This window comes from Erpetoichthys calabaricus, chromosome 1 (genome assembly GCF_900747795.2).
Source record: "Erpetoichthys calabaricus chromosome 1, fErpCal1.3, whole genome shotgun sequence".
Lineage (NCBI taxonomy): Eukaryota > Metazoa > Chordata > Cladistia > Polypteriformes > Polypteridae > Erpetoichthys > Erpetoichthys calabaricus.
In genome coordinates this window covers 58,595,447-58,883,804 of record NC_041394.2, presented here as the reverse complement: position 1 = coordinate 58,883,804, position 288,358 = coordinate 58,595,447, and the positions used below count along the sequence as shown (strand labels likewise).

The 288,358-nt window shown below is 37.3% G+C and overlaps 2 protein-coding genes across 5 annotated transcripts in view; one reads left to right on the top strand and one right to left on the bottom strand.

Annotated features, from left to right (window-relative positions):
• LOC114654910 (deleted in malignant brain tumors 1 protein-like) overlaps positions 1–115,672 on the top strand; it is a 167,938-nt gene extending 52,266 nt beyond the window's left edge. Inside the window, exons 18-47 of the mRNA XM_051934685.1 lie at positions 10,038–10,346; positions 13,092–13,397; positions 15,215–15,526; positions 19,906–20,220; positions 20,482–20,787; positions 29,747–29,815; positions 29,897–30,205; positions 36,506–36,541; positions 36,667–36,798; positions 40,622–40,720; positions 47,333–47,404; positions 47,491–47,571; positions 48,989–49,060; positions 50,501–50,559; positions 78,145–78,163; positions 78,270–78,584; positions 82,305–82,595; positions 88,248–88,553; positions 89,815–90,126; positions 97,752–98,066; positions 99,780–100,085; positions 102,741–102,809; positions 102,895–103,203; positions 106,342–106,377; positions 106,499–106,630; positions 111,974–112,072; positions 113,208–113,279; positions 113,365–113,445; positions 114,244–114,315; positions 115,590–115,672. Of these exons, the coding sequence (XP_051790645.1) occupies positions 10,038–10,346; positions 13,092–13,397; positions 15,215–15,526; positions 19,906–20,220; positions 20,482–20,787; positions 29,747–29,815; positions 29,897–30,205; positions 36,506–36,541; positions 36,667–36,798; positions 40,622–40,720; positions 47,333–47,404; positions 47,491–47,571; positions 48,989–49,060; positions 50,501–50,559; positions 78,145–78,163; positions 78,270–78,584; positions 82,305–82,595; positions 88,248–88,553; positions 89,815–90,126; positions 97,752–98,066; positions 99,780–100,085; positions 102,741–102,809; positions 102,895–103,203; positions 106,342–106,377; positions 106,499–106,630; positions 111,974–112,072; positions 113,208–113,279; positions 113,365–113,445; positions 114,244–114,315; positions 115,590–115,672 (5,294 nt within the window). The remainder of the gene's footprint in view (positions 1–10,037; positions 10,347–13,091; positions 13,398–15,214; positions 15,527–19,905; positions 20,221–20,481; positions 20,788–29,746; positions 29,816–29,896; positions 30,206–36,505; positions 36,542–36,666; positions 36,799–40,621; positions 40,721–47,332; positions 47,405–47,490; positions 47,572–48,988; positions 49,061–50,500; positions 50,560–78,144; positions 78,164–78,269; positions 78,585–82,304; positions 82,596–88,247; positions 88,554–89,814; positions 90,127–97,751; positions 98,067–99,779; positions 100,086–102,740; positions 102,810–102,894; positions 103,204–106,341; positions 106,378–106,498; positions 106,631–111,973; positions 112,073–113,207; positions 113,280–113,364; positions 113,446–114,243; positions 114,316–115,589) is intronic.
• Positions 115,673–154,947: 39,275 nt separating this feature from the next.
• On the bottom strand, positions 154,948–273,955 carry LOC114650601 (large proline-rich protein BAG6-like). Of its 4 annotated transcripts, none has more exons than XM_028800361.2 (26): positions 273,691–273,955; positions 261,002–261,101; positions 260,604–260,721; positions 235,120–235,322; positions 234,572–234,643; positions 230,653–230,703; positions 212,582–212,656; positions 199,781–199,995; positions 199,560–199,689; positions 196,727–196,924; positions 190,020–190,308; positions 187,630–187,695; positions 186,665–186,915; positions 184,817–184,898; positions 179,886–180,166; positions 179,227–179,527; positions 176,468–176,637; positions 174,244–174,297; positions 173,813–173,915; positions 169,826–169,950; positions 169,569–169,703; positions 168,835–168,897; positions 166,935–167,069; positions 164,601–164,708; positions 162,335–162,481; positions 154,948–155,882 (listed from the first exon to the last, which is right to left on the bottom strand). In XM_028800361.2, exons 2-26 carry the CDS (start codon positions 261,077–261,079, stop codon positions 155,787–155,789), a joined length of 3,546 nt encoding a protein of 1,181 aa, XP_028656194.1. In that variant the 5' UTR covers positions 261,080–261,101; positions 273,691–273,955; the 3' UTR covers positions 154,948–155,786. The 4 variants fall into 4 exon arrangements, with proteins under 4 accessions (XP_028656194.1, XP_051790573.1, XP_028656186.1 ...); XM_051934613.1 differs by having other exon boundaries at positions 187,630–187,692; XM_028800353.2 differs by having other exon boundaries at positions 273,720–273,955.
• Positions 273,956–288,358: the final 14,403 nt, after the last annotated feature.

Sequence of the window (288,358 nt, the reverse complement as noted above, 5' to 3'; positions counted from 1 at the left end):
ACTCTATCACACTCACATATACTATGGGTTCACTGGATATCAGATTATATGGCAGCTTTTATTTTTGGTATAGGACAATATATGAGGATACAGTTTTGTCAGTATCATGTACTTCTCTTCTGTTTGTCTACACATATCCACCCTTATTAAACCCACTTAAAAAACTTCATTGGTCTCTGAGGCTACAGCTCATCCTGACAGTATCAGATGTTGTACAAGAAACAGCCGCAGTCCATTGCGGTGGACACTTTTGCATACATCTAAGTTCAGTCATATGAAGTTAAGTTTACAGTGACATGATTTCTTGTTCCTAATGCACAAGGAATTTGGGATATGTGATAATCAGGAGTAGTAAAATAAAATAACCGTCAGAGGTACAGACATCGAGATATTTCATAACCTTGCTAACCACTACACCACCATGTCATATCTGCTTCTTTACGAGATGTGTTATAATGCAAATTCAATTGTTTGTGATTTTATTCACCGACACTATGTTAACTGACTAGGGTGTATGTATGAATGCAAGGAATATTTGCTTTATAGCACCCCATAAGTACAGCTTAACCCAGAGGTGGATGGCTGCCTTTTAGAAAAATGAGACTTTTGTATAGCTGCTTTATAACACCCCACATGTACAGTTTTATCTGCATGTGGACATCTGCCTTAAAGCACCTCACAAGTAGAGCTTAACACCTTGACAGCTGCCTTAAGCAAAATGAGACTTTAGAATCACTGCTTTCTATCGGCATGTAGATAGATGCCTTATAGCACTCCACATTATATACACATGGACAGTTGCTTTAAGCAAAATGAGACTTTATAGCACCCCACACGTACTGTACATCTTCACCTGCATGTGGACATCTGCCTCAAGCAAAGTGATGTACTTGGCATGAGCACACCAAACAGTTCTCCTGAGACATGACCATCACTCAACACCTGTGCAACTTACCAAACCAACTGCCTGCATTCCTATTGAAGGCCTTCCTTTCTCAGTCTCTCCTATGGAATATCGAAATCACCCACACTAGGAGCTGTTAAGAGTATACTTGGCTCAACCAAACAATATGTATTTGCTAATTCAATAAAGCAAAATTAATAAAACCTGTAATAGAAAATAGTAGGAAATGTATTTTAAAAGAGTTTTATTGGAAGACTAGCAAAATACCCGCGCTTCGCAGCGGAGAAGTAGTGTGTTAAAGAGGTTATGTAAACATATATATATACATAAACATATATACATATATATACATATCTACATATACACATATGTACATATACATATATATATACATATACACATCCACATATACATATATATATACATATACAAATGTACATATCTACATATATATATATATATATACATATAAATATAGACATACATATATATATATATATATACTGTATATATATATATATATATATATATATATACTGTATATATACATATCTACTTATTGGCTCCTGTATTTAGGATATAGCAGGTTGGATAATGGATGGATGGACATCTGTATGCATAGCCCCATTTGCCCGTTTTCATTTTTTTTCTTTCTTCAGTAATATTTCAGCAAACCCGGAGCTTGTCAGTTCAAATCCTGGTACTGACACCACTGTGTGACCCTGAGGAAGTCACTTCACCTGCCTGTGCTGCAAAAAACAAAAGTAATGTAACAAATTGTACCTCAGATGTTGCAAGTTGCTGGAATAAAGGCATTAGTAAAATAGATAAATATGTATTATACACATAGGAAGTATTAATTTATTTTCAGTTAAGTCATCTGCAGCAAACTTTTATAAATGAGGGTTTCTCCTTTTTAGATAGTGCAAACTGTTTCTTCTTCATTGAGGTTTTCTCTTGGAGAGCTTTTTTCATTTCATTGAAAATTAAAGCAGCAGCTGCCAAAATATGTAGCTTTCTTATAAATTTTTCAACATTGTGTAAAATAACTTTATAAAGTAACATAAAAGGTTTAAATACTGGTTATCCTTTTACACTAAAATATTACTAAAGAGATACAAAAAAAGTAAAATGCATATGTTCTTTTTCTTTAAGGAGATTTAATATTACTGAAGAAAGAAAAAAAAAACTAAAACAGCCAAATGGGGCTATGCATACAAACTTAAAAGGTTTAAATAAAACAGAAATATATATTTTATTTTTACTTGCTTAACTTGTGGAGGGTATATCCTGTAGCAAAGCCCTAACTTTTTTCGTGAAAGCCCGTTTCAGTCAATAAGTCTTAAAAAAACGTGTAAAGATATTGACAATAAGCTACGCAAACCCACCAAGACATGGAATCGTTTAAATCAAGTATCATTACATCTTCCTTTTTTAAAGAGAAGTAAGGCAGTACTTATAAGCTTACATATATATATATATATATATATATAGACATACATATATATATATATATATATATATATATATATATATATATATATATATATATATATCTATATATGTATATCTATATATATCTATATCTCTATATACATCTATATATATATATATATACTAGCAAAATACCCGCGCTTCGCAGCAGAGAAGTAGTGTGTTAAAGAGGTTATGAAAAAAAAAGGAAACATTTTAAAAATAACGTAACATGATTGTCAATGTAATTGTGTTGTCATTGTTATAAGTGTTGCTGTCTTTTATATATATATATATATATATTATATATATATAATATACACACACACATAAACATTTATATACATATACATATATATACATATCTACATATACACATATCTACATATATATACACACATACATAAACACACACATAAGACTTATTGACTGAAACGGGCTTTCACGAAAACAGTTAGGGCTTTGCTACAGGATACACCCTCCACAAGTTAACCAAGTAAAAATAAAATATATATTTCTGTTTTATTTAAACCTTTTAAGTTCATATGCATAGCCCCATTTGGCTGTTTAATTTTTTTTTTTCTTTCTTCAGTAATATATATATATATATATATATGTGAATGTATGTATGTATATATCTATGTCTATATATATATATATGTAGATATGTAAATTTGTATATGTATATATATGTTTATGTGGATGTGTATATACGTATGTATATGTAGATATGTGTATATGTAGATATGTATATATATATGTTTATGTATATATATGTTTATGTGTGTGTGTGTGCATATTATATATATAAAAGACAGCAACACTCATAACAATGACAACACAATTACATTGACAATCATGTTACGTTATTTTTAAAATGTTTCCTTTTTTTTTCATAACCTCTTTAAAACATTACTTCTCCGCTGCGAAGCGCGGGTATTTTGCTAGTAAATTATTAAACAGTAAAATCTTCTTCTGTAATTTGCTACCATGGCAATTTGTGTGTGTGTCCAGGATTTTAAATCACCTGTAGCTCGCAAACCGTTTCACCTATTGACTTGAAATCTGGTACACATATAGTACGTCACGTCTACTATCCGCTTTATGGGTGATGATTGTATTACTGTTTTTATGTTTATTTTATTTTATTGTAGAATCAACTCGTATCTGCGCACACCAGGGCGGCCGTGGGCGGATGCGTATGGTGTATTCACTCCATGTTATCGTGCATTGCGCTGTCACTGGTATTTTGATAAAAGAATTTGAACAACATATAAGAAGCGTATAAATTATTAAACAGTAAAACATTAACATTTAAGAAGTAAAGTTAGATTAAGTACTACTGCAGTGCCCTCGGGTATACCTCATTTTTTGTTTGTCCATTACATGCTTAAATGTATACATTTTTTGGTGTACCTACCCGAGAACAGGCGACATATAACCGAGCGTGGGAGAAGCATGGATTTTAAACACGCGTTGAGTTCATCTGCTGGTCTCCCTCGTGGAATAACTGGTAATGTTTGAATAAAATCTACAGCGAGTAAAACGACATTACCTCCTATTTTTTTTTTTACGATCTCTGAGATGTTGCTTTTTTCGGTTCAAGGCTTCATAAGCTCTTTTATGTTGTATGGTGTACTTATCCCAAACCATCATCTTTGAATGTTGCAAGACTTTCGCCTTGTATGTAGATCGGGGTAATTACATTCATTGCATTCCTAGTCTGAATCACAATCTGATTGTATGGGTGGTTACCTGGCACTGTAGGGTTGCCATCCGTCCTTTAAAATACGGAATCGTGCCGCATTTGAGAATGAAATTGCGCGTCCCGTTTTGAATCAATACTGGACGGGATTTGTCCCGTATTTTTTTTATCATTTTTTTTTAAAGCAGCGTCTCATGCAAATCATCCCACACGCATTTTATGAAGATGCCTCCTTTCCTACTTTTGATTGGGTAATACTTGATGTCATCGTTAGTTTGATTGGTCTTTGTAACTGTCCAGTGAGGAGGGCGTGTCTTTTAAGTAGAGTGTGGAAAGTGTTGGCACTGAGATGTGGCGTCAGCGCCAGAGTTGAAGCCCCTAATGTTGCGGTCAGCAATAATGTTGCGGTCAGCAAGTCGGCTAACATCCGCCATGTGCCGTCTTTCAGTTGCGAGAAGCAGATCATAGAATGGTTGAAACTGTTGCCCCTAACGTTGCGCCACGGCGTGTGGTTTGTTTATACCTCGTGTCTTCTCATTAAAGTTTTATCTGGCGAATATGTTATTGCAATCCGCAGGGGGAGCGTTTCTATAAACTTAATTTAAAGTTACGTTTTACACCGTGCTTTGTTTCCCTTATGAACATGCTTGAATGCTTCACTCGCTTCCTTCTCAATTGTTTAATTAATTTTTTGCTCTTCGCTGTTTGCGGCTCTTACGTCATTTCCCCCTACTTCGTTCTTTTATCTCGCGAATATGTTATTGCAATCCTTAACGGGAGCGTTTCATTAAACTGATTGAAAATAGTTTAGCATTTACCTTTTTAGTAAAAGGCGAGCTTTTAAGCCTGAGAAATCACCCCGTAAATGCACACGTTTAATTGCACATGTGTTAATATGTATGGTTACACAGTATTAAAAGACAGTGAACAACGTCAGTTACGTTTGTTCCCGCGTTTGATAAAAGGCGAGCTTTTAAGCCTGAGAAATCACCCCGTAAATGCACACGTTTAATTGCACATGTGTTAATATGTATGCTTACACAGTATTAAAAGACAGTCAAAAATTAACGTCATTTACCTTCGTTCCCGCGTTTGACTCGTGCTGTAAATCTCTTCCTTGTTTTTAGTTCACGTGATTACGTAGGAGGCGTGATGACGCGATACGTGACTCCGCCTCCTCCATTACAGTGTATGGACAAAAAATATGTTCCAGTTATGACCATTACGCGTATAATTTCGAAATGAAACCTGCCTAACTTTTGTAAGTAAGCTGTAAGGAATGAGCCTGCCAAATTTCAGCCTTCCACCTACACGGGAAGTTGTAGAATTAGTGATGAGTGAGTCAGTCAGTCAGTGAGTGAGTCAGTCAGTCAGTCAGTCAGTGAGGGCTTTGCCTTTTATTATTATAGATATATATATATAAATCTCCGTGAAGTACTGCTTTTAAATTTTTATTAAGAAGAAAAGCTTTTTAAATTGAGGGAAAATATCCCAATAGCAATTTGTTAAGGATCTGTTTTTTTGTGAAGCAGCCTTAACACAGCTTTTCCGCTGTTTTATAAACGAACGCCATATAAGGTCTTCCTTTTTCGTTGCTTCGCCAAGGAAGGAGCCTTTTTATTAAATCCAAGGGTTCTTCGCTTTTTTTTTGTTTGTTTATTACGATTGTTATAGTTCTGTTTGTATACGACATTGTCAGTTCAGCACTCAGGTTGTAATATGACCAAGCCGTGCAAGCTTACTGTTAAGAATGCAACGTATAGTTGTACATGAGAAAAGCAATCTTGCCTCAAATCAATGGCAACCTTTTGTAGGTCTATGAACTTAATTTAAAGTTTAGGTTTACACGGTGCTTTCTTTCCGAAGTACCTGCACTCATGAATATGTCTGTATGCGTCAGTCGCTCAAATCCCCGCGCTTCGCACCGGCGAAGTACCGCTTTTAAATTTTTATTAAGAAGAAAAGAAAACCTTTTAAAATTGAGGGAAAATATACCAATAACAGTTTGTTAAGGATCTGTTTTTTTGTGAAGCTGCCTTCACTGGAGTGATCACTTCGAGCTGATTTGCTGGCTAACCATAAGCGTTACCTGGTAGGTAACCACCCATACAATCAGATTGTGAATCAGACTACGAATGCCGTGAATGTAATTACCCCAATCTACATGCTGTCAAATAAACGAACCACACGGCGTGGCGCAATTTTAGGGGCTTCGCCTCTAGCGCTGACGTCCGAGGTTCGATTCCTGTAAGGGAGTGAAGTGAGTGGGTGGTTACCTACCAGGTAACGCTTATGGTTGGCCAGCAAGTCACGTAACATCAGCCACGGTGCCTTCAGTTGTGAGAAGCAGATCATAGAATGGATGAAAATAGTTTACTGTCAAATAATGCAAAGAGTACGCGACACGTCTTTCCCCCTTATTCTTGGCTCATCAGGCGTACACACTCACTGCACTTGCTTACGGTAATCGAACCTCGGACGTCAGCACTAGAGGGGCTTCGCAGCGGTGAAGTATTGCTTTTAAATTTTAATTAAGAAGAAAAGAAAACCTTTTTAAATTAAGTCTTAAAAAGAGGTGTAAAGATATTGACAATAAGCTACGCAAACCCACCAAGACATGCAATCGTTTAAATCAAGGCGCGAGTCGAAAAACACCATCCCATAATATTAGTTAACGATTAACACATTTCTATATGTATTGAAAGCATACAATACAACTGATAATATGTTGCGCTTATTTATCTGGTGTACTGTCATTTTTGCGCGTTTAACGTCTGAAATCTAACGTGGTTTGTGCCCTTCAGAATGAAAAGAGTTTGCATTTACCTTTTTAATAAAAGGCGAGCTTTTAAGCCTGAGAAATCACCCCGTAAATGCACACGTTTAATTGCACGTGTTAATATGTATGCTTACACAGTATTAAAAGACACTCAACATTTACACAGTATTAAAAGACAGTCAACAATTAACGTCATTTACCTTCGTTCCCGCGTTTGAATTGTGCTGTAAATCTCTTCCTTGTTTTCAGTTCACGTGATTATGTAGGAGGCGTAATACGTGATGACGCGATATGTGACTCCGCCTCCTCCATTAGAGTATATGGACAAAAAACAGGTTCCAGTTATGACCATTACGCGTAGAATTTCAAAATGAAACCTGCCTAACTTTTGTAAGTAAGCTGTAAGGAATGAGCCTGCCAAATTTCAGCCTTCTACCTACATGGGAAGTTGGAGAATTAGTGATGAGTGAGTCAGTCAAACAGATTCCAGTTATGACCATTACGCATAGAATTTCGAAATGAAACCTGCCTAACTGTTGTAAGTAAGCTGTAAGGAATGAGCCTGCCAAATTTCAGCCTTCTACCTACACGGGAAGTTGGAGAATTAGTGATGAGTCAGTCAGTCAGTCAGTCAGTGAGGGCTTTGCCTTTTATTAGTATAGATATATGTTGTAAGTAAGCTGTAAGGAATGAGCCTGCCAAATTTCAGCCTTCTACCTACACGGGAAGTTGGAGAATTAGTGATGAGTCAGTAAGTCAAACAGGTTCCAGTTATGACCATTACGCGTAGAATTTCGAAATGAAACCTGCCTAAATGTTGTAAGTAAGCTGTAAGGAATGAGCCTGCCAAATTTCAGCCTTCTACCTACACGGGAAGTTGGAGAATTAGTGATGAGTCAGTCAGTCAGTCAGTCAGTCAGTCAGTGAGTCAGTGAGGGCTTTGCCTTTTATTAGTATAGATAATTATGTAAGGATACAAATAATGATGAGGATGAGATGAACCCCTTCAGGTCCGAATGCGTACTTTTCTGCGCAGTATGCATCACAGACTTAAAAGTCTCTCTCCATGTGGTGTTAACAATGATTGCAATAATGATCATTAAAACCTCAAACCACTGTAATTTTTATAATACAAAATTGTGTTCTTTTTCCCAGGGTGACACTGTCCTTAGTTACCTAACACTAATGTTGGAAATAAGGTTGTTTTGGACACCATACAGCCATCTGAACTCTACAATAAAGACAAGTAAAAAATAAAGGTTCAGATCAATAAAGATTCAGAGTTTACATCAATACCTGTCAGTTTGCACATCTATCAGTTAAAAGATGTAAAGTACCAAGTAAAGATTTCAGCAGCTAAAATTTCAGTTTGTTTGAGTTTAAGCAAACAGTCTTTAGTATAACTTGTTTGGGAAATAAAAGTGTAGCTTATCTTAATTACAACTTTTAATCAGTTTTACAGCACAAAGCAATGTACAGTAAATGGTTTGTAAGAGGAAAATATATCTCCTGTAATTTCCATGAATTTAGTGAATATAAGGATGACCAGAAAAGGGCCCTCTCTCACAGATGATGTGTTCCTGCCAGTTATAAATAAATTGAAACAGGTTTTGTCATTTAAATTATACAGTACTGGCTATAACTGTGTTAGGCAATTGTTTGTGTGGTGCTTTTGCCAGGGTTTCTAGCTGCTGTTTTAGCAAACCATTCATGCTATACACTACCCCTTCAGCCTGTCAATGATAAGGCATGTGCAAGACCATATCTTGATCTTGATATCTCTCTCCATAGCTCACGTGAACCTCCTGTCCAGTTAAATGAGAACCTTAATCTGACTGAATTCCTCTTATATCAGGCCAGAAAGGGATTTCATTGTGCTACTTAATGTGGCTCTGATTAAAGAAATCTTGTATGACTCCTGTGTAAGTGACCATAGCAGCCATCAGATACCCTTTGTTCTGCTCATGTGTAACAATTTGTGTTGGGAGAAATCTCTGACAGTACACCAGTACACAACGCCTGCATGGCGCCATTGTATCCCATCTACTACTTACTGTTCATCACTGGCCTGATACTTTTGGAAGTTGAGGTGACTATGGGGGGAAATGAAACTTGTTTCTCGTCTGGCCTGATCTTCCCCTTCCCTCTTGTCAGCCCAGTTATCATCACCCAACCACACATTTCCATCCCATTTTTCTGCTTGCTGGTAAGGCACATACTTTAGCAGCGGGCATAGTTATACTGAGTGGCATCCCTTTTTGCCTTTGCCACTTGCACAACCAGCTTCTAACATTTTCCTTGCCAATCATCAACTGTCTGATCTGTTGACTGTAGATTCACAATTTCACAACTCTTTTCCATGTGTTTTAATTCTTTCGGAAATTTATAGCAGAATCTAGCCAACTTGACTTGCATCTTTACATTCTTCTTCTTATCATCTTACTTTAGACTCTGTACTGCTTGTATAATTGGGGGGGAGGGGTATCATATTATACAGTATGATAAGAAAATCTGAAGACCACAAAAGCCACCACATATCATCTTCTGGCCGATAGGTAGCCAAGAATGCTGATGTTCTATTCCTCTGTGGATGGTCCTTTCTGAGGGAGAGATAGAGAACTTAGCTGAAGTCAACAGAAAGTGCTCCATCTACAGGTGATCTATCTGTACATGAGAATATGAGAACTCCTATTACCTCACAGCACATAAAGGAGCTGCTTTTGAGAGCCTTTGTAATCCAGGAATCAAGAGTTTGCAGCTCGCCTCACGCAGTTACATCAGAGTAAATATCCAGACTAGGATGTTTCACTGTGTGATTAAACAACAAAACACAAGGCAATGAATTGAATTAAAAAATAAATGTCTGTATTTAAAAGATTTTTAATTGTAATTATTATCATTCCAAACTCAGTGTACTATAAAATACATATTACAAAATTTAAAATATTTTATTAAAAATATAAATAATAAAAGCAAACACAGTATGTCAAATGACTTATTCTATTTAGCTGGAAAGGAAAAATAGCTCCCTTAGCTGTTTATTTAAATACGTTTACTTAGTTTGCCAGCAATGAATACTATGTTGTAGGTGTCGTGAGGTGGCATCCTATTTTGCTCTTCCATGTGTGCTAATGTCTCATACTTTCACATTAAAGCTCATGTTGTGTCTCTTTCAGGTACTGGTGCACGTTTAGTAGGTGGCAGCAACTCCTGCTCCGGAAGACTAGAGGTGTTATGGGATTACAGCTGGAAGAGCATCTGTGAGGCCAACTTTGATCAAAGGGCAGCTGAGGTTGTCTGCCAGGAACTAAAATGTGGAGCTCCAAAAAAATATCGAGGAGGAATGTTTGGTCAAGGAACAATTTCAGTTTGGGAGAAAAAGATTCAGTGCAGAGGAAATGAAAGAAATGTTTTTGATTGCCCATCCTCAAAAACCTCAGCAGAGCGTTGTACTCAAAGGAATGATGTTGGCCTTGTTTGTGTTCGTAAGTTTTTGCTTTGCAAGATTGAGCACTAAAGTACAGTTTAATAAATAAAAACTGATGTTTACAGTTCACTTCAATATTTAATAGCCATATTGCACAAAGTCTTCTTTTGTTGAATTTTATCTTTTTTAACTGAGGAGCACAGAGTAATCTTGACAATTGAATATTACCCAGTGCTCACTTTTTTACTGCTGTCTGTGCCAGTGTGATGCGCTGAGGCCAAGTACTATGTTTTATTCAATACAGAGGCTATTAGGATTCTGAAAGAATTGTTCATTGTACAGGATTAGCATCTCTTTTTTGCAAGAGGCTGTCTGGAGTACAACATGTCTTTTATAATGTATACTGCTTGATTCCTTCATATAACATTCCACTTTGAGTAAGTCATTTCTCTTTGCAAAATAATGACTAAGTTTCCTTCAACAATATTTTCTTAACACAATGCATAAATGTTGAATTAAAACAGCATAGCTCAGTTGGTCTGGTTTTAGTTAAGCAAATATAAGTGGCATAAGAAATAAGACACAGGGGCAGCAAGCCTGGAGGTCCATTCTTTTGTAGTACCTCCTAGAAAATGCCCTGCTGATAAACTTTTTCCACGTCCGCGGAGGTATCTGGGAGCAATTCTCAACATACTACCTGTTTGTATATTCCTCAACTGTCCAGCAGGCACTTCATCGATCTAATCTGAATCACAACCACCTGCACCTCTCTGTACCTGAGTGTCCAGTGTATACAGTGTTGGAACTGTCCCCAAAGTTCAATGAGTACAAATTTTATCTACATAAAAAGTTGAAAAAATGTGGCATTTCACATTCACAAATTTAATATGGGACAAAATAATTACTAAATTCACCAACTAATTTTTATTTGGCCACTGGATCCTGAGACTGATAGATTTATAGATTGATAAATAGGATCTGATAAAATTAAACCTATTCATGTGATGAGAAAATATGAGTAATATCTAAAAGGAAGTGTTATTACATAAATATGTAATATTTAGCATATTACAGCAGTATTTCTTAAACTGTATTCCATGGATCCCTAGGATTCCATGAAAGCTTACTGGAGTTCCACAAGCCATCAATCACAACACCTTCTGCCATGATAGTTATTAAACCACTTTATGGTTTGATGTAGCCAGCGTCACAGGATTATATTCATCATCGTACATCTACTTGTGTGCATTAACAAGAATGAACATATTAATATAACTGTGTTTTTTTTATTTTTTTATTTACAAATATAAATAAAACAACACAAGTGAGATTTCTTTAAAAAAAAACAACAATTCAATTTTAGACCATTTTCCTTTAAGACAGGACCCAAGTTGTTTTCTTCTGGATTCTGTATTAATTTATAATCAAACAATGTGTTGAATGAACTTTTCTTGTTATTTTACATTAGGTTGAAAATTTGAAGACTTATTTACCTCAATTAATTTTGGTCAGAAATTAAAATTGTGAATATATGGACCTTTAAGTGAAAAAGCTTTCATGATCTCACTCCGCTTTGCTTCTACGAGCATTATGTCAGTCAGTCATTTTATAACCCTTTTAGTCCTCAACAGGGTTGCAGGGGTCTGCTGGAGTAAATCCCAGATAGCACAGGGCGCAAGGCAAGAACAAACCCTGGACAGGATGCCAGTCAAACGCAGGATGAACACACACACACACACACACACGCACACACACACACACACACCAACCACATAATAGAGATAGTTTAGGATTGTCAATTTACCTATCCTGCATGTTTTTGGACTGTGGGAGATGAAAGTGGATTTTCAAAACTCAAAACATTGAAATAAGTGTGACACCTACATTAAGACTATCTTTAACAAACCTTACACCAACTATTAATGATTTGTGTCGTAGAATACAAGTGCATCCTTCTCATTAAGAGTGTGCATTTACATTTATCTTGTTTGAAACCTTGATTAAAATATTTTTCTCTTAGAGTATTTGCTTATTTTGTAATTTCCTTTCCAATTATTTTTCAAAAATTTTCACAGGGGGTTCCATGAACAGAAATATTTTACATAGGGTTCTGCAGTTTCAAAAAAGTCTAAGAGTCACTGTATTACACCATAATAAAAAGGCAAGTAGACAGTGCTACATTTGAGTCTTAATTTTATAATGACACAGAATATAAAATAGAAGGTACTCAGAGACCCCATGTTTAGTTATTACATAGCTTATTTACATTATACAGTACATGTTAAATAATAATATTGCATTTATAAAATTCATAATTTTTCTTCCTGCAGAATTTGTTTTGTCAAGCGTGTGCTGTAGAGGTGCAAAATATTACATAATTAATTGTCATTTATGTCTTCTTTATCTTTGTACTTCATGAAGATGTATCTCTGCATTTCCTGATATCCTCTTAGTATCACTTCATTCTATAAACAGCTGTGCCCATTCCCTCAGACTGTTCTTCAAATGAAGCAAAAACTTAATGAAAAGTTTCAATTGAATTTGTCTCATTAATTGCTTAGTCCTCATATATTATTTATGGCATGTGTTAAAACCTAAAACAACGAAAGTTTAACTTATTCTCATTGGTAAGCGTTACTGTTCAGCCCAACTTTACAAAATGTTTTATGGTAACAGCACCAAGTCATGTGCACAGATATTAGAAGTGATTTGCTCTCTTTAGATATGATGACACCAGTGCAGTTGTTTAACTAAATTTACACAATTTCTTCCCATGATTCTGTCCTACTTCTTTGCTTCACAGCTTACAGACTGGTGAATGGCTCCAGCTCCTGTTCTGGTCGAGTCGAACTTTACTTTGGCCAGCAGTGGGGGACCGTCTGTGATAACTACTGGGACCTGCAGGATGCCAGTGTTTTCTGCAATCAAATAGGGTGTGGATATGCAATTGGAGCCCCTGGACAGGCTAAGTTTGGAGAAGGTCAAGGAGAAATCTGGAAAGATAATCTTCAGTGTGAGGGAAATGAATCTGACCTGACAAAGTGCCCAGCTCTTGATTATGGACAAGAGGAGTGCACACATAAGAATGATGTTGGAGTTATTTGTTCTCGTGAGTATTTTTACATGATTTGTTCATCTAAATGATTTTATTCAGACAGCTCTTCTTTAGTTAGCTGCATATCAAATCAAGTGCTGTTTCAAGGTTGACAATACATTATAATTGATAAATACCCTGCAGATGGGTATAATTAACACTAATATCCTTCGATTCATCCATTCAATAAAACCATTTACTGAATTTCCATGAAAACATGGATTTGACACCAGCATCAATGTGAAAATAAAACAAATATGCATTTTACCAGAAATCTGTTTACACTGTGACACTAGATGGTGATGTCGCTCCTCAAACCTCACAGACAAATATCCAAGACACCAAGTAAAAGCACCAAGAAGTATTTTAATTTCTTCTTTCTTTGATATTGTGCCACAGTACATCACAATCACCCCAATAAACAATAATCAATAATTAATAAATCACAATAATACAGTCCTCCTCTCCCAGCAGCTCCATCACACTCCCTCCCAACTCCGGCTCCCATAGTCCTTTATATAGTCCTTGACCTGGAAGTGCTCCTGTCCTTCTGTCCATGTGATTTAATAGCACTTATGGGTCAGATGAAGACTTGCATTTTTCTTCAGTCCAGAAGTACTTCTGTTCTTCTGTCCCAGTGACTTGGGAGTACTTCCGGGCTATAGGGAAAATAAAAATCCCCACGTCTCCCTGCAGTGTCACACGATGGCACCCACGGCACCCAGCAGGGCTGTGAAGCTGAACTCCATCATCCATGATGCCCTGCGGGAATCCAGGGCACCTCTAGGCTGCAGGGAAGATGCCATCTAGCGTCTTGGATGTGTTGGCCAGGATAAGCTGCAGGCCGTCCATCACACTCTACAGTATATATCTATTGGCGCATTGATCTATCTGTAGATATATAAAAGCTCTTTCATTTTTTAAATTTTATTGTGGGGTGTTTTCTTCATTATTTTACACATGTAGTTTGTTCAAGTCTCTCATATTTTTTTTATTTCCATAGCTATGTTTCCCTCTGAGTTATATTTGTGCCTTGACAGAAACAACACTGCAGTGTTATAATCTCACTTAATCATGTAACTTTGACTTCATTTTTAACACAAACATGACAATCATGGAAACAATGACGTCAGCTTCAGGTTTGGTGTCTTTGTTAAGAAAAAAGCAAAAACAGAGCGCGTGTGACATGAACACAGAAAACATCACGTGCCATTGGAACGAACATTAACTGTGCCACATAGGACCATGTCACTGAAAAACAACAGACCTGTTTATGAAAAATAGCCTTTAAATTCTGGTTAATTATAGTAATATCCATAAGAAAGATAATATATGTACATAAAGGACTACACATCACAGATGCTGGAAAGAAATTAAAAATGTATTCAGTTTCACTTTAATACATATACAGTAGCTATACATTTTTATATTTGGTAGAATATATACAGAAGTTGTTTGTGAGAAAGGTTCATAACTAGCTTTTGATGACAAACTTTAATAACACATAGTGGGTTAACTGACAGCTTCAGTTATAGCAAAGGTTTTTGTGAGTCTACTGCAAACTGCAAGAGACTGCAAAATAAAAAGAAAGAGAAAACCTATTTTTCAGAGTGTGAATACAGAGGAGATGAAAATTTTGCAGTGCAGGCAACTACTCTTTTTTGTCAGCTGTTATGTACATCTTACAGTAAAAACTTAAATTTTGATAATTTAATTTTGCTGAAAGATTAAATGAAAGCACAGCAACCCATGTTCATTTATGAGATTGTTTCACTTTCTTTAGATTTTTACACCCTATCAGACCATCTCTCTCTCTCTCTCAATTTGTCCAGTTCGGAATTTTGGAGTCAGATTGTCAGGTGGCCCCAGCCGCTGTGAAGGATGGGTGGAGGTTTACTACAACAAGTCCTGGATGAGAGTTGTTAGGAAATCCTGGAGTGACAGAGAGGCCACAGTGGTGTGCAGACAACTTGGCTGTGGCTCCAGGACTCAAAGTCCAAACCCATCACAATACAAAAGGGGAAATAGAACTGCATGTCTAAAAGGCCTTCAGTGCTCAGGGAGTGAAGAACATCTGGGGAACTGTAGCCTTCCACAGGAATTCAAATGTGGAGACAATATTGATGCAGCAGTCCTATGTGCTGGTGAGTGAACGTGCATCTCTTTACTTCAAGAGTAACAAAATCAAATTGCTGCATTTGAATTTACAGATATAACATAATACACAATTAAAAATACACATATATCAGTATAATGTGCATTATATTATTATATAATATATTATATATTATAGACAGTGATGAGCCACGGTATATCCCCCAGATAATTCCCAAGGTATTATACAAACTATTTATTCTCTCTGTCTCTCTTTGTCATCTCATATCATTTGAACAAGCAACAGGTTGAACTATGGAGTAATTGTTAATTATATTATTATATTTTTGTCTTTTTCCCATATAGTTTAAAGATTAAAGTGTGCATGGCTTGGTTTTGCTGTCAACTGAACAAGTTTTGAAGATTCATTTAATGTGGAGTGTGACAGTACAGAAGGGTTTCTTCTTCCATAAACGTTTCCTCTTATTATAGACAAAACTCATGTCCATTACCAATAAGGCTGCACACCTTCTCCAAGACACACTATCATTGAGTATTTTTAGCCAATATATTCTTCAACAAAAGTGCATCAAGAAATGCTACTGGAGTTTCTTCATGCCTACATTAATATGCCTTTATAATGCCTTACTGTCTATCTATCTATCTATCTATCTATCTATCTATCTATCTATCTATCTATCTATCTATCTATCTATCTATCTATCTATCTATCTATCTATCTATCTATCTATCTATCTATCTATCTATCTATCTATATCTCCAAAAAGAATGACCCCAGGATGGAAATGCCAGAGGCATAAAAAAGACCTCATGTATGTAAACTGTTCATACGCACAAAAATGTTGTGTACACCCGTTTCCACCCTCAAATCGCGATGTATAAAACCTAAAGTTGCCGTAAAGCCACACACATTTTTACGGTAGCTCAAACCCAGGAGTACGCAAGTTCTCCACTCGGTTTTGCAAACTGGCAGCACCCAGCGTCTAAGCAGTGCTTTTGTTCAAGTGTGGTTTCCTTTTCTTTTTTAGATCCACAGTAGATTTCTACTTTAGTCTCTTTGTCTACTCTCCTGCGACAAACGCTTCAGAGCCATTACTGTACTTACCTCGGGGTTCAGAAACAATTTCATCCCAAAACTATAAATGCAATCAATCAGTCCATCAAGTGCTCCTTGTAAAACTTTTTTGTTCTTATAAGTACAATTACCTCACTATAAACTTGCGATACAGTTATAATATTGCACAGCATGAGCCACTTTATAAAGCGCTATTAATTTTAAGATGAAATGCAGCAAAATATGTTTATTACATTATACAGATAAAACTTTAACTTCATTTAAATAATCTATATTAATAATTAAACATCTGAGGACACGGTGGCGCAGCACTAACAAGGAGCTGGCGCCCATTCAGGGATTGTTCCTGCCTCGTGCTGTATTCTTCCTGGGGCTGGCGTGACACTGGAAGGATAGATGGATAGAATAATTAAACATGTACTACAAAGATATTTCAATGTTCCTTAAAAATTTTGAAGAATCGGCGTTCTCAGCTTACAGATGGCTTAACATCTATTACAGAGCTGATTGTGTGGCGATTGGGTATTTGGAGTAAGAAAAGGAAAGACAGGAATTGGAGGTTAGTACATTTGAAAGAGACAGTACTGCTGCAATAAATTATTTCATTGAAGGTCACACACGGCGCGGCAAGCATCTTGCGTGAGGCATGAACAATCACTGCGCCACCGTTTTCCCATGTTCAATACATGCTTTAATTCCTGTCTTAATGAAAATGATATCAAGTATACATCTCAGTATTTTAATTATTCAGAGAGCTGTAATATCATGAATGTAATGGATTCTGTGTCCTGTCAGAGGAAGAGAAAGCCCGTTTAAGAAGCACATAGTGATTCTCACACATAGAGCACATAGAAGAACACATACAAAACAAAGCATTTAACGTGCTATTTTAGTTACGATTTGATTTGAGAAACTTGTAAATTAAATGATTTTAAGATGAAGTTTATGATGTTCTACTTTAATGACAAAATAAATGTGATTAAAGTTGACATTTCAAGCTTTTTTCCCACTGTGTCACTATTTTTTTTTCTTTTCTCTGTACCCTAATAAGCTTTCATATGACACTCAGACAGTGAGCTACAACTCGCTTTTTCACGGCGACTTTGATATCTGACAACTTTTTTATTTTGTACACTGTGCGACTTTGTGAACTTGAGCTTTTGAGTTTCTCCGACACACTATGTCACTCGATTAACTTCCTTTTGTTGTTTATACCACTGTTTAAACCAACAAATAATATGTTTTTCCTTGCCTCCACTTGGTATTCGCTGAAATTCTTCTATTTTCCCCCATGCTTTTGCCATTGCCTTTTCACAGAATGCTGAGCTTAAGGGCTATTTATATTGATTTGCATATTCAAAGAGGTGTAATTTTGGGAGGATTTTGGGGAGTGGCAGTAGGCACATGCATGTGCGTTACTTTTCACGCTGACTGGGATTTATGGAGTGGAAGAACGTGGAAGTTGGCAAACGCACAGATTTATGCATCTGGATTTTTTTGTGCATACACACATTTCCGCTTTTGTCCTTATGCTACGTTTTAGTGTGAATTCTATGCATGGCGATATGCATGAGGCCCCAGGCCACTTCAGAGGAAAAGTTTATAGAAGGGAAATTATGAAACTGTGCTGTTATAGAGCTGTTGTCTGTGGAACTACATTAGAAACCCACTCATCTGAGGGGGACAGAAACTCAGACATTTAGAAACATCAGTAATGACTAAAGGGAGTTCCAGCCTGGTGGTCCAGGAGGACATATAAAGCCATCCCTAGTTTTAAGCGATTCTGATGGGGTTTAAAGATGTCTGTCATCTAGAGATTTAGTAAGTTAGTGGCCATGGCATAAACTAAAAGTGAGAGAGAAAAAGATGGTAATAAGAAAAATTCTTTTCTGTACTGCTGTGCTGGCTAAGTGTGAGAGTTACTGAAATTTGATTACTTCCTTTGTTCACCCTTTGTGTTACTTTTGTTTTATTAATGCACCGTTTCGTTAATTTTTCTATATCTTTTTTCTAAGTGTGGAGAAATGTCACAGACACCTTCTTATGACATTTCTCCACACAAGGGCAATTTTGTGTTCTTCTCCTTCTCATCTGCTACACAGTCTACTTATACCTCCATGTCTGGACCTCAGGAAATAAGGAAAATAAGGAAAACACCATCAACAAGCTCTCATGCTTTCCTCTCACATCTTCCTATCATCTCTGTTTCTTCTAACTCCTTTCCTCTTAGCATTAGCCATCTTTGGTTTTTGTGCACCATACATTATAGGTTTCTGTCTATGTTCTCAATATACAGTATAATAAACATTTTGTTTGCCTGTTTTGCCTTTATTTAATAATTCTATATTGTATTCCCTTTTGTGATGTACTTGCTGTATTGTAATTACCTTTTTGCATCAATTTCGTAAGACCTATTTATTTGTGCACTGTGTTGAACTGTATTTAATGATTCACAGTATTAGACAGCAGATATCCTTCTCTTTCTAGTGATGGTGGTTATCTTTATATCGATAAATTGGAGGCCAGGTGATGAATTTACTGTGCAAATATAGTTGTGATTTCCCCAGTTAATAATTTTGCACAGATTCTCCTAGGTGCAACAAAGGTATATGGTAAATTTTTAATTTAATTCATTTGAAACTAACTAGTAGCTTGGAAATTCAGAAGCCTTATGGATAAGCCTGCAAGAAACTACTTTAGATACAAGTGCATGCATGAAAACATTTGTCTCCAATTAGAAAAAAGAAACACCACAAAGCTGAGAAGATCACATAAAAACGTGATAAAACAGTTGTTTAAAGGTTTCAATACATAATATGTAAACTCATAAAGAAAGGTAAGTAAGTTGCTTGCAAAAATAGTCATTATAACCAGTCTTTTCTGTGATATGATTTGTGCATCATTTTTCATATAACCTGTTTAATTATTCAAAATAGAAGGCTCTTCACAAAAACACAGGAAGTGTATAATGATCAAATATGGTTGCTACTATTTTCTTTATTTTGTGTGAATTGAGGATAGGACTGAAAGTGATATAAAACGGATGGTTATAGGTACATTAAGAAATTCTTTCTCTTTTCAAATGAGAAAATTCTTTTAGATTTGAGGAGGAAAAATAATAATAGTGAGATCTTCCTTAAGGTTTTTGTTACAATATATTTTACTACAGTCATTAAAATGATAATTTGAACATCATAATGGTGGACTAAGTGTTATGTTTTGAAAATAAAGCAGATCATTTCTTCACTGTCTTATGGCTTTCAGGTTTTAAATAGTTTAAGTTTTAATTGGTTTCCCTCTTACATTTTAGCACCTCTTATTTCTGTTTTCCAGATCAGTTTGCCATCAGGCTGGTAAATGGAACAGGCGTCTGTGATGGAAGATTAGAGATATTCCACAAGGAATCCTGGGGGACAGTGTGTGATGATTCCTGGGACTTACCAGATGCAAATGTTGTTTGTCGGCAGCTCCAGTGTGAGACAGCTGTAAATGCCATAACCCCAGTCTCATATGGACCAGGAACTGGACACATTTGGCTGGATGATGTGCACTGTCAGGGAAATGAATCGTTTCTGTGGAACTGTACACATCAAGAATGGGGACAACATGACTGCAGGCATAAGGAGGATGTGGGAGTAAACTGTACAGGTAGACTAATTATAATATAAATCAATGTTTAAGCTTGTCAAAAGTTGATAAAAGTAGTTGTCCAGAGTATATATGAGCTTGGAATTAAACCAATATGAACAAAATTTTATCTTGTCTACTTTATTTTTGTTTTCCAGGTGTCTGAATCTTTAAAAATTTATAGTGTGTGCGCAGTAATATATTCTGTTTTAGTAATATATACAATATTTTAACAAAACATCAACAACATTTCTTTTCACTTTCTAAATTCTGTTTTGACAGGGTTCAAGATACTGAGGTTAACCAATGGCTGCTCTGGGCAGCTTCAGGTTTTCTATAATAACTCTTGGGGCAGCATCTGTGCTAATAAGATGGATGAGACTACTGCTATGATCATTTGTCTTGAGCTGGGCTGTGGAACTCTAACGTCTACCATTCATGAAGAAGTATCAAATTTGGACCCTGATCCAAAGTGGTTGGACAATGTGAAATGTAGAGGACATGAAACTTCCATTTGGCAGTGTCCCTCTTCACCCTTGGGTAAAAATACATGCACCAGGAGTGAAGTCGCACATTTCTCATGCTCAGGTAAAAAAAAACTGTAAATAGTAATCACATCTAACATTAAAACGTAATTACTGTATATAAAATGCATACATAAATCATGAAGTAAATACACACTGAATCACCAAATTAATGTAGAATCAACACAGAGGAGTTAAAAAAAACATTAATGGCATAGTTTAAACTAAACAATGACCTTAAACCTGAACTTTAACAAAATACTACTTGAGCAAATACAGCCTGAATTTGAATGACTTCTTAAAAGATAAGTTGAAAAGAAGGCAATAAGAAAACGAGGCCAATGTATTAATTCTCAAATTGGTATAGCATATGAGACACTGATGTGTCAAAGTAAAAAAACGATCAAAATGACTGTTGACTTTAAATGCACTGCTAAAGACTGATTTCATTGAAAGTATATATGGATTTCTTAAATGGGCATACATTAAAACTTGGGTTAAAACTCCACAAATACTATCCTCAGCGACTTGATAATTATACCCGACAAAAGTGTTTTTCAACTTGCATGCCATGGAAATAACAATGTAGCGCCACTGGGTCCAGACCTAAGAGAGACACAGGTGGTCGAGACTTGTATGAGGAGGATAGAACTACCTGGAGAAGCCGACATAAAAGCATCTCTGAGATCGTCGTTTAGCAGGCACAGCACTTAGGGAGCACTTTAGCAGCCAGGAGACGTGTCGGGGTCAATCTGCCTGGGTGCATCTTCGCCAGTGACTCTTGCAGAACCGAGGGTATATGAGTTGCCTCTGACCCTGGGTCAGTGAAGTGAGGCAGAGTGAAGACCAACTGTGTGAGCAGTCAAAGGGACAAAGTACCTGGGAAATGCATCCAAAGGGCACACTAAGCGGTGTCTTTGAACGGCAATCACTAAGCTGCCTTTTTGCCACCCCTCCCGTCTCAACCCCTGTGCATTACTTGGATGGTTATGTTGCATTCTTTGCATAAATTTGAAAAGATCCTGCAAACTGGAATAATGAATAGGGATAATCATTACATTTTTATTTAGTAGAATTTTGTCATTATATGTAAGCTACCTGGCACACCGGCGAGTTAAATACAAAGGTACTAGAGACTTATTTTGTTTTTAGTGCTGCTCAAAGATAACTTATTTAGCACTTACGTGATATGACATTGATTTGATCTTCTTACAGAAACATGAAATGAAAAAAAAGAGCATAATTTTTATCTTTGTAACTTTTCTTTACTGCACCAGGACTGACATAAACTTCCCCTCCCCACCCCTTTTCCTGATACTCCCCCACACCTATGTCAGCATGTATATATATCAAGAAAATGAGCACCAATGTTATGAATTGACATGTGGCGTATCATTGTGAACCAAGTAATACAAAATTTTAAACCTTTAAAAGAAAATTTCATTTCATAAAAATTTTTAAAGGTACTATATAAATATGGTACTGGATGTGAATGTAATTCTTTAAGTACACACTTAACGTTTTTGTATTATTGTTTTGTAATGTTAAAAAAAATTATAGTAATACATAAAAATGCTGCCCTGACCAAAGCACTGCCTAAGGCGTTTGCCTCATTGGCAGCCTTGGATGCAACAACATTTTTTAACGCTTTAAACAGGCCACATTAATTGCAATAGTTAACTCGTTAACTTTCACATGTCTAGTTATTATGTATTCTATAGCTTTTCATTGGAATACAAATATTTATTTAATCTGACTGCTATTATGGTTACTTTTTAACAATAGGTAATGCAGTGCTGATTCACCAAATATAGATACTATTAAACAAGTTAACACTTCATCTTGAGTTTTGGTACACAAGAAAATCACCAGTGTTAAATTTAATCTACAGTATCAAAAAAATACTTAAAAGGAAAGAGTTGGCCTATATAAAAGTAAAGCGTTCATTCAACACTAGCGATTTTGCAATATAATGTCACAAGACATATGTTTTTCTTTCTTACCACTAAAAAGATTCATTTTAGCTAATTGCATTGTCTCCATAAGAGCTAGTCACCTTAATGTCTGTGATGATCAGTCTGTGTTCTCAAGATGAACAATTGATTGATTGAATTTAGGTCTTTGATTTTTCTTATTTTATTGACTTAAGATAGTTTATCATTTTAATAAACAGTCAATCAAACATGCTGTCAACATAAGAATCTCTGAAGATCCTAATACCAAGTACCTCCTTCTCTTGTTAAAAATTATGTAGTTTAGAGCTGTTAGTATGATTGTAAAGTTAACTCTGGTGGTGGCAGACATCACAGCACAACCCTAACCCATCCTGCAAAAAATGGATTTTAAATGTTGGAAAAATCCTCAAAAGTAACTCATACTGTTAAGGATATTAGAAACGATAAAAATCATTTAGAGACAAGTATTGCAGAAAAGCGGCAAATAACACAAAGATATTCTGTCAACATTATAAAATTAAAGCAATAGTCATGGAGGATCTAAAATACGTCAGGAATAGAAGGGGTGAGCTAGGATATACAGACATATGTATAGAAATAGAAAATGCTCTAAATTTACATTTTTCTGAAGTTTACATCTCTCTGTTATAATAAAATAATCCTGCGATAAGATGAGACTTTTTGGAAGAAAACAAAACTTTTTGGAAGATTTTTTCAAGTTCCGCTACTCAACACTTTGGCCATGAGATGTTTTTAAGTCCTGCCCTCCTCTCAACCATGGAAAACCACCCACACAGTGCTCTCAGATCTCATTCGTGTAAATGCTTTTGACAGACACAGTTCACAGTTCTTGCTCACTCAGCTCTTAATATTTTCCTCACTTAAAGTTCCCAATTAAAGAAGACATATTATGTCTAAATCATATTGAAGGATTTCATCACGAAGGGTTATCAACAGTAAGAATTTGTAAACGGGCAATGCTAGCACCGAGAAACGATGAAGTCAAATGAATTAACACCAAAAATTTTGATCGGTTACACTGCATATTGATTAAATGCATATCAATAGACTATGCTGAAACAGTTGGTGGTGATGGTGCGGAAGATGAAAACATCAACTTACAATATCCCGAAGAATATCTACAACCATTAACACCGTCCGCTCTTCCACCGCACGAATTACTGTTGAAAGAAGAATGTATCTAAGAAAGGTAATGTAGTACATCTTCAGGGAATAATATTAGACTACAAAGGAGATTTTGATATGCCATTCGTATTAAAACATTAACAGGTTCCCATTAGAATAGCTTTTGCAAAGACAATTTACAAATCTCAGAGCCAAACATTTGAAAAAGTTGTTTTATTTAATAGAGAGAAAGAAACAAAATTCAATCACGGGCAGATTTACATTGCATTGTCACGATGAAAGTCCAAACACAGAATCACAATTCAATGCAATATTGACAAAAATGCAATTAAAAAAATTGTTTTTACTTAAGTTTTACAGTAAAAGTGTAAGTTTAAAAAGTTTTTGCGTGTTAATTTCAAAGCCGAAGAGAACGAAATTGTATTACGCAACGAATAACTCTATCGCAACATGAAACATAATTTACATTCAAATTATTTCGTTTTAATATTTTTAATATGGTTAATTACTCGCTGTAATGTAAAATAGTTAGTAAATTGTACATGTGCATCCCCATACGCAAGCAGCAGAAGCGCAAAGAGGCTAGTGCGTAGTGAGCAGAGGGCAAAGCCCCCTAGTGTGTAAACAAATGGAAAACCTCCCAAAATTAACAATGACAGTTAATGTGGAACTTAGTGATTTGAAAGTTCACAGGGAGAAGTACTCCTTAGATGAAATAGGCTGAAATTTAGCAGATCACCAAAACCAGAAAACATTTATCCTCGAGTGTTTAATGAGGTAAGTGAGTACATATAGTATAAACCTTTGATGTGTATTTTTTGAAAACCTCTGCACACTGGGGAAATTCCTAACAAGTGGAAACTGGCAAGGACTATTCCACTATATAAAAGGGTTGATAAGGCAGATGCAACTAACTCTAGGTCAGTTAGCTTAACATACATCTCAGGTAAATTAACAGAAGTAACTATTAAGGTAGATCAAGTGGCACATGGCAATACCAGAAGTTTTAGAGAACAGTTAGCATGGGTTCAGACAAGGGAGGTCATGTTTCACTAATATACTAGAATTCGATGAAAAAGCAACAAACACATATGATCTGTGAGAATCATATATATTATTTATTATACTTTTCAGAAGCCTTTTAATATTTTTATTTTATTAATTTTCATTGTAATCATTCCATACAAACAGATCAATTTATAACCCAACAAATTTGAAGACAAATCAAACCCCACCCCTGAGAAGGAGAGCTTAGCTAAAGGAAAATTGCTTTAAGCTTTTTAATAAGGCAACATTAAACAAAAGAAGGGGAGAAGTAATTATCTATATAAATAAGAGATGGAGAAGGGAGTTAAATGCAATAATAGCTAATTCTCTTATTCTAAAATAATATTGATTAAATCCTGCCATGTTTTGAAAAAATTTTGTACAGATCCTCTAACTGAAAATTTGATTTTTTCCAATTTCAAATAATATAAAACATTGGTTTCCCACTGACTTATAAGAGGAGCATTAGGATTCTTCCAATTTAACAAAATAAGTCTGCGTGCCAAAAGTGTAGTGAATGCAATCACCGTTTGCTTGTCCTTCTCCAATTCAAGTCCATCTGGAAGAACACCGAACACAGCTGTTAGTGGGTTAGGAGGGATTGTGATACTAAGGCTGTCTGAGAGGCACTTAAAAATTTTTGTCCAAAATGATGTTAGTTTGGTGCAGGCCCAGAACATGTGACCCAGTGAGGCAGGAGCTTGGTTGCAGCGCTCGCAGGTTGGATCCTGGCCTGGAAACATTTTGGACAGTTTTAGGCGAGACAGATGAGCTCGATATATAATTTTTAGTTGAATAATTCTATGCTTTGCGCATATAGAACTCAAGTGAATTCTCTGCTTTGCTACCTTCCACTCCTTTTCTGATATATTGATTAAGAGATCTTTTTCCCAATGTCCTCTTGGATCTTTGAAAGGTAGGGACTCTAATAAGATTTTATATATTGCGGAAATAGTGTTTGTTTCCTCAGGAAGCCTTTTGATAAGGAACCACATGAAAAGTTAGTGATCAAAATAAAACAAGCATCAAGGCAGAGTGTGGTGTGTATGTGTGTATAAAATTATCTTAAACATAGGAAGGAAAAGGTTATGGTGAGGGGAACATTTTCAGAATTAAGTAATGTTAAAATTGTTGTCCATCAGGTATTAGTGCTGGGACCACTGCTCTTTTTAATATACCTAAAATATCTAGAAATAAATACATAAAACAAGCAAATTAATTTTGTAGATGATACCAAATGAAGTGGATGAGCAGATAATTTGGAATCATCTGAATTGTTACAGAGGAATCTGAACAGCATGTAGGCTTGGGCAGGCCAAATTTAATGTACAGTAAGTACATGATTGATGCATCTTTTCTGGGTTTTTCATACCCAGTTCTAAGAGAGTGACCCCATGATTTCCAGAGGGCATTCCTGACCCTGGAAGTTGTTCAGGAAGCCAATCAGGAAACAGTTCCAGGATGGGGGTTTAAAAGCTCATACTGCTAAGTGTGTTAACAAGCTTAGAGTCAAGAGTGAACTGTGAGGGAAACTGACAGGAGAAACAAAAGTCAGAGTTGTTCTAGAAGAAGGCACAGTAGGTGAAGAAGGAGCACAATTTTCTCTTTGTTTGTGGGTAACTGAACCAGCAACCCCACATGATAGAAATGATCTCAAATTCAATGTTTAGCTTTCCTTGTCTATTTGTTACTAAACCTCCTTTTTTAACTAGAAATTACTGGTTTATTGTTATGTAGGGTGGGGGGTTATGTCTGCTTTTGGCTGCCCTCTGGTCACAGGGTGAAACTGATAGTAATATCTTAGCTTTAAAGCATCTTTGTCATTAATAATGTATTATGAATAAGTGCAGAACCATACATTAACAACTCATTAGAAAAATTAATATTAGTTTAATATTAGCACTTTTAAAATATGCTTTGATAGATTAATTGATAACATAAACATATTTTCAGACATGTCACTTCCTCGTTTAACCACCTTGGCACTAACCACAAGTGTAACTAGGGCTCAGAATTCAATGTAAATACAGTTGTTTCAGAGTCAGACTCTGGGTGGTGTTTAATCATCCACTTAATAGTATTGAGTCTGATTAATGCTGGGAACATTATTCTGCTGCCATCTTGTGGATGAAATAACATCATTCACCAAAATAATCATTACTATTTCTATGTGTTTTGTCACTCTAAGGGAGGGGTGTCCTACTCTGGTCCTGGTGGTCCACAGTGGCTGCAGGTTTTCATTCTAACCATCTTCTTAATTAGTGAGCCATTTTTTCTGCTGATTAACTTGATATGCCTTAGTTTCAATTGACGTGACTCAGACCCCTTAGTTGTTTCTTTTTCCTTAATGATAAGCCAAACAATAATGAGACACAAAATAAGCCACCACATGACCAGCTAACATGAAAATAAAGAAAGGTGAAGGTCCCGGTCATGTTGGTCTGCTCAAGTCACCAAAACATCTTGACGATGGTCTTAGAAAAAACAGAAAATCATTAGTCTGCTGTGGCAGAACGAGAGCAGCAGCAAGTCATGATATTCAATAACGGCTTTAATTAACAGCAAGAACTGGCTTCTCATTAAGAAACTGGATGGAGTAAAATTGGCTGGAGTTTGACGTTCCAGTTTAGCTGGTCATCTGTTGGCTTGTTTCATAACTCATTTCTGTTTGGTTGCCATTTAATGAAGAAACAAATCAATTCAGAGGACTGAATCCTTAAAAACAGGGCTATTAAAATGAAGGGAAAAGGAGTTAATTAACAATGAAAACTGCTCGCTAACTGAGAAAAGAGTTACAATGAAAAGTTGCCGCCACTGCGGCCCACCGGGACTGGAGTTGGACACCTCTGCTCTAAAGTAACTTATCAATGTTCATGAATGGGGTGGAGCTATCAACAAAAACACAATGACATCTAAACGAGGAGCTGCAAAGCCAGTTTAATCATTTGAATACAGAAGATCGTTATGTTACAAACTCTTGTGCTTCAAGAATGTCCTCCATGCTAAAAAAACTTTCTGTTGTTTACCACCACCATGGCAGAGACTGAGCCAGCCTATCATAGATTACCCCCACCACCAACTTCACACCAATTAAAAGATGTTACTTGGGACACATCCTCAATTGTGCAGCTAAGTATATTTGGGTATTTTGGCCTTTTCATCACAAGACACCCTCTACTGAGGCAGGCCCCCCAATGGCTGATCATACCCAGGTGTGTGTCCCATGCTGTTTGGGGCCCAGCTAGGGTTTTCAGTCCCTGATGTTTGCTTAACAGTCCAATGTAGGGCTTGGCAATTGAGTGCCAGGTCCCTCAGAAGCATAGAAGTAGTAGATGTTGCTATAAAACCCGACAACCAACCTCCACTGGACAGACTATTGCTCTTCAGCTTTGCTGTTCTACCTCAGCTGCCAACTCAGCATAGCACAACTTTTTCATCTCTCTTGTTTCATGAACAGCATCCTCCCAGGTCACTGTCAGCTCTACGAAGTAGGCAGTGAACAGAGAGTTGGACCACAGTACTAAGTCTGGTTTCAGGATGGTAGAAGCTATTTTTGATGGGCTGTATGATGCTGGCCAGCATCTCCCTGTCCCAGCCTGCTTCCTGCTGTACTACCCTGGTTGGTGGGTGTAGCTTCATCTGCCCTTCCCTATCGGACAAAAGATGCTTCTAGTGCTGTACTTGATTCTTTAGGAGGACAATGCATTTGTAGCTTTTCACTTGGCTCCCAGTTTTGGTGCTAGGCACTTAATAACAACTTGAAAAGGAACCACTAGTTGAATCACACAATAGTGATGGCAGTGTGAATTGGCCATCAGACATTGACATAGACAGTGAAAGTGATGCATACAGCACTGTACAACCAAACTGCAGTGATATGCCTGGTGAATTTAGTCGTCTGAATGTTCTCTGTGGTGCAAGTAGGTGAATGGTAAAAAGACAAAATGACTGTGATTAAGTAGAAGGACAACAAAGATGTTGGAGCCCTAAGCACTGTTCACAATGAAGCAATTGTTGTTTGTGTCATAGGAAATGTGGAAGTCACAAAGCCTTGAGCTGTGATAGCACACAATAACACAAAGGGATTGTCGATTGTGCAGATCAGGCACTGACATTCTCTTCCCTCTCATGTTCAAGCAACAGAAAAAAATGTCACAAGAAAATTGAGCAAACAAACACACTTCTACTGTCCCAAATACAATATCAGGCAGTGTGTTGGTGACTGTCTCATCACGCAAGTGGACATTAGACATACTTTTTTTACTGCATTTATGTTGATGCTTTTACATACTTCTGTTACACATAATAACATTTTTTATTGCTGAAAATGTTTTTCTGGGGGTAAATGTAATGCTAAGGTGGTTAATCAATCTAAAATGCCTTTTAACTCACAATTAACAGAAATACTGATTGCTGACAATTGATTATTTTCACTTCTATATTACCAGTAGTTTAAAAGTGACTCAAAAATAAGAAAGGGTAATTGTTGTTGTTTTTTTCCTATTTTTTATAAATAACCACGATTTGCCTGAGAACTCTTGTCATCAGCCATTTCTACAATATCTGGATGATACCATATTCTTTAAACATTCCAAATTCATTCCAAATGAGAGTTCAGACACGACTCTATTTTATTATTGTAATTACACAGTCAGTCTAACTAGAAATGCCTTGATACACATGAAGTGTTTAAAAAGATGACAAGACTGCCATAACACATTCATTATCAATCATACTTCTCAAAACGCACAAGTTTGAATTCATTTTTCATACATCATATACTGTACACCCAACTCTTTCTCCACTGCATAAGCATGTGATATTGTTTATGTGTGAGTCCTGTCTAATCTGGTTGTTCCATTTAATGTTTGTCAGGAGTTATGAAATTCAACACCAACATCCCAAAGCCCTGTTCAGAGGACATTGCTCAGGAGCACTGCTCAGGTGAGCTCACACTTAGCTATTTTCTAAGATTTAATCTAAGTTAAATTAAAGAAATTAATAAACCCTTGGTTTGTCTTACAGAGCCAACAGATTTAAGACTGGTTGGAGAAACTAATAACTGTTCGGGGCGAGTAGAAGTAAAGTATGGAGATACATGGGGCACAGTGTGTGATGATGACTGGGACCTGAAAGATGTGCAGGTGGTCTGCCGACAACTTCTCTGCGGGGAAGCAGTGAGTGCAAAACTGGAATTTGGTGGAGGAAGTGGTGTCATCTGGCTAAACAAAGTGAAGTGCAGGGGCACCGAGACCCACCTGTGGGACTGCCAACATGAACCACTAGGAAAGAATGACTGTGAGCACAAGGAGGATGCAGGAGTGAACTGCACAGGTAAGTGGGATTACAAATTAGGCCAAAGAATGTGGTGTACATTTTTATTCATACCAATTTTCTTCATATATATATATATATAGTTTAATCATTTGTATATATCAGTGGTTCTCAATCTGTGGGGCGGGCCCCCCTAGAGGGGTGCCAAGTAACAAAAAGGGGGGCACGAAGATGTGAAAAAAAGAAAACAAGAATCAAAAATATGAAAAATACATCTAATGAAGCCAAAACAAATTAACTTAAAATACAGTACATTCTGATACTAGAAAAATAAATACAGAGTTAGATAAATGTTGATAAAAGTTAAGTAGGTATAATAAAATATGCATCTATGATATATCATTAATTAAAAAAGAACAAATTGGTATTAGTGGGCTCCTTTCAAAAAAACTTTAGGGGGGGCACAATTAAAATTGTTATGAAAACTCGGGTCGCAAATACTTAAAGGTTGAGAAACGCTGGTATATAGAGTCTCACAGCACTGACACACATACAAAATATATACAGTAACAGAAATGTACAAAACAATGTATTATTTGTCTACAAAATTATACATTTGTTTAAATGTAGAGTAACAGAGGTGTTCTTAAGAAAAGATGAGATACATGTGAAGAGAAGAAAAAAAACAGATAAAGTTAATTCCTAAATGATAAAGCCAAATCAGCCTCTCTCTCCATGTTAATTGATCTAATTAAGAATTCAAAATTCACAACAAAAAAATAATCATAATCATACATTAAGGAATAAAGAAACTAAGTAATAATAGACATCAAAGCAAAAAACAAAGCCAAAGAACAAAGGACAGAAATGAAGAAACTAAATAGTTCAATTAACTAACTAAACCAGAAAATAAAAAAGAATATATTTATAAAGTGGCAGGCTAAAAAGAAACAAAACAACTGAAAAAAATGAGTAAAGATAGAAAAGCAGTAATAACAAAATGAGTAATCCAAAATCCAAGATGCAAAATGCAGTGACCACATCACCTCAGAGTTATAATTAAACACAATCCTCTGTTCCTGAAAACAATGAACAAACCAGGAGAGCAAGGGAGCAGAGGAAAAGGCAAAACAAAATTTAAGGTAAAGAAAACAAAGGTAAGAGAGCTAAAAATAAACGACAGCAGACGCAGGAAAACCTAATAATATATGATATAGTGTTTCTGGAGGAAATAAATTTGGTCTACAGTTTTTTGGAACTAGTAAAATCTGAACTTAACCAAAAAAGACTAATGGGCAATCCGTTCTCCCAAGGAGCAGTGAAAAGAAGATGCTAAAATTAAAAACCTTAGAAAAATATGTTGCTGTGTCAGGGTTGGTGAACAAGGGGACTGTCTCAGGTGGCACTTTGATCAAGGTGGTATTTTTATGTAACTTCTCTTTTTTAGCATTACAATAAAATACAAAATAAAAAATACAAAAAGATTTGTGAACCTAAAGCATTATATACTGTACATATCCCGTACCTTATTTTTATACTACCTTTAAAAATTGAGAAAATTATTTTCATTTTAAAAGTTAAATTTTTTTCATTAGATAGATAGATAGATACTTTATTAATTCCAATGGGAAATTCACATATGTCATTGACATCTCCTCCCTAATGCTTCCAGCATCCTAGAATCACAATGGCAAAGGCACACTTCAAAGCCAAATATCAGTAAATGGTATTGGTGTTCTTTTTCTTGATTTTTACATAGCACTAAAGGCACCATATATATTGGGGGGCAATCCATGAGCAAAGCTAAAATGTTTAGGATAGTAAAAATGAGTTGAAAAATATGTACTTGCTGCATTTGATTCCACATGTTGCTGTAACACATTCAAATTTTGGTTATTAAAAGTGTCTCAATTCCATTTTATTATTTCATGATTTTTTTTTACTGTTTAAATTAAATTTTACAAGTCTGTAAACTAATAAAAATTAATTTATGCTGACCCTAAATTATTTACAATTCAGGATGTCTAAAAATTGGTAAGCTCACGCTGGGCAGTACTCAAAGACCAGTCCTAAGTCTCTCCAATAAAATATGCATTTGAAAAAACTGGGTTGTATCAGCAGGCTTTCTGTTTTTTTTATTTTACATTTCTGTTAAAGGATCAAATCTGTATCACACTGGTGAAAAATAAGTTTTTTCAAATAGCAGCATAATCAAGCTTATGGTAGCCCTCTATTTAGACTCTCAGCCTGCCAACTAGTTTATAGTTATGGTGGCAGGATCATTCAAATTTTAAAATGCAGCTCCATAACATATAACAATATAGATTATATTGAGGACCATGAAATAATAGCCAAATATAATCACAAAATGAAATGAAATTGAAGTATAATGATTATGCCTAAACATTTTCCCATGATTCCTGTTTACAAATTTTTATCAATATCACCATCCTTTGAATGCATGGTGTCAGTTTTTACAGTGAGAGAGCAACTATAACTATAGTGAAGAGTATAATTATCAAGTCATTGATGGTAATGAACAAATCACAGGTCCAAAAGGGGTGTCCTGTTTTGCCAAACCCTTAGGGAGCAATGTTTCTTTCTTTCTGATCCCCAAAATCATTTTAAAATTCCAAAACATTATTTTTAGTGAGTTTTGTGATTGCAAAATTGCATGTCAAACAAATTTTGACAGTAATCTCATGAAACTGTATGAGAAGGGCAACTTTGATGTTTACAACATTCCTACTTATTATATTTTGTGATGTTATATTTTACATAACCTACTGAATAAGATTTAGGTACCAAAGAAGGACAGTAGTGGAATAGTGCTCATTGGTCAAGTGTGGAAATAGGAGTGTCACTGTACTGTGTACATGTGCATCTGAAATTAAATGATTACACCACATTTGTTATCAAAACAAATTCTGTGACTTTGAAAAAGCCAATGTAACATTCATCTGCATATAAGTCTGTAATTCTACTATACACTTAGTGTTATATGTTTTTTGCAGCATGTTATGTGAATGTATAATATGAAAAATACTAAAAAAAATCTAATTGTGCTATTGGGCTAAGGCACAAATGAAGCAGAAAAAGCATGGTTTATTTCTATAGTGCTTTTGTTCAGAAGGTTGTACAAAGAGAATGGCTCAGTACTGGAGTGTGTAAAACATCTTAGTTACTTTTTACCGTTTCTTGTTAGATATTTATTCATTGTGTGATGAAGCAGTTCCGTTTTTATGATTTAATTCCAATACGGAGTTGTGATTTGAACCAATTTTAAATCAACATTGAAGAAATCACCTTTGAAACATCTTTATAATATGTCTCATTACCCCTTAGGCCACCCCTACTGCACATTTTCCTAGGTTTATGTATGAGGCCTTTCTCTGTCATTGAAAACAAGGTTGTGTATTTGTGCACAGATTAAAGTTTACTTTGCAAATTTTTGATTTCTGACTGTGTTATAGTAAATGAATATATTTTAAGTTCCAAAATGTTTCAGTTTACTTCCTTAAACACTGTAAACACATTTCTTTAAGAAAACATCATATTGTGGGAATACTGTATCGTGGAGCATGTATTGCAAAATGAATAGCATAATGGACTAATGTGTATTGTCCAATGTATAACTAGAACACTGACAAACATCGATAATTTTTAAGAATTACAATGAATATATTTGTTTCAACTCATGAATGAAACTCTAATCACCAGGAGCCTCATGCATAACACTGAGCGTAGAACTCACACTAAAACATGGGGTATGGACAAAAGTAGAAATGTGTGTACGCACAAAAAAATTCAGATGCAGAAAACCGTGTGTAAGCCAACTTCCATGCACTTCAACTCCATAAATACCAGTCAGTGTGAAAAGCAACGCACGTGCCTGCCAACCCACCCCATCTCCCAAAATTTTGCATATTTTAATTTGCAAATCAATATAAATATCACCTTCCCCGTTCAGTGTTTGGTTAAAAGACAACGGCAAAAGCATGTGTAAAAAAAGAATTTCAGCGAATGCGAAGTGAAGGCAAGGAAAATCGTACTATTTGTTATCTTATGCAGTGGTATGAACAACAAAAGTAAGTTGAACGAGTCATACAGAGTAGAGGAGACACTTGAAAGTTCAAGTTCAGAAAGTCGAACAGTGCCCGAAATAAAAAAGAAGAGGCGAGTCATAGCCCACCATCTGAGTGTCTTATGGAAGCATATTAGTGTACAGAGAAAAGAAAAAAATAGGGTCACAGTGGGAAAAAAAAGTTTGAAATATCCACTTTAATGTCAAAGTTTATTTGGTCAATAAAGTAGAATGTTGTAAACTTAATATTAAAATCAATGTTAAATTTACTAGAGTTTCTCAGATTCCATCGTAATTAAAGTAACACGTTAAATGTTTCATACTGTATGTGTTCTTCTATGTGCTCTATTTGTGTGAAACACTACGTGTTTCTTAAACAGGCTTTCTCTTATACCGACAGGACACAGGATACATTACATTCATGATATTACAGCTCTGTGAACAATTTAAATACTAAGATGTGTACTTGATATCATTTTCATGATGATAGGAATTAAAGCATGTATTGCAGAAGGGTGGCACAGTGGTGCAGTGGTAGCAATGAGCTGAGGCCCCGTCCAGAGATTGTTCCTGCCTCCTGCAAGACGGTTGCTGGGACGTGCGCGACCCTTGATGAAATAATATAATGCAGCAGTACTGTCTCTATCAAACATACTAACCCCCAATTCTTGTCCTTCCTTCTCTTTCTCCACGTAACCGATTGCCACACAATAAGCTCTTTAATAAATGTCAGACCATCTGTAAGCTTAGAATGCCGATTCTTCAAAACATTGAAATATCATCATAGTATATGTTTAATTACTCCATCCATCTATCCATCCAGCCCCAGCAAGCATACAGAACGAGGCAGGACCAATCCCTGGATTGCTCATCGTTACCGTTGCGCCACCGTGCCCACACGTTTAATTATTAACAGTATACATTATTTAAAGGTGGCGCAGTGGTAGTGCTGCTGCTTTGCAGTAAGGAGACTGTGGAAGATTGTGGGTTCGCTTCCTGGTTCCTCCCTGTGTGGATAGCGCTTTGAGTACTGAGAAAAGCGCTATACAAATGTAATGAATTATTAAATGTATCTGTATAATGTAATATACATTAATTCATTTCTTCTTAAAAATGATATCAAGAGCTCCAAGAAGATAGCTCTTGGAAATCTAAATCGACTTAAAAGCCAGTCGTCATCATCTGTAAATACGTGCTATCTTCTATTGAATTGAATTCCTTTATTGTTATTGTATGGTACAATGAGATTCATATGCAAATCCTTCATAAAGTTATTTTCCTATAAAATAATAAAATAACAATAATAATGATAATAATAATGCTATAAAAACAATGAAAAATATACAATATGAAAGCATAAGTACAATATATATGTACATATGGTGCAGATAGTGCAAATGATTCATAAAGTGGCTCAGGTTGTGCGATATTACAACTGTAGTGCAAGTTTGCAGTGAGGTAATTGTAAATCTAAATACAAACAGTTCTACCAGGAGCACTTGATGGACTGATTGAGTGTGTTTATAGCTCTTGGGATGAAACTGTTTCTGAACCTCGAGGTTCGTGCAGGAAAGGCTCTGAAGCCTTTGCCAAATTTGAGAAGTTCAATTAGACTGTGCTCATGGCTGAGGCATTGTGTGCTATAATTGTTCTCCAGGGTAGATGCTGTATCCCGATAATCCTCTGTGCTCTCAACACAGCCCGCCAGAGAGCTTTCCGATCAGTTGTTTCCACACTCAGATACAGTGGGTTAAAATACTCTGAGTGGTGCACTGAGAGAAACAACGCTAAAGTAGCTATGGTATTTGGAATACTTTGGCCATTCCGTGGACCATTATATTGGTACAGGTTTCAGGTAGTTTCAGTGTATTTGATAAAGCTGCATCAGGGATGTAAATCTAAAAAAGAAAGGGAAACCATACAAGAACTATAGCACTGCTTTGACGCTGGGTGCCGCCAGTTTGCAAAACCGAGTGGAAACTTGTGTACACACAGGGTAAGGCTGGTGTGAGAATATACGTGGCTTTATGTCAAGTTTAGTTTTTATACATCTTGAAGTCAGCATGGAAACAGGCATTTTTGTGCATATGCACCATTTATACATGAGGCCCCAGGTGAGTATCATGTGAACACAGAGTGAAAAGTCAGAATCTACAGATAAGCCATGAGTTAACATTGCTAGAATAGTGCTAAACAGTGCTCTTTCCTAATACTGTAAAACCATTTTTTTAAGTGCACACTACTTACAGGTTAACTGCTTGTAACTTTTTTTTTAGGATTGACACAGGATAACAAGTCTCCAATACCAAAAGGTCAGCTGCACATTTGTAAATTCACTTTTGTTTTAATCTTTTTATCTTGTTACAATCATGTCAGTTGGCATAGCAGACAGTAGCTAACGTTTTTTAAACTCTTTTTGTTTGACTGTTTTGAACAGAAGTTCCCAACATCAAGGGTTCCAAAGAGCAGCCCTTTCTTATGATTGTCTGTATTATACTCGGAGCTCTTCTTTTCCTCATATTTGTCATACTGATTGGGCAACTTCAAAGAAATAGAACACTAAAAAAAGGTAACTATAAAAACAGAACACACTTATTTACACTTTTTTACCTTTTTATTTTATAAAAATTCTAATAGGTATTTTGCTAAGGGGCCTAATTTATAAAGAACATGGATGGGAAGAATTTTACAAATTTAGCTGACTGCCTTATTTGTTATTTGACTGCTGCCAGTTAACCAAATGTAATGATAAATGTTAACAAATTTTAAACGCGTGGGAAATAAAAAATAACATAATATTTTCAGGGCCACCTAATCTAGATCAGGGTTGTGAGGTGCACAATGGTAAAGCCAATGGTATATGGTGGGGTGTAGAACCACATTAGATTAGATTAGAGTTAAGTTCACAAGTATTTGGACAGTAACACAATTTTTATAATTTTAGCTCTGTATTCTACCACAAAGGATCTGAAATGAAAAAATCATTACATGATTGAAGTGTAGGCTTTCAGCATTAATTCAAAGGGTTTAACAAAAAAATTGTATGAGTTGTTTAGGAATAACAGCCATTTGTATACATGGTCCCTCCATTTATTAAGCAGGTACAAGGTCTGGAGTTGATTCCAAGTGTGGAATTTGTATTTGGAAGCTGTCACTGTTAACTCTCAAACTGAGATCTGAAGAGTTACCCATGCAAGTAAAAACAGGCCATCATTAGACAGAGAAAACAAAACAAACAAATCAGAGAGATAACAGAAACACCAGGAATGGTTATATCAACTATCTGGTACATTCTTAAAAAGAAGGAATGTACTGGTGAACTCAGCAACACCAGAAGCCTGGACAACCATGGAAGACAACTTTGCTGGCTAATCACAGAATTATTTCTTTAGTGAACAAAACACAATTCACAACATTTAGCCAACATTCTCCAGGACATAGGCCTATCATTGCCAAAGTCTACAATCAAGAGAAGGCTTCATGAAAGTAAATATGGAGGGTTTGCCACAAGGTGCAAACCACTGGTAAGCCTCAAGCATCGGAAGGACAGATTAGACTTTGCCAGGAGACATTTTTAAAGAGCCAGTCCAGTACTGGAACAATTTTCTTTGGAGAAATTAAGCTAAAATCAATATATACCAGAATGATGGATAGAGAAGAGCATGGAGAAGGGAAGGAATGGCTAATGAGCTGTACCATACCACATTATCTGTGAAACGTAGTGGAGGCAGTCTTATGAGATGGGCAGGCATGCCTGTCAATGGAAATGGGTCACTAGTGTTTATTAATTTCACAAATGTTCAGTGTTATACTGTCTGCTCAGATTCAAACAAATGCTGTACAATTGATAGGAGAACGCTTCACAATACAGATGAACAACGAGCCAAAACATACTGTGAAAGCAAACTACCGTATATACTCGAATATAAGCCAAGTTTTTCAGCACCCAAAATGTGCTGAAAAACGTCACCCTTGGCTTATATTCGAATCAGGCGAGAGAGAGAGAGACACACACGCGCGAGAGAGAGACAGAGACACACACGCACGCACGCACGTGCGCACACACACACACACACACACACACCCGAGAGAGAGAGAGAGAGAAAGCTAACGAGAGAGATACAATATTGTTTTTGTTGACCTGCTTCTCCACTTACAGAGCTAGTTTACTGTTTTTCTTTGAAATAAATACTCAAAAATATTTAACCTACTGATACCTCAATTAATGTACGGTAATTTTATTGGTATTTATTTTGATTATTGAAACTTACCAGTAACTGCTGCATTTCCCACCCTAGGCGTATACTCGAGTCAATAAGTTTTTCCAGTTTTTGTAGGTAAAATTAGGTACCTCGGCTTATATTCGGGTCGGCTTATACTCAAGTATATACAGTAAGTGCTTTTCAATGCAAAAAAGTGGAATATTCTTCAAAGGCCAAGTAATAAATTGACCTCAACCCATTTGGACATGCATTTCACTTGCAGAAGATAAAACTGAAGGCAGAAAGTTCAACAATCTAACAGCAACTGAAAATAGCTGCAGTAAAGCCCTGGCTAAGCATTAGTAGGATTAAAACCCAGCACTTTGAGGTGGCCACGGGTTTCAGAATTCTGTCAGTCATTGTCTGAAAAAGATTTTCAACCAAGTACTAAAAATGGTTATATTCATGATTGTTAGTTTGTTCAAATACAGTACTTTTGAGCCCCTGAAAAGGGGAAGACTATGCATAAAATGGCTGTCATTTCTAAAAAGATAATACAGTACAATATTTTTGTTAAACCATTTGAATTAATGCTGAAAGCCTACACTTCAAATATGTATTGATTTCTTCATTTCAAAACCATTGTGGCGGCATACAGAGACAAAATTATGAAAATTGTATGACTTAGCCAAATACTTATGGACCTAACTGCGGATTAGATAAACTTTATTAATCCCATGGGGAAATTCAAATGCATACAGCATCAGAAATATAAAAATAATCAAGGATGCAGACTTACAGGACAAAAAATATTCAATCAATCATTCATTCAAACAACCAATAAATAAATAAATGTATATTGTGCAGATATTTCAAAATGAACTTAACAAGTACATCAGGAGAAGGAAATGAATTGCCTGAGAGAAGTGGGCAGAAAAGAACCCAGAGGCGTTTCTTAGCACACTATGGTGGAATGAGTCTGTGGCTAAAAGTACTCCAAGAGAACACCTCTTTCAGGGGATGGAGAGGATATTTCATGATGACCATGAAAAAAAATTACCATTCAATTTTGCCACCATCATTTTTTCCAGATAATGTGATGGAGTAGATTTTTCTGATAAGTTTGTTCAGGCATTGTGATTCTTTTGAGCTCAAGTTGCTTCCACTGGAGACTATAGCATAGAACAACACACTGGCTACTATGGAATCGATAGAACATTTCCAGCAGCTTACTGCATACATCTAAAGACCTGAGTCTCCTTAGGAAGTAAACTCTGCTCTGGCATTTCTTGTACATCTCTACTGTGAACCCCAAGGTACTTGTAAATCTGCTCCACATCCACATTCTCCCCCTTAATAGTGACTGGTCTCAGAGGTTTCTTGGTATACAGGAAGTCCACCACCAACTCCTTTGTCTTGAGATGTTGAGTTCTGGGTTGTTGTCCCTTCGCCACAAGAAAAAGTTCTCCACAACCTTCCTGTACTCTTACTTGTCTCAATTATTAATGCAGCCAATGAAGGACAAGTCATCTGAAAATTTCTGTAGATGGCAAGTGCTGTTATTGTGCTGGAAGTGTGTTGTGTAGAAGATGAACAGGAAAGGAGACAGAATACTTCTCTAAGGTGCTTCAATATTACGCAACACCATTTTTGACATGCAGTGCCTGAGCCGCACAAACTGCTGTCTATTGGTCAGGTAGTTCATGGCCCAGGAGATTGTGGGTGCATCAAGTTTCAAAGCCTTGAGTTTTTTCTCCAGTCCAAGAGGCATGGACGGAACTTTATATGTTAGCAAAGTTATCACCAGCATTGCGGCACGTGACCACACCATGGAACACTATTATGTTATAATGATCTTTGATGTCCAAAACAATACAAAAGGAAAATAAAGAAAATAAAAGACAAAAGCATAGCAACTGTGATAAATGTGTTTATCCAACTGAAAAACCTAACATGCATTAACTGCACCCTTTAAAGCTGGACATCTCAATTATAAGTAGTGTACCCAGTAAGCTCAGACAAATGCATAAAACTAATAATTGTGACAGCACAGTTTTCATTGGTAAGATGCCATAGGAATACTAAGAGTCTATTAAGTACAATTATTTCTAAATCACTAAGCTTGTTGAAATGTTCTGCACAAATTCTGCACAGCAAAACTAGTGACGTTGTACTCATTTTCACTTGCAGGAATGGCCATGGATGAACTTCTTCCCATCAATAATGCAGTCTATGAGGAAATTGAGTACAAACTGGCCAGACAGGGGACTTATGGAGCACCAAGGAAAGGTAAGATGGAACACAAGGAATACAGGGAATCACCTTTAGTAGACACACAAAGACATAAGTGATGATAAATAGTACTGGCATCTACTCAAAATGTATATCTTATGTCTTTTTAAATATTTTTTTAAGAAGCAAAACATGATGTCAAAGCACAAACCAATCAAATAAAATGAAAATAACATAAAGAGCAACAGTATGTTTCAAAAACAGTCCATGAGCCACCCAATAAAGAGAGACATATGACTACAGAGCCCTGTTTAAGATTTTTCTTTATATTCAATGGGTTACTACAGCAAATAAAGATGTCAACAAGTTCAGCACACACAGAGCATATAAGAATTACATTGATGAATTATTTCCATCCAATTTCTAAAAAAAATCAGACTAGATCCTTGCAAAGAAAAATGTATTTTTCCAATTTGAAATAATATCAAACATCATTTTCCTATTAAGTTATAGATGGTAGCTTAGGATTCTTCCAGTTGGGCAGAATAAGTTTTTGGGCATGGGCAGGAGGTATAGGACATTACAACTATTTTTATAGCACATTTTTACCACATTTAGTATTACTCCAAATATTGCTGTTGAAGCATTAGGAGTTATTTTAAGTTTAAAACTATCCAAGTGATATATAAATATTTTTTCTCAGAATGATTTATTTGTAGATCTATCCTAAAACATGTGACCTAGTGTGATGCTCTGAGAACACAGCTGTGGGCATCACCCATTTAGTACATAACCAAGGATGATCTAGGGCAGGGGTAGGCAACGTCGGTCCTGGAGTGCCACAGTATGTGCAGGTTTTTGTTCCAACCCAGTTCCTTAACGAGAACTCAATTATTGCTGATGAAGCACATATTGCTTAAGTGACATTTTAATGCTTCATTTTAGTGGTCTCGCTTGTTAAGGTTCTCCAACCTTAATTGCTTATTTCAATCTTAAACTGCTGCATTCAGTGTTTTAATTGCTCCTTATTAGCAATAAGATGTAAAACAGGGGTAGGCAATGTTGGTCCTGGTGAGCCGCAGTGGCTACAGGTTTTCATTCAACCCAATTGCTTAATTAGAAACCAATCATTGCCAATCTCAGACCTTATTTAATTTTATGGCTTGTTAGTCTGTGCAATGTAAGGCTTTTATATCGTAGATTTTTTTCCTTTCCAAGGATATCATCCAAATGATTTGAAGCCTAAAACAGATCATTTTCAGTCTGTCACATTTTTCTATTAAGTGTTTTATTAAATCAAACCGTGCATGATGAACACACACAGATGTAATTGGAAAAAAGCTAGCTGGAGAACTGCTGGCTGCTTTGTCTTTTACATCTTATTGCTAATAAGGAGCAATTAAAACACTGAATGCAGCAGTTTAAGATTGAAATAAGCAATTAAGGTTGGAGAACCTTAACAAGCGAGACCACTAAAATGAAGCATTAAAATGTCACTTAAGCAATATGTGCTTCATCAGCAATAATTGAGTTCTCGTTAAGGAACTGGGTTGGAACAAAAACCTGCACATACTGTGGCACTCCAGGACCGACGTTGCCTACCCCTGATCTAGGGCAAGTGAGGACACAACAACTAGTGCAAAGGTGCAAAAAATGTGTTTTAACAACAAGTGTCCAAAATGCAGTGTGCAGTTCAAAACTCTTCAATAAATAATCATCCATAAAAACAGAGCAGTGGAAGGAATAAAACAAATAAATAAATCCAGTAAATAAGTAGCTAAAACCAGAAAAAAAACAGAGTCTGCATCAGTTCTCGTATCTCATCCTCTCACTATCACTCTTTCATCTTGCCTACTCACCCTTCAGGAGACTCAGCAGGACTGAGACACAGATGAACATGGTCCTCATGAGTCAGCTCTCATTTCATTCATCCCTTTTGGTACCTGCTTGAACCCACCATGGATTTCTGAGTTGCCTTGTTCCAACCACTCAGCAGGGCTGATGTGCCCCAGGACACCATTCACTTAATTTTACCATGCCTCCTTTCTCTTCACACTCGGTCGACCCAATTCTGCTCTATCACTCCCCTTTCCTTGATTTCCTTTCTTATTTTCTCTCCTCATTTTTCTTTCTTCTTTCTTAACCTACTCAGAAGTTTTTTGTGTCCCTGTGAGCGCAGGTACTCCCCTAAATGATCATTTGAGTGCTAGTGAGATATAGCTGTGCTTTTTATGTATACACACATGAATAATTACAAGACATTTCCTCATTAAGCACTCAGTGATTGCCTATCTCTCTAGCATAAACCGACAATCACAGAATCTGAGGCACACTATTTAAAAAAAAAAAAATCATGCACCTCACTAATCCCCCATGGACCCCTTATACACTGTACTACACCTAGCAAAGCAGGTACTTGATGATATCATTCACATGTTGGACCTACTGTATATTTTAGACAATTTTGGATGAAACATATGTGAATGACAAACACTTTTTTGTTAAATTATGAAGTGCTTGGTGCATATTAAACTAGCATGTATATTACAGTATGAATGGCTGAATTCCATTCCCTTTCTGAAATATTCAGTAAAAGTTCCCTTTACCTTCTTTCTCTAAAATAATAAGGAGTAAATTCTCTTTACATTTTTTTTATTTATTGGCCAGTATAAATGGAAGATATATGAAATTGGGTGGAACATTGGAACATTAGACCATTAGAACAATCTAGACAAGAATAGGCCTTTCAGCTCAGCAAAGCTCGCCAATCCTATCCACTAAATTCTTCTAAAGTAACATCAAGAATAGTTTTGAAAGCCACTAATGTCTTACTGTCTACCACACTACTTGATAGCTTATTCCATGTGTCTGTGGTCCTCTGTGAAAAGAAAAACTTCCTAATGTTTGTGTTAAATTTATCCTTAACAAGTGTCCAACTGTGTCCCAATGTTGTTGATAAACTCATTTTAAAATAATGGTCTCAATCCACTGTACTAATTTCCTTCATAATTTTAAACATTTTAGTCATGTCTCCTCTTAATCTTATTTTGTTTGAACTGAAAAGGATTAATTCCTTTAATCTTTCCTCATAACACATCCCCTAGGAATGACCTGGAATCAGCCTAGTCACTGCTCTCTGGACTTGTTCCAGTGCTGCTATATCCTTTTTGTAGCCTGGAGACCAAAACTGTACACAGTACCTCAGATAAGGCCTCACCAGTGCATTATAAATCTTGAGCAAGCTTGAGCATAACCTCCTTGGACTTGTACTCTACATATTGTGCTGTATAACCTTACATTCTGTTAGCCTTGTTAATGGCTTCTGAACACTGTCTGACAGTTGATAGTGTCAAGTCCACTATGACTCCTAAATCCTTCTTATAAAGTGTACTTTTGAATTTCAGACCTCCCATTGTGTATTCAACACATTTTTACCTCCTACATGTCATACTTTATATTTACTTATATTAAATTTCATCTGCCACAAATCTGTCCAAGCCTGTATGCAAAATGAGGGTTTAAAACACGTTAAAAAGCAAAAGAAAATGTCATATTGATGCCAGTCTCAAAGTAGACTGCTCAAGATGGCAGAGTTTCCGGTCTTATGGGCTCCTGATGGGAAGAGGTAGATCCAGGCAGGCTGACACACAGAAATAACGTTACAGATATAGTATATTGCCCTTTAGAGTTGGAAACTACATCAGTAAATAATCAGTAAATAAAATTGTTTTCGTATCATATTTAGAATGAAAAATGTCTTTTTTTAGCCAAAACCGATCCTTACCTATTAAGTCTGCCTTGTATAAAAACACTGTCTTGGCCCTAAAGGATACGTGATATGAGGGCAGTGTTTTCTCTTGGGTTTGTAATTGGAACCTTTAACATTCCAGCTGGGCGGCATGGTGGCGCAGTGGGTAGCGCTGCTGCCTCGCAGTTGGGAGACCTGGGGACCCGGGTTCGCTTCCCGGGTCCTCCCTGCGTGGAGTTTGCATGTTCTCCCCGTGTCTGCGTGGGTTTCCTCCGGGCGCTCCGGTTTCCTCCCACAGTCCAAAGACATGCTGGTTAGGTGGATTGGCGATTCTAAATTGGCCCTAGTGTGTGCTTGGTGTGTGGGTGTGTTTGTGTGTGTCCTGCGGTGGGTTGGCACCCTGCCCTGGATTGGTTCCCTGCCTTGTGCCCTGTGTTGGCTGGGATTGGCTCCAGCAGACCCCCGTGACCCTGTGTTCGGATTCAGCGGGTTGGAAAATGGATGGATGGATGGAACATTCCAGCTACAGAATTTATGGATTGATCAGAATTTTGCATTTTATGTCTTGTAGGAAACATTTTCTGATATTAGATGAAAAACGTGAGCAACTGACCATTAAAGTATAGAAAAAGACATGAAAATGAGAACAAATAACTTGCTCTCTGTCTCTTCTCTATTCAAAACTCCATAAACCCCCATCCTCACCCACATTCCTGTCAACTGAAGTGCCAAGAGTCACGAACACCAGAAACACACACAATCCTCACCAGTTGTGTTGAGCTTTAGGTTAAACCAGTAAATCAACAGTAAGAAGTCCTCACAGTAACAGGGTTCTGGTAGAATAGGGCTAAGATAAGGTTAATATTATATAGTATACTAGGGGGCTCCACCCCCTGCTCGCTTCGCTCGCCAACCCCTGGCGTTGGGACATGACAAAGAGTGAGATGTATGAATTAGATATAGAATAGTGTGCAGCTTTGGATGATGCGCATAGAAATAACAAATAAAGTATTAAGAAGCGGAAAGCAAATGTCTATGCGTTGGAATGTAGCATAGAAATAACAAATAAAATATCAAGAAGCGGAAAGCAAATGTCTATGCGTTGGAATGTAGGTGTGTTGTTTTTATCAGGACGTAAATGTAGAACAATATCTCTATGAAATGGAGGCTCACCATCTTTACTTTGAAAGACAATTGCCACTTCATTAACGACGGGCAGATTGTATCGTCTTGGATCTTGTTCTTTGTCCTTTATCAAGACCAAAGCAATTGTAGTTGCCGCTATACCTTCTGCATTTGCTTTTGTATTTGCCTCCTTTTCAACTTCATGTAGCATTTTTATAGACTTAGCTAATGGGTGATTGTTTATGATATGAGTGACGTTTCTCATTATAAGCTCTGTGCATTGTTTGTTTTCAGGAAGGTTCATGTGGCTCTGGGTGTCACTTCTTATGGATGTGTGGGGGGGATTGTTGTTGCGCTAGCGTCTTCTTTCTTTTTGTGTTCCTGTGTCTTGTTTGAATCCCCCTCTTTGTGTGTGTCCCGTCCCTTGCTTGTAGGGTCTGTGGGGCGGTTTTGTGTTCTTTTTTTTTGTCTTCCATGGGCTTGTTGAACCCCCCTCTTGGTGTGTGTCCCGTCCCGTCCCGTGCCTGTAGGGTGGGGGGGGGGGGTGTGTGGTCGTGCCTTGCTGTTGTGTGCTCGTCTGTTCTTTTTTTTTGGTGTGTTTAGTTTCGTGTGCAATGTGTTTCGTGCTTTGGCCACGTTTGACTACCTTTTTATGTGCCTTTTCCTTTCCTTTTTGTATGTGCTCACTCCTTTTTTCTGTGGTCTTGTCCGCCTCTCGCGGCCCCCCTCATCCGCCTTTGTCGCCCTCTTTTGTCCGCCTTTCTCCGACTCTCGCGGACTCTTTTTGCGCCTGCGCCTCTCGCGGACCCTCATCCGCCTCTCTCGCCCTCTTTTGTCCGCCTTTCTCCTCATCCGCCTCTCTCGCCCTCTTTTGTCCGCCTTTCTCGGCTCCTCAGCCGACTCTCGCGGACTCTTTTTGCGCCTGCGCAGTACGTCTTTTTGCAGCTACGGCCCATTGCCGGATGTGCCTGCGTCCATCATCCGGTTTAGCATTCTCGGTTAGTAATATGGATACTGTACATAAAGCAAGAAGAGAGAAATACTATATTACCTATATCTGTGTTGGCATAGTAAATATGTTGCCTGTCCAGGTGAGAGCAGAGAATTTGCCATATTCAAATACTAAAATGTCTTTTCAGGAATACCTGTTAACTTAAATAAACAAGTTACAGAGCTCATCATGGGCACTGATATCTTTTCGACCTAAGTAAGGATGGAATATTGTACATTGGGACAATGCTGGAAAAACATACTGAAGCTCATTTACACTCATTTTGGAAACTATGGGCACATTTAATATTCAGTTTGAAGCTAACTTTTTCAACATTTTGTAAACAAATACGTGTGTGACTTACAACATTCCAGTGCAGTGATACTTTTATAATTAAATGCATGTGAAATGACAATGTGTTGAAAAATGACAATAATATTCTTCCAATTGTCAGTTTACTGAAACGGTTTTATTTTTTACAAATAACTTAAGATTGCTTGAGGTCAATATCTACTTCTTTGGCACTGGGCCCAAGGCAGCAGTACAAACTGGTGATATGTTGTTCCATTACAAGGGACAATCCAGCACACCTACAATACATTCACTCATTTTCCCTGCATTGGATTTATATTTCATCCTATATTTTCTGACTTACACCATACACTGGGATGGCCTCCAGTTCCCAGTGAACCTGTAAAGCATGTAACAAGTTTGGTAAATTTATGGGTGGATGGAAGACTTCTTACAATAAGTAAATGAGAAAATTTTGAAACTAGTCCAAACTGACTTTGCCTGCTGTTTTTAGGGAGCTTTCTATCTGATGAGCTACCATATGACTACGAGGACATTGAGGACGATGACCAAGGCCATGTTCTAGGTAAACTCTGGAAATTGTAGTTTGTACATTTATGTTTTATTCCCTCAAATAACAATAATTTAACAAACATTGTATGATTATCTCAGGTGGGAAACTAGCTTCTTTGGAGGCTGATGGCCCTGGCTACTATGATGATACTGCAATAGAAGAAAATGAAGACCTACCAGGTACTGCACAGCATGTTCTTATTGGAACACAGAACAGTAAAGGGAGTTCAGTTTAAAGCACTAAAGAATACACCATAGTTAGCTGTAACCTTATTAGGTAACGATAAGATTTCAGTTTTTCAATATTTAATCAAGGCAAAGTTTTTTGTTTTGCTGGAATATCTTTCAGAGTTAAATCACTTGCATTCTTCTAAAAATATAATGTTAACAGGTTAACACAGAAAATAACCCTTGTTTGTAAATAGTGCGCCAATATTCATAAAATAAATTGTAAAAAATTATATGAAAAGAAATGAATAACGAGTAAAACAATATGTATTAACTTATAGGAACAAACAAGAGTACAAAAATGTGTTGCTTTTATTAAAAGTACAAGAAAGGGATGGATGGTTACAGAAAACAACAACATTCAAATAAGTAGTGCATTAAATAAAATCCAGCTACCCCTCTTAGTGTGCCTATCCAGGTTTATGCCTTTGTCTAGCTGGTGGAAGGCTTACGAACTTATAAAGTACAGAGCACTCATTTTCTCACTTCTCTGTCTCTCTCTCTGTCTGTCTATCATGACTTTGACTTCTTGCAAGTTCAGTTTTCTCCACAAAGGGTTGATGTCTCCAGACTCATTGTAAGGGATGGCCTTACATTGGCACCAGAACATTCACTAAGAACCCCATAACTCCTTGTGCCATTGCACTCTTTACACTTTTTGTTAGAGAGCTGAATCTCAGATCTTCGTTAGATGGACAACATGGCCTTATCACTTCATTGTCACCCACCCCAAAATGTATTGTATGCTTACACCCAGGCTGTCGTTTTCCTTCTTTTTTGTAGTCTATTGTTTGAGACGCATAGAAAACAATCATTCCCCTAGCCTCCCAACACCTGTCTCTGTCTTAGAGACTTGGAGACTTTCTGTGTGTCCTTGCTTTGCCTTCTGCCATTTTTGCTGAATACTTTACCCTTGCAATCTCTTGCTAGATTACCAATGATTTGTCATAGAGATAGAAACAAAGCTTATTTTCTTTCAGTATAAATGTTTGAAAGTCTGTGGTGGGTTGGCGCCCTGCCCGGGGTTTGTTTCCTGCCTCGTGCCTTGTGTTGGCTGGGATTGGCTCCAGCAGACCCCCGTGACCCTGTAGTTAGGATATAGTGGGTTGGATAATAGATGGATGGATGTTTGAAAGTATGTAATTAATTTGTAAAAGACTGTGGGTTCGCTTCCCGGCTCCTCCCTGTGTGGATAGCGATTTGAGTACTGAGAAAAGCGCTATATAAATGTAATGAATTATTATTATTATTATTAAGCAAGTTGACAGATAAATAACAAGCATTCCATAAGATCATTCCCTAAGTGCTCAGTCAAGATAGATCTGGTTAAACTCTACTTATGACTTTTTATAAATTCTTCTCTCTACAGAAAACAGATCTAATAATGAGCTGCCTTACAGTTATGATGATGTTGAGGATCCTTTAGAAAACACAGAAATAGGTATGTATGTGTGCCAGATTATCTTCTTGATTTAGATTACACCATAGTACTTGTCCATGTATTTGTTTGCTACCCAAGGCAACTTATGAAAGGTAAAATACAACCATACTTTTGAGTGGTCGAAAGTTCAGTCCCAGCTATAGAGAATAATCATTTCATTTTGAATACAAAAAGTTTCAAACTGGTCATTGGACCTGATGACAAATACGTAGGGTTGGGAATTGCTGTTTGTTTTCAGAAGTACAGTTCAGTTGTTTTAACCCTTAAACAATCCAGAGGTTTTGAGGGTTGAATTTTAAAGAAGCACCCTGATGTATAGGGAGCTGTTTTAACAGTCAACGAGCATTTGTTCTACAACTTGGAGACAGGAATAAAAATAATTCTATGAAAGGAGTCGTACCTTAGGACTAAAGATTTGAAGTCAATATTAGAAATATTCAGACACCACTGGACAAAGAAGTGCAGAGAAGTACTGAGAGAAAAAAAACAGCAGAAATACCATCAGCACTCTGGATTAGTTGAAGAGGTGAAGTAGCTGTTACTATAAGCTACGCCAGCAGGGGGTTGCAGTAGTGAAGTCTAGAAAGAAGAACAAGTTGATGGTCATGGGTTGTAAGGAAGAAACAAATAATATGGGTCTTGTGAAAAAAGAAGAGACAGGACTGGGTTAATGAAAAAAGTCATATGTGGCCACACTTAGGGTCCTGGCAACAGCTGAAGGGGAAAGAGAGACATTGACTATAGCAATATGAAGTGGGAGATCTATGGAAAGAAGTAGAAAGTAATCACAAACATAGAATATGTAGATTTTCAGTTGAAGACAATACAATGCTCTGGGTAGATTAGCTATAAATGAATGTCAGCACTAAGGATTGTCCTTAAATGAATATTACTAAGTGTTATATAATATAATGATGATGTACATTTTATTTTTTTTTACAAATCTTGAATGTGGAATGTTCTAATAATTATTGTTGTTATTTTATTTACTAATTTACTGTCAAGCAAAACTGTGTAAAGTGACATCCAGCTGAAACGATTAAGTTAGGAAACAAGTATTTATGTGTGTGTGGCTATACATTTGTGCGTCTCCATTAGTAAATAATTAACTTTTTTTTTCTTGTGTTACTCTAATATTCCTCCCATAACTGTTGAGTGTATTCTGTATTGCTGGGGTTTGCAACCAGTGGTCCTCAGAGATATTGCAAGGGTACATAGGAAAATTAGAGAAAAACTAAATGAGGGGGAAAAAAAATCATATTTCCTTCATTTTCAAGCCAATGGACTAGCAACCCATCCATTGCTAGTTAATACAAGTACAACAACTTTTTAAAAATTTTTATAAAACCAATTTATCTAAATACTTACAGCCATTTATGCTACTGAGATCTTTGTAAATTCAACTTTTCTTGAACCTTCTTTTGCATTTGTCTTTCACAGATTCTCATGGTGCCGTGGAGTACACTTCACCTCCTGAATATGATGATATTGAGCATGAAGCCACTTAAACATTGTGATAGACATGTCTAAAACTTTATTGTAACAATGCCAAATTAAATATCACCTGTAAAATAATTTTTTTGTTTTAATTTTGAAAAATGTATTTGCTGCCTAAGAGATGTAAGACAGATGACTAGATTTTAGTAAAATTTGTATGCTCTTGTGTCTCTGTTTTTGCCAATGCTTAAATGTAAAACATTCTGAACAAAATTTGTTAATTATGATATGCACTTTCTAAGTTGATCTTTAATAGTAAGAGCATTTTAAATTTTTTTTCTCTTTTTAGGTCCCGTTTTTCATATTGTTAATTGAAGTTTTTTTTTTTATTTAATAAATACTGTGCAAAGGTATCCCTGCTTTGTCAGTGTGTGTCTCATCTACAATTTACAACTTACTTGGTCTCTCAATTCCAAAACATAACATGAGTGTCTCTGACTCTTCTAATATTCTTAATAGCTGATTTTTGATTACTCATTTCAGGAACTGCCTGGGGCAAAACTGTGACATGTTTTAGTTTTTGATTAATACATCACAGTTGCAGATGCACTTCTTGTCTTCAATTACTAAATGTTATATCACTCTTTGATGTCTTTGCTGATTATTTTTATCATCAACAACATTTGGTGTGTAACCTTACAACAAATTCAAGTTTAAGAAATATTGTGGTATATTTTGTAATTTGAGGCACAAACCATATAATCCACAAATGCTTGTTATTTTCATCATAAATTAAATGGCATATCCATCATATTGCCTTGTGATATATTTGGTTAAGGAGTTTGGAGTAGGGCTACATCAGTAGGCATCTGTCAAAAGAAAAAAAGAATTCCATGTTGAAAAATAAAACAATGATATTTTGTTTATGTTCTCATGCTTTCTTCATGCTGACTAGTATACATTAAAAGAAACAGAATTCCATGGGACACAAGATATACTGTAGTAGTCATTTTAGAAAATATCAAAATCAATCAAGTGACCCTCCAAAACCACCCTAAGAACCACTGTGCTGCTTACATGTGCAGATGAAGTGGGTATTGTTTTGTTTTACAATAATTTATACAGAGAATTGGGTTTATGAAAAGAGAAATATATTTTAATTAACACACAGTTACATATTTCAAACATTGCAATAAACTGATCAAATTATGTCAAAAATGTCAATTTTTCATGGTTGGTTAATTATTTTGAATTGCATCAAATGGTGTTAATAAAATATTGTTCCTTACTTTATATGTGATTGAGCTTCTAAATAGAACTATGCCTTTGTCTATAATATTTTTGTAATATATTTTTTATAATATTTTTATAAAATATTTGTAAGCATTGAAATTGGTTTGTAAGAGTTTCAAAAATGTATTTTTATTTTGATTCTTCAGACATTAAATCACACTTATAACAATTTATTTTTAATCTTTGAAAAAATATTTAAATTTCTAAAGACATTTACTTGTCTTATACAAAACATTACAATTTTCAGAGATGAGTGTTAGTAAATTCCAATTCTCACGCAAACTTAGATTTTTTTTTTTGTGGTCAAATTTTGAAAGAAGTGAAACAATTTAGGCCCAGCTCACTTAGTCGCGACATACAATAAACAAGATAGATAGATAGATAGATAGATAGATAGATAGATAGATAGATAGATAGATAGATAGATAGATAGATAGATAGATAGATAGATAGATAGATAAAACTTTATTTGTCACCCCTTGGGGAGAAACAACATCACAAACACAGTAACAGAATTGACATAAAATATGAAACACTAAAAAGAATATAAATAAAAGGATGAAAACAGCAGTATTTTAACACAAAAAGTTACAAAATAATTCTTAGTATCCTCCATATTTATAAAACATCTCAATTTTCCAATATTTCATGATAAAAATACAAGTTTTAGATAGTTTTGTTATATGTGTTTTAGAAAACATGATAGGGTTAAAGATAACTTCTAGGTTATTTTTGTGCCAGTTCAGTAACACTTATGGTTAGTCCAGCAGAGTTAAAAAGTGGTAGAATATTGTTGCACTCTGCATCATTGCCCCCAATAATTAGCATTTCCGTTTTTTTTCTATATTCAGAGAGAAGTAGTTCTCATCCATTCACTACTTTACTTCACTGACATAATTAAGGACAGAATCCCTGAAACATATGATATAAAAGAAAAGTATAACTTGCTATTATCTGCATATGAATGACATTAATGTTATGTTTTCTAATGATACTGTAGTCTCCAAAGGAAGAATGTAAAATAAAAATAGTACAAGTCTGAGTACTGAGCCCTGCAAAACACCATATTTAAATCTGAGTGTAATGATGGAATACTGTCAGCACATTTTTGTTTGTAATGAAATTGATTTGATAAATATGAACTAAACCACACAAGGAAAGTGCATGTGTTATAGAATGTCTTGGTCAGTGGTGTCAAAAGATGTGCTAAGACATAACAACATAATTACGGTGGAATTTCCTTCATTAGAGAACATTAGAATGTCATTTACAGGTTAGTGGAGTTACTGTACTCTTTAATATCTTTTATAAGTGGTGGTGTGTAAGGTAAGACTGAAGCTGTGTGACGGTTCCTTTTTCTGGCATTTTAAAAGGAAAGGGTAAATTTGAAATTGGTCTTTATTTGTTAAGTGTATATTGGTTTAGCTTAGATTTTTCAGTAATGGTCTGGTTTGTGCTATTGGGTAATGAACTATTGATAGTAGGTGCTGCCAGAACAGCCTTTTAGTGGTTTTGTTGGGACTGGATCTAACAATACAATACAATACAGTTTATTTTTGTATAGCCCAAAATCACACAGGAAGTGCCGCAATGGGCTTTAACAGGCCCTGCCTCTTGACAGCCCCCCAGCCTTGACTCTCTAAGAAGACAAGGAAAAACTCCCAAAAAAACCTAGTAGGGAAAAATGGAAGAAACCTTGGGAAAGGCAGTTCAGAGAGAGACCCCTTTCCAGGTAGATTGGGCGTGCAGTGGGTGTCAAAAGAAGGGGGGTCAATACAATACAGTACAGTACACAGAACAATTTCTCAATATAGTAAGAAATAAAAAAAAATATATATATATAAATTTTAGAAGTACAGAGCAGAATTTAACAGTAGATGATATATCCCATAATAAGATTTGTATTTGTATAGAGTCCTGGAGACCTCATCCTTCAAGCTGCCTCCCCCATTTGGCCATTCCACAGCTGAAACAGTGCTGGGCCAGCCAATCCGATGAAAGGACCCCTCTCTCCCACGATTCCTGCGATCCTCCATCTGGGATGACTTTTCCTTAGGCAGGCAAAACAACTTGGCAGGTGGGCCGTGGCACCAAGTGCCACATTTGAGTACCGAGAAGAAAAACAGAATAAATGAGGGTTAGTATCCAATTATAACTGTCATGTTACTTATGTTTAAGTGCTAATGACTAACAACAGAGATGCAGTCTGTACAGTTAATCAGCAGCTCTAGTCAGGATATGCTAAACTGAAGTAGTGAGTCTTCAGCCGGGATTTAAAAGCTGAGACCGAAGGGGCATCTCTTATAGTAGCAGGCAGACCATTCCACAGTTTAGGGGCCCTGTAACTAAAAGCTCGACCCCCCACTGTTATTTTATTAATCCTTGGAATCATAAGCAGACCGGCATCTTGAGATCTTAATGTGCGCTCTGGTTTGTAAGTCATGATAAGTTCAGACAAGTAAGCCGGACCTCGACCATTTAATGATTTATATGTTAAAAGAAGGATTTTGAAATCTGCCCTGAACTTAACCGGGAGCCAGTGTAAGGATTTAAGAACTGGAGTTATGTGTTCGTATTTTCTTGTTCTTGTAATAATTCTCGCAGCCGCATTTTGGATTAACTGGAGGCTGTATAAAGAACAGTTTGAACATCCAGTGAACACCGCATTGCAGTAGTCAATCCTACTAGAGATAAATGCATGAATTAGTTTCTCAGAATCCTGTTTATTTAAAAAGCGCCTTAATTTCCTAACATTTTTAAGATGGAAGAAACATGTTTTGGACAACTTTGTAATATGCGCTTTAAATGACATGCTAGAGTCAAAGATAACTCCTAGATTGCGGGCTGATTCAGTAAAATTGATTGGGATTCCCATTGAGTTAAATGATGACAAAATATTATTGTGATCAGCATCATTCCCTCCAACAATTAACATCTCTGTTTTATCTGTATTTAAAGACAAGTAGTTCTTATTCATCCACTCCTTTAATTCACTAACACAACTAATTAAAGACCACATTGGAGAAACTTCATTTGATTTAAATGAAAGGTATAACTGGGTGTCATCTGCATACGAGTGAAAATTAACATTATGTTTCCTAATGATAGATCCCAGTGGAAGCATGTACAGTGAAAACAGTAAAGGTCCCAGTACTGAGCCCTGCGGGACACCATATTGAACTTCTGTGTATAATGATGGAGTACTGTCAGCACATTTCTGTACATATTGGAATCGATTTGATAAGTAAGAACTAAACCAAGCGAGCACGGTGCCTGTAAGCCCAACATCATTTTCTAGCCTGTGCAGTAAAATAGAATGGTCGATGGTGTCAAATGCTGCACTTAAGTCCAACAACATAATTACAGATGAGTTTCCTTCATCAGAGGATATCAGAATGTCATTTACAACCCGTGTTAGTGCCGTTTCTGTACTATGACCAGTGCGAAAACCAGACTGGAATTTCTCAAATAAATTGTAATGCATAAGGTGTGTCTGAAGCTGACTGGCGACTACTTTTTCTAGTATTTTAGAGAGAAACGGTAAATTTGAAATAGGCCTATAATTATTTAGTATGTGTGGGTCTAGGTCTGACTTTTTAAGTAATGGTTTAATGACTGACACTTTTAGTGTATCAGGTACTGTGCCATGCAATAATGAACTATTGATAATGTTTAGGATAGGCGCTGCAAGAACATCCATTGCACTTTTTACTAGTTTTGTTGGCACTGGATCTAGGGAACAAGTAGTGGGCTTCATTTTAGAAATTAAACTTAAGACTTCCTGCTCAGTTACAGGATTAAAATTACTAAAGTGCTGAGTGCAATGTGAGACAGGGTCTGCTAAGCTAGTATTTGGTTTGTACTGTGATGCAGAGATCTGGGATCTTATATTTTTAATTTTCTCATTGAAGAAGTTAATAAAGTCTGTACTGCTAATGTCTGTTGGTATTTTGCACTGTTGATCTGAATTTCCATTTGTTAATTTAGCCACTGTTCTAAACAGTGCCCGAGGATTTTTATTATTGCTATCTATTAATGTAGAATAATATTCTGACCGAGCTTTAAAGAGGGCTTTTTTATATTTATTAACACTCTCTGTCCATGCAATTTGAAAGACCTGTAGCTTTGTTGTTCTCCATCTGCGTTCCAGTTTTCGACACTCTAATTTAAGAGCTCGAGTGTTTTCATTAAACCAGGGAGAGTTTCTATGTGCTTTGATCACTTTTGTTTTAAGGGGAGCCACTGTGTCCAGAGCATCTCTCAAGGTCACATTATAATGTGATGTTAGCTGATCTAAATTGTTTTCCACGTTTACATTTGATGTTAACTGATCTAAATGGTTTTCCACAATTACACTCGACTTACTCAAAGTATCTATAAATTTTGAAGCAGAATTACAATCTAGATGCCGCACTGTCTTTGTTTTAATCTGGGAGTGTGTTCGCAAGGGCAGGACCAAATCAAATGTAATTAAGTAGTGATCAGAAATAACTTCATTTAATGGAGTAATAATTAAATTTTGAATTTCAACTTTGTAAGTTATAATTAAATCTAATGTGTGGTTATGATTATGAGTTGGACCTTTGACATTCTGACAAAATCCTACTGAATTTAACAAATAAGTAAAACATTTGCTAAAAGTGTCAGTTTCCACATCAATGTGTACATTAAAATCCCCCATCAGTACTACGTGATCATAATTTATAGCCAAGTCAGATAAAAGGTTGCTAAATTCAGACATGAACAATGAATACGGCCCTGGTGGTCTATAGACTAGCACTATAATTGTGTTGGAATCTGTTTTAATATTTAAAATGAATGCTTCAAAGGATGTAAAGTTGCCTAAATTTTTAGAAGTGATTTGCATTTTGTTACAATGAATTATTCCAAGGCCCCCTCCTCGACCTGAATCTCTAGACTTATGAAGGAACGAGTATCCATCTGGTGACGCCTCAGCTAGGGGTACAGTGTCACATTTACTAAGCCAGGTTTCGGTGAGAAGACACAGATCAGATTTTGTACTTAATATAATATCATTTACCAAAACAGCTTTAGTGCCAAGAGAGCGAATGTTCAATAAGCAGCATTTAAAACTGTATGCTTCTTTCTGAATTGGTGATATACTTTTTGTTTTAATTTGTAGTAAATTTCTATTACAGATGCCCCTGGTGGAGGGTCTGGTTTTATCCCTTGGTCTAATTATACACCTTATTTTTTGGTTATCAATTAATTTAAGGTTTGTATCAAGACTAAATTTACTGGATGCCCCAAGACAAGGATTATGGGTAACAGCTTCAGGAAAGTAACAGGTGGGATAAACAACAGCCTGTGATTTAAGATCACATGACTGCGGCCTGGATGGTGCTCTAATCAGTCAACCAGGCAGTTTTGCTGCCATATTTTGGGATAATACATAAGATCCCCTCCAGTTAGGATGAAGACCATCTCTTCTGAAAAATCCAGGCCTTTCCCAAAAATCATCCCAATTGTTCACAAACGCTATGCTTTTGTTTGCACACCAGGTTTCTAGCCAGCAGTGAAGGGAATGCAATCTGCTATAAATCACATCCCCTCTATATAATCTTGGTAAGGGGCCAGATACAACTAAATTCCGACATTTTCTTTTAGCTTTGATGCAAAGAGAGATGAAGTTCCTCTTTAATACCTCAGATTGCTGTGAATAAATATCATTAGTGCCGACATGCAGCAATAAGGTAGATACTTCATCGTCGGCGACACGGTCCAATGCGGCCTCTATGCCAGAAATCTTGGCCCCTGCGAGGCACTTAACATGAACTGCTGGTTTAACACAGTTTGGAATTCTAACATTCCGCACTATGGAATCGCCAATTATGAGCACTTTCTTATTCTCAGTTTCCACAGGCGCGCTGCGGAGTGCTGAGAATCTGTTCTGGGTCCGAATTGGTGACCTGGGTGCCGGGGGACTACATTTTGGATTCTTAGACCCCCGTCTTACTGTTACCCACTCGCCCTGTGGCTGAATTGGTGCTGCTGACTTTGGCCGTGCACTGACTACAGTGGGGCCAGGAGAGACTGAAGCCGAATCAGAAGTGGCCGAATTGTCTAAACAAACCGAGTCGATCCAATTTTCGGTTTGCCTAATCGCTATCAGATTCCTAACGCGGTCCTCCAATTCGCGTATTTTCCCGATCAACTCTAAATTAACTAAACATTTTTGGCAGGTGAAGCTGTCTACAATGTCGGCTTCAGGTAGGCTTCAGGCTTCAACCAAAGGCTTCAGGTAGGCTTCATTTTAGAAATTAAACTTATGACCTCCTGCAGTTACCAAACTAATATTACTGAAATGGTGCGCGTAAGGCGAGACAGGGTTTACCAGTGTAATAATTAGTTTGTGAGGCAACATTGAAATTTGGGATCTTATATTGCCAATTTTATAATTAGAGAAGTTCATAAATCTGCACAGCTGATGTTTTTAGGTATTTTACATTGTAGTTCAGATTTCCCGTATGGTAGATTAGCCACTGTTCTAAACAAGACACAAGGATTATTACTATTGTTATTTATTAATCTAGAATAGCAGTCCAAGCTGGCCATAAAGAGAGCTTTTTTATATCCTTGAACACTGTCTGTCCACGCAGTATGGAAGATCTGCTGCTTTGTTGTTGTTCATCTATGCTTTAGCTTTCTGCACTCAAATTTAAGAGTGTGGGTACTCTGATTAAATAAGGGTGAGTTTCTATGTTCTTTAAATCAATCTAAATATGTGGCCCTTTTCATGTGTGTTGCTGGGTCAAAATTACTGGGAACTCAGAGATCTAAATGCCAAAACCAAAGTGCAATCTATAGATTAGTCAGAAAAGCAAGCAGGAAAATTTGGAAAGGGTAAGAAGTCAAACATACAAACTATAAAACCAGGACATGAACACAAACAGATGAACATATACAGGCTTGGTCCGCTATAGAAATAAAACTTCTTTATGTTCCTTGCTTTGCACCCCAATAAATACGAGTTATCGCCAATATACTAATAACCCAATTGTGCTTCACTCACTCAGAATATGGAACCAATGTAGGAAGCATTTTAAGATAGAGAAGCTTTTATTTGTGGCACCTCTGCATGAGAACCAGTTTTTAATGTCTGGAAAACATTTGGTATTAAATCACTTAGAGATCTGTACATAGACAACGTCTTTGCACCCTATGAACAATTAACATTCCAAATGTAACTTTCCAGCAACATATTTCTTTCACTATCTTCAAATTAGAAACTTTGTTAAACAGAACCTGCCCGATTTTCCTGACCTGCCCACCTACCTCTATGCTGGAAAAAATATTGCTTAGTCTCAAGGACTCAGACAGCATTTCTGTAATATATAAAACCATTTTACAGTCTCTCCATTTCAAAGATCCAAGAGAACAGTGAGAAAAGGATCTCTCACTCAACATTTCAGAAAAGGAGTGGAAGGCAGCAACGCACAGAATTCACTTGAGCTCCATATGCACAAAGCATAGAATTATTCAACTCAAAATTATATATCAAGCACATCTGTCTCGTTTAAAACTGTCCAAAATGTTTCCAGGGCAAGATCCCATCTGTGAACACTGCAATCAAGTTCCAGCCTCACTGGGCCACATGTTTTGGGCCTGCACCAAATTAACATCATTTTGGACCAAAATCTTTAAGTGCCTATCAGACAGCCTTGGTGTCACAATCCCTCCTAACCCATTAATAGCTGTGTTTGGTGTACTCCCAGATGGGCTTAAAATGGAGAAGGACAAAAAAACTGTGATTGCCTTTACCACACCATTGGCACATAGACTCATCTTGGTCAATTGGAAGAATCCTAACTCTCCTCTTTTAAGTCAGTGGGTAACTGATGTAATATACTATTTGAGATTGGAAAAAATCAAATTCTCACTTAGAGGATCTGTACAGGGCGGCACGGTGGTGCAGTGGTAGCACTGCTGCCTCGCAGTTTGGAGACCTGGGTTCGCTTCCCGGGTCCTCCTTGCGTGGAGTTTGCATGTTCTCCCCGTGTCTGCGTGGGTTTCCTCCGGGCGCTCTGGTTTCCTCCCACAGTCCAAAGACATGCAGGTTAGGTGGATTGGTAATTCTAACTTGGCTGTTTGTGTGTGTCCTGTGGTGGGTTGGCACCCTGCCTGGGATTGGTTCCTGCCTTGTGTTGGCTGGGATTGGCTCCAGCAGACCCCTGTGACCCTGTGTTCAGATTCAGCGGGTTGGAAAATAGATGGATGGAGGATCTGTACAAAACTATTTCAAAACCTGGCAGGATCTAATCAATAATATTTTAGAATAAACTTTTAAAGCACTGAGGAAGCAGATTCTCTCTCCTCTTTTACTCCATTTATCTTTATTCAATTATTAATTTACCTATTCACTTATCTTTACTAGCATAAAGTTTTACACTGCTGGCCTAGCTCTCTTTCTCGGGGTGGGGGTTGATTTGTTTAGAACCTTTTTTTTTTTTGTAAAACTTGACTTATGTGTGTGGAATGTTATTTATAAAATCAATAAAATAAAAAAGAAGTCAAAAATGATGAAGCAGCACTAAGATGTGTTTAAACTTTTCTATTCAGTATTCAAAAACTGGAAGAAGAAGCAATCCATTCTAAAGTTCATTAAATAAACCACCAAATGAAATTCTGACTACAGATTGGATGGATTCTGCAGTGTGCAAAATCATTATCATTATCAAAAACAAGGAAAAGCACCACAGGAACCCAAAGAAAAATACACAAATGTTATTCTCTTAAAGAGGGAAACGACTATCCATGTGACATCATAGTAGAGGCTGTCCAAATTCTTTGGATTAAGCAGCTTTCCAGCACCTCTTTAGAGTTGTCACTTTTGGTTTGCATGCTCTAGTTTTTACTGACTCAGAATTTTTTTTATTCCTTTTTAAAATAATATTTGTCTGTTTCAGAAAAATATACTTGACTCTAGGTAATTGATCACTGCCACCATAAAACTTCTAAAACATAAAACAGTTCTAATGGGACAGGAACAGTCAGGTGATAGAGATATGGAGGACAGGCTTCCTAGTGGGCAACAGTGTCATAAGTTGCTCCAGTTTGGACTCCATCGGGACTACCTGGGAGTTGAAGTTTGTACAGCTCTTGGCAGAGAGTTTTAGGTCTGCTTGTTAGGCCTGACATATTGTATGCAGAAGAGAATTTTGATTAAGGCTTGGGTGACAAAATCATAAAAACAAAAAACAGGTCTATACTCAATAACCTGAAAATCAGAAATTCAATGCATCATACCCAAAACATAAAGCTAAAGTCATTGTTGTGATAAAATAGGCAATAAATTTGAGAACCAGAAAAAAGCAAACCATGAGCACAAGAAAATTTTAGGTATTATCCACTTGCTTGGATAAAGTGACTGCTTATAAGATGTGTATGTCACACGTCCAGACCTCCTGGGACACACCCCAGCAACTGATCATGGTTATCTTGATGATAGAAGCACAAAACAGTAGCCAACCCTGAAAAAAAATGGTGAAGTTATATAAATAGTGTTGATTTGTGAAATTTGCTAAAATGTTTTTCTCAGCGACAGTGCTGTGTTGTTGTTCAACAAACATTTTTCTGGAAATTCACCCTGTGCCTGGTTTAAGCAAACATTTTTTTCCAAGCACCCCATTATGTTTTGTGAGGCCAATGTGACATTCTACAGCTGTAACAGCTGTGTGTAGAACTGTAACACATGATTACTGTAATGCCAGGCATACACAATGGAATTTTTAGAAATCATGGTTAAGCAACTACTCACACTGCATGATAGTTGTATATGTGCTCAAACTGTGCAAGCACATTCGTCTGGTTGACATGTCACAATGTAGATGCTCAGACTATATGGGTACATAGCTCATTCATAAAACATGACGGCTACAGGATTCTCAAAATGCTAACATAAAATAGAGGTGCACTCGTACCTATTGCCGTACTGTGTTCTGAATGTATGAAGAAAAGAAAAATGTATAACTGGACACGTTGATGGTTGAGTCAAGGGCAATACAGTCTATCTATTTTACAGACAGAACTAGAGCTGTGAAATTTATGTAATTTACCAGTGTGTGTGTTTATCTCAAGTTTTTCCAGTAAAGGTTTCCTAAGATGCTTTTGTCATTTGCCATTTAGCTCTTTGTTTGGTGCTATATGATATTTAGATTTTTGAAATCAAAAATGTGAAAATGAGCATGACAATGGCAAAACCCGATGTACAGTATACTGCACAATGACATTTTATAGCAATATCAGCTTGTTGCCGATGTTGCTGTCACTGAGTTGAGAGCACACGGGGAACAAAAATGCCATTATAGCTGCTGAAATGTGCTGAAACCACCCCCTGTCCACCAATGCTTTTGATAGTGCTGGGTGATATTTTTCTGTCTCTAACCACACTTGAAGTGCTATTTTTCTTGTAGTCGTTTCAACCTCCTAAGCCCACTTTTAGACTTTGTTTGCTGCATGTCCCTAATAGCAAAGGTCCTACAACCAGAGGTCCGCCAAGATTTTGCACATCGGCTTTTGGGCAGCCAGCCCTTTAGTGACAGCTACTGGCGGCTGACAGTCAGTCCGCATGTGGCAGGACAGCATTTGCTAACAGAAATCCACTTTTTAGTCTCTATATGAATATTTCTTTTATTTTGTATTAAATGTTGTTGTTGGCAGTCCATTAATTGACCACCACTCATGTAGGTGAAACTTAACTAGACTGCAACACACTTATAAAAATACTTAATATTTTTATTAGTGTTGAACAGCAAAGATTATACAATAGAACTGATTGATTTCCAAATCATGAAAATGCTCCCTGAAAACAGCCACTACACAGACCTGCATGGTGTAAAGAGGCATTCCTGTGAGTGAGGCTGTACATTTGGTGGGGTCCTGTTAAAAAGCATAATTTAAATATCTAACCTTAACATGTATATACCTTTTCTTTCAAATGCATGAACATAATGTATACAGAGCACACAGTGTGTACTGAGCAAAGACAAAATACCTTCAAAATGAGGAGTACTCTGCCCTGTGGATGTCCAAGTGGAGTAGGAAAGTGCTTAACACAAGGTTACCAAAATGCATACATTAGTGTATTTCCATTGTGGTGACACCATTTTTTTTAACTTTTCAGATTTGTCCTGAGAATAGCTGCATCAATCACAAGCTACTTACCTGGTGTTAATGGTAGCGCCACTTACGCCTGCCTGGACTGAGAAATTATAAAAATGAAAAGTTAGCAATTTTTGTGATGCTGTCTTTGTTATGCACTATCCAAGTAAAAAGCAAATAGAAATTAAACATACCACACGTTAACTATGTAGCACTTAACAGTTAAAACAGACAAGACACCTAAGTTACTTTTATTAAATCTTGTAGGTCACAGGGTTGCTGGTAGGGTGTCATCATCTTCATCACTTGATGAAAGTGCAGCATTGTACTTCTGATTTGGTCTAAAATATTTTCTGGTTAGCATAAAACAATATGTTGATATGAATTTTGTGAATGTGCATGTCTCATACTCTTTCCTCATGCTTTCTGTCTCTTTGTGTAAGCTGGATCTGTTTCCACTCAGAAATGAGTATTCATGTTTAGTTTAGTTTAGTTTAGTTTAGTTCCCCCATAATGCTTATGTAGGATATCGGACAACAAGTTGTTTCCAGCGATTTCCTCCGCATTAGCCCGTGACATTCATGAGCCTTCTCACATTAATCTGAAAAACAAAAACAAAAATCGCTTTGCTATCTGTGTGATGCTACCAAAAAATGCACAGAGTTAAAAAGTACTTACCTTAATTGTTGATGTACAGATGAGAATTTTTGTCTCTGTTCTGTAGACAGTTAGGCAATAGTAACTGAAAAATGAAAACTTATGATGCTTACATTTTTTCACTATGAATGAAGCTTATTTCATTATTTCAGCAGCCGCTTCCACCATTTGACAACAAGTGCTCACTCAGCCTGAGCTCCCCCCAGCCCTTGGTACTGTTGCCAACACTGATGCTGACGCTCGCACTCATGTAGCTCTTTTCATGCTGCCTTCTGCTGGTAGCACAGAGGAGCTAATCCTGGCTCATAGTACCAGGGTTACAAGATGTTTTGAAAGTTTCCCGCATGTATTAATGGGTTGGTTGTTATTTGTACAAAGTAAAATGAAACTATTATGTGGTCTGTCTAGTGTTCTTCTTCTTTGTTCTTTAAAAACATGCAGCTGACTTTTATTGAGCGAGCCTTATCAATGTATTGGAAACAAGCAGCAGAGTTCAACAACAAACAGAACAGCCTATGGGCTGAATAAGACCTTTTGTGATGCATGCTTCTGAAGTAGTTGGTTGTGAGCATAAAGAGACATTTCTAGGTTCGGAAAATTTCCGGGCACATCCAAGTATATCTGTGGCTTTTCTGAAATATTTATTGTGGGGTCCAGTCAGGTTGACAACTGTCTGTAAAAGATGTTGATGAATGAAGCATTTGACTGTCCATAAAAAATTAGAACCCTCCTGCCTTGCCATTCAATGCTTGATGCCAGTGTCAAAACTCCACAGAGGAAATCCATTTACTTCACCCCTGTCCCAGCTCTTTGCCACTGAAACAAGCTTTTAAAAATTTTTTAAACTTCTCCTTTCAAAGTGTTAGCAAAAACATTTCTGCTCAGTAAAAATGCATGAATTCTGGAAGTGCTGCCACAAAGCATGAATAAATAAATACCAGTAGGATCCTGGCAAATGAATAGTTTTAATATTGATGTGTATTAAAATCCAATATTTTTAAATTGTAGCTTTGGTTTATCAAAAATGTTTGTTTAATTTAATATTTTCAGTGGGCCATTTTTGTTGATAAGTGGGTCCACTTTAGGTCCCTTTCCCGCTGTTAAGCCTAAACAGTTTGATTTGTTCACATCAATTTAAAACAAAATATTAACACACCATATAGATGGAACACAAATAGGCCTGAATTGCATAGTTGTTTTGTTTGTATTCAAAGCAATTTACCAAAACGTGTCTCAGTTATGTCTTTAGCTATTTTTTGGTGCACATTCACCTTTGGCAAAATAGGATAAAATGTAAGCATAGGCCTGCTTGTCTGGGAATAAAGCAGCCTATAATCAATTAACATTTTGACTGTTGGCCTAGCAATTATTAAATACTGCCAGTGGACCATCACAGGGCTGCCAGCTATAACAGTGGTCAGCTAGCCAACAGAGAGTCGATGGTGACCCGCAGGCTGTTTACCACTAGCATTCTAGAAGTTACAAGCTGCTGATGAGCCACTAACTACTGAGCGGTCAGTTGCCAGCAAGCCAACAGTGGGCCACTGGCTGAAGAGCTTGTTGGATTGCTGCTGTCCCCTGGTATCAGTCTGCTAAATGGCAACATGCTGCCCCAAAACAGACAGTGGACTGTCTAGAAATGCTAGACTTGTTGACTCGGCAACTAATCCTTGCGTGTGCGTGAGTTGCGAAATGTAAACAAATGTAAACAAAGGCAAGATGGCATTGACATGTCACAAGGGAGCAAAGTGAGTGCAGAAAAGAAAACACTCGGCAGACGATGTTTTGCACATTATCGCTGAGTCGGACTCTGATTTTTCAGAATTGGATTTTATTGACAGTGATCAGGAATTGAGCAAGAGGGTGAGAAGCCGACATCAGCTGATCGGACACCAGCCGATGCCGCGCCAGCTGATCGGCTGCCAGCTGAACACATTCGCGCAGCCGATGCACCTACGGCAAGGTTCGCGTGGGAGGAATACCCAGACATTGATCCGTGGGAGCCGAACTGGCTACCGGACTTCACAAGACAGCATGGCTTGCTGTTGGACACGACAGATCACCCGCTGCTGGACTACTTCAGGCTGCTCTCTCCTGATGCTGCTTTTCAGCTACTATCAGACGAGACAAACAGGTAGGCAGAGAAATTTTTTGAATCGCGGGCTGCGCTTGCATCGCATTGATAGCATGCGTTGCCTTGGTTCTTTTGATTCCAAATCTGGTTGCACGTTGCAGCTAATGGTATGTTTGTTATCCAAAACCTGCAAAAGCTAATGCTCAAATTCAAGTATTTCACAGTTTAAAGAATTATTTAATGAATTTAGAAAAAAAACTAGCTAATGAGCAATAGTATTGCTGGCTTATAATTATTTCAAAGACCATGGGAAACGGCAGATGACCAGTGACTTAACACTAGAATTACCAGAGCCTACGAAAAAACTTGTAAATCCGTCCCACCTTAAATCGCGTCTTAGATCCGTTTGCACCTCTCCTCCAGAGTCCTTTGTCATCTAAATGTGCTGATAAACAAAAGCTACTAGCAGCCAGCTATTCCATCCCCCCACCGACTTAGAACGAATTTCTCCTAGCTCATGGCTTGCCTTGATTTGATTATGTGGGATTGAAGTGGAGTTTTATAGTGGAAATAATATAGTGTTATTTGGAATACACGCATTTCATGTGTGTTCTGTTCCGTTCAGTAGTCTGTGCAAACACATTTTTAAAACAGAAACGTTTTTCATATTCTAATAGTAAATGACAAAATGTAGGCATAAACTATATAACGTACGAAGCCTGAAGTCCATATATCAAAGAAACACTTTCACAAAAGGTACAAATAAGAGAACACGTGCGCTTTTAAAAAAAGCCGCGTTAGCATGCCACATTCACACACTTACTACAACCGCTGTGGTGGCGTAATGGTATCAGTTCCTGACTGGGAAACAGTGGGTGGCGAGTTCGATCCCGCACGGCTCCACTTCGAGAAATGAACTGCTCTTATTCTTACAATTTTAGAATAACAACATAAATTTGATTTCAGTCTGTAACAGCCGGTGTAACTTATGATACTGGTAAAGGTTAGCTTTTTTTTTTTTTTAATTCACTTTTCATTCTCGCAGTCGCATTCAGAATCAATCCATACAACCCCATCTGACATAAAGACGCGCTATAGGTCTGCAGTGTACCAAGATGCATACTACTGAACCCCAAAAGGTTTCTGACACACAAACGGTGGCGAAGCTGCCTTCTTCGTATCTCACCGTCACTTGAAATCAGCAATTCTTAGCATTGCAAACACGCAAGCTGTCGTATCAACCACCAACTGTAACTTGCTTTCTTTATTCTTCGGTTATAGTCTTGAATAAAAGTACACTTTTATTTATGTGAAAACAGCTGTGTCAGATGGGGTTGTATGGATTGATAAGCAGCTAAGAACTGCTGATTTCAAGTGACGGTGAGATACGAAGAAGGCAGCTTCGCCAGCGTTTGTGTGTCAGAACCCTTTTGGGGGGGGGGGGGGGGGGGGGGGGCGGTAGTATGCATCGTGGTACACTGCAGACCTATAGCGCGTCTTTATGTCAGATGGGGTTGTATGGATTGATTCTGAATGCGACTGCGAGAATGAAAAGCGAATTAAAAAAAAAAAAAAGCTAACCTTTACCAGTATCATAAGTTACACCGGCTGTTACAGACTGAAATCAAATTTATGTTGTTATTCTAAAATTGTAAGAATAAGAGCAGTTCATTTCTCGAAGTGGAGCCATGCGGGATCGAACTCGCCACCCTCTGTTTCCCAGTCAGGAACTGATACCATTACGCCACCGCGGCGGTTGTAGTAAGTGTGTGAATGTGGTATGCTAACGCGGCTTTTTTTAAAAGCGCACGTGTTCTCTTATTTGTACCTTTTGTGAAAGTGTTTCTTTGATATATGGACTTCAGGCTTCATACGTTATATAGTTTATGCCTACATTTTGTCATTTACTATTAGAATATGAAAAACGTTTCTGTTTTAAAAATGTGTTTGCACAGACTACTGAACGGAACAGAACACACATGAAATGCATGTATTCCAAATAACACTATATTATTTCCACTATAAAACTCCATTTCAATCCCACATAATCAAATCAAGGCAAGCCATGAGCTAGGAGAAATTCGTTCTAAGTCGGTGGGGGGATGGAATAGCTGGCTGCTAGTAGCTTTTGTTTATCAGCACATTTAGATGACAAAGGACTCTGGCGGAGAGGTGCAAACGGATCTAAGACGCGATTTAAGGTGGGACGGATTTACGAGTTTTTTCGTAGGCTCTGGTAATTCTAGTGTTAACACTGTGATGCGTTGAGTGTACAATGTCATTACCCAAATTCTATGGACAATTGTGTTGCCCCGTGGATAAGTCGACCCTGTTTTTTTGAATGAATTTTAAGGCATAAATTTTTCGACATATACGCGAGTAGAAACGGTAATATGGATTTTTTTAGATAGATAAGGATATTGATAGGTGAACTGCAAAAGTGACCAATTACTGATACACACTGTAATGTACTGACATTAGTGGTGTGTTTAAGTATTAGCTTGTCCTAGAAAAAATCTGAATGAAAAAAATATACTAATTGTATGATGTTTTTACATGAACATTTTTTAATTTAACATTTAAACATTAAACCATGAAGGGGATACCCCCTAAGCCAGTAGCCATTCATCAAAAAAACTTTCTGTTTCTTCCCTTTTCACATTGTCGAACTGGCTCAGATGAAGACATTTTTTCTTACTTCCAAGCTACTTTGCCACGGTATCTGTTAAAAAGCCCTTAGTGTCTGCAAAGTCACCTTACATTCTATGCTGAGAACCTTTATGGCAAGTGTAAGGAGGCACAACGAGGCTGGAAGCATGACTGTGTATTAGCTACATGCCTTTTGCTTAGTTTTAATAATGTGTAAGTGTTGGGTTCATGAGCTAGTGGTGGGTAGGATTCAATGGATATTATTTTGGGTGGGCTTTCTTTATTTCATCTGTACTCTCATATACAAATGTTATCAATCTCAGCCCTTGTCCTTACATTTCTTTTCATTCTGTTTCTCCACATAACCAATTGCAAAACAGAACACATCAGTATATTGTCGCAGGCTGCAATTGGATAATTTCAGGAAAGCAACGTTGCTCTGTTGAGTTCCCAGATTGAACTATCGGAACAGTGAGATGATGGCGGATTTTAAAAGCCAAAACTGGAAGTGACGTCATTTGTGGAGCTGAAACCGGAAGTAACGTTGTCCGTGGCGCTGGAAGTGTCATCGTTTGTGGCACCAGAACCAGAAGTGATGTTGTTTGTGGCACCAGAACCAGAAGTGATGTCGTTGATGGTGCATCTGGTAGGTTTTCCCGTATCTGGCCTGCAGAGATAATAGAAGTAGGATTATTGCACCCTGCCAGCCCCTGGCCTGGCAGGTAATTACCTCCACTTGGTCCACTCAGCTTCCTCCTACTGCACATGTGTGACACAGTCTAAAATATTGAATTGAATTTAACAATATACTGTATCTACAAATATTGCAATGTAAATGCTTTATTGCATTTCATCATGAAAATATTATAATCTCAATATGAATTTTAGTATAACAAATATTCAGAGAGCTGTCATAATTTTAATTAATTGTATTCTGTGTAGAGATCACTGCCCATTGCTATAGTCAGTGCAAGAGGAAGCCAGTTTAAGATTCACATAGAGAATAACAACTAGGTCAGCAAGCACATGGATTATGAAGTATTTAACATGCTACTGTAGTTGTGATGAAGATCAGGAAGCACTCTTCAATAAACGATTGATCTTACTATGGAGTTTGCTATATTCATAGTGTTACAATGCTTACGGGAAATGCACACTAGGTTTCTTAAATGATAATTCCTTTTCAGCCTAATATAAAAGCATATTTTTGGAGGAGGAACTAAAATAACATTTATGGGAAAGAAGAAAACTGGATTTTTGTAAACTGCTACCAAAGTTACCTTCAGGTGTTTTGAGAGTATTGCTCTATTGAGTTCAGATCATCTTAAACAAAATACCTTTTGTGAATGTGCATGATGGCTATGCACTTCAATCACTAATAATAAGCCCCCTAAAATCTCCAGCATGGTCAAATGATGTTTATTGATTTAGAATGATTAATACTGATAATGTTGAATCCGTCAATAACCACATAATTAAGTGTTAAAGAAACAGATAACATGAAATGAAAGCTGAACTTTTTCTTTAAAATATAATTTCATCTATAATATATTGCTACCATTTTAAAAAGGGCACTGTAACATCTGAAAACTTATTAATTAAAGGAAAGAATAATAACATAGCAATTTATACAGTCAAAAGTGAAAAGCATCACTTCATTTTTCACAATGTCTCTTTAAATGTATCTTTTAATGTTTAATCTTAAGGATGATATGTGGGTGACTGGTGGTTTGGGGGTTGTGCTTCTAGTTGCAGGTGTGAGATGACAGATTAACAGATTCAGTCATATAAGGACACAGAAGACACTTGACTGCGTTGTGAGGAGAGAACACTCAGGCTGATGAACCATGAGGAGCTGCCGACGAGGGTCACTGATGTGCCTGGCCGCACTGCTTCTGCTCACACCTGTCTGTAAGTCACGCTTCTTACTTTTTAGGAAAGTCACAGTTATTTTATGGAGACACCTAATCTGCTTTGTTCTAGATTCCAAACAGTTTCAAAAGATTAATGGAAATATACTTCATAAACATATCTACTTTGTAAGCAATTATTTTTTTATTATTATCAAAGAAGGACTTAACTTGGGAAATAAACAAATATTCAGTGGCGACTCCTTACATGCAATTAGTTAGGCTAAAAGTTTAAAAACTTTTGAAGAAATTGTACATATTAGCAATAACAACAGTTTATTTTTATATAGCCCAAAATTACATAAAGAATGCCTTGAGGGGCTTTGTAACTTTTGTGCATATTTATGTTCAATTAAATAATATACAAACTAAACCTGAAAAATATTTAGATATTTATTGATGTACATTGTGAATTCCTATATAAAGTGAACTTGAAGATTTTATTACAGGCAGAATTAAGACTATAGTACCTATAAATACACATATACATTTGGTGGTAATAATTAAAGGATTGCATTCTGAAAGCCAATTTGTTTGTCTTATGGAATCATGATAATAGAAATAGGAAAAGCAAAATTTATGGAATACTAATGATGCAGTTATGAACTGGAGTGATAATTGTAAAGTACCAGCTAAATAATTATGCAGACAAAATTCAGACATGTGAACCTTATAGAGAACAATGCAGGATAGACGGACACAGTTCTGATTTTTGAGTGATTTGTGACATTAATAATGTAATCAGTTTAAATTACAGAATGCAAAAGATAGCAACAGAAAATTTAGAGGAAATCAAAAGATGTCGTTATGCTTCCAGACAATAAAACTGTGTAAAATAAATGCTTAACACATTAAAAACAGATACGTTATTGTGGAAATAATATGACTTCTTAGAAAATGGTAACCATTTTTTAAAATGTATAACATTGAAATGAGTTACACCAAGTTCAATATCTTTTTTATCAAATAAGATATTAATACATTATAGTTTATGGTAGATACATATGGCAAAGCAGTACATAACTTTTATAGAAAATTTCTGAATATATGCAATATCAAAAATGTTAATTAATTTGCTATGACAGAATAAACTTCTCATTTTTGTTTTTTTTATAAGTTAAGTTGTCTAACTAGTGTTCTTCATACTGTATATTTTGGTATATGAGGTGTAAAGTTAGAAAATGTATGCATGGCATAATATTCAGGTGCATTTGATAACTTGATTAACTGATATGAAAGTTGGACCATTTTACATATTTTAGTTTAAAAAGTCAATTATCACATTTTTGTTTATTAGATATTTTTGTAACAGTGAGTCATATTCAGAAATAAAAGTGATGGTAGAATGCAGTCAAATTCATTAGTAGACAAAATTTAATACATGCTTTTTACAATATCGAGTAGTTAAAAGCAAAGTCCAGATAGGATTGTGGTGGCTAAATTGAAAGAAGCACACTATGGAGAGTTAAAATATCTGTTGAAGTTTTAAGGATAAAATTGTTGCTGCATCAGACCATGTCAGTGAAATACTGAGTCATTATAATGTGCAGAATAAAGAAATCGTGAAGTTATTTTCAGAGTTAAGTAAATACTGAGTACATATTTGTGAGCTGGAGTACCTATGCACTTTTTCCGCAATTTGGCTAACTTGTATTAGGGATCTCTTTTGCCATCAGAAATACTGTGCAAAAGTAAAATATACAATATATAGAAAAAAATTGAATCAGCAAACTTTTCTGTAATTGAAGTCTATCAGAATGTTTCTCTATTTTAAGGGAGACAGGTTTGCAAATTTGCTAACACTTTTCAATGGAAAGTTTTGAAATTTAAAAACTTTCCTCTGAATGCTTCATTAGCGATATCTCAACAAAAATTAAACTTCCAAATTTCTTTGAAAAATAACTATGACAAATTTTAACAAAAATTATTTCCAAGTAAGATGAGTTGTTTGGTGTAAACAGATAGACGGACACATGGACAGAGAGACACGGCAATTGCAGTAGTGCTTTTTACATTATATGCAAACGCACCTAAAATGAGTACATGGAGGATTCAACCCACAATACTATTAACTCTGCAACAACCATAAATGGGCACTAAGATTGCTCTTTCCAACAAGTAAATGTGAAACATTATCGCAGTTTTCTCTGACAAATTTCAGTAAAATAAAATATACATTTCTGTTTTTGTTTAAATGTGACAGCTGTTTGATATACTCACAAAAGTTGGAATCACAACTCTAAAGCATGTTGAACAGTTTATTTTTTACTCATATAGCATATACACTTTAAATTGTGTGTAAATCAATTAAAAGGGGAAATGTATTTTTTAATTTCTTATGCTGCTACCTATAAAGCACTTTGTAAACTTTCTTTTTAAAAAATCGGAGTGGTCTCCCCTAGACTTTTTCATATACTCAGATATGGGAATGGATATTTAAGGAGTAAACCATAAGACAATGGTTATATTTTTATATTATGTGCAGTAAAGAACCATCAACAACAAATCAAATTAAATTAATAATATATTGAACAATTATTATAAAAATAAAGTTGAATAAATCGGACTCTGCAGCTGCATGATAAAAAAGTACCACTTCCAGTTAGCGGGAAATAGCTCAAACGTTAATAGAAATCTATGTTTTTTACCTAATACTTGTATGCAAAATTTGGTTGACCTAAGTGAAAGTGTACTCAAGTTATCTTGTTTACATACACACATACGCACAGACAGACACATAGACATAATTCAAAAAATGGTATTTGCGGACTCAGGGGGGTCTAAAATGTCAAGATTCATCAAAATCTAGAAATCAAATTTTTGGAGTATTCCAATACTTTCCCTAGACTTCGTATACAAGAAAGTAAAAATGTTAATATATGTAACAAGTTTAGAATAAATTAATTCTATATATAATGAAAATGTTAATTCATTGCCATACGTTTGCAAAGTGAACAAAATAATCAATTAACAAACATATACTTACAAGGTTTTCCTTTGCTTTTAGAGAGGACCACTATTTTGTTATTCAAAGTAAAACAATAAAAAGTAACTAGTTTTTAATTTCTACAACATTAGTTTCTGCCTATACTTTATGTAACAGAAATGTTTGATATTTTTACATCCAGAGGAAAGACAAATATTTATTTGCCTGATAATTTTATAGTACATACTAAAGAAGATTTCCAATGGTTGCTTTTTGTTGTGTGTTTGATTTTCTCCATATTCTAATAAATGTGTTAATTTACAATAGCAGCAGATGACTATGCACATTTTAAATTAGAACATAAGAACATTAGAACAATCCAGATGAGAACAGGCCATTCAGACCAACAAAGTTCGCTAGTCCTATCCACTTAATTCTTCTTAAAAATAACATCAAGATGAGTTTTGAAACTCCCTAATGTCTGACTCTACCACACTACTTGGTAGCTTATTCCAAGTGTCTATGGTTCTTTCTGTAAAGTTAAACTTTCTAATGTTTGTGCGAAATTTACCCTTAACAAGTTTCCAACTGTGTCCCCGTGTCTTTGATGAACTCATTTTAAAATAACAGTCTCGATCCACTGTACTAATTCCCTTCATAATTTTAAACACTTCAATCATGTCACCTCTTAATCTTCCTTTGCTTAAACTGTATAGGCTCAGCTCTTTTAATCTTTCCTCATAATTCATCCCCTGTAGCCCTGGAATCAGCCTAGTCGCTCTTCTCTGGACTTTTCTAGCTCTGTTATGTCCTTTTTGTAGCCAGGAGACCAAAACTGCACACAGTACTCAAGATGAGGCCTCACCAGTGCATTATAAAGCCAGAGCATAATTTCTTTGGTCTTGTACTCCACACATCATGTTATATAACCTAACATTCTCTTTGCCTCCTTAATGGCTTCACATAATTGACTCTAATAGATTGCATGTTACTCTTTCTAGAGGTTGTACTCTTCTGTGACCCAAATGCATTTTCTTATTATTCTCAGTTGTCCCTCAGTGTAAAACACAGGTGACTTACCTTGCTGAATGTAAGAAACATTGTTTTAGAGGATCTGACTCTTCCTCAGTCCAAGTTTGATGACATTCTATATTGTTTCTTTTTACATGTTCTCACCTTTAGTTCATTGACCAAAAATCACTTTTGCGAAATTTTTGGGTAGAGATTTTACCAGCTTAATCCAGACATCCTTCTGTCCATTAATCATTACTTATCCAGCATTGTTTATATTTCCAACAGATTATTAAAATAGATTTAGCTGCAAGACAGCCAAGGGAGAATAATCTCTGTTGGAGAAAATGTAGTGAGAGAGGAGAAAGATCAAGCAGAAGAAAATAATAAAGCAAGAGTGGAATATTAATAACAGGAATGGAAGACAGAAAAGAGGCAGCAAGTTGCTATAATGAGACTGTCCCAAAAACATGTGAAGAAAAGTGCCTACTGCCCCAAATTGACACAAATGGCATAGAGGGTTTGTGGTAAAGTCCATAATAAATCATTTACGCTGGGTAGAATATAATCTGTGTACAAATTAAATTTGAATAGTTTGAACATTTTAATTTCAATCAGAGATAGTCATGTTTTTAAAAATAATTCACCATTTGAGTGGAAGGGTCATGGATAGATTATATTTTCAAATAGACTGAAAAGGCAAAGCATGAAGTGTGTCATCTTGCAGAAGTGCATATAGGGCTGATACTGGTTTTGCAGGCCACGATATTAAGGTGTATTATTTGATTAAAAGGTGGGGGAGGGGATAGTTGAGAAGATAAAGACATTTTACACGCCTTAAGGAATGATCTAAGCTGGACAAAAAAGAAAGATGAAGACGGAATGTCGTAAATGGATCTCAAAGACTGAAATGCGCAAAAGCCAGAGTCATCAAAAATGGCTCAGAGTGTGGGAAAGCCTGGACCACAGTGGGAAGGGCCTTAGATTATTTCTAATACACAGAGCTGGATTGTGAAAAATAGGAGTTTGAAAATGAACAAATCCGGCCGTCTCTCCACTTTAATCTAAGTACTCAATATGTAACAAATTATTGGGCAAAGGTAAAATTTCTGGGATTTTAATTTTGGTGAAGTGACAGGCAGAGTAGAAAGAGTTCTGGGAGTAGCAATGCCTCATTCATTTAAAAGCCACATATAAAAAAGATCATTAGGTCAAAGCCAACTCAAAACAGGATGCAATACAAAGTTCTAGTGATATAATTCCAAGATATTCCTATTTTTGCCCCATGTCTAATTAAGTAAGATGTGCAATTGCCATCTCTTCTAACATAAAAATACGGAGAATAAGGACTTAATATCAGACCAATAATTAGCTGAGGGCAGTAATGATAGCAGGGCGCTGACATAATTAAGTTGTAAAACTATATTCATTTTAAAGATAGCTAGGCTGATACAAAACGAAAGTGGGAGGGTGAACCAGGTATTGAGAGATTCTTTACTACTCAGTAATACTCACTGATAATTATTAGTCACAATGGAATGTAAAAATGTAAAAATATCCAGCCTTAGATATTTGATGGCTTTGATTTTGGGATAATAGAAAAGTATTCTCCTCACAAACAGCATTAAGTGGTAAAATCTGAGTTGTGCCAATTAATTTTCTAACCTGAGAGGGGATCAAAGGATTTAAGTAAGTTTAAAACATGAGGTAGGTTCTTAAGTGCTTTGCCCAAAAATAGGAAAATGTCATCTGCACAAAGTGCATTTTTTTGGAATAACCCTTGGGTCTTTACCCTCTTTTAATAATAAAGTGATTAAAGCAGAATCAATTGTGTGGTGTCATTCAGTACTGAGACTTAATAATTTAGTATCCGCTGAAAATAAAGTGACAGTTGGTCACTGAATATTAAAAGTACTTATGTTGATAGTCTCTCTGGCTCCAGCATGAGCCCTCTGTTCATGGATTTCAGTGCATGTCTTAGCTCATCAGTTGTAATTGGAGCATCAAATATAATAATATTTTCATCAGATAGCAAGAGAAACTATAGATATTTAAGGTGAGTGTCATTGTTCAGGGAGGAACACTCCAGATCTGCCTGCAATAAGTTGGGGAAAAAAATCCCAAAATTGATTGTTTGCAGGCGGTTGTTAACAATGGTACAAGATTCAGTTTTAACAGCTGTGATACTGGTGAATGCCTTGCATCGGTGCATTATGAGGTTTAGCACCTTAAGAGTAATACTTAGCACATGCTCTATGCAAGATAATTTCTGCCTATTAAAGAAGACGGGCATTTAATTCAGCTAAACGAAAGTAATCTGAAGCTCATAATCAGGGTCTAATATACTAGGGTGCTGCTACTCCAAGTACACAATGCTTGCCTCCAGATTTGTTTATCTGTTGTCTCTGCGACTGTGCCAAAGTTATGGAGTATGCAATCGAGAAGTTACGAATTGCACTTTTAAGTTTCAGCCAGATATATATGTAGGGTCTTCAACTGAAAGTATATTAATTGCTTAGAAATCCAGTAGCATTGATGAAAGTTTTTGATATTGTATTAAAAACGCTATCACGCTTATGAGGCAAATAGTGATTGTCAAATGGTAATTCAACTCTTTGGTCTGATAAAGTAGTGAGATCAAGACTCAAGTTCAGCAATTAACAGGATAAAGACTGAGAAATAAAAATGTAGTCAATTCTTGAATAAGAATGGAACTGTGAAGAGAAATAGGAAAAAGATTTAGAGCAGTGTATCTTAAGCACTGAGTTGCGACATACTTTTGGGGTGTGGGCTGTCGCCAGTGGGTCTCGAGTTGCCATGGTTTACCGTTGTTTATGGTAGTAGGTCATGGCAGGTTGACTAAGCAATCAAAACTGCCAAACACTATCATTCCCTGTATTCTACAGTCAAGTCAATCCTCTGACGATCGAGCTATAATCACCAAGGGGGATACCACTGGGTCGCGAATACACTTACTTGGGAAAACTGGGTTGAAACCCCACAAAGGCTGAGAAACAATTATTTCTAGGATACGTTAGGCAAGCGGAATTGTGCCTGAGAACAATACGTCAATAGCAAGTCTACATAGTGTATGGATGGAGACTGAGGGAGGCAGTGCTGAGTTAGAGCTGGTGAATTGTCCAAAAGTGGACTCATAATGGCATTTGCATCAATACATACAACAAAGTCTAAATATTTTATTTTGGAGGAGTTCATTAGTTATGTGTACATTAAATGATAGTTGAAATGGCATAGGACAATATGTTGAACACAAGGCTATTTTCTTTTGCTCAAATTTGATCAGTACATAGCAGAACCTTACTTGGTTCTTTGACCCCATATGTAGTATTTAATCTGTAGTTTGTGGTGAAATAAAATTACTATTCCATGTTTTTTTACAACTCACAAATTCTGATATTACAACATGGTATCTTTTGCTACAGAGTCACCTGACCTCTTTACTTTAAGCCTTAGGTTTCTTGACAGAAGGCTATGCCAGCCCGATTACACCAGTGATTAAGAACTGCTACCCTTTTAGTGTCTAACCCTACTCTGTGCACATTCCAAGAAATGATTCTAGACATATTAATAAGTGAGTTAAAGCAGAAGGACCATGAGAGACAGAACCACAATCCCCTCCACCCACAAACAGTAAACCCCACAATAAACTCATTACACTTCTCAGCCCAACCCCACACACCTGTTTAACAATAGCAGTCGTATTCATGAGCAAGTCTGGGTGGAGTACAATTGCCCTGTGAAAAACTGTTAAACAACTAAGAGTTGATTTTGTGCTTGGAATGGCTTCGGAATTCCATGCATAATGGAATAAATTATTTCAGAGGGTGAGTGGACCCTGAGATATAGTAGGGTGCCATGTCCAGGACTGTATCCTGTCTTATGCTGGGATATGATTAAGTCCCCTGTGATCCTGAAATAGATTAAGAAGGTTATGTTATGTTAACGTGGACTTGTAATATGTCACATTTCACTTTTTTTTTACCAGCAAAGCCATTATGTTAAGGGTCAGTCACAGACCTGGACCATGAAACATATTTTTTACCAGATGTGTATACAGATTTGAGAGTATATAACCAAAACAAACTGACACTCTTTTTTCTTTCTTTCCAGATAATCAGGATGTGAGGCTGATGGATGGAGGCAGGGCCTGTGAAGGGAGAGTGGAGGTGTTTTATAATGAAGAGTGGGGCACAGTGTGTGATGACGAATGGGACCTGAATGATGCTGTCGTGGTGTGCAGACAGCTGGGCTGTGGAGATGCTCTGTTAGCACCAACCTTGGCTCACTTTGGAGAGGGATCTGGGGAAATTGTGCTGGATGATGTTTCCTGCACTGGGGAGGAGTCAGCTCTGAATATGTGTGCATCAAGTGGGTGGGGTTCCTCTGACTGTAATCACTATGAAGATGCTAGCGTGGTGTGCTCAGGTAGGACCCTAATGTTCTGTTATAGCTTTACTACAGCTTTATTTTGAAACTCAAAATGCTCTTTTGTAAGAAAGGATTTTTTAATTTAAAAACCCCAAAAAGAAAAATGCTAACAGTTGTCTGTCTGTTAGGTCAAAACTCAGGCACCCCTTATGCTTAAAGCTTCGTTTTGGTCTTAATTGACAGCTTATGCCATGGCACATGAAATATGATCCATGAATTGGATGTCTGGGCCACAGCAGCCCTGAAATTGAGCTGTGAGTCTATTTCATGGTTACCAGAGATACATCAGCAGACCTTAGCTGACACAAAAGGAATGGCTGAGCGATAAGGTTGCATGTTCAGCATGAAAACAGAACAGAGGTGCTGGGATTACTGACAGGAACCATGACAAACTCTGTGAAGAACACTGCACATGGCTGCTTGGTGATGGTGGACATGTTGCATACCTGCCATGACCGACATCAAAGTCATGGTCAACTCCGGGAGGGTTTCACCATCATGCTGACAACATGAACTACACCGACTACCACCACTGACAGAGAGGGAAATTACACGTGCCAATGAACATGTGTCAGCTAAAGGACATAGAATGCAGGCATGACAAACACTGCATAGCTTACTCCACAAACTTACACCCTGATCCCAAAATGAAGTTATACACACACTTTTTTTTCCAACAAGATCCATAACATCACTTCAGCATAGAGCCAAAAACTGTTAGCATTATATATCTACTTAACAACTCAGCCAAAATTGTCCATTGATTAATTGTGCCATCTTTTTAAATAAACAGTTCATTGTAGTTGCATTTCTTTTAATGCACTCCTAATTGTTTCCAGCTGGGGATGTTAGCTTCCCAGGAAATTAGGTTCTCTTAGTAAGAAAGGGCCAATGAGCACATGTTTTCCTAGATGAAGAGGAAAATGAAATCGTACACTGACAAACAAAGAAATAAGCTTGGGTTGTTGTTTTTTTTTTTTTGTTGAAATGTTTACTGTCCAGTCACTGGAGGTATAGGGCGCCAATATGAAAACAGACACTGAGAGGAAAGTCCTCAAGTCTCTGTTTTCTTTAGCTGGTTTTATCAAAACACCAGTGTAAGCTGAAAGATAAGCAGGAATATTATTTAGCCAATGTTGTAAACCAAGATGTCATCTTTGGATCTCAACCACCCCACCCCACCCCTATTTGAATGTTTCTACTGTTTAAAAGAGCAATATTAAACTGAAAAAATATTGTTAAGATATACTGTAGTTTTTGTCTTTAATTCTTTATATCTTTTTTATATCCAACACTCCCTTGTTTGTTCATTGTAAATTCTTTCTGTGCTTTTTTGATTATTTTTTTACCATAATCCCTTTAACTATAACTGTATATTTGAGTCTTTCATATGTTACTTAAAAGCCCTAGTTAAGGCACCTGTTACCATTAGTAAAGCTCTGGGGTTTGCTCCCTTTAGTGACTTCTTCCTCGCTTAGTCTTTTGATCATTTTCATTTGAACAGCTTGGTTTTTGAATGCTTTTAGTTCTTCATTCTTATTATAACAAACCAAGTTTGGTCTTTTATTGGATTTTCTTTTCTCTTTTTTCTTCCTTTCTTTATATTTTCATTTTTTAAAAAATATTTCTTACAATTAAGTTTTGTTAGTTTTGTTTTTCTTATATTTGGACTTTTTGAGATTTTGTATATTTTATTTTAAACTCCTTAGTGTGTTTTTGTATTTTTTCATTAATTTAATACATTAAATAATGAATGCTTTGTTTATTTGAGCTAGGATTTTGACAGTTTCTTTCCACAATTGACATTGCCTTTAAGGCCGAATAATAACACATTAATTCTTGCTGTTGGTCAAGAAGTTCTGTTGTAGTAGAAATCTGCTGTAGTTGCACATTACATTTTATAAACTGCTAAACTTGCTTCAACTTGGATAGAGGTTCATGTTCTTTTCTAGATGTTTCCTAATGTGCATTCCTATTGCCTTTGTGCAGATGTATTTGTTAGTTGTTATTGCTTTATTTTCTTAAAAAAGTTAGTGGTTTAATCCATATATTTTTGCAGATCAAGCAGTGCATAAATAATTACATATAGAATAACAAAGACTAACAAATTAAAACTTGTTTGGCAAGGCTGACTGTGGTACCATTTCATTCTTATTGAGCTAGTAAAATTCTTACTTGCAATATTAGAATACACTGCTTTTCTAACAAAAAGAAAGCCCTATTACAGAGTTATAGATGAAAAAAATATAATACTTTCTTATGAAATAATGCCATGTATATACGTAGGTAAACAACACTTCATTGAAAGTGGACTGGCCACATGTGGTTCCCCGGTGTGACCACAAGGAATTTGGTTTTCACCATCTTTTTCCTGTGTCACATACTATAGCACAGCCTGAGCTATAAAGTGGCATAGTGATCAAAGTTAGCATTTTTCAGTGCTTCATTTTCAATCTTGGAATTCTTATAAAGGTGCCCTTGGCTTAGTTCATAAAATTATATGTAAATATGCATTCATTTTTTTTTCCTCATCTTCTTCTATTTGGAGTAACACATTGCACAGGTCTTGGAAAAAAACTGAGAACACACTCTGGTGTTGTTATTCATAGTTGCTGTTACTCAGATGCTTAATTCCAATCAATCATTATTGTAGTGCTTATTTTCTAAACCGTAGGTACTATTAAATATACTAATTATATACTTGGCATTAAAGAAACACTTAAGAATTCCACTACACATACCTTCTCGCTGCAGTTTGTCTGCTAAAAGGCTGACCCAGTACATGCTGAATTGTGTAAGTCAAATTTCTTTGCTATAATGGAGGTACACTGTGAAAACACATCCTGTAATGTAGCCAGAGAGCCTGTTCAAAAGTGGGCAACACTTAAGATGCTACCCTCCATGTTCAAAGCCCTTTTTTGAATGAAATATTGTGAATTGGAACAGAGCCTTTGAATCAATCTTTCTTAAGTTCCATGAAAGCTGCTGCAATGTTGCCAGGTAATTAATGATGTTCCGGGTAAGACAACCAAAGTAAACTGAACAATCAATTTAAGATGATTTTATAAATAATTGGTACCAAATACAGCCCATTTCCACAGTGGTCTTCACTTTGACATATCGATTTGATAAGATTAGAGAAGTACAGAAAGTACCGATAAGCCAAAAAGTGCCACATATACAGTTAACTTGGTTCTACCCGAGTTATTTCAATGTGTTCACATGCTCCTTATCTTATACAACAGAGCACACATTTAATGGTTCAGTCCTTTGAAATCCCAAAGCACTGAAACATACAACAGGTCTATTGGTCTCAGGATTATATAACTTCTGTACCGTGGTTACTTGGCTTAATTATTTAAAATGTATTTTGCTGCATAAAAAATGATAATGCTTACACAAAAAATCATCTTATAAGTGCTTTTAAAATTATTGGTTATTATTATTATTGCAAGCACAACTAGTTATAAAAATAATGTTAATATAATAAAGTATAAGATTATTAATTTAAACATACATAATTATTTTAAATAGTATTTGAAACAATTGCATTTGTTAAGTTGTATGTGAAGAAAATCTTCCTATTGTGTTATAACTAAGTTGGACGTACCTGGACAGCAGTAAATGTTATGTTGCAGGTGTTGCATAGTGTTTCTCTGATACACCTTTTCTTGTTTCTTATACTAGTAGGTCTAATTTTTTTATTTTTATTTACAGGAATGATTTTGCTAAATGGCAGCAGTCCATGCTCTGGAAGACTGGAAGTGTTTCATCAGAGTGTCTGTGAAGCTAACTTTGATCAGATGGCTGCAGAGGTAGTCTGCCGGGAGCTTAAATGTGGAGCTCCAAAACAATTTGGCGGAGGCATGTTTGGTCAAGGAAGTGATTCAGTTTTGCTAAGAAAAGTCCAGTGTGTTGGAGATGAAACTCAAATTATTAACTGTATATCCCCTAACAGCACAGCAGACAGTTGCACCAGAAGGAATCATGTGGGCATTGTTTGTGTTCGTAAGTTGTTTTTTTTTTTCTTTGCTAGATTGAGCATAAAAATGCAGTCTTTTAAAATAAACTCACAAAATCTAGTGTATTGGCAATATTATGTTATGTAGTGCCTATAGACAGTTTTGATCTCCCATTGCCCTATTGTACTAGATTTTGTATCATTTTGGCAATAAAATAATGATTCCAGATAGATCTAGAAAGCCTAATAGTACAATTTGCTCGGGAAGCATCAAATAATTCATTGAATGCTAGTACTGTTTTTTATACAAGACAAAGACATTTTGAATCACAAATTAATTGGGTCACAGTGGGCTAATGACAGTTTTTGAAAAGAGGCTGCCTGAAGCAAAAACAGCTTTGTGAAAATCTAGCACTGCATTTCTTTCCAGCAAAATTTCTCTTTCTTTCAACATTTACATAATACAAATATCAAAATATAGCATAGATGATGATGCAGTAGATCTAGGTTGGCTGATAAATTATCTGTTCTGCCTTTGGCAATGCCTATAATTACTCAAATAATTCAGCAATGCTCCTATCTTTTTCTGCTGTAGGAGGTATATGTATATATATATATATATATACAGTATATATATACATATTGAATGTATTGTATGTATATATATATATATATATATATATACAGTGGTGTGAAAAACTATTTGCCCCCTTCCTGATTTCTTATTCTTTTGCATGTTTGTCACACAAAATGTTTCTGATCATCAAACACATTTAACCATTAGTCAAATATAACACAAGTAAACACAAAATGCAGTTTTTAAATGATGGTGTTTATTATTTAGGGAGAAAAAAAATCCAAACCTACATGGCCCTGTGTGAAAAAGTAATTGCCCCCTTGTTAAAAAATAATCTAACTGTGGTGTATCACACCTGAGTTCAATTTCCGTAGCCACCCCCAGGCCTGATTACTGCCACACCTGTTTCAATCAAGAAATCACTTAAATAGGAGCTGCCTGACACAGAGAAGTAGACCAAAAGCACCTCAAAAGCTAGACATCATGCCAAGATCCAAAGAAATTCAGGAACAAATGAGAACAGAAGTAATTGAGATCTATCAGTCTGGTAAAGGTTATAAAGCCATTTCTAAAGCTTTGGGACTCCAGCGAACCACAGTGAAAGCCATTATCCACAAATGGCAAAAACATGGAACAGTGGTGAACCTTCCCAGGAGTGGCCGGCCGAGCAAAATTACCCCAAGAGCACAGAGACGACTCATCCGAGAGATCACAAAAGACCCCAGGACAACGTCTAAAGAACTGCAGGCCTCACTTGCCTCAATTAAGGTCAGTGTTCACGACTCCACCATAAGAAAGAGACTGGGCAAAAACGGCCTGCATGGCAGATTTCCAAGACGCAAACCACTGTTAAGCAAAAACAACATTAGGGCTCATCTCAATTTTGCTAAGAAACATCTCAATGATTGCCAAGACTTTTGGGAAAATACCTTGTGGACTGATGAGTCAAAAGTTGAACTTTTTGGAAGGCAAATGTCCCATTACATCTGGCGTAAAAGGAACACAGCATTTCAGAAAAAGAACATCATACCAACAGTAAAATATGGTGGTGGTAGTGTGATGGTCTGGGGTTGTTTTGCTGCTTCAGGACCTGGAAGGCTTGCTGTGATAGATGGAACCATGAATTCTACTGTCTACCAAAAAATCCTGAAGGAGAATGTCCGGCCATCTGTTCGTCAACTCAAGCTGAAGCGATCTTGGGTGCTGCAACAGGACAATGACCCAAAACACACCAGCAAATCCACCTCTGAATGGCTGAAGAAAAACAAAATGAAGACTTTGGAGTGGCCTAGTCAAAGTCCTGACCTGAATCCAATTGAGATGCTATGGCATGACCTTAAAAAGGCGGTTCATGCTAGAAAACCCTCAAATAAAGCTGAATTACAACAATTTTGCAAAGATGAGTGGGCCAAAATTCCTCCAGAGCGCTGTAAAAGACTCAGTGCAAGTTATCGCAAACGCTTGATTGCAGTTATTGCTGCTAAGGGTGGCCCAACCAGTTATTAGGTTCAGGGGGCAATTACTTTTTCACACAGGGCCATGTAGGTTTGGATTTTTTTTTCTCCCTAAATAATAAAAACCACCATTTACAAACTGCATTTTGTGTTTACTTGTGTTATATTTGACTAATGGTTAAATGTGTTTGATGATCAGAAACATTTTGTGTGACAAACATGCAAAAGAATAAGAAATCAGGAAGGGGGCAAATAGTTTTTCACACCACTGTATATATATATATTTGCAGCTGGAGATCCACAAAGGGAGAAAAAAATGAATCACATATCATAAAGTAGTTTTTATTCCTGAGCTTTCAACCCCTGCCAGGGGCCTTCATTAGAGGATAATGCTTAGGCTTACAAGAATCAAAGGCAATATATAGCAAAAAATTACGTGGGGTGGGGTGCGGGGAGGTGGCTAAGTCAGTGTGATCGGGGGGTGGGGGGGTATTGGGTGTAAAGTTTTGTTTATTATGAACATGTTCTTCTTAAGTTTGCATATGCTGGATCTATGTCCAAGTGTCTGTTGATGGCGTTCTCATTTGATAGCCAAGATCTGGCCAGCTCTCTGGCACTTTTAGTACTGGCCTTAAACTTTACTTGTACATTGTCCCAGTTAAATGTATGTCCTGTTGATTTAGTATGCATGTAGATCAGTGATCATGAGTCCTTTCTTCTGACGCCGTTGCGATGTTCCTGTATACGTGTTGCGATTTTTTTTTATGTTTGTTCTATGTATAGAACTGCATGGAATGCTATAAACTGCGTTTCGTGATCTACACCCAGTACCCCCCCACCCCCCTTCTGATCACGCTGACTTAGCCACCTCCCCACACCCCCCCACATAATTTTTTGCTATATATTGCCTTAATATATATATATACAGTGATACCTTGGTATAAGTCCGCTTTGGAATAAGTCCAACTTGGTATATGTCCTGTTTGGACGCGAAAAATTTTGCTTGGTATACGACCTTTGTTTGGAATACGACTCGCGTGCTAGAACACCGCGCACTACCCTTGTTTACCTCTCTCGAGACAAAGCCACGACTGCCCATGAGCGTCAGTACGCCAGTTACTAGCATTCAGTGAACAACCCGCGTTATAACTCTATGTGAATTTTCACATGATTTTGTGTTTTTTCGCTTAAATTTGAATTGATTGTTGAAAGAATGAAGGTGGCATGCGTATGTGGGACTTGGCTGCTGCATATCATATGCCGAGAATGATGGTATCTACGATTGTGAAAAACAAAGATGTTATTAAAAAGTAAAGTGAGGTTAAATTTTCATTTATTTCATTTAGTTGCTTTTGTATTTATGTATTTTAGTATTAAGCAGTGTTTAAATTATTTTATAACCTCATCAATGTATAATATGCCATAACAATAGGATTTTTTTTCATGGGAACGGATTAATCATTTTCCCTTTACATTATTTCTTACGGGAAAAATTCATTTGGTATACGTCCTGTTTAGTATAAGTCAAAGGATCTGGAATGGATTAAGAATGTATATCGAGGTACCACTGTATGTATATATATATATATATTGTCATGCTTGGGTTACACAGTTGCACAGGGTTTCAAGAAGCATAAACTTTATTTGTAAAAAGCATAATAAAGCATAAAGTAGAGGATATCTGGGGGAGAAGTGAGACAAGGCAATAAGACAAAAGGATTCTATTCAGGCTTTTAAATGTCTTAAGCCCCATGCGGCACAGCAGCAGCAGACCTAATTGAGAAAAGAGGAGGTAAAAAAACTATTTGTTTCCCATTGTATCGCTGTTTAAGAGGGGGTTTCAGAGGAGCGACCATGTCTTCTAGGGGTACGTTCAGCACTCCTCTTCACAATATATATATGGAAGCAAAAATCTGTAATATGGTTTGCATATTTGTAGCTAGTGATCCACAAAGGGAGAAAATGCATCAGGTATCTTAAAATCATTTTTTATTCCTAAGCTTTCAGCAACCTATCAGGCATCATCAGAGGAAAATGATTAGACATACAGGAAGGTTAAAGCAGGTTAGAAAATGATTGTTCAATATCTGTCCAAAACCCCCACCTGGGCAGAAAAGACATAATAGACTGATCTATCTGAGACATTGTTTTATATTTACCACCCATACTCCTGACCAAACTGCTGACAGGAAGGATGTCCACATCACCAACTAGACAATTGATTTCTGATTGTACAGCAGAAAAAGCAGATGCCTGTAACAAATATAAAATGAAACATAAGCAATTCACTATCAATAAAAACAAATAACAAAAATATTAATGTAATATGCACATAAGTGTAAGAAAAGAAAAACACAGACATTTCTAGTGTATTTTACAGTTTTAAGAGTCCACTGGATTGTATATCAATTATTAAACCATAATGTAAAATCATTTGATTTCGAGTTCTGTGCTGTGTCCACAGTCGGGTTTGAGATAAGACTTCATTTTTCATTTTAATGATTAATTCATAATTACACTTAAAGGTTTATAAACCTGTTTTTCATTAAGGATTTATATTATTATTTTAGTCATCTGCTCTTATTGATAGTAAATTGCTTATGTTGAATGTTGTACTTGTTACATGAATTTAGTTTTTTCTGTTTGTTGTTTGACTGTAGTTTTTAGAGTAGATGTTAGTAATGTGTTAATGGTATGCATAAATGACCCCATAGCCAGAAAAAAGCAGGCTGTGCATTGTTGCTTTAGCAAACAACTGTCCTCTAGAAAGATTGCTGGTGTAGAGGTGTTTCCTGAGCCTGCCTTCTGTCCTGACCATAATCTCATAGAAACCCTTTGAGATACCCTGGATTGCAACATCCAGAGATTTTCCCCTGTGCCTGCCAGCATCCAGCAAATCAGTCAGAACTGAGATAACATCCCACAACTGCAGGTTCAGAGGTTGTTTGCTTCAGTCAAAGTATTGTAGGGCGGGAGGCCAGCAAAACAGACTCTTTCCTCTTGCTGACCTAAAGTGCACTTAAGTGAAACACTGCTAATAAAGAATGACTGAAGTGAAAATGTGGCTTTTGATCAGTTAATAACTACTAACTCTTCTTTGGATGAGTACATGATCAATCATGAAAGAAAGGATCATCAAAAAAACCAAAAAACAAATAGATTTTAAATAAGATTTCTCTGTATAATCTTGACTCCTGAGGTGTGAAAATAATGTAAAGAAAGGATCAAGGTGTATGTATGTTTGGTGCATTAAGTTAAAGTACAAGTCATTAAACACTATTTACTTTTTTGAATGTGTCTTCTTCTAGTGATCTAGCATTTCCACCCTTAATTTGCCAACAGAAATTTTAATTTGTAAAACTCATGTTGCGCATTAAAAACATTGGTTTCAATAAATAATTTGCTGTACATCTTAACCAATATATATATATCAATGTATATATCTGAATGTACAGTATATTCTGTTCATTTGGTAATGGAGAAAATCTTCTTGAAAATGTATAGACTGAAACCCACTATACTGTTAATGCTCTGAATCTTTGATATTTTCCTCCTAAGATAATGAGGCAATCTGGCTTTTTTGATTTTTTTTAATGAGAAATCAGTTTATATATGTTTCCTACTACACTGTTTGCCTAACTGTTCTTTCTTTCCTAATTTTTGCACAGCTTACAGACTGGTAAATGGCTCCAACTCCTGTTCTGGTCGAGTTGAATTTTACTACAACGGGCAGTGGGGGACAGTCTGTGACCACTATTGGGACTTGCAGGATGCCAATGTTTTCTGCAACCAGATAGGCTGTGGATATGCAATTAAAGCCCCTGGACAGGCCAGGTTTGGAGAAGGACATGGTGAAATCTGGAGAGATAATCTTCAATGTGAGGGCAATGAAGCTGACCTGACGAAGTGCCCAGTTCTTGATTATGGGAGGGAGGAGTGCACACATAGGAATGATGCTGGAATTATTTGTTCTGGTGAGTGTTTCTAACATTCTGTGGACTAATAGTAGATTTAATACAACCACATACAGTATACACATATACAAGGTGATTTACAGAAATACAAATAAAGAGCAAAAACATTTTGGCATGAAAATTAAGTCAATCCACAGTAGAATCAATTCAACATAAGAATTTTTGGAATTAAGTTACAGGAATCCATTCTATCATTGGCAGAGCCTAAAAATCATTGTTTGTTGAAAAATGTATATATTTTGACAATTCTAAGTGTGTAATTTTAATATTTTTTGTACAGTTAACTGTAGGCCTGAATTGGTGATAGTATGGTAGCTTATTAGCTAATGCTGCTGCTGTTTAGATCCAGTGTGCTGGGCTAAAATCTTTGTCTGGTTGTTATCCTTGTAGTGTTAGGGATGTCCATGTTTGCATGGATTTTCCTCTGGGTACTTTAGTTTTCCTCCCAGATTCACAAAGACATGAAGGTTAGATTTAATGGCAATTCTAAACTGGTTTAGTGTGGGTGGGTGCATGAGTTAGCGCTGTGATTCACTGACACCCTATCCAAGGATGTTTCCTGCTTTGTACTGAGTGCTGCTGGGATAACTCTCCCAAGACCCTGAGTTGGAATAAGTGAGTTTGAAATATTATAAAATAAGCAAGCATAACTTCCAGAGCGCGGCAGCACGGTGGTGCAGTGGTACTATTGCCTCGCAGTAAGGAGACCTGGATTCGCTTCCTGGGTCCTCCCTGTGTGGAGTTTGCATGTTCTCCTCGTGTCTGCGTGGGTTTTCTCCGGGTACTCCAGTTTCCTTCCACAGTCCAAAGACATGCAGGTTAGGTGCATTGGCGATCCTAAATTGTCCCTAGTGTGTGCTTGGTGTGTGTGTATGTGCCCTGAGGTGGGCTGGCGCCCTGCCCGGTGTTTGTTTCCTGCCTTGCACCCTGTGTTGGCTGGGTTTGGTTTCAGCAGAAGTCCCCAGTGACCCTGTGTTAGGATATAGCGGGATGGATAATGGGTGGATGGATGGAACTTCCAGAGCAGAGATACCAAGAAGATGAAATGCTGGTAGTGGAAACAACTAGAATACTGTATTTGACAGTTGTTTTTTAATTTATTACAGTATAATCTTATATTGTGATTAGTTACTTCTTGAAAATATGAAGGAACAGGAGGATAACAAGTAAATGCAGTGCAATGTTTTTATACTCAAGATTGCTTTATTTTCTTCAGTTCCTCAGATCTTAACACCGTTTTCTTTGTTTTCACTGTGTCTAGTCCAGAATTTTGGTGTCAGACTGTATGGTGGTCCTAGCCGCTGTGAAGGATGGGTAGAAGTTTATTACAATGGGATCTGGGTGAAAGTGGCTACACAATCCTGGAGTGATAGAGATGCCTCAGTTGTATGTCGACAACTTCAGTGCGGTTCTAGGACTCAAACACCAAATTCCTCAGAGTACATGAAAAGAAACAGAACTTTGTGTCTAAAAGGCTTTGAATGTCTTGGGAATGAAAAACATCTGGGGAACTGCAGCCATCCACAGGAAGATGAATGTAGAAAAAACATTGATGCTGCGGTTGCCTGCACTGGTAAGAGTCATTGTATCTCTTTCATGAAAATGAAGCAGAGTTAGAGCTGCTGAACTGACAAATAAAACAATTATTACAGTATATATCGAGGAGAAAATGGACTGCAGTGGAGAGTACTGTCTAAATATGGGTGACATAGTAAAATCGTGCAGTTACATGATTGGTCATCTATTTCTAAGAAACTCTCTTCCCAATAATATTGATTTTATCTAATCCCGCAATTAATTAAAAAGGATGACAGTGCTTGGTCAGTTACTTGATTCAACAAAAATGTTAGAAGGGTAATGAACTGATGTAAAGGATGAGCTATAAACAACCTGAAATCATGCTAGTGTTGTGACTTATTGTGTCTGCCTGGAGTTTTATAGAAAACTCCTGTTTAGACCACTACATATGTCAATTGTGCATGTGTTACATTAATGTCAGAATTGAGATTCAAAGGCTTACTGTTTGACTATATTAAAAAGGCAGGTTCATTTATAGAATTCAGTTTTGACTCCCTGGAAGTAGTAGCAAATGAGAGAAAAAAGACAAAACTAATGGCCATTATGAAAAATTCTGCACATCTTCTCTCTGTCACAATATTAAGTACTTTCAGACATTTAGCCAAAATGTTTGAAGAAATGCTACTGGAGCATCTTTCATTGGCAATACATCTGTAAATAGATGGACAGCCCTTATTTTGTTCTCAGGGGGAAATTTGGTGCTTTGCAGAAGCTCATTAAATAGATACAGGTGGAATCTTGTTATAACAAAAGTCACAGGACCATAAAAATATTTTGTTATAACAGAAATTTCATTGTAACGAATACAGGGAGAATACATATAGTACAGTAATCCCTCGCTATTTTGCAGTTCACTTTTCGCGTATTCACGACTTCGCGGGTTTTTAAATACAAGTGATTGCCCGCTTATCACGGAAGTTATGTTCCGGACCCATCAGCAACAGGAGAAAATCCGCGATATAGAAAGACCATATAAATAAACATTTTTATAGTTTAAGCCTTAAAATACCCATCCCACATGCTTTAAACACATGTAAACTTATAAAACACACTTTGTTAACACAACACATATGATATGTGGATGTCGGGCTAAGGATATGAGTAACATCTCACTATTATAAAACATTTTAACTTCACGCAAGACAAGACAGTGAGACAGGAAAATTGGTGATGTACAGGCTTTTAAATTATTGACACGCAGAGCGACAAGCAGCACAAAGCCAGCACAAAGTCCACTTCTCCTTAGCGTTCATTCAGCTCCCCACCCCCTTGACAATGCGAAGTGGCAGGAGCGTACTGCGCTTTCGGGGAGGGGGGGTTTGAGCGAAGGTACGTTCAGCTCTCACACACACACACACACACACTCCTCCTCCTCCTTCCGAACGCGCAGAGCGACAAGCAGGCATTTTGGCAGAAGCAGCACAAAGTCCATTTCTGCTCAGAGTGAGTTCAGCTGCCCCCCTTCACAAAGCGAGTGCAGACACATTGACGTCTGATCGCTGCGTGCAGTGTGCAGTGTTGGTCTGAGGTGTTTAAGAATGTAGAAAGTGTTTAAGAGCATAGGAAGTGTTTATAAGAGCGTGGGAAAGGTTAACAAGAGAGTGAGAAAGGGTTATAAGAGTGTGGGAAGGGTTTATAAAGCCTTAAAAAATGTATAAATAATAAAATAAATATAGGTCGCTACTTCGCGGATTTTCACCTATCGCGGGGGGCTCTGGAACGTAACCCCCGCGATAGGTGAGGGTTTACTGTATTGTGACAAGGGGTGTCATGTATAAATGATGTGTACACACAAAAATGTTGCGTACGCCTGTTTCCACGCTCACATTGTAATGTATTAAAACTAAATTTCGCGTAAAGCCACGCACATTCTCACGCCAGCACAATCCATTGCGTATGCACGTTTTCTGCTCAGTTTTACAAACTGGCAGCACCTAGCATGAAAGCAGTGCTACTGTTAGATTATCAAATACGCTGAAATTAACCGCATATCGTTTATAAATTTAAGGTCCATGATTGTAATCAATCTCTAATAATATAATGGTCCATGGAATGGCCAAACTATTCCAAATACCATAGCTGCTTTAGCATTGTTACTTTCAGTGCACCACTCAGAGTACATTAACCCACTGTATCTGAGTGTGGAATCATAGCTGTACAGCAGATGATTGGAAAACAATGGTGTGTATTGTCGAGAGTGCAGAGGATTATCGGGATACAGCTTCAGAGAAGATTTATATCACACGCTATTCCAGCTATGCTCACAGTCTATTTGAGCATCTCCCATTCGGCAAATGCTTCAAAGCCTTTCCTGTAGGGACCTTGTGGTTCAGAAACAGTTTCATCACAAGAGCTTTAAATGCATTCAATCAGTCCATCAAGTGCTCCCAGTAGAACTGTTTGTACTTAGAATTACAATTACCTCACTATAAACTTGCACTACAGTTGTAATATTGAATAACCTGAGCCACTTTATGAACCATTCACACTATATGCACATGTATACTGTGCATATGCTTTCATATTGTTGTGACAAATAGAGGCACTGTCGACCCCTTGAATCCTCAGACCAGACGTCAGACACCAGATAAAAGTCCAAATATAATATTTATTAGGACAATAATGTTCACAAAGCACCCTCCACTCCACTATACTCCAATATATCAATAATCAAATAAACAATCCTCCACTCCCAAACGCTTAGCCACCCTGCCTCCCAACTCAGCTCGCCATCTGGGATTTCCCACAATCCTTTTATAGTCATTGACCCGGAAGTGTTTCGCCCTCTCTGTCCATGTGACCTGGAACACTTCCGGGTCAGATAAAAATCCTTCTTTCTTCACCCCGGAAGCACGTCATTCCTTGTGTCGCTGTGATTAAGATGCACTTCCGGGTTATGGTGCAAATAACAATCCCTGGGCCTCCCTGCAGCGACTCCTGGCGGCCCCCGTGGTATCCAGCAGGGCTGTGCATTAAAAGTCCACTTTCCATAATTCCCTGCTGGCATTCGGGGTACCTCCATGCTGCAAGGAGGGCCCCATCTGCCGACCTGGGGGTATTGGCCGGGATAAATAGCCGGCCATATCTCACATTGTATATTTTCCATTGTTTTTATCGTATTATTATTATTGTTATTTTATCATTTTACAAGAAAATAAGTTTATGGAGGATTTGCATATTGAATCTCAATAACAATAAAGGAATTCAATTCCACTGAGGAGAGCGCATATTTACAGATGATGATGACTTGCTTCTAAATTGATTTAGATTTCCAAAAGCTATGTTCTTGGAACTCTTGATATCATTTTTAAGATAAAATGCATTGAAGTATGTATATTACATTATACAGATATATTTTTGACTTAATTTAAATAATGTATACTGTTAATAATTAAACGTGTAGGCACGGTGGTGCAACAGTAGCGCTGAGCTGGCACCCTGTCCAGGGATTGTTCCTGCCTTGCGCTGTATGCTTGCTGGGACTGCCGCGCCCCTGCATGGATAGATGGATGGAATAATTAAAGAAAGATATTTCAATGTTCCTTAAAAGTTTTGAAGAATTTCCATTTTAAACTTATAGATGACTTGACATTTATTACAGAGCTTATTGTGTGGCAATTGGTTACGTGGAGAAAGAAAAGGAAGAACAGGAATTGGGGGTTGGTACATTTGAAAGAGACAGTACTGTTGCAATAAATTATTTCATTGAGCGTTGCGCATGTCCCAGCAAGCATCTTGCAGGAGGCATGGAGCAATCTCTGGACAGGGCGCCAGCTCATCACTACCACTGCGCCACCGTGCCCCCATGTTTAATGCATGCTTTAATTTATTTCATCATGAAAATGATATCAAGTATACATCTTGGTGTTTAAATTGTTCAGAGAGCTGTAATATCATGAATGTAATGTATTATGTGTCCTGTCGACGTAAGAGAAAGCCTGTTTAAGAAGAACATAGTGCTTCACACACATAGAGCACATAGAAGAATACATAGAATACAAAGCATTTATACTGCCACTTTAGTTACGAGGGGATCTGAGATATTCTGATAAATTAAACATTGATTTTAAAATTAAGTTTATGACATTCTGCACAAATGAAAAAATAAACTACAAAATTGAAGTGGGCAGTTCAACCTTTTTTTCACTGTGTCCTTATTTTTTTTTATTTAACATTTAACACCGGGCTTTTAATCTGTTCTTCCTCGCACTCTCCTGATCCATTTTCTCCAGTCAGTGGTGATTCCCAGCTTTTAATGTTCTTCTAATTTGAAGATGGCAGCCAAAGCAGGACAATCGACTGTGCTGTGGTTCCTAACAGCTCCTATTCTGAATGAGACTGTACCTGCTTTCTCTATACAGTAATAAAGTAACTTTATTTTCCTTGAAAACCTGGACTCATCTTCTTGTCTCTCGTGCAAGTCAGTGACCCAAGCGGTACAAAAGGTAATGATGAGTTTGGAGTTTTTATTAATAGGACCATGTCATCAGTATAAACAGATATTGTTTGTTCAGTTCTAAATCTCTAACCTATTTCTAAATACAAACAGTTAGTAATATGCTAATAACTGCAAAATGTATTGGTGATAATGAACAACACTGTGTTTTTAAGTTCTAACGTGTGATACTCAGAAAGAGTATTGTATATGAACAGAGGTTACTGGGCCCGAACACACCCAGTAGTAATATGATCCAAGCCCACACTATCAAAATCTTTTTATGTGCTCAATGATAGCAGGAACTCTGAGGAACTCGGACACATTAGGGGCATATACTTTATCAAAGAATCACTGAGAGCTAAAAAATCCTGCTACTGTAGTCCCACGGCTCCTAGTCCTACAGATCATGATTTCAAACGGGACTGAAATTTCTAAAAAGGTTAGTTCCACTAACAGTTGTTTTCAGGAACAAAGTGACAGAGCACCAAACATTTATGGACCTTCATTCCTCATGATATATAAAACACTTTGAGAGATGTTTAATCACATTTTCATTTGCTCCTTTTCACTTGTGCTCTTAGGGTGAACTCACCTTGACAGGTTACTGTCTTTCAAGACAACATAAGCATTGTTAGAAACCAGTATCCAAGGATCCCTGAATCTGAATCCCTGAGTGTTACTGAAATCTGGCTGCTAGACTGAGAGCACTCTCCATTCTGAAGAGACATTGATAAGTTGCAGTGTTGATGTGAACTAAAGTTCCCCTACCTATTTCTTTATCTGTTTTTAGTCTGAATTTTCAAAGCATTTAACTTACTATTAATTGAATCAAATGAAAAACGTTATTTTTAACCTGAACATAACATTTTTTTTAGTTTAAAATTTAGACCTTTAAAGCTCCAGCATCTACAATAATTGGCATTATTCAATTTTTTATATTTTATAGTTAAACTCTTTAAGATTTTTGTTTACCTTCAGCAATTTTTTAAATTTCCCATTGCTGAACAGTATCACTTGTAATGAGTTCAGTATGGTCTCACAGTGACAATATGGGCATAGGTTACAATATATATGACTCTCTCTCTTTATGTCTGTGTCTCCCTTTCCTTCCTCGATGCTCCAAGACATCTGTTAAAAGCAGAATCAATTAAACTTTGTAAGCAATAGCAGAAACAAAGTCTATGATAGAACAGAGGCTGGGTGCAGTATAATACGTCATTGTCTGTAGGAAATAATGTAATATGAAAAAGTTCAAAAACACAGAGCCAGACAAAATAGACAGAAGAATCCAAAATGAATAAAGCAATGCCAATGTAAAAAGCTTTTGGAAAAGGTAAAAACTACAAAATTACTGGACTGCATTTATTACTATAAATGATAGTGCAGATTCACTGATCAATGTCTTAGTGACTTTTTTTACATTGATAAGAATTGCAACCCTTTTCAGATAGATAATTAAAAGCATGTTCAAGAGGATAAGAATGGCGAGGCAGTAGTTTTCAAACACTGAAATGACATTTTCATGAAAAGATCTGCAAATGTAAAAGAGAACAATGAGTGTCAAAAAAAAGTTACCAGTAAATGTACATCACAGTAGCATCCAGAAGGGAATTAATTGCAAAATGTGATAAAAAAGACATTTATTGTTTTGTTTGCTGAAAATTGAATAATGTTAGATTAAATATTGGAAACATGAAGCCTTCTGTATGTAATAAATATATTTTTAACTGGTCATCTGAATTTCTTGCTTTACATTAAATAGCTTTCTGTGCTTTTTAGTTTTAATACTAATCCAAAATGTATTGTTTTTAAAAGAACATATATCCAAATTATGGTTCCAAAAAGGGGGATATTTGATTTGATTTCCTAAAGTTGATAAGCCACATGCTGTTTTTTTATTACATAATGAAAGAGATTTTTAGAATCTGCATTGGGTGTATTTAGGAAGAGTACCTAGAATATTATACCATATTGAAACTAAAATTCTAAAATTCCATTACTTCTCCCAGTTGCAGTTTTTTTTAAATAGATTATAAATGGTTTTCTGATAGCTTTGTGTTATGAAAATTTCACCTGCCCTCTCTATCAACAATGTCTTATTTTTCCTCATCTGGCCCTTTACCTCTTTTGAGTTTCCATCCAGTTCATTTCCTCTGATTAGGTGTTTAAAATTTGCTGTCAATTACTAAATTATAGCAATTTACTTTTACTTGATGGTGTTAATTTTACTGTTACTGTACAGAATTATTGATGGGTAATATTTATGCCAAAATTCTTGTTGTGTCTTAGTGGAAACTCTGAAAATGTTATATTGTGCTTCATCATATAATTCTATTATTTAAATTTTAAACATTATTACAAAAAATAGAGGAGGTTTTCAGTTTTTACACATATTTTCTCAGCTTTTCTTTCTGTTAAGAGAAATGTCCTGTAATAAAGGCAGTCAAATTCATTTATGATAGGTCTAAACTGACAAAAAAGACTCTTTGTAAACATTAGCAATTCCTTTCTCTTTTCTCCTGGGCTAATTGTTTTGGCTTTGTGAGAGAAAAAAAACAGTAATTCCTCTTTAGCTTTAAGGAATTTCTGCTACAAAGGCTAGAACGGCATTTGTATACTCATGATGACAGACTGGATGTTTATTTATAATCAAGATCACAAGTAATTTAAAAAAATGGCAGGATCTAATCAATAACATTTTAGAATAAGCTCATCCTTCCTTGCTGCTCCAAAGATTTGCTTTGTCGACTGGCTCTTCTCTCTTTCTTTGGGGTGGGGGTTGAATTTTAGTTTTGTTAAGTTTGATTTGATTGTATGGATTGTTATTTGCTTTTAATTAAAATTAATAAAAAAACTGGGATTCTGAATGTTATGTTTTTGGTATTAAAGCATGAAAAATATTTCCAGATACACTGCTTACATTAATCTCTAATCACATGGTTGCCAGTTCGAATCCCCGTCACTGCCAAAAAGAGATCCTACTCTGCTAGGCCCTTGAGCAAGGCCCTTAACCTGTAATTGCTCCAGGGGTGCTGTACAGTGGCTGACCCTGCACTCTGACCCCAAGGGGTATGCGAAAAGCTAAGTAATTTCCTTCAGGATTAATAAAGTTTAAAAAAAAAAATGTTAATTTTAATTAGGATCTGTTTGTCAAATTATTGTCTCATATTTCTCCTCTTCAGATTACTTTGCCCTTAGGCTTGTTGATGGAAGAGGTATTTGTGATGGAAGACTGGAGATTTTCCACAATGGATCCTGGGGGACAGTGTGCGATGACTCCTGGGACATACCAGATGCCAATGTAGTTTGTCGTCAGCTGCAATGTGAGGCGGCTCCAAATATCTTAACATCAGTCTCATATGGACCAGGAAGTGGATACATTTGGCTGGATGAAGTGCATTGTCAGGGGAATGAATCATCACTGCAGAACTGTGGACATCAAACTTGGGGGCAGCATGACTGTAAGCATAAGGAGGATGTGGGAGTGAACTGTACAGGTAAAACAGTTGTCGTTTATGACAATACTTAAGAGTTGTTAAAAATAATCTAGACTGAATATGAATCAGTAATGCAATCCCCATGTACAGTTTAACTTCTTAATTTTGATTGATTTGTGTTCTTTATCCAGAACTCTGAATCTTAAACTGTCATGTTTTCTAAGTTATTATTATTTTCAATAATATGTACTGTAGTATCTATATATCGTACTAGCCAGTTGTCAAAGACACCAGCTTTGTTTGGCAAAAATAATTCCACAGGCTTTTAATTGTGAGTGCCACCTTTGGTTACTTGTATCTGTTTGACCTTTGATCTGCTAACAGTAAGCCTTGCAGACTCTCCCAGAGCACATATATAGTCAGTTTGCAAAAGGTTTAGAAAAGAGTTTCTATGAAAAAGAGATTAGAATGAGTTTTCAATAATCCCTAAGTCTTTTTTGAATATGAGTAACGCATAAACATGTAGAATGTCACTTCAGATATTATTCTGGTTGAGGTTAGAAAAAACTTCATATTGCAGTTTTGTTATTCATTGTTTCAACTTTTATGTTGATATTACTCTTCTTATTGTGTTCATAAGAATTACTTATATACAGTATGCTTTGAAAACACTTACAGATAAGTCAAAACCCTCCCATATGATATACCGTTCAACTCTTCTTAATATCTAGTTATGCACAACATTGAGCTTTTTGGGGTTTCTCCCTATTTTTGTCCATCTACACATGAAAAACCCTAATTTATAAGCTATTTTGGACCATAGTCTGTGCAGGAAATGACACCCTTATGATAAAGAGTAAACCAACAGGTGCTTTCAGCAGAAATGTAAGGAGGACTTGAAGTAGTGCATGCCACATCAAGTGACCCCAGGGGTTTACCTCTGAATTAGGTACCAGGGGTCAAAATTACTCTTTTCCACAAAACTTCAAAAAATGGTGATCAGTAATATAGGATTGTGGAATTTCATTTTATGCTATTTCAAAGTTGCTGATCACAAATATATTTTTGTTATTTGATTTTTTACTGTGGTCCTGGCCCGTTATCTCAGAAGGTTAAAAATGACAACTTTCAAACATAAACATGTGGGTTATCGTTTCAGACTATTCCTAGGTATGTGATTATGAAAATGGTGTTATTTTCAATTTGGGATCCTTAACCAAGGGACTAGCCCTCTATGGTCCTCTGTCAGATGGAAAAAAATATCAAATGTCTATTACAATTGAGAATATTTAGAGTTTAAATATGTAACGTTAACCATATATTTCAATATTTCAAATATTTGATGCAACCTTTCTTGTTTATTATGTACTTCTACTTCATGAAGTACGACATTACATCATTACATTTCTTATGAACACCTTCAATTAGGGCCACTTCAGACTTTTTAATATTTGTGATGGTGCCTGATTGGGACAAAGAGTGTGGGTAGAAACAGGGGGTGGTACCTTCTTACATTGTTTCTTTTATCATTGCTACTGGTGTATTCTTTATGGATTCAGAAGTATATTAAAATAAGGCATTGGAACGGCTCTGTGTAAATTCTTTGCCTGTTGTTGACATTTGCTACCAGCTACTAGGAATTGTTACTCACAAGATCCTTGACCTTACAGATGTAGCCACAGAGTCACATATAAACATAAAAAAGCTTTTAATTATGTGTTCTATTAAAACCACTTTTATTGTTTCTGTTTTTTTTATTTAATTCTTTGATAGAATTCAAGGTCCTGAGGTTAACAAATGGCTGCTCTGGACAACTTCAGGTTTTCTATAACAATTCTTGGGGCAGCGTATGTGCTAATGGCATGGATAAGACCACTACTACCATGATCTGTCAAGAATTAGGATGTGGAAATCTTAGTTCTTCCATTACAGACGAATCATCAAGGCTGGATCCTGATCCAAAATGGCTGGACAATGTGAAATGTAGAGGACATGAGTTATCTATCTGGCAGTGCCCCTCTTCACCCTGGGGTAAAAACAAATGCTCCATGAATGAAGTAGCAGCATTCACTTGTTGGGGTAAAAAATAATTTTCTGTACCCAATGCTATGGTATTCAAACATGATTGATTTAAATTGTCATGAGGATCAAGGAGAAATTAGGTGTCAAATACATCTTCATATTTACCTGTAAATAAAGGTGTGATTAACAACAAAGAGATCTGCAGAACTACTAAGAAAACATTTCCTTATTTTCTAAAGGAAATGTCACATGATGTGTTTATGGTTATCACTGCTAAAGCAAATTCTTTCCGGCTATATCTCATTTTACTATTATCTACACAATAGCAATTCATTTTATGATTAAGGTTATTCGTTTGTGTTCTTAATACCATATATCGCCATGCAGGAGCATGAACTACTAAAATTTTGATTATAAATTTCACACAACACTGCATCATAAACTCTACAAAATTATAAACAAATAAAAGTAGAATCATGAAAAATATGAAAAGCTCAGCTCTATAATGTAATTTTTTTTCATTAAGAAAAGTATTATATATCAACTTCTTTATAAAAAAGAAATAAATCCAGCAAGTTATAATGGAGTCTGCATTCCTTTAATATGGGAAGTGACATCCTTCCCATCTTGTGATGGCCAGTGTGATTTGCTAAGCTGTGGTGTGCTGGGCTGGTAACTTCACTTCAAGAGAAGCCCACCAAATCAACAAGCTAATTAAAAGTGTAAGCTCAGCTATGGGACACACTCTGGACCCCTGGAGGTCGTAGCGAAAGACAGAATTAAAACAAAACAGCTGCTGCAAAATGCTGCACATTTTCTCTCTGACACATTAACACTGAGTACTTTTAGCCAACAAATTATTCATCAGAACGGTGTCAAGAAACGCTACTGGGGCTCCTTTATGCCAACAGCAATATGCCTACATTATGCCTCACTATGACTGTGACAGCCAGGTCAGATGTTTTTCTTTCTTTTACTTTTTCTTCCTTTTTAGTCATTCTGGTATGAGTTCAGACTACAGTATGTGTGTACTGTATATATGAGTGGTGTCCAATAACTTATCTACCTTAGTAGGGAAGAAAAGAATTTTCAAAAATGTGTTTTTTTTTCAGTATAGTGCCCTGATAGCTCCATAAACTTCATCCACTTTTCTTGCAATGATTGTAACCCCTTTTAAAAAATCTTCCGTTTGACCTTCAAACCACAACGTCACAGCTGCCATGACATCTTCATTTGAAAACCATTGTCCACAGAGAGATTTTTTCAAACCTTAGAACAGGAAATAATTTGAAGGAGCCAGGTCAGGACTGTAGGGTGGATGGTTCAGTGGCTGGAATCCACAATCTCGGATGGCAGCCTGTGATTGACATGACATGTTTATTTATTTTTCAATCGATTTTTGTATTTACAGTATTTATTTAAAGAGACTTCTGTAAAAAGCCTAATTTCCCCCAGGGACAAATAATCTATCTATCTATCTATCTATCTATCTATCTATCTATCTATCTATCTATCTATCTATCTATCTATCTATCTATCTATCTATCTATCTATCTATCTATCTATCTATCTATCTATCTATCTATCTATCTATCTATCTATCTATCTATCTATCTATCTTTTTAATTGCATTATCTGCTTACTTTATGATAATAATAAAGGAAGTATTTTAAATAAAAAATGCACTGATTGATTGCTTAAAAATAATCCCAGATATGGCAGCTTTTATTTGTCAGAAAAAATATTGTAAATGTTTCCACATGTGTTAACAATGCTTGTTTAACAAGGACTTAGTCCTGCCTTAATAATTACTACCTATCACATTCTAAGCCAGTCTTAAAAGCAGGTAAAGTATTCAAAATATCAGTTTGTATAAAGACATCCTTATTATTCAGAGGAAGTTACTTAGGCAAACTGTATTAAACTATTAAACTTTGAACTGGGGCATGTTGCCTGTTTTGTAACCTTGTTGAATTTTGGTTAACAAAATTAATTCAAATAAAAACTATAGTCCATAGTATTCCATTAAATTCTCCAAACAACTAAATAACATTTTCACTCTGTTTCTTTAAAGTACCCCCAGTAAGTGATTTATTTCAAATAGCATCTGACTAAAATATAATATACAATACTATTACTATAATAACAGTAATAATATGTAATAATCCTTTGCATTTATATAGCACTTCTATAAACGCTTTTCTTAGGGAGTGGAGAGTCAATATTTTAATGTGTGTGCGTGCGTGTTGCTTGCTACACTGCTAAAAGTACAAAAGAAGATAATTATTGTTTGTTATATTTTTAATATTCAGAAAACATAGAAATATTCACAACCTGGCTGAGTACTCTGAGATTATCTTTTTGAGTATTGTATTACTGTAGCTACTGTCAGCTATGTTCTCTTAATAGATGAATAAACATGGGTAGCATATACATATATGAAGTGTTTTCAACTGGTTTAACACACTTTTTCTTTAAGTTTCTTCATTTGCAAAACGGTTTTTATATATCCAGAATTATGACATTAAGATTGTATTTGCAGACATCATATACTGTATAACCAATATTTTTCTCTATTACCTAAGTGAGTAATGTTTGTGTAAGTGTGTGTGTGTGTGTGTCTAAAGGCCACAATTAGGCACATGAGCTTTCAATGCTAAATGTTATACTTGAAAATTGGCTAATCTGAGTTTTCTATTTATTGCCTGTCAGGAAATAATACAGTCAACACCAGCCACCCAAAGTCTTGTTCAGAGGACTTCACTCAGGAGCGCTGTTCAGGTGAGCTCATGTTTAACTATTTACTCAGTCACACAGTAAAACTGACTGTAAAAAGGGCTTGAAGAATGTTTTCTTTATGCTACAGAGCCACAGAAATTAAGACTGGTTGGAGGAACAAGTAATTGTTCAGGGAGAGTGGAGCTGCTGTTTGGAGACATATGGGGCACAGTGTGTGATGACGACTGGGACCTGAAGGATGCACAGGTGGTCTGTCGACAACTTGGCTGCAGAGAAGCAGTGAGTGCAGATATGGAGTTTGGCGGAGGAAACGGTGTCATCTGGCTAAACAAAGTCAAGTGCCGGGGCACCGAGACTCATTTGTGGTTCTGTCAACATGACCCACTGGGAAGGAATGACTGTGAGCACAAAGAGGATGCAGGAGTGAACTGCACAGGTGAGAAGTACAGCAAGCAATGGGTCTCAGTATGGTATCAGTTTTCTTATTTGGGTCCTCAGATGAGAATGTTTAGGAACCCCTGATAGAGCAAAGTAAGCTACACAATTAAGTGTATAGTTCAATTCATATTGATTTTTTTCTTATATTGTGTTCTTCACTGAATACAGGCTTAGAGCACTGGATGCAGATTTACAAAAACACAGGGAAAAGTACAAAACCCACTTAGGTACACTTCTGTTTAAAAGAAGAGTGAAAGGGAGTTTCATAACATAATATGTGGGTAGCTGACAACAAAAAAGAGGAAAACAAATTTCTCCTCAAAGAGTGTTTTTGGAGAAAATAAACCTTAGGTGATCCAGAGCAAAAGGAAATTCTCCCCCTCCTAGGCATCCTAAAATAATGTACAACTGAGCTTAACAATTGCAGAAAAATGTGTTAATGTGGAGATGTGTCCGCATTTATCAATGCCAAAAGCACCTGGGATATTTTAGGCTTTGGTCAGGTGTAACATCTTGGTTAAGGTAACAGTAACACGAGGTATCACAGCACGCTAGAAATGAATGGAAAAGGGACAATAACAGCAAGTAATGCTGATACTTAATAACATCATTATAAGAAATAACAATACAACATTTTAATAATAATAATAATAATAATAATACAAATTACAGATAATAGCATGAGAAATGCACATGATATACAGGATCATGTTCAATTATAAATGAAAATCAAGGTCAAGCTATAGATAAAATATTTATACCTAGAATTAAAGTTAAATACTAAACTTGTTTGCATGTATTAGTTAATACAAAAGCAGTACCTGCACATTATAGAATTTTAGAACATTGTTTTTCAAAACAACACAAATTGTTTCTGATTAATGACATTATATTATCTTTATGCAACCAAATTACTGATTATTTAGTCAAACTGGGTTTGCTAACAAAGACACCTTACACTTAGCTGAGACCATGAGAGATGGTTCTCTGATCTTCTACAACTTACCAAACATTGGTCAGTTTGAGGTGGAGTTTGACTGATTTTTTTATAATGCCTAAGAAATGCTACATCTTTTAAGGTGGTCATATTAGACATTACAAAATTACTCAGTCTTACGGACATGTTGGGCTATACAATGTCCAATTTAGTTCAAGTCCAGGCTTTGGTCTCGGAAAATCAAGAACTTTCCCAAAGTTGTCCTTAAGCCTCTCCATTTTTGTCTTTGCATTCTGCTTAGGGTCATTGTCCTTTTGGAAGGTGAACCTTTGGCCCAGCCTGAGGTTCACAGCACTCTGGAACAGGTTTTCCTTAAGGATTTCTTTGTACTTTGCCTTATTCAGCTTTCCCTCAAAACTGACTAGTCTCCCAGCCCCTGATGCTCAAAAATAACCCCACAGCATGATGCTACCATCCTCATGCTTCACCACTGGAATGGTGTTGCACAGGTAATGAACGGTGCCCAGTTTCCTCAGGCTGTGACACTAATTATGGTTTCATCACAAGAGAGAATTTTGTTTCTCACAGTCGGAGAGTCCTTTAGGCACCTTCTTATAAACTCCACGCCAGCTTCCATGTTTCTTTTATTGATTAGAGGCTTCTATCTGGTGATTCTGTCATAAAGCCAAATCAGTGAAGTGTTGCAATGGTAGCTGTCAGTCTTAATGTTTCTCCCATCTCCACACAGGCTCTCTGGAGCTTAGCCAGAGTGGCCATTAGGTTCTTGGTTATTTCTCTTACCATGATGCTTCACCCATGATTGCTCTGTTTGGCCAGGTGGCCAGCTCTAGAAAGAGTCGTGGTTGTTCAAATTTCTGCCATTAAGAACTGTGAAGGCAACTGTTCTCTTGGGAATCTTTAGTGCTGCAGAGTTTTTTCTGTAGCCTTGACCAGATCTGTGGCAATTCCTTCAACATCATGGTTTGGTTTCTGCTCTGATACGCATTGTCAGCTGTGGGACCTTCTATTGACAGGTGTGTGCCTTTACTAATCCCACCCAATCCAATGAACCAATTTAATTGCCCTCAGGTGGAAGTTTCTCTATTATTGTCAGCAGACACCTGTACAAATAAACTTGTTACTGTGAAATTTCAGTTTTTTATTTTTAATAAATTAGTAAAAAAAAGTAATAATCCAGTTTTTAAATAATAATCCAGGGTATTAAGTGTTACTTGATGTGTGGAAAACATAATTTAATCAATTTTTAGTACAAAGCTGCAACATATGAATATAGGAAAAAATAAAGGGATCTGAATCCTTTCTGAATCCACTTTAGAACGATGCAACACTAGTCTGCAAAAGAAAAAAAAAAGAAAATTAGGTGTTATTTATTGATTAGAGGATGCTGAATCCAAATTTGACAAAAGAATTACTTTATCAAATCCACTTTTTGACAGATAAAGGTTTATATTCTGTAGAAAAAAAAAATATGTTTTAATATTTATTACTCAGTTTTAAAAATTATAAATTATATGTATATTTGCTTTAAATTGTATTATTACTTACAAAACGTTTCACTTAATAGTTTTTTTCCTCTTATAATCTTCTGAACATTTTTCACAGTGTAATGCCCAACAGAATTCTGCTAACATACTGTGGACATACTCCACTTTTCACTATAATGTCTCTCCATTTCAGTGATGCCCTGGAACCTCTCCCCATGTTCATCAGAGACCGCTCTGATGTTCTCGAAAAAAAAAATTCAACATTCAAAATGAAATTTTTTCTCTCAATCCAGCATCCCGTAGAAATTGTGTCAGAAAAATTCCAATTTCAGAAATGGAATCAGCACAAAAATCTAAATCTATAAAATACACAGATTTTTTGCACAGGAGGATTTTAGTGGAGAGCATTGTAATTATGCAAACAGTGAGGAGAGATAGATCAATTTACCTGTTTATCTTTTTCCCTGGTCAAAAGTTTTTTCCCACAATGCAGTAAGACAAAGAAATAGAAATGTAGATAGTGTTCTTTTGACTGTCAATTTAAACTAGAATCACCATGAGAGTTTCATGTGAAAGAAAGGGCAGACTCCACACATAAAGGATAACAATCATGGATCCACATTGCTAGAATATTGCTAGATTGTGGAATATATTGCCAGTAACTGCTGAAATATCTCAAACTTTTTTTTTTTAGGTTTTGAATCTGATTTCAAGGCCCAAATATCAAAAGGTCAGCTAAACATCTGTGAATTTATTGTTGTTCTTGACTTTATTATCTAGATACTGTCATGTCTGTTTGCATAGTATACAGTAATTTGGCTCAACTCTTTTCATTTGTCTCTTTTGGGCAGAAGTCCCCATTGTGAAGACTTCCAAAGAGCAGTCCATTCTAGTGATTGTCTGTATTGTACTTGGCGCACTTCTCTTTCTATTATTAGTTCTACTGGTTGGACAACTGCAAAGAAATAGAATGCTGAAAAAAGGTAATGTACTTAAACCTTCAACTTTAATCGTTGTAAATTTTTTTTAGTTCAGATATTTATATGATGAACACAGGATGATTTTTATAAATAAACCAGGATAGCTGATTAACACTTGCCTAATTTTTCATTTGTGCCTGATTACTGCCATTTAACAAAAGTAAAAATTTTCAATAATCATTGAAAGCTTAAATGAAACAGGAAAGCTGTGCTGTTAATAATTTCTTAGAATTGAGTTGAGAGTTGAGAGAAAATTTTAATTTATTTTGATGTTCAATTAAAAATATTAATTGATAGCATATTAATGAAATGGCTGGAACAAAAGCCTATATGGCCACCAGCCAAATTAAAACAAACAAATAAGAGTATTCTGGTGGCATAAAAATGTATCTAGGCAAAAAGGTACAGACCATAATGAATGAAATAGTGATACCTGAAAACCTGCTCTAATATTTCCAAAGGCAGTTCTATGTGAGCTGTAAGGTCTTGCTTTAATCCTTGACTTTGTGCAGTCAGTTTGCAGTATTGGGTGGAAATAAAAGAACAGTAGTAATTGTAGGAAGAGGTGTATTATCACACTGTTAATTAATTAATAGTTTTACTGTCAGCAATGTTGGTAATTATTTAAAGCAGTGGTCTCAAACTCCAGTCCTGGAGGGCCACAATGGCTACAGGTTTTCATTCTAACGTTTTTCTTAATTGGTGACCAGTTTTTGCTGCTATCTAACTCCTATTCCTTTCATTCTAATTGACTTGTTTGTTAAGATTTGTTCCTCTGAGCACCCAAACAGGAATGAAATGTGAAATGAGTGAACCAACAGAAGACCAACTAAGTTAGGGCCTCAAACTCCAACCAATTTCACTCCAAGCAGCTACTTAATTAAGCTCTGATTCTTGCTGTTAATTAAACCCGTTCTTTAATTCCATGACTTTTTGCTGCTCTCTTTGCGCAATAGCAGACATTTTCCAAATTGTTAATTTCCTCTTTTCTAAGAGCACTGTTCAAATGTTTTGGGGACCTGAGCAGATCAACATTCCTAAGACCTTCATCTTTCTTTATTTTCAGATATTGCATGATGGACACAGTTTCCTACTCATGTTTTGGCTTCTTCTAGTGTCTCATTATTGTATGGCAGCTAATTAAGGAAAAAGAAACAATTAAGGGGGCCTTAATTTTCAAGAGCAAGTCAATTTAAATTAATTCAAAAGAAGTTCAATAGCAGCAAAAACAGGTCACTAATTAAGAAAAGGGTTAGAATGAAAACCTGCTGCCGCTGTGGCCCTTCATGACTGGAATTTGAGACCACTGAATTAAAACAATCAACAAGACACCAAGTTAAGTGTAGGTTGACTCTAGGTTGAGTTAGAGATCCCTGTTTAATTTCCTGGCTAGGAAGGCAAAAATATAAAGAGATATGTATAATTTATGAACAAGGCTCATAAATCATTAAAAGTCTAGATCAGGGGTAGGCAACGTCGGTCCTGGAGTGCCACAGTATGTGCAGGTTTTTGTTCCAACCCAGTTCCTTAACGAGAACTCAATTATTGCTGATGAAGCACATATTGCTTAAGTGACATTTTAATGCTTCATTTTAGTGGTCTCGCTTGTTAAGGTTCTCCAACCTTAATTGCTTATTTCAATCTTAAACAGCTGCATTCAGTGTTTTAATTGCTCCTTATTAGCAATAAGATGTAAAACAGGGGTAGGCAATGTTGGTCCTGGTGAGCCGCAGTGGCTACAGGTCTTCATTCAACCCAATTGCTTAATTAGAAACCAATCATTGCCAATCTCAGACCTTATTTAATTTTATGGCTTGTTAGTCTGTGCAATGTAAGGCTTTTATATCGTAGATTTTTTTCCTTTCCAAGGATATCATCCAAATGATATGAAGCCTAAAACAGATCATTTTCAGTCTGTCACATTTTTCTATTAAGTGTTTTATTAAATCAAACAGTGCATGATGAACACACACAGATGTAATTGGAAAAAAGCTAGCTGGAGAACTGCTGGCTGCTTTGTCTTTTACATGTGTTTTGTGGACTTAGAAAAGGCATTCGACCGTGTTCCTTGGGGTAATCCTGTGGGGGGTACTCCGAGAGTATGGGGTACCGGCCCCCCTGATAAGGGCTGTTCAGTCCCTGTACGATCGGTGCCAGAGCTTGGTCCGCATTGCCAGCAGTAAGTCGAACCCGTTTCCAGTGAGAGTTGGACTCCGCCAGGGCTGCCCTTTGTCACCGATTCTGTTCATATCTTTTATGGACAGAATTTCTAGGCGCAGCCAGGGTGTTGAGGGGGTCCAGTTTGGTGGGCTCAGGATTGGGTCACTGCTTTTTGCAGATGATGTTGTCCTGTTTGCTTCATCAGGCCGTGATCTTCAGCTCTCTCTGGATCGGTTCGCAGCCGAGTGTGAAGCGGCTGGGATGAGAATCAGCACCTCCAAATCCGAGACCATGGTCCTCAGCCGGAAAAGGGTGGAGTGCCCTCTCAGGGTTGGGAGCGAGATCCTGCCCCAAGTGGAGGAGTTCAAGTATCTCGGGGTCTTGTTCACGAGTGAGGGAAGAATGGAGCGTGAGATCGACAGGCGGATCGGTGCGGCATCCGCAGTCTGTCGTGGTGAAAAAGGAGCTGAGCCGCAAGGCGAAGCTCTCAATTTACCAGTCGATCTATGTTCCTACCCTCACCTATGGTCATGAGCTATGGGTAGTGACCGAAAGAACAAGATCGCGAATACAAGCAGCTGAAATGAGTTTCCTCCGCAGGGTGTCTGGGCTTTCCCTTAAAGATAGGGTGAGAAGCTCAGTCATCCGGGAGGGGCTCAGAGTAGAGCCGCTGCTCCTCCGCATCGAGAGGAGTCAGATGAGGTGGCTCGGGCATCTGATCAGGATGCCTCCTGGACGCCTCCCTGGTGAGGTGTTCCGGGCACGTCCAACCGGGAGGAGGCCCCGGGGAAGACCCAGGACACGCTGGAGGGACTATGTCTCTCGACTGGCCTGGGAACGCCTTGGGATTCTCCTGGAAGAGCTAGAAGAAGTGGCCGGGGAGAGGGAAGTCTGGGCATCTCTGCTCAAGCTGCTGCCCCCGCAACCCGACCTCGGATAAGCGGGAGACAATGGATGAATGGATGGATGGATATATGCAAATATAAATATATAGTACTGTATATATATAATACATATGAACATAGATAAATATCCATCCATCCATCCAAAATCCATCCATCCATTATCCAACCCGCTATATCCTAACTACAGGGTCACAGGGGTCTGCTGGAGCCAATCCCAGCCAACACAGGGCACAAGGCAGGAAACAAATCCCGGGCAGGGTGCCAACTCACCACAGGACACACGCACACCCACACACCAAGCACACACTAGGGACAATTTAGGATCGCCAATGCACCTAACCTGCATGTCTTTGGACTGTGGGAGGAAACCGGAGCGCCCGGAGGAAACCCACACAGACATGGAGAGAACATGCAAACTCCACACAGGGAGGACCTGGGAAGCGAACCCAGGTCTCCTTACTGTGAGGCAGCAGCGCTACCCACCATGCTGCTGTAGATAAATATAATATAAAACATAACATTAACAAAGTCTAGATTAACTTTTCCTCTCCTATAGATAAAAGACACATAACGTATGAATTCTGATCTTTCAATTTATTTGTTCAGTATGGACAAATGTTGAAGCTTCTTTTGCCTGCAAATGGCATTTACTCACTGCTAGTCTCTGTGCTGGCTTTCCACTCTACACACACAGAAAATTCTCTATTTCTCTGTGTGTGTGTGTGCATGTGTGTGTGTCTGTGTGTGATATACTGTGCTGCGCTTTCTGACTGAATTTAGTAAGAAACGTATATCACGGTTGCTAAAACTTATCCCTCACAAGGTTATCTTTCTGTCACAGAGACACCAATACCATACTACATTAGTTGGCTTTGTCCTATCTATTAAGTTGCAATTAACAGTTTTTGAAATCAAAGTGGCGTGCTTATGATTTGGTGTAAGTGATGCTTTGTTACTTTCCTGGTTGGCTTTCTCCAGATATGTTAAAGAATCATCAGTGTGTTTTATTTCTTTGTTCAGGAGCTTGTCTCCTTATTTACCTTTGGCCGCACCTTCTAGTTGTGAGTTGTACTGCAGTATCTCTTTAAGGGTTTTACACACACAGTGTCCTCAGTTGCTAGCAAGGTCATGCCCGTTGGGTCAGCTGGAGATCAGTCAGCCCTCTTCATTAGTAAAGTGGAGGTCTTCCTCTGCTTGGGCACTTACTATCTTAGCAAGGTTTGGACTAATGGCACCCCTGGTCCAACTCCTGTTGCAGACAGTATTCCGTTTCTTTACTCCAATCATGGTTACCCTTTTGGAGTAGAAGGGATTGCTTTAACCTTTGTTATGGCCACTCCCTATAAGTACCATGGTCTCTACTATGCAGAAGAAGTTATGGCCAGATTGAGCATTGAGCATGATGGAGGAAGCAAATGAGTTATGGACTTACAAGAGATTATAAAGGAAGGAACATAGGTCTAGCCATTGGCTTCTTGGGTGCAAATAAGCCCTTCGTCCTGCATGACCACAGGTGCAAATTTCTGTCTATCAATATTACTTATCCCTGGATATTACATGGTGTGGTAACATTCATCTTATCAAATAAGCAACAGAAGTCTGCGTACTTCAGAGGGGCCCTACTAGGCAAACTGAGACTTTTTAGCTGGCATTAACAGTGTCTGGTCCTGGTCATTAAGCCAGGACCTGTGTTCTGCCCATAGCCAGACATGAACAATATCAGTCTGTCTTACATCATGATCAAATGTATAATGGACTAGAATAGTAAAACAAATACATAGGAGAAGAAAAATAAAAATGACACATAAAACACAAAAATTCTAACTTTTTTTTTTGTTTTTTAAATAATCAGATTAGACAATGATCTTACCATTGTATTGGCTATCTTTTATAGTCAATCAAAATAGCCATTGATAGCATGCTTATGTGACATTACATGCCAACCATATGTGTTGTGTCACCTGGCCACACCCAGGAGACTGTTTTTGTTCATGGGAACTGTACACAACATATTTTGAAACCTGACATAGTAGTTGTAACTCTTAAAGACACATCTATTATATACTGTTTGTCTGTCACAATTACAGTACATTCAGACAAATACAGAATAAGTAATTGTGACAATGCAATTATCATTGATATGATGCCCTGGTAGTACAGAGAATATCTCTGTATTATTTACAAATAATAGTGTAATTCTGGAACACTAAGCTCAATGCAAGGGTGGTTTACTAAATTCAGTACTAGGGATCTGTGAGCATGTCTTTATTTTTTCTTCCAGGAATGGCCATGGATGAACTTCTTCCCATCCATAATGCAGTCTATGAGGAAATTGAGTACAAATTGGCTAGACAGAGAACTTATAATGCACCCAGGAAAGGTAAGATGGAAGCAAGTGAAGACGATTACTTTTGGCAGGTGCGAAAAGCTTCTCTAGGACAAAACAGTTCTGATAGCTAGCTATGCTATATGCCTTCTAAGGTAACATGGTAAATGTGTTAGCTGTTCAGGAAGGATGGGGTATTTCTGACCTGAAAAAACACTATACTATCTTTTCAACTATACTAGTTGGCTGATCATGTGCTTCTTCAATGGCTGCTGTCTGGGCACTCACATAAATAATGGTAGTTGAAGTTACACGTCTCTTGTCTTAAAAATGGCAAAATATTGAACATTATGTTAAAGATGGAAAAATACATTTCAGTGCAATCATTGAAGAAACTGCTGTAGGAGTACATATAATCTTTGGAACTATTTAACTTTTTATTCACATTAACATGTCTTGGAGTTCAGATACAATAATATGCTTACAATGAAATGCACTTGAAATGTATGTGTGGTTAATGACGATAATATGCAGTTGGTATTTGGCCTAAAACATAGCAGAATTTGAAGCTGTGCAGAAGAGAACAACCAAATGCATCCCAGGGCTTAAGGACGTGTCGTATTCTGACAGATTCAGAGAATTAAACTTGTTTAGTCTCAAACAGAGGAAACTGCGTGGGGACCTCGTCCCAGTTTTCAAAATTTTCAAAAGCATTGATATAGTAGATCCAGCAGAATTGTTTCAACTTAATGGTGAATCACGTACTTGAGGACACCAGTGGAAATTAAGGGGAAGGATGTTTAAGACAGAAGCAGGACTTTGTAGTTGTGGGAATACAGAACAAACTTCCAAGCAATGTTTTTGAATCAGAAACCTTGACAAACTTTAAAAAGTACCTGAATAAAATCTTGGGACATCTTAGCCATTAGCTTAACAAATAAGCTTGATGGACTGAATTTGTACAGGACACTGAAACACAGTCCTACACTCAGTCATTTCAGCTGCAGTGAACTTGCATCCAATGATTCCTGACTTTCACCCAGTACTGCTGGGATGGACTTCAGTTCTACATCACCAAATAATAAGTCTATCAGGTGTAGTAAATTGATAGATAATGGATGACTTGTCATATTTAGTGACTGAGAAAATCTGTTAAACTAGTGAAAGATGGCTTTATTTCTTTCCACAGGGAGCTTTCTATCGGATGAGCTTCCATATGACTATGAGGGCATTGAAGAGGGTGACCAAGACCATGTTCTAGGTAAACACTGGCATCTGGTAGTCTGTACATCATCATCCTCATATAACTGTAATTAGACTCTTATTTTATTGTATGGCTTTTTCAGGTATGAAAGTTGCCTCTTTGGATGATGAGATTCCTGGTTATTATGATGATACAGCAGTTGAAAAAACTGAAGACCTGTCAGGTACCTTACAGGAGGAAAGGTTCAGTTTAACTCATAAGACAATGCAATATATTGAAGCACAACCTGAAAGATAATAAGATTCAAGTTTGTAATATTTAATTTGGGAAAAGTTTTTGTTTCAATAAAATGCATTCTGTTTACCATTGAATTATTTGCTATAGTTAAACTGGCATTCATCCAACTGTATACCCTAATAGAAAGTAACCTGTTTTTCAGAAGCTGTATGCCAAAAGATGAACATAATTTGTAATTAAAAGGCAGCCTTAATGTTGGTATTTACAGTATATGTAGTCATCATCACTTATTCAGAAAAATTATTTGGAAACAAAATCATAGCCTTTTTTATATTTAATACACCAGTTTTTTTAAAGTATATGCATCGTATTAAGATGTATTATAATAATGGTGTAATGGGGGAAAGTTATTTGCACACAGGACAGTGCATAAGAGACAAAAAGGTACAAAAAAATCATGCATTTGTTAAAATAAACTAAAGGAGAGATGATCACAGGAAGAAAACAATAAAAAAGAGCAGCACATTAAGTTAAGCAAACCAGGATTGATGTCCGTATGTAGATTTTGCTTCTGTCCAGCTTCTTCTTTCTCCCTGATATTGCCACTTTGTAGCACCAAGCAAACAAACAGGGCACACCATCCCACATCTGCGCGAACTCTACAACTTGCAGATCCTGGATGTTTTCTGTGGACCATAGCCCTTCCCTAAGATATCCTTAAGGTGGTCTTTCCCTTGCAAGATTAAGTAGACTTGTTCTCAGTTCTTTTTTTTTTCCACTACAGAAAAAATCCCCCTTGATGAGCTGCCTAACAGCTATGATGATGTTGAGGAACCCTTGGAAAACTCCAATATAGGTATGCATGTATTTCAGGCTGCCATCTTGTTTTGAGTTACAATACATTGAAGAAACTACTGTTTGTTTATTTTTTTCTTTTGTTCATTTATTCATTTATTATCCAAAACATTTACAATAGACATGATACAGTACATCTGCACATTTGACTGTTTAGAAGCACAGTGCCAGCTATTCAGAATAATTTTCACTGACGGTTGTAGCTGTACTATATGTCAAACTAGAACCTCAGCAATAAAAAACAGTAAATGGCATTGACAGACATGCAAAATGCTGTTAGATATATAGACTAAAATTCAGTTGTTTGAACATTTAAACAGTCATGAGGTATGAAGATATGGGTGTTTAAAAAGAGAGAAAAGGCAGCAAATGAGCAGCAGAGGCAGAATAGGTGTTGCTTGGAAATGCAACAGCAAAGGGCTGCAGTAGTCTAACCCAGAGAGAATAGTAAAATAGGTAATGAGAAATAATCAAATTGCATAGCAATTTTGAAAAAAGAAGAAATAAGACCAGGTTGATAAAAAAGAGTTATTCATGAACACTTCAATGTTCCTGGAAGCTGTCTACAAGAAGAGAGGGGGACATCATCTGGATTAGTATTATGAGAAAGAGGGAAGGAGATTTGTGAAGAGAGGAGAAGGTGCAGAGATCAGATTCAGAGAGGTTCAGTTTAAAACAATACAATGCTTTGTGTAACAACACTAAGAATTGCCTTTTGATTTTATTTTATGGTTTGTGAAACCAATAATAAGGTCATTTTATGCTACTGTATAATTGACGCATTTATATTTTTCCTTCTAAATTCAGTATGTAAAATGTTATTTATTATTGTTACTATGTTTACTATTTTTCCCCTCAAGTACAAAAGTATAAAGAGACCTCCAGTTGAAATTTTAATGTTTCATATGTGTGGGCACATCTTCCCATGTGTGGGTGTATATTTATGTCTCTATTAGTGAATAATATGTTGATTGTTTGGATACACATTTCTCCAGGTACTGTACTATTTATCCTAAATCCTAAACACATATATTAGAGCTATTTTGGCAGTTCTAAATTGTTAGTAATGGCCTAGCACCCTGTTCTGCCAACAGGAATGTGTGACCTTATGACGTTAAATTTAACAGAGCAAGTACAGAAAATAGTTTAATTTTTAAATCTCTTAGATAAAATTAATGAATCTAAATATTAGCACTCTTTTTTTCTGACTTTACACCTTTACACCTTGTCAGATTCAAAACTTTTTGAGCGTACTTGTGCATCTCTCATTCACAGATTCTTATGCTGGCATGGAGTACCCATTGTCTCCTGAATATGATGATATTGAGGATGAGCCTGTTGGCGAAAAATCACTCTAACGTTAGACTATGATCCAAAACACCTTCTACAGCATGCTGAACACAACAATCCCAAATTATGTATCACAGTGGATCCTGGTTGATTTTTTTAAGTTTTTATTTTGTAAGATAATACTGTTAACATAGGAATGTAAGTCTAATTCCTGTTTTTTTTTTTTTTTTTTTACAAATATTCATATATAAAACTTGTTGAACAGAAAGTTTACATCATGAGGTACAGTGGTACCTCTGGTCACGACCGTAATTCGTTCCAAAACCCTGGACACGACCCGATTTGGTCGCGACCCGAATGTAATTTCCCCATAAAATTGTATGTAAATACAATTAATCCGTTCCAGACTGTGCAAACTGTATGTAAATATATATATTTTTAAACACAAAAATAATTATACCATAGAATGCACAGTGTAATAGTAAACTAAATGTAAAAACTTTGAATAACACTGAGAAAACCTTGAACAACAGAGAAAACTCACATTGTAAGAGTTCGTGCTTGACCCTTACGAACCGCTTGCTGTAAACACTTTTTTTTAAGCACAGGGAAAAAAATTAAATGCCACTTCTCTTGCAAAACTTTTCACACCATCCTCTACTGGCTTTAAATTCCTCACCTTCACCACTCAAAGAAGGATTTTTTTTCAGCAAATCGCCATGAATCTTCCTGGCTTTCTCGTATATAGTCGCCTCCCTTACGCTATCCCCTGCAAGTTGCTTCTCGTTCAACCACACTAGCAACAGTTTTTCCACCTCTTCCAGCACTTGAGGCCTCTGCTTGGTTAACATTATAACTCCTTTTGCAACATCAGCTGCTTTGTTAGGCCCTGTATACACAAACAAAAGAAAATGGGAAACGGAGAATGGGAAATCATTGGCGCGTACGAACACGCATAGGGAAACTGGCTGCCAGTGTTTTTATTCACCACCAGAACATGCGGTCGTGAACAGATGCAACATTTTGGCAAACTTTTTGATCTTAATCCGATTTGTACGTTTTTGGAAACATTTGTGACCAGAGGTTCTACTGTATGTTTTTTAATGTACTCTTTAATACCAAAAAAACATTTGATTTATTTTTCCAAAGTATTTGTTTCTCCTTTCAGGTCCAGTTTTTCATGTTTTTAAATGAGTCTTTTCTTTTATTTAATAAGCCCAATAAAACATAAAGTAAACTGCTCCTTGTAACTTTATTTAGTCAGTGTTCTGGATAATTTACAACTTACTTAGCCTCTCAGAACCAAACCATTGCATGAGTGGCTTTGACTCTTTAAAAATTTCCAACATCTGTTAAGTTCCTGATACTCACAGTGTGAAGATTGCTTTTCAAGAACAAAACAGTGTTCTTCTTGGTTTTTTGATCAATACATTCTAGCATTGACCAAAAATGGCTGTTTTCAGTTATAATTTATTTTTAAGTGGCCAACACCATCATCATAGTTTTTAGGTGACCAAGACATTGATGAATTATTTTCTTTTTAGTCTGCAAAATTAGGTTTCTGGTCTTAGACAAAATTTTAGTTTAAGACATATGATATATTTTATGCTTTAATATACTGTAGATTTGTTTCTAAAAAATATCTCTCATGAATTAAATAGTAGGCCAGCTATATTGCTATGTGTCTAACAGGACTGCATTGATGTGCATCTGTCAAAGGAAATAAACAAGTGAAAATGACTTGTGTTTTGAAATGAAAAAAAAGATTGAAGGAAGCAGTGTTTCTGCCTTGACTTTTATGTTGTTATTATTCATTATTAAATTAATTAAAAATCGTCAAAATCAGTTCAGTGCCATCTCCTCCAAAACAATCTTTTTAGCTAATATGTTGCTGACTTTGAAAGACGTAGTGGGTACAGTATTTTACAAAGTTATTTCAGGATTGTGGCTTTATAAAAATGGAATCTTTCTGGATCAACAAACATTTTCAATACTGTGCACAACTTGGTCAAATAATGTCCGCAATGATCATTTTTACAAGTTTGCTTTGGCCTTTCATTAAATGATATTGATTAAAATCATGCTTTGCCTCAAAATGTGATCTTTTTAAAAAGGGTTCCTAGACAGCACTCTCCATTTCTGATAATGTAATCAGTACAGAAATAATTTGCAAGGTTTATTCAATAATAATTCAGAATTTAGCATTTAGCAATATTCCTACAAGTAACAGAATTCAAAATGCTTATGGGTCTAGGAATAAAAGAGTTTACCCTCAGAAACCTAAATCTGCAGCATGATGGGAACAGCTGAAATTTAGAGAAAAGAGGATAGTGACTGTCTGACAGAATTGAGTCGGCCATCTTTCTAACCTGTTTGTAATACAGCTCAGTGATAGAGGTCTGCTGCAGACCAATAATTTACCTCTAATTTTTTACAATGTTGTTAATGTGGTTTACATTCTTAATGCTGAGGTTGTGCAACCAGAAAATAAAAGCAAATGTGACAACAGATTCAAAAAAGTACTTATAAAACAGTGTCATTAATGTTTTGTCATGTAACTACCATACTGGATAGACTGGCATCCCAGCTAAGAGAGGGAAAGAATCCTTACCCGAACGGGAACCCCAAGTTGGATGGACAGATGTCTTAACCAAGAGAGAGAAAGGTTCTTTACCCAAACTGGAGGCCCCAGGTGGATGGACGGACATACCGACCTGGGACCTCATGTACTGTATAAACAGTGCGCACGCACAAAAAGTTGCGTATGTAACTACGCTCACATCGCGATGTATATTAACTAAACTTGCTGTAAAGCCATGCACATTTTCTCACCAGCTCAATCCCTTGCGTACGCTTTGCCAACTGGCTGAGTTCTGTTTGTTAAAAAATTACAGAATCCACCCCACCAACTTAGGGTCAAAGCAGAACTGATCAATCAATTTATCACCTAAAATTTGGGTCTGAATTATATTAAAAGCTAAAGAGAAATATATAAACAGCAGTTTTGTGGGTTTTTTTATACTTCCAGTGCTCATATAGTAAACTCAGAAGTGTTGTTGTCTTCCACCCTGCTTTTTGCTCAGTTTGCAGATTGGTAAGGGTCCAGCTAGGCTGGGGTTTTCTTAAATAGCTGTCTCTAAATTAACTTCACAAACATTTTTTAAGATGTGAGATGTTATTGCCACTGGTCTGAAATCACTTAATGCTCTGGGGAGTGTAGTTTTTACTAATGGAAAAACATTTGCTTGTTTCTATAAGCCAGGTACTTGCTGTAAACAGAAAGACATCTTAAATATTGAGTGGAATATTGGAGATAGCTTCTCTGCACAAGAGTGAAGCAGACGCCCACTAATTCTGTTTCGAGCAGAGATTATTTAACTTTTGTTTGTTTAACGACCATTCTGATATCATTCTGGTCAAAGAAGGGCTAACTCTTTGCTCCAGTCCTCAGTTTGCTTTTTTGTTGACTAATTTCTGAAGTAAAATCCAGTGTATCAAACTTTGAATAGGACTTATTTTAGTTTTGAGCCAACTGAGTTTTAACCCTTACCATTTACATGATTATTGGTTATTGTATGAATGCCAGCCATCCTCTTCATACCATTCCATAGCAAACCAAGGTTCTTGGTTTGTTCTTCGTTCTTTATCTTCCCCTTATACTTCAGCTTTGCCTGCTTTATTTCATGTTCCACCTCTTTTGCATTTTTTTCTGTTCAGTTAATGTTCCATGTGGCAATGCACGTTTTTTTTTTTTCCCCTGATTATCAGTTCTTTTAGATCTTTGGTAATTCATGGCTTGTCGTTAAGGTATGTTTTAACTGATTGCACAGGAATTATGCATCCTCTGAGAATTTTATATACAAACTGACTGAAAAACATTGTCTGTCATTTCATCAACGTCAGTACCAAATTCTTTAATCATTGACCAATTAGTACATTCAAAACAGCCAAACAGTTGCTCAACAGAATCCTTGTGCCACACTTTTATTTATTTTATTTCCAGCTTTTCTGCTTTTAAAAAAGGGTTTATAGATTAGAATAAGTTGGACACAGTTTTGTCCTGATGAACCCAGTGGTGGCTTTGCTCTGGATTTATAACTACCTTTGATGTTAGCACCCTCACGTAAATGTACAGTGCATTGTGGTGTTTGCCATGTTTTGTCACATTACAATCTGGAATTAAAATGGATTTTCATTTGGATTGTATGCAACTAACTTAACAATGTTCATCCCCTTTGCTATGAAACCCCTAAATAAGATCCCATCCAGCCAATTAACTTCAAAAGTCATAAAATTAGTTGATTACAGTCAACCTGTGTGCAATCAAAGTGATCTTATATGATCTTTCAGATGATGTCTGTATAAACATACCTATTCTGAAAGTCCTCTGATTATGCAACACCACTAAGCAAGCAAAATGAAGACAAAGGAGCACTCCAAACAGGTCAGAGACAAAGAAGTGGAGAAGTATAGATCAGGGTTGGATTATAAAAATGATCCCAAACTTTGAGTATTCCATGGAGCACCTTTAAATCCATTATAACAAAATAGAAAGAACACGGCACCACTATGAACTTCACAAGTGAAGGCCACCCACCTAGGTACTACACATACATTCAACCAAGAAAATGGATAGAAAAGGGACATTAAATAATATTTTACACCAAACTGTATTTATTTTGCTTTCAGGCTTTGTCTGTCTCCCAATACCTCAACCCCCATTCCAGACTTGGGAGAGATTAGAGACATTAACACCTTTGGTGCTTGTCTCAGTTCAGACTCAAACCCCCACCTAAGGCCTGAGAGAGCACAGAGCCAACCACAACAATGGCTTCATGAGTTGTTCTTATTTAGTTTAGGCCACATATCCAAATTAAAAAAAAAACATATACTGTAAATATGCTTGGTGGGTGTGATATACAACCTGAATACACTTACAGTATATACACACAAAATATCATCAGCATTCTTTATTGATGATGTGTAATTCTCTAAATTAATTCATATGCAGTGCACAAAGATAACTCAATATAAGTATTTGTGGGTGTCAGTACAACAGTGCTCACTCATGCCAATGAAGCTCTATCGCAGCACAGAAACAGGCATGAGCGCGTCTGACTGGTAAATGACACAGTTGAAAGATTTCTGACCTAATGACTCTGCATGAGGCTACAAATGTGTCATCTGCACACTGGAATGAGTTTTATTTCTGCAAAGCAGAGAGTCCAAAGATTGTTTAGCTACCACACTTTCTATGCTAGCAAATTATTAGCATATGACAAAGCTCCTGATCAATCTGCCAGTCATGTCAAAAGTGAACATGATACATTGATACATTGATGAGTCTTACCTTGATGAAAAGGTATAAAATAAAATTTGGAGGAATCCTTCGAGCCATTTTAATATGTTTTTCGACACTTGTGCTTTACCTCTTAATAGACCGACACGTTTTTCCGAGTTGACTTACAGCATTTATGATACATTTGGACATTTAGTTTTCCAACTGGTCACAACGTGTCAATAGTGGTATTTGAACACACAAGACCATTGAAGTCCAAAGCATCAACCACTATGCCACACTGCCTGCATCTATATACAGAGTACAAAATGTCTTTTTTTACAGAGATAAATACATTTTTATTTATTTTGTAGGCCAGGGGTAGGCAACATCGGTCCTGGAGTGCCACAGTATGTGCAGGTTTTTGTTCCAACCCAGTTTCTTAACGAGAACTCAATTATTGCTGATGAAGCACATATTGCTTAAGTGACATTTTAATGCTTCATTTTAGTGGTCTCGCTTGTTAAGGTTCTCCAACCTTAATTGCTTATTTCAATCTTAAACTGCTGCATTCAGTGTTTTAATTGCTCCTTATTAGCAATAAGATGTAAAACAGGGGTAGGCAATGTTGGTCCTGGTGAGCCGCAGTGGCTACAGGTTTTCATTCCAACCCAATTGCTTAATTAGAAACCAATCATTGCCAATCTCAGACCTTATTTAATTTTATGGCTTGTTAGTCTGTGCAATGTAAGGCTTTTATATCGTAGATTTTTTTCCTTTCCAAGGATATCATCCAAATGATTTGAAGCCTAAAACAGATCATTTTCAGTCTGTCACATTTTTCTATTAAGTGTTTTATTAAATCAAACAGTGCATGATGAACACACACAGATGTAATTGGAAAAAAGCTAGCTGGAGAACTGCTGGCTGCTTTGTCTTTTACATCTTATTGCTAATAAGGAGCAATTAAAACACTGAATGCAGCAGTTTAAGATTGAAATAAGCAATTAAGGTTGGAGAACCTTAACAAGCGAGACCACTAAAATGAAGCATTAAAATGTCACTTAAGCAATATGTGCTTCATCAGCAATAATTGAGTTCTCATTAAGGAACTGGGTTGGAACAAAAACCTGCACATACTGTGGCACTCCAGGACCGACGTTGCCTACCCCTGTTGTAGGCTTTTTGTCATGCCTATGTTCAAGTGCTGTTCACAGGGAACCTGGCTCCACTTCGCATTGAGAGAGCCGAGAGAGACATTAACACCTTTGGCAGTATATCAGTTCTAACTTTGAAAATAGCTCTTGAATCCCCCTGGTGGAAATCTGAGGTTATTCAGGTGACTCAAACTGCAAAAGGTAAAGTTATTGTATATGCTTTAAGTTTATCTATTATTTTATTCATTTTTTTAAGGTTATTCATTTTTATTTATTTTTAAGGTTATTTCACCCAAGTCTCGAGACAGCTTAAAGACATGAACGGCTTTAGTAACATCTCAAAATTTTGGTATATAAAAATTGAGTCAATTGAGATGTAGGTGCACAAGTGTTTGTCCTGTACTGAAAATGATCTGTTACACGTAAATACATGGAAAATATCATCAGCTTTCGTTTTTGATGATGTGTAATTCTCTAAATTAATTCATATGCAATGCACAAAGATAACCCAATATGAGTATTTGTGGTTGTCAGTACAACAGTGTAACTGAACATAAACAGGCATGAGCGAGTTTCACTCAAGTCAATGAAGCTCTATCGCAGCATAGAAGCAGGCATCAGCTAATCTCACTGGCAAATGACACAGTTTAATAGTTTAGTTCAAGTTCAAGTTCAAGCACTTTATTGTCATTGTGTAGCACAACGAAATTACTTTTTGTAAAGTGCATTTAAAGAAAAGTCAAATAATTCCAAATATGTCATATACAGTGTTAAGTGATCAATTAACCAGAGTAAATTATTATTGCTCAAAGTACAGCAGCATAAATTGTTATTACACCTGTTAATGAATAGTACATTACATATTGTATTACATTAGTATATTGCACATTACCAATATAGCTTATTGCACATGTTCAATTAAAAATGATCTCAGACTGAGGAGATTCAGAGTTCAGAAAGTTTATGGCAGATGGGAAAAAGTTCTTTTTTAGTCTGTTTGTGCGTACACGGATTGACCCAAAGCGTCTGCCTGACGGGAGGAGCTCATACAAAGAATTTCCAGGATGAGTTTTGTCCTTGAGAATGTTTTTGGCCCTTCTCACACAGCGAGTCTTATACGAGAGTTCGAGTGATGGCAGTTCAGTCCCAGTAATGGCCTCTGCTGTTTTTACAACCCGCTGCAGGGCTTCTTTAGCAGCCTTGGTGCAGCTGTTGTCCCAGGCCATTATGCAGTTGTTTAAGATACTGTCTATAGTGTATCTATAGAAATTAAGCAGCAGCTTCTGGGGGAGGTCAGCTCTCCTTAGCTTCCTGAGAAAATAGAGGCGTTGTTGTGCTTTGTCTGTTATAGCCAAGTTGTTGTCAGCCCAGGACAGGTCCTCTGAGATGGTGACTCCTAGGAACTTAAAGCTGGAAACTCTCTCCACAGCATCTGCATTGATTGTTATCGGACTGTGATTGGTCTTTTTAGTGGTCCTAAAGTCCAGAATAACTTCATTGGTCTTTTTGGTATTTAAGACCAGGTTGTTGGTGTTGCACCATTCTGTCAGATTCTGAACCTCTTCCCTATATGCAGCTTCACTGTTGTCTGTTACAAGCCCAATGACAGTTGTATCATCCGCAAATGTAACAATAATGTTTGATTGGTGGATGGGTTGACAGTCATGGTGAAGAGTGCATAGAGAAGGGGACTTAGTACACATCCTTGCGGCACACCAGTGCTCAGGGTTAGGGTGGAGGATGTGTGTTTGCCCATCCTGACAGACTGGGGGCGGTTGGTGAGAAAATCCAGTAACCAGTTGCATATGGACGGAGCAAGTCCTAGTGCATAGAGTTTTTGGATCAGCTGGTTAGGTATGATGGTATTAAATGCAGAGCTATAGTCAATGAAGAGCATCCTAACATAGATGTTGGGGTTTTCCAGGTGTGAGAGAGCACCATGTAGAGCCACACAGATGGCGTCCTCAGCTGATCTGTTTGATCGATAGGCAAACTGGTGTTGGTCTAGATCAGCTGGGATGGAGACTTTGATGTGGGTGATTACCAGTCGTTCAAAGCACTTTGCGATGACAGGCGTGAGAGCAACTGGTCGATAGTCATTAAGACAGGTTATCCTCGGTTGTTTGGGAACAGGTACAATGGTTGTGGATTTCAGGCACAAGGGGACTACACCTGAGGAGAGAGAGAGAGGTTGAATATGTGTGTAAATACCTCCGCTAATTGGTCAGTGCAGGCCTGGAGCACATGTCCTTGCACATTATCAGGACCTGCTGCCTTCCTTGTATTGATGTTTTCTAGTGCCCGCCGCTCATGATGTATGTGTACGACCAAAGGCTGTGAGTCTCCGGTCAGCTCGAAGCTCACTGGAGGCTGGTTATTGTCCTTGTCAAACTGTGCAAAGAAACTGTTAAGTTCCTCTGCTAGGTTGGCATTGTTATTGGCCAGTGTGTCTTGTACGTCATTTTTGTTTTTGTAATCCGTGATTAATCGGATGCCTTGGCACATCCGCTGTGAGTTTGAGTTACTGTCAGAGTCCTCCTCAATCTGTTGTTTGTATATTAGTTTAACAGACTAGATAGATAGATAGATAGATAGATAGATAGATAGATAGATAGATAGATAGACAGACAGACAGACAGACAGACAGACAGACAGACAGACAGACAGACAGACAGATAGATAGATAGATAGATAGATAGATAGATAGATAGATAGATAGATAGATAGATAGATAGATAGATACTTTATTAATCCCAAGGGGAAATTCACATGCCCTTCTTGAGGTTAGCTCTTGCAGCTCTATAGGCTGAGGTGTCTCCTAATTTAAAGGCTTTGTCCCTTTCTTTGAGCAGCTGTTTGACTTCACTATTCATCCATGGTTTCTCATTTGGGTAGACCTTAATCCTTTTGTTGACAGTGACATTGTCCACACAGTAATTAATATATGACAGGTCCCCAGGTCTCCGAACTGCGAGGCAGCAGCGCTACCCACTGCACCACCGTGCCGCCCATGATGACAGTTTTCAAATTGTTTTTTCTTCATAACAATTATTGATTATAAGTGTACCATTTTTTCATTGATTATTTCATAGTTGTCTGCAGAAGTCAGAAAGCAATTCACATTAGAGAAACAATATTCAGTAATGTCAGCTAACAGTGTCAAGAGAGAATTTGTCATAATAAAAGGATATGCAAATATGAGTGAGTAGAGAGAAGCAGGGCTGCATGATGCACAAAACAGACATCTCAAACAGACTAAGCTGATTGTGAGATACAAGACTTGTGTGTGACCACAGTTGATCCAGCGTTTCTCTGACTTCTGTCTGTGTGGAAGTGTGTTTTCTCTGTAACTGAGTTGGCTATAGAAATTGAAAGCACAGCCTGGGTGACATAATATAATATATCAGCGAGGCATGGTGATGCAGTTGTTTGCACAGCAGCTTCACAGCTCAGGTCACATTTTCAGATACAATAACTTTGTCAGTATAGTTGGTAGACACTTCCCTAGCCTTCAGGGGCACTTAAAAGACCACTGCACCATTATAATCTATTCAAAACTAGTTCATTTTTTCCTTTCCAAATAACTTCAATGAATTTTGCAGAATTGTCAGAAATTCCCAAAAACGTACGCATTTCTGCTAAACTTGAGATGAAGCAAATTGCATTACTGAGGAATAACACATACAGTGAGAAGTAAAAATGTTAGGACATTGAGGTAATATGGGTTATTTTTGCTATCTTCTTCTTCTTTCAGCTGCTCCCGGTAGGGGTTGCCACAGCGGATCATCTTGTTCTATATCTTCCTGTCCTCTACATCTTGCTCTGTTACGGTTATTTTTGTTATATATTTATAAAATATTTATTCTGGGGGGAAACAATGAGTATGACATTTTGCTTCTGGGCAATGTTTTACAACAAAAAATATGCATATTACTTCATTATCCTAGGCGGATCTCATCCCACTGTAATTTTAGTCCATTAGCAATGAAATGACCCAGTTAGTTGATAGACTGATTCAGAAGAGGGACTTCTTGGGTTAACATAAAAGGAACTCGGAGACTAATAGTTTTGAGGCACAGAGTTGTACAGGGTCCTATCTGTATGTTATGATAAGAATTTTCAACTGGATACTTGTAATGAGAAGCCAGGAAATGGGCATGGCAGATAAGTGTGAATATAGAGAAGGATCGATAAAATGAATCATATGAACAGCAGCATTCTTGGCGAGTTGCAAGGGTGTGATGATAGGGTGTACTGAGATCTCTGCCACCAAGGAGTTATAGTAGTACAATCTAGAAAAAGCAATGCAATGAGAAATTGAGTTGCTTGAGTCATGAGAAAGAAAATTAACTCAATGGATGTTGTGAAGAAACAGATGAGAAGACAGGTTTCTTTTAAATACTGTGTCATTCTTATACAAAAACAATTTAAAACCAATTACTATATATTCCTGTAGATATTTCAGATGTTTTTGACGTTTATCCTGATATTCTTTTGCTTTTCTCATTTGATGGATTCTCATGCCTATTTGGAATCATTCTCTCCTGATTATGATGATATTGAGGATAAGCATCTTGGAGAACGATCAGTGTAGACCAGAACTGTGCACAAAAACACTATGAACAGTTTCCTGAACAAGTCAAAATCTTGACTGAAAAACATAAAAATTTGGATGTTGAGCCATAGGAACCAAGTTACCCGAACTATTCTATAACATTTCAGTAATTATTTACTGCTCTGAAGCTGATCTTTCTGATCATAAAATAGGTCATTACGATAGCAATTGATGAGAGGAATTCATAATTAATTGCAGGATTATGGTATTTGAGGGTTCCTCTAGAGTGCCTCTTTCTCTTGCACGATTTGGCTCAAAAACTAATCAGCACATCGTCATCTCATAACAGGCTTAAGTTTCAAGTTTGGTATTTTTCCGTCCAGCCGTTTTAGCTCTAGACTGTCCTCAAGAAACTGTGACACACAGACACATGCACACACAGGCATGCACAAACCCATCATCGAGATAGCGATGTTTTCAGTATCAGGGGACCTTAAAACATTGAGATCCTTCGAAAACCAGAGATTGAAATTTTTGATGAATCTAAAGCTGTTGTTCCTCCCCCATTGACGATACATTATGATGGGCTAGGGTGCAAAGCAAAAAAAAAAGTTAATAAATCCACATTTGCTAAGGTTAACCATTCTTCTGTTTTAAATAACAATTTTAACACAAAAATCTCTTCCCAGGTTAAGAGCCTGGGCATCATTCTAGAAAGTACTCTCTCTTTTTCTTCCCATATAAGTAATGTTTCTCTGACTGCCTTCTTGCATTTCCAACACATTTCTAGAGTTTGACCTGTTCTTACACAACACAGCACTGAAGTATTGGTTAATGCCCTAGTCACCTCACGTATAGATTACTGTAATGCTATTCTATCTGGCAATCCACAAAAACGTATCCATCGCTTACAACTTATTCAAACTTCTGCTGCTAGGATAATAACCTGTTCTAAATCAATTGAACATATTACACCTATTCTCTCTCAACTTCACTGGCTCCCTGTTAACTACCGAATACAATACTAAATACCGCTCTTAACATTTAAAGCTCTCCACAACCTTACTGATCTCCTACAGACTTACACTCCTCCCGCTCAGTCAGATCCGCATCTGCAGTTCTACTTTCCGTACCGCACATCAAACTCTGTTCTATGGGAGCTCGAGCGTCTCTCATAGTGCTCTTCAACTGTGCAATTCTCTTCCCTCTCATATCCGTCAACTCGATTCAATAACACATTTTAAAACTACCCTCAAAACTTATCTTTTCAAACTGGCATAGCAACTGTGAATTTAACACTGTTATTGCCTGTTATCTTTGTTTGTTTGCTACTTATTGCTTCTTGATTTATCGTTCTCTTTGTTTTTATTTTATTAATGTTTAATTTCATTGTAAGATGACCTTGAGGGTTAAGAAAGGAACCTATTAAATAAAATGTATTATTATTATTATTATTAAACGTGTGTTAAATTATTGCTCGGTGCAGATCACATCTCTCTCCGGGCTAATATTCCTTTTATTGAGTTTTCAAATAAAAAATGTTTCGGTTGCCAAAAGGGTTTCAGTTTCAGAACTGTGATTTAAAGACTGGAATTACAGCATTTTTTAAAACGAGTCCTTGTTGAAAACAGGCAAAACAAGTAAAATACAGGCTGACTACTCAGTTAGTGCACATACCTCTTTATTCAAACTTCTGAATGCTCACTTCTGCACTTGTGGATTATGTGGTTACTACACTAAAGTAAAGATACACACACTGATGTGATAAGAAGGGCAGATGGAAGCATATGCACATGTGTGGTTATAAAAATCAATTTTTCATTTCCGAAACCATATTTATGACAACAGGAGCAAAGCCTTCCTACTTTCACCAGAATATACAGTTTACTTGTAAAGATTCGAATGATAGTGCAGAAGACTGGGTGACACTGAAAAAAACTATGCAACTGTTATCATATCTTAAATGGTGAGTACAAGAGTATTAAAAAGGACCATTGACTCAGCTTGACCTAAAAACCTGCTTGAGTCAGCAGGATTTATATGAGAGTGAACAGTGGTTATTTTTAAAGTTGTGCAATAAAATACACTGGAAAGCAGAACACTTGTCTGCACTAACACTACAAATCATGAGAAACGACAGCTGAATGTAGCTCACAGATTTCTTTGTGTGACTCTATTTTTATTTAAACTCATTTAGGCAATTAACAAACATTAATATCCACACATCATGAAAATAAATCAGTGGGAGAACAGAACGCATCATGTTTAAAATTACAAAGCTATCCTGGAGAGACTGGAAAGAGATAAAAATGCATTTATATGAACAATCCTCACTTCAAGTTGACCTCTCAGCACTACTGTCAATAATCGGGAACCAGATCAGCTTCCAAAGGGTTTGACCCAATGGTCTGATATGATACCATTTTAAATACTGATCTGTTTTGCTCAAATGGACCAGAATGAACTGAAGTTACAGGACTTTAATTACAGGCATTGAAGGCATCCTTTCTTGTACATTTTTTCTGTATTGTACCAGTAATTTACGCATCTGTTCCAGATGTTTTTTTTTTCAATTAGTTTATGACCAGGGAGTGGGAAATAAGTTCAGATGCTACAGAACCTGTTTTAGTTAATGTATTAATTAAAAATATAATGAATCATATATTTCACATAATGTATGGTAGATAGTGTGATGAATAAATGAATCAAAGAATACTTGAAAAAGGTTTGTGGAATAGCCCCGTATAATATCTACACTTTTGGACAGAAAAATAATAATAAGATGATCAAAATAATGCATTTGGCAACAACTCGTGGAAAACATGGCGTTTTTATAGAGAAGAATGGAGGCGGGAAATGAGATAGGTAGGAAATGACATCAGTACAGAAGTGATGTCATCAAAGAAGGATTGGAGGTGATGTTATTGGGTGTGGGGAACAGCCCGGACACAGACAGGTAGACATGTTGGTTTCAACACACACACGTTTATTATACATTATTTACAAGTTCTTAAGTGCACAAACCCAGTGCCGCAGCACCAATCACCCCTTAAGTCCTAGGCCACACAACACAATGCCTTCAGTCTCTGGTCCGCCTCCACTCCTCTCTTTTGAACTCCGTCCTACTTTCACTCCACTCTTGCCAGTGACTGGAGGGAGGCGGCCCCTTTTATACACCCCAGATGGGCTCCAGGTGCTTCCCTGCTCCTCTTCCCCCCAGCACTTCCGGGTGTGGCGGAAGTGCTGAGGTCCAGGGCTCTCAAGGCATTGGGGCGCCCCCTGGCGGAGGCCCCCAAAGCAACCAGGGCAGTCGCCCCCTCGTGTTCTGGAGGAGGCACAAGCCCTCCTCCGGTCCTCCTGGGAATCCCGGCTGGGCAAGAACCCCAGCCGGGTGCCACATGGGATACATCAGGCTTGACGTCATCTTGGTGCGCCAGGATTGACATCATCACAAGGAAGTCGGAAGCAACATTGTCGATGGGAAACGGAGACGGGAGTGATGCAAGATAGTTATTGCGAATGAATGGAAATACAGGAGGTGGGTAATTGTCTTCTTTGGTTCTTCTTTGATTCTGTTGATAGAGAAAGAGAGGCATTAGTAACCACAATCGACCCCTTATCCCTTGTAGTATCGCTCACCTTTGGGCTTGATGGCTTCTTCCTAAGCACTCGTGTGTGACAATGGATAGACACCAGAATTACAGAGCAGTCTCATAAGAAATAAGAGCCCACTCCGTCCATTCCTATATACTGTACTGTGTTTCTCCTGTGTTCTGAGACCAGTGCAACCTGTTATTTATGTGGACCCCCAAGTATGTGTTGAAGTGGACCACCTCTACTTCCACTCCCTGAATAGTAACCAGACATTGAGGCTCTTTGGTGTGGCAAAAGTCAATAACCATTTTCTTGACTTTGTTTATTTTAAGGTGTAGCCAATTCTTTCTGCACCAAGAAACAAAGTTCTCCACCTGACTCCTCTCCTCTGTCTCATCTCATTTATCAATACACTCTATAAGTGCATATCATGTGAGATGATCTTGTGTTAGACATATTTAAAATATTTCCAAACATATTGTGTATGAGATATGCAATAGACTGTGTGTTTAAACCTATGTTTCAGACAAATCATTAATTTATTTGGTTTGTCTTTTTACCTGGAAAAAAATTAAACAGTCTGGCCTATGAATCCAAATTACTGCACTCCCTGGAATTCACTAAAAGAATTCCCAATAGATAGCTGTGTCAGCATATAGATTGCTATTTATCCCATGCTGACAATTGTGTATGCTTTCTTTGATATGCATGAAACTCCTTACTTGTTTCTGGCTATAAGTACTTAAACTAGAGAGTACATTTTTAAAGTTAATGTTAATTTTTTAAAGGGATGCAGGGTGAGCTCCATTGAATTTTAGATTTATTATAACAGAAGCTCTGACAAAGTAGGTTAATATTCATTCCCATTTATCAATAGTTGGCAGCAGTGCAGAAGGCTAATTATGCAGGAGTCTTCCATTTGATTACAGTCCTAGTATCCATCCATCCATCCATCTTCCAACCCGCTGAATCCGAACACAGGGTCACGGGGGTCTGCTGGAGCCAATCCCAGCCAACACAGGGCACAAGGCAGGGAACCAATCCAGGGCAGGGTGCCAACCCACCGCAGGACACACACAAACACACCCACACACCAAGCACACACTAGGGACAATTTAGAATCGCCAATCCACCTAACCTGCATGTCTTTGGACTGTGGGAGGAAACCGGAGCGCCCGGAGGAAACCCACGCAGACACGGGGAGAACATGCAAACTCCACGCAGGGAGGACCCGGGAAGCGAACCCGGGTCCCCAGGTCTCCCAACTGCGAGGCAGCAGCGCTACCCACTGCGCCACCGTGCCGCCCCAGTCCTAGTATATATCTGTAAAATAAATGCAAAATAATTCAAGTCCAGTCTAGCAGATATTTTGTTAAATGTATGATCACTTCAGTATTAGCTTTTGGAGATGAATACATTTGCAGTTAGGCTAACAATTTTAAATAAACACAAGTCTGGAATGTTAGAGCTTTGAATGTTAAGCAAAAGTTATATTAGTGAAAAGAGTTACATTGTCATGTAGTATATATCATAATACAAACCAATAAACTACAATCACAATGAGAATAAGATGAGCAACCCAGTTAAAGCTGAATCCTGTTTTTTTAAAGACTCCATTTACATGAGCAATTACGCTTCTGGAGTTGTCCTTTGGCAAAACGCTCTGACATCATTAAACTGCACATTAAAAGAGTTAAATGTCATCATCTGCCAGTATGGATGGAAAACAAGCATGAAGCCTGTGATAATTGTCTAGTGCTTTATAAATATATTTAGTCGTTCAGGTGCTGTGAAGTAAATAACATCCGCCTCTTTTTTACATCTCCGACCTGAGCCACCGATTATTTGTGTTATGGACATTGGCCCCTGTGGCACCCAATCACACTGCTTCAATTTATCTTTAGGAAATAGCTAGATGAAAACAAAGATGGCACTATATTTATAGTACTAGGCTCTTGTACTGTGTTAGCCATTATGAATGTAGTGAAAAGTCAAGCAAAATGACACAGTTTATTGGCTAACTAAAAAGATTACAATATGTAAACTTGCGAGGCAACTCAGGCCTCTTCTTCAGGCAAGATGTAAGCTTGCATATTGAATTCCTTTTAGTTAGCCAATAAAAGGTGTCATTTTGCTTGACTTCTCACTACTTTATTTATAGGTATCTGTTACTGGATAGCATATAGTACACTGTTTTCTGCTTGTCTGTGTAACTGAGCCTTGCTGCTGGGAGAATAATAACGCGGGTATTTTTTACTTAAATTAAGTAAGTATTTGGTTAGGTTACTGAGCTTTAAAAAGTAATCAGACTACAAAACGTACGTTACTTTTAATGTGTTGCTCCACACGAAAATGAAATTAGTTAAGGGTTTACATGGACAAATAACCGGGTTACTCATCGAGAAATGTACATGTGTTAACCCAGTTTTTAATAGTCCAGGGGTAGACAGTGTTGGTCCTGGAGGGCCGCAGTGGCTGCAAGTTTTTGTTCCAACCCAATTGCTTAATTAGAAACCAATGATTGCCAGTCTTAGATCTTATTTAATTTTAAGGCTTGTTAGTCTGCAGTGTTAGTTTCTTAAATCGTAGATTTTTTTTTCCTTTCCAATGAAATCATCCAAATGATTGGGAGCCTAAAACGGATCATTTTCAGACTGTCTCAGTGTTTTATTAAACCAAACAGTGCATGATGAATCCACACAGGTGTAAATGGAAACATGTTAGTTAGAAAACTGCTGGCTCCTTTGTCATTTGTGTCTTTTTGCTAATAAGGAGCCGAGCCATTAAAACAGTGAATGAACCTGTTTAAGACTGAAATAAGCAATGAATGGGGGCAGGGAGGACCTTAACAAGTGAGGCCACTAAAATGACGAAGCATTAAAATGTCACTTGAGCAGTCAGTGCTTCATCAGCAATAATTGACTCCTCATTAAGAAACAGGGTTGGGACAAAAACCTGCAGCCACTGAGGCCCTCCAAGACCGACTGATGTTGCCTGCCCCTGTCCTAGATGAATATGCTGGTTTCTCTAACCAGAATCTTCTTCTTTTTCTTTTGGCTGCTCCCACAGATCATCTTCTTCTATATCTTTCTGTCCTCTGCATCTTGTTCTGTCACACCCATCACCTGCATGTCCTCTCTCACCACATCCATAAACCTTCACTTAGGCCTTCCTCTTTTCCTCTTGCCTGGCAGCTCTATCCTTAGCATCCTTCTCCCAATATACTCGGCATCTCTCCTCTGCACATGTCCAAACCAACGCCTCCCAACTGTCCAACTTAAGCTGATCCTCTAATGTCCTCATTTCTAATCTTGTCCGCCCTCGTCACGCCCATTTCTCTAACCAGAATAAGAGTAAATAATTACAATTTAGAAACCAGGTCTCTGTGAATAACTGGGTTATTAAACCACTGATTGAAAACTCAGCATATGAAAGACATGTATGTTTAAGAATTAATAAAACTATTTACTGTAATTTTTTTTATCAGTATGCTGCTGCTGGAGACTGTGAATTTCCCCTTGGGATTAATAAAGTATCTATCTATCTATCTATCTATCTATCTATCTATCTATCTATCTATCTATCTATCTATCTATCTATCTATCTATCTATCTATCTATCTATCTATCTGTAGATATACTTTTTCTGAAAATGCCTATTTTTAGTTACAATTTACAAACCAAGTACTCTACTGAGAACAGAAAATTGCCGATTATTAAGTTAACACTGGGTTTGTAATTTGTGATTCGTCACAATGGAATTGTATGTAGAATTTATATCTCAGTATAAAAATACCTATAAGCTATTGGATGATTTTTGAAAGTCAGGTTAATACATTTTTAAAATATACAAAAATAACAACTGTATGGTAATACATATACTGTATGCAAATGTTTACTTATTGTACAGTATATCATAGCTACTATTTACAGTATTTGCAATATGTTTTCCAAAATATATCTGACAATATATTATTACATGTGTTTTGATAAAAAAAAAATATTTATTTTGGAAAATAAACTGCAACATATAACAATGGCAGTAATTTACATATGATTATTTATGCACACTTCTGCACTTGTGGATTGTGTGGTTACTGCACTGAAGTAATAATGTGGTAGGAAGAGCAGATCTAATGATAAGCACACCTGTGGTAGTTAAATTCAGCTCCCCATTTCCGACACCATCTTTATGGCTCGGAGAGGAAGGCCTTTCGACTTCCAGCAGAGAGCAGTTCACCTGTGAACATCAGAGAGGCACTGCAAATGCCTACTTGATGCTGATAATGGCTGCTTACAACTGATATCATAGCTTGCACAACAAGTATAAGTGTGGCAAACTGGAACGCTGGCTGAGTCTGACATAAAAAACCTGCTTGAGTGTGCAGCTGCTACGTGAGACTGGACACTGAGCATTCTTAAAGTTGTACAATAAAATGAAGTGAATCTGAATAAAAGGAGGAATCCATCAAGTATCAGATATCTCTGAGCAGCTAACATAATGCTGTGTAAGTGATTCATGTTTGAATTTTTTTTTGAAAACATTCAAAAAATAAATACACCATTAACATGAGTGCTGTTATTTTTAAGCTGCTTCAAATAAAAATCCTCCGATAGATAATATTTAAGTTACATTTAAGAATCCAACTGCTGATGCAGGTAGTGTTAATCATTCATAGATGGCAAACACGAGGAAGGAGAAGCTTGCCCGACTGTGCAGAAGTAAGGATGATGACTCATATCTTCCCTGATTAATGAGATGTAATTATTAATGGTGTATCAAAACTCCTTCTGTAATTTGGCTCTGCCAAGTAAAATTCTGTGTCATGAAGTACATGTAACAACACTCTGGTTGGACATTCACATATAGGACCCAAATACATGGCTCCATGAAAACTGGTGAATTCATCACCACAAACACCACCCGCATCAGGACCTCTGATACTTGAACCCAAACTGAATATTACATTTATCAACCTGGTTATTTTTAAAAAATCAACTTCCAATTAATACTATTTCAATTGTTGACACATTTTGTGAACAGATGGTCACGCAGCGTGTTAGCCGTGGGGACTGAATAGCCTTCCATGTGGGTTCCTGTTTAACCACCTGGCCAGTGTGGGTTTTCAGCTATTATGCTTGATTCCTGCTTTGTGCTTCGTGCTCCTCAGATTAACCGCAGTTGCCAACAGTACTTTTGTGGAAAAAGATGATCAGAAACTTAAGTATGGATTTATCCTCCATATTGAATGGCCAGTGGACTGTACATCTGTGAATATTACAGTAATGTTTATGCAAATGGTTAACTGAAGAAGCTCCTTCTATAAACACGATAAAGTTTAGAAATGGCATTTCAGAGAAAGCTTTTATCTGTAAAGGTGTAAGATAAAACACAAACTTAGGTACTTAGTTGAAATCTTCTAATAACACAATTTAATAATTTAATTAAGATTAGAAACATTTTATATTCTATCTGTCTCTATTGAGAATTGTTTTTATATTGTCTTCATATAATCAACATATGCAACATCTTTAAAATGTATTTTCATGTCAGGCAGAAATACACATTTGTAATATACAACAACAACAACAACAACATTTATTTATATAGCACATTTTCATACAAAAAGTAGCTCAAAGTGCTTTACATAATGGAGAGAAGAAAAATAAAAGACAAAATAAGAAATTAAAATAAGACAACATTAATTAACATAGAAAGGAGTAAGGTCCGATGGCCAGGGTGGACAGAAAAAACAAAAAAAAACTCCAGAAGGCTGGAGAAAAAAAATAAAATCTGTAGGGGTTCCAGGCCACGAGACCGCCCAGTCCCCTCTGGGCATTCTACCTAACATAAATGAAATAGTCCTCTTTGTAGTTCGGGTTTTTCACGGAGTCACTTGATGCTGATGGTCATACAGATTTCTGGCTTTTAATCCATCCATCATTGTTGGAACATCATGGTGCTTTGGGTAGATGGTGGTGGCACACGCCACCACCAACAGGACACCGGAAAAGGAAACAGAAGAGAGAGTAGGGGTTAGTACAGATTTTGAATGAATAGTTATTATAATGAATTAGATATACAGAGTATCAGGATTAAATTACAGTGAAGTTATGAGAAGGCCATGTTAAAATAATGTGTTTTCAGTAGTTTTTTAAAGTCCTCCACTGTATTAGCCTGGCGAATTCCTACTGGCATACATATATATATATATATATATATACATATATATATATATATATATATATATATATATATATATATACAGTTGTTACACATGAAGAAACAGCAGAAATGCCATTCTGTACTTAAATCCAATGTCTGTGAAGTGAGTTCAGAAAAGGGATGTGTGCAGAATTATAAACCAAATGAGAAATGGACACAGTATGGAGAGTTTGGGTCCCAGATGACCAACATCATAATGAAGGTGCTAACAGTTTAGGGATTTTCACTTTCTTTTAATATGTTGTTATAGAAGACTGAAGCGCAGTTTCTGTCTGCACAGGCTACACAGATTTTCCTCCTCTAACCCAAACCCTTGCTGGTTACATTGAATTGTTTTACTGAATAGGCAGAGTGTAATTGTACTGTGATGGACTGACATCATGTCCGGACAGGTGTTGTCTTTTGGCCCAGAATTTTCACCAAACAGCAAATGGATTAAGAACAACCAGAAAATAGGTGGATGCATGTGGCATCCTTTCATATGAAAGGTTCAGCATTACTAAATTGGTTGTATTGATGTGGTTCATGAGTTAATCTATTAATTGAATCATTAATTGGTGTGTTCCATTAACAATTAACGTAAAGAAATATAAACCTGAAACATAAAACTTAAATGAACTGACAACCTTTCACTAAAATAAATCTTTTTAATTTTTGAACACTTGATTTTAACAATAAATAGAGATTCTACTGGAAAAAATCAAGTGTGTGATGAGACAGTGATGCACACACACACACACTTCTCTTAAGTGAAGGAAGAAACCAAAGTCACCTGAGGTGCCTCACAGCAAAACAGAAAGAAAATGAGTAGACCACACAAATACATTTGAATAAGAAGGCAAAAAGTGATAGGATTTTGTGCATCACAACCATTCTATATACAGGAAAAAATCCTTTTAAAAGTACAAATGTAAAAGTTCTAGACAATGAAAAAGAGACATTATGGGGGTTACTGGGAAACACAGTATCAGAACAGAATTGTGTGCTACCCACTAGGCAATCCTGCAAACTAAACATACTTGCATACTTATCGGACGGGACCAATCAAGGATGGCTTTGACTTTTAAACACTGTGGCTTCACCAGTCCTTCCCCCACTAGGTAGCCTAAATATTTGGCCTCATTCAACCCAAAAAAACATTTCTTGGGATTGATACGCAGCCCGGCTTTCGCTAGCATCAGGAGGATTGCGTAGATCTGCAGCAAGTGCTCCTCCCAGGTGCCGGAAAAAATGACTACATCATATAGGTAGGCAGCACAGTAGGATTGGTGTGGCTTTAGCACTCTGTCTACTAGACCCTGAAAGGTCACTGGTGCCCTGTGCAGTCCAAATGGGAGAACCTTGTACTGACAGTGTCCGTTAGGGGTACTAAATGCAGTTTTCTCTTTTGCGGATGCTGTTAAGGGAATTTGCCAGTATCCGTTAGTCATGTCAAGAGTAGTCAAATAGCGTCCACTCCCCAACCGCTCAAGGAGCTCGTCAACTCGGGGCATGGGGTATGCATTGAACTTGGAGACTTTATTGAAGCTTCAGAAGTCATTACAAATTTCCACAACCCATCTGGCTTAGAAACGAGAACAATGGGAATGGACCATGGGCTATGACTCTCCTCGATGATGTCCATATCCAACATCTGATGGACTTTTAGTTCCACCTCCACACGTTTTGCCTCCAGGGGGCGATAGGGGTGTTCCCTAACTACCACCCTGGGGTCCATCACAATGTCGTGCTGAATCACCAAGGTGCGGCCAGGTGCCTCGCTGACCACTTCCGGGATAGACAGGATCACAGCTTTCAGCTCCTGTTGTTGGTTGGGACTCAAATTGCGGCCGAGGTTTCCCTTTTTGAGAAAAGGGAGTGGGACGGGCCAGTGAGAGGGCGGTCTTCCCTGTCCTTCCATGGCTTTAGTAAGTTGACGTGATACACCCGCTCGCTTGGTCGACGGTTTGGTTGTTTCACCAAATAAACGACGCGCCCTTTTCTCTCTTTAACCTCGTAAGGGTCTTGCCAATGAGCAAATAATTTAGAGTGGGAAGTGGGCACGAGCACCATCACTCGATATCCCGGCTGGAACTCCCGCAGGAAGGTATTCCTGTTATAATTCCGCACCTGCGCTGCTTGTGCTCTTTTAGCAGAGGTCGGATTTTGGCCAATCTATCATGTAACTGTGCGAGTATATTCTAATATATTGGTGGAGGGAAGTGCCTCTCCTTCCCATCCTTTTTTTAGGATGTCCAATATACCCCGGGGTTGGCATCCGTACAAAAGCTCAAAAGAGGAAAACCCTGTAGAGGCTTGCGGCACCTTCCGATAGGCAAAACGCACCAGAGACAGAAGCTGGTCCCAGTTCCTACTGTCTTAGCTGACTACCTTGCGGAGCATCTGTTTGAGGGTTTGGGTGAACCTTTCCACCAACCCGTCCGTCTGTGGGTGATAAACAGATGTTTTGAGATGCTTAATACAGAGTAACTTGGCAACCTCCCTGAATGTATCCGAAGTAAAGGGTGTTCCCTGGTCCATAAGGACTTCCTTGGGTATACCCACACGGGAAAAAAGCCCTACCAATTCCCATGTGATATGCTTAGCATTGGCTGTTCACAGAGGAACCGCCTCTGGGTATCGAGTAGTGTAATCGACAATAACTAATATGTATTTATGGCTTCTCGTCAAAGGCTCCAATGGACCTATGAGATTGACATCCATCCTTTCAAAGGGCATATCCCCACTCAGATTTAGTTCCGGGTTGAGGTCAATCGTGGAAGGGTCCCGCTCCCGCCTGTCCACATCATCAATAGTCGCCAAAGAGCACGGCGTGGGACTAGCTGGGTTGGCTTCTTGTCCATCTGTAATTAGACCCAACTTAGTTTTAGGAGTGGGTTCCTGCCTACCACTTTTATTTTTCAACCAGTCATGTCCTAATATAACTGGGAAGGGGGGCTCGGGCAGGACAGCAATGAGCAGTTGTTTGGGGTCACCCTTCCAGGTTATAAAGCAAGTATTTGTGCAGGTCGTTCTGTGTGAACTAGGGGGCTCTGCCCCCTGCTCGCTTCGCTCGCCAACCCCTGGCGTTGGGGCATGACAAAGAGTGAGATGTATGAATTAGAAATAGAATAGTGTGCAGGTTTGGATGATGCCTATATAAATAAAAAATAGAGTGTTTGGCATAGAGTAATGTTTTATTGGAATATTTCTTTGTATACAACATTAGTAGTAAAGATGGTGTCTTGTCTTTGAATGAGTCTTCCTTGGCATGGATCATTTATAACTTTAAGTTTAACATCAGATGAACGTCGAACACGTGAGAAGGCAACATAAAGTTGTCCATGTCCAAAAACGGGTTCAGAGAGGTAGATGCCAACCTTGCCCATGGCTTGTCCTTGTGATTTGTTGATGGTCATGGCAAATGCAGGTTTAATGGGGAACTGTCGGCGTTTCAATGTAAAAGGTAATTCTAGGTCAGAACTCGTAAGGTCAATTCTAGGAAAGAGAACAGTATTGTTAGCATGTGATTTTGTAAGAACTGTTGCTTGAATAACATTGTGTGTCATGGTGTTGACGACTAAACGTGTGCCATTGCATAAACCCTGTTTAGTGTTAAGGTTTCTTAATAGCATGATTATTGTTCCGTTTTTAAGGGTAAGGTTGTGTTGTGGTCATCCGTCCGGGTTAATAGTGTTCAAATATTCTAAGGGGAAATTCAGATGTTCATTATCGTCATAAGAGTCAACTTTGTCAGAGCTTAGAAAGAGCCGTGTCTCTCCAGGAAGTAATGAAATGACCTGGTTATTAATGTGATCAACATTAATATTTTTTGGACATAATATAGTCCATCCATCCATATAGTGCGTTATGTTAATCACATATGCGAAAGCAGTATGGGCCATTGCCTTTTGGTGGCCTGATATGTACTCCGGTAGATGTAAAAGCAAATGAACTATTGTAGGATCTAATTTAGTTCATAAAGTTTTTACTTTCAGGCACATCGTTAGTTAGAAGCTTCTGTAGATATTCAGGATATGAATGTAAAGGAGGCAGTCTAATCTGCCCCTTTTGACAACAACGTGTAAATTCATTATTTGTATTGCCAGTTGTTTCTTCTGGGAAGTTAAGTGAATGACAATGATTGCAAATGACATTCATTAATCCCAATGAATTTTCCTCAATAGTGGACTCATTATTGAAGGCGTTGTCAGCCAACTGTCGTAATCGTTTAGCAGGTGTCTGGTGTTGATGTCCGCGACGGGCATGTTTTGCTTGTGGCGTTTGAGTGCCGCGTTGTTGCATGTCCATTATTTGTGACGCGCTATTTTTTACTTTTGTATGTCGGTCAGTTGAGTTCTCTGGTTTTGGAGTCTTGCTTGCTTGTTTTGTGGCAGGTCATATGCGCGTTGTACACGTCTGCGTTCATTTATTCTGTCTCTTCGCTCCCTTTTTTGTATGTCTGAGACGCGAGCTCTTTCTTTTGAAATCGTGCTTGTTTCGATGTAGCACTTTGAGACGCGCGCTGTATGCGTCTACGTTCATTGTGTCTGTCCATTTGGGCACGTCTCTGTAACGGGGTCACTTGAGCTTTGCGTTTTTTGATCCGAGACAAAAAGTCCCGGAGTTTCCTTTGCGCGTTGTATGCGCCGCCGTGTATTTTCTTGTTTCATTCGTGTTCGTGTGTTTGGGTCCCGTTATCCGATCCGAATCGTTTTGTACCCGTGACCGTGTATTCATGTCTTGTTTGTTCCTCAGCGTGCGAAATATGGATAAGTAATAAGGAGGATTGCACTCACTGTTAATATGGAGCCTTTTCTGCAGTTGAACGGTTAATAGTGCTTTATTGTAAGGAGATCCACCTATGCTGCCTAGTGTGAAGGTGTTGAGATGACGTATGTGTAATATGGACGTTTCCTTTAGATATGTGGCTTTGGGTGTCACTTCTTATTGATGGGGGGGGGGGGGGGGTGATGATTTTTGTTGCGCGAGCATCTTCTTTCTTTTTGTGTTCCAGGGGCTTGTTGAATCCCCCTCTTTGTGTGTGTCCCGTCCGTTGCTTGTAGGGTGTGTGGGGTGCTTTTGTGTTCTTTTTTTTTGTGTTCCAGGGGCTTGTTAAATCCCCCTCTTGGTGTGTGTCCCGTCCGGTGCCTGTAGGGGGGGGGGTGCCTTGCTGTTGTGCGCGAGCGTGTTCTTTTTTTTTGTGTGCTAGTTTCGTGTGTAATGGGTTTCGTGCGGCGCCTGCTTTTGACTACTTTTTTCTGTGCTTTTTCCTTTTTTCTGTGCTCTTGGCGCCTCATTTCTTTGACTCCTTTTTTCTGTGGTCTTGTCCGCCTCTCGCGGCCCCTCATTTCTTGGGGCGCCTGCGCAGTACGTCTTTTTGCGGCTACGGCCCATGGCCGGATGTCCCTGCGTCCATCCGGTTTAGCATTCTCGGTTAGTAATATGGATGGTGTAACATTTGTAACAATTTGCATATTTATTTTACCTTTTTATTGTTTTTATTGCTTCATGTTAATCCTTGACTCATTATTTGATTAGATTTGTCAATTACCGACAGCAGACTCTTAGCGGGACTACCACAGCATGCACAATTTCATGCATAATGCATAGTATTTTATTTATAGTAGTTAGTTCTGTTTCAAGTCCAATCACATTCATACCTCATGCAAACCTCCAGGGTTCACTTGGTGCTACACCGAGACTACTCTTTCCAAAGGGACTAAGTCCGGTTGTTTTGGTGTGATTTTCTTCTTCACACTTACCTAAATGAAGCAGACTTTTAGGGAAATTGCACCAGAGTTTGAAAAAACTGCACTTAATGAACCAGGGGTGAAAACGTCTTGAGACGTCTGTGTGCTCCGGAGTCAACTTTTCTGTGGTTAAATTGATGCTGCTGCTGTTTCACTCTTAGACTGGGATCCGAATGGCCCAAAAGCAAATAAGATTGAGAACAATGATCTCAAACAATCCAATTTTTAGGTACATTCTAAAGCTGTTGTTTTCTCAACAGAATCTTCTGATTAATATGTCTTTGCTATCAGTTCTAAATCAGCTTTCCATTTTTGTCTTGTGAAACATTCTGTACTGGCAGTTGAAGTAGCTGGGCTGATCAGAAATGCAGCAAGCAGAGTGAAAGGTTACCTCATGTGTAGTTTTAATGTGAGATGCACACCACAAACTGTAATGGACACACATCAGAGATAGGACGCAGAATTTGTAAGCCTTTTGCTTCCACTGTGTAGCTCATTGAACTCCAGCTGCAAGACACTTTACTTTCAGAATGAAAGTGAAATACATTTTGACTGGTAGTCTCAACTGAAAAGTTCAAAATTCTTTCAAATAAATGTATTGAGTATTTCTTAGAAATACCAAGAAAATATATTGATAGAAAATATGTAATATTCAGCCATATGCCTAAAACTCACATACATCTTTTTTTATCAAGACTACAACTTAACTAATCTTCAAATATAATTTGTTCATCCTATACACAACTGAAATATTGTTTGTGAATCCCTCTGTCTTAACTTGCCATTTCTCTTTTCTGATGAAATATAAAAGGACTTCAAGGCTAATGGCATACAGATGACCAGCACATGGTCAACCTTGAGGTTTTTAGTGCCTGTCTTGTGTTAAATATTATTAGATGAACACACAACCTCACATCAACACTGCATGTCCATTGGACTTTAGTATGAGGAATGGTGTTTCTTACATTTGCACCTTTAAAGTCCCATACAGCACTCTGTCTTGACCATGGCCTCTTGTCTTCCCATCAGTGTCTAGCTATCTCTAATCTATTCTTAAAGTATTATATCACTAAAGTATGAAAGTTATCTGATGGAAATAAAAATATGCTTAATTATTAAACAAATCAACAAATTAATAAATGTGACATTTTCAAAGGGGCGGCACGGTGGCGCAGTGGTAGTGCTGCTGCCTCGCAGTAAGGAAACCTGGGTTCATGTCCCAGGTCCTCCCTGCGTGGAGTTTGTATGTTCTCCCCATGTCTGCGTGGGTTTCCTCCCACAGTCCAAAGACATGTAGGTTAGGTGCATTGGTGATCCTAAATTGTCCCTAGTGTGTGCTTGGTGTGTGGGTGTGTGCCCTGCCCGGGGTTTGTTCCTGCCTTGCGCCATGTGCTGGTTGGGATTGGCTCCAGCAGACCCCCGTGACCCTGTGTTAGGATATAGCAGTTTGAATGATGGGTGGATGGATGGACATTCTCAAATCCATTTAATCCTATTCAGGATCATGAGAGGATAAGGCCAGTCATGACAGCAAAAAGCAAGAGTACAATTGGTGTAGGCTTTAAGGTTTGTGGAGATCAATTAAAGGGAAAAATCACACTTCCATTTTCAATGCCCACTTAATCCTGAGCAGGGTCATGGGGGCTAAAGTGTAGGGCCACAATCCTTGGACAGGTCACCAGTCTGTTGCAGGGTATAGACATGCAAACACATATATGTGCACCTGAACCAATTCAGCATCGTCAATCTACCTAACCTGCTTGTCTTTAGACTGTGGTAGGAAACCAGACCACCAAGAGGAAACCCACACAGACACAGGAAGAACATGCAAACTCATGCAGGTAGGACTAGGGAGGAGAACCCTATCCTCCATACCGCAAGGCAGCAGCACTACTGGTGCACAGCAGTGCCACCCCAGGAAAGAACTCAAAAAATTTAAAAACATGCTTAAACTACTAATACTTTATCAAAGAGATTTGTAAACAGGTTAACAATGACACATAAACAGTCAAAACAACCAAAGAAAGTAAGCTGATAGACTACAGTAGTCAACACATTTTTACTTAAGTAACAAGCTGCTCGCTGGTCTACTCAGTCAATTAAAAACAAAGAGAGACAGATAGAGACTGAGACCACAGCTACAGACATTTATTAAATGAGGAATGTGCCTTGTGGAAAGCACAAAAATGGGCTCAAGCAAGAACAAAAACCTGGAAATGACAACTCTGATGGGTAGAAGAACTTGCCTATGAGGAGACACCGATTTTGTAATGGGAAGTGACTTTATTCCACGCATGATTACACATTCCCTTAAAACTACTTACACCATCCTGAAGGTTCTATCTGGACCCTCTCACTGAACTGGTTGGAGACTGTCTCGGGGCACTCTCTCTGAGGCAATTTACTCCAGGAAAAAACTATACTGTCACTCTCTAAAATGACTGAAACCTACTCACTGAAATTAAAAAGCTCTGAGCCCCTCTTACTTGGGGAGCTGAAGCTGACAAACTCTTCTCTTTGGGAACCTGTTTGCCAAGCTAAGCAGTAAGCCAGTCTGAAGGCTGGGAAGCAGCCATCACATCAAGAAGACAACTTCAGTATCTAAACTCTTGTGCCAAAGACTACTGCTTTTTCCTATGTTGATGACACAGCAAAGGGCCGAACTGAGGAAAACACTACACACCACACGCACACACACACACAAAATCAATCACACAGCAAAGTTCTCCACTTGAACCTAGAGCAACAGCAAAACAACAACTCCACACAATATCTGACATCATCTTTAAATAGTTGGTATAGTAAAGTATAAAGTAGACTTCTAAATAGGCAGTAAACAGCCAGCCTTTCGATGTCATCTTTGTCTGTGTGTCCAGTCTTATATGTTAACATATACAACCCAATTCCGATGAAGTTGGGACGTTGTGTAAAACGTAAATAAAAACAGAATACAATGATTTGCAAATCCTTTTCAACCTATATTCAATTGAATACACTACAAAGACAAGATATTGAATGTTCAAACTGATAAACTTTATTGTTGTTTTGCAAATCTTCACTCATTTAGAATTTGATGCCTGCAACACGTTCCAAAAAAGCTGGGACAGGGGCATGTTTACCACTGTGTTATATCACCTTTCCTTTTAACAACACTCAATAAGCGTTTGGGAACTGAGAACACTAATAGTTGAAGCTGTTTAGGTGGAATTCTTTCCCATTCTTGCTTGATGTACAACTTCAGTTGCTCAACAGTCCGGGGTCTCCGTTGTCATATTTTGCGCTTCATAATGCGCCACACATTTTCAATGGGAGACAGGTCTGGACTGCAGGCAGGCCAGTCTAGTACCCGCACTCTTTCACTACGAAGCCACGCTGTTGTAACACATGCAGAATGTGGCTTCGCATTGTCCTGCTGAAATAAGCAGGGACGTCCCTGAAGAAGACGTCGCTTGGATGGCAGCATATGTTGCTCCAAAACCTGCATGTACCTTTCAGCATTAATGGTGCCTTCACAGATGTGCAAGTTACCCATGCCATGGGCACTAACACACCCCCATACCATCACAGATGCTGGCTTTTGAACTTTGCACTGATAACAATCCGGATGATCCTTTTCCTCTTTGGCCCGAAGGACACGACGTCCATGATTTCCAAAAACAATTTGAAATGTGGACTCGTCAGACCACAGCACACTTTTCCACTTTGCGTCAGTCCATCTCAGATGAACTCGGGCCCAGAGAAGCCGGCGGCGTTTCTGGGTGTTGTTGATATATGGCTTTCGCTTTGCATGGTGGAGTTTTAACTTGCACTTGTAGATGTAGCGACGAACTGTGTTAACTGACAATGGTTTTCTGAAGTATTTCACGTGGTAATATCCTTTACAGAATGATGTCGGTTTTTAATGCAGTGCCGCCTGAGGGATCGAAGGTCACGGGCATCCAGTGTTGGTATTCGGCCTTGCCACTTACGTGCAGAGATTTCTCCAGATTCTCTGAATCTTTTGATGATATTATGGACAGTAGATGACGAAATCCCTAGATTCCTTGCAATTGAACGTTGAGAAACGTTCTTAAACTGCTGGACTATTTGCCCACGCAGTTGTTCACAAAGTGGTGAACCTCGCCACCATCCTTGCTTGTGAACGACTGAGCCTTTTGGGGATGCTCCTTTTATACCCAATCATGACAAACACCTGTTTCCAATTAACCTGTTCACCTATGGAATGTTCAAAACAGGTGTTTTTTGAACATTCCTCAACTTTCCCAGTCTTTTGCTGACCCTGTCCCAACTTTTTTGGAACGTGTTGCAGGCATCAAATTCAAAATGAGTGAAGATTTGCAAAACAACAATAAAGTTTATCAGTATGAACATTCGATATCTTGTCTTCGTGGTGTATTCAATTGAATATAGGTAAATCATTGTATTCTGTTTTTATTTACGTTTTACACAACGTCCCAACTTCATTGGAATTGGGGTTGTACATGAAGTTATCACATTTCTATAACACTTGTCTTTATCAATAAATTGTATTATTCAGTTTCTTAAAGCAAGTGTGCTTCAGTTACCTTGATTTATGTCTAATGGCTGGAGACCTCCTCCTACAGCAGAGAAAGGTAAGGTAAATAATGTAGGAGCCTTACTGAATGATCTAGTCAATTACCAGCATTGTCAAAGGCACGAACGATAATAGATTAACAGAGTTAAAGCTCTCCTACTTCAAACCTTATTAAGGTTCACCTTAGCTGGGCATGTTAAACTATTCATCTTTCCTTTCCTACATTTCTCCTTTAAGGATTAACCATTGATGAACTTCTCCCAAGCCAAAATGCTGTGTATGAGGAAACTGAGTCCAGACAGGGAACTCATAGTGGACCAAGGAAAGGTGTGATGAACAGAAAGTGAAAAAAAACCAACTTACTTTGCTAATTGTGGAAGGGCACCACTAGCAGTGAATATTGCTATCAGCTAGTGGTGCTGAGTACGTTCTGTGTGGATACAGTCATGCCCAGCTAAGCATAAGCCATTTCATAGCAGTTAAAGTTCTCCCTCTGCAGATTAATATGACATGATACAAACCTTGTCAGGAACTCTTCTCAGTTACGCTTCTGGTATATAAATAGCGAAAAAAGATTTTGAAGGTCTCTTTTCTCCTTAGCAAATCTGGAGTGCTGGATATCATGGCAGTTATGACATTCTTTAAAAATACTGTAGTGTGAAGTCGACATACAGTGAGTCAATAAGCCAGGATTACACTCAAAATGGAAGTTTGCTTTCTGTTAAGTATTTGCCTTTAAGTCAGTTCATCCATTTTCTAAACGTGTTTCATCCTTTACAGACTTTGTGGGGAGTCATACATTTCTGGAGTAGCTTTGGGTCCAAGGTGTGAACTAACCATAAATAACAATAAATAGAAAACCAATCCATCACAGGCATCACACAGTCAGACAGTCAGACTCACACTTAAAACTTCAAATAATGTACGTCTTCAATAGCATTAACAGAGATTCTCACACTGCTAAACAATGTCTATGTGTTCTGCAAGCCATTTGTGAATGTTTGCTTACTTTTTAGTCCCATTCACCTCTATGCAGTTTTTAAAATGCTACCTTAGAATTTGAAAAACTTGTTTAAAACATTTGTTAGTTTAAAAAAATGTAGTTCTCAATGTTTAATTTCAAAGGTTCTTCAGTACTGTATTTGTTTTGGGGTTAGGACTACTGAAAGGTTTTTCCAGTTTCTTCCAAGTGAGTTGCCTTTCTTTATTGTTTGTCCATTCAAGGACAAGTTTTTGATGGTCCACTTGAGAACGGTGAGAAGAAAGCTGGACAAATCAGGTGATCTTTCATTGCTCAACAAGTGGTGAAACATGAACGTGCATATTTTATGTTAATGTTAGGGAATGACAACAATTAGCCATAACAATGAGGAAGACCCAAAGATTTTTAAGCCAAGAATCTGCAAAAATAAGGTTTCTAAATTCTAAGGAAGCACTGGTAATGCTCTAGTTTAGTGTAGGCACTGCAAAAATGCATCTATTACTCATTTACTCTACATAACAAGACCTTAACAAAGGGTCTTCCTAATACTTATTAAATATCAGTAGATACAGTGGGTTATTCATCGTTGTGCAGTGTGGCATATTGACATGATGGTAAAATGACTTGTTAATACGAATGATTTACAGGTCTCAGTTAAGCCATCTCAGAACAACCAAAGTGACGTTTTGATAGTTGGTTGATAGTGAAGACTGATGTTTTGTTATGGACACCCAAAACTGTGTATTAAGGTGTTGTTAAATAAGTGTAAATGAGTAATAGATGTTTTTTTGTAGTACCTAAAGTGTTACTCAAGCATTTTAAACATTGTATCAAAATTAATGATGACAAAAAGGACAAAACTTCATGAACAACTCACTAAGCCCACAGCGATTATCGAGCACAGTGAGACCATCCATCTACTGAAGATACCCAGTTGATGTTTATTTTTAAAAGCAGCAACATAAATTATTCACTCTGTTATTAACACTGTAATAGTCAGTCATTCTGAATTCTGGTGACTTCAGCCAGGCCACTTTGGATGGGACAAACTTCTAGTAGCATGTTCCTTTTGTGGATACAACAAGCTAGACATGTTGTATAAATGTTAATGCTTTTAAATGTGGTACATCTGGACAGGTATGACACACTGTACACACACACACACATACACATGCATATACAGTGGTTGGCAAAAGTAGGTTTACAGTTGTTTGTATGGAAAAAGACATTCAGGTTTTGATTATTACAATAGCTTCATTAACTCAAAAGAATGTCACAATTGCCCAGTGCAGGGGTAGGCAACGTCGGTCCTGGTGAGCCGCAGTGGCTACAGGTTTTCATTCCAACCCAATTGCTTAATTAGAAACCAATCATTGCCAGTCTCAGACCTTATTTAATTTTATGGCTTGTTAGTCTGTGCAATGTAAGGCTCTTATATCGTAGATTTTTTTCCTTTCCAAAGATATCATCCAAATGATATGAAGCCTAAAACAGATCATTTTCAGTCTGTCACATTTTTCTATTAAGTGTTTTATTAAATCAAACAGTGCATGATGAACACACACAGATGTAATTGGAAAAAAGCTAGCTGGAGAACTGCTGGCTGCTTTGTCTTTTACATCTTATTGCTAATAAGAAGCAATTAAAACACTGAATGCAGCAGTTTAAGATTGAAATAAGCAATTAAGGTTGGAGAACCTTAACAAGCGAGACCACTAAAATGAAACATCAAAATGTCACTTAAGCAATATGTGCTTCATCAGCAATAATTGAGTTCTCGTTAAGGAACTGGGTTGGAACAAAAACCTGCACATACTGCGGCTCACCAGGACCGACGTTGCCTACCCCTGGCCCAGTGCACTTAGGTACAAGCTCGTAAGTGCTCAAATTGCCAGCCTCGCATACAGTGCATCCGGAAAGTATTCACAGCACATCACTTTTTCCACATTTTGTTATGTTATAGCCTTATTCCAAAATTTTTCATTTTTACACACAACACCCCATAATCCATCCATCCATTTTCCAACCCACTGAATCCGAACACAGGGTCATGGGGGTCTGCTGGAGCCAATCCCAGCCAACACAGGGCACAAGGCAGGGAACCAATCCCGGGCAGGGTGCCAACTCACCGCAGGACACACACAAACACACACTAGGGCCAATTGAGAATCGCCAATCCACCTGTCTTTGGACTGTGGGAGAAAACCGGAGCGCCCGGAGGAAACCCACGCAGACACGGGGAGAACATACAAACTCCACGCAGGGAGGACCCGGGAAGCGAACCCAGGTCCCCACATCTCCCAACTGCGAGGTAGCAGCGCTACCCACTGCGCCACCGTGCCGCCCAACACCTCATAATGACAACGTGAAAAAAGTTTACCTGAGATTTTTGCAAATTTATTAAAAATAAAAAAATTGAGAAAGCACATGTACATAAGTATTCACAGCCTTTGCCATGAAGCCCAAAATTGAGCTCAGGTGCATCCTGTTTCCCCTGATCATCCTTGAGATGTTTCTGCAGCTTAATTGGAGTCCACCTGTGGTAAATTCAGTTGGTTAGACATGATTTGGAAAGGCACACACCTGTCTATATAAGGTCCCACAGTTGACAGTTCATGTCAGAGCACAAACCAAGCATGAAGTCAAAGAAATTGTCTGTAGACCTCCGAGACAGGATTGTCTCAAGGCACAAATCTGGGGAAGGTTACAGAAAAATTTCTGCTGCTTTGAAGGTCCCAATGAGCACAGTGGCCTCCATCATCAGTAAGTGGAAGATGTTCGAAACCACCAGGACTCTTCCTAGTGCTGGCCGGCCATCTAAACTGAGCAATCGGGGGAGAAGGGCCTTAGTTAGGGAGGTGACCAAGAACCCGATGGTCACTCTGTCAGAGCTCCAGAGGTCCTCTGTGGAGAGAGGAGAACCTTCCAGAAGGACAACCATCTCTGCAGCAATCCACCAATCAGTCCTGTATGGTAGAGTGGCCAGACGGAAGCCACTCCTTAGTAAAAGGCACATGGCAGCCCGCCTGGAGTTTGCCAAAAGGCACCTGAAGGACTCTCAGACCATGAGAAAGAAAATTCTCTGGTCTGATGAGACAAAGATTGCACCACTCATCACCAGGCCAATACCATCCCTACAGTGAAGCATGGTGGTGGCAGCATCATGCTGTGGGGATGTTTTTCAGCGGCAGGAACTGGGAGACTAGTCAGGATAAAGGGAAAGATGACTGCAGCAATGTACAGAGACATCCTGGATGAAAACCTGCTCCAGAGCGCTCTTGACCTCAGACTGGGGCGACGGTTCATCTTTCAGCAGGACAACGACCCAATGGTATTGAGTTCAAATGCTCAGTACTTGTTAACGTCTTATTATGTAGAGTAAATGAGTAATAGATGCATTTTTGCAGTACCTACAATAAACTTTAAATAAATACTTTCCGGATGCACTGTATATACTGCTCAAAAAATGAAAGGAACACTTTTTTTAATCAGAGTATAGCATCAAGTCAATGAAACTTCTGGGATATTGATCTGGTCAATTTCTGGGTTGTTAATCAGTTTCAGCTGCTTTGAAGTTAATGAAATTAAAAACAGGTGCACTAGAGGGGCAACAATGAGACGACCCCCAAAACAGGAATGAATGGTTTAACACGTGGAGGCCACTGACATTTTTCCCTCCTCATCTTTTCTGTTTTTTTTTTTTAAACTAGTTTTGTATTTGCATGAGGCGATACCTGGACTCTACAAGGGTTACACAGGTAGTCCAACTTCTCCAGGATGGCACATCAATACGTGCTATTGGCAGAAGGTTTTCTGCGTCTCAGCATAGTCTCAAGGGCAGGAATCTAGGACAGCTGGTCCTTAACCCATTAGCAGGACTGGTATCTGCTCCTTTGGGCAAGAAGGAACAGAATGAGCACTGCCAGAGCCGTACAAATGGACCTCTAGCAGGCCACTGGTGTGAATGTCTCTGACCAAACAATCAAAAACAGATTTCATGAGGGTGGCCTGAGGGCCCAACGTCCTCTAGTGGGCCCTGTGCTCAATGCCCGGCACTGTTGAGCTCGATTGGCATTTGCCATAGAATACCAGAATTGTCAGCTCCACCACTGGCTCCCTGTGCTTTTCACAGATGAGATTAGGTGCACCCTGAGCACATGTGACAGACGTCAAAGGGTCTGAAGAAGCCGTGGAGAATGCTATGCTGCCTGTAACATTGTTCAGCATGACCAGTTTGGTGGTGCATCAGTGATGGTCTGGGGAGGCATATCAATGGAGGGACACACAGATCTCTACAAGCTAGACAATGGCACCTTGACTGCCATTAGGTATCAGGATGAAATCCTTGAACCCATTGTCGGAAATTATGCTGGTGCAGTGGGTTCTGGGTTCCTTCTGGTACACGACAATGACCAACCTCATGTGGCGAGAGTATACAGGCAGTTCCTGGAAGATGAAGAAATTGGTACCATTGACTGGCCCCCACGCTCACCTGACCTAAATAGAACACCTCTGCAATGAAATTTCGTCAAAATGGACTAGCCTGCCACATCATTTTTTCACTTTGATTTTCGGGGTGTCTTTGAATTCAGACCTCTATAGGTTGATCATTTTCATTTCCATCAAACGATGTGGCATCGTTTCGTTCCTAGCACAATTTATCCAGGACTGGTTGGCCCAGCAAATTCACCTCAAGAGTGGACTGTTCAATATGAAAAGAAGCCTCCAAGAACTGCAAAATTTCATTGTAGAAACTGCAGGTAACTCTTGTATAAGTTGGTGTCGAAGTGAATGCATCTACCATCAGACATTAAAGAAATTGGACCTGCATGTGAAGTGTGCCAGGAAAAAGCCTCTGCTGTCTTAAAGGACATTAGAGAAAGACTACCATTTGACATGGAACAAATAAGCAAAGGGCAGGCTTTCTGGAACAATCAAATGAATCAAAGATACAAGTTGTTTAGCCATAGTTATAGTAGGCATGCTTGGCACAAACCAAAGGCAATAAGTAGTTCAGGAGAAGAACCTTGCACCAACCGTGCAGCATGATGATGGAAGAGTTATGGTTTGGGGTTGCTTTGCTGCCTCAGGGACTGGGCAGCTTGAAATCACCACATCAACTATGAATTCTGTTGCACACCAAAGTGTGCTTGAGGAGAATGTGAAGCCATCTGTGCAAAAGGTTAAGTTGAGCCAGAAGCAGACCTTTCAACAGGATAATGATTTAAAGCAGAGTATGAAAATCCACCCAGGAATAGTTCAAAAAGAAGAAATAGAGGGTTATAGACTGGCCTAGTCAAAGCCCTGATTTATATTCAACTGAGATGTTGTGGGGGATTTGAAATGAGCAGGACAGGATAGAAAAAGTACAGACATCTTGCAACAGAACAGATTTTGCATGGAGGAGTAGTCAAAAATTTCAACGAGTCGATGTCAGAGACTGGAGGGCAGTTATGCAAGCTGCCTACAAGCTAAAAGAGGCAATACTACAAGTGTATTTTTTGTAAGCTTAGCTTTCTATACAAGTTGTTAAATTATTCTTTAAATGTAATACAGAATGAGCCAAAATGAAGTGCCACATTTCTCAAGGTCACTGTGCAAGGTGGAGGCAGCTGAGTGGGTTGGGGGTTCATTGATAGGCGATCCCTTGTAGTTTTCAATTGGCAACATGCCTTCCTAATGGTGACATCCCAAATTGGAAAAATATTCGTCAGTGGGTGGCTAAATTTAGGCAGATGGGTAGAACATTGAACATAAAATCTACAGGCCGTCCTTGGACTGTATGAATGCCTGAAAACATGCTGTAAGGGCATTAATTTTGCATTCTCCTAGACGTTCAGCACACAAAATGCTTCTGTCTTAGGTATCTCCAACATGTCATGAGGATTTTGCATGAGGACCTTAATTTCCATCCACACAAAATGATAGTAGTGCAGTAGGTCACAGAGACTGAGAGAGCCATAGACAGCTGTGCGTGAACAATCTGCAAACCGTTCGAGATGCAATCGTCGTGTTCAGCGAAGAGGCATAGTTTCATTTGAATGGTTGCGTAAAGAAAGAAAAACTTTCTCTATTGGTGTGGTGTGCCGTTACAGAATTTGGCATTATAGGCCCTTAGTTTTTTGAGAATAGGGGAGCAACAATCACCGTCACTTTAGAAAGTTACATTGAAATACTAAAGAACTTTTTGCAGCCCCAACTGGACAAAATGGATGTGGCAGATGCCTCGTTTAAAAGGGATGGAACAGCAGCTTATATGGTGCAGAGATCCATGCAAGTTTTGCGGGAGATGTTTCTGGGGAAGGTTATCTCCCTGAGAGGTGATGTTGGGTGACCTTCATATTCGCCTGATCTCACTCCATGCAGTTTCTTCTTGTGGAGATATCACAAGTCCAAGATATACACACACTGACCTCAAACCCTTGAAGCCCTCAAGGACACTTTTCAGCACAAAATCGCTGCTATTGACCTTGAAATGGATAAACGAGTAATGCGAACGTTCAGAAATAATCTCAAAGAGTGTATCGCTAAGAACGGCCACCACCTTGAAGACATTTTTATAACACAGTAAAAAAAAAATCTATTTTGTATATCCTTTCTTGTGTCATAATGAAATTTATTTTATCTTGTAGAGTTTTTGTAGAATAAACATTTGAAATGTGGTATTTCTTTTTGGCTCAACCTGTACTACATAAAGCACCATGTTTTATTCATATTGTATAACTTCTTAAATGGTGTCACATAAACTTCTGTCCAGAAAAAAATGCCTCCAGCTGCTGTCAGCAAAGGCCTGAGTGCGTGTTAAAGGCTAAAAAAGGTGTAGTCTTTCGGTTGCCCAAAAGGCCTATATGTAAGGATGTGAAGATTAGAAAAACCTTTCAAAACACAAAACGTGCAATTAGCAATTCAAAATTTAAAGATCAATACATTGAATACTGCAAGCTCTGATGGAGAAATGTAAAAAATGTGCTGATACGAATATTCTCGTCAATATCCGTCTTTTACTCATTTTCATTCTCTGATCAATCTGCTGACACATCCTACCACTTAAAAAGACTTACCTAACCTATAGTGATTGCTCATCATACATACTGTTTAATATCGGATTCAAATATCCCATTTTGACCTCAGAAATCAACTTATCTGTACATTTTCATTTTAATAAGGAATGGCAAGTTATAACTGAGCTAATGCAATACAAATACATTATAATTCATACAATATTGAAAAATGGTCCACACAAAAATCTCCAAAAAGACTGCATAATCATTTGTACTTTTAATGATACTAGAACTCAACTCAATTGTTTCAAACAACAAAAAAATAAGATTAAAGACTTAATTTAAAAACAAAAAGTACATTCCTGCATGTATGTTGTTAGCTGTAATAGGCCATGGTTGGTATTTTGTCTTATTTCTCCTTACAAAATGTTTACACTGAAATTCCTGAATGTGACAGTTCATTCAAACGTTTTCTTTTCAGTCATTATACTGTACACTGCAAGAATATTTAAACTGACTTCTGCCACTATACATTTGGAAACAAAACAGAATTATACATAGTGATAAAAGCTAACAGGGAGCTTATACCCTGATCACAGAACATCCAGCATTATTGTAAGCAAAAAGAGTCAATGGTTCAAGGAGATTTGCAAAAGCAGTAGTCAGCAGCAATAACCTTAAGTGGATAAGTTGCACATACTGTACAGCACAGATCTGGGCACAAATTTACTAGTCCATGCTATAGATGAGACAAATATGAATAAAATATTTAATGAAAACACATTTAGTCTCAAATATTTGCTCTTTTGTCTGAAGGAATTTCTGTTCTTCAAGGTACAGTGTCTTCTTTTTTTACCAAAAAGTCAAGTTCCATTTGAAATTGCTCACTTTAGGCCTTCTTGATTGCACATGTGCTTATTCACAAACAGTCTGACCAGTAAAATAAGTACCATCCTTGAGAAAAGTCAGTTTCAAACATGGATAGCATAGGGGATGGAAAAAAAATTCTGGAATCTATGAATGGCAGAAAAGACAGCCATCAGCTAAAATGTGTCAGAAAAAATGTGGCTGGTAGGTTGAAGGAATAACAGTTTGGTAAAAAGTTAGGAGTCTTCAGAGAAAGCCCGATGAGTGTTGGGGAAGCGCTGAGTACTATAATCTGGATCATCCTGTATTCTCTTCTTTATGTCCATTTTTAGCTAAAAACAACAAACAAAAATTATTGTTTGCATCACTGCAGCTTTAAATAAAAAGGTTTAAAGCTACTAGAAAAACATACATGTGAATGAACACCTTTAGAATGATACAGTTACAATATTAGAATTTCATTAGGGGGGAAAAAAGTTGTCTAGCTTGGTTGAATATGAGGAACACACAAGAAACATCTGCAGTGGGGAAATAGCAACTGAATAAGCAATACTGCAAGATGGAGATTTGTTCATTTAATGGGATACGCATATTGACCACTTTTTTCACTTAAATAGGTTTCTCATTTAAATTCTTTGTTTTTGAAGTCAAACTACTAATCGACTGGTTATCTATAAAAATGCAGTAAATATACATCAATATCATTTTGTATTAATGATTATGTTTTATTAATTTTAGATTAACTGTATGTTAAGATTCTAAACATTTAGTCGCTTCACTTTATCTTAACCTTCTGCCTTTTAATAATGACATGCAAACAAAAAATAACTTTTCTACACCTGTTTATTATGAAAAAGATATCAGAGAGGTATTTCAAAATAAATCAAAGAAAAACAATTCACAAATGACTGGGGAACATCGTTTATATAACACTATGTGCACTATTTCTAAAAAGCATAATCAACCAATTTAACCAATGTTATAAAATGGTACTGTGGATAGAAAATGGGTGGAGTCTTACTGTTCTGATTGGAAAGTGTCAATTTGACTGGTTTTGTTTAAACACTTGTGCTGTAACTCTATTTTCTGTCTGCTGATTAGTTTATTACCTTTTAGTTATTTTTGGAGAGAAGAGAAATGTAAAACTCAAGCCAAATGCAAGTAATGCGGCAGAGCCGAGTGTGGGGAAGCTACAAGGTCAGGCATGTAGAAGTAGCACAGATTGATAGCTATGCTTATCAAAGGAGGTATTGGAGGCAAGCTGTTGCCATCTGGAAACTAGTACATGATGCCACCACTAAACATATATGAGATAAGAAGCTTTTGTGCTTGTTTCTTGGTGACAGCTGAGAGGATTAATTAATTCTCCAAGATGACACTGCTGAGTCATCTGACTTCCTGGTCACTCCGTTAAGACTGTGCATTTACTTACCTTTTTGGTTATTTTTCATCACATTGCACATCTACCTACTGACCTGTTGCATCCAAATAAGATTCTCCATGAGATCCTATGTGATATGGGGAACAATAACTAAGACCCTATAGGAGCCAAAACGTAGCGGTGGAGAAAGAAACATTGTGGCAAAAGAGCTGGCATGCAGAATAGATCGAGGAACAAACAACATCATTCTCTTCTGCCCAGGACCATGCTAGCAAATGTCCAGTCACTCGAAAACAAGATGGATGATCTTTTGAGTCATAATTAAATTTCAACAGGACAACGGGGACTGCAGTGTTCTTTGTTTGACTTAAACACGGCTTTCACCTGCATTTCCCCATCTTTCAGAGCATGAGTTTTCTGCTATTATTATCACCTAACACAGAGGAGGCTTTGTCTAAACTCCACAATATGCTCAGTGAACATCTAATCAAGCAACTAGAAGCAATGTTTATTGTGGCGGGGAACTTTAACGAAGCTAACCTCAGATGGGTCATGTCCAACCAGAGGGAGAAAACACACTGGACCATTGTTACACCCAGTTCAAGTCAGGCAACAAAGTGCTTCTACAACTGGCTTTCAGAAGGTCAGACCACACCGCCATTTTCCTTCTCCATGAGTATAAACAATGCATCATGATTGGGGTTTCCGGTGAGGAGAGAGATATCAAATGCTGGTCCGACCAGTCAGAAGGCATGCTAAACTGCTCAAAAAAATTAAAGGAACACTTTGAAAACACATCAGATCTCAATGGTAAAAAAAATCATGCTTGAGATTTCTATACTGACATGGACTGGGTAATGTGTTAGGAACAAAAGGATGCCACATTGTTTGATGGAAATTAAAATGATCAACCTACACAGGGCTGAATTCAAAGGCACCCCGAAAATCTAAGTGAAACAATGATGTGGCAGGCCAGTCCATTTTGCTGAAAGTTCATTGCAGCAACTCAAAATCGTACTCAGTAGTTTGTATGGCCCCATGTGCTTATATGCATGCCTGAGAACATGGTATCCTGGGGGATCTCCTCCCAGATCTGGACCAGTGCATCACTGAGCTCCTGGATAGTCTGAGGTGCAACCTTGCAGCGTCAGATGGACCGAAACAATGTCCCAGGGGTGTTCCATTGGATTTAGGTGAGGCAAGCATGTGGGCCAGTCAATGGTATCAATTCCTTCATCCTCCAGAAACTGCCTGCATACTCTCACCACATGAGGCTGGGCATTGTCGTGCACCAGGTGGAACCCAGGACCCACTGCACCAGCATAAGGTCTGACAATGGGTTCAAGGATTTCATCCCGACACCTAATGGAAGTCAAAGTGCCGTTGTCTAGCCTGTAGAGGTCGGTGCATCAATTCATGCATGGATATGCGTCCCCAGACCATCACTGACCCACCACCAAACTGGTCATGCTGAACGATGTTACAGCTTCTCCAAACCCTTTCATGTCTGTCACACGTGCTCAGGGTGAACCTGTCAATTCTGGTATTCTATGGCAAATGCCAATCGAGCTCCACGGTGCTGGCAGTGAGCACAGGGCCCACTACAGGACATTGGTCCCTTAGGCCACACTCATGAAGGTCAGAGGCCTGGTGGAGGTCATTTTGTAGGGCTCTGGTAGTGCTCATCCTGTTGCTCCTTGCCCAAAAGAGCAGATGCCGGTCCTGCTGATAGGAGAAGGACCTTCTACGGCCCTTTCCAGCTCTCCTAGATTAACTGCCGGTCTCCTGGAAACTCCTCCATACCCTTGAGACTGTGCTGGGAGACACAGCAAACCTTCTGGCAATGACATGTATTGATGTGCCATCCAGGAGAAGTTGGACTACCTGTGCAACCTCTTTTGGGTCCAGGTATTGCCTCATGCTATCAGTAGTGACACTGACTGTAGTCAAATGCAAAACTAGTGAAAAAACAGTCAGAGAAGATGAGAAGGGAAAAATGTCAGTGGCCTCCACCTGTTAAACCATTCATTCCTGTTTTGGGGGTTGTCTCATTGTTGCCCCACTAGTGCACCTGTTAATTTCATTAACATCAAAGAAGCAAAAACTGATTAACAACCCCTCTGCTACTTCACTGACCAGATCAATATCCCAGAAGTTTCACTGACTTGATGCTATACTCCGATTAAAAAGTGTTCCTTTAATTTTTTTGAGCAGTATACATGATGTGCTTGATGACAGGGACTGGGACGCATTCTGGACGAGCTCTAACTATGACCAGGATCCTGAACTATGACATGCCAACAAACATTCAAACCTAAAACTCATGGCACAGTCAAAGTAACTTACTGCACAGTCACTCTGTATTTTTACTGTTTCAGATTTTAACTCAATTTTAATCTAATTTAACTTAAGTTTTTTATTTTCTTTTTCTTAATTTTATTATTTATTCTGTTGCTTGTTTGTTTTGCACAATCTTGGAGTAGGCCAACTTTTAATTTCACTGAACGTTGTACCAGTATAAACTGTGTGCGATGAATACACTTTTGAATCTTGAAAAGAGTAACCAATTAAATCTCAGCTAATAAAAGAAACCTATTAAGACTGTTTCCTACAAGAAAAACAAATCTATGTAAGTGAAAAGAAGGAGATTTCCATAAGTTAAAAGAGGGAAACGGTTTTAACAATTTTGCAATTAAAAACAGTCCAATAACAATAATAAATATCTGATCCAATGAACCTCTATATTATGACTTAAACAGTCAAAGCTGCTTTACAACAGCTATTACTAGACTTAAGAAATTTTCTGTAACACATTCGCTACAACTACTGACAATCTGAAAACATTTTGGTGTACTATTTAAATGGACTCTGACCCAGTGAGTCTTGTGGCAGTTTTGTTGATGGGGTTGATTTTTTATGTCATAACTGGGTGAGCCACATAGCTTGTGATTCATCAATGTGATTTGCTTGCCAGTGTGTACTTTAGAGGAAGTGTCTGGATATTTTACAAACCAGCTATTTCACTTGATGGTGAACTAAAGATAGGGCTCACAGCCCTGGGCTCTTTACCAATGGATAAGGCTGGTCTTCAACTCAAAAGCTCAAATTCACTTGAATGTATTACGAGAAGTGTTTAACAATGTATTTTTTTTAAAATACATATATATGTTTAGAATGTTGAAAGCATATGATTGGATATCTGACATATAAATTATGTATGTAAAGTTTTTACCCTCATGTTTTTTTTATATTGTTTGAAGCATTGAAGCCTATTATAAACTTTTGTTGTTTGCTATCAAAAAATTAGTTTTTTTTTCTCTCAGCCATTACTACAAACAAGTAATGAGAAGTCAAGCAAAATGACACCTTTAAATCTTAAGCCATCAGTTTAACTTCCCATTCCATACAGATGAGAGCAGGTTCATCCTTTCTCTCTTGTTAAAATTTAAGACATTACAACATGGTTTATTTAAACAGAGACAAGAGTATTATGACCAGATTCGAGAATTATTTACATCTCTCTGACTAAGCTAGACAATCTGACTACACATCCACATTATATGGAAAACACCCTACTACTATCAAAAACTTCAAAAGATTTTGTTAGTTATCAAAAGATCTTGACTACACATTGTTCTCCTGTTCTGTTAAATGAATCTTAGGGTTTACTCACACTAGGCACGTTTGGTCCATACTGTGCCCAAGATAGATTGCCCCCCTCCCTACTCCCCTGCTGGCCTGCACTCATACTGAGCTTAATGTTCCAGGCCTGGGCACGCTTTCATCATGACCATATGACTTTGTGTAAAGCCAAAACATGATCCGAACAGAGTGACAGCATGCATGTCAAAATCATTACTGATTTTGTGGTTTTTGTTTTTGGAGTCAAGTAGGGCAGGATAACGCTACTCTACATCATACAGATTCATGGAGTGTGAAGTGCAGTGTTTTGCTGTTAACCACGCTGCACTTTTTACAGAGACAAACGATGTTAAGGGAGGAGGTTGCAGCTTTTCTTGCCAACTTCAATTCATGTTCATGTGTAAGGTGTGTTTTTAACTCGAATGGTACTGAATGAAATGAGAATTGCACTGACTTGTTGCAACAATGACACCATGTCTGTTTTCCGTGCTCGGGCACGTTTAATGGTCACACTGTTCCCAAATGCTACTGAGCCATACTCGGCCCCACCTCTTCCAAGCGGGTCAGGGCACGGTACAGTTGGACCAGCACAGAGCGATCACACTAGTCAAATGAACTAGACTTTGTGGGGATACATGTGGACAAATGTGCTCAGGCACGGAACAAATTGCCAGTGTGAGTATGCCCTTAGGCTGGAGAGGTCTGTTAATTTTTTACATTGAAGATGACCCCCTTAAAGGTTTTCCATTGCTATCTGTCCTAATGTCTATATAAACTCATAGAACTCCAGTTTCTATATTACCAGCAAGCCCGCGATTCTCGAAAGAATCGCAAATCCAAGAATGGCAATCACTTTCTGTTCCCTCCGATTTCGTTAGTTGAGCTCTTTCATTGTGGAGCCGTGACGTCTTTGCTTCTGGTGTGTGTGAAGCGCGTCGTAGGAGCCTCCGTGTATTGTTTTTATCCATGCTGTCTCGTCTTTGTTGTTCTGTGGCTGTGTCGTTAGGTAGAAGTTGTTTACTGTTAGGAAGCATACTCCAACTTACACACACTGACTGCTGTCACAGTGGATTAGAGAAGGTGTAGTTTACAGGTTGTGGTGTTTGGGCGCCACGCACTGACTCTGGGAACTACGGGCTCGGTTTTGTATTACAAATCGTTGAGCTTTTTCCGTTATGTGATTCAAATATGCCACACAGACCGCTGACACAGTGGATTAGAGCAGGTTTAATTCGCAGGTTGTGTTGTTTAGGCGCCACCTACTGACTCTGGGAAGCCGATGGGTTTGACTCTGAGGCGCAGTGCGCATGCGGTGTGTCCGCCGTCCATGCATAATTTAAACTGTGGTTTAGTAATATAGATAACCTGCCTGAAGAAGGGGCCTGAACTGCCTTCAAAGCTTGCATATTGTAATCTGTTTATTTAGCCAATAAAAGGTGTCATTTTGCTTGACTTTTTATTGCATCCGTAATGGCTAACACGGTATAACACCCTACTACTACATACAAACATGCAATAAATAAAAAGAAATGTGTGGAGCCTTTAAGAAAGATAACAATAAATAAAAAGAAATGTGTGGAGCCTTTAAGAAAGATAAAGTGGTAACGCTTTAAATACTAGATTTTTTTTTTTTTTTTTTTAAGATTTGAAATACTTTGTTAATGCCCCAAGGGGAACTTGTTTTCTCGGGTCTAGATACAATATAAAATTGCATTGTAAAGATTTTAATAAATATGAAAATGGCAGAAGAGCATTACATACTTGTTTTGAATAGGCCTCCTGCAACTGAGGTTTTTCCAAATCTCCTTGGAGGCTCTCTGGGCTTGTTACGGGCTTAGCTCCTGCTGTTTTGGCAGCTCTGTTTACTGCTTCCGACAAGGACAGGAAAGGACCATCATTCTGGACTGTCTAAAAGAGACCCACCCCCCACAAAAAAAAATTCTTATTGCACCTGCATATCACAATAGCATGAAATCTTAAGACAACAGCAAATAATACAAGCATAGGTCAGTTCTTACAATAGTGAATACTTAAGTTATGAAATTTTCAGAATAAACACTATTTCTTGGCCTGGACAAACATTCACACGTCGTCATGTTTAACAGATTTAGTTTTAACGAAATGTAAATTTCAATATAGCAAATGTGTTTTTAACCAAAAATGGCCACCAAACACTAATGTGATGCAAAAATTACTTAATGTTGCACCTACACTTTCGCTGAGTATCAGAAACCCTAGGCTGTCTCTTTCTCATTAGACCAAAAGAGATAGAGTCTGTTGTGAAATTTCAATGCCTGGAGAGGCTCAACGAGAGTGTAAGTGCGACACCATACAGGTATAGCTGAATTCTGAGTTTGTGCTCCAAATTTTTGTTCTGTATTCATACCTATATTTTGATAATAAAAAAAAAAAAGTTACATCTAAATGTCTTGGTTTCATTCTGTATTCATACCTCTTTTGCTATAAAAAGAAAAGTTATATATAATGTCTCATTTTCAAATAAGATTTTATGCAGTTTAAGAAGTGCTGTTTTTTTATACAGATATTGTCAAGCTTGGGTCACAGAGTTGCACGTGAGACAGGAAGGTGAGTCCCAGTTCACAAGGAAAACACAGGTACTTTATTACTGTATAGAGAAGGCAGGCACAGTCTCAAGACTTTAAAAAAAATAAAAGACATTCAAAACAGAAGCTGTTAGGAGCTGTGATAGGGCAATCTTGCTTTAGCTCCCATCTTCTGATTAGAACAACACCAGTGGCTTGGAATCACCATTGTGGCAGACCAGGAAAGTATGAGGAAGAGCAGGTCAAATCCCGGTGTTAAAAGTTCTAAAGTTCATGTGACAAGTACATTACGCAGTAAGCCTGACCCTACTGAGGACAACCAATTATTTTGTCCTAGGTTTATTGTTTACCAGACGCAGCAGTGCAGCTACAGAGCTGTTCTTGTGCCACTGCCATTAGAGATGGCGACGAGTCATTATCAAACCCTATCACTATACTATACGTATTTTACCCATAATCGTTACAACAAAATATTTTAATGGTCCCATGAACTTTGTTACAACAGAATTTCACCTGTGTATGGAAAACTGGGCAGGCAATAACTTTATTAACTCAAACCATTATTAACAAGATTGTACCTAAGTGCACTGTGCCAATGTGACATTCTTTTGAGTTAATAGAGCTATTGAAATAATAACCAGAAGGTCTTTTTCCATATGCATGCACCCCTGTATGTACGTGTGTACACATATATATATACACATACGTTCACCGGCCACTTTATTAAGTATACCTTCCTAGTACTGGGTTGGACCCCCTTTTGCCTTCAGAACTGCTGTAATTCTTCATGGCATAGATTCAACAAGATGCTGGAAACATTCCTCAGGGATTTTGGTCCATATTAACATGATAGCACCATGCAGTTGGTGCAGATTTTTTTTTTGTTCTTTATTTCGCCTTATACAATTTCTTGTATTAGGAATTACTTTTCGCATACCCCTTTTGGTCAAAGCGCAGGGTCAGCCATTGTACAGCGCCCCAGGAGCAACTACAGGTTAAGAGTCTTGCTCAAGGGCCCAGCAGAATAGGATCTCTTTTGGCAGTGAAGGGGATTCGAACCGGGAACCTTCAAGATACCAGCACATATCCTTAACCCCAGAGCCACCACTCCGCCCCGATTTGTCAGCTGGATATCCATGACACGAATCTGCTGTTCCACCATGTCCAAAAGGTGCTCTATTGACTGAGTTCTGGTGACTGTGGGGACCATCTGAGCACAGTGAACTTATTGTAATGTTTAAGAAACTAGTTTGAGATAATTTGAGCTTTGAGATATGGCATGTTATTCTTCTGGAAGCAACACAAACACAGCCTTGGGTCTATGGCTAACTACAGGCATCCAGCAGGACTCCCTCTCTGAACCTCACCTCGCTCCACTTGTCTCCAGCTGCTTCTCCCTGGACTTGTGTTGAAGCCCACTGCAAGGATAGGGTCATTCCATCCACGGAATTAATTTAACTAACCTTTCTGCGTTTGGCAGGCATTCCACACAAATATGCATCACTGAGAGGAGGCTGAGATTTCATTTTCCTTTGTGACTGCAAGTCCTGACGAATTATAGGAACCCATTCCTGTAATAAAGACAAAAATGTTTTAAACCAAATTAGGCCTACAACATGGACTAAGGGTGTGGCACTCTTTATACAACCCATTATGCAAAAATGACAGATCCTGTAATATGATCAAATGTGAAGAGCTACTTTTTTAAATAATCATAATTTAAAAATATTTTAACTTTGTACTTTAATAAATACTTCATTCATACAGCTGCATAATAGTGTATGTATAATGGTCTAAAAGAGACCTCGTTTGAATGGTTTTAGTTAATACTAATTTCACTCCACTTACATGTTGAAGATAAAGTGATGGCCTACTTTTTAGATGACATACGATACACCCACCTACGGACCCAAATATCTGTTATAATTTTGAACATCTGACCAGTAGTCTTACACTGAGTAACAGCAAACAAAGAGGTTATTATTTTGCCATTCCTTGTAATTCGATTTTGCATACACAAATGACCCTATCCACAATTAGATTATTACAGAAATATCAAAAACTCATCTTTCGATACCCCTTATTCTAGTCACACACAGTTAATGTTGTACCAATGGGCTGCAAAGCTTTTGCCTTATCAGATGTAAAACAGCAGTTGGAAATGTTAATATAAACTGAGTTGGTGACTTGCAAATGTCATCGAAATTCATGACCTAACCGATCCTTCATCAAAGCAGCTGAGTAATTGTAGATTTTCCAGCTCAGTAGTACTGGTAGCAAACTAGCACTGGGGTTGTCACTCAGCACTGGGGCACACCGAAATTTTCAGTGCTAGCAGACGAGTCTGGAACATTTTGCTGCCGTTAATAAAACCTAAGAGTTTTTTTGTCAAGAAATTATTTACGTTTCCCTTCAAGGAGACCTACCTGCACAACAGTAAGTAATAGCTGATAGCCTCCTCTTAACATCAATGTTTTGAATGGCTATGACTGGTAACATTTAAAGTCAATCTTATTTTGTAAACCTTGTTGCACAGACATATGCCACATAATCGAAATGCCTATTTGCACTTTACAAATAATAATGGATCTGACTTTGTTAACAGTAAGCAGTTACATTCCATTCTTAAGATACAAGTCACCTGTGATGCTAAAATGAGAACGACATCACTTGAATGCTTGGGTCATCCCATGATTCATTTATTTTGATGCAAATTAGCATTGACAGACAACTAGATGATGGTACTGTATATAATGGCTGGCTTGTTGGTAGGATAACTGGCTGAACCGTCAGTTTCTCATGTAGTCTACAGCATTCAATATAATGCCACTGGCTACCCTCTCAGATGCTGATGCCTTATCCAATGACACACACTGGATAAGTCAGGTGAGAGGCTTATCTACTAATCAACAAAGGCCTATATTATTGTGAAGGCATATGCACAAGGATGATTACCATATATGGCTGTTTCAGGGGGGCAACCAGGCCGGTTTCAAGGCGCATTCACATACACATAGTTACAAGAGGAGTGTGATTGATAAAGGGTATATTGTATACAAATGTGCTTATGCTAGGTTTAAGCAATCCGTTTTTTTTTTTTTCACTGTATGCATTTTACTGTTTTTTTGGTGTATGCATAATTTCATGCTCAAATCCACATAAAATTTTATAAACAAGACTCCTGGTTTGGCCACATAATCTTAGTGTAACAGAATAACACTTGCTATCTTTATGTATTTAAGAATTTCAGGTACACTGGATACAGAAAGTACCTCTGTCCTAATTAATATCTTTCAATGCTGAGATCCCATTCATGTTTAAAAAGCTCTTTGCGGACCACAGCTTTTGGAGTACATAGCAACCACGAGGATATCGGAACAATCCTACAGGAACAGCCCAACTTTATCTGAGCTCTAACAGAGCCACTTTAATTAATGTCAGGTGTATACTACAGTATTTGAGATGAGACTTATTGCGACTGGTTGATTCTGAACACAGCCACATCCTTGACGATTGAAGGGTGTGCACATTAATGCAACCCGGTTTTTGAATGATTTTTTCCTTATTTCAATAATCAGTTTCTGACTTGTTTTCACCTTCTTTGTACAGATTGCAATTTTCTTGGTTTCATTTTTTTATTGAACAAAGTCTGTGATTTTGGCAGGGGTGTGTAGACTTTTTACATCCACTATACATTGCAATATCTGATAACTTATATTGGTGAATTTTAAACTTTTCATAGACTAGTAACAGCACTCCTTTCACTGCTAAATAAAAGTTTGAGGTTTAAAAATTACTGGTGGCACAGCTGCAGCCCAAGGTTCTGCCTCAGCATCTTCTCTTTGGCTGCTCATGGAAACTGGCTGCTCTGGTGAAGCCATCGCTTCCTCAGCTGTGGTAGCCGGAACTGGGGAAGCAGAAGGATCATCTCTCTGTAGAATTTAAAATAAATAAAACAATATTTGTTGACACTAATTAGCTGTAGAAATGGAAAGTAGTATAAATATAGTTTCACAACTCTATACTCAGTAAATAATCAGCAGTTAGTCTTAAGTTTTTAAAAACAAAGAGATAAAAACGTGCATTTAAACACATGGTTATTTACAGTAACTACCCATGGTTTGCACAACAGACTCATTCAATCCCAAATACAAGTGAGAGTAAGAGAGTAGTCCTAACCTGCGACAGCTGCCCATATATGGCAGCAAATTCCTATATTAAAATCCCAAGTCTCTACATTAATAACTACTGGGCACTTGTGGAGGATGTGTTGCAGAAGAGAGTACTGGATTCCAGTCATACCAGGAGCAACCTTGTTGCCTAAATGAAGAGCTGCTGAGACGGCTGGCTGTTGTTCCAAAAACCTTTCTAGCATGTCCTATGCGGTTTTCCAACTCATGACTGTATCAATCACAAGTTTGCGTGTTAACATGTCCAATAAACATTGCATCTCTTTAAGCACGTAACTAGCTGTACTGCTACAGTGGAAAAATTTTGCAACATGCCTCACCTGGCAAGTGGGCAATTGTCAGAATATTCAGAACAACCTGCTATACCAAAGAAAGCTTATGCACAAAGCAGCTGAGGTGAAGTAGCTCCATAAGCTGTACTGCACAGATCATATTAACAGCAATGTTAATCACGATGTCTGGGTTTTTGTCTTATATGTTCCATTCATCCAATGCCACTGTCAACAAGCATTAGCTCTAGATCCTTATTTTAAAAAGCTTTTTGTGTGGGTAGGAAACGTGAGGACACATTTTTGAGACTGATTAATGTGACTGCTACACGTGAGCAACTGATGATTTGTGAAACTTGTAGAATTATAAAAAACAGTCTTCCTGCTGTATGTTTCATTTTGACTAATTCAAGATTAGCGTAAATTTCCGAATAGGATATAAATTTGGATAACAGTTTAGTTGAAGGGTGCCCACATGTAGATTCATAACACACAAATAGGTTACTGAATAAAATTTACTATTTAAGAAGTTATTATTTGCAAGATGTTATAGATGTTATATAAACTAGATGCCATTGCACTGTAATAAAACAAAGAACCCTCTTACACAATGTGTGTGGACTCTGATGTGGAGATACAGGTTTGTTAAATTAAGGTGAATTTTAAATAAGCGCAGTACTGTGAAAAAGTTTGTAAATAGCAATATTTTCTTCCACATCATGCATATTCTAACGTTAACTATTCACTACTAATTAAGTATTGTTTCTTAAATGTGATTCCATGATAATGCATGTTATTAAGTCACTTTGTAGACACTCTGCAAACAAAATCTTAGTGAAATTTCTCACATTATATCAATGTTCTCTATGTTTGGTTAAGTAATCTCTTTAAAAGCCAGCAACTTAAATACATCAGTCCATGCTAATTCAATCATGATGATATCGAATTGGGATATTGTGAACTGAAATTGAATTGGGACATCAATGCTAATACCTAGTCCTATTTGCAATGTCTATGAAGCCAATAAAACTGACCATAATCTCTCTTGCACTTGACACAGCAGCCTTTAGCAAAAGGCTTGCACATCCATTTTTGCAGAGAAGAATTTATACAAGGCCTAAATATGAAAGTGAATGGTATATTGAAGCAAAATTACAAAGAATGATTTATGTTGTGCACACTTGTGGTTATAATAAACAACAAGAATATTTTGACAAAAGTGCTATAATTAATTTTACCTCCGAAACTTCTGGCATCTCTTCAACGTGAGACTCGGCTGCACATTCTCCAGTAGAATCACTCTAAAAGCAGGGAGATTAATATTTTCACTGATGAGGTCATTAAAACCAAACTGGTTGATTACCACATAATTGAAAAAAAAAAAAAAAAAGGATTACATGACAACTATTCAGGTGTATTTTATTTATATATAAAAAAGTGTGGTTACATTTGTAAAACTTCTTTAAATCACCTAGGAATTTGAATTTCCTAAATACCAAAATTTGTTTGTCCTAAGCTGTTAAGCATTTAATTCTAATTATGCAAGACTAAAGGTGACATTGCTTTAAATAGTTGCAAAATAGATGAACAATAATAAAATGACAGAAATTAACGAAACATCAATAAAATAATAAAACTACTACATGTAGTAGTATGAAACAAATTAATTAAAAAGTATAATGAAAAATGTAAAGTTTATGTTTCCTGTTTTATAATCATGGTATGAAAAATAGGAAAGATACAGCAGGGTAGCTAGACAGAATAAGAGTGGATACATTCAGATACGTACAATCAAAGTATATTTAAACTTGTATTTCATCCAAAATGACCTAATTTAATTCTTCACGCAAACTTTATTTTTTAATATTATGAAAAATGTTACATTTGAGATTTAATGTATTTATGCTTGAACTGAAGATACTCAACTTAATATCATAGATTAAATAGGGTTAAGTTCTGGCAACATAAATACCTGCAAGTTTCTGACATAATGCAAAATATTCTCTTCAGTAACAGGCATATGTTCTAGGATAACCTGAAGTCTCATTCCCATCATAGCAGTGAGCCAGTTAACCAAAGAAGGATTCACATCTGCAGACATACGACGCTGAAGCAGATTTCAAAAAGTGATTTAAACATACAGCGCAAAAAGTTGTGCTGAACACACAAAGGACTCACACTTAAGAATACAACAGAAATTAAAATAATTTAAAAATTTCACTGACTTACTATTCGATCATTTATTACTGCAGTGAGGGCAGTTTGTTCCCCTCTTAGGCAATAAAGATTCAAGGCCAAGCACTCAAACAGGCCTTGGTTGCACAGTTCCAAAAGCCGTTGTCCAAAAGAGTGATCTGCAATAAGCACATTAGAAATAATTTGTCAGAAATCAAATATCATTAATTTAACACCAATTTCACAAAATGAATCAACACATTTACCATCCTGCCAATTTATGGCCATGTGGTAGGTGGAATCAAAGTTTATACAGTATCTCAGAAAAGTGAATACACCCCTCACATTTTTGTAAATATTTTATTATATCTTTTCATGGGGCAACACCGAAGATATGAGACTTTGACAAAATGTAAAGTAGTCAGTGCACAGCTTGTATAACAGTGTAAATTTGCTGTCCCCTCAAAATAACTCAACACACAGCCATTAATGTCTAAACTGCCGGCAACAAAAGTGAGTACACCCCTAAGTGAAAAATGTCCATATTGTGCCCAAAGTGTCAATATTTTGTGTGGCCACCATTATTTTCAGGCACTGCCTTAACTCTCTTGGGCATGGAGTTCATTTGAGCTTCACAGGTTGCCACTGGAATCCTCTTCCATGACGACATCACGGAACTGGTGGATGTTAGAGACCTTGCGCTCCTCCACCTTCAGCTTGAGGATGCCCCACAGATGCTCAATAGGGTTTAGGTCTGGAGACATGCTTGGCCAGTCCAGCACCTTTACCCTCAGTTTCTTTAGCAAGGCAGTGGTCGTCTTGGAGGAGTGTCTGGGGTTGTTATGTTGGAATACTGCCCTAAGGCCCAGTTTCCGAAGGGAGGGGATCATGCTCTGCTTCAGTATGTCACAGTACATGTTGGCATTCATGGTTCCCTCTAAGAACTGTAGTTCCCCAGTGCCAGCAGCACTCATGCAGCCCCAAACCATGACACTCCCACCACCATGCTTGACTGTAGGCAAGACACACTTGTCTTTGTACTACTCACCTGGTTGCCGCCACACCCGCTTGACACCATCTGAACCAAATAAGTTTATCTTGGTCTCATCAGACCACAGGACATGGTTCCAGTAATCCATGTCCTTAGTCTGCTTGTCTTCAGCAAACTGTTTGCAAGCTTTCTTGTGCATCATCTTTAGAAGAGGCTTTCTTCTGGGGCGACAGCCATGCAGATCAATTTGATGCAGTGTGCGTTGTATGGTCCGAGCACTGACAGGCTTACCCCCCCACTCCTTCAACCTCTGCAGCAATGCTGGCAGCAATCGTACATCTATTTTCAAAAGACAACCTCTGGATATGACGCTGAGCATGTGCACTCAACTGCTTTGGTCAACCATGGCGAAGCCTGTTCTAAGTGGAACCTGTCCTGTTAAACCGCTGTATGGTCTTGGCCACCGTGCTGCAGCTCAGTTTCAGGGTGTTGGCAATCTTCTTATAGCCTAGGCAAACTTTATGTAGAGCAACAATTCTTTTTTTCAGATCCTCAGAGTTCTTTGCCATGAGGTACCATGTTGAACTTCCAGTGACCAGTATGATAGAGTGTGAGAGCGATAACACCAAATTTAACACACCTGCGACCTTGTAACACTAACAAGACACATTACACCGGGGAGGGAAAATGGCTAATTGGGCACAATTATGACATTTTCACTTAGGGGTGTACTCACTTTTGTTGCCTGTGGTTTAGACATTAATGGATGTGTGTTGAGTTATTTTGAGGGGACAGCAAATTTACACTGTTATGCAAGCTGTACACTGACTACTTTACATTGTATCAAAGTGTCATATGTTCAGTGTTGTCCCATGAAAAGATATAAAATATTTATAAAAATGTGAGGGGTGTACTCACTTTTGTGAGATACTGTACCACCTGTTTTAGGCACAAGGCAGGAACTAATCCTATTGGGGCAACAGGTTTCAGCCTATTTTTTATAAAATTACTAGTGAAAATATATCATCAAATTACTTATGCATGTGTTAAATACTTATTATACAACATAAAAATACTCCTAGGCAAGGAAGAAAGAAAACATTTACCGAACTGTCTTACTAAACAGTTCTTTAAAGCAACACCACTGAGAAACAAAAAAGTTTATCTTGGTCTCATCAGAATGCACGGAATATTAGATTTTACATTAATGAAAGTGGAGTAATACGCTGAGAAAAGGGAATCTGATGAGTTGTCTAGTCCATGGACAGGAAGAGTAGAGTATAAGAAATAAGAGGTGCACCTTCGAGAGAAATTGAAACAGACAGTACAGAGATTTTCATTTTGTCCTGTAATTAAAATGGACACTTCTTGTCTGAGGGTGGACAGCAAGCAAGCTTGAGTATAGAACAGCAGCTGAAAGTCAAACAACATTCCATACGAGCAAGTCAAATTTGACAAAACTAGATTCAAGTCAAGTCAACCCCCCACCAAAGCAACTGAAATTCTTAATTAGAAAGGTAACAGATAAAGATGACTTTGCCCTTTCTGGTTACTAAAAATTAGGCTTGTTACATTAGGCTTATAGATTTTGTGTGTTAACTTGTTAAGCATGTTATGCTTTTAAATTCTTAATAAACATTTTATCATAACTGTGACTTGCAATTATGACCAGAATTATCTTCTTTAATGGCATGTTTAATATGAGTAAATATTTATTGTACGTTTTATTAGTTTAAAATAGTATTTTTAAAGGAATTTTACTTTTTTTATGGTTGCTGAGAAAAATACGCCTACAGAACTTTATTTTGTCAATTAAAAATGAACAAGTAACACCAGTGGTCTGCAGTTTAATTATAAAATCACCACTTTAATATGGAATATAAGACTGGTTATGACTACATGGCTGGTTATGCAGGAACCTAATGTAAAATAAAAACAAAAATGTAAAAGGATAAAGAAAACAAATCAGAATCAGTATCAGAATCAGCTAATTTTAGTAACACGATCAATACTGCCCCCCCCCCCCCCCCCCAAAAAACTGATTTAGAGCACCTGTAGTTGCTAGTTATGTGACTAACACCAAAACCTTTCAGCAGTTGATTACCTTGAACTAGGATACCATATTCCATCTACAGGCAATGTGAACAGCTACCCAGAAAAGACAGACCTTGAAACCAAGCTTGCCACAGCCAATATGCTCACACTCATAATGGACTTCTGAATGGCGATCACATATTATATTACATGAAGACAGTTAAATTCAATGGTGCTATAGACACAAAATGTTCTACCAGAACATATGATTGACATGTTAGTAGAGACGTTCTTTGCTGCTGTGTGGACACAGGTACTTTTAGGCAAAGTTCATGTGTGTCTTCATAATACACTGTGACCACTAAAATCATCCACACATGAAGTGTATCTAAGTAGCATGTTTTGATGATATAATGCAACTTGCAGCCGTTGACAGATTTAACATGTATCTCCACTATAACAAGAGGCTACATGAATATATCAGGAACAAAGATGCTATGACAGAGACTGTTCCTTAGCTGCAACCCATTGTGTTAAAGGTTACACTTGAAACCATTTAACAAGTACGTCATTATGCCTCTATTTTGTATTAAAAAAAAAAAAAGTATTAAATACTTTTCAGTAATGTAAACAAAAAGTTGGGAGATGTGTACCTGAATATCTTCTCCTTTTGTGTTTTACTAATCAGGGTGTCTCAGTTCAAATGATTAATAGTTCTAAATCAATCAAAACAGGTCAGCAGAGTAGTGTGTTCCAGTAACAAATCTACACTGAACATTTAAGGAATTTCCCTTACTGTGACTGAGTGTAAGGGATCCTGCCCACTATTATTTCAGGAGTCAGAATTAAGGATTTAAAGTAATTTTAGCTACAAAGTGATAATCTTAATAAATACATTGCTATATGTATATATAGGTACTAGGCATCAGTAATTATTTTTCTACTGGTTTTTGCCTTTACAGACTTAGATTTTAATTATTCAAACCAATGAAAAATACAAAATAAAACTGAATTACCAGTACAATGAAGAATGTGAGTAGCAATTCGGTTGAACTGCTCACGCAAAAAATCCAGGTTGGTCCTTGTGATATCTACACCTTCTCGCACATGAACAGAAGACTAAACAAAGAGAAAATATTTGATAAAAATGTTACAAACTATCTGTAATGAAAGTCTAGTTTGGCATTTGCATCTATTTACTACAGCATTTAAATTAAGTGTGTTAAATAAGACCCAGTCAGCTTATATTTTCATTGAAAGTTTCTTGCAATGCAGATATGCAAAATTTTTTCTATACTTACTTGCTACAATTGGTACAATGGAAAAAAAATAGTCATTTTAAATTGTGTAAGTTATATCAGGAAGTTGATCGTACAGTTCAGAATTTTAGCCACTATACTTTATTAATTTAAATAAAATAGATTAAACAGATTAATAACATACTTACAAAACTCTCTGTAATATATTCTTCCAATCCATTTATAAGGTTATCAGTTGCAGCCTATAAATAAAAAAGGATATTCTCTGCAATATATATTCAGAATAATGCATACATAGAATTAGGCAGTACTTAAAATAAACTGCAGTACTCTAGCGATTTTATTTCATTTAACTTAATAATTCCACCGTAATATTTTAAAATGACATCTCTTTCTGCAAATGAGTTAATGATGTGCTGCATGTTACATAAGACAATACAAATATAAAGCATAAAAAATGCAGGAACATAACAGTAAGCAAAATAAAAAAAAAAAAAAACACAAACATCAAAGTGGTACATATACTATCAAGAAAGACCTTAAGTAATTGACAGCAGGTCTTTTTTGTCACTTACTAGTAGGCAAAAGTGGCATAAAACACTGCACATTGTTTTTTTCCCCTAATGCTTCAAAAAAAAAAAAAAAAAAAAAAAAAAAAAAAAAAAAAAAATGATGCTTTTAATTCTGCAGGCAAAGTGTACACACATTTCTCTCACCAAAGGAGAACCCGATATCAGCTAAATTATGTTTCACAGTTTTAAGTTCAGTATACCAACATACTAATGCATTTTTTGTTTCTCCTCCAGGTGTTATACAAGTGAAATAACTATTTAAACTCAATTAACAAAAAAAAGGTCTTAAAATTATTTATTTTTTATTAATGCAGAGGAATACTGAAAACATTAAACAGGCAACTTCAGGAAAAAGCACTACATTTTTTAATGTAAGAAAAAAGGTGTTAAAGTATATTGGGTGATGCCAAATAAACAGATCCACTGTTTAGTACTACACATTAAATTGGAATTATTTATAAATGAATAACTTTATATTTAATGAATAATAAAAATAACAGAAAAAAAGTATTCTGAATGTAATATTGTCATTCCATGGTTCAGAGCTGCATTAAATCTTTGTGCAAACCAACCAATACACTGATACAAAAACCCAACACAATAATGGCTGAACACTGCTGTTGCAAGATGTGATGTAAAAGCCTTTATTAATAACACAAATAATTTACTAATATGGTTTATACTTAAATAATCAACTTCATATCAGTCACTGAAAAAGAAACAGCAGCACATATTTGAAGGGGAGGGGGAATAAAAGAAGGAAAAAACTTAAATCTAGCAACAAAAATTAATGAAATAATGGCTTTATAAAATACAAACAAATCAAATAGTTTTGTTGAATACTGTGCTTTTTTGAAAGTATATTTCATCTTACAACACCACATTTCAGCAAACTGAACTAAACACGATAAACAATTTTCTATCTTGGTTTAGTCTGATTCCATCTAGCTTCAAGTGAATAGTGGAAAAGATTCTTATATTTTAGCTGGGAATTCTCTCCCTTTTGATTATTCTAGGTATTAAGTGCTGAAAGGTTTGTGATTTAATTAAATCAAAATTATGTGCTTTCATGTAAACATAAAAAGCTAAATGAATATTTTCTTTTATATAACACTGACATTTTTTTAAAAATCACAGTATATGGCAACTACAACTCTCAACTCTTCTGTCAATAAGAACAAATTACTAAGAATATCTTATCCACTAATTTAACTATAAATTAATAAACTATTTTTTCACTGCAATTTGTTAAACAAGTTAAAATGAAGAAGATGGGGATGAACATCTTCAATTTTTTTCATCAACTTTGTACCTGAGAGATATGAACTGCAGTTTTAGCCAAACACAAATTGCAATGGGCTTGGAAATGTAAACTGCAAATGTGCTATGGCAGACACTTTACTACGGCAGTGGTGGCAAGCGTTCATCAGCTGCTTGTTTCTCCCCCGGACACATAAATATGAATAATATCATAGTTGTATACTGCTGATATGGAGTGCATAAAATTGTATAGGAACAAAATAAAGCACAATAACCTGCAGAAAGATGTTCATGAAGTCAAAAATATAAATAAACTGGAAAAAAAGTGAACCGAACAGCACATTAAGATTCTAAGGAAATGAAAGGCTTGTTATTTGTTTATTAAAAAATGAATAAAAGTAACAGTGTTGACCACTTATATTTTCTTTCTTGGCCACCCTCCTTTGTGCATTTCTGCATTAGTACCGTCTCAATTATTATAATTAAAAAAAAAAAAAAAAAACCCTCTACTAATCATCTGGGCAGTTACATTTATTACTTTGTGTATTTTCCAGACTGCATCTAAGGCATATGCACTCACCCTTATGTTGGTATCAGTAGGCTCTTGTCCTTGCAGGTACTGCTCTCTAAAGAAGGCACTCAACTGTGGCTGTATTCTCTGTAATGGCTGAAACTGACCATGTAAAAGCATTACCATATCCACCATGGAAAAGTTCTGGCAAATCAGAGATAGAAGTTCCCCAAAGAAACCTAAAGGATAAAATTATCAATAATAGGAAATTATTTAGAATTGTATTCTGAAGAAATATGGTTTTGCCTGCTCTCCCCTTAACTACTCACAGTGGTGTATTTTATACACCAATCGAAGTTATTTTAGTCCAACAAACTTGAACCTACTGGCAGCATCCACCATCTATCCTCAGAACGATAGTCTGGGGCATGCTCTACCTAAACATACGTTTCATTTAAATGGCACAGTTCCATATGTGCACTTGGTACACTGTGAGGGTACTTACAAATGCATGACAAGATGTTCTTCTTGCAATGACTGTGTTTGCAAAGAACATTCAACAAATGAAGTGAAATATGGTACATGTGCAAATCCTGCAGTGGATGAAAGTGTGACCGGTGACAAATGAGCACTGGAGAAGTGGATCTGGTTTATTTTCAGATAGTTCAAGACTGTGTCATACTATTCAGTAATATGGTATTAAATTACATTAAAAATATGCATAATTCAAAATTATTGCAATGTTTTATATTACAACCTCACACCGTGCATATAAATAGCCATTTTAACACTGATGCATAAAGTACATCACGCAAGTACTTATGAGATGAAAAATGGTGCGAGTAGTTAAGGGTTAACATAAGCTGACTTTGTGGCATATCCCGAGATCTGTAAGAGCTAAAAATACATAACTTATTAACTGCTTGTTCCAGTATAAATTCTTCACTGAAAGTTGCTTATGTCACCTATACCAAATTTATAGTTTTTAAAATGTCAAGGTTATGATTAAGGGTTAAGCCATGGTAAAAAAATATTCATATAAAAAAGGGATTATTTCCTAAAATTGCTTTCCTTTAGAAGTGTAAAGATACAATTTTATCTCTTTTTAGAGACAAAACTGCCAGTGACATTACGGGAAAGACAACTGTCCACCCACCAATCTGGAATGTACCTGGAATATAGAAGATAAAGCATGTCTACATGTAGATCTTTGTGATCAGCCTAGGTTCAAGACACACAATAATAAGCAGGCAAAATAAACAGTGGGAGGATCCACTTACAGTGTTTGTGGTGAAAAAAAATGTAAAATTCTGCACAAAGATGTTTGTAACGATATATCTTTATTATCTAAAAAACTAGGGGGCCCTACGCGCTAGTCATTTCAATCGTGCCGTGCTTTTGGATAAACACAAATGTCAACTCTGTCTTTGATATCTCAGTCTTTTGAAACTATTATCGCTGACAATTCGTCACATGTTGGTTTATATATAAGCGAGTGTGATCTTTTGGATTCATATAGAAATCCAAGAAAACTTCTTTGTCCGTGTTCTTCAGATAAATTTTGTGTAAAGTTCGATATTTTTGGATATATGGATTTGTATCCATTATTGGCTGCATAATTTCTAATACGTCCAATTGTTTAACTCGTTCGATTCCATGTTGCATCGCTTCTCCGTGATCATAAATATAAACCTGACTGAACTGTGGTTTCTTTGAAATTCAACTTGTAGTAGCTCTGTTATATCACCTATGTCCATATATTTGATGTCTTTTCGCTGTTCCATTATTTCACTGAGTAATAATTTCCATTTGTTAGTACTAATGCAATCTTTACTATCAGTTTTTTTGAGACTTTAGAATTTTAGTACTTTCATAATCTTTAACCTGCTCTGCATGTGTATCGCGCCAACAGTTTTGAACTTAACGACATTCTACTTTGTCTTCTACTCTTTGTCTTTTCTTCTTCTATTGTTTGTCTTATTTCCGCTGTGACTGGGCCCGTTAGGTTTTCAGTTCATCTCTTGGCATAAAGTCTCGTCTCACGGGACGTGAAATTATCTCTCTGAAAATGTCTCGTCTCAAGATTTTTTTATATAATAGAGAGATTATGTATTACAAAGCACCCTGTGATGATGCACTTTGTTTCTATTGCTATCATAAACTTTAAAACAACTTAATCTGCCAGCAAGCAGTCTGAGGATATAATCATCTACTAGGCAACACAAATAAGCTCCATCAGTCGACAAAGCAGCAGTATACTGCAATTAATCAAGCAAGATGTGTTTAAACAAGATGTTAAACATAGATTTTTAGTACTGTTTTGGTCATTTCATTATGCACTCTATACTTAAATCCCAAAGGAAAATTCCTTAAATAATAAAAGGAAGAAATATAATTTTCCTAAACTGATTTATACATTTTCTTCTTATTTTTTTTAACACAACCTGATAGAAGGGAGTTAATGCCATGGACAAAGTTCCAAAGTCAGTGAAGCATCACATGGTAATGCATAAAACTGCAAAATTCAAAGTACTGCTTTCAATATGTGGTTTTCATAGCATTACAGAAAAATCTGTGTTGCCACATGCTTTATTGTACTCATGGAAATGTTAGTATACTTCCTCACAGGTGCAATTAACTGAGGTTTATTGGGTGGTATAGTAGGCTTGCACAAAGCAGGATGATCCTTCAATCAGGTTACCAAACAAATTGGATGGGATAGTGCAATAATGTTATTGACGATAGGAAGAGATGGGTATCCACAGCCGTCTAAATAGCTCTAGACAGTCCAGATGTACATCAAAACGCAGTCTAAATTATTTACTTACCAACAGCAGCACCACTGCCTGGTTCAAAGATGTTGCTTGTACTTGATAGTCTTTGAATGAAGTCAGCAATGCTTTCAGTGCTACCCTGCTGTGCTCCTAGAGATCCCATCATGGATGAAAGTACTCCTTGCACTACACTAGTAAAGAACTCGGGGCTTAGAGACTCCCCTACTCCTGCTGCCCCTGGTTGTTGCTGAGAAGATGGTGGAGCCTGTGGGGCAGCACTTGCATCAGGTTGACTCTGCTGCTGTGAACCTGATGTATCATTAGTTTGTTGTGATGTATGGACTGGCTGAGCAGCCTAGAGGTAAAAAGGCCAAGAATAAATGTTTAAACCACATAAAAATCAAAAAATAGTTTATTTTGCTGGCTAAACGTATTGAAAAAGCAGGTGTCAAACATTATCTTGTAATAAAGAAAGTAAAAAAAAAGTATTAATTTGCCGATATAAAAGATACAGTAAATTGTTTCTTTAAAACTGCATTCATTTCAACTTTCTAAATAATCAAAATGTTCTAAAATCTACATACATGAACAATTAAAAAATGAGATGTGATTTCAAGTAAATAAACTTTATTACGTTTTCAACCTTAAAACAAAAGTTTATAATTAAAGCTATTCTAAAATTGTGCACTCTCTAGATTTTTCCAGCACTTTACCTGTATAAAGTCTGTCACACCCTGTATGAAGGCTGGTACCCCTGGCATAGCAACAGTGATAGAGGGTGATACTCCACCAGCAGCACCAAGGAGTGAACCAAGAAGTTGGGATAACTGTTGAGCCTCAAATGGAGGTGAAGGGGCTGTAGGTGATGGATAGCCAGTGGAAGCAGTGCTGGTAGTGGAGGTACAAGTCTGTCCCGAGGTACTAGCAGATGATGGAGGTGCAGAAGATGAAGCTGAAGCATCACTGGAAGAAACTGGAGGAGCACCAGTCTGACCTAAAAGAAATAAACAATAATTTGGAGTATTCTCCAAATCAACTTTCTCGTATACATAGCAATTATATAATAATTGTATGAATATGACAACTTGTGAAACAAAACATGTACCTATTCAAATTTCAAGTTTACTTGATAGTTCTTTAACCTGATTAGATAAATTTCCAATTACGATGTTATTTTGTGTTTGTACCATGTAATTTCTTTGCATTTCTGATAAGTTAAATAACAGATAAAAATAATATGTTCAACGCAGTTAATAAACTATTACTAAATAAGATGAATAATTAGATATTCCCAAAATCATATATTATTCTAGTTCTGTTTTTAACTCTTTCATTCCATTTATATGAAAAATCAGAGCGTAAACGTGTATGCAACTGATTAATTTTCTTCTGCGATGCTGTTTAACTCTCATTTTCAAAAAAAACAATTAAACGTACGTAATAAAAAAAAGTTCAAACAATCCAAAAAATATGGGAAACGAGAAGAAATGTCAATTAATTCACAAACAGTACAAAACTGATAAAAGATCAAAACACATATGAAATACAATTTGTGGAATTAAATGCAAGGAAAAAGAAATAAATGCATAGTGCAAATCAGAAAGGTATGGTATGCAAATTTCTAAATTTTAAAAAAAATCTATACTTTAATTAAAAATGATGTCTTCCCAGAAAAATGATAAAACAATGATTTCATTGATTGTAATATAATTTATTAAATTAGTTCAAACAACCACCATAATTAATGATAAAACAAATTTCTTTCGTTGACAAAATAACGTGTAACAATGAAAAACAAACTTACCAACTGTTAGTGTTCATATGTAGCCCATCATAAGTGATAAGTATTGAAAACAAATACTAACACTAAGTTGCGCAATTTTAACAAAGAATAACCTTTCATGGAAATTCAGAACCAGCACAATGAAAAAAATTTCACACACACTATTAAATGACTAAAAGTACTGTATTTTAAGCACAAAATCAAAAAAAGCAAAAAAGTAAACTTCAAAAAACCATTGCTCAAAACAACTGTGAAACACAATTTGCGTTAAGAAAGACAGTAACAAAAAGTACCTAAAAGTCGAAATACAGTATAATTAGTTTAACAGATAAAACTGCTTCAGCAATATTGCAGAATCAACTGTCAAGAAAGCTTATTGAAATGTTGTCAGTCAACCAAAATGGTGGAGGTAAAGTCTAGAAAAAACCTAATTCTGGGTAAAAAAGGTAGACATAAATTTGATGCCCATAAAAACCTATGAGGCAATCCTACCAGGCAATAAGCTATTGGTACAGTTGTGCTTGAAAGTTTGTGAACCCTTTAGAATTTTCTATATTTCTGCATAAATATGACCTAAAACATCATCAGATTTTCACTTAAGTCCTAAAAGTAGATAAAGAGAAACCAGTTAAACGAGACAAAAATATTATACTTGGTCATTTATTTATTAAAGAAAATGATCGAATATTACATATTTGTGAGAGGGAAAAGTATGTGAACCTTTGCTTTCAGTATCTGGTGTGACCCTCCTTTGCAGGCAACTAAACGTTTCCGGTAACTGTTGATCAGTCCTGCACACCGGCTTGGAGGAATTTTAGCCCATTCCTCTGTACAGAACAGCTTCAACTCTGGGATGTTGGTGGGTTTCCTCGTATTAACTGCTCGCGTCAGGTCCTTCCACAACATTTCGATTGGATTAAAGCCAGGACTTTGACTTGGCCATTCCAAAACATTAACTTTATTCTTCTTTACCCATTCTTTGGTAGAACGACTTGTGTGCTTAGGGTCATTGTCTTGCTGCATGACCCACCTTCTCTTGAGATTCATTTCATGTACAGATGTCCTAACATTTTCATTTAGAATTCTCTCATATAATTCAGAACTCATTGTTCCATCAATGAAGGTAAGCCGTCCTGGCCCAGATGCAGCAAAACAGGCCCAAACCATGATACTACCACCAACATGTTTCACAGATGGGATAAGGTTCTTATGCTGGAATGCAGTGTTTTCCTTTCTCCAAACATATCGCTTTTCATTTAAACCAAAAAGTTCTATTTTGGTCTCATCCATTCACAAAACATTCTTCCAATAGCCTTCCGGTTTGTCGACGTGATCTTTAGCAAACTGCAGATGAGCAGCAATGTTTTTTTTGGAGAGCAGTGGCTTTCTCCTTGCAACCCTGTCATGCCTGCCATTGTTGTTCAGTGTTCTCTTGATGATGGACTCATGAACATTAGCCAATGTGAGAGAGGCCTTCATTTGCTTAGAAGTTACCCTGGGGTCATTTGTGACCTCGCCGACTATTACACGCCATGCTCTTGGAGTGATCTTTGTTGGTCGACCACTCCTGGGGAGGGTAACAATGGTCTTGAATTTCCTCCATTTGTACACAATCTGACTGTGGATTGGTGGTGTCCAAACTCTTTAGAGATGGTTTTGTAACCTTTTCCAGCCTGATAAGCAACAACAACTCTTTTTCTGAGGTCCTCAGAAATCTTTTTTCGTGCCATGATACACTTCCACAAAACATGTGTTGTGAAGAGCAGACTTTGATAGATCCCTGTTCTTTAAACAACACAGGATGCCCACTCACACCTGATTGTCATCCCATTGATTGAAAACACCTGACTAATTTCACCTTCAAACTAACTGCTAATCCTAGACGTTCACATACTTATGCCACTCATATTTGATCATTTTCCTCAATAAACAAATGACCAAGTATAATATTTTTGTCTCATTTGTTTAACTGGTTTCTCTTTATCTACTTTTAGGACTTGAGCGAATATCTGACGATGTTTAGGTAATATTTATGCAGAAATATAGAAAATTCTAAAGGGTTCACAAACATACAAGCACAACTGTATACCAGATGTGTCACAATAATCCATACCAAATGATGGAAGTATACTTCTGTATACTAACTATAGTTAGTTATTGTGTTAAGGGCATTGATGAGTGCCAATTTGTCAGTCTTTTGTAAAGCATTTGTAAAGCATAAACAACCTGCCTGGATTCCTCTCCATTCAACTTTCCTTATACCTATTCAGGTAAAGTAGATACCGCTTCCAGTTGTCCGGTTATAACAAAGCTTCATACCAGTGTGTTTCTTATAAAATTTCAATCACTATCTTTGTGATCTATCTTTGTTTATAATGCAAGTTTATATGGCAAAGAACTACTTCTAGCAATCTGATCACACTGAAATTTCAAATCTGATTGTTTTTGGTGGTCAGTAATATACCACTTCCAGATCTGATCACACTGAAATTTCAAATCTGATTGTTTTTGGTGGTCAGTAATATACCACTTCCAGTCACCTGATCAAGGTCAAATTTTATATCTAACGATAAGTAATGATCATAAAGAATTTAAATTATTTATCTCTATTTATATAATGGTAGTAATGCATATGTAATAGTGCTGATACCTGTTAAGATATCATTTCCAGTTATCAAATGAAGGTGAAATTCTACATGTGTTTCTTAACCCTTAAACTAATAACAATATGAAATTTCAATTATTTTTCTCTTCCTATAATGCAATTTGACATGAAAAATTACTATACAAAATTTCAATTAATTTAGTTTATTTAAGCTATGTCCTACTTGCGTCCTAATCTGGATCCTGAGTTGGTTTGTTGTGTTCAGCAATGTGCTGTATCAGTGCATGCTCCTAACCTTAGGTAAAGTACCACTTCTGGTTGACCTATGTTGCCCAAAAATTGATAGAAAACTAACCTTTTGATATAACACTCAAATGGTAAATTTCATTTATCTAGCTCAAAGCATTCTCAAGGTATTGTGTTTCCATACATACACACAGACACATACACAGACATAACTGCAAAAATGGTCAAAACATGTTCAGGAGTGCATGAAACAAAGATTCATCATAATCTCAAGGTAAAATGTTTTCGCAAATTAGGGTACTATGTCTATGAGAAAGTATAAAAAAAAATAAAAATAAAAAATAGAACAAAGTAGAAACCTAAATAAGGATGCAACATTGCACAAAAAAAAGGCAGAAAAGTCTACTATTTTGATACACTAGTTATATAATCAATGTAACTATAAATAAACTCTCAAGTCTCTGAGTAAAATTACTCAATTCAGTGCAGCTGATTGTTCATTTAAAACAAGTCAGTGAATGAGCATGTCCCAGATGCATGAATTCAGCATATTCTGAAGTGAACTGCATTGAAAACACCCATAGCCCTCTTAAAAGGCTGAAGATAACTTAAGGAGATGCCCAGAATTTTCAGGATTGACAAAACTCTTACTTACGATCTGCATAACATAATTATACCGTATGCAGCTAGGGTGTGAACAAGAAACTCATCCTTCTGTGTATGCAGTTAAATGCAGTGATGAGTGCAAAGATGTATATATTGTTGAACCAGAATAACCAAATGGTCCAACACACGAGGGCTAAATAAACTCAGCAGTCCATTTACACCTAAAAGAAAGTGTTAAATTGAACATGTTTCTTCTGATGTCCCATTGATTGTAATTGTTAGGTGTTAGTGGAGACACTTATTTAACATTTACAAGTCTCCGGGGTAAACAAATGCATGTCACCAAACAACTCATTTAATTTGCAGTTACAGCAGAAGACTGAAGCAAAATAAAGAAACCTTACCCATCACCACAGGCTGCATAAGAAGCTGGCCCACTAATCCACTTATCATCTGAGAAAGGGAAGCACTTTGTATGGGACCAGTCTTGTTAACCAGAAACAATATCAGGAAACAGAAAAAAAAAAAGTATAATTAAGAACACAATGCAATGATTTCATATAACATTTTTAAACTGATTTGCCTGATTGAGAAAAGTGGTATAGGAGGTCCTCGGATTACAACATCTTAACACAGTTGTGAAATCATAATCTAGAACATAAAAGCACAACTAAGCCACAGGAAAAGGACACAAATATACTGTACTGTACACTGTATCGTAGTAACAAACAAATGACAAAAAATGAGTAAAAAAAATTCCTTACCTTTATTCCAATTCTAAATTATAGCAATCTTTTCATCTCAATCATTTTGCCATTTCGCTGTTTAGTAATCAGTCGATTTCATAGGGGCTGATCCCTTGACATGCTCTAGGATACGGTCTTTATCCTTGATAATAGTTGCTACAGTAGAGTGGCTAAGGCCTAGCACATGGCTGATGTTCGTCTCTGATTCTCCATTTTCAGAACTCTTTTCAATGTCTAATTTCACTTCCATAGTGATGACTTTCCTCTTCTTTGAAGCACTACCATCTGAAGACTCTGACTTTCGTTTGGGAGCCATGATCAAGGCCAAAAAAAGTCACCAAACAAACCAACACAAACGGAACATTTGTGCCGTGTGCAACCAAACTAGTTTGCCAACTCCATCACTCATACGCAGTGTTACTGCATATTCTTTTGCCAAACTAGTTCACCCATGTAGTCCATAAGTACGACGCTAACGGTGTAAGCCAAAATGCTCACGTCTCAATTTTTTTTAAAGTTTTTATGGGAGTGAGCGTCATAAACTTGAAAAGTCATATGTTGAGACATCTTGACCTGAGGACCCCCTGTACTTGTAAACAACTTGCTAATTGTTATTGTAATAAAGTTTGAGAGATTCATTATTACTGATGAAATGTGAAATGATTTATAACTATTTTACATTTTGTAAAATATTTACTTACATATACAGGGAGATTCACTCGAAAGAGGCCCCAAATATTCTGTTGTAACTCCCGTTAGGATGAAGCAATCTGAACCAAAAAATACACTACATACCTTGACGTATGTGTAATTGATTGCATTATATGTTATGGTGGAAGTGGTTTCCATTTTCTGCCAGACACATTTTGACGTGGCGCTCAATGTTCCTGAACGTATCAGCAAGCGTTTCAGGGGGAAAAGCAGCAATTTCACGTTGGATGTTTTCCTTCAAATCTTCCACCGTGCGAGGCTTGTTCCGACAGACTTTTCCTTTGAGCATACCCCAAAGGAAGAAGTCTGGTGGTGTCAGATCCAGCAACTGTGGTGGCCAAAACTCCTTTGAAATTACTCTGCTGCCGAAGGAGGACTCAATTTCTAACATGCTCCTTGCCGACGCGTGACACGTTGGTAAACATGGCTGGAAGTAACGTTCCATGAACTCATGATCATCCAGTTGATTCGGACATCGCTTAAATGAATTGGTGACCTAACAGGTTCGCACTATGAAGACGTGCTGTTCCAATATTGTACACCACCATCCTGATGAGAAGTCGAATGATGGAGTGAAGGGGTACGGGTGGTATGCAGCCAGAAGTTGCAAGCAGAGGTTAAACGTTGTGACAGCTATCCGTTGCCTACCTCATCGCTCCGACATACTGAGGAGTACATTGCACGTTGTTTAATTCAGATTGTTTGAGAGTTATTACAGAATATTCGGGGCCTCTTTCGAGTGAATATTCCGGTATAACATGAAATACACAATACTTCTTTTTCAATCCTATATACCTGAGAACCAAGTTGTCCTGGCTGAGCTGTCTGAGGTGGCCTCAGGTTTATTGTTGGAGGCCTCTGAGTTGCATTTGGGGGTCGTTGAGCAAAGGACGGCCGAGTAATGACAACACGAGCTTGAGGAGGTTGAAATCCTGGAACTGGCTGACCACCTGTTGTCATAGAAACTGCCTGCTGAGTTATTTGATGAACTATTGCCTGCATGAATTCAGCAGGGAGTCCTGGAATTTGCATCTGTGGTGCACTACCTAAAGTATAAAAAAAAAAAAAAAAAAAAATACAACTTAATTACAACTTAACTGCACAGACACAGGGCAGGACAAACACAAAATTTATTTGGTTTCCATGTTCTATGAAATGGTAAACACATTGATAAAACATATTAGAATTTAATGAGCTGGGTAAACTGCTGTAAGCCTGCAGCTGACTTATTACCAGAGTACAAACAAAGCTAAATCATTCACATTTCCTAGTGGGAAGTGAGTTTTTCAGCAGCAATTGAACAGCTTAACATGAAGAAAACTAAGGTCGTCGAGGGGCCCATTAAGAGTCTAGATCTTAACTGCACTGAAAACATGGCACAGCTTGAGGAAATTTCTCAAGATGAATGGGCAAATCTAGTTCCATCACTCTGTCCAAAGTTTAAAAAGGCTTAGCCAAAAAGACTACCTGCTGTAATAGAAGCAGGTGGGGGTTCATTTAAGTTTCTGGAATTTTGTGTTTTTTAATGGTTTTCTTTTTTTTTTGGACAAAACCTTGAATAAGATATTTTATAAATCCCTATTTGTGACAATTATTTGCATGAAAAAGGGGCTGAAGGCTAAATGCTTTAAGTCAAGAATAATAAATACAAGAAGCCTATTCAATAAAAAAAAAAAAGTTGCTAAAATCTTGTTAATTATATTAGAGCTATTTAATTTCATACAGTATGTATTTTAGAAGAGAACAGTAATGTTTTTTACCTCCATTTTGCCCAGAGGGTACAGAAGGTGCTGTGCCGGTGCCAGCTGAACCTGGGCCAGAATCTACTAGGGAAGAAAGTTCAGATAAACAAAGGCTGTTATGCAAAATTAAAAGAACAAAAGGTAAAATGTAGAAGACAGACATTCATTATCAATAGCTTTACATACTTTTTTTCAAATTTATCAAAAATTGAAGATAGGTGATTGCATTAAAAAAAATTGCATTTTTTTTTAGAATATTGGTAACAAAATGTATTTTAACTTCATTAAGGTAAATAAATGTAAGGGAAATGAATGCTAAAACTGGAGTGGTTTCTCTGATCTTTTTAAGTCCAATGTTGTAGGCTTTAACAGTATTTTACACTTATATTGTGAATGGAATGGTAGAACTATTCAGCTGAAAAATACATCATCAGGTGTTCTTCTATGCTTATGGTTTAACACTGATATCTTCTTAAATTATAAAACGTAAAAGAAATTAAGGCATGATAAAAGCCAAACAGGTACTAAAAAGTAATGCTTTAATGATACTGAAAAAATTTTACGATTATATTGCTAGATATTATGATGTAGTATGACTTGCAATTAAGAAAAAAATACATTCTAAAATGTGACCTGTTGTAGATGATTAGGATAGAAACAATAGGAAGGCATTTTGTCCTTTTCAAAAGTTAAGGCTTCTAGCATTTCATGTACAGTGATCCCTCGCTATATCGCGCTTCGTCTTTCGCGGCTTCACTCCATCGCGGATTTTAAATGTAAGCATATGTGAATATATATCGCGGATTTTTCACTGCTTCGCGGATGTCTGCGGTCTACAGTATGTGTGCTTCCTCAGTTGATTTGCCCATTTCAATTCAAACAAGGGACGCATTTGAATTCAAACAAGGGACACTATTGGTGGATGGCTGAGAAGCTACCCAATCAGAGCACGCGGTTAAGTTCCTGTGTGCTGCTGATTGGCTCAGCGACGGAGTGCTGCATTAACCAGGAAGTCTAATCTCACTCATTCAGCATTAACGTGCCCAAGCGCCAACAGAAGATGCAAATGATTGCAGAAAAGGTAAAAGTTTTGGATATGTTGAGGGAAGGAAACAGCTACACCACTGCAGGACACCATTACAGCATAAATGAGTCCACGATTCTTTTTATTTAAAAAGGAGGAAAAGCATATAAGATCTACGGCCGCAGTGTCCTTTAACCAGGGCGCAAAACGAGTTGCAAGTGGATGTGATAAGGCAGTAGTCTGGATGGAATCTGCTTTAGGGATTTGGTTTGAAGAGTGATGGAAGAAGAACAACGGCGGTGCTAAACAGTCGCCTGAAGAGGCTCCTTTAGAAGAGCTGTAACGCTATCCTTTGTTGTGCAGTAAAATTAAACTCATCGTTATCGGACAAGTCGTCGTGTCATTGTTGGTGAGTAACCATAATTAATTATTTACGTACAGTACTTATTACATGTACATAGTTTAGTGTCACTGTACACACATTTTACTGTATACAATTTTTCTTGCATTGTACGTATTTATTACTGGTGGCCTGTCTGTCGTAATGGCTGTAACATATGTGATATCGGAGATGCTCGATATCTTTAAAATAATATTTAGGTTTTACTGTATGTAAACTGTGTTTACATACATAATTTCAACGAATCTTACCTAATATCTAAGAGAATACAAAGGGTTTATGCTGTCTAATTGTGCGTGAAATGTTTATAATAGTGTGGGAGAGTTTATAAGGGCTGAAAATACATAAAAATAACCATATAAACATATGGTTTCTACTTCGCGGATTTTCTTATTTCGTGGGTGGCTCTGGAACGCAACCCCCGCAATGGAGGAGGGATTACTGTATTATAACTTAAACCTTCCACACTGAATGGCAAGAAATTGCACAAGTATAACTGTATAACAGTAGTTAAAAAAAAAAAAAACAAAAAAAAAAAACAACCTGTTAGATGAAATTGTGTGAAACTGTGCATGTTGCAGGGTTGAAAACCAAAGTTACAACAGAAAGGTGTATATGTACTACTTACATGAACAACATGACAATATTATTATAATACATATTATACTAAACAAAACCAGTCATCTCTACCACATACTCGTAATAATTTATAAATAATCTACAATATGGTAACCACTATGCCAGTCTGTTACAACTAACCAAAAACAATCTCATGCTGCTTCCACATGAGTTAGGATTAGACTAATAAAAAACAGACACCGGTTAAACAATTTATATTACTTATCATTATAAAGTGTAGACATTTTACATAAAACAGCCTGAGAAAAAATGTATTGTAATGATTTTAACTGAATTAGGATTTGTTAAACAGTGTCAAGCATAAATTCAGATGCAAAATAAGCCAACACACACATAAAGACTCACCATCAATGTTCATTTGCATCATTACCATTGGCTCCATAGTTTGGTGAGTAATGCGAATCACTCTTGAATGGTTGGGCGGAGCCTGTGACTGTGTAGCTGATGTGTGTGGCTGAGTGGTTGGTACATGTGTTCCCAAGGGATGGGCCTGAGCTTGACTGGAAGGTGCTTGTGAGCCAGCAGCATCCTGAGGCTCACTGCTTTCTGTGCTGGTTGGGGCTGATCCTGGGGCTGCATGACCATCAGACTGCCTGCCATTGGCAGACATTGATAAAGTAGTACCCACATTAATCTGTTGGAGCAAAGATTAAAAAGATAACAGCATATTCATAATTTCATTTTCAGGGAGAAGGATCATCATTTGTCCCTTCAAACTATATTCAAAAGGATTTAGCATACTCTTAATAAATTAATGTTTTTGAATATATTAATTAAAATAAGGATGATTAAGTTCGGTAAACTTTTTTAAACCCAGAAAAATTACAGATGTCCTATCTACATGTATTTTATTAGTGATGCATGGAATCGATAGGCTAGGGTAAGCGGCTTATTATTGTATGCCTGTTTTTCACAGATGTACTAAATAATGTAAACCTGTATACTTAGGCACCCAATGTTTAGTTTTTGGTACTTTGTGTCTTTAAATTACTGTAGTTAGAAACTGTACAATGGCATAGCATTCAGGGTTATAGTTACACGATTTGAAAGATAGGAGCATTTTTTGTTACTTCAAAAACTCATCTCATTTTTGTTTTTTAAATATGATGCAAAAATGGCATTGATTGATGTCCTACTGCTAGTTGTGAAGTGTCTGTGACTAATTGCAAATCAAATTTTTTAAAGTGCAACATTTTTGAAAGAAGAACCCAATGAAGAGTTAAAACGTCTTTTGAAGCATCAAAGTAAAATTTGTGTGTGCTTCAGACTATAAGTCAGAGCAGGTCTGGAACTATGCCAATAAATTACAGTGTCAGGAATAATAATAAATCACTTGTGAGGATATTTTTAGTAAGCAACACTTACTGTACATAATGCCTTTCCCCTAAAAGTCATTTCCTAGATGATTTTTTTAAAACGTTGTTTTGAAATGTATTAACTACATCAGATCAAGGAGTTTACAGCTTTGCCAGTTCAGAGCCTTTTTAAAAGAAATTGAGTCAGCTAATGGTGATGTATTTACTGAGGTGTGCTGGCTCAGCAGAGAAAATATCCTGAAGAGATTTTTTATGTTGAGAACAGCGGTGAAAAATTTCATGGCAGAGTCGATGTTCCCAATTTGGAAAATCCACAATGGGTCATGGACCTTGCTTTCTTAGTGGGCATCAAGGTTATTATAGTTTTGCCTTTTTATATTAGTTTTTATTTCTATATTTTTTCTGACCTTACTTGGAAATTCAGTTTAGTTTTAGTTTTCCTTCATCATGTATTTTTAGTTTTAGTTTAGTTTTTCACAAAGACATTTCTATTTTATTTTTATATATATTAGTTTCAGTTTTAGTTTTAGTAATTATGGCATGGAACGCCTACGGAGTTAGTTTTGTGTCACAATCAGACAGAACTGTATACTTGACAGATTTGGATATGAGTTTAACGTTAGTGGAAGCTTACTGCACTGCCTGGTTTACTATCTGGTTTCGTTTTTGTCTGATAAAAACAAGCATAATCAAAACTAGACACTGAATATGAACAATTTTATAATTTTTAAAATATTTTCACATGAAAATCACAGGGGTTTAGGAAAAACAGGCCTCTTAGACTTGGATGAGTGTGCAGACCCCACCTACAGTGGGGCAAAAAAGTATTTAGTCAGCCACTAATTGTGCAAGTTCTCCCACTTAAAAAGATGAGAGAGGCCTGTAATTGTCATCATAGGTATACCTCAACTATGAGAGACAAAATGAGAAAAAAAAATAAAGAAAATCACATTGTCTGATTTTAAAGAATTTATTTTCAAATTACGGTGGAAAATAAGTATTTGGTCACCTACAAACAAGCAAGATTTCTGGCTCTCACAGACCTGTAACTTCTTCTGTAAGAGGCTCCTCTGTCCTCCACTCGTTACCTGTATTAATGGCACCTGTTTGAACTCGTTATCAATATAAAAGACACCTGTCCACAACCTCAAACAGTCACACTCCAAACTCCACTATGGCCAAGACCAAAGAGCTGTCAAAGGACACCAGAAACAAAATTGTAGACCTGCACCAGGCTGGGGAGACTGAATCTGCAATAGGTAAGCAGCTTGGTGTGAAGAAATCAACTGTTGGAGCAATTATTAGAAAATGGAAGACATACAAGACCACTGATAATCTCCTTCGATCTGGGGCTCCACGCAAGATCTCACCCCGTGGGGTCAAAATGATCACAAGAACGGTGAGCAAAAATCCCAGAAACACACGGGGGGACCTAGTGAAAGACCTGCAGAGAGCTGGGACCAAAGTAACAAAGGCTACCATCAGTAACACACTACACTGCCAGGGACTCAAATCCTGCAGTGCCAGACGTGTCCTCCTGCTTAAGCCAGTACATGTGCAGGCCCGTCTGAAGTTTGCTAGAGAGCATTTGGATGATCCAGAAGAGGATTGGGAGAATGTCATATGGTCAGATGAAACCAAAATACAACTTTTTGGTAAAAATTCTACTCGTCATGTTTGGAGGAGAAAGAATGCTGAGTTGCATCCAAAGAACACCATACCTACTGTAAAGCATGGGGGTGGAAACATCATGCTTTGGGGCTGTTCTTCTGCAAAGGGACCAGGACGACTGATCCGTGTAAAGGAATGGGGCCATGTATCGTCAGATTTTGAGTGAAAACCTCCTTCCATCAGCAAGGGCATTGAAGATGAAATGTGGCCGACTCTTTCAGCATGACAATGATCCCAAACACACCGCCCGGGTAACGAAGGAGTGGCTTCGTAAGAAGCATTTCAAGGTCCTGGAGTGGCCGCGCCAGTCTCCAGATCTCAACCCCACAGAAAATCTTTGGAGGGAGTTAAAAATCCGTGTTGCTCAGCGACAGCCCCAGAACATCACTGCTCTAGAGGAGATCTGCATGGAGGAATGGGCCAAAATACCAGCAACAGTGTGTGAAAACCTTGTGAAGACTTACAGAAAACGTTTGACCTCTGTCATTGCCAACAAAGGGTATATAACAAAGTATTGAGATGAACTTTTGTTATTGACCAAATACTTTTTTTCCACCATAATTTGCAAATAAATTCTTCAAAAATCAGACAGTGTGATTTTCTGGATTTTTTTTTCTCATTTTGTTTCTCATAGTTGAGGTATACCTATGATGAAAATTACAGGCCCCTCATCTTTTTAAGTGGAAGAACTTGCACAATTGGTGGCTGACTAAATACTTTTTTGCCCCACTGTAGCTGTATTGAGGGAAACAAAGTACAGTAAGCATGTAGTGTCAAGGTTAGGGGCAGTGAGTCTTGAATAGACCACCATAAAGGACAGTAAACCCATAATGAGCAGTGCAAGAGCAGGTAATAGGAGTACAGACAGGCATAAAACAACAGAGACAGCGTCTGAGATTAAGAACAACATATACATTATCTAAACCTGTTTATCCAGATTAGGATCACAGGAAACCTGGAGCCTACCACAGCAGGTTTGGATGCAAAGCAGGAAAAATCCCTTGTATGCAATATGTATGATGAGGCTGATGAAAAGAATATGATATTTCAACTATCTATTTTGAGAGAGAGAGAAAAACATTGAAAAAAGGGAGACAAATATTTTAAAATATAATTTAAAATATAATTCTGCTAATGGATTACTTTCATAATATCAGGTATTTTGAGTTGTGAATATGAACTAAAAAAGATAAATTAATAAATATGGAATAAATACAAAAAACCATTAGTATGTTTAGTTTTTCATCACTTGTCAGACTCTTTACCTTTGTTTGTATCGCTTTTTTGTTAAACGATGTTTTTAAAGCAAAAGTGATTGGTCAGCAACAATATGCTGATCTTGTATGATGACCTAGTCAGTCTCTTGATCAGTGCCATTTTATTTTCAAAAACCGGGAGTGCTCTCCCCTAGACTTTCTTGTATACTCAGATATGGGGATGGATATTTGAGGAGTAAACCGCAAGACAATGATTATATTTTTAAATTATCAACCTTAAGCAACCATCAACAACAAATCAAATGAATAATATATTGAGCAATTATTATAAAAGTAAAGTAGAAAAATCGGACTCTGCAGCTGTAAAAAAAAAAAAAAAAATCGAGTATGTGTTCAGGTAAAGTACCACTTCCAGGTGATTGATTTGGCCCAAAAGTTAATACAGATCTATAATTGTGGTGTAACAACCAAATGCCGAATTTCATCCATCTATCTAGTTGCGTTTTTGAGTTATCGTGTTTACACAGACACACACATGCGCGCACACACACAATTCCAAAAAACAGTATTGTTGGGCACTGGTTAGTCTATAACATCAAGATTCATCAAAATTTCGAGGTCGAATTTTTTCATGATTACTATACTTTCGTATATGAGAAAGTAAAAACGATTTCTCCTGTGCGAAGTGGCAGGTGAATTGCTGTCAACAAAAACCAGACACCTGAGAAATAAACTGAAACGTTACTCACTCGTGATTTTTCTGTCCATATGGTAAACGTTTTGATAACCACCACATTCTGATTTCAGCTGTTTGAATTACATCTTGACAAGCACAAGGAAAGGTGGCACGCAAATCGCTTTCTATTTCCCACGCACTTATTTCTTTATGCACCTGCACTCAGCTTGCTCTGTCACCGCAAATGCTGTGTGAACAGTCGCCCTCCGTCACCAGCCGCCGTTCACTGGATGAAAATGTGCGGGCGGCTCGTGGTGGATGACTTTGTTTTAGAGTTAAAACTTACAAGGGTTAAAGACTAACGGCAAGAATATTCAGTCAAAAACGAAAACTAAAAATATTTTAGTAAATTATTTTATTTCAGTCTTACCAGCTACTTTAATAGTTTCGTTTAGTTTTAGTTTTTCATTTCTGTTAATTATTTTATTTCAGTTTACGAAAATATTTTTTTAATAATAGTTTCAGTTTTGATTTTAGTTTTCGTTAACTATAATAACCTTGGTGGGCATTACACAGGAGCTGAACATACTTAACTTGAAGCTCCAGGGCCGTGATCAGCTCATCACAGTAGCTTATGAAAGTGCAAAAGCCTTCACCACATAATTGAAATTATGGAGAACACAGCTTTCTGCCAAAAATTTCACACGTTTCCCAACATGTAGATCTCTTGTGGAGGATGGCACAGCATTCAGGAGTGATACATATACATCTGCTATTGAAAACCTACTGCAGGAATTTCATCACCATTTTGCTGACTGTAGGTCACACCGCAACACCTTGCAGCTGTTTGCAGACCCCTTTTCAGCAGATGTGGAGAGTGTTCCAAATGAAACTGATCAACTTGCAGTGCAATGGTCAGCTTAACTCGAAGTTCAGGGAGGCACAGGAAAAAGCAGACATGACTGGACAGTTTGAGAGAATTAACTCCATCCTTTCCAGAGATGTCCAAAGTATTCAGTCAGGTAATGTGCCTTTTTGGAAGCACATATCTGTATGAGAAACTTTAGCTTTAATGAGATTTAATAAATGCAAGTACAGATGTAGGTTTACTGATGCTAATCTTGAAGCTGTACAGAGTTTACACTGTAAATAAACTCCATTAGGGCAAATGTGGCAAGGCTGTGTGAGCAGAATCGCTGCCAGGTTTCTGCACAGAAATAGAATATAAGTTCAAATGTATTCAGGTGTTGCATGTGTTAGGTTAATGCAAAGTTTTGTTAATTTAATTTAAAAAAATTGCACATTTAAGAGTAAGGTATTTAGAGTACAGTTTGCTTTTTGAAAAAAATATGTTAGTAATGATAGTAAAAATAGATTTAAAGAATATCATCTCTCTTGCTACCAATAGTAGCCTGAAGCCAATTTGAATTTGACACCTATGCTTTAAATAATACAAAAAACTGCTGCATTTTAAAGACATATTTGGTTGTTTATGTTTCTCATTTTTAATGGAGTTTCTCATTTAAAACCAAGTTATTAAAATCTTTGTGGGCATGCTGTGAGAGGTTGTGTGCTTGGGCTGTTTCAGCTAGCATCTCAAAAATCAAAAGCCAGCTTCCAACCATGAAGACTCAAAATTTAATACCTCAAACCTTGTTTTAGACAAAGCAGGTTCAAATAATAAGTAATGGTATCTGAAATGAATAAAAAGGACCGAAATGAAATGAATAATGCATTCACATTGAACATAACGCATTCCAGCCTATCGGCACACTAAGGTACCTCAAAATCATAAATTGGATTAACTGACACAAAAAACAGATGCATAGGAAACTACTAATTACAGTTTGTAACTTCAGGTCTGTGTCAAGTTTACACTTTCTAATCACTGTGTATAATACTAATTTTAGCTTGTCTTATTAATCAATCATCAACCAGAAAGTTGCTTTGAAATTGGCAAGTGAATTCAGAATACAAAAATAAAAATAGATTGGTGCAACTCTACATTTTACTGTAATATAATAAATTGTAACACATGCAACTGATGACTATCAGAGCATTATTTATAACTTTCAATTATTTAATTAGCATAATTAAAGTTAAAAAGAATTTTTGCACTACAAAGCTACATATAGAATATACAAAGATGCATCACTCAAACAGAACACTGACCTGAATGGGAATGGCAGCTTGCTGCAGCAGTACTGGAGATGCATAGTGAGACATTGGTCGCACTACATGTAGATGTCGTGGAGCTGCTGCAGATAGATTGCAGCGGAGGTCTGATAAAGCTACAAAAGCATTTCCCAATAAACGTAAAGCCTCCCCAACTAAGTTCATAATACGTTGATCTTCTTCACGTTCCTGTGTCTAAAATAATAAGCAAATCATAAAATGGACTCATGTAATTAAATGCTTAAATCCATGATGACAGAATCAAAATCTTCAAGCCAACTAGACAAAACATTATTTAACAAGTTTGTTTTCAACAGAATGGATTGCAAAATTACTAACTGTTATAATGCATCACATAAATACAAAGGTCATACCAGTAAAATTTCACAGTACTCAATGTCCATTTAATACATGGCAAAAACGAAAGTCCCATTTAACATATTCTCCCTTACTTTAAAAAAAAAATGCCTTTTATTAAAAGTAAAAGTTTACAATATTGGGCTTTTATTTTGTACAACAATATAAAACAAATACTAACAGTAGCAGCAGTGTAAAATGGCATTATAGACTTTACATAGTTACTGAACTATCATTTAAGTAAACGAGTACTGACAGTCAAACATCAAAACACAATGGCCTTTCCATTACTTTACTTTACATAGTGTCATTAAAAAATAAACATATGTATAAAAATAACTAAATAATTACATTATAAACTGTCACAATAATCAGCATGTGGTACTCACTAATGTGAACACGTCAGAATGTGCCACACCAGAAACTTAACCATAATTTTTTTTTTTTTTTTTTTTAAGTTTTTAGGTTCAGAAGAACAGATTTTAAAATGACACAAGTAAAATTCAGAGAGACAGATGTTAGAAATGGTTAACATAGCCATCTCTACATATATGTATATTTATTTCTCTCTCTCTCTCTCTCTGCATTATCTGAGGCAAACCTGCAAGTCTTATTATACTACTTTTCTTGTAATTCATAAAAAGCTTTGCCATGAATTCTGTACCAAATGCATAAATGCTTTACTTTTTAACTTCAACTGTACCAGTCGAGCGGTTGAGGAGGAGGTATCCCCTACCCAACTGGACCCCTTGGCTAGTATCAGTGTGTTATCAGTACTGATCATGTACACATGCTCTGTTGTTTCACTATGTGATGACAAGGACTGCAGAGAAATTCAAAACACATGGTTTCTCCTACAGATGGTCTAAATGCTATCGAAACAGCACTGGAAGACACCACATTATAATGCTGAAGCGACTTCGGAAAATTGTGGAAATAAGGAGCACTAAATTAATAGGGTATTAAAGGAGGCTTAAAAGTGATACTGTACCATATAATTTGACAAAATCTTTTATATCTTTAATTTATTAAATTCTAAATAGACACAGACATTCGTTTTATCTGAGTTTTCAATCAAATGAGGTAGCATCGGTAAACATAGTATCACCAGCTGGTGATATCTATGAATCAGATTTCAAGCAGTCACTGCATGCAAGAGAAATACAACAAAGTAATAAATGACTGTTTTAATATACCTTCCATTGTAAAATTATTGTGCCCTAAAATGGGGACCATGTATAAAAAGTGTTGTAATTTCTACATGGTGTGACCAGAATGAGCATAAATACACTTAGATGAAAGTCTACACAATGTGCACTTTAATCACATCTGCATTGTTTCATTTGAAATTTTAAATTGTGGAGAAGAGGAATAAATCAAGGAAAAATTTGGCTTTGTCTTAAACATTATGGACGGTACTGCACATTTTTGAATAATTTTAGCTAGACCTAAACAGTTACAGTCATGTGCTTTGTCATATTTTACTTCAGCAATTCCAAAATACCAAATAACAAAAAATACAAAACCATAGCTTCCATCATACTGGCTGTTGTTTAAACAATTACATGATTATGATAATACCAAGAATCTGCAATAAAATGTACTTTTATCTCAGTTTTGTTGTCATAAACATACCTCACAAACATGGAAATGCAAGGCTTTGCAATTTTAGAATGGACCATTCAGAAAAATGTAAGCCTATCACATTTTTTGTAGTGTCCCATAGGCCACCACTGCAAGCTGCTCTGCAAGACACTTTATTTATAATACTCCACATAACATCACAAGTTTCTAGGTGAAATTTAATCATTAACAAACGCAATTTACAGCTGTCATTTACATAAAAAGGCAATAAAAGGGAATTATATTGAAATGTCTTATTAATTACTGCCATTGCCAAAATTAATGCCAGTTATCAATTAGAATTTGGTTAGAAGATATAAACCATGGAAAACAAAATCAGTTTAATAAACCATTCTAACCCAACAGCATCAACATGATTGCTTTATTTCAATGCATCAAAGTGTTAATTACGCATAAATATTTAAAAATCTGTTGCAATCGAAATGCATAAATATATATATATTCTTTTTAAATCTGCAGTCTTGAAACTAGAAACATACTCAACTGCCCACTTAAACAAGCTGTAGTCAGACCACAGTGTCAACAGCTCCCCCTCTCTCTCTCTCTAGTAAAAGCCAGACCTTTACCTGACAATTAGAAAGCTTGTTACACAGGAATAATTTAAAACAAGAATGCTGGTCTTCAGCTGGCTACTAGCTATTTAGTGTTCTCATTTATCTTGGCACTGGCAATGGTCTCCAATCCATCCATACATTTTCCAAACCTACTTATCCTAGGCAGGGAAAGCTGCAGCAAGCATTGCAATGATGATCTAAGCAAGTAAGAAACTGAACCCACACTAACCTTTGATGGACAAAAATTAAAAATAATAAAATACAATTTTACTTACATTATTGTTATAATCTGAGGTGGTGGCAGAACTAAGAATTTCCTGAGTCCGATGAATAAATGGCTGCAATCGATCTTCCACTCTGCGTAGTTCAAACAAAACCTCAAGGAATTCTGCTGGGGAAGGATGGCTGAACAAGACAGTAAGTTAAAAATGTATAAATATAAAACATAACTATAGTGTAATTCTTTTCATTGTGAAAACAACAAAATTTTTTTTACTTGGGCCGGGGATTGGGAGAGCTCCCAGATCCTTCTGTCTGTGTGGAAGATGAGGAAGAGGTGGTTGCAGTGGAGGAGGAAGCAGCAGTTGATGTGTCCATTGGCTCAGCTGCTCCTTCAACAGTGGAACCCAATGAACGGGACTGCTGTGTTTGTGCAGAAGGGTTTTCAGGGAAATGTGCTTCAGCTTCCTGGGAAGAGCCATTAGCACGGCCCTGTTCAGAATGATATATGGATACACAGTGGACACTTATTATACAGCCACAGAAATAAAAAAAAAAAAAAAAAATCATTGTCTTAGTCAATTAAGTACAAAAGAATGCTAGCAAATCCTTCCTTTGAATACTGCTAGACTAGATGCTGAATGAGGATTTCAGGTGTTAATATTTGAAAATTTGATATTGATGTTATCATTAATTACACTAGCATGAATCTCTATAAATGTAATTTATATTTGTATTTAATTCATTCAATGAACAATTATCAAAACAAAGTTGCAGAACAAAAATACACTTAAAACAGACAATTATTTATGACAAAGAAAAAGTAAAGAAGCCTTTATCTTTGCTGTGCCCTCAATAGTTCAAATGAAGTAACTGGCTTACTTAATTGAATTAAGGAAAACCTGGTAATGGATATCATTTTACCTTTATACTGCATTTTTAATCAATTATTGATCAGGGCATACAGAATAGATGGTGTTTTTCTGACATATTCAAAAAAAAAAAAAAAAAAAAAAAAAAAATACAAACCACCCTTATCTGCCCACAGAGGTGTTCAAACATAAATAAACTGTACATTCCAGAGGAGGGTTGCATCAGGTTAACAAACTCCACCTAAAACGGCTGCTGATTACAACAGACAAAAATGATTTCCAAACCATTCAATGGTAGCCTGAATGTCCATTTTCAAATTAAAGCTGGTCTTTTTAGGGGAAAGGACATGAGAATTAAGAGCACACTTAAAACTTTCTGGGCAAGACCGAACAAATTTCTGTTGCTTTTGTGTAATAAATAACTGCAGGAAGCCATCTTACAGCATTTCATATTTGTATACTGAAAATTATGCTAAAAATAGCACTACTTTTCAGAATTTTCTTACAGTAATGTGTATGCATATATTTTTGGCCACTCAACACATTTAGCAGTATTTCTATATTTGATGTCATAAGTATTCATTTCCCTTGCTTTGTAATACCTAAATTACTTCTGTTTTCTCCAAGACACAGTTACATAACTAGAGTCTAATTGACTGCACGAGGTGTTTCACGTATGTTCACCTGTGTCTGGGACCTTCTTCAGTTAATCTGTGTATTTCTAAAAAAAGAAAAACACGACACCACGAAGAACAAGGAAAATACCAAGCAGATTTAAGACAAGTTTTAAAAAAAAAATAAAAAAATATCAGTCACGGAAAAGATGGAGGAAAATTTCCCAGGTACCAAATATATCTGGAAGCATACCGAATTTGATTATTAAAAATTGGTAATCATTTTTCTGCCCAGAACTGTATACCTTTCAAAACAAGCCAGTGCAGGACAAAGTGAGAACTGCCAATTTTACTAGGCCTTGGTGGCACACCAGGGGCCTCATGCATAACGGCGTGCGTAGAATTCGCACTATAACATGACGTAAGCACAAAAGCCGAAATGTGCTTACACACAGAAAAATCCAGATGCAGGAATCTGTGCGTTCGCCAACTTCCGCTACATAAATCCCGCTCAGCATGGAAATAAACGCACGTGCACGCGCTTGCTGTCCTGCCCCAACTCCTCCCAGAATTACGCCTCCTTCAATATGCAAATCAATATAAATAGCCCTTAAGCCCAGTGTTCTGTGAAAAGGCAATGGCAAAAGTACGAGGGAAAAATAGAATTTCAGCGAATACCAAATGGAGGCAAAGAAAAACGTACTATTTGTTGGTTTAAACAGTTATATAAGCAACAAAAGGAAGTTCATCGAGTGACACAGCGTGTCGGAGAAACTCGAAAGCTCAAGTTCACAAAGTCGCACAGTGCCCAAAATAAAAAAGTTGTCACATATCAAAGTTGGCATGAAAAGGAGACTCGTAGCTCACCACCTGAGTGTCATATGAAAGCTTATTAGGGTACAGCGAAAGAAAAGGCACACAGTGATTAATAAAGCACGAAATATCAACTTTAATCTTGAAATTTCCACTTTAATCACGTAGTTTATTTTGTCATTAAAGTAGAACATCATAAACTTCATCTTAAAATCGTTTAATTTACTAGTTTCTCAAATCCCATCGTAACTAAAGTAACACGTTAAATGCTTTGTTTTGTATTTGATCTTCTATGTGCTCTATGTGCCTGAATCACTACGTGATCTTCCTCCGACAGGACACAGAATCCATTACATTCGTAATATTACAGCTCTCTGAATAATTAAAAAACTGAGAAGTATACGTGATATCATTTTCATGAGTTAAAGCATGTTATTAAACATGGGAACACGGTGGCGCAGTGATTGTTCATGTCTTACAGCAAGATGCTTGCTGCGCCATGCGTGACCTTTAATGAAATGCTTTATTACAGAAGTACTGTCTCTTTCAAATGTACTAACCTCCAATTCCTGTCCTTACTTTTCTTTCTCCAAATACCCAATCGCCATACAATCAGCTCTGTAACAGACATTAAGCCATCTGTAAGCTTAGAACGCTGATTCTTCAAAACTTTTAAGGAACATCGAAATATCTTCGTAATGTTTAATTATTCTATCCATCTATCCTTCCAGTGTCGCGCCAGCCACAGCATGAATACAGCGCGAGGCAGGAACAAACCGTGAACGGAGCTCAAGCTCGCTAGCGCTGCGGCACCGTGTAGTTAAAGTTTTATCTGTATAATATAATCAAAATATTTTGCTGCATTTCATCTTAAAAATTATATCGTCATCATATGTAAATACGCGCTTTATAAAGTGGCTCAGGTTGTGCAATATTATAACTGTATCATAAGTACAATTACCGCACAGTAACTTGCAAGTACAAACAGTTCTACAAGGAGCACTTGATGGACTGATTGAGTGTGTGTATAGTTCTTGGGATGAAACTGTTTGTGAACAGCGAGCTCCGAACAGGAAAGGCTGTGAAGCATTGGTCGGATGAGAGCAGTTCAAATAGCGAATGGCTGAGGCAGCGAGTGCTTGATGCTGTATACCGATAATTCTCTTTCCAATCGCTGTAGATCTGTGATTCACACTCAGATACAGTGATATAAATACTCAGAGTGGTGCAGTGAGAGTAACATGGAAAAAGATGATCCGCTGTGGCAACCCCTAACGAGAGCAGCTGACAGAAGAAGAAGAAGGTGCAGTGAGTAACAACGCTAAAGCAGTTATGGTATTTAGAATAATTTGACCATTCTGTGGACCATTATATTGTTACAGGTTAATTACAATCAGATGCATTAAATATATGAACGATATGCGGTTAATTTCAGTGTATTTGATAAAGTCGCCATTGTGGATGTGGATCTAAGAAAGGGTAACCGAACAGGAACAGTGGCACTGCTTTGACGCTGGGTGCTGCCAGTCTGCAAAACCGAGCGGAGAACTTGTGTACGACAGGGTATGAGGTACCGTGGAAAAGCGTGTAGCTTTACGCCAAGTGTAAGTTTTATACATCGCGATTTGAACGTGGAAACGTTCTTACGCAACATTTCTGTGCGTACGCACCGTTTATACATGAGGCCCCAGGTCTGTTAACCCTTAACTAACCCTTAACCCTGTTAACCCTTAACTGAAACCATTTTTCATCTCATAAGTACTTGCACGGTATACTTTGGGCATCAGTGTTAAAATGGCTATTTACATGCACACTGTGATGTTGTAATATATAATATTTCAATAATTTAAAATTGTACATGTTTTTAATGTAATTTAATAACATATTACTGAATAGTAGGACATATTTTAGGACTATCTAAAAATAAATCCATAAATCCACTGATTTAGTGGATTTAGTTAAGGGTTAAGAAAGCAGATTTAACAGTGATGCAGAGATCCAGTTACACCGCCCATCACTTGCATTCCAAACTAAGTGACTGAACGCCAGCTTGTACCAGGATCTGCCTAGACTTCATCTGATAACAAAGGTGTAAATCAATGCACTGTGTTGACTTCTAGATCCAGAAGGCAGGAAATGGACACGGGCAAGAACAAAAAGCTAAAAGTCATGGAATGAAAACTCTGATGCACAGAAGAACTCACCTATTAGAAGACACTGATTTTTTTAACTGCAAGTAACTTTAATCCTTTCAGAAGTTACACATTCCCTTAAAATTAAGTTACACTCAACCCATTTGGTGAATGTTTGGGACACTCTCGGGCTCTTAATGGAACTTCGAGGGAACTCTCAGGGGATTCCTTAAGGCACTCTGCCCAAAGTCACTCCTTAGCACACGCTTCAAAAATGACTGAAAACATTTCTTAGTCTAAAAAATGTAGATCTCAATGTTTGAGTGACTTTAATCCACAAAATTATACATTTCCTTAAAACTCATTGCACCATCCTAAAGATTCTCTATGGACTCCTTTCATTGAACTCTATGGAGACTGTCTTGGGGCACTAACTGTGCTTTCACTTTCCAAAATGGCTGAAACCTCCTCAATGAAACTAAAAAGCTTTGAGCGGCTCTTACTTGGGGAGCTGAAGATGACAAACTGTTCTCTTTGGGAACCTGTTTGCCAAGCAAAACAAGTATGCCAGTCTGAACGCTTGGAAGCAGCCATCACTTCAAGAAGAAAACTTCAGCATCTAAACTGTTATGCCAAAGAACAATGCTTCTTCCTATGTTGCTGACAACATAGCAAAGGGCCTAACTGAAGAAAGCACTGCACACCACAAAAAAAAAAAAAAAATCACACAGCAAAAAGGAAGATTGCACTCCAAAGCTAGAAGAATTCACCACTTGAACCCTGAGCAACAACAAAGCAACAGCACTACATACTTCACACAACATATGAAAAAATCTTTAAAGTCTTGGTATAATAAACTATATGTGCCAAGATAATTTAGAGCTGTAAATAAGAAGTAAACAGCCAGCCTCTCTATGTTATATGTCTGTCTGCATCCTGTCGTATATGTCAGCATATACATGCAGTTATATTTCTATAAACCTTGTGTTCATCAATAAGCTGTATTATTCTGTTTCTTAAACCAAGTGTGCTTTAGATACTTTGATACAAGTCTAAATGATAGAGACCTTCTACGACCAAATTACTTGATTAATTACAGGAATTGTCTAAGGCAAGACTGATAATTAAGTTAAAATTCATCTTTCCATTTCCAGTGTTTATTGGAGTACCTCTGGGTGGACACGATAAATCTCACTCATTCCTACATTTATTAGCATAAACCTGGACGGCTGTCTTATTGATAATTAATCATCCATTAGTACACCAGAAGAGCTGTAGCAAGGGAAACCACCAAGGTGCATCTCTAAAGGAGTTATAGCCCTCCATGACAGAGGTGGGTGAAACTGTACAAGAGACACTAGCATGCACAAATTATAAACCTAGCTTGTGGGAAAAGATAGCAAGAGGGGTGTGGGGGTTTGTGGAGGACATATCAATTAGAATGTGTCCAAAGGCATGCAAGTGACTTAAGAAGTAGATGGAAGGTTCTTATGCTCAATTTTGATAAGACCAAAACTGAAATCATAGCCTTCAAAGATATGCACTATATTTGGCACAAATCTAACACAGCACATCAAACTGAGAACACATTCCTAAAAGTGAAGAAGGCAGCATCATGAAAAGGAAAGGATTCTTTGTGAAAGGAACAGGAGTACAAAGAGATATAGGGAACAATGTATGGAATAAAATGTATGAAAATGCTGGAAGAAAATCTGCAATCCTCAACAGTACTAGAATTTAGAAGACAATCCATATTTCAACAGGACAATGATTTGGAAATACAAAACAAATGCAACAATGGAGTGGCGTTACACTAAAGAAATGAATATACTACAGGGGCCCAGTAAAAGACCAAACTTGAGTTCAACTGAGCATTTGTGGAATGGAGCTGGAGATTCAGCAAATGTACTAAAGAGAATGGACAAAGATCCCAGTATAAAGACGTACGACACTGATAGTGAGAAGCACACACAGAGCTGTATCTGCATCCAAAGGGAGTTGAAAACGTATGCAGCCAATTAATTTCTATTTTATTTTAGAAAAGAGAAAAAAAAAAAGATTTTTTTTTTTTTAACACTGTCTACCTCAAGTGTCTAAAAATAGCAAAATATTAGTGCATGTTTTATTTTTCAGTCATTATGAAAGTTAAGTTTTGGTCCAGTTTCATAAGAGTTGAATTTGAACCCTAGTTCGGTGTGCACCCAGCATGTGTGTAGTCTCATATTCTTCTGAGTTTATGCTTAAAGGCTAAAGGTGTTATTTTAATATTCACTACGATAAAGATTTGAACTATTAAAGTGTGCAGGTTACTCTATTGTTATACTCGGGCTAAGTTTCCTGTTGATGAACAAAAGAACAAAACTATGATTCAGAACGAAAATGAACACTCCTAAAAAGTTACATACTCTTAAGATAGCAGGACTATCAATCAGCCTAGTGGACCAGGCTGATTGTAGTTATTTAAAGTATGAATATTTTGTCACATTCCGTTTGCAATTGGATGTAATGAATCATCTTGAAAGTTTTCTGATTATGTAATGAGTTCCATGGAATTGTGATCTAATCAACAGTGTATAAATAGAGCCCGAAAGACACCCCTTACTTTGTAACACTTGCTAATAAGGTGCTATGCGCTCCTGTAACGGTTACCCTCTTGTAAGACTTAGATAATAAAGAGGAATGATTGACACTTTCTCCTGCCTGTGTTTATTGCCTATACGGGGCACCCAGTGGGGGATGTCCGTAAATTTCTTCCACAGTTTCTATTAAGAAAAACAAACAGAAGGGTAGAAAATATATAGTTTTCAATTAAAAGTAAGATTATGATTTAAAAAAGAATTACACAATATTCTTTTTACAATTCCTGAACTGCACTCAAACAAATTGTTAGCAACATTCCTCTAAATAGACAATAAATGAGATTTCTGCAAAGCTGGGCTTTCAATTACAGAAGACTGGATTGAAACCAAATACTTACATACACATCGTTTACACATTAAAATTGTTGTATTTGTTTTCCTATTGTTTGTATCAACACTACTGTTAAATAATTCTTACCAGCCGTCTTCTCAATATATCCCACATAACATATTAGATGTTTGTTACTGCTTACATCTTTTAAATCATCCCATAATAGTCCTAATACTGGAATACATTTTTTGTTTTTATATTTTATAATTACATTTTTTATACTAACTATTGATCCACCCATCTTGAAAAAAAGTTAAATTTTCCCATTCAACCTCACTCAATCTCAATGTAGGCCACAAAACTTAAAAATACCAGCACAGAGCTCACTGGACATCATATTTTTATTTCTGAGCTCACAGCAAAACTGTCAATAAGAGATCATATATATATATATATATATATATATATATATATTGTGGTAGCTGGCCCTGACACAGACAGGTAGACACTGTTGGTTCCAAAACCACCACATGTTTATTCATATTTACAGTGAAACACAGCACACAACCCCCTTTCACCCTCCTAAGTCCAGGCCTCTCAATAATGCCTCTTCTCTCTAGGTCTGCCTCCACTCCTCTACTCCCGAATTCTTGCCTTCTTCCTCCCAACTCCAGCCATTGAATGGAGGGGGGAGGCGGCCCCTTTTATATCGACCCGGACATGCTCCAGGTGCTTCCCAATGAGCGCCTGCTGGCACTACCTGGTGTGGCGGAGGTGCCGGCTGTGCACTCGGAAACAATTCAGGAGTCCCTGGGCTTCTTCCTCCCAGCACTTACAGGTTTGGCGGAAGTGCTGAGGGCCACGGCTCTTCAGGTATTGGGGCGCCCCCTGGTGGTGACCACGGGCCCCTATAGGGTTGAGCTTCCATGCTCCTTTCCCGTGGTCCCCATAGCCACCAGGGCGGTTGACCCCTCGTGGTCTGGAGGAGGCGTAATCCCTCTGCCAGTCCTTCTGGGTGTCCCGGCTGGGTACTGCCCTGAGCCGCTCGCCACGATATAGATATATAAATATATAAATATATATAACTAGCCAACCCGCGGCGTAGCATACGCCGCATAATTATGTATTGATGGGTGAACACTTCCTGAACGACACAGTTGTCCAAATGGGGTGAGTTTGTGGATACCACTGTGAGTGAATGAAAAGATAGACCTCTGGAGAGAGCAACATACAATTGTCCGTGACTGAAAGCGGGATCGTCTGTGACGAAGAAGGCCACGCTGGTGAAAGTTACTTCGTCTGTAGGGATAAGTGTCAGTACTTGTAGATTAAGGTGTAGCGAGTCTTCGTTGTTGACGCTTAATATAGCTTGGGTACCGAGATGTTCTGGAGTCACAGTTGAGAAACACTTTTTTAATGTCTTTTAAGCACAGGGGAAAAAATGAACATGTGAAACATCCGTAATGTAATAAGCGCAGTATACGCCGCATAATCACGCCGCTTTTTAAATGTTTTTTAAGCAGAGGGAAAAAAATGAACATTTGCAAAATCCGTAACGCTGCTTTCAGTAAGTACAATGCACACGTGTTTAATTTGTCGGCCACTTTTTGCCAGCCATCTTTTCTGGTTTGGGCTGCTTTTGCAGTGTGACCGCTTGTGCATATTAAATCTTGAAATCCTTCGAGTAACTAATTAACTAACTAACACCAACCCACCCACACACACAATTTGTGTGAAACAAATGCGCCCGTACTTTCATAATTTTGTTGCAGCCTATAGTGGAGTCAGGCACAGAGAAGGTCAGCTGCTGAGAGAGTGTCTCGACTGTTGCAGGGCCTGCATCAGTGAAGCAGGTGAGACGCTAATGAAACAGAGGCACAGGGCTTATTGGTTTTTAAAGACTGCTTCCTTCATTGTGTTTAAAAGGATTGTTTTAAGGATCCCAGGGGATACCCCTCGCAAACTGTTTTAGACGCTGCATTCAGCAATTCACATCCGCGACAAACATGCCTCTTCTTACATGGTCCTGCTTTGGTGGGCGGGGAAACGTTTTCCGTGTTCCTGCAGGACCATCTAAGAAGACACATGTTTATCGCGGATGCGGTGGACGCGGGAAGGGGAATAAAGAGTGTTGGTGGGCGGGGAAACGTTTCCCGTGTTCCTGCAGGACCATCTAAGAAGACACATGTTTGTCACAGATGCGAATTGCTGTATGTAGCGTGTAAAACAGTTTGAGATGTTGCACACGGTCGTGCGTCGTAACTGAAAAGTCAATGAGGCTCAGAGCTGCATGTGGACTGTAGCACAGACAAACAGAAATGACGGCGTGTTTTCTGAGGCGTCCGTCCGAGTTGATGGGCGTGGCTCTGCGAGTTTTCGTCGTATCCAATGGTCTTTGAGTTGGTGGGCGTGGCTCCTTCCTGCGTGCTTTCATGGGTGTCTTGCCCGCTCTGGCGGCAGCTTAGAGAATTATATATATATATATATATATATACATATATATATTTATTTATTATATATACAATGCCACGTACAATTCGGGTTATGACCAAAAAGTTCGCCAAACTTTTGCATCTGTTCACGACCACACTCGGGTGACGAACAAGCCAGTTTCCCTTCCGGTTCGTACGCACCGATGATTTCAGTCTCTCCCTGTGCATTCCCTGTGCAGCGAGCGAGAGAGAGGGCTGGCCGAGAAGGCAGTTAAAGAATGCACCGGGCTTGTTTTTAAAGAGACTGATTCGGGCATTGTTTTAACCTCGTTGTATTTAATGAAGACATTTTTCTATTGGATTTTAACCTCCACATACATATATACACATACATACATACATTTAGGTCCATAAATATTTGGACAGAGACAACTTTTTTTCTAATTTTGGTTCTGTACATTACCACAATGAATTTTAAATGAAACAACTCAGATGCAGTTGAAGTGCAGACTTTCAGCTTTAATTCAGTGGGGTGAACAAAACGATTGCATAAAAATGTGAGGCAACGAAAGTATTTTTTTTTTTTTTAACACAATCCCTTCATTTCAGGGGCTCAAAAGTAATTGGACAAATTAAATAACTGGAAATAAAATGTTCATTTTTAATACTTGGTTGAAAACCCTTTGCAGGCAATGATAGCCTGAAGTCTTGAACTCATGGACATCACCATATGCTGGGTTTCCTCCTTTTTAATGCTCTTCCAGGCCTTTACTGCAGCGGCTTTCAGTTGCTGTTTGTTTGTGGGCCTTTCTGTCCGAAGTTTAGACTAAAGTGAAATGCATGCTCAATTGGGTTAAGATCAGGTGACTGACTTGGCCATTCAAGAATTTTCCACTTCTTTGCTTTAATAAACTCCTGGGTTGCTTTGGCTGTATGTTTTGGGTAATTGTCCATCTGTATCATGAAATGCCACCCAATCAATTTGACTGCATTTAGCTGGATTTCAGCAGACATTATGTCCCTGAACACCTCAGAATTCATTCGGCTGCTTCTGTCCTGTGTCACATCATCAATAAACACGTTGTGAATTTCCCCTTGGGATTAATAAAGTATCTATCTATCTATCTATCTAGTGTCCCAGTGCCACTGGCAGTCATGCACGCCCAAGCCATCACACTGCCTCCACCGTGTTTTACAGATGATGTGGTATGCTTGGATAATGAGCTGTTCCACGCCTTCTCCATACTTTTGTCTTGCCATCATTCTGGTAGAGGTTGATCTTGGTTTCATCTGTCCAAAGAATGTTTTTCCAGAACTGTGCTGTTTTTTTTAGATGTTCTTTAGCAAAGTCCAATCTAGCCTTTCTATTCTTGAGGCTTATGAGTGGCTTGCACCTTACAATGCACCCTCTGTATTTACTTTCATGCAGTCTTCTCTTTATGGTAGACTTGGATATCGATACGCCTACCCCCTGGAGAGTGTTGTTCACTTGGTTGGCTGTTGTGAAGGGGTTTCTCTTCACCATGGAAACGATTGTGCGATCATCCACCACTGTAGTCTTTCGTGGACGTCCAGGTCTTTTTGCACTGCTGAGTTCACCAGCGCTTGCTTTCTTTCTCAGGATGTACCAAACTGTAGATTTTGGCACTCGTAATATTGTAGCAATTTCTAGGATGGTTTTTTTCCAGTTTTCGCAGCTTAAGGATGGCTTCTTTCACCTGCATGGAGAGCTCCTTTGACTGCATGTTGTCTGTTCACAACAAAATCTTCCACATGCAAGCACCACACCTCAAATCAACTCCAGGCCTTTTATCTGCTTAATTGATAATGACACAACGACGGACTTGCCAACACCTGCCAATGAAATAGTCTTTGAGTCAATTGTCCAATTACTTTTGAGCCCCTGAAATGAAGGGATTGTGTTAAAAAAAATGCTTTAGTTACCTCACATTTTTATGCAATCATTTTGCTCACTCCACTGAATTAAAGCTGAAAGTCTTCACTTCAACTGCATCTGAGTTGTTTCATTTAAAATTCATTGTGGTAATGTACAGAGCCAATATTAGAAAAAAGTTGTCTCTGTCCAAATATTTATGGATCTAACTCAGGGGTAGGCAACGTCGGTCCTGGTGAGCCGCAGTGGCTACAGGTTTTCATTCCAACCCAATTGCTTAATTAGAAACCAATCATTGCCAATCTCAGACCTTATTTAATTTTATGGCTTGTTAGTCTGTGCAATGTAAGGCTCTTATATCGTAGATTTTTTTCCTTTCCAAAGATATCATCCAAATGATATGAAGCCTAAAACAGATCATTTTCAGTCTGTCACATTTTTCTATTAAGTGTTTTATTAAATCAAACAGTGCATGATGAACACACACAGATGTAATTGGAAAAAAGCTAGCTGGTGTGTTCATCATGCACGGTTTGATTTAATAAAACACTTAATAGATAGATAGATAGATAGATAGATAGATAGATACTATCTATCTATTAAGTGTTTTATTAAATCAAACAGTGCATGATGAACACACACAGATGTAATTGGAAAAAAGCTAGCTGGAGAACTGCTGGCTGCTTTGTCTTTTACATCTTATTGCTAATAAGGAGCAATTAAAACACTGAATGCAGCAGTTTAAGATTGAAATAAGCAATTAAGGTTGGAGAACCTTAACAAGCGAGACCACTAAAATGAAGCATCAAAATGTCACTTAAGCAATATGTGCTTCATCAGCAATAATTGAGTTCGCGTTAAGGAACTGGGTTGGAACAAAAACCTGCACATACTGCGGCTCACCAGGACCGACGTTGCCTACCCCTGACCTAACTGTATATCTAGATCTAGAGATTATATAGAGATATATATATATATATATATATTATGTGAGAGAGAGAGAGAGAGAGAGAGAGAGAGAGAGAGAGAGAGAGAGAGAGAGAGAGAGAGAGAGAGAGAGAGAGAGAGAGAGAGAGAGAGAGAGAGAGAGAGAGAGAGAGAGAGAGAGGTTGGCCCTTTATAAATATTTCCAAGAATGCAGCAGAATTTTTCAATTTTATTTTTTAAACTAATTTAAAACAAAATGCTTGATTGTTACAATACCACACTGAAGCTAAAGAACAACATTTCATTTTGTCATTTTGAAATGTATATATCAGTGCAGTGTTAATATCCCAATAAACAAACACATTCTAAATTAAATTAGAATATTTTGAAGAAAACTGAAAAACAATAAAAAGTAGTATCAATGACTGATGCTGATATCATGAAAGACAAAAGATTGCCGTTACCAAGTAAAATGCTTGCTTACCTCTAGTCTTTCAATAACCCCTTGGGTATCTCGAAGCAAGTTCTGGGCCAAAATCAACCGCATTCTAGGCTCACTCTGCACAAAACAAGTGTAGAAAAAGTCAGTGATGAAACAATACCTAAAACATTTACGATTTAGTATTATCAAAAAACCTTTTTCTCTTTCAAATTGTACTTAACAAAAAAAAATAAACACATTCAATACAGATATCATGGCGCTTAATAGACCAATTATTTCTAAGACTTTCATAATACTATGATTGCATATTTGGCAGATGCCAATACCCAAAAGATGAGGACATACTACATTAGTTTATATTCAGTTTTTAACAATTCAACACAGACAGGGCAAGTGATTTGTTTGGTGTAACACTGTGAGCCACTGGCAGGAAATAAACCCTGAAACTAGTGTTTCAAAATCCAGTGTTCCAGCCACTGCATCATTCTGTCTATACACATACAGTAACTTGGTGTGCAAGAGTTTGACTATAACAGATGTCTGAAAAAAAGTTAACAAAACCTGTGCAGTGTAAAAACATACCAACAACTACAAATATGTATGCACAATTGCTGTTTGCCAAAATAGATCTCAACTGAATTTGGCATGCACACAATTTTGTACAACACTGTCAATCAGTATTTTGTAACATTTTAGTGGCAAAAAACACACCTTCAAAACACGTTTGCTGCTTTTGGCCATCCAAACATTTTGCTTTACCACATTATTCCCACTCTTTTTTAAGAGCTCTTCCATCTCTGAAAACTTTGTCTTCTTGAATGTGCTGAATGTTTCAGATGTCTACAATATTAATGACACCGTGTTCTCCCCAGAAATGTTTTACAGCTGGGTGGCATGAAAAAGTAGCCAGGTGGGGCGGGATGGGGAAATTTGGTGGTGGGGAAAATTAAATGTGCACTATTTTTATTAGTTAATTATTCTTAATTATTTTCCAATGCTCAATATGAGTTCCTTTTTTAAGGTTTGACACTTGTGCCTGAATATTTTTTATTAAATTTAAGAAGTATCCAATTCAACATCCTGCAACCGTAACAAAAATTTTAAATAACAATTTTTATGACATAAACCAAGAGGCAAAAATATTGTTGCTGTCGGGAAGAAAAGTGAAAACAATGAAAAAAAAAGTATGGAAAACCTGATGAAGAAAAATAAAAAAATACTCTTCAAAGTTGCATATGCAGAAGGTGCCTTTCACATTCAGCTACACTAGGATTACTAGCCAAATATGAGCTAGTTTGGCTAAATTTGGAAACGACTCTTTGAGCTCTGATGTCATTGCCATTTTTAGTAAAATCTGTTTTGGACTGAAGTCTTTGTGTGATTGACTTCTGATCATTTTTGTCACTACTGTCCATTCTTGCCTGCTACTTTCAAATTTTAAAATTGGAGGGCTACCATTTTTGGAGTAACGATTGAAAAGAATTTCAGCAGACTCCCTTGAATCGCGAGTTTCTGCATTGAAAACATTTGAAAAGCTGGCAATAATTAGCATGTTGGGGAATCTTGCATCTAGGTGCTTGACAACTGTCTCTACAGTAGGTATTTATCATATATGGTAGTTTTGAATGACATCACTCTTTGTATAAACAATCCAGAGATCTGACCATTCTTCTGCCAGACAATGATGAAGGCTTTGAAAATATCTCCCAGGAGTGTCTTTCAACTCCATGATGGACAATTTTGTGGAGAGCAAAATTGGCTCAATTTTGGTAAGACTGACATCTTGCCTTTGCCAAGCCTTAGATAAGTTGGACAACAAAGGTAATATGTCTGGAAGAATCATCAGAGAGTATACAAAATTGTACGTTTCAATACATCTGCTTAATCCTTCAGCTGCGATGTCATTTCATTCAGTGGCCTCTTTTTCCAGCGCAGCTATGACACTCATCATACACTGTCGTAGTGACTGTACTACAGAGTCAAGAGACAGCCATCTAGTGTCACCGGCCATTTTCAGTTTAATATAGGGGAATGTTCAGAATATTTTGGATTTCCGTTAAACCAGCCATCCTAACTGAAGAATTTTGGAAGAAACAGAACAGCTGCCTTAAGATGTCAGTCAGTTTTGTTAAATAAGGTACAGCAGCAGCTGCTGATGCTTGGGCACTTGCAAGGGCCAATTGGTGGTATACACAGTGGCAGTTGACCAAGAGTCCAGATGTTTTATCTTTAAGCAGTTTTGCCACACCTTTCTGTTTCCCAATCATAACAGCCGCTCCATCTGACCCTAGTCCAATCAGATTAGCAGTTTTCAAGCCTAGAGTGTCGATAGTCTCACTCAGTGTGTTGGTTATAGTCTCCGCTTTGCCATCAATCATATTGCGGGTTGATACAAAACTAATTCTGACCTCTTTAGTGACCTGGCAAACATTTAATGTAAATAATTAATTGTTTTACAACTGAGATGTCTGTGGTTTCATCACACAGAATACTGAAAAAATTTTCAGTGTGTATATTTGTTCAGAATGTTAGACTATTTCTGAAGCTAAGATATCCAACAGCTCTTGCATTATTCTTTCAGAGGTGTAATGTGCATTTTACCAACATTGAGATGCTGTAAAAAGGAACAACCCATTTCTTTACAGTGTTCCAACAGCTTTTCAAAAAACCATTGTATGTGGCAACTCATTTTTTGCCAACCAATACATGGATCTTAAAGCTCCCACAAAAGCATCGCTCTGTAAGTTATTTAACACAGATACAGATCTTTCAATTTGACCGATTCCAATTTAGTTTAGTACACGCTTTCCTAAAAGGTCAGCAGAAGACTCAGTGTGCGTTTTACTTTTTTCATGGTCCAGCAAGCTTTCTTTTCGAGTTCTTGTGCATGGCACGTTTACCCAAGGTAACTCCCTCCTTGGAAGGTGTTTGAATATTTCATGCACAATGAGCACTACATACCATTTTCTTTGACCATTAGCCAATCACAATCTTTAAACCAATGTTTGTTTTTGCCAGATAAGCGGTGCTTAGATTTATAAATTGGCAGAGTGTGCGCTGAAGAGATTTCCCCTGAGGACCAGCCTCTGCAATGTCAACATCAGGAGTTGACGCTGCACCTTCATTAGTTTGTGGCATCTCTTTTCTGAACTAACTGAGCAGTGTTGCTTTCTCAACACTTTTTTTACTCATGTTGGTAAAATGTTTAGAAAAAATTAAAAGTACCTATGAATAAGACTTTTGAGTGAGAAAGTGGGAGCCTGCTGGATATTCAATGCACACTTGCACTACGGCAGGGCAAGATATGAACAAAAAAAAAAATGGCAGATGGGTCACTTTAACAAAACCCTCAGCAATTCAGTGACAAAACTTTTGCACAGGACACAGTGTGTGCTGCAAGGGTTTCTGCACACTTTCTGCAATATGGACGCAGGTCCAAATATGAGCAAATATAAGAATGGCAGATGGGGTCACTTTAACAAAACCCTCAGTATGAGCAAATATAAAAACGGCAGAGGGAGTCACTTTAAAAGGAACCACAGTGAGTGCTACAAGGATTTTTACACACAGAACACACCTAATGCTTAACCCTTAAACCTCCAGAACTGGCTATACAGTAATCCCTCGCTATATCACGCTTCAACTTTCACAGCTTCACTATCGCGGATTTTATATGTAAGCATATCTAAATATATATCACAGATTTTTCGCTGGTTTGCGGATTTCTGCGGACATTGGGTCCTTTGATTTCTGGTACATGCTTCCTCAGTTGGTTTGCCCAGTTGATTTCATACAAGGGACGCTAGTGGCGGATGGCTAAGAAGCTACCCAATCAGAGCACGTAGTACATATTAAATAAAACTCATCAAATATATTGTGAGCAGGGGGGCTGGTCGCACCGCTAGAGGATACGAATGCTCCCCTAAAAAACGCTGAAAGACTACCTTTGCTCCCTTCCTTGCAGCTGCTTTGTCCCGCGATATGCTTCCCGCGCGGTGCTTCGCATACTTAAAAGCCCAAACAGCACCTACTGATTTTTGATTGTTTGCTTTTTTCTCTCTCTCTCTCTGACATTCTCTGCTCCTGACGTGCACTCCTTTGAAGAGGAAGATATGCTTGCATTCTTTTAATTGTGAGACGGAACTGTCGTCTCCGTCTGGTCATGGAGCACGTTTAAACTTTTGAAAAAGAGACAAATGTTTGTTTGCAGTGTTTGAATAAAGTTCCCGTCTCTACAACCTCCTGTGTTTTTGTGCAAATCTGTGACCCAAGTGTGACAATATAAAAATAACCATATAAACATATGGTTTTTACTTTGTGGATTTTCACCTTTCGCGGGGGGTTCTGGAACGCAATCCCCGCGATCGAGGAGGGATCACTGTAGTCAGTTCACAATGCAATTTGCCAGCACGCTGGAGCCGAGTATATTCGGCAACGTACGTTCGTTGAATGCTGCAACCGGCTAAAGTCAGTTTCGAGTGCAATTTGGAAGCATGCCAAAGCCAAGTATATTCGGCGACGTACATTCATTAAACTCCACAACCAGCTAAAGTTGTTTCGCAGGGCAATTTGCCAGCATGCCAGAGCCAAGTATATTTGGCGATGTATATTCATTGAATGCTGCAACCAGCTATAGTCGTGTCTCATTGCAATTTGCCAGCACGCAGGTGCTGAGAATTTTTGGCGACGTACATTCACTGAACATTGCAACCAGCTATTGTCCCTTCACAGGGCAATTTGCCAGCATGCCGGACCTGATCATTCAGTGTGTATATTCATTGAGCTGCCAGCACATGACCACTGCCGGCCTCAGCAGCACTGTGGTCACACTGTCTCTAGGATTCAGTCGCTGCACTAGACTAGACTAAAGTGCAGCAAAAAAGTATTTGGCGACCAGGGGTGCATTAACCCCCAAGTGTGTGTGTGTGTGTTATATATATATATATATATATATATATATATATATATATATATATAACATATACATATACATACATACATACACACACACTGCATCCGGAGAGTATTCACAGCGCATCACTTTTTCCACATTTTGTTATGTTGCAGCCTTATTCCAAAATGGATTCAATTCATTTTTTTCCCTCAGAATTCTACACACAACACCCCATAATGACAATGTGAAAAAAGTTAAGGTTTTTGCAAATTTATTAAAAATAAAAAAACTGAGAAATCACATGTACATAAGTATTCACAGCCTTTGCTCAATACTTTGTCGATGCACCTGACCGTCGCCCCAGTCTGAGGTCAAGAGCGCTCTGGAGAAGGTTTTCATGCAGGATGTCTCTGTACATTGCTGCAGTCATCTTTCCCTTTATCCTGACTAGTCTCCCAGTTTTACTGCCGCTGAAAAACATCCCCACAGCATGATGCTGCCACCACCATGCTTCACTGTAGGGATGGTATTACCTTGGTGATGAGCGGTGCCTTTCCTCCAAACGTGACTCCTGGCATTCACACCAGAGAGTTCAATCTTTGTCTCATCAGACCAGAGAATTTTCTTTCTCATGGTCTGAGAGTCCTTCAGGTGCCTTTTGGCAAACTCCAGGCGGGCTGCCATGTGCCTTTTACTAAGGAATGGCTTCCGTCTGGCCACTCTACCATACAGGCCTGATTGGTGGATTGCTGCAGAGATGGTTGTCCTTCTGGAAGGTTCTCCTCTCTCCACAGAGGACCTCTGGAGCTCTGACAGAGTAAGCATCGGGCTCTTGGTCACCTCCCTGACCAAGGCCCTTCTCCCCCGATCGCTCAGTTTAGATGGCCGGCCAGCTCTAGGAAGAGTCCTGGTGGATTCGAACTTCTTCCACTTACGGATGATGGAGGCCAACTGTGCTCATTGGGACCTTCAAAGCAGCAGAAATTTTTCTGTAACCTTCCCCAGATTTGTGCCTCGAGACAATCCTTTCTCGGAGGTCTACAGACAACCTTTGACTTCATGCTTGGTTTGTGCTCTGACATGAACTGTCAACTGTGGGACCTTATATAGACAGGTGTGTGCCTTTCCAAATCATGTCCAATCAACTGAATTTACCACAGGTGGACTCCAATTAAGCTGCAGAAACATCTCAAGGATGATCAGGGGAAACAGGATGCACCTGACCTCAATTTTGAGCTTCACGGCAAAGGCTGTGAATACTTATGTACATGTGCTTTCTCAATTTTTTTATTTTTAACAAATTTGCAAAAATCTCAAACTTTTATCACGTTGTCATTATGGGGTGTTGTGTGTAGAATTCTGAGGAAAAAAATGAATTGAATCCATTTTGGAATAAGGCTGTACCATAACAAAATGTGGAAAAAGTGATGCGCTGTGAATACTTTCCGGATGCACTGTATGTTGGTTTGCTATGTACTGAACAAGAAGAGAGCAGCTCTACGCTTAGCAGTACTACACAGACTGCACGGAGAACAGAGACGTCACTTCCTGGTGCCCTTTTTCTGATATCTGACAGGCTGGTTCCACTAGTCTTTTGTATTTTATTATTTACACTGACTCTGCATACACTGTAATCCTGAATGCTAATAGAAGGTGTTATAGGTTTGTAACACCTTCTATTAATATATCACAGCAATCTTCCTCTCACCCGCCCACCTCCACATCCTCTTTGCTTGTGAACTACTGTTCCCCATCCCACTATTAGCATGTACAGCCCCCTCTCGCCCGCCCACCTCCCCATACTCTTTGCTTGTGAACTCCGCTCTGCCTCGTTCCTACTATTAGTTTGTTCAGCATCCAGTGATCGGCAACACCCCGCCCAGCCTCTCCCTTCGCCACTTGTGACCCTGCTTCTAAAATATTTGCCCACCCGCCCACTTGTCCTTTGCTATCTCTGCAGATCTGTCAGCCAGGCGCTCACCTAGATTAGCCAGGCGCTGACGCTAGGGAGAACACTGTGACAGATAGGGGCTGTGAATGTAATCTCAAAATCTTTACTATTTACTCCTGCAGGTACTTCAGGTGATTTTGAGGAATGTTATAAATTGTTTTCTGAAATACCCATTTTCAATATCAACTTGAATTTCTTCATGGAGTCTGGAACATTATCTTAAAACAATAACAAACCTCATAAATCAAGTTTTCCTTCTCTATATTTACTGTGCCACTCCCTGCAATAAACTCTCAAAGCATAACAGATTCATAATTGTGTTTATATACTGGCAAGCTCTTTTAGTATCTTGTACGTAAATTTAAGGTATTACATTTATGAAGTCTTTCATTAGTCAACATCATTTTCTTTCAAAAGGCTTGTGAGTTATTTTCCTAATTCAGAGGTTACTGTCTGTGATGAGGCCACAAACAAGGTTTCCTTATGTCAAATTTTCCATGCAAATAATATTGTGGACCAAAACTATGATAATCTAGAGTATGTATGCACGTAGGTTCTGTTAATGAGCAATTCTAATATGGATTTCAATATGTTGCCATGCCATCTCATAACAGGCTTGATACAGGGATAATTTTTAACACGGTTACTTGATTAATTTCAAATTAATAATTTCTAAACATCGGTCAGGAGCCTAAACAAAAAAAAAAATGAGCTCAGAGCAAGGAAAACACCCATAATACTTATAAGAGTTACAGAATAAAAATTTTGCAAACACCATTGTGAAGCCTAATTTAACATCTAAAATGTTGACTAAGTTTATCAAATGTTTCAAGGGACAAAATAAATAAATTCTGTGAATAAACTGCAAGGGTGCCTGAACTTAATCAGATATATACTGATGTGGATGGACAAAGGGCTGACAAGCAAATAAAATAATCAACAATAAAGCAAGCAAAGCATGATCAGTAACAAAACTAATCAAATACAGTCGACCCTTGATATATGACCGGCCTGACATGCGAAAAACTTGGTTTACGACCAAAATTTTTGTTTTGAATTACGACCAACATCTTGCGTTACGACCCGAATGCGGTCACATGTATCCGCTTGTGCGATTGTAAACAAACAGCCGAGAGCGTTTGTAAGCATCAGTCGGAGCCCAGATACATGTGTTTGTGTACATAATTTCAGTCAGTGCAGTGATTTATATAATTTATTTCGATAATTGCTAAGGAAGGAAGAGAAGGTAATGAAGATAAAGAAAGCGATCACAATCGAAATGAAGAAGAAAATTGTGTGGAAATAAGAGTGGCGTTTGTGTGACCGATTTCGCTAATATGTACAGCATGTCGAAATCCACCATCTCGACAATTTTACAAAGAAAAGATTTGTATAAGGAAACTCCTTCCAAACAATAACCACCTTCTATTTCATTCTTTTCCTCCTTCCTTCCTTCAAGCCAAAGATTTCAACTTAAATGGTGAGTACAGTATGAAATTGTTGTTTCTGGTAGGCTAGGCACTTTTTATAACTTTTTGGTTAGTACAATAGAAATATTATTGGTGTTTTTGGTAAGTTATGCACATTATACAACCCTTTTTTATTAAAAAAAGTTAAGTGTTGCTGTGGGAGGTTCGGAACACATTAAGGGCATTTCCATTATTTCTTATGGGAAAAATAGTCTTGACTTACAACCAACTTGAGTTACAACCAGCCCTCGCGAACGAATTAAGTTCGTAAGTCAAGTGTCCACTGTACAAGGATAGTCAGAAAGTGGAAAAAGACGGTGTTTCAGACACTGTACTGCAGTTACACTTGATGAAGCAGAACCTGCCAGAGTGACTGATAGCTTAAATTTCATCCAACTACAATGGAACCTTGGGTCACGAACGTCTCGGACCACGTACAAATCATGTTACAACCAAAAAGTTTGCCAGACTTTTGCATCTGTTCACAACTACACAACTGGATGAAGAACAAGCCAGTTTTCCTTCCGGTTTGTACGCGCCAATGACTTCCACACATGTTCAGTCTCTCCCTGTGCAGCGAGTGAAAAAGAGAGAGAGAGAGAGAGAGAGAGAGAGAATGAATATATATATTTACATAACGCTCGTACGGTCCGGAATGAATTAATTGTATCTACATACAATCCTATGGTGGGGAATCACTTCGGGTCACGACCAAATCGGGTTGTGACCAGAGTTTTGGAACGAATTACGGTCGTGACCTGAGGTTCCACTGTATTTGAAACAAAAAATAATGAATCTATATCTTCACATCTTTAACCTACTCCAGTGACTAATTAAAATGGTTTCACACTCTCTGCCATGGTCAGGGAACTCATTCATGTAAACATAATCTACATGGTTTTATGGCTGGGGGGGAAGAGTGCTTTTGAAGAATACACCACTCGACGACAGAATTCAACAATCCTCGTTTATTCAAAAAAAAAAAAAAAAAAAAAAAAAAAAAAACAGATTCTTCTTACTAATATCTATTAATGAACTCAGGTAAATTTTTCTTTTAAATTAGGCAGGCATTTTCAAAATAGGATTACTGAACCTAAGCACTACATCACCATGCCCCAAACAACAAAATATGTATAGATGGAATAAATACCACAAACAAAATGCAATAAAAGGCCACAAACTAGCAATAAGTAAACAAATCATAAATCATTGCACTCAGAGTTCTAATCTTGAAGCATACATTGCAACAAAGTGTTAGCATGGGACTAGCTCATTTTTTTTTTTTTTTTAAATTGCTGCTCCAGGCACAACTGGAATGTCTTTTTTCTTTGCCATCACACTTTCTTCTTCCATTAAGAAAGAAACTCGATTTCCAGACAGTGTTCAGAAGCCATTAAGGCGGCAAACAGAATGTTAGGTTATATAACACGATGAGTGGAGTACAAGTACTGTGTGCAGTTTTGGTCTTCAGGCTACAAAAAGGACATAGCATAGCTAGAAAAGGTCCAGAGAAGAGCAACTAGACTGATTCCAGGGCTACAGGGATTGAATTGTAAGGAAAGAATAAAAGAGCTGAGCCTATATAGTTTAAGCAAAAGAAGAATTAAGAGGTGACATGATTGAAGTGTTTAAAATTATGAAGGGAATTAGTACAGTGGATTGAGACTGTTATTTTAAAATGAGTTCATCAAGAACATGTGGAAACTTTCGCACAAACATTAGGAAGTTTTTCTTTACACAAAGAACGATAAGACACTTGCAGTAAGCTACCAAGTAGTGTGGTAGACAGTAAGACTTTAGGGACTTTCAAAACAAGACAATGTTTTTTCTGTTCTAATGTTCTAACAATAAGATGACCCACAAAACAGGAATGGTTTAACAGGTAGAGGCCATTGACATTTTTCCCTCATCTTTTCTGACTGGTTACTCACTAGTTTTGCATTTGACTACGGTCAGTGTCACTACTGGTAGCATGAGGCGATACCTGGACCCTACAGAGGATGCACAGGTAGTCCAACTTCTCTAGGATGGCACATCAACACGTGCCAGATGGTTTGCTGTGTCTCTCGGCACAGTCTCAAGGGCACAGAGGAGATTCCAGGAGACAGGTAGTTACTCTAGGAGAGCTGGACAGGGCCATAGGTCCTTAACCCATCAGCAGGACTGATATCTGCTCCATTGGGCAAGGAGGAACAGGAAGAGCACTGCCAGAGCCCTACAAAATGAGCTCCAGCAGGCCACTGGTGTGAATGTCTCTGACCAAACAATCAGAAACAGACTTCATGAGGGTGGACTGTGGGCCTTGACATCCTCTAGTGGGCCTTGTGCTCACTGCTCGGCACCATGGAGCTTGATTGGCATTTGCCATAGTATACCAGAATTGGCAGGTCCACCACTGGCACCCTGTGCTTTTCACAGATGAGAGCAGGTTTACCTTGAACACATGTGACAGACGTGAAAGGGTCTGGAGAAAGCCATAGAGAACGTTATGCTGCCTGTAACATCGTTCAGCATGACCGTTTTTTTTTTTTTTTTGGTGGGTCAGTGATGGTCTGGGGAGGCATATCCATGGAGAGACACACAGAACTCTACAGGTTAGACAATGGCACCTTGACTGCCATTAGTTATCGGGATGAAATCCTCGGACACGTAACAAATACTTTCTGTGAGCCCAGACAAACGTTCTTACAGCATCATGTTTAACAGATTTCATTTTAACAAATGTTTTTTTTCAAGAAAAAATGTCCACTGAACAAGATAATGCAATGCAAAAACTACTTACTGTCATGCTTACACTTTTCACAGAGTCTCGGGAAATGGGCAACAGGCTGCCTCAAAACACATGAGATAGAAGCTGTGACATGGGGGCAATAGTCCTGCTTTAGCTCCTGCTGTCAGATTAGAAGAATCACCGCTGTGGCAGACCAGGAGAGTGCGAGGAAGAGCAGGTGAAAAACCAGTGTTAAATGTACTAAACATTGCGTGAATAGCACATTATGCGGTAGGCCTGATCATGCAGAGGACAACCAATTGCTTTGCTCTTGGTTTACTGTGTATCAGATGGAGCAGAGCACCTATGGAGATGTCCTTGCGCCACTGCCATTAGAGATAGTGAATCGTCGATAACCCAGTCACCACTATACTTATTTTCCCCATATCCGTTATAATGAAATATTTTTATGCTCCCATTAATTCCGTTACAACGGGATTCCACCTGTATATAGACACACAAACATATCTATATCTCTATCTATCTATCTATATATATATATATATATATCTATATATATATATCTATCTCTATATATATATATATATATATATATATATATCTCTATATCTCTATATCTATATATATATATCTATCTCTATATATATATATATATATATATATATATATATATATATATCTATCTATCTCTATATATATATATATATATATATATATATATATATATCTATCTCTATATATATATATATATATCTATCTCTATATATATATATATATATATATATATATATATACACACACAGTGCTGTGCAAAAGTTTTAGGCAGGTGTGATAAAATGCTGCAAACAAAGAATGCTTTCAAAAATGGAAGTGTTAATCATTTATTTTCATCAATCTCCAAAATGCAGTGAATGAACAAAAGAGAAATCTAAATCAAATCAATATTTGGTGTGACCACCCTTTGCCTTCAAAACAGCATCAATTCTTCTAGGTACACTTGCACACAGTTTTGAAGGAACTCGGCTGGTAGGTTGTTCCAAACATCTTGGAGAACTAACCACAGATCTTCTGTGGACGTAGGCTCCCTCACATCCTTCAGTCTCTTCATGTAATCCCAGACACACTCGATAATGTTGAGTTTAGGGCTCTGTAGGGGCCATACCATCACTTCCAGGACTTCTTGTTCTCCTTTTCGCTGAAGATAACTCTTAATGACTAGCTGTATGTTTGGGGTCGTTGTCCTGCTGCAGAATAAATTTGGGGCCAATCATAAGCCTCCCTGATGGTATTGTATGATGGATAATTATCTGCCTGTATTTCTCAGCATTGAGAACACCATTAATCCTGACCAAATCTCCAACTCCATTTGCAGAAATGCAGCCCCAAACGTTCAAGGAACCTCCACCATGCTTCACTGTTGCCTGCAGACACTCATTATTGTACCTCTCTCCAGCCCTTCGACGAACAAACTGCCTTCTGCTACAGCCAAATATTTCAAATTTTGACTCATCAGTCCAGAGCACCTGCTGCCATTTTTCTGCGCCCCAGTTCCTATGTTTTCGTGCATACTTGAGTCACTTGGCCCTGTTTCCACGTCGGAGGTATGGCTTTTTGGCTGCAACTCTTCCATGAAGACCACTTCTGGCCAGACTTCTCCGGACAGTAGATGGGTGTACCTGGGTCCCACTGGTTTCTGCCAGTTCTGAGCTGATGGCACTGCTGGACATCTTCTGATTTCAAAGGGTAATAAGCTTGATGTGTCTTTCATCTGCTGCACTAAGTTTCCTTGGCTGACCACTGCGTCTATGATCCTCAACATTGCCCGTTTCTTTGTGCGTCTTCAAAAGAGCTTGAACAGCACATCTTGAAACCCCAGTCTGCTTTGAAATCTTTGTCTGGGAGAGACCTGGCTGATGCAGTATAACTACCTTGTGTCTTGCTGCTGTGCTCAATCTTGCCATGACATAACACTGTTTTCCACAACCTCACCTTGGTAGCAGAGTTTGGCTGTTCCTCACCCAGTTTTAAGCCTCCTACACAGCTGTTTCTGTTTCAGTTAATGACTGTGTTTCAACCTACATGTGACATTAATGATCATTAGCACCTGTTTGGTATAATTGGTTGATCATACACCTGACTAGAATCCTACAAAATCCCTGACTTTGTGCAAGTGTACCTATAAGAATTGATGCTGGTTTGAAGGCAAAAGGTAGTAACACCAAATATTGATTTGATTTAGATTTTTCTTTTGTTTGCTCACTTTGCATTTTGTAAATTGATAACAATAAACAATCATCATTTACATTTCTGAAAGCATTCTTTGTTTACAGCATTTTTTCACAGTACTGTATATCTATATCCATCCATCCACACACACACACACACACACACACACACACACACACACACACACACACACACACACACACACACACACTAGGGGGTTCAATACAAATAGTATTTTTTTTTACCTCCTCTAAGCTCGATCAGCTGCTGGATTGCTGCCGTGCCATGTGATCTGCATCTTGCACAGCGCTTATATCTGGCCCTGGGCGTGGTTAAATCATTTGGCACAAAGTCTTGTCTCGCGGGACGGGAGTACTTGATATTTTTTAAGTTTACAATTTAAAAAGAGAACAAGAATCTGAAAATCTAACAACATCACATTAAACTTTGTTTAAAAAAGTTAAACTAAATTCTAAAAAGAATGACACCAAACATATATATGTAGGTTTTAAAATAAGCCCAATTTAAAGCGTGGCAAAAATGTCAATCACAAAATCGTTGCACTTTTAGGCTTAGGATTATATATATATATATATATATATATATATATATATATATATATATATATATATATATATATACATACACACACACACACACACACACACACACACACACACACACACACACACACACACACACACACACACACACAGAGAGAGAGAGAGAGAGAGAGAGAGAGAGAGAGAGAGAGAAGATATGTGAAAAGGTAAACAAATTTAAACATTTTTTAAACATTTTTGCATAAGTGTTTAGTCCATTATGGCAAAAACTTGTACAAAAACATTGCATCGATAGCGTGGACAGGTATAGCAGCAGTTCTTCCATATGGTAAAACAGTTCACTTTTAAACATCACGGACGAAAATGTTGCATTGAAATGGAAAAAGAAGATATAATCAGAAATGCAAAAGACCAAAATATTTATTTGGGACAAAGCGTCAATGATCCCACAAATAGTATTAAATGTAATTGACAAAACGTTTCGGGACGTTTTTGGCTCTGATCAACCAATTGCGGGTTAAACCTTTATACTGGGAGGTGACTTTCATCAAGTTCTACCAGTAGTCAAGAAAAGAGGCAGATGGCAGATTTACGATGCATGCCTAAAGAGTGGGCCTTTATGGTCTTGTTCCAAATAATTCAAATTAAAAAAGAAAATATGAGCAGATCAAGATTCAGTTGATTTCGCTATCTGGCTACTAGACATTGGCAACTTTAAAATTAAAAATCTCTCAATAAAAGAAAACTTATTATGTCCAAATCTTATTGAAAAATTTTATTCCGAAGGGTTATCAATAAAAGAAATGAGTACACGGGCAATCTTAGCAGCAAGAAATGATGGAGTCAAACAAATTAACGCAAAAATTGTCAATCGGTTACAGGGCAAATTGATTAAATGTGTATCAATAGACTATGCTGAAGCAGTTGGTGGTGATAGTGCGGAAGATGAAAACGCAATATCCCGCAGAATATCTATATGCATTATATCCGTTCTTCCAGCGGCTGAATTACTGTTGAAAGAAGGAGGAATCGTAATATTATTGCGTAATTTATGTATAAGTGAGGGGCTATGCAATGGAACAAGATTAGTTGTATTGAAAATTGGTTGAACAATTCTAACATGTAAAATTTTAACAGGCAACAAGAAAGGTAATGTAGTAAATATTCCGCGGATATCATTAGACACCAAAGGAGTTGATATGCTATTCGTATTAAAATGTTTAGTTTCCAATTAGAATAGCTTTTGCTATGACAATTAACAAATCACAGGGACAAACATTCAAAAAAGTCGATTTATTCATCAGAGAGAAAGAAACTATATTCATTCGCGGACAGTTATCACAATGTCCAAACACGGACTCAAAATTCAAAGCGATATTGAAGAAAAGTTAATTCCAAATATTGTTTTTACTGAAATTTTACAGTAAAAGTGTAAGTTTAAAAAGTATTTGCATGTTAATTTCAAAGCCAAACAGAACAAAAATGTATAACTCAACGAATACCTCCAACGTAACATGAAACAATTTTCTTTCAATTTATTACTTTTTGCTATTTTTTACAATGGTTAATTACTTGCTGTAATGTAAAATAGTTCTACTATACATATGAAACAGTTCCCATGAAAATAATCTGTTTAAATTGTACATCAGCTTACCCATACGCGAGTGGCAGAGCCGCAAAGTGGCTGGCGAGCACATACACACACACATGCACTGCTACATACAACTCGGGTCTTTTGTCTGGAAACAGTGACAATTACAAAATTGCCTTATACAGTCAAAGGAGAACTTTGACAAATGCTAAATGCCATTATGGGGATATAAGTTAAATGATTACACCTCACTTGACTGGTAACGTTATTTTTTTCTCAAAGCACACTAAAATTTGTTTCTGAATTAATTCAATAAAAGTGCAATAACGTGAGTCTATGTGCGCAATTTGCTTTTTTTTAAAAATAAAGTGTACAATCCCTGTACTCGTGTGCTGAAATTCTCCTGCCTTAAACGCTAAGGATTTTCAGACATGACCTCTGCTGATTTTCTGTTCGATACAGTATGTGTTGATGCAGTGATGTATGACCAACACAGCCATTTTAATATGAAGTTTCACCTTCTGGTGCCACACATTAGTGCAGTACCAATAGTGTTTATATATATATATATATATATATATATATATATATATATATATATATATATAAAAAGTTTTTCAGAAGTTTGGTACCGAATTACTATGGAAATATTGATTCCTGTGAAATCCATAGTTCAAAGTATTATTTGATCTCTACAGAACCCAGTCTGTTGTACCAACATGCCTTAAAATGATTTATCATTGCAACTGTACCTAAATATCTCATCCAACCTTCCTGAATGATTACTTTCATGTTGCACTAATGCCTATAGCAATGAAGAATTTCAAGAGGGTAATCAAAAATTACATACGTTTTTCATTGCCCAAAGAACTAGATCAATTATAATTTGCATGTGGCTCCGGTAGATCTACATACAGTACTGGCCCACCTGGGCAGTGGGAGAAGGAATTATATGCGAATGTTATTTATAGACTATAGTTCAGTATTTAATCACCAAGCTTGGGGACCCGCATTTGAACACTCTACTACATATCAGAGTTTTTAAATTCAAAATAAGCAGACCCCAGGTCGTTCAAGTGGGTGGCCATACTTCAACATCCCTCACCAATAATGCAGGGTGCCACAGGACTAGTCTTCTCCTGATGCTAGCAAGAAACTGACTTTGGAGGAAAATAGCTGAGGCACTACCACCATCTCAGAACTAACAGCATTCAAGTGAAGAGGGTGGACAATTTCAGATACCATGGTGTCCACTTCACAGAGGACCTGATCTGATCCAAGCACAATGACACTATGGTGAAGAAGACATGACATCTTTACCATCTCAGACACCCGAGGGCTTTTAGGCTGTCCTTCCAGATTCTAAAGGATTTCTATAAATCCACCATCAAAAGTATACTGACAGGAAGCACTACTGCCTGCTTCGGAAACAGCATGTAGCTGAACTACAAGGCTGTCCAGAGAGTAGTACAATCAATTGAATGCATCACTGGGTGTGCACACTCTGTCTTCCAGGACATCTATACTAAGCAATGCCACACCAGAGCAAAGAAAACTGTCACAGATACCAACCATCCAATCAATTGGCTACTAATTAAAAAGCTGGCAAGAATGAAAATATGCAGAAGTACATGCAAACACAAGTTAACAAGTAATATTGTTTAACATATGTGTCCAAAGCAAAGGAAAGTTTAAAAACAGGAAGTATAAATATGGACAATTAAAAAAAAAAGGCACAAAAAAAACAAACAAACAAACTGGCAACATTTAGCATAAAGTGTCTGTCATTATATTATACATGCACTGTAATTACACAGTAACTACTTGGTAATGACTGTGTAATTGGCCATTTATTCAGTGTACCTCACACAAAGGAAGAGCTAAGTACACATTGGGTTATTTCTGATTGTGTACATACACATACTGTAGAATGAGTTACACAGTAGGTATACTATAATAATGCCTAGTTACATTTTAGTTATCCAGGTAACAACTAAATAATTAAAGTATAAGTACAATGTTATACCAAACATTACATGTAAAGTCTTGTCAACAAATTCCATTTGCAATTACAAGAAAGGTGTCAATATAATATAAAAAAAACATATTAGTAATGCCAGTTTAATAACTTGAATTTTTACACATAATTCTATTTTCTCTGTTCTGCAAACAAAACATTGTGAAAATACAAAACATGGTCTAAAGAACAGAGGGGACTGTCCTAAATTTTAGTTACATACATACTATAAGCATGATAGAACGCTAAGCTTCATTTATTTAAAAATATTTTCTGCATGTCTGTAATATGTACTGTAACTAAATGTATTTTAAATTTACTGGTCTTTAAAACGGTTCTAACTGTAAAAGTAATAAGACTATATCAGCATTTCTGGTAATGAACTATTTAAAGGCTAGGGGTAGAAAAACATCCAAGTTAACATAATAACTACAGTCAATGTGCATTATATTTCTAAAAACTTCCAGTCACATTCAATAAAAATATGGAAAGCCAGTGCAATTCCAGAGCATTCTGCACATTCATTTATCCACTACATATTGAGCGTAGAACAATAAAAGGTGCAGTTTAAGCACTACCTTTGAAGTGTTTTATATTATAAATTGCACTCTCTTATAAAAGGCTTCTAGAAACCAAAAAGGTTGGGGATCAATGGGCTAGGAGACACCCACCTGAACTGTTTGCTCCATGTCTATATGCACATCCACAGAGGATCCATTGCTCTTAAAAGGGGAAAGAGAGAAATGTTATCCCTCAACATTTCACTTTCACATGCTAATAAGTGTTATGAAAAAAGGGGTCTACATTTTTAAATTTGTTCATAAGATTTCACCTGGTAAACAAACATAAATGAACCTTAAATTACTTAGTACTAGTTACTATATAATACAAACATGTATAGCACTGAAATTGCACAATACTGAGCATTCAGTTGCTTTGCATTTTATTACTAATTTTGTTAAATAGAATTTTTGAAATCTATTATATATTAGAGAGAGAAAAAGAGAGTTAGAAAAAAGCAATATCCATACTTTCTAATCTTTCATATTGATTAAAAAATTACTACTAAAGTAAATGTTGTTTTGTACATATGTGCCAAAGGAACACAAAATTTCATGAAAACAAAAACCTCATACTGTATAAGTTGTTCCTCTCCATTGTACCAATCAAATATCTTCATGCAAATTTAAAAATGATTAAAATTTTAAACATGAAAGATGTTCCTTGGAACTATATTTCAACTGTTGATTTATGGTGTTAGATGCTGTAATCATCCCCTATTCAACAGAAACTAAATGAACTTGCATTTTGAACTCACCAATTAGTCTTGTTTGTGGGGGATACCAAGATTAAGGAACATTTTATGGTATTGAATAATTTCCTTTTAAAATCAGATTTGAATCTATCATCTGATACAATGGGCAAACAATCCACAATCACTATAGTACTTGGTTAAATGATCATTGGTACTCCCCTAGTTGTACTCTCTAATTCATTCATTCATGCAGATAAGGAGTCACAAACACAAAATGTATTAAGATTTTGCAAGTAAACTCAAAAAGTACTATTTCTCTGCAGTAACAAACCATGACAAAAAGGTGGAGAAAACAATTTATGTCCTATAAATGATAGTACAGAAGCAGAAATTGCTAACTTGAACTAAAGAACTGAGATCATTTTAGAAAAGAAGAGCAAAAAGTGGTAGTATGCCTGATCATTATTAGTAAGTGGAAGAACGTTAAAGTATTTTAACAAAAAAAAAGTAAAAGTACAGACAGAAAACAATGTCTGTGTAATACCAATACATAATACCCTAAATGGTTTGAATACCTGGGCAACACACACATTAGATGATGAAAAAATAAGATTAAAACTTTTGTAAACTAAAAATCAAAAAACAAAAGAATTTATAAATGAATAAAAAAACACATGACCACAGCCTTACTTTCAGTTACTTGCAAGACATTACAGTCATAGTTGCATGAAACTGTTTGTATTCTTATACACAGACAAAAATATCATTGGTTGATTAATAAAGAAATCTATCACAAACAAAAACTTGAATTGTGAAGTATGAAATGTGACTTGCAATATAAAAATGAATATGTTTATAAAAGGCTGTTATCAGATTACAAATACAGGCCAACTGCAAATACTTTCATGCACATCATATTAACTAAAATGATGCATACAGAGTGAAACAATATAGGAAGCCCTGAACCATTTAACTCACTCCAGACACTGGACAGTGTGGGTGGAAAGTTGGTTTACACACGTGTAGAGAAAGACTGCCAATTAAGATCCACTGTGATAAACATATCACCATTTGGAGGGCTAAGGGGGTACCACAGGTTCTTATTTTATTTTTTTAACTGATATTCATTATGAAGATCAGGTAATCTTCATTATAGATCTGATCACAGGTCTGAGCATTTTAAGAAATAAGACACTGTATAATAAAATATAATAAATTATTCTGAATATTTTTCAATAAAGAACTGAGCAATTTAAAAAAGATATTCTTTAAAAATCTAAAGAATATTGTTCAAACTTTTAATGACCGCTATCAGATCAAAAATGATTCAAAAGACAATTAGGGATGGTAAAAATGAAGGGTGTATTCTAATCATATCATAATAAAGGGAAAGTCTTCTACTTGTAAAGTAGTTTAATTTGCCCTAGACACTAGTAACATAAAAAATATCTCCTCCAAGAATTATACAACTGCAAGCAATAAATAGCAAAAAATAAACCCAAAGTCTTACATTCAGATATTTGTATGCCTACTGATTCACATGTTGACATTGTGGATATATTAAATGGACATATTTAGTTTTTGTGACACTATATTGTTATTGACAGATGTCACAGTGCTATATTCATTTTATTATGCAGTCCTTTTAACCCCTAGGGCCATGCTTACAACAATTATGGTTAACAAAAAATAATTTACATTTTGATAGGCCATCATCAGTTTTATTGTTTAAGAAAAGTAAACTAAAATACAAAGCTGAGAAATTCATTTTACAAAAATATTCATCCTAAACCTCTGTTTATTGGGTCAAATACACCTGTATGTTTGATTTCTACCTGTTCTTTACTGCAATGCAATATAAAGAGATAGATAGATACTTTATTAATCCCAAGGTGAAATTCACATAAACGGAGCTGCTGAAAAGGCTGCCACTCTCGGTGGCGCCTGAGTCATTAATCAGAACTTAGGAAGAAAAGTTTTTCAGGAGGAGACAAGTGAGGGACAAGTTAAATGGTACTGAGGATACCAAGCACCACTGCTGAATCTGGAAACTACTTGAATTACTTACAAAAGCAGCCACTAAATCAAAAACAACTTACAAGGATTTGCATTGCATAATAGCTAAGATGGAAGCAAGTGTAAGTCAGGCAATAATTATTTAGGTACTCCACAAATTTCAGCTATAAGGTACAACGACAGGGTCAAATTTGGAAAAAGATATCTTATTAAATTACACCTTGCATTTAGACCAAATATGGATGAGTCTCTGAAAGAAATAAAGACCTTAATAGTATTTGTAATGTGGTTTCAATGGCAAGCACTATGTATGGAGAAAAAAAAAAACCAAGAGCATATAGAGCAAAACAGTCAACATTCTACAAAAGTTCTGGTGCTAAAACAATAACTGATATTAGAAAAAGACAACGGCCTGAAACTCAAAGCCAAAGCTACGCCTGGATGACTTAAAAAAAATGAAGCTCCATCAGTAACCCAGTCTCTATTATTCCCATAAAGAAATTACTGCAAGAACCTAAAACTTCCGTACACCCTTGTGCACCCACACATGCATTTTTTTTATCTCTCTGTGTACATATTTATATTTCTATAGCTATAGTACTGCGTAAAAAGTCTTAGATACATCAGATAGTAAACAAAAATTTGTCTTTGATGATTATATGTCTTCTCGAATGGTGAACAGAAAATAGAAATAATGAAATATGTTCTTTTCTACTGAGAGTCCCAAGCATTCTTTTTGTAAACAGTGAAGTAATACAATATGATATATGAATGTCCATAAAGAAAATAAATAGTAATAGAACATTTTCCAGTTAAAACTGCGAAATCTTTGTAAGCATATAGCCTAGTACTTGCTTAAGCAAATACAATAAACAAGTACTAATTATCAATGACATAACATATAGGTTGCATCAAAGTGATTAACTGAAACACAAGCAGCAGTCTAATGGTAATAAAACAGGACCTGGGAAAACCATACTAAAAAGGTTGCAGTTGCAATCCAACACTGTGGCAACAGTGAGCAAAGCAAGAAGAAACACTGCGACTATGCTACATCAAGGTCACTCTGTGTTTAATGGGGCAACTACTATATTTAAATAACACAAACCATCTCTATTAATTTCAATTAACACTTTTCTAGTTTATTCAGGTCAACCTAATGCTAAAGAAAACTATATACATTTATGGGTAAGAAAAGAGGAGATGAAATGCAGGAAATTGTCATATTGCAATAAATTGGATAGATCACAAAGTTCTTCTAGATACTACTTCGACAGAAAGATAGTCATTACAATACAAAAATAGTAAACTTTACTCACTCCAGTGTTGGTGCTGACACGAGCATTTCTGCCAGCCTCTCCTAAGCCAGCCATTACCTGCTGCACTGACTGCTGCACGGAGGGGGTGGGGGTATTTGGGCGGATGGGAGAACAAACAAAAACACCTTCAAGATTAAATTAAAAATCAAACAAGACATACTCCTTACTGTATTTAAAAACTATATAAATTTCTGATTGTTACTACAATGAGTGATTGTAGATGTGTGCATGGTATGTCCTAGAAATGAGACAAGAACCTACTGGAATGAATGCCAGTCGAGGTTGATGTTGCTGTGATATATTGTCTAATAATCAATACAAATCCACTAACAAAACACCTTATTTCAGTGTTTCTGTAGGAGTTCTTTACATTTTTAAATTATGTCATTTCAAGAACTTACTAAAAAAAAAAATCTGCCACTGCCACAAAAGGCTGTTCTCTAACTAGCCAATTTACCGATTATAAAAATGAGTAAACTTGAAATTACAAGGTTCTTGCAAAATCCTTCACTATACTATTTTTTTTTCTTTGGTACATTATCAGTTACCTGAATCTGTTGTGGATCCATGAGGTTGACTGGCAAGTTGAAGGTGCCAACCATGACATAACTATTGGCATTCCGGTCATGAGGAGGTGCAGTAGGACCATGAGTAGTAGTTGCTCCTGAACTAGATGCTCCACTACTTCCTGTACCGGCCTGTGTCTGTGGGGGTGCTCTTTCAACAAGGTGAATAACTTTTCCATCAACATCTACAGAGGAGACAAAATGTAGTGGTAACAATGTATATTAGATAAACCATTTTGATTTAAAACAAGAAAAAAAATCAAAGTATAAAAAATAATCAGTTTTCAATGTCAATAAATTAATTTTGCTCACAAAAGCTTCAATAAATGAAGATTGAATGCCAGTGTAAAAAACAGCTACGGCTAATCTGTAAAATGTCAGTATACAGTAATCCCTCCTCCATCGCGGGGGTTGCGTTCCAGAGCCACCCGCGAAATAAGAAAATCCGCGAAGTAGAAACCATATGTTTATATGGTTATTTTTATATTGTCATGCTTGGGTCACAGATTTGCGCAGAAACACAGGAGGTTGTAGAGAGACAGGAACGTTATTCAAACACTGCAAACAAACATTTGTCTCTTTTTCAAAAGTTTAAACTGTGCTCCATGACAAGACAGAGATGACAGTTCCGTCTCACAATTAAAAGAATGCAAACATATCTTCCTCTTCAAAGGAGTGCTTGTCAGGAGCAGTGACAGTCACAGAGATAGAGAAAAGCAAACAGATCAATAGGGCTGTTTTTCTTTTAAGTATGTGAAGCACTGCGGCACAAAGCTGTTGAAGGCGGCAGCTCACACCCCCTCCGTCAGGAGCAGACAAAGTAAGCTGTTGAAGGCGGCAGCTCACACCCCCTCCGTCAGGAGCAGACAAAGTGAGACAGAGTTTGTTTTTCAATCAAAAATCAATACGTGCCCTTCGAGCTTTTAAGTATGCGAAGCTCCGTGCAGCATGTCGTTTCAGAAGCAGCTGCACAAAAGATCACAACGTGAAGATAATCTTTCAGCATTTTTAGACGAGCGTCCGTATCGTCTAGGTGTGCAAACAGCCCCCCTGCTCAATCCCCCTACGTCAGGATCAGAGAAAGTCAGCGCAAAAGAAAGAGAAAAGTAAGCCGGGTAGCTTCTCAGCCATCTGCCAATAGCGTCCCTTGTATGAAATCAACTGGGCAAACCAACTGAGGAAGCATGTACCAGAAATTAAAAGACCCATTGTCCACAGAAACCCGCGAAGCAGCGAAAAATCCGCGATATATATTTAAATATGCTTACATATAAAATCCGCGATGGAGTGAAGCCGCGAAAGGCGAAGCGCGATATAGCGAGGGATTACTGTATTAAATAAACTACATACAAAAATAATTTGCTACAGACTATATCATATTGATAATAAGGTTAACTTTTATTGGTGTTCTCTTACTGAAACATGTTCCCTTACTTGTGTTTATTTGCACTGCTAAAAGAAAATGCACAACTATTTTAGATTAAGAAAGGGAAGTGCAAATTATAAAAATAAATACTTAGAAAATTGTGTTTTGGTTAATTGACCATTACATTAAAAACTTTTTCTCAATACATGTACTCAATTGTACACTGAAAATTATACATTTCTCCATTTTGTTAAGAAAACAACATTGCATTATATAGCCTTTTTAAGATATAACATTCTAGCTTTAATTGTGAAGACTTGTTTTACATGAAGAGGCTGGAGAATTACTGGGTTAGCAACCTCAAGAATTAAGTGGAATTTGCTTGTACACACACATCAAAAGACGGACATTTCCCAGTTCAACAATATTCACAAATGATATTGGCATTTAAGAGGAAAGAGGTACTGAAAGACATTCACAGTATAAAAAATCCTTTAACCATTGCAAAGTAGCTGTGGGGTGGATAGTCCTTCCTGGTTTGCAAGATTAGTTGATAAGCAAGCAATGCAATGGAATACTTTTTCAGGGTGCGTGTTGTACTAAGTATAAGGACAATAAGTGGTTAAAGGTTTTTAGAGAAATGTTTTCAACAGCATGAGTATAAATGTATACAAGCTGTCAGCAAAGAACAAAAACTAGTAGCACCTGTCACAGATCGGCTCTAGTTCTTGGCTGATTTCAGAAAGTTCAGTAGTAGAAAGTTGAAAGTGCAAGTGTTTAATTTAAAATTAGATTTGTCCAGGTGTGAATATAAAGTCAGATATGGAAGCTGAGCAAAACTAAATAAAGAGCAATTACATTTCATGAATAAAACATAATTAACAAGTTTACAACTTTAATGGAGGGAAAAAAACTTTAAGATTTGCACCATAGCAGAAAACACTGCATATATGTCTAACTAAAAAGTACAAGTTGGTCAGGTCAGTGTTGCCGCACCCACCACACGACAAAAAACAGCTCGGGATCCTGGTTGGCAACCCCTCAGCCAGACACGTGGTCTAGTCCACCCTCCAGAAATGACCATCTATCTGCTGCAGTCAGGTGTTACGTAGCCAACCCCTTGGCCTGGTCCAGCTGCTTGGGCCCTCAACAATCAAGATCCTGCGAGCTGGATCACCCTTGGGGAATCACATCACATGGCCATAATGCAATAACTGGCGGTCCCTCACAATGCAGGTAATGTGCCTCATTCAGGACTCCATGAGCAAAGTCAAACCAGCAGTACCCAACAATTGTCCAAAGAGATACAGTTCCTAAGTAGCCCAGACTTCATCTCAGGTCACTGGATAACATCCTTGTCTCGCAAATATATAGTAAGAAAGGAAGCACCAGGACTCAAAACGTTTTGCATTGATATCGGGAACGGCACACACCCCTTTCTAGCGACCTCATGACCCCCATGCTCTCTCAATCTGTCTAATGAAATCATAGGAATTGTCACCAGAGACATTAATGTTGCTGCAACGTAAACCTCTCGACAAGGTCAACACTCTCTCCGCAGACAGACGCACCAATGATGGCTGTACCAAAGAGGTAATTAAAGGCCTGGATCTTGGTTTTTCTCCTGGACATTCGCAAGCCCAGACACTCAGACTCCTCACTCAGTCTCTCAAGAAACACGAGCAGAGCCTCCATTGACTCCATGAAGATCACAGCATCATCAGCAAAGTCAGTATCAGTGAATTTTTAATCACCAACAAAGCCTCACAGTTGCTAGAGCAAGAACACACCCCTGACGAACCCCAGAATAAACTTGGAAAAACGCAGACGATCTGTCTCCACTCTGCACAGCAATTAAGAGTACCAGTGGACAGGCTGGCTATAATATCCAGCAACTTTGAGGGGATCCCACAAAGTCTCAGGGTGTCCCACAGTGCAGTACAAAAAAAATAAAAAGTATGATGTTAAATATACTGTAATGAATACCAAGGTACATAGACCAAGACGCACAGCGAATGGCAGTTAAGTTCAACAATGGTCACTTTTGCTTAATGACGACCAATCATCTGTCTGTACCTTGGGAAGCCTAATGTTCTTGGCTGTACTTTCCTCTGCCTGCCTTCTTGAATCTCCTTGGGCTTGTAGTACAAACCTTTAGGAAACTTATGGAATACACATGGAAACCAAAAATTTAATCAAAGAATATTCCCTTGTTAAATACAGGGTGAGTCAAAATTATGTTAACACTAATGGTACTACTATGTATATACTTCTATACAATTTTTGTGGACAATTTATGTGCCACATATGGTACATGTATTGAACATGATGGAGAACAGGTTGAGACATTCCTGTAAATCATCTTGCACATATGAAGTATATTTTGTGAATAACTTGTTTCCGCCATTCAAATGTTAACATAATTTTGACTCACCCTGTATATTGTGACACAATACCAGGGGTCCTGCAGCTGATGGTGGTCTAGTGGTCTGCTGTTGCATGTATACAGCCAGACTGTGTTGTATTTTTTGGTGATTAAGTTTTGGAACATCATTTTGGTGTCTTTTATTGAGCAACTGTCACAACAATAATGTGTGCCTGTACAGCAGAAAATGCAGCCAGCATCAAGTAACACCATTAATGCATATATAAGTTAAAGAAACAAGTGCTCACAGACACCAACAATTATAACAGCGGGAAAAATAAGTATTGAATGCACCAACGTTGATCACAAGTATTGAAAGCATCAACATTTACCACAGTAAACAAATTTCTAATGGGACTACTGACATGAAATTTTCACCAGATGTCGGTAACAACCTAAGTAATCCACATATTTGTTTTGATTTCTTTGTATAAGTCCATAACTTAGTTACGTGTAATAAAAAAGAAAAGACACAAGGAAAAAGTATTGAACACATGAAGAAAAGGAGGTGCAAAAAGGCATGGAAAGCCAAGAAACCAGATGAAATCTGTCAGTATTTTGAAAGCAATCCTGCCCCCTATCAATGTAAATTAATATCAGCTGGTTAAGTCCTAATTGATGACCTATAAAAAAAAGTTTCTCATTACCAAGGTGTCAAACAAAAAGCATCTCGTGATGGGTAAAAGTAAAGAGCTCTCTCAAGACCTTCGCAACCTCATTTTTGCAAAACATACTGTTGGCATTGGTTACAGATGCATTTCTAAACTTCTGAATGTTCCAGTGAGCACCACTGGGGACATAATCCGGAAGTGGAAAGAACATTTCACCATAAACTGGCCACGACCAGGTGCTCCTTGCAATATTTCTGACAGGAGTCAAAGGAATAATCAGAAGAGTTGTCCAAGAGCCAAGGATCACTCGCTGAGAGCTTCAGAAAGACCTGGAATTAGCAGGTACAGCTGATTCAAAGCAAGGTTATTATAGTTTTGCTTTTTTATAATAGTTTTTATTTCTGTATTTTTTTCTGACCTTACTTGGAAATTCAGTTTAGTTTTAGTTTTCCTTCATCATGTATTTTTAGTTTTGGTTTAATTTTTATTTTACAAAGACATTTCTATTTCATTTTCATATATATTAGTTTCAGTTTTAGTAATTATAGTATGGTTATAGAGCTACTATGGAATTTAGTGTTTGTATCACAATGAGAGAACTGTACACTTAACTGGTTTGGATATAATATGAATTTAATGTTAGTGGAAGCTTGCTACACTACACAACACACTTTACTATTTTTTTTGTTTTATAAAAACAAGCATAATCAAAACTAGGTACAGAATATGAACAATTTTACACAATTTTATAATTTTTAAAATATATTTATGTCATTTGTGCTGAACAAATCTGAGCCGACTGTTGGCACTTTTTTCTTTTCCTTTAATTGCCCAGAATGGGCCAACTTGTAATGAACTTTAGGTGAATTTTAAGGTTTGAGAGTTTTTTTTTTTTACTCTAAATGTCTACAGCACACAACATATCCCGCTCCAACGACAATGTGTTTATAATGAATGCCTTCAATATTTCATTCAAAAATCTCTAACACTGGGCTTTGTTATTTTCTATCAGCCATATTGATCTATGATTCCATCTCAGGCACAAAATGTATAGACAGAATTTTGAACCTGCAGGCCTGGAAAGACATAAAAAAAATAAGAAAAGAGTTTCTACTGTGTTCAGACAGGTGTGACCATGACAATCACAGGGGTTAAGGAAGAATAGGACTTTTAAGGTTGAATGAGCATGCAGACCCCACCTAGCTGTATTGAGGGAAACAAAGAAAAACAAGCATGTAGTGTGAAGAGTTAGGGGCAGTGAGACTTGAAAAGCCCACCATAAGAACAGTAAACCCATAATGAGCAGAGCAAGAGCAGATAATAGGAGTATGGGCAGGAACAAAATGACAGAGACGGCATCTCAGATTAAGAACAATATATACATTATCTAAACCTGTTTAGGTTTGGATGCAAGGCAGGAAAACTCTCTGGTATGCAATATGTATGATATGGCGGATGTTAAGAACAAAAAGAATATGATATTTCAACTATCTGTTTTGAGAGAAACATTGAAAAAACATATTTTAAAGCATAATTCTGCTATTAGATTATTGTCACAATATCAGGTATTTTGAGCTGTCAATATGAACTAAAAAAAGATAAATTAATAAATACAAAAACAAATTAGTATGTTTAGCTTTTCACCACTTGGCAGACTCGCTTCCCCCACCTACCTGTAGTTCAGTAGAGACATTGCCAACTCAGGGATTTTACAAGGTTTGCATTGCTTCATTGTTAAACGATGTTTTTAAAGCAAAAGTGATTGGTCAGCAACAATATGCTGATCTTGTATGATGACACTGTCAGTCTCTCTATCAGTGCAGTTTTATTTTCAAAAATCGGGAGTGGTCTCCCCTAGACTTTCTTGTGTACTCAGATATGGGGATGGATATTTGAGGAGTAAACCGCAAGACAATGATTATATTATGTACAATGAATAACCACCAACAACAAATCAAATCAAATTAATAATATATTGAACAATTATTATAAAAGTAAAGTTGAATAAATCGGACTCTGCAGCTGCATGAATAAAAAAAACTGAATATTTGTTTAGGTACAGTATCACTTCCGGTTAATGGATTTGGCCCAAAAGTTAATACAGATCTACAATTCTGGTGTAACACCCACATGGCAAATTTCATCCATGTATCTAGTTGAGTTTTTGAGATCTCGTGTTTATACATACATACATACACACACACTCACACACACACACACGCAGACATAATTCCAAAAAACTGTATTTTCGTACTCGGGGAGTTCTAAAACATCAAGATTCACCAAAATGTCAAGGTCGAATTTTTTTCATGATTAGTATACTTCCTCTATACTTTGTATACTTCGAGTGCGAAGTGGCAGGTAATTTACGGTCAACAAAAAGCAGGCACCTGAGAAATAAACTGAAAAGTTTTTGTTGAGCAGCACATTCCAATTTCAGGCGTTTGAATTACATCTTGATATAAAACAAGTGCAAAGAAAGGCGACATGTAAATCGCTTTCTATTCCACACGTATTCAGCTCGCTCTGTCACCGCAAATGCTGTGTGAACATCCGGCCTCCATCACCAGCCTCCGTTCACTGGATGAATACGTATGGGCGGCTCGTGGTGGATGGCTTTCAGTTTTAGAGTTAAAAGTTATAAGGATTAAAAACAAACAGCAAGAAATTTCAAAAACGAAAACTAAAATTATGTTTAGTAAATTATTATTTTATTTCAGTTAGTCTTTCCAGCTACTTTAATAGTTTCATTTAGTTTTTCAATTCAGTTTTGTTAATTATTTTATTTCAGTTTACGAAAATGTTTTTTTAATAATAATTTGTTTTGATTTTAGTTTTCGTTAACTATAATAACCTTGATTCAAAGAAAAAATTAAGTAATGCACTCAACTTCCATGTCCTCTATACACACGTGCAAGACTCCACTGCTGAAGAAAAAGCATGCTGAAGCTCATTTAAAGTTTGCTGCACAACATATGGACAAGCCAATGAAATACTGAGAGAATATAGTCTAGTCAGATGAGACCAAAGTTGAACTCTTTGGATGCCACTGCACACACCATGTTTGGAGGAGATATTGCACTGCACATTACCCCAAAAACAAGTTTGGAGGTGGGAACATCATGGTGTGGGGCTGTTTTCAGCATATGGTATTGCCAGACTTCATATAATTGAAGGAAGGATGAATGGAAAAATGTACTGGGACATTCTTAAGAATCTGCCGCCATCTACCAGGATGCTGAATATGTAACGAGGGTGGACATTTCAGCAAGACAATGATCCCAAACTCACAACCAAGGAAACTCTCAGTTGGTTCCAGAGAAAGAAAATAAAGCTGCTAGAATGGCCCAGTCAATCACCCGACTTGAATCCAATTGAAAATCTATGGAAAGAACTGAAGATCAAAGTTCACAGAAGAGGCCCCTGGAACCTTCAAGATCTGAAGACGGTTTGTGTGGAAGAATGGACAAAAATTACACCTAGCAATGCATGTGACTAGTTTCTCCATGCAGGAGGTGTCTTGAAGCTATCATTACCAATAAAGGTTTTTCTAAGTATTAAAATAATACCACTTGCCCACCATGTGGGCGGAGTGGTGGCTCTGAGGCTAAGTATCTGTGCTGGTATCCAGAAGGCTGCCAGTTCGAATCCCCGTTACTGCCAAAAGAGATCCTACTCTGCTGGGCCCTTCAGCAAGACCCTTAACCTGTACAATGGCAGACCCTGCGCTCTGACCCCAAGGGGTATGCGAAAACTAATAAATTCCTAATACAAGAAATTGTATAAGGCGAAATAAAGAACAAAAAATAAAATAAATTTCAGTAAGCATGTTCAATATTTCTTTCATGTGACATTCCACTTTATTTACACATAATTTATTGACTTACAGGTCAAATTCCATTACAACAAAGTATTTTACGGTCCTGACAGTTTCCCCATAAGACAGTCTATAAAAATGTTAATATGAAATACTGTACATTCAGCAGATACTTTCATTGCAATGAAATGCCCAAAAGACCTTGAAATGCCTGAATGAATCATCCAAAGAGCAGTCAAGAGAATTAATCACCCACAAAGCAGTTAGCTCTGTGGTCGTAGCTCTGTTGTGCACAACGATCCTCGAACGGAAACATAGTAAATTTTTCTTTTCTTCGAATTTTCCTCGTATCGATTTTTTGCTGCGTTTGTTTTCTGTGGTTTTAAGTGATACCTTTTGCTTCTTGTTCGTCAACATTTGAAAAAAGATCATTTGAATTTAACTCATTGACACCATTCTATAGAAATGGCAGACATGAAAAAATGACAACAGTTCACATTGCAGGTCTCAATTCCAGCAAAAAGAAAAAAGATGTTGCCAGTGAATCTGGAACTTTGCCATTGACATTTGTCAACTTTCTTGAAAGGCCAAGCAAAAACAAAAGAAAAAACGAGCTTGGATGACTCAATATATTTGGGAACCTCGCTGCGACAACTTGACAAGGATATTGTGATGTGTGAGTCACTGTCTTCCACTCCAAAACATGAGGCTGAGTCTAAGTACTTTAGCAAAACCAGCTTTATTCAGCTTGAAACAGGAACAGCACATTTATTTATTTTAGCGGGATCTACAACTCTCCTATACACAGACACAGCAGTTAGGCTGGGTCTTGGCCAGGTTAGTGGCCACGTAGTATTGTTCTCTGCATTTATAATGTTCCTTCAATCACCCATCGTTGATACAGTGACTGCGATCAATGCGGATTTGCTTCTGCAGCGCTCAGAAAAGAGTTCAGAAACCTCACAATATGAAGAAGAAAAGGAAGATTCTGCTTCTGATTGATAACTGTGCTGCTCACAGCATGCTTCTACATTTAAATAATGTTCAAGATGCGTTCCTCCTACCCAATTACACAGAAGTGTTTCGGCTATTGGATTTGGACATCATTCGCACCATGAAAATGTATTATCGCAAAGGAAATGCTGATAAAAATTCTCGTTCAGCCTAACCTGTAGACAGGAGGAGATGAAAAGTAACGTGAAAGAACCTATTGAAATGATTACAAACGCCTGGACGCAAGTTAAAGAAAGCACTATAGCGACAAATACAGAACCTCATTACCACAAAATTTTCATTACAGCAAAATATTTTTTAGGTCCCTGGCACTTCGTTGTAACAGAATGTGACCTGTATTTGTTTTGATTTCTTTGTATGTGTGGATTACTTGGGTTGTTACAAACATCTGATGAAAATTTCATGTCAAAAGCCCCATTAGGAATATATTTACTGAGAAAAACGTTGACGCGGTCAATACATATTTTCTTCACTGTATATATGATGATATACTCGCAATAATGTGCCCTAAATCTGTGAAAAGTTCTGACACTTATTTCTCTGGTGTGTCCATACTAAACATTTGAGAGTAAGTATATGTTTTTAAGGGATGAAAAACATGATGTAATAACTAATTTATTATAACTGCAACCACAAGTTTCAACATTACTGGCAGTGTTTCAACATTATCATTATTAAATTATTTCCGAGTGCTGATCACAAAGTCCACAACAGCTAAAAAGACAGCACATTGCTGTTTTGCACAGCCCATAAAAGGCATAGTTGGCACTGCTTATCATCACAGCCTGTAACAGTATAACAGCTAGCATTGCTGATCATCACAGCACTTTCGCTAGTATTAGTGTGGAAGAAGTTTTTCCCAGTCTCGGCAGCTTTTCAGCCTTCGGAAAGTCAGTACTGAAGTTTGGTTGTTTAGCTTTGTGATGACGCTGCAAAATGGACCTTTTAAACTGAAATGTTATCACAACCGATTGACACAAAGAAAACCTTGAGTTCCCAGTCCTCTTTAAATGCCTGGTATTCCTCTTCATATTTGAATCTCTTATGTTCTTTAGTTATTTTTAGTGGTAAATTACCACTAAATCATTCTGTACGTAGGTAATGTAATAACGTGGGATGAAAGAAGTTTGGAGAAACTGGTAGTGACCTTTTACTTTTTTTTTCCCTCCTCCTCCTTGAATGCTTTCTTTATGTTTGATTAAGTTATTGAACTGTACAGTGTGTATTTATGTTTCAACTTTGTACTCGTTATTTTTAGTTTGATGCATTAGTTTGTTTACTTGCTGTTTTGGCTTCTTTGTTGTATTGACTGAAAATGAGAAGATATCGGAAGGCAAACACTGATCTGTGAAAAGGACAAATCTTTAAAATTGTTGCACACTTGGTAAGCGGAGTGAGGTATGCAAATTTGATTACACACTTTCATTTATTGTTTCTCTGTAAAGTGTGTGTGTAAATTGTTAAAAATGTATGTTTATATTTTCTTTTGTTTATAGTTTTCCAGGTGCTCATGACAGTGTAACTTTAATAAATGGATATAAAGTTTTGGAAGTAAATAAAAGATAAAGATTCTCCGTCTTGATTTAACAAAATCGGGGGCTGCTACAAATGCTGATTTCCCTGTGCTCATGCTAGCTGTCCTGGTTCAAGGCCTTAGGTAAATTGTGATTGTGTTTTTTAGGCAGATGAGGAGTGGGGTCGTAATAGACTGATGTGCGTGAATGAGAATGAAACGAATTCTGACAATTTTTTTTTTCTTAAGTAGGGCTTATAATAGTTGCAACTAGCCTTTGAAGACTGTGTGCAGCTTGCGAGCCGTGGTTTGAGTACCACTGCTGTGGCACAACCTTTTGAGGCAATAACTGCATTCACATACTTACTGTGCTCCAAATAAGACTACTACACATCTGCCAATTTGGCTCTTCTTTAAAACTATTACAATTCTCTTAAGGTTTGACAGGTTCCTTCTCTCAACTATAAGCTTCAGCTTTCTCCATATATGTTCAGATGGATTCAGATCAGGACTCATAACAGGCCACTTCAGAAGATTCCACATTCTGGGTCATTATTCTGTCAGAGAGAGCTCTTTTTCACATTGGGCAGTGAATTTTGCTGCAGAATGTAATATTCTTTCACTTTCATTGTGCCCTGCACAGATTCAAGGCAACCAGTGCCAGACGTAACATAACTAAATAACATTAATAAGCCTCCTCCATGTTTCAGAGTATGCATGGCATTTTATTTGTAAGCATAGTTTTGTCCTCTTTGATCTCAGACCTCTTGTGTCTTACCAAAAAGCTCTAATTTAGTTTCATATGTCCAATGGACATTTTCCAGAGATGATGATTGCTAGTCAACATGCATTTTAGGAAACTCCAGCCGGGCTTTTAGGTGTCTCCTGGGTCTTTTACCATTTAGCCTACATTCATTCAGACAACAGCAGATGATGTGACGTGAAACGGTCTTGGGAGTTAAGTCTGAATCTGTCTTCATGCTTTCCTTGTATCTTTTTCCACCATTTGATTTATCATTCTGTTTAACAGAGGGGTTAATTTTCCTCTTGCAGTCATGTCCACGGAGGCTGGCGATGGTCCCATGGACCTTAAACTAGCTAATATTAACTACCACGGTCACAGTGACACAAAGCCCTTTGGAGATGTTCTTGTAGCCTTTACCTTGACTATAACTTTCTTCATTTCTTCCTTCTCCTGCTGCTTCTTTCCTTCCCTTGACCATGTTCAGTGCAATGCACACAATGAGACAACTAGGGATGTCCTAATGCCAGAGTTTTTGTAGTCGATGTCAAAACCAGTGAAATTTCACGAAACTCAATACCTATTCGAGACCAAGGCAAAAACAGAAATCCCATTCATTTTATTAAAAGTACCTCCATCAACCAAGTGAACAATATTGTGCCTTTTTCTGTAATACTGTATTTGTGTATATACACGTACACACACATATACATATATATTATATATATATATATATACACACACTGTATATACATATATCTATATATCTTTGTAGATCTATCTATATTTAGAGACACACAAGACACACTGCTGGTCAAGAGTTTTAGAACACTTCAGTTTAATTTCAGATTTAATCAATTGAAATGCAATGAATGACCTAAAATGGTGAGAAGAAAAGCAGTAAACTGCCAGAAGTTAAAATTTAAAGTTCAGGTTAGCAAAAACTGAAAAAAAGGAAATGTCAGAATTACAAATGGGCCTTCTTCAGGGAACAACTAATACATTACAACCTACAGATGTTCTGCAACAATTAAAGTAAAATAAGTCTTGCTTAATTTGAAGCTGAAGCAGACAATTTGCACATGTGTCCCATTACTTGTGGATTACTTAAAAAACCCTGTCTGTCTTAAAGTACAGCTGGAATAGCCAGTCTTACTACACCCTCTAAAATACTACTTTAACAATATTACACTGCAGAAAGTTGTACATTCAAGTGATATTAAGAAAATGGCAATTAACAAATGAAATAAGAAAAAGCATTATTACCCTTAGAAGTGTAGGCCATTCATTTAGGGAAATTACAAAAAAATATATATATATTTTAACATGGCTTTCTCATAGCTTCATTTTAGTGTAACCCTTATATTCTCTATAAGCATTTAATTATCGTTTTTATCATGGCTCCGCAATCCATACTAACCCCTACTTTCTCTGCTGTTCTATTTCCAGTTTTCTGTGCTTGCAATCTGTGCCGCCACCACCACCTGATCAAGGCACCATGCAGTCCCTACATTGACGGATTGAAGGCCAGATGTCCACGACCATCATCATTTAATTCTTCCACGTGAAGCCTGAAAACCATGAGGACTGATTTTGATCATTTATGTTAGGAAGATTGTGCAGTGGGGGCTGGGTGGTCTTGTGGCCTTGGAATCGCTGCAGATTTTTTTTTCTTCAAACCTCTAGGGTTTTTTTCCCCCCCGTCCTCCTGGGCATTGGACCTTACTTTGTATTGCCTAATCTTTTTTATAAACTTTTCTTTCTTCATCTTGTAAAGCACTTTGAGTAACATCATTTGTATGTAAACGTGCTATATAAATAAATGTTGCCGTTTTATTCCCTTTAAGTTAACAAGAAATAGATGTTTCTCAGCTATATTTGTAAAAAGAGTTAATTAAGTCAGATAAAGTCTTACTTCTAGCATGGACTGTTAGATCTATGTTTGCAAACAGAAGATGGTATACAGTTTTCTGACCTTGCATAACATGCCCAAAGTATGAGTGTATGACCAAACTTGCAGAAACGAGACAAGATAAATAATCTTTAAACAGAACTTTTCTTGAACAAGAAATTTTCTTTAATAGTTGTTTTATCTCTATTTTTGCATGAACTGTTTTTCTTCAAATTTTAATAAACCTTTTGTAGTAGTAGGGTGTTGTACCATGTTAGCCATTATGACTGTTGTGAGAAGTCAAGCAAAATGACACCTTTTACTGGCTAACTAAAAAGATTACAATATGCAAGCTTTCAAGGCAACTCAGGCCCCTTCTTCAGATTACATCTTGCCTGAAGAAGGGGCCTGAGTTGCCTCAAAAGCTTGCATATTGTAATCTTTTTAGTTAGCCAATAAAATGTGTCATTTTGCTTGACTTCTCACTACTTAATCTTTTAAAATGAAAAAAAAAAAATCTAAGTGTCAGTGAGTACAGTGACCTACACAATCCAAAGGTAACTGGAAAATGGAAGAAACTGATAGGACGGGACATGCCAGAATCAAAGTCAAAACCCAATCAAAAGACAAGTTTCTGTGGGTCACCAGCTTGTGTGGTAGGTGCCTCACAGCACAACAGCTTCAGGAACAGATAATGGTGGTCGAAAAAAGTCTCAGTTTCTATTGTGAAGAGGAGACTTTGTGCTGCAGGTATGACAGGGTGAGTGGAAGTAAGAAAGCTATTCCTTAAAGGACAAAATAGGGCATTGAAATATTAGCTGTGGACTGTGGCAGACCGGAGAACAATCTTAGAGATTAATGAATCAAATTTAAAATCTTTGGTTCATTATGCTGGGTGTTTATAAGCCGTCAAGTTGGTGAAAGGATGGTTCCCTCAGCATGTGGCACCAACTGTCAAACATGGAGAAGGAAGTGTGATGATCTGGGGTTCTTTTGCTGGAGTCAGGTTTGGTGACTTGCATAGTGTGACAGGCATTCGGAATCAAATGAGTTACCACAGTTTGGCTGTTATATCAGCAAAAGGTGGCTACTTTGATGAATCACTTAAATAAATAAGTCAAGGAATCATTATTTGCCACTGACTATTTGTTCTATGCATTGAATTCATGAAAAATCAAAACATTAACACTAGAACCCCTGAAGCCTACAAACAAAACGTAATTCCAGGCCACCTTAAATTTCTTCACACCCCTCCATTAGCATTTTTTGTTTTGTAGACATGTTGATCAGCGCAAGCAGCCTGATATCCCATCCCCCCACTGCCACGGCTCAACTTGGGCAAAATGTTCTCCCAGCTCAAAGCTCTTAATCTGGGTGTGAGGTGCCTGGAATTGTATAGGGTAAATAATACAGTATATTGTTGAAGAAATGTTGAACACATACCTAAAACAGAAACTTTTATCATGTTATAGTACTAATAGCAAAATTTTGACATGAAGTGTATAATGTGTGAAGACTGAAGTCCAAATATCAAATGAACACTTTCACAAAACGTACTTGTATAACAACGCAAGTGCGCTTTTATTCAAGAATATAACCGAAGAATAAGAAATCGGGTTGACACAACAGCTTTGGTAGTACAGCAGTAAGAACTGCTGACTCCTAATCAAAAGGTCGCGGGTTCAAGCATCCCCGCGCCCCAAAATAAACGTTTTGAGTAGTGAGCTACTCTTATTGTTACTATTATACAATAAAAACATACATTTGATTTGAGTCTGTAACAGCCAGTGTAAATGTATGGTACTTGTAAAGGTTAGCATTTTTTTTTTTTTTTAATTCAGTTTTATTCTCTCAGTCACGTTCACGCTCGCCCAGTGTGACACTGCTGTTACAAATAAAAACAAATTAACAAACAATGAAGACTTACTAATATGCTTATGCTGTTTACTGAAGTGCCTTGTTATATACAGTTTTTTTTATGCTGCTGACTCATAATCAAGAGGTTGCCGGTTCAATTCCGGGTGCATCCTAGAATTACACTTTTGAGTAGTGAGCTGCTCTTATTGTTACTATTATAGAATAAAACCGTACACTTCAATTGAGTCTGTAACAGCTGGTGTAAATTTATGGTACTTGTAAATGTTATCTTTTTTTCCTTTTTTTTAATTCCGTTTAATTCTCTCAGTCACGTTCATGCTCCCCCATCTGACACTGCTGTTTCCAAATAAAGACATGCTATAACAGAGGTGAACTCAGATGAGGATTCTACATCTGAGAAAGAGAACAGAAGCCCTGCTCACAAGAAATGTCCACTCACACATAAGAACAACACAGCTGCACCAGGCGTAAAGGCAAAATATGACACCGTTTGGACGCAGCAAGAGGTCGGGTGTCATCTGTCAGTGATTCTAACACACTCATGTCCTTCAAAAAAAGAGCAGGGCATGCCGAACTCATCAAAACTTCTGTTTGTCATTATGTTCTGTGATGGTCTTTATATGAAAAACATTTATGTTACTTATGTAAAGGCCACATTGAATGTTATTTGCCTATATTTATGTACTTAACTTCCTACAGCGTAAAGTCACAAGTAGACTGCAGAGCTTCCTGTGTTTGATCAGCATGGGCATGCTGACAAAGTACATGTGCAATGCTACTTCAGTAAGTGAATAACTTATGCTGCAGGTGGGAGCTCCTGTCACACTTTACACAATTGTGGTTATGGTTCTGCCTTTGTCCAGAAACAGTTTCATAAGCTTTACGACCTTAGTCTTGGAGTCTTTCTCCCGTGAGATGATCAGGATCTTTTACTGAAAAAGGAGTGGCATTGCACATGTGCTTTGTCAGCATGCCTATGTCATAACCCAGCCACAGGGGACACACAACCCAGTGTGTTTCTTTGTGCCTGTCCCAAGTCCAGATAAATGGGGAGGGTTACATTAGGATGGGCATCCTGTGTAAAATTTTTCAAGATCAATATGCGGACAACAATACAGATTTCCATACCGGATCTGTCGAGGCCCAGGTTAACAATGGCTGCCACCAGTGTGCAGGCAGAAATTGGGCTACTGTTGGCCGAAGAAGAAGAGGTGGGAGATGTGTCCAGAGGCAGGAAGGTAAAGAGTGGAACCGAGGGTAGGAACTTTGAATATTGGTAGAATGAATGGTAAGGGGAGACAGTTTGCCGATATGATGGAGAGAAGGAAGGCTGATATATTGTGTGTGCAAGAGACTAAATGGAAGGGGACTAAGGCCAGGTGGATCGAAGGTGGAAGCAAATTGCTCTATTATGGTGTGGATGGGAGGAGAAATGGGGTATTGGTTATTCTGAAGGAACAGTATGTTAACAGTGTTTTGGAGGTAAAAAGTGTCAGACAGAGTAATGATTACGAAGCTGGGAATTGGAGGTGTGATGATGAATATTTTAGTACATATGCCCCACAAGTTGGGTGTGCCGAGAATGAAGATTGAGGATAGTGGATTTTGCAAAAAGGGTGGACATGGCTCTGGTGAACACATATTTTAAGAAGAGGGAGGAACATAGGGTGACATACAAGAGTGGAAGAAGATGCACACAGATCGATTATATCCTATGCACAACAGTCAATCTGAAGGAGATTAAAGACTGCAAAGTGGTGCAGGGAAATTGTAGTTAGGCAGCACAGGATGGTGGCCTATAGGATGAAGCTGGAGATCAAGAAGTTGAGGAGAGTAAGGGCAGAGCCAAGGATCAATTGGTGGAAGATGAAAAAGGAAGACTGCAAGGTTGAGTTTAGTGAGGAGGTAAGACAGGCACTGGGTGGCAGTGAAGAGTTACCAGACAGCTGAGCAACTACAGAAGTAGTAAAGGTGACTGCAAGAAGGGTGCTTGTAGTGACATATGGACAGAGGAAGGAGGAAAAGGAAACCTGGTAGTGGAATGGGGAAGCACAGGAGAGTATTCAGAGGGTGGCAAAAAAGTGGGATAGTCAGAGAGATGCAGAAAGCAGGCAAGGAGTACAAGGAGATAAGGCATAAGGTGAAGAGAGTGGTGGCAAAGGCTAAAGAAAAGGCGTATGATGAGTTGTATGAAAGACTGGACACTAAGGAGGGAGAAAAGGACCAGTACCGATTGGCTAGACAGAGGGACCAAGCTGGGAAAGATGTGCAGCAGGTTAGAGTGATAAAGGATAAAGATACAAGCGAGTAGGGTGTGTTGAGCAGATGGAAAGAGTACTTTGAGAGGCTGATGAATGAGAGAAGGCTGGATGATGTGGAGGATAGTGAATCAGGAAGTGCACCGGACTAGCAAGGAGGAAGTAAGGACAGCTATGAAGAGGATGAAGAATGGAAAGACCGTTGGTCCAGATGACATACCTGTGGAAGCATGGAAGTGTTTAGGAGAGATGGCAGTCGAGTTCTGAACCAGACTGTTTAATGGAATCTTGGAAAGTGAGAGGATGTCTGAGGAGTGCAGAAGAAGTGTACTAGTACTGATTTTTACGAATAAGAGGGATGTGCAGAGCTGTAGTAACTTACAGGGGGATAAAATTGATAAGCCATAGCATGAAGTTATGGGAAAGAGTAGTGGAAGCTAGGTTAAGAAGAGAGGTGATGATTACCTGAGCCCTTTCTTATTTGCAATGGTGATGGAGAGGTTGACAGACGAGATTAGAGAGGAGTCCCCGTGGACTATGATATTTACTGATGACATTGTGATCTGTAGCAAGAGCAGGGAGCAGGTCAAGGAGACACTGGAGAGATGGAGATATGCTCTAGAGAGGAGATGAATGAAGGTCAATAGGAACAAGACAGAATATGTGTGAATGACAGGGAGGTCAGTGGAATGGTGAAGATGCAGGGAGTACAGTTGGCGAAGCTGGAGGAGTTTAAATACTTGGGATCAACAGTATAGAGTAATGGAGATTGCGGAAAAGAAGTGAAAAAGAGAGTGCAGGAAGGGTGGAATGGGTGGAGAAGATTGGCATGAGTAATTTGTAACAGATGGGTATCGGCAAGAGTGAAAGAGAAGTCTATAGGACGGTAGTGAGACCAGCTATGTTATATGGGTTGTAGACAGTGGCACTGACCAGAAAGCAGGAGACAAGAGGTGGAGGTGGCAGAGTTTAAGATGCTAAGATTTGCATTGGGTATGACATGGATGGACAGGATTAGAAATTAGTACATTAGAAGGTCAACTCAGGCTGGACAGTTGGGAGTCAGAGAGACTAGACTGCATTGGTTTGGACATGTGTAGAGGAGAGATGCTGAGTATATTGGGAATAGGATGTTAAGGATAGAGTTGCCAAGCAAGAGGAGAAGAGGAAGGCCTAAGCGAAGGTTTATGGATGTGGTGAGAGAGGACATGCAGGTGATGGGTGTAACAGATCAAGATGCGGAGGACAGGAAGATATGGAAGAAGATGATCCGCTGTGGCAACCCCTAACAGAAGCATCCAAAAGAAGAAGAAGAATCATTTCCTGAAATTCTGCTGCCACAAACATCATGCATAGTTGGTGATAGATGACACTTCTGTTATTTTTGCTTTCAACATACACTGCCTGGCCAAAAAAAAAGTTGCCACCTGGATTTAACTAAGCAAATAGGTACGAGCCTCTTATTGGATAATTACTGCATGGGCAATTATCTTTCAGCTGGCAACAAGTTATTTAACCCCAACTAGTGCAATGAATTGCTTCTCATTTCTTAAACAACCATGTTGAAAGACACATCTCGTGGAAAAGATGTTAGTCTGTTTGAGAAGGGTCAAATCATTGGCATGCATCAAGCAGACAAAACATCTAAGGAGATTGCAGAAACTACTAAAATTGGGTTAAGAACTGTCCAACGCATTATTAAAAACTGGAAGGATAGTGAGGACCCATCGTCTTCGAGGAAGAAATGTGGCCGGAAAAAAATCCTGAATGAGCGTGATCGGTGATCACTTAAATGTTTGGTGAAATCAAATCGAAGAAAAACAACAGTAGAACTCAGGTCTATGTTTAATAGTGAAAGTAAGAGCATTTCCACACACACACAATGCGAAGGGAACTCAAGGGATTGGGACTGAACAGCTGTGTAGCCGTAAGAAAACCATTAATCAGTGAGGCAAACCGGAAAAAAAGGCTTCAATTTGCTAGGGAGCATAAAGATTGGATACTGGAGCAATGGAAGATCATGTGGTCTGATGAGTCCAGATTTACCCTGTTCCAGAGTGATGGGCGCATCAGCGTAATTAGCCTATTTGCAGTCATGCATTACTATAGTGCAGACTTTTACTCTCTACTACCGATACTATAAAAGCACTGCTACCACTAATTTTTCAAAATATTGGTACTAACTTATCAGTTGTTGTGATATCTCTAGACTCAACACAGTGAGTGAATAGAGTAGGTAGATAATTATGTAGGTAGATAGACAGAGAGACAGAACTTTATTTGCTCTCTTGGAGATTTTGCAATTTACACAATCACAATAAACAAACAAACATACATACATACTATAGCCTGACACAAACCAGAACAAAAAAAAAAAAAAAGGAAAATTAAAAAACTTCTGACTTGGCAATCACAGATGGTATAAAGGAGCCCAAGTAGTGCTTCTTGGCAAACTTCTGCTGAATGATTCATTGGCTGAAAGTACTCCATGTTAGTGTGTCTAAGAGGATGTGGAGGATTAATCATAATAGCATTCAGTTTTGTTTTAATAGTCTACTTTGCTACTACATCCAAGGGGTACAAAGTGCATCCCATCCCATAACTGAACCTGCCCTTCCAATTAGCTTGTTGATTCTGAAGGCCTCTCTTGGAGTGATGTTACAAGCCCAGCACACCACAGCTTAGAAAAATTATACTGGCCATCACATGGCTTGTAGAAGATGTGAAGAAGGTCACTACCCACAATAAAGGAATGCAGTCTCTTAACACAAACAGATCCTGCACAGCCATTTCTCATATAGTTCCTCTGTAATACGAGACCAGTCAAACCTGTCATTAATCTGGACTCCCAAGTACTTGCAGGAGGGCACCAGCCCTACTTCCACTTCCTGAATAGTGACTGGGTATAGAGGCTCTTTGTGAGGGAAAACTAAGTAACCAGTTCCTTGGTTTCATCACCTTTATCAATACACCCCACAAGTGTACAATTATCTGAGAATTTCTGCAAGTGACTTGACCTGATGTTATATTTACATCCTGAGATGTACAGAGTTAAGAGAAAAGGAGACAGGACTGTCCCTTGTGGTGCATCCACATGAGAAACATAGTCCTCGGGTCTCACAAACTGCAGTCTACCCAACAAACAGTCCATATCCAGGACACCCCAGGCTCATCCACCTGTGTACCTCTGAGCTTATCCTTGAGCAAGGATAGCTGGATGGTGGAATCGAAAAACATTATCTTCACAGTGCTGCCAGCTTTATACAGGTGAGAATAAGCCATGTGGAACAGGTAGCTAACTCTTTCAAAGGTCTTATTGATGTGAGATGCGAGTGTCACTGTTCTTGTAGTCATTATGTGAAAAACTGCTTACCTTCTTTGGAACAGGAAAAATGCAGGATGTTTATCACAACAGACACACTTCTTGAAGACTTAGGGACAGACTGAAGAGGTGACACAGAATGCTATAAACTTGGTCAGGACAGGCCTTAAGAACTCAAGGACTGACTCCATCTAGTCCTGTGGCTTTTCCTGTGTGTACCTTCTCCAGTCGTCTCCTTAGCTAGTCTTCAGTTATGGATTGTCCACACTGCTGGTCAGTTGATGTTCCACTAAAATTGGCTAGTGTCAAAAGTGCCTTTAATCTTATAGTCAGTCACTCAGTCTGAGTAATTAGTCAGCTTAGGATATCACCACAATCTATTTTGGCCTTTTCTAAGTACCACCAATAATATTGACCATGCCATTCTCCTTTTTATATTTTTAAAATATGTTAAATCCTACATCAAAAGCAAAGTGTCTGCTCAATAGAATATGAAATAAAGAAAAGTGGATGCTAGTTACTTTTGTCAGCTTTCAACTTCGAGTTTCAACTTGCTTCACAGAAAATAGAAATTAATTTTTTTACAAGCACATTTGGCCACATGTGTATGATTATTTAATGGGCACTATCATTAGAACGCCTTACATGAAATTATCCTAGGTCTTTACTTGTGAATTTTCTGGGTGGAGTTTCCCAGAACACTTGACTATGGAGTTGTTCAAATATGTCCTTGATCAAGCAACTAACCAATAATTTCTGGTCTGGCTTTGTGTTAATATGTTTAAATCATAAAATCAGAATCACAAGACTAAATCAGTGATGATTTGCATTCCAGTCTTATGTTGATTTGTATGTTTGAATATGAACATCTAACTTTTTTTCACAACCCCACCAGACTTTTTCGAGTATTCAGTGTTTGCATCTTAACTTAAAAATGCTTTTTTGGTATTTGAAAATATTGACAATTTTCCATTTAGTAAATTAAAATAAACTAAACATTAATTAATCCACTATTACATATGCTAAGGATCTGCACTGGCAATCGGAAGGTTGCCGGTTCGAATCCCGTAAATGCCATTAGGGACTCTGCTCTGTTGGGCCCTTGAGCAAGGCCCTTAACCTGCAATTGCTGAGCGCTTTGAGTAGTGAGAAAAGCACTATATAAATGCAAAGAATTATTATAGGAGAATACCTGTATATAAAGAACAGGGTGTTGTTTCTCTTATTTAAATGGCACATTCATTCTGTTGAACTTTTTGATACACTGAAATAAGAGGCTAACAATGTGCTGCAGCTGGAATTAAATATTACTCATGAATGTAACAATACTTGTCTGAATTGGGTGCATCTTACAAAAGAGCCCCACAGCTTACTAAATGTTCCATTTACTGATTCAGACATTATGTTCCAGTTTTAGCTATGAAAAATTGTATAGAAAAGTCAGGGGTTGAATTTTGCCTTGCAAGGTAACAGTACAACTGCAAGGCAATCACTTCATATACAAACTTAAAAACTGCAATTCTTTATGTATAAACAAATTATGAGTTTTTATTTCTTGTATGATAATTACCATAACAGACTTCAGAAGACATCCTACACTGCTACATCTTATTATTTGTAGAACACCACAATGAGTGGAAATGGCACAGATAGGATTTAGTCAGGAGGGACTTGTTACACCCTGACTAACAAGCAGGTGGATGCCAAATAGTTTATTAGCCCTGAATAAAGATCATAAGATGTAAAAAAAAAAAAAAAAAAAAAAAAGTCTCTTCTTCAAACATATATTTAGTGTGTGTTTTAATTTTATGTTCCGAAAATTGTTCATGTTACATATAAGTTACAACTCTTGAAGAAATCGGGAAAAAATCAGATAATAGATGAAGTCCATACTGGGGTTGATTCACAATTTCCAACTTGCTATTTTTGACACTGTGGATGCTTTTTATTCCTCCACCATGGACAATGGCATCAAATGAAATGCATTTCTTTGGCACCTGCACTCTTTACCCCACATATTAATTAAAAACAGTGATGTTCTATTATAAATTTAGACTACTCTCATCAGTGGCATTGTTTGCTGGCCCCATGCAGCAGAGTACGCCAAGGTTACATTTTCCAAAATGTTTATGCTGTGAGGTACAACGAAATGTGTGAAAAATATAGAAAAATAACCACAATTACAAATTCTTTTATTTCATCTCTATATTGACACGCTTTACTTTTCATTTAGCCTTAAGTCAATAAGATCTTATTTTCAAGCACTATGGCATATATTATGTCCTACAACATTTGTCTATTTATATCATGAAATGTTTTGCATAATTATGAAACTGATGTTCTCCATCTCTGCTCCAAAGCATGTTTTTTCTATTTAAGACTGACCTTTGGCATCATTGTCAAAGAATTCTGATGTAGAAAAATGAAATTTGATGTAAAAAAACAGTGTCACATATATGACTTCCCACACCCCACTTCAAAAAATGAAAGCTTAGTTCCAGTCCCATGATGACCCAAATACACACAGCAACAAATACTACCACAAAATAATTTATCACCCTTTGAATTTTCAGAACATAAATGAACATGGCTTTGATATTTCTGTAATTCACCATAAACCAAGAGTTAATTTCTACACAAGAAATGTTGAACACATAACTAAAACAGAAACTTTTTTTTCATGTTCTACAAGTAATTGGCAAAATACTGACGTGAAGTGTATAATGTGTGAAGACTTAAGTACAAATATCAAATAAACACCTTCAAAAAAGGTATCACAGAACAAGTGTGCTTTTATTCAAGAACATAACCAAACAAAAAAACTATTCAATTTGCATGTTGTTAATGAGTAAAAACCGCAGCTCAAATATCAATTGACAGAAAGTTGACTGTCTGTTTGGCTGGTGTAGAGGTAAGAGCTGCTGCCACCTAAGCAAAAGGTTGCGAGTTTGAGCCTGGGATCTTCTTGTTTTGAGTAATGAGCATATAAGCAGACACACAACTGCTGGTGAATCATGTCTTCTTGGTTTCTTGTTATTAAATTTTATTCTTGAATAAAAGCACACTTGTTTCATTATACCTTTGCAAAAGTGTTTATTTTACATACCAGTAACCACTTGAATGACACCAAATCTGTCTCTACCTCTGTCGCACATGCACATACACATCCATGCATGAAAATGTCACTATTTGAAAATGCTATGTCATCTGAACATGTGTTTTTCTGATCTTGCCGAATCTCAAATGCCGAATGATAGTCTGATAGTGGTCACGGGGCATCGTATCTTTGATTACCGGTAGAATAAATAGTTCAGAGCAGGCATCAACCACAGCACCAACTGTGGTCATCACTGCTCTTGTGAAAAGAATGGGAGATAAATGCCACTAACTCAGGGAGGGAGAGACAAGTTCATTATAACATGTGAACGTGACTTGGAGAATAAAACTGAATTAAAAAAATGTCACTTTTACAAGTACCAAAAATGTACCACAGGTGTTACAAACTCGGATCAAATGTATGTTTTATTGTACTATAGTAATAATAATAACAGCAGCTCACTACTCAAAACGAGAAGAGCCCAGGCTTGAACCCAAAACCTTTTGCTTAGGTGGCAGCAGCTCTTACCTCTACATCAGCCAAACAGACAGTTGACTTTCTGTCAATTGATATTTTCTTTTTCTTTGGTTAAATTCTCGCATAAAAGCACATTTGTTCCGTTATACCTTTTTTGAAAGCGTTTATTTGATATTTGAACTTCAGTCTTCACACATTATACACTTCACGTCAGCATTTTTCCAATTATTAATAAAACAAAAAAAAAAAGTGTGTTTTAATTATTTGTTCAACATTTCTTGCTTCACATTTCATGTCCTCCTCCATTTAAGTGGATCGTTGTAGACATGGAACACATATGAAATGTATGTATTCCAAATAACAATATATTATTTACCCTATACAATTCAAGGCACCTCACACCCAGATAAAGAGACTTGAGCTGGGAGAACTTCAGCTGTGTTGGTGGGGGATGGGATTGCAGGCTGTGCTGACACATTTGCAAAACAAAGATGCTGAAGAGGTGCAAAGAAATTTAAGGTGACCCGGCATTACAACGTTTTTCGTAGGCTTCAGGGATTCCAGAGTTAAAAATGTACAAGATTTATTTTAGGTTACAGCAAATATTTTAAACTAATGACAGATGTCACCGGTTAGTTGGCTAAATAAGATGAGGTGTGGCATACCACTCCCATATTCAATACTTATCAGATTGGTGCATTCCTAATTAATACAATGGTTGCAACACGAACTGTCAATCATGATGGGGTTTTTAAGCAAGCTTAGGAATTACGGTACTAATTTCATCTGAATAATGCCAGTTAAAGCAAAGATTTGCTTCATTGTCACATTTAGCATTTCAAATTCTAAAACTAAAGAATAAAAAAAAAAAATAAAGTACAGCATTGTGTGTCAAGAAAGACATGGCCAAAAGTGTTACAATGTAACACATAGAGAAACTGCAAATGTTTAATTGTCTGAAATGGAGAGGTTTCTGCTAAATACAGAGCCATTGTACCTAGAGTAATTTTTTAGCACTGAATTCCAGATTTTAAACTTTGTAAGACAATACTTACTATATTCCTTGAGTTTCTTATCATCTTGCAGGACACGTCCCTGATAGATTAACCGTTGCTTTTCCACTGGGATGCCCACTGACGCAGCAATATGTTCCTTAAATTCTTTCACAGTTATCTGAAACAAATGATTTTTAACAATTTAAAATTTAAACAATAAGGGTAATAAAAAAAACTTTCATAGTAGCCATCATTTTAAACTATTAAGCACTACTAGTACAATATGAAAGTGATACAATTAAAATATAGGAAGTCAATATGGACAAGTTCACACAATAATATACTAGCAGGAATTGAAGTAGTAATCTTGGTTTCAGGGTCAAACACATAACAATCAAGTACACTGCCAGCCAAAGCAAAGTTGCAATTGCCCCCACTGAAAACATGACAATGCTTACCTCTACTCCAACACTGTAACTCCGGCTTTGGGAGTCCAGTGTCTTCACTGTGACATCAATTTTCTGTGACTCTACCATTCTAAAGCTCAGCAGAGCTATCCTAATAAGAGAAAAAAAAATTGCTGAGGATAACCAAAAAATGCTAGCATAAACTTTAAAGAACACAATTTTCACACACACTTTATAAAAAAAGACACCTATCATTTAAGCAGTTTTTTGTTTGTTTTTTTTTCACAAAACAATGGTCAAAATATATATAAAAAATATATATCTATATATACATAAAAGTCAATGTGTGTGTGTGTGTTCCAGCATCACTTCTGAACAGCTGGAGCGATTTTCATGAAACTTGGTACACATGTTTCTCGTTGGTCGACTAAAAATACTTTAGGGTGAAATCAACCCTAACCCACTCCCTTCTGGCATGTTATCATCCAGTTGACACTCAGAACGACCACCAGATGGAAAGCTGGAGGTGACTGCATTCTTTAATTTCAAAAGCAAGTGGTGCTCAAACATAAATAGAGTTGGCCAGGTTGGCATCCCAACTATTTTTGTCTTTGTGACACGAGCCGTCATATATATCTTATATATAAAGCAGACTGTAACAATCTTGCGGTCTTGTATGTATGTATGTATGTTATCATCTAGTTGACACTTGGAACGTTTCTGATGTGCTCCATAAAGCAACCGACAATTTTATCATAATAAAAATACGCATTTGTTTGTTGTTTAATGTTTGTTTTTGTTAACTATATTTTCATCTTGCATTAATCTTATTGTAACAATGTTGTAGTGGTAATAGAATTAAATCAACCTAATAATTTAATTGACTTTATTTACGTCTCCAAAAATTCTGCATGTAAATACTTATTACTACATCACAATACAAAAATTTATCTGTCAAAAAACCTTAACAAAGGCTTCTTTTTTTCCCCTTCGTTTTCACACTACTTTGAACGTATTACACGATTATATTTTGATTAAAATAGGCTATTATATATAAGATAAGTAAGCAATGTTATTTTTATCTACCATAAACATCCTATATTTGTTTTGAGAATTCAACGGCTCTTTGCGATTTTTCATTTTTTATTCATTAATGAACTAAATGTCATTTGTTTCGCAACATCATAGCTAACATGTTGGTGTTACAATTTTTTTGTAAAAAAGAAATAGGAATTTTTTTTTAACATGTTCATAATCAAAAAACATTTAATTAATTTATCAAAATCGAAGGTAAAGTATAAACCAAATATAGCTATGATATTTAACTTGAAACATTTATTTATATAGGTAAAATATTTAATGTTTATTTGATTGCAAAACAATTTAAACTGGAAGAGAATAATTGGAGATTCGGTCTTGTAAGTCTGTTATCATCCACTTGATGCTCGGAACGTTTGGACAATCATTGAAAATTGCTGGAATCAATTTGGACACAGCCTGTTTCTTACATGGACAACTTTAAGAAGCATGTTCAAGGGTACAAAGTCCTAAGAACCTTTATATATTGGCTAAAGATAGATAAAAACACTGTATATAACAAGGCACTTCAGTAAACAGCATAAGCACATTAGTAAGTCTTCATTGTTTATTTGTTTTTATTTGTAAAGATGTGTTTTTTTTTTAAATTATATTTTTCTCAAACAATTAAAAAAAAAAAAAATACTATTTTCCTCCTGGGCTATGCCAGGTATTTCAGCTAGTATATATACAAAACATATAAAAAAATAAGGCACTGAGAAAAATATATACGTGCCAAACAAAAGGGCAATTCACTACTTAGTCCCCTTGTTCTCATGATTATCATCCAGTACATCCATTTATTTGTAAAAACTGCACTCTGGTTTGACTAATCGTTAACTCATTATTTTGACTATTGATGGAACTAAACAAATACATGCAATGACTGCAATGAGGAGACGTTTCAGAACTAAATCCGTGTATTGCATATCACAAGATGTAAAAAGTTCTTGGAAAACAGAACAAACGTATTACACCTTATCAAAACTGACTTGTACTTTTTCTTATATTACATAACAGCAGTGTAACACTGGGCGAGCGTGAACGTGACTGAGAGAATAAAACTGAAAAAAAAAAATGCTAACCTTTACAAGTACCATACATTTACACTGGCTGTTACAGACTCAAATCAAATGTATGTTTTTATTGTATAATAGTAACAATAAGAGTAGCTCACTACTCAAAATGTTTATTTTGGGACGCGGGGATGCTTGAACCCACAATCTTTGATTAGGAGTCAGCAGTTCTTACTGCTGTACTACCAAAGCAGTTTTGTCGATAAAGTACCCTAACCCGATTTCTTATTCTTCAGTTATATTCTTGAACAACTTGCATTGTTATATTAGTACCTTTTGTGAAAGTGCTTATTTGATATTTGGACTTCAGTCTTCACACATTATATACTTCATGTCAAAATTGTGTTCTTAGTACTAAAACATGAAAAATGTTTGTCTTTTAGGTATGTGTTCAACATTTCTTGCATTTCCTGTCATCCTACACTTACATAGATCTTTGTAGACACAGAACACACATGAAATGCACGTGTTTCAAATAACGATATTTTTTTAGCCTATACAGCTCTAGATACTACCTCATTCCCTGATAAACAAGGCCTGAGCTGGGAGAGGTTTTTGCCGTTTCTGCGGGATTGCAGGCTGCTTGGGCTTATCAACACATTTACAAGACAAAAGACGCTGAATGGAGAGGCGCGAACAGATTTAAGATGGGCCGGGTTCATGAGTTTTTTTGTAGGCTTTGGTAATTCTAGTGTTAAATGCTACCATGATACATGCTTTATTATTACCTCTTGCTTATGTACAGATCAAATTGAGAATATGTAAAATGAGCTATGGTTGACAAGCTCTATACCACTGACCAACAACTGTCTATTTTACTATTTCCATGCTTCAAATGCTTGTCATATTAAAAGTATAGTACACAAACTTAGGTTCCATTTATATACACGAGTATAACTGAAGCAACCAACTAATGGAACGTGGTCTTAAGGCATTCTCTTCTATTCTGTAAAATGCATAATTTCAATTAAGATAGGAAACTGGTATCTACTACCTAAAAAAACTTTTTTTAAAGAAAAAGGCAACAAAATGCATCAAATGGGAACAAGTGAAAAAACTCATTTATCAAACTGAGGAAAATCATCCACTTTTATACTGACTGGCATATAATAAATTAAGGGACATGTTTAGAATTGTGAAACTTTTTTATTCACAGTTTTTGTAATGGCATAACCCTGGACACTTTCATTGTAAACTGGTGCTGAATTTATTAATTTTATTTTATAAATTCTTTAGTTTTAAAATCTCCCATCCTTGAGCAGCTTATAACTGCAGCCAATGGGGCAGCAGTCCAAACATGAAACAGAAGTCTTTAAAATTCCAAAATATGTCCACCTTAAATTTTATAAATATATACATACTCACTGGGACACAGGTAGTTCACACATGAAAACCTTCACAAAAGCCCACTAAGACTGAACAGTAATATGATTAACTTAGATAAAACTAATCCTCAATTAAAATGTCTATCTTTAATTGAAATTCGGTATGAAGGCAAACAAATCACAGATGAAGGGCCCAGCAGAAAGCATTAGAAAGTATTAATGGCTTGGGAGCATTTCACTTTACAATAAAATTAAACTGGTCTTACAGCACACTAAAGAACAGTAGCAATGCGGCCACATCTCAAAAGATGATATATTTCACCTAATGCCACAGAGCTATGCCTAACCACGGCCTGTGTATGACCATGGTGTGATACTTACTATAGCTTTGTCAACTTAATATACTGTAAAGGAACTTAATGCCAGAATACTGTTTACAGTAATCCCTCGCTATATCGCGCTTCGCGGCTTCACTCCATCGCGGATTTTATATGTAAGCATATTTAAATATATATCGCGGATTTTTTGCTGGTTCGCGGATTTCTGCGGACAATGGGTCTTTTAATTTCTGGTACATGCTTCTTCAGTTGGTTTGCCCAGTTGATTTCATACAAGGGACGCTATTGGCAGATGGCTGAGAAGCTACCCGGCTTACTTTTCTCTCTCTCTTGCGCTGACTTTCTCTGATCCTGACGTAGGGGGATTGAGCAGGGGGGCTGTTCGCACACCTAGATGATACGGATGCTCGTCTAAAAATGCTGAAAGATTATCTTCACGTTGCTATCTTTTGTGCAGCTGCTTCCTGAAACGACATGCTGCACGGTGCTTCGCATACTTAAAAGCTCGAAGGGCACGTATTGATTTTTGATTGAAAAATAAACTCTGTCTCTCTCTCTCTGCTCCTGACGGAGGGGGTGTGAGCTGCCGCCTTCAACAGCTTTGTGCCGCGGTGCTTCGCATACTTAAAAGCCAAACAGCCCTATTGATTTGTTTGCTTTTCTCTCTCTCTCTCTCTCTCTCTGACTCTGTCTCTGCTCCTGACGCACACTCCTTTGAAGAGGAAAATATGTTTGCATTCTTTTAATTGTGAGACGGAACTGTCATCTCTGTCTTGTCATGGAGCACAGTTTAAACTTTTGAAAAAGAGACAAATGTTTGTCTGCAGTGTTTGAATAACGTTCCTGTCTCTCTACAACCTCCTGTGTTTCTGCGCAAATCTGTGACCCAAGCATGACAATATAAAAATAACCATATAAACATATGGTTTCTACTTCGCGGATTTTCTTATTTCGCGGGTGGCTCTGGAACGCAACCCCCGCGATGGAGGAGGGATTACTGTATTGACTTCAGTTTAGCGTTTAACACCACTGTCCCTGAACTGTTGTTAACTAAACTTCTACAGACTGAACTGAATCTTTCCATCTGTAAATGGGTTTACAGTTTCCTGGTAAGTTTCTGGGAGTGCACATTACAGATGACCTGACATGGACCACAAAAACCACTTCCCTTGTCAAGAGGGCACAACAGCGACTTCATTTTCTCCGAAGGCTGAAAAGAGCAAACCTTTCCTCTCTTGTCCTCACAACTTTCTACAGAGGTACTATAAAAAGTATATTGACCAGCAGCATCTCAGTTTGGTATGGTAGCTGCACTGTCGCTGAACAGAAGATACTTTGAAGAGTGGTGAGGACAGCGGAGAAAATCATCGGGTCCTCACTCCCATCTGTTCAAGAATTTAACTACTCACGTTGCCAGAGCAGATCCATTAAGATCATAAAAGATCCTACACACCCGGCACATGGGCTGTTTGAACTTCTGCCCTCTGGAAAACGTTACCGCAGTATGCACTGCAGAACGGCCAGATTTAACAGGAGCTTCTTCCCTCAGGCCATCAGAATACTAAACTCTTAAATAACCATTGTCCTTTTGCTCTCTTACTTACTGTGCACTTTATTACCACAAATAGGTCTTAAGTTTACATTGTATTGTAATATCGTACAATATTACATTGTCTATATTGTATACATGTATAAATATTGTATCCATATAGTGCAATATTTTCTTTTATATTATATTTCACCCACTGACTGGCTTACATTTATAGATATCATTTGTTTTTATTGTTTGCACTGTGCTGCCTTGTGCTGTCTTACCTATTTTCTGTGTAAGAAGTGAAATGTTTGTAATGTCTGTCTGTTGTTTTGCGTGCACTTGTCTTTTATGCACCTGTCTTTTATGTCTGTACATTGAGCCTGGAGAAACACAATTTTGTTCAGCTATGCATCCGTTGTTGTACTGTTGTGTGGTATGAATGACAATAAAGTTCACTTACTCACTTACTTAAACCGGAAACAGTAAGTTCATGTGAACTCCCACCTCTCGGAGTTTCTCCATATTAGCACAGGTGCCCCTCAAGGCTGTGTACTATCCCCCTACTTTATTCCTTGGACACCAATGACTGTAGTTCCACAGATCCTTCAGTTAAAATCATTAAGCTGATGACACAACCATTATTGGTCTAATTACTAACAGCAACGAAACACATTATAGAAAAGAGGCGTTCCGTCTTGTGTGTTGCTGTGCTTCCAACAACCTAGTGCTCAATACCTCCAAGAGAGTGGAAATGGTCATTGGTTTTTCGCTAACAGCAGTTACAACCTCTACCCACTAGAAATGAATGATTCTGTAATCAATAAGGTGGAATTCTTCAAATTTCTGGGTGCAACGATCACAAACACTCTCAGATGGGACCTTAACACCACCTACATCACTGTTGAAGACCTGAATACACCTCATGTCACTAACCATGTCAAAAGGGTCACCACAGACTCATTTCACCCTGCTCATTACTTATTCTATAAACTCCCCTCTAGTAAACACTTTACTTCAATTAAAACTAACAGACACCTCAATAGTTTCTTTCCCAAAACCACAGCCCTCTCAAACCAGTATCCGAGCATGACTTCTTTGTATATTCACACATTCTGTCAGATACTGTACGAATGTATGTGTGTGTACAATAAAAGTACATGTATGTGTGCACATGTGCATACACACTTATACTTTCACATCATTTGCAAAACATACACACACAGTTCTTTTGTTTTTAGAGGTCTAATGTGTATTAGCTGTTGGCTCTAGATTTGTCCTGCTATCTTTGTTTTACATTTAATTTCAACAATGTGACACACTTAGAAATCTTTACACACACCTTTAAAAGCCTAAGGATGAGGACAAAAATACAGCCTTTTGAGGGTTCTCAAATTTTACATTTTTATGCCTACACCCCCAAAGTCCTAATCTACATATTACGTGCAATGCTACAAATGAACCTCATGAATGTCCATACTAGAGCATGTAAAAATTCATTATTTTCCCATATTAGACATATATAAATGTGTGTGTTGTGTATGGAGTAGTCCACTCAGCTCAGGCTCAACCACAGCCACTAGATGGCACATGCATGCATTTTTAATTTTTTTTTGTCGCCTGCACACACCTAAGTTCTCATTACAAAATAATTGTGTGTGTGTGTGTGCATATGTGTATGGAGCAGTCTGCTCTGCTCACGCTCAACCAGTGCCATGGCAGTTGGTGTGAATTCTACAGAAGATGTAGAAACTAGTACAAGTGTAACTTGCACTTGGTGAGATGGCGTATGCATGCACCTTTAAATTTTTTTGGTGCCTGCATGCACCTCACTTTTCAATCAAGCCAAGCTGACAAATTCAGCTTTGTGGTACATGCACATTGTTTGTTCACACAACGAGCTACCATACGTTTGCCTGAGATAGGTTCCAGCCTGTCTCACTCAATTTGTACCACAGCTACAGTCAACTACACGTCCGTCTCAGATAAGATACGACCTGTCCCAGCCCACTTAGCTGACACCTCTGCAAGTTCACCAATAAAGTAAAACCGCTAGGGAGTCTTCAGGTTGCTTTTTGTCTTGAAGACCACACACACCTAATTATACATATTTGGATCAGCCTCAAGAACCATGGACAGTTGCTCAAAGTAGCCAGCCCAGCGGGTCACAATTGCAGCATCATCCGTAAGGTGCGTTCCATCACCTGCCCTGACTGTAACTCTCAGAGGAACAGATTAGGATGTGCATAATGCTTCAATTTGTCTGTAAGCAAAACGTGATGATGCACCTACTTCTGCGGGTAACACTGGTAACACCAACACAACCCACAGCAAAATTCAGGGTCTTGTTATGGAAGGTCTCCCACATCATATTAGGATCAGCAGGCACACCTAAGTCTGCAAGTTTCTCACACAAACTGCATGCACACTTATCAGAATGAGCCTAATCTTGGAGACTGCCCAGTTCATGCCTCATTTTCCTAGTACGTGGTAACCTACTGGACCTAAGCTGGATCTTGAGGCTGAGAGCTGTGAACCACCCAGTCTCACTGAGATTGCACAAGTGGTGAACCAGCTGAGGGTAGGGAACGCTGCAGGGATCTGTGGTATCCGGGGTGAACTTCTCCAAGCTGGTGGTAAGGCTGTCCTCCTTGCATTGCAAGCAATCTTTGCTTCCATTTGGGAGACAGATATCTTCCCAACTTCCTGGAAAACAGGACTTGTTGCCCCTATCTGGAAAGGGAAGGGAGATCGCCTGGACTGTAGGATCCACACAGGGATAACATTGCTCTTGGTGCCAGGAAAGGTCCCTGCTAGGGTTAACCTAAATAGGATCCGTGATCACTTGCTCACCTACCAGTGAAAGGAGCAGTCTGGTTTTACACCTAAGAAGTCTACCATTGACCTCATTCCTACACTGAGGGTTATCATGAAGCACAAACACAAGTATCGGTAGTTTGTTTACAGCCTTTGTCGATGTCCATAAAGCATTCAACTCAGTTAATCGAGCTTCCCTGTGGGACACACCAAAGTTGATGGATATCATGGCCGGCCTGTACACTTGTACTTTGAGTGATGGGCAGAGTGGAGGCAGAATCTCTGAATTTTTCCCTGTTAAATCTGGGGTTTGTCAGGGGTGTGTTCTTGCTCCTCCTCTGTTCAGTACTTGCATGGACTGGATGTTGGGCAGGGTTGTGGGATCCAGGAGCTGTGGGGCATCTGTTGGTGAAGACAGATTCACTGATCTTGACTTTGCCGACAATATTACGATCTTAGCGGAGTCAATGGAGGATCTGATCAGGAGACTGAGCGAGGATTCTGAGTTTGAGTGTCCTGGATAAAAAACCAAGATCCAGGCCTTTAATGACCTCCTGGCCACAGCCATCAGCAGTGTGTGTCTGCGGAAAGAATGTTGACCTTGTTGAGAGCTTTCCTTACCTCAGCAGAGCCATTCATGTCTCTGGTGACTCTTCCCATTAAATTAGTACATGGATTGGGAGAGCATTGTGGGTCATGAGATCACTAGAAAGGGGTGTGTGGTGCTCCCAATATCTCTGTCAAAGGACAAAGGTTCAAGTCTTTAGATTCCTAGTGCTTCCTGTTTTGCTATATAGTTGCGAGATATGGACTGGACGTTATCCAGTCACCTGAAGACTAGACTTCTTCGGTAATGTGTCTCTTCAGAGAATCCTTCGATACTGCTGGTATGACTTTGTGTCGAGCGAGCATTTACTCAAGAAATCTGAAATGAGGCACATTATCTCCATTGTGAGGGAACATCAGTTACAGAACTACATCCATGTGGTGCGACTCCTCAAGGGCAATTCAGTTCACAGGATACTCACTGTTGAGGGCCCAAGCAACTGGACCAGGCCAAGGAGAGGCCCACCTAACACCTGGCTGCTGGAGATATATGATCATTTTTAGGGGGTAGGACTAGACCGTGTATTTGCCTGGGGGGGTTGCTAACCAAGATCTCGAGCGGTTTCGTCATGTGGTGGGTGCAGCAACACGCTGTATCAGTGCATGCTCCTCAACCTGAACTGACCGGATACATATTTGTAAACCTCAATAATCAGGCTTTTTTTTTTTTTTTTTAAATTACTTAAAAGAGCTATAAAACATATAGTGCAACTTATCTGCTTAGCAACGCTGTATGATACTTTGACAAATGCCAAGGAAACAGTCATGCAGATCCACCTACAGTTCAGAATGTCAGATACCATGAATACTCTATTTGCATTCCTTTGGGTTGCTACAAATGCTGATAGGCAGAGGGAAGACTTGAGATATACATTTGAATAATGATGCCTGTCTCCTTCATATAAAAGTAACTGATAAAAAGCTAAAGCTTTCCTGCACCCATTAAAATAACATAATAAAATGTTTTATTAATTGGACCAAAAAGCTATTCTTCACCAGTTTTATTGAATTAATGTCTGTTCATTTTCTGGCAGAAACTCCATCTTCCCTTTCAGCCCACGGCTGGCTGTGTAGTGATAATTTTGGCAAGCCATGAAAACAATGGCCATGGAAAGCATGGAATAATGTATTTTAATAAGAAAATCTTATGCATCATCTATAACATTTGGTTACTTCAATTTTTAATTTACCTTTTTTTTTTTTTTAATAGGTTACTCATTTAAAAAAATTGTACATTACTTGATTACCAATATAGATAGTGATAGCACTATGAATGAGTGGCACTTGCTATTAAAACTGCTGGAAAACATCCAACATGTCCAGACAACAGACTGCTTCCTTCATAACTTCAGTTTTTTATCATTGCTGATAATTTTCCAGTCATTAATCACCATACTGTTCTGGAGTTAATTCCATCTTCAGAAAAAAAGAGTAACACTTTAGTTTAGGTACTGCAAAAATGCATCTATTACTCATTTCCTCTTATGTAACAAGACATTAACAAACACTTCTTTGGATCTTCCTAACACAAAGCATTGGTAAAATGGTTATTCATCTGTGCAACATGGCCAACCAAAATAAAACACTTCTGACCACTCCAAAGTGAAGTTAAGTGAAACATATTTCTCTTGATGTTGCACACTTCAATATACATATGGCCTGTGAATTCTTCTTATTCTTAATTCATTTTACCAGCATATCAAATGCCACACTGCACAGAGATGAACACTCACTTTACTGATGCTCTGTAACCGTCATTACCATCTAAAGGGAACCTTTGTTATGGTCTCGTTACATAAGCAAGCAATGCATGTTTGGATTACCTAAACTAAAGGGCTACCAAAAATAGCTTTAAACAGCAAACAATGATAAATGACCCAAATGAAAAATTTTCATAAAAGACTTATTTTTTTAATTAAATGGCATCTTGATTACGTGATCTGCAAATCGTTTATCTTAAAAACAATTACGCTTCCCTGTTTCCCCTTCATTTCTTGACTCTTTCCAATCTGCCTTCTTCAAATGGCACCATGACTACCTAGCCAGCTGTTTGATAAAATATGATCTGACAGATGGGAGGTAGAACTGGTTTGACAACACATTTTAAAAATGAACTGTACTGCTTTATATAGTTTATTTGACTAACAAACAAGGGTTACAGTAAATATTCATACAGACCTCTGCTTTATACATATGTACCCCATCATGCTTTCAGTTTTTCACCCCTTCATTTTCCAAACCCTTATTTGTATGTAATAAATTCATAAAAAGTTGTCACCATGCTTCAAGCACATGACAGGAGCCAACCATTCAGAAAGAAGGATTAATGGTGGGGTAAAATCTACCTTTTGTGTGCTGACCATCCAGCCATGTGTGCAACACAATACAAAAATCACCATTTACTAAAGATTTAATTTCATTTAATATTAGCTAGGAAAATCTATGTGTTAAGGTAACAGCTTTTGCAGCAGATTTCATCACAGTTGTTACATTAAGTGCTGAGATCCAGAAATTAAGAATAGTGTAGATTTGCAATTGTAATGCAGAAAAATTAAGATAATTTTTTAATTGCACCATCAGTGTTTCAGACATTGTGATGAAGGAGGTGCTGCTGGCTTTATATCGTCCCACTTAAAAAGCTGGCTAAAATCCGAGGAAAATGCACTGAAATTATAGGACTTATACCCACTTCAGCAAAATGATTAAAAGTTTTTGTGTATTTCTGTTTTATAATCAGGTTGATCTTGTGCAGTTGGAATCAGTCTTATGTTAAAGCAGTGACCATATAAAGTAATTCACATTACATTTGTATGTTTCTGCCCAGGTGTCCAGGGAACTTTAGATTGTATAAATTTCTTATGTTGCGTTCCTTTTTTGGACACAACAAGCTGTTCCTGCTTAATTCAAATGTTAATGCCATTAAATGTAAACCAGTGGCACATCTGGATGGGTCTCTCCATCTTACTGCCAGCCTGGTATTTTGACTGCAACGGCTCTATTGTCCAAGCCTCAAATTCTTGGGTGTAAGTGTATGTGTTGGTACAGTGTTATTTATTATAATATTTATATTTTTTTTCTTGAGCTTCTTTAAAATGTCTACTTGTCCTTAGAGGCAAATACAGTATATCTGGGTGTGGATAGGTATAGTGTTGTTTGTTTATTAAAATATTTAGATTTTTTCTTGAGCTTCGGTAAAGTTTTAACTTCCCCTTAGGGACAAATAAAGTACATCTATTAAGCAATGCCCATTAAAACTACAATAAGGTTATAGTATTTAAAAAGTGTGCGCTTTACTTCTCGGAAGCACATTACATTAAGGGATTCCTTTCTAACTTTGCAGTTTAGCACCCTTGAAATTAATACTGAACATGAATTTTAGCTGCATGCCGGAAAAACAATTACTTGGCGATATATACGTATAATACGACTTCAGATCCTCTCACATTTATTTAGGCCATAATTCACTACTTGCCAAGTTTTGCGCTTTTTGATTTAACTGTTGTTGTACCAATATTGGCAAAGATGCTAAGAAAATATCACGGAACTTTTTTTTTTCTCAAAAGAAATATTACCGCCCGGCTACTTAATCTCTACATTAAACTCGTATAGTATAATACGCATAAAGCCAGTATCACATTTCTGGGCGAAATGTTTCCAGCACAACCTAAAATGCAATCAGTTTTGCCATTCTAAACTAATTATTATAGCCAGTCAACAAATGAGGACGTATATATTTAAGACCATGAAATTGGGAATGTCAGAATTCGCGCATTAAGTAAACAAGCACATCTTTCATTCCCTTTCCAGTAACGAACCAACTTATCAGAAACCAACCCCTTTCAGTCTACCCTCAAACAAGGCTTAATGTTTGTGAATTCTAGTATTAAGTTCGCAACAACTTTAAGGTTCATCTTTAAAGTCTAGCCATCACTGTAACTATAAAAAATACACAAACATTTGGAAGCGTTACCTGCGCCCAGAAGAGCAACACACACTCACCCCGGCGTTTCTCGTCAGGGATTTCCTCCCCTTTTCTTCTCGTCGGTTGAAGGTTGTTAAATAGAATCCACACAGTTACCTCGGTTACTCCTCTCTTGTCGCCAGTACTATGCTTACTAACACTATACTTTGGATATGATCGATTTTTCTTCTTGTTTAACGAAACGATTCTCTGAGAACCAGGCCAAACGGAAGCACAGCAATGTAACCTCTTGCCCCACTGTAGCTGTCCTAGCTCTGCCTGATTTATATTTAAACGTTCTTAGAAAGTGTCTGTTTCATTAACCTCGTACGTGTCTAAACTGATATAAAAAGAATCAAACTAACTTTAAAAAGTTAACATTAATATTCCTATCTGCAATTTATAAACTGAAAATAATTTTCTTGACAGGCAATAACTGAGGCCAGCACACACCGGTCCCTCTATTTTCCAGTGGTTTCTTCTGTATTTTAATGTGGCTCACGCTAGAGGGAGCTGCATTACTTTTTATTTTGTGTGGTTGTGTAGCACGGTTCACTTTTTGTATCTGTATAGCTTTAGCTTTTTTTAAACATTTTTACATAATTTCAAACACGATCGGTTTTAAGGTAAATTTAAGCATATGATAAAGAATAGGAGAGTGAAATGAAATGAAAATAACTTGAATACAGTGTTTCATATGAAATTATTTTTTCAATTCGTTATGAAGATATGGTGACCATTCTGTTAGGACTTCGTCCTTCAAATCAATAGTAGCAAGTATAAGTTCCGAGCTGACTACAGTCTGCGATTTTCACGTTCTCTCAGCATTTGCTAAGTATAGTTCTCATATTTTGAAGTACTTTAAGATTAGCCTAGTTTGTGACACTAAATTATGTGAGGGAGGGCGTCTCACATCCATAACTAATTCTTGGCTAGCTGCACATGGGCACTGAATTTTGCAATAAGAATTTTTTATTAACTGCAGCAACCTTGTTTTGTAAATATCAGACCTTGACTTTTTTAACTTTTCAATGTTTTCATTCCATTTCCTCCTGGTAATTTAGACAATGGTTAAATGTGCATTGTCCAACAGGAAAAAGTCACCACCTCATTTCATGTGTGCCTTTCCCACAGTGTAAGACATATAAAGACATATACAGTATTACTTTTTGTTATCCGAGACAAGAAACTGGCAAGTGAATACCTTTTGAATGTGATAGGCAACCGAAGAGCTCATACTGTATATGAAATGTATAATTTTGCGATATTTAAACACTGCTTGTTGAGATTGCATTATTGATTGCGTTGGGCATGTGAAAGAGACAATTTAAATGAACAAACTCAACAAATGCTTCTAGTTTACTTTTACATTTAATATGATCAAGGTTGCTTTATTTTTATAAGCCAGAATCTAATTATAGTAGTTGGAAATTGGCCTAAAGCAAAAATTGTGTGGACTGTGTGATTCACTGGTTAAGACATTGACCTTTAAGATTGTTGGTTCAGTTGCTGTTCCCAACTCAATCTCTTAACCTTTGATAAATTACTTAACCTGCTTGTGGTACAAATTACACATAAGCAGTTGCACTGAACTTTAAATAAATATATTTACTCAGGCCATCTTCAAGCATTAGACAGTTTCAGGACAAAATCAAATTCCAAGTCAATGTTTGGAACCTAAAAGAAATCTGTTCAGTGCAACAAAATGAATAAAAATTAATTCTACATATTTCAGTCCCTTAGCACTTTATCATCTTATCAGTGTTTCTTCTGGCTGCTCTGTGCACAAGGCAGGAAGCGGTGCTGAATAGGACCCATCACATATACAGTATACTTACAAATGGTACAGTTTATAGTCACAGAATAACCTAACAGGGTTAGAGAAAAGCTCACTCAGACATGAACACATATTCTACACAGATAAAAACCAGTCATAGGATTTGAAGCAAGGGTACTGGACTTGTGAAACAGAGGCACAAACCACAGCAATATCCTACCACGTAATGAATAAGACTTTGCTTAAATGTAAATAAAGCTACATAAAGTTATATTCTTTCGTAACTTTTGTGTTACTATGAACATTAAATAACATTTATTTTAATTTTAACATTTATTCTTGTAGAATAGCCCAGATGGGATATATCTTCAGCTTACAGACTCCTGAAGAACCCGTTAAGACACATCTTTGACAGTGTTTGACATCTGGTTTGAGATTTTTACTGTGTAAAGCAGTATCAGATTTTGTCTGGAAACAATATGGCCCATATAAGCAAAAAAACATACACTTTTGTCTTGTTTGCCCCTTGTTTGCCCATGTGTTTCTTCCCCAACATTTTATGGTCAAATGGGTGTAATCTGGCAAAACGTTTTTTTTTATTGGAAATATGAGTAAAAAGTGATTTAGAAATGTTTTGCTGGTATAACAACATAGCCACAATCTGTTGAATATACAAATGTTTTTATTACTGCATGTTAATAGTCTCCATACACAGAACTGTACCGGTAGCCAACAAAATGTTTAACCAACATATAAACAGATTTTTCTAATAGAGAGATATTCATGTTTTAGTTGTTATGGATACCACCCCAAAGCTTGCTGTTGTGTTTTTTGTTTGATTTTTTCTCTGTGAAAGTTTATAGTAAAAAGTGACTTACAAGCAGGAAAAAGGTGAGGAAGATCAAAGTACTTTAAGTAAGGAAAAATGTGAAGAGAAAATCAACATAGGTGTTGGTACACAGTGCAAAACAAAAGAAAGAAAAAGAATAGTATTGAATTTATATATTCTGTTTTTGTTCCCAGCTATGGTGGTATTTTACTTTCTTTTGCCTCATCTTTGTTTTGAATGTATTTTTCACAGGTATGGTCTGAATTGCTGTGGCTAACTTATGTGAACTGGAGAAAAATGTATTTAAAGTCACTTTATATGGCAATTGAAAATCATTTTGCCTTAGGTTAAAATTTTACAGATTACTTTGTGCAATCTTTTATAATAACTGGGGGAAACAAAGAAGTGTTCAGAAATCAACCAGAAGGATATTGAGAAAAATCACAGTGCACCACCTGCAGGGCCTCTGTAATTCTGGTTATCTTTGGTTGAGCAAGATGCATATTTTCTAGTCTTTCTTCTCTCATTAATTTTTAAAGAAACCTCACTAGCCATTAGTTTGTTTAGTGAACTTAAATATGCTAAACAGGGACGTGCAGTCAGGGGAGGCAGGTGAGGCTCTGCCTCATCATGAAAAGTAAAAAAAAAAAATAATGGTAACATAAAATAAATTTGTCCACTGGTCTGTGCTATAAATTTGTCTTCTTTATGATTCCAATAATTTTGATAATTTTTATAGTCAAAATCACTGAATTTGTGCATTTCTTGTTCAAATACAGGGTAGAAACGCGAGGTGCAGCTGTGACGAGTCAAGCCTCACCTCGGACTGCGCTATTCCTCACACACTGGTTTGATGCAACAACAACAACAACAACAACATTTATTTATATAGCACATTTTCATACAAAAAAAATAGCTCAAAGTGCTTTATATAATGAAGAAAAGAAAAATAAAAGACAAAGTAAGAAATTAAAATAAGACAACTTTAATTAACATAGAATAAGAGTAAGGTCCGATGGTCAGGGAGGACAGAAAAAACAAAAAAAAAAAACTCCAGACGGCAGAAGAAAAAAATAAAATGTGCAGGGGTTCCAGGTCACAAGACCGCCCAGTCCCCTCTGGGCATTCTACCTAACATAAATTAAATAGTCCTCTTTGTATTTAGGGCTCTCACGGAAGGACTTGATGATAATGGTCATGCAAACTTCTGGCTTTTAATCCATCAATGTTGGAACATCACGGTGCTTTGAGTAGATGGAAACCAGAAAAAGAAACAGAAGAGAGAGTAGGGGGTAGTACGGATTTTAGAGCCACCATGAATAGTTAGTATAAAGAATTGAATATACAGAGTATCAGGATTAAATTAAAGTGAAGATATGAGAAGGCCATGTTAAAATAATGTGTTTTCAGCAGTTTTTTAAAGTGCTCCACCGTATTAGCCTGGCGAATTCCTATTGGCAGGCTATTCCAGATTTTAGGTGCATAACAGCAGAAGGCCGCCTCACCACTTCTTTTAAGTTTTGCTCTTGGAATTCTAAGGAGACACTCATTTGAGGATATAAGGTTACGATTTGGAATATAAGATGTCAGACATTCCGATATATTAGATGGGGCAAGGTTATTTAAGGCTTTATAAACCATAAGCAGAATTTTAAAGTTAATCCTGAATGACACAGGTAACCAGTGTAGTGACATCAAAACTGGAGAAATGTGTTCGGATTTTCTTTCCCTAGTTAGGATTCTAGCAGCTGCATTCTGCACTAGTTGCAAATGATTTATGTCTTTTTTTCTGAAGTCCTGAGAGGAGTGCGTTACAGTAATCTAGTCGACTGAAAACAAACGCGTGAACTAATTTCTCAGCATCTTTCAATGATATAAGAGGTCTAACTTTTGCTATGTTTCTTAAGTGAAAAAATGCTGTCCTAGTGGTCTCATGAATATGCGATTTAAAATTCAGATTACAGTCAACAGTTACCCCTAAGCTTTTTACCTCCGTCTTGACTTTTAATCCTAATGCATCCAGTTTATTTCTAATAACCTCATTGTATCCATTATTGCCAATCACTAAAATTTCAGTTTTCTCTTTATTTAGCTTTAGAAAATTACTATTCATCCATTTAGAACTACAAGTAAGACATTGTGTTAGTGAATCAAGAGAATCGGGGTCATCAGGTGCTATTGATAAATACAGCTGTGTGTCATCAGCATAGCTGTGGTAGCTCACGTTGTGCCCTGAGATAATCTGACCTAATGGAAGCATGTAGATTAAGAAGAGCAGTGGACCCAGGATAGAGCCTTGTGGAACACCATATAGAATATCATGTGTCTTTGAGTTATAATTACCACAACTAACAAAGAATTTTCTCCCTGCCAGGTAGGATTCAAACCAATTTAAGACACTGCCAGAGAGGCCCACCCATTGACTAAGGCGATTCTTAAGAATATTATGATCAATGGTGTCAAATGCGGCACTCAGATCTAAGAGGATGAGAACAGATAAATGGCCTCTGTCTGCATTTACCCGCAAGTCATTTACTACTTTAACGAGTGCAGTTTCTGTGCTGTGATTTGTTCTAAAACCTGACTGAAATTTATCAAGAATAGCATGTTTATTGAGGTGCTCATTTAACTGTATAATGACTGCCTTCTCTAGAATTTCTTAAGAAAGGCAGGTTAGAGATGGGTCTATAATTTTCAAGAGCAGAGGGATCGAGATTATTTTTCTTAAGTAGGGGTTTAACTACCGCAGTCTTAAGACAGTCTGGGAAGACCCCCGTATCTAATGACGAATTTACTATGTCAAGAACATTATCAATAAGCACGCCCGATACTTCTTTGAAAAAATTTGTTGGTATTGGGTCAAGGGCACAGGTGGAGGGTTTCATTTGAGAAATTATTTTATGTAAATCAGGTAAATCTATCCTAGTGAAAGACTTTAATTTGTTTATTATGGGGTACTGGGGTTTAGGAGGATCCTTAGTGTTGGGGAGATATACTATGTTATTTCTAATATCATTAATTTTTTGATTGAAAAATACAGTGATAGCCTCACAGGTTTTACTGGAAGTACTTAGGAGGCATTCCTCTGAGTTACCTGGGTTTAACAGATGATCAATTGTCGAAAATAAGACTCTGGGATTACTAGCATTGTTATTTATAATTTTAGAGAAATAGCAGCGCCTCTCAAGACGGACTGTGTTATTGTATTCTTTTATTTTAACTTTTAATATTTCATAGTCAATAGTTAGTTTAGTTTTCCTCCATTTATGCTCAGTTCTACGACATGTTCTCTTTAAATCAGACACTCTTTGGGTCTTCCATGGTATAACAATGCTAGAAGATTTTTTAACTGTCTTTTCAGATGCAACTATGTCAACAGCAGCTCTCACTTTAGTATTAAATCTTTCCACCTTACTATTTACATTATCCTCGCTATTATAGTTGTCACTGTAAACGGACTGATTGCTTAGAATGTTTGTAGGTTTTAAAGCTGCTGATGAGTCAAAGAAGCGTTTTTTAACAATATGCTTCTCATGAATGTTTTCTATCAATATTTCTATATTAAATAGTAGAAGAAAATGGTCTGATAGACCAATATCAATGACCTGCTTTACATCAACTTTTAATCCTTTAGTAATTACTAAGTCTAACATATGACCTGCTTTACATGTAGGCTGATTAACAAGCTATCTCAAATCAAAAGAGTCCAGGAGGTTCATGAATTCTTTTACTTTTTGGTCACACTGATTATCTATATGAAAGTTAAAGTCGCCGACATAGTTCGTAATTAAAATTGACATTAAGTCAGAGAATTCCTCAAAGAAAGACACGTTAAATTTATGAGGTCTATACACGGATAATACTAGAACGTGAGAATCTCCATGAATAACAACGGTGACATACTCAAAGGACTTGAATTTACCAAACTGCATGTAATTGGCACGTACCTGTTGCTGTCTCACTGTATGTCACCAAAATATAATGTTTGCAGACATGTTTTTTTATACTCCCTGACTTTCCACAATCTGGCTAATATCTTTAATGAATGTGTGTGACATATTTAGTCTTGCTGATCGGACATAAAACCGCAGTAAAAAGGCAGAAGGTGAAGCAAACAGTACCGTGCCACCCTGAAGGGGGCTAATGTGAGCCTAACAGGTGTTTGTTGCTGCTGTTCTTCTACGCAGAGGCTCTAGGCGCCAATAAGTTAGCGACATCAGAAAGTCATATGCACTGCAGTGGCCCATTTATTTTAATTTTTTGTTCTGACTGACTGCCAAAATGGAACATTATATTCTGTGTCTAATATTAAAAATTTCTCAAAACTGGACTTTCAGCCAAAGCAGGAAGTGATAAATATTGGAAGACCAACGCCGGAGCTAAAAGGTTTGCTTCAAACTAAGGGACAAAAGACAACTAACTGTTTTCAAACGGAGTGGTACACCTGAAAAGACTGGTCGTGTGGCTGTCCTAGAAGAAACTGCCTTTACTGCTTTCCGTGCCTTTTGTGCTCAACTTGTGACAATGTCTGGACTAACACGGGATATTGTGACATGAAAAAAATTTACCAAGAAGCCTGCAATCAGTGTATAAGCTACTATTTTGAGTTCATATATTTGTAAACCTGACTCTGAAGGAGTCAGTACCTCACCAGATATTAACCTTGCCACAAATCACTGATGGTAAATTTAAAAGTGGACTGAGTTGAGGAGCCAAAAAGGATTTTAAACATCTGGGATATCAGAAGTCTTCACCTTCACTGGAGAGGGAGAGGGAGAAAGAAGGAGAACAGACAGAGACATGTTAAGGTTAATGTGGGAGACTGCACTGCTTCATGTATCTCCATATATGTTGTGGACTAGTGGTGACATTTGTGACAAGTTACTTATCTTTCATATGTCAATATTAAGTGTAATATTTTAAGGTCCTACCACACTTCTGGAATAAATGTATATTTTAGTTTTAGAATATTAAAAATAAATTCAGATTTATTTTATTTTTAATAAAATTATGCTATGTATATACTCTGTGCTGAGAATGGGCTTGATGCAAACAAAGACTGAGCAGAAATTAATTAGGGCCATGCAAATAGCATCAGTAGTCAGTAGGGTGGACAGAGTACTGAAGAAGCAGTGGGGTCCTGAACAGGAATAAAAATTTGTGATCACATTATGAAGTTGAAAGAGAAAGCTTGGCAAAGCTCAAGGAAGAAATGCTGAACTTGAGTGAACAGCGTAAATAAGTGAAACTCATAAACCTCTAAAAATGATAATAGGTAAACTTGCACTACCGCATTAGAGACAGAACTTTATTATAAGATGCTATTAATTGACCCTGGTTAACAGCAGTGCAAGGTTGGAGGTGGTGTTGAGAGGGGTGATCTGGTGAACACGACATGTGCAAATATTTGTGTCTAGAGGGGATTGCAGAAAAAAAGGGTGTGCAGTTCATTGTATCCTCTGATCAGCATAGCTTATTCCATCTTCTTAATAGGTTAGAAAATGGATACATACATTAGTACTGTCACACATGCAAGCCCAAGTATCACTTTCTGGGCTTGTCTGCAGTAAGCACTACCACTTTGGGACACCAGGGGTGCAACTGCTGATTTTCCTAACTCTTTTATCACCCACAGCTCACAGAAGATGCCCACTGAGGACAACTGACTCCACCCCTTCTAGTCTAGGAATTATAAAAGAAAGGTGCTTCCAGAAGGTGGTGTCTCATTTAGGAGAGCCCACATTAGGGAGCTCCTATCCTGAGATTGGACTGCTCTCCAAAGCCTTAGAATTTCGAAACCAACAGCAAAAAATATATTTTGTTGTTATATTATGCTATTAAGTGCTTGTTTTTTTCAGTTTCTTTATTTTTCAAGTAAACAGGATGGCCCAGCTAGCACCTCAATATTTATTTTAGCCTCCTGTCACTTCCTTGACCGATGACAGACTTTAGTAATATGTAGTGTGATTGATAAAGAATTACAGTATTTCAGGTTTTAAAGAATTAATAATGTGACATATATAAGCCAGGCTAACACTGATCTACAAAAAAATTTATGTTTACTTCCACTTTCGTGAATCAGGTCTTGTATAGCAATGCAGTATTTAGATATATTTACGAATATTTTGTGCATCTAAAGCAAATCATAAATTACTTAATGTTTGTGAATTGCACTATTCTGCCAATCCCCAACATCTGCAAGCCTTTCTTCTTTTATAATTCGCTACCGTGGCTGTCCATTTGTCTGTCCAGGATTTTAAATCACCTGTATCTTGCAAACCATTTGAACTATTGACCTGAAATTTGGTACACATATACTATGTGACGTCTACTCTCCGCTTTCGGGGTGATGATTTACCGCCAAGGTTTATCCCTCTTTTTATTTTTTATTTTATTTTATTGTAGAATCAATATGTAGATGATGTAGATTGAAGACTTAAGTACCAGATTAAGTGAAAAATTAAGGAAAACGTACTAAGTAATTGCAACACAAACACTCACTTAATCAGTTTTAACTCGAAAAGATGCCGATGAAAGAGGAGAAGAAGCGGGCCGCCAGGGTGGAGAAAAGAAGAGCTGCTCAGGAAACAGCAAGCGCATCAACCTCTGAGCAAATGAATGCTAAACGTACAGAGAAAGAGTATGAAAACTATGAATGCTAAAGTCAAGTGTTGTGCAGTGCGCCGTTACTGGTAATAAGATAAAGCAGGTAGAGAAAATAGATCAATGTTTGCATCAACATTCGTGAAACTGAAGTTTGAAAATGAATACAGTAGTTGAATTTCCTCTCTTTTCCAGAAGGGGGAGCATGTTAACCATTTTAAGTACCACATTTGTTCGACATTTGCAAAACTGCACGAAACTTCAAACAAAAAAGACTTCCTTATTTTACAGTTTATGATATCATTTTATACAGATGTAAAACCATAAAATCTTGAATGAGTATCATAATCTGGGTGTTTTGTTTTTTTTCAAAATATGTTTTGAGATGTTGTCAGTATCAAGATCATTTGTTGCTGTTTCACAGTCTGACACTTTATCCTTGACCTTTAAGGTTTTTTTTTTTAGAGGAGGTGAAAGTAAAGGACTCAAATGAGATTTTAGATTAGTTGCCCATAATTTTTAACAAAGAATAATAGGAATATATGTATTAACTAGCAGGGTTTGGATTTTGAGACTGAAGAATGACAATATGTTTAATAGGTGTAACATCTTATTTTTACAACAGAATTTTCTTTTCTGCTCCACTGTGCAAATCAGCAAACGTTTTCATTAATTTTGGAGGAAATGTAGTGCTGAGCATATTATTATGAATCATGTAATTGATCATCTTTCTATTGCCCTTACATGATGACAAGATAAAGGCACCAGAACTGAATAACTGTTAAATTGCAGTGGTGGTGGATGGATGAACAGATACATCATTTCTTGTAATGCTTCCTGGAGTTTACTCTATGTGAATCTTAGTTTTCATCTTCTCTCTATGGAATCAAGTTTGTCTACCTGAAATACCCCTGCAGTCCAAGTCTGCAATCTTCTGCTGATGAAGAAGCCCATAAATGGCAGCACTGGCACACAGGTATTGTTCCCTTAGTTTGTTGCCACTTTTAATTTCCTAACTGATTGAATAGCTGTTTTTTTGTTCTCTCAGCCCACCTCATTTACTTTAGCAGAAATTTATCTAGTGTGCGCAGACCCTTCATCAGATAATTGGCCCTGGCAGTAACTTTGGAATAAAGAGATTTTTTCTTTTTTCCCGTGGTACCCTTCTATTCTTCCCCCATGCTAAATGTGTGCATGCTAGGTAAGTTATTGATTTAACGTTTGCCTTCTGTGATCACAATAGCAACAGGCTTATTTTGTCTCCTGCTAGAATGCAACAGATATACAGCATTACTAGTTTGAGTCAGAGAATAATAAGCCTTCTGGGGACTACAATGTTTGTTGGTGAATTTGATGCCTCAGAAGTAAACTCTTTTAGGAAATGCTAACAAGTGAGAGGCAACAAGAGACTGGTAGTAAGTGACTAGAACTTAATTATGTTGATTGAAAGCAGAAGTGTTATCTGACCTTGATCGAGGATCTGGGGCCCAATGACAGAATGTAAGCTTTCTGCCCTTTCTGTTGGGCTAAAATATTCCCCTCATACAGCAGGACATTAAGTGCAACTGCAGGACTTATTTACTCCTTTATAACTCCATGATGTCCACAATTGTATCAACATCAATTACCAATTAGGATGCTACTACACTTTGATTCTTCTTGATAGAGAAGCAATTTGTTGATGAAACACCATGCCAACTACAAGTCAGCTTTAGTTTTTTTTTTACTGGGAGAAAAGTTGTTTGTTTCAGAAGGCATCTTTTGTAATGCTGCAGCAAGTATGGGGAAAAGCAGCAGAATTACATTGAAAATGAAGCCACATGTATTATCTTCATACCTGCTTTGCTAATTTATGTACATGCAGTAGAAATACTTCACAATTTACCCAACTGCTTAATGTCTTTTTCTTCATTCCTCTATCCATATTTTCTTAATGCAATATAGGACTGTAGGATCCTTTCTGTAATTTATCCGTTATGTTCAGATAACATAATGAGGGGTGAACTGCAGGTGCTCTCTGGGAGGCAGGAGGACAAAAAGAAGAAAAGCAAGAAGAGGCCAGTGAATTGTGGAAAATGAAGATTGAGAGCATTTTGATTCTATAGAAAAGTAGTTAGGTAGGTTAAGGAAGGCCAAGAGAGTCATGGAGGCATAGCATTTATTATGCTGAGAACATGTTTTATATTTTTTATCCCTTCCCATTATCCTCCCTTGATATTTTTGTTGTGAGCTTGACTCAAGGGTGCAGTTAAACTTTTATTTTCGTTATTTATCTTTGTTCCTTTATGTTCATGCTTTATGATATATCCTGCTTTTGCCATAATTTAGTGTGTACAAAAGCAGCTCTGAATGAAAAATAAAGTGTCTTGACATTGTGACTTGAATGTCATCACTTTTGAGCAATGTCTGAAGATTGAACTGGGAAAGACCCTGCTAAGGTGTCCACTGACTATAAGAATGGAGTAATTCCATCTTGAGAAGATGGCCATAAAAGGAGCCTGATCAGCATGTGGATGTTGGAGGCTTAGCACTTACCTGTTCAGAAGCTCTTTGGAGGCACCCCATTGTCAATAAAATCCATTGTCATTGCTGTGAGGTTCTTGGGCAATCTAAAGAACAGCAGGCCCAGAATCTGACAGGATGGAGCAGTGAGAGATGAAGCAGTGGTGTGGGCATGAAACAAAGGATAAAGAATCAGGTTCAACTGCTATATAACCAACAGTCCCTTTAAGGGCCAAATACCACTAACATTGTCTGAATGATTGTATGAGGCTCACCAAATCAACAGACTCATTAAAAGGGCAAGCTCAGTTATAGGACATTCTCTGGACCCCTTGGAGGTATTAGCAAAGTAAAAAGTTAAAATAGAACTGAGTGCCATTATAAAAGTAAAGAGTTAAAATAGAACTGAGTGCCATTATAAACAATGCTGTATATTCTGTCTCTGACACACTAGCACTGAGGACTTTCAGCCAATAAATCATTCAGCAAAAGTGAGTCAGGAAATGCTACTGGGGCTCCTTTATACCAACAGCAATACGTCTACACAATGCATCATTGTAACTTTGACTGCCAAGACAGAGGTTTTCTTTTCTTTCTTTTTAATTTTCTTGCTTTTTGGTTGTGTGTGTTCAGACCACAGTGTGTGTGTGTGTGCGTATATATGTATGTATATATGTGTGTGTGTTTATTAAAAGAGCTTCTGTAAAAAGCCAAATTTCCCCTTGAGGACAAATAAAGTTCTATCTATGATAGTCTATACCTTAATCTCCCAATACCTGAATAGTTACAGTATTCATATAATTTAGTCAGTCTGATATGTAAGACTCTCGTAAATTGTGATTTTTACATCTGAATTACAGTATTTACTAGAAAGATTCAAGGTGATATCTTGAATGTGAGTGCATTTGTCACTACATACAGATGTCAGTGCATTTTAATTATGTCAACCAAAATTATTGTACATTGCAGTCCAGGTTGTGTTCGGGGACAAACATGTCTGGATGAAAGTGCTTGGCCCCTACAAACCTCACCAAGGCACTGACCATGGTCAAGCACTAATGAAAAAAAAATGGAATATGTTTATCTGAAAAGCCTGACTGCTGGTAAATTATACCATATAATTTTTGTTTTTAAACCAAAAAAAATACAGCTTTCTGTATTTCCACAAATATACATCTAACCATCTATAGTGTCTATCTGTTTCCTAAACCTGCTTTTTTATGACACTAACATATTGATATTAAATTGTTATGAATTATCTAGGCTATTTGAGTTATGCTCCTTAAACTCAAGAGTTAAGTTGTACAAGCGCAAGATGTTTACTAAAGTTTTTTGCTCATGGTGAGCATTAGAATTATCTCTTCTATTATAAATGTCAAACTCTAAGTACAGTATGTGCCTTGTATCTGTTGACTGGTTGAAGTTATCTTAATTGCTAATCTATATGACTTTTATACTTAGGTAACCAAATATGAGAAATGATTATGAGGGTGTAGGCACACTTCAGACTGCTTTTATTTTACACCAGGTTTAATTTCAGTGCAGAGCATCACCCCTTAACTGCTACACTGCGTATTATTTCTTAGCAAATGTACACAAGGGTAGCACATACCATATGCTCCATCCCTAATAATAAAGTTACGGCTGTCACAAATGCTGCATGTTTCCAACAGAAAACATTAGCTCCACTTCTGTATATTAATTATTAATATTATGTGTTCTATAATATTAATTCTATAATATAAATGTCGTATACTCTATATATGGATTCATGAATGTTTATAAAACTGAAGGTTATGAATTAGCAGATATGCCTATTTTTTCTGATAGCAGACTTCACTAAAACAGGTGACATCAACATCATTGATTTCTATATTACAGATAGAGTACAATGAGTGTAGTTCAAAGTCCTTTATAAATAATAAAATAAAAGTTACAGTTAAAAAACTAAATAAAACAAGTAAACACAGAAAATCTCTAACACAGCTGAGAATAATTTTAACAAGCTCGTTTTTTAATAGTTATAATGGGAAAAGTGTAGTCAGACTAAATTTTTTCATGCCAGACATACTGGACAAGTTTATTTTCAAGCAGTTGCCAAACAAATATATTCAGTTTTCTCTGCCAAATTAATGAAGACGGACTTCTCTTTTTAATGCAACACCACGTCTTACTGTTAAAACCAATACCATTCAGCCCAGTTAGAGTGTTTTTTTTTTTAATTGTAACGTTGGCATGGAGCAACCTGCGCTCTGTCTCTTGGCAAGACCATAGATGGACTGCCTTCTGTCTGTTCCACTCCCTCATATCTCTCTCTCTAGAATCATATGACCAGATAAGGCAGTTGTCTCCTCCATTTTACTCATCTTGGGTTGGCTTAGCAAATTGATTCTGGTGACTCAGCAGGGTGTGTGCCCTTCTGGTTCCCTCCAAAAAAAAATCAGGAGATTGTCTGAGGAATCTAGAGTTCTTAACCTCTCACTAATCCCTTCACCTCTGCTCCCAAGTAGTTCTCACACGGTGGCAGGGAAAGAAGAAAAGAAGAGAACAGAAGAGAAGAGAATGAAACAGTTATATTAATATATAATTCTTGTGTGTATAACAAAGGATAATCAATGTTTTTTTTCTAAAAAGAATGGTTTGTAGTGCCCTTATACTGAATAACTGTAAAATAGACAAAAAATGTCAAGGCAAAAAAGTACATTAGAAGCACACTTCATTTCATTGAAACTGCTTAATCTGAAGATTTTAGAATGATTCAAGCTTTCACACTATTGCAACTTTGTAGTGTTATTTGGCATAAAGTTAAAATAGTAATTCTTATAATCATACCATACTTACCAAATTTTGTCCAGTGTTGCATTTTGCCACTTTATTACTTTAGACTGGATCCTATGCTGCATGCTACAGAGCATTATAATATTTGTAAGGTTTTTTTCATAGTTATTATCATAATCCTGAAAATA

Excerpts from the sequence above, each read along its gene's own strand:
- LOC114650601 (XM_028800361.2), bottom strand. The coding sequence starts at position 261,079 with ATGGTAGAGTCACAGAAAATTGATGTCACAGTGAAGACACTGGACTCC. Across the intron at positions 184,899-186,664 it reads CAGGACAACTTGGTTCTCAG|ACTGGTCCCATACAAAGTGC; the intron begins GTATATAGGATT and ends CTGGTTAACAAG. Across the intron at positions 180,167-184,816 it reads TATGCAGCCTGTGGTGATGG|GTCAGACTGGTGCTCCTCCA; the intron begins GTAAGGTTTCTT and ends TATTTCTTTTAG.